The 287,222-nt window shown below is 45.9% G+C and overlaps 2 protein-coding genes and 1 non-coding gene across 8 annotated transcripts; 2 read left to right on the forward strand and 1 right to left on the reverse strand.

Moving 5' to 3' along the window:
• Nucleotides 1-8,384: 8,384 nt before the first annotated feature.
• Nucleotides 8,385-59,853, forward strand: LOC8035747 (molybdenum cofactor biosynthesis protein 1). Of its 3 annotated transcripts, XR_006077941.1 has the most exons (10): nucleotides 8,385-8,732; nucleotides 8,816-8,903; nucleotides 30,100-30,267; nucleotides 31,711-31,803; nucleotides 38,885-39,018; nucleotides 45,942-46,013; nucleotides 49,403-49,555; nucleotides 51,133-51,243; nucleotides 58,444-58,602; nucleotides 59,610-59,698. XR_006077941.1 is itself a non-coding variant. In XM_029987644.3 (9 exons), exons 1-9 carry the CDS (start codon nucleotides 8,586-8,588, stop codon nucleotides 59,784-59,786), a joined length of 1,143 nt encoding a protein of 380 aa, XP_029843504.3. In that variant the 5' UTR covers nucleotides 8,385-8,585; the 3' UTR covers nucleotides 59,787-59,853. The 3 variants fall into 3 exon arrangements, 2 of the variants coding, with proteins under 2 accessions (XP_029843504.3, XP_029843505.3); XM_029987644.3 differs by lacking the exon at nucleotides 58,444-58,602 and having other exon boundaries at nucleotides 59,610-59,853; XM_029987645.4 differs by lacking the exons at nucleotides 8,816-8,903; nucleotides 58,444-58,602 and having other exon boundaries at nucleotides 59,610-59,853.
• A 1,423-nt stretch (nucleotides 59,854-61,276) lies between these two features.
• Nucleotides 61,277-214,254, reverse strand: LOC115326717 (sodium- and chloride-dependent glycine transporter 1). 4 transcript variants are annotated; one of them, XM_029987639.4, is made up of 17 exons: nucleotides 213,653-214,254; nucleotides 148,172-148,193; nucleotides 77,260-77,554; nucleotides 75,511-75,725; nucleotides 74,679-74,810; nucleotides 73,981-74,133; nucleotides 73,565-73,628; nucleotides 73,305-73,443; nucleotides 72,439-72,570; nucleotides 72,149-72,252; nucleotides 71,908-72,026; nucleotides 70,587-70,846; nucleotides 68,713-68,844; nucleotides 68,199-68,301; nucleotides 67,946-68,064; nucleotides 65,626-65,832; nucleotides 61,277-64,413 (listed from the first exon to the last, which is right to left on the reverse strand). In XM_029987639.4, exons 3-17 carry the CDS (start codon nucleotides 77,490-77,492, stop codon nucleotides 64,081-64,083), a joined length of 2,445 nt encoding a protein of 814 aa, XP_029843499.3. In that variant the 5' UTR covers nucleotides 77,493-77,554; nucleotides 148,172-148,193; nucleotides 213,653-214,254; the 3' UTR covers nucleotides 61,277-64,080. The 4 variants fall into 4 exon arrangements, with proteins under 4 accessions (XP_029843499.3, XP_029843502.3, XP_042147646.1 ...); XM_029987642.4 differs by lacking the exon at nucleotides 148,172-148,193 and having other exon boundaries at nucleotides 213,653-213,873; XM_042291712.1 differs by lacking the exons at nucleotides 148,172-148,193; nucleotides 213,653-214,254 and adding an exon at nucleotides 107,297-107,422.
• Trnat-ugu lies at nucleotides 104,541-104,613 on the forward strand. Its single transcript has one exon. It is a non-coding gene; the product is annotated as a tRNA-Thr (tRNA).
• Nucleotides 214,255-287,222: the final 72,968 nt, after the last annotated feature.

Raw genomic sequence — 287,222 nt, forward strand, 5'->3', positions numbered from 1 at the left:
GCAATGTCGTACCACGGAGGAGGGGCGCGCTGCCTGCTGTCCTTGCCTGCAGAGGAGTGGGCGCGCTGCTAATACAAATGTGCTGCGTGTAGGAATGCTTTTGCATTCCTACGTGTAAGCAGTCTTAACAGTACTCCTGTAATTTTCTTCAGAGACATCTAGACAGCAGCAAGAATCGTATGTGGTGCGCAAGTTTGTCTGCTTTTTGTACAGAGGCTGCGATGATGTCAGAACGCCGAGCTCTTATTCACTGACTGAAGAAAAATAGTGGGGACACCTTGAGGGGCATCTAGCGTTGGGGTCCTCTCAAGCAAAGCCACTCGGAGCTTGGCTCATTCTAACCTCCACGCAACTCCTGCGCAAGAAGCCAGACGACTTGCTCTCCGCATTTCATATGTTCCTCGGTCATCACAAGTCTATGTTCCTACGAGCAAACGCAACCAATCCCCAGGAATGTAGCTCCAACCATGGTGTTAGACTCAATAACGGTCAAACCAATGTTTGCCTGTTATTGAGGCGAACATTGTTCAAGTTTCAATAGACCCTTTCCAAAATTTGGTCTGGCCCCTTTCACTATCATCATCATCATCATCATCATTTGAAAAATGGCATATGTGGCATACTAATGGCTGTCTTCTGTTTACTGATGAAGGAACAAGTTGAAGATACTCCGAAGCTGAGGATTTGAGGCCTATACATTCGAGACGTTATCACTTTGCAAAGCAGGAATGGAATGCAAGAGCTGCATAAGCAGTCATTTTTATAACTCTGGCCCAGTCAATCTGTTGAAGGGGTGGTGAACCGAAATTTGGATTTCAGAAAACAATGCAGGAGCTGTAGGCAAGACGCTACAATCCCTACCACACTACTCGTAAGGCAATATCTCGAATGGACGTCCGTATTTCTGGAAAAAGAGGTTGAGATTGAACGAGGCCGACGAGGCACGTGACATCAAGATATCTCATTTCCTCCCCTTTTCGCTTCGCCCCCTCAAGGCGGCGAGGCGGAGAAGACGCGAGGCCGTTCTCTCTCCTTCTCGGAGAAACAAGACGTAAACATATATGTCAAGTGCACCTCCTTTTTTTAGAAATGTGGTCATTTGTTCGAGATATCGCTGTATGAGTGATGTTTTGGTGTTTGTAGCATCCCGTTGCACGCTTTTGCCACAGTGTTTTGTGGAATCCAGGTTCCGGTTCACCATCCCTTTAACAGTACAGAATCGACTTCAAAGCCCCTTGATGTAGGTATATAACTTTAACAAGGCGTCTATCTGGGTTAACGCTTCGTTCCGATTGGTTGCATCTTTGTGGCCATCGACACTGAAAGAGATCATCGAGAAAGAATTGTGCAGTGAATTGCACATTCTCGTTTGCCGTTGACTTGCGAAAGTGATGGTGCCCGATAAAATGCTGCAGGCTACAGGTTCATTGCCGCCATTAGTACGGCAAAAGATAAACTGCCATTCCAGCCACCAGATGGCAGATGGCACTGGATTTTACAGAGCCGTATATTTGGAAAAAGTCTGCTGCGAGCTGCAGCCCTAATTATTTGGTTGCAAAAACCTAATACAAATCCATCTTTGTATGTGCATTGCATTATTTTGATTGTTTACTCTGACTCTTGGCAGATGATTGGTAATTTCATGCAGTGTGTGTACACTGCACGTACAAGTGTTAGCATGAGCACGACATGCAGTTGCTTGTATTTTATTTTGGAAGAATATTGGAGGGCATAAAAATTTACTGTTCAGGTAAGTGCCCCAAACGATTATTGTCCACCACACTAGTTGTTTTAATGACAGCCCTTCGGTCAGCTTTCTACGGCGATGCAGTCAATGTTAAGGGAGAGGGTGCACCAACCGCCGTACACGCGCTTTCCTCCTCTCTTCGGATCGCCACAGAAAAACTGGCAATGGCTTATGTTTGCACAAGTGGTGTCGCACAGTCGAGGCGGATGCAGGTATTTCCAGAGAAGGGGGGATCAGCATATTGGATGTTCGAAACCCCTCCTCCACCGATTTTTCCACGTCCTAAATTTTTACACATAGAATTCAAGGGGAGGGAGGGGCGGCGGAGAAAAGCTCACCGGAGAAAAGCTCACCGGAGAAAATCTCACCGCGAAACCGGCAGATGCGGAGAAAAGCTCACCGATTTCTTTTTTTTTTTTTATCTTGGCGGATTCTGCGTCAAACGTGGCAATTTTACATAATTCGCATTCGCCACTTCATTTAAAAAAAAAAATATATATATATATATATATATCCTCTTTCTCTTAATATTCTTGAAGGTCATTTGGCATATTTACTAATTCCTCAGAAATTAGTAATCACCCACTCTGTATATTAATGAAGCCGCAAAAATGATATCAGAACATCGTTCACCGCGGTAAAAAAGACAACAATTTATTGACAACTGAGGGTGCGCCGTCGGTAGCTCTGTCAAATAAAGAGGTTTGTTCTTTGTGAGCTAATATGAATAGCGGTGTGTGAACCATTTCAGCTCCAAACATTCTGTAGTGCCTAATAGTTAAGTAAGTAGTTGATGCAATCAGTGTCTTCTTTCTGTTAATTTCACTAAGAAAACTTTAGTTGCGAGAACAGCTTCGTCCTGTCGTGTTTGTTGGCTTCACTCCGTCGTCGTCGTTTGAGCGGTTTTCATAATGTATAACGTTTACCAACTCGCCCCATTCGCTACCTTACAGAAGACTTTCTTATATAGGTCAGGAGTAACAACGGTGCCAGTGTGCAGCTCTGAGAGTCATGAGTGGCTCACCTTAGAAGGGTACTATCACACAAAGGCAACCTGCGGAAACACCAGCACGAACGGCTAGAAAACGTGCATGTCCGTGGAAGAAAGAAGCCTTGATATCCTACTGACTGTTTTATCCTGTTTTCAAAGGTTAATACAAGCTTCAAAGAGAATGTCAGGCACCGCGTTGTTGCACATGCACTTTAGGATTTTCGGCGTTTACAGTTTTGATTTTTAGGTTTTAGGGAGACATAAGTTTTCGAACTTTGTCATGTTATTCAAGTTCATAAAATTTTTAGTTAGGCTTTAGTTGCCTAGAGAGTAAGCCACAGAAAACATTCGCCCGCCATTATTAATTTGGGAGCAATAACTTTAACGATAATAAATTGATACATATGTTACGCATGATCCAACAGCTTCCATATAAAAAGAAGAAAAAAAACGGTGAGCTTTTCTCCGCATCCGCCGGTTTTGCGGTGAGCTTTTCTCCGGTGAGCTTATCTCCGGTGAGCTTTTCTCCGGTGAGCTTTTCTCCGGTGAGCTTTTCTCCGGGATTCGCGAGGGAGGGGGGGGGGGGAGCATAGAGGGGGAAGGGAGGAGGAGGACACTTGACCCCCCCCCCCTGAATCTGTATGGTGTACCTACATTTTTGGCATTCTGGCAACAAATTATTGCCAAGCATTCTAATTGTTATTTCTTGTTACTGTTTTGAGTTTCAGGCTTGCTTGATATGATTAAACCTGGCAAGCTGCAGCACTGAGTCAATACTCAACGTTTTGTAGCGTGAGCTACATTGGCCGTGCTCGCATGGCTCGCATAATGAGCCGTGCTCCGTGCTGCGCATGCTCGAGGAGCAGTGACGTAACACGGCGCACAGCTGGCGCGCCGGAGCCGCCGCCGCCGCGCCCGCCGTGTTGGCCCCAGAGCCGGTTGGCCCGCCTCGCCGGTCTGCGCATTCCAGAGGAATGACGTCATAGCCGCGGCAGACGCACTGGCGCCGCCGCGTGCCCAGCTGTGCGCCTCTGTTGCGCAGTAGCCAAGTCTGACGCTGCACCGGAGCCGCTTGATAGCGCCTCTCATTTTGTGCGCATAAGCCAACGTTACTAAGCTAGCCGAGCTAAGCCACCGCAATTTTTTACAGCGAAGCTGTCCATGGCTATGTTCCGCCAGATCGTCTCCGGTGTCAGACCTAGCAAGTTTGCCGGCGCCGCACGCGCACGCACCAAAATAAAGCCAATAAAGCTGATAAAGCGTTGACGAACTCGCAAACAAGATGCGATTTGCTCACGCGCGCGCGCCCTCCCCTCGCACTTTGAAAATGTGCAGTGTGAAGTAGACTTTAACTAGCGCCATCTATAGACCGTTCAATTTGGGTCATAGCAAAAAGAGTAAAAAGATAGAAAAAAAAATGCCCTCTCTTTTTTTACCTGTATGTCGTCTGCTCCGCCGAGTGGGCAGTACCTAGCATCCGGCTGGCGTACAAACCCTGTTTAAAATCGCGTCATTTCGGGAATTTCAAACGCAGATGCGCAGACTTTGATATGCCAGTTATCGTGTATTACTATACTAGATAAAAAGACTAACAGAGTCCAACTGCGCTGTTATCTGCGTGCAAATGAAAAAGAAAAAAAAAAAAGAAAAAAAAAAAAAGGAAAACTGTGTCAGACTGGCCGGTCTCTCCGGCGAAAAGTGAATCCGGTGGCTGTACCTTTTTTACTGTACAAAGTTCGTACTGGTGTAGGCCTTTAGCCACCATGAGTGGATGTCTGAAATAATAAATAAAAACATGCTGTCCTGCCGAAATACACGGAGTCGTTGAGGGTAGTACCGCCGGCTGACTCAACTGCTCTTTAAAGGGGCCCTGCAATCATATTTAAGCGTCGACCTTTTATGCGGTTTCCACGTCTCTTGGGGTTCGGGCAAGCCAGCGGGCACGGAAAGAGTAGCTAAATATCAGTGCACCATATTTTAACCGGACGACACGGAAACCTCCTCCACCGACGAGGGCGACCCGCGGTAGCGAAAGCGCGCAAAATGTGACGTCTTTGGTCCTGGGCTTACTACTGGTCAGAGCCGCTAAAAACTTTTTTGGTCGAAATACAAAATATAAGTGGCGCCAACCGTTTCAATTATTTATAAAAGTAGTTTTTGTTCACTATTATAGATGAAAAAAAGAAAGAAATTCAGTTCATAAAGTACGAAAACAAGAAATGACCCGTCGACATGCCCGCCGCCAAGCGGTGGAAAAGGCGGCGCATACTAGAAAGGAGTAGTGGGATAAGGCGGCGACACAAAAAAATTCCGGATGTACGCGGTGGCGCTGCAGTCGCATGGACAGCAGGATCCGACCGCCTCCGAGCGTTCCGAAGGCCTTCCGCGAGAGGCTTTGTCTTGCGGTTTGGCCGTTTCGCGGTATGGCAGCGCGAAGTGGCTCCCATTCTGAACTGATCTTTACCCCGTGTTTGCTGTCGTTCGTGGCCAGTGAAGTGTCATGCCGAATTAGTGTTTAATCACGCAGAAAATGCAATTAAAGCCGCTTTGGCTGCCCGTTGCATACAGCCTATCCAGAACATGCTTTAGATGCGCCCTCTCGCGCCGTCGACACGGAGTGCGGCGGCCGTGAGCGCTTGATGAGCTCACTATTCCTCCTCTAGTTCACGGCCACTCAAGCCAGGACCTAGGACGTCATGAAGGAGGTTATTTTTTGCTTGTTTTTGTAATTCTAAATTGCCTATAACTTCTAAAATAACCATAGTTTTGTTTAACCCGAGACTGGGGTATTTCGGAAAAGGGACGAGAAAAAAAGAGGCCACAAGGAGGCGACGTCTCAAACACAGCTAAGGATTTTATTCCATCGTATGCACTTTGGTCCATATCACAAGAGCGAATGACATTTTAGCGAACGGCGACATTTGAGCGAATAGTCGTTTTAGCGAATAACGGGGGCGCGCGTTAACCCATCTGTCGCGCTGCGCTTTACGCCGCTTCGCGGCGACAGTCTGCGGCAACTCATTACAAAATATGAACTCACTTGGCCCACCCGAAAACGCCGCTTCGCGGCGTCCGACTATTCGCTAAAGTGTCGTTCGATGAAACGTGGGCGTTCGCTAAAACGTCATTCGATCAAGTGAGTGCCTCCCCTGTTGAAGGGCCAGACAGAGGAGTTTTGCAGTTTTTAGATTTACGTATTCACGTGCAAGAAGGAGTGTGCTGGGAGTACGGAAAAGAATCGGCAAAGCCAGTTTTAAGTAGAAGAAGCTGCCATTCAAAGACTGTGAAGGCTGGGATGGTCAAATCAATAATCGGAAACGCTCTAAAGAAGGGGAGGCACTCACTTAATGACGTTTTAGCGAACGCCCACGTTTCATCGAATGACACTTTAGCGAATAGTCGGACGCCGCGAAGCGGCGTTTTCGGGTGGGCCAAGTGAGTTAATATTTTTGTATTGAGTTGCCGCAGACTGTCGCCGCGAAGCGGCGTAAAGCGCAGCGCGACGGATGGGTTAACGCGCGCCCCCGTTATTCGCTAAAACGACCATTCGCTCAAATGTCGCCGTTCGCTAAAATGTCATTCGCTCTTGTGATATGGACCCCTTCAACAGTAAAGGTAAGTTCCGGTGCTGAGGCTCTCACCAGACTCTCTATTGCTCCCGTATCCTTCCCATGAAAGCTCATGACCACAATGTCATCAACATACCTTCTCACTAAAACTTCACCCGACCCCCAAACTGCCAGCCTTTCCGAGATCGCGTTATCCAAAGAGTTTAAATAAATTTCTGCCAAAATAGGTGCCACCGCAGACCCAATACACACAAGCTTCTTTTGAATCCACATGCGTTCCTTGAACTCCACTACCGTGGCGATCCAGGATCGCTAAAAAACTATCTACCGGAATCCCCGTACCTGATTGAAATTTTACCAAATTACGCTCCAAAGCCTTTCTAACCCTACTCATCAACAGCTGTTTTTCAAGAGAATAGTACAGATCTTTAATGTCCATCGAGATCAACGAGCATTGCCTCCCATGGTGAGCATCTAAAATCTGAACAAAATCGTCCGAGTTTCTTAACGAAAGACTGTTTTCCAATCTAGCGAAGTCTAAACCTTTTTGAAGAAACTTCGAAACCATGCTTTGCCACGTTCCGTTCTCATTAATAACCGTGCGGAACGGCATTTCCGGCTTGTGGTCCTTTAAGAAGAATTTTAAACTTAAAGCGCTTCTCGGCTGATTCAGGACTTTCCTGGCTAAGGTCTCTAAACCCTCGTCTTAGTGTAGCTGAGATGTCCTTCCTTAATTTTCCCAACTTGCCTTGCCATGCCATGAATACCGAGTCCAATGTTTCTGTTGACTTTTTTTTCAAAAACCGCCAATGGAAGGACGGCAAACATACCGCTCTTATCGGTCTGTAACAATTCCAGTGATCTAGATCCTTTCTTACTTCCGTGATAGCCTGAAAATTCCTCCTGTCTTTTTTATACGAATCATCCACAACTCTTTCCATTCTACTGACCGCGTAGTCCACAAAAGCAACCCTTTCGTCTAACCCTACTTTTCTAGCAATTGTCTGGATCGCGGAAAAAACATCTACTCTCGACGGTTTTACATTTACACAAAACTTCGGTCCTCCTCTCAACAATTCCTCCGTCCTCTCTGTAAATGCGACTTTACAAGGATTCACAATACCGCACCTCCGAGCCCCAGCGGATTGGTCACCATTCACAAAACTACAACTATTTCCAAACCCAACATTCGACCTTTTTACAGCGTCCAACACTAATCTTCGTCGCACATACCAGTTTCGTTCAAATTGCTGTCTTCTTTCTGTGTCCCACAGTCGAAACCTCTGGTGGTTCCTGTAACCCTCTCCGAGTAGAATCGTCCAAAGATTTTTCTTTTGTAATGTTTTGGGCCTATGTTTGGCTTAGTGTATTCCGGGTGTTATGTTGTCATTGGTCGACTTGGTTGGTGGTGTGTGGACGTGGTGTGTATAAAAGTGCATACGATGGAATAAAATCCTTAGCTGTGTTTGAGACGTCGCCTCCTTGTGGCCTCTTTTTTTCTCGTCCCTTTTCCGAAATACCCCAGTCTCGGGTTAAACAAAACTATGGTTAACTTCCACCAGCTCGCCTGCACCCTTACAATTTTTTCTCTAAAATAAAGCGAATTTCGCGAAAAGAAAAGTTTCACTAAGTTACTACGTTCAGTGCGCTCAGGTTCGGTGCAAATTAAAAAACAGTAAAACGTCCTTGCAGGGCCCCTTTAAGTAATGGAAAAAAGATATGTCAGTTCATCATTTACTGAAGTAGAACAACAGAGAGCTGTAGGCTGATTTTGGAGTAGCCATAACTATTCTAAGAATGCGAACCATTTCACAACCGCAGCCACGAGGGAGAGTTCGATGTTCTATGGAGAATGGCAACCTCCCGTTTTGTCGTCTGCTAGCGAGGTCAGGCGCGTGCCCTCTCTCTCGTTTTACCCCGCCGAATTTCCCGGATGTATGGAGAGGGCGCTGCTGTCGAACAAAATGGTGCCGCCCAGAGAGCGCTAAATGGCGCTAAATGGAACGGACAACAATCCAACCGCTCTTTTTCGTACAACGATCACCTGACCACAGTGCACCTGACCCATGACCTGAGTCCTGACCACATTGGCCTTGTTTATTCAGTGATATTCACGTGCCCGTGTTGCTGTCGAATGATCTGCTGCGCGGTTTCGATGCTGTCGTCGCTTTCTTGTCGTTCATGGGAGGCCAGCTGCGAACAGGTGAAAGACCGAAAAAGAGGGGAGTTGCACCAGTTGCGCTCAGTACGACGAGTGATCTGACAGTCGTCAGTCGTCATGCTCGGCGTGTGCGCGCGGTCTGCTGGTAGCTTAACCGCAGCAGTGTTCGGCAAGGAGTTTTTACCTCTTTCTTGGCCGCTGGTAAGATGCAGAAATCTGCAATCGGCAGCACCGCAGGAACTCATTCAGCCTGCAAACAGCCATGTGAGTTTGAAGGACTTTTCTTTGGTTTGTTGTGTTCTGAAAGTCTCTCTCTTATCCGACACCTTTCTGTCTCAACATTAAAGGATGAACCTCCGAAAGTCCTTACTGATTCCTTTGGTCGGAAGCATTCCTACCTTCGGATTTCACTTACGGAAAAGTGCAACCTCAGATGTAAGTTTCTCGCAATCTATTTAATATATACTTTTTTTTTTTTTTTTTTTTTTAGAGTAAAGTTATACGCACTCCGGAGTGCACTTCGGACGGAAATGGCTATACGCACTCCTCCGAGAGATCATGCCGCTCGGGCCACGCTTTTCGAACGGCGCGTGAATCACTGGGAAGGTAGGGATACTACAACGAAATTTCGGCGCTTAGTTTTTGGTCTATATGTGTTCAAAAGAGCAGTATCACATGGAACATTCCAATATCTTGTTAAAAAAGTCTCGAAAAGGAATTTTAAAACGAATTAAACAATTAGCAAAGAGCACCTGGTGGATGTCGCTAACGCCTCGTTTGTAATGCTCGTCTAGGAACCTTGACAGCTAGTGACAGAGGTTGTCTCGTCTCCGGCCACCACAAGAGAAGGGGGGGAAGGAGGAACTCCCCTCTTCCCGAGAATCCCTTTTGTGTGTCGCAGAAGTCGCTATTGTACCCCTAGAAGATTATAAAAGATTAACCCGTCACTCAAAATTCGTACAAAAGCAGCCGCTTCGGTGGTTGGAACGACTAGGCCATCCTCCCGACGTCAGCCTCGCTGTAGCTTTGCTCGTCTTGAGACGACCTACGTCACGATTGCGTTGGATGTCACGTGCTCTAAGCTGGGCCTTCTCCGAGCGCTTGCCAGAGTGGGCCGTTTATAACGAAAAATACAGCCACCAGGATCAAAATACAAACGTGCGATTGTCATTTACGAATATTGTGGATCATATTCAACCTATTTTTGAACACGACGGGAATATTTCAAATTTCGTTGAAGTATCCCTTTAAAGGGATACTCCACCGTTTTTTGCATTGTCTCCGATTTGCTTGAAATTTTGCTAAGCTAACCAACAAACATTGCTAAAATAGTATCCCAAATATTAGGTCAAAATATTGTTTTTTCGCGAAGTTATTGAATTTACAGTTTTGGTCTTCACCATGTTTTTCAAACTGAAAGTCTCTACTGGCAACCACGAAAAAGTGACGTCAGTGGAAGCAGGGGTTAACTTTTTGGACTACAGAAGTTCTTAACGGATTTGAAGCAGTTTCTTGGTGTCAAATGAGTGCTTTGGAAGCTCGCTCCCGTATCCGCGCTCCAGCACGGAACAAATGATTGGCATATTCTATTTTTAGACTACTTGCTCGACTGGCAAGCCTGCCTGCCACTGACGTCACGGCACGGAAAAGTGCGCGAATATTTGAATATTGGTTTTTGGACCATTTTCATTTGCCGATTTCACAATACCTATTATGAATTTCGCGATACTAAATAGCATACCGGAAAGGCTAAAGGCCGGGGAGTTAGAAAATATAGTTAGTTGATGTAGCTCAAAAAATCGGTGGACTACCCCTTTAACCCAGCCCCCCGCCTGCGTTCGCGGCGACAGTATCGGCTGCTAATTACAAAACGTAACCAGTACACGCCGCTTCGCGGCGTCCAGCCGGCAATCCAAGCCCCGCTGTCCCCGATCGCACCTCCGGAAAGGAAGTCCCGTACCATTTAGTTCTGCAAAGTTTCTCAACAACATTCTCTATTTTTTTTTTTTTTTTACTGTTCATCGCAAAAAAAAAAAAAACTTGGCAATTTAACAGAATTCGCATTCGTCACTTCAATAAAAATATGTCCTCTTTTTTGTAATATTCTTGAAGTTCATTGGGCATATTTACCAATTCCTCAGAAAGTAGTAATCACCCATTCTATAAATTAATGAAGCCGCAAGCATAAAATCAAAACATCGTACACCGATAAAAAAGGCAACAATTTATTGACAGCTGACAGCGCGCCATCGCTAGCTCTGTCAGATAAAGAGGTTTGTTCTTTGCGAGCTATAATGAATAGCGGTGTGTGAACCGGTTCAGCTCCAAATATTGTGTAGTGCCTAATAGATGAGAAGGTGTTTGTTGATGCAATCAGTGTCGGCTACGCTGTTTTCTTCCTTAATTTCACTAACAAAACTTTAGTTGCGAGAACAGGTTCCCTTGTCGTGTTTGTTTTCTTCACACCGTTGTCGTCGTTTGAGCGGTTTTCATCATGTATAACGTTTACCGATTCGCCCTATTCGCTGCATAACAAAAGACTACTTCTTCTATAGGTTACGAGTAACAACGGTGCTATTGCGCAGCTCCGAAGGTCATGGGTGGCTCACCGTAGAAGGGCACTCAGTATCACACAAAGGGAATGTGTGAAAACACCAGCACGAACGGCTAGAAAGCGTGCATGTCCGTGGAAGAAAGAAGCCTCGATATCCTATTGACTGTTCTATCCTGTTTTCAAAGGAAGCTTCAAAGAGAATTTCAGGCACCGCGTTGTTGCGCATGCACTTTTGAATTTTCGGCAGTTACAGCTTTGATTTCTTTAGGTTTTAGGCAGACATCATTAAATTTTTTAACTTTTTCCTGTTCTTCAAGTTCATAAAGTTTTTAGTTAGGCTTTCGTTGCCTCGAGAGTAAGCCACAGAAAACACTCGCCCGCAATTATTAATTTGGGAGCAATATACCCAATAAGCTTAACAAATATTATAAAAAGGACATTTTCTTTTTTACAAAGCTGACGAATTTTAATGATTATAAATTGGTATATGTTACGCATTATCCAACAGCCTCCATATAAAAAGAAGAAAAAATATTGGTAAGCTTTTCTCCGCATACGCTCGATGGCCGTTGAGCTTTTCTCCGCATCCGCCGGTTTTGTGGTGAGGTTATCTCCGGTGAGCTTTTCTCCGATGAGTTTTTCTCCGGTGAGCTTTTCTCCGGGATTCATCACACTTAGCTACAACAAGCAGTCCGTGGTTTTCCTGTCCTCCCAGCGCCCACATAGAAAGTGCACTCCAAAAAGTTGCGCAGTTTAGAAGGACAAGTTCACTGCACCCTGCATGCGGCATATTTGTAAGCGCACCTGCTATGTCGGCGATGAGAGGACGGAAAAACCAAGGACTGCTTGTTGTAGCTATTCATATTAAAAATTACACCAGCATAAAGGTTCAAAGGAGTGTATTGGCTTTACTTCCATACAGCCGAGAGCCTGAGGCAGCCAAAAGGCAGAAGCCCGTGCATCTAAGTGCTGGCTGACTCCCTAGCTGTATGTTAACAACTAGAGAATACATGTGAATGAAACTTATATGTACAGGTGTATGTTAACAAGTAAACAAGTAGTAAAGTAAAAGTAACAGCGACCTTGACGACGAACAATGGGCCAGTGAGGCCAGCCAGGCTAATATTAAAAGAAAAACGGAAGTTCCAGTTATTATTTATATTGTCTGGGACAGAAAATAAACGTTTGGTGTCACCACCAGCGAGCCGCCACCGATTAGGAGTTTCCATGGCACGCCAACAGCCACGAGTAATTTATTCATTTATTTCAGATTGCTTCAAAATAAATGCAAAGTGCCCCCCCCCCCCCCCCCCCCCCCCAAAAAAAAAAAGAATAATAAAAAATTACAAAGGTTTACACTGGGTTAGTAAGCGCATGGTAATGATGTAAGTTTAGAAAAAGTTATATATGTAAAGACAGGGGGACGGGACAACACATCTTTCATGTGTTGTCCCGTCCCCTGTCTTTACGTATATAACTCTTTCTAAACTTGCATACAAAAGTTTTTTTTTTTTTTTGTTTTTTACTTATGCCCATTCTTACGCCCATTCTACACCCAAAAGTAGTACTAACAGTTCAAACCAGATGCCAAAGTTTCAGCAGTAACCGTTATTTTCTAAAATTTTCAATAGGAAAATGCCGACCGACAGAGCTCTTTCACATAGAGCTCTTTTGGCGGTGTGAGTGAACCACATGGCGCAAACTACAGGGCCGGCGCTTAGCTATCATCATGGTCGTTGGTGATGTCACGGGTAGGACAGATCATGCGGATCTTTTATCACTCGGATCGTCAGCTCGCTTCATGCGCTATTTGGGTAACGCACAGCAAAACCTGTTTCACACATTGTGTTTATGTGGTGAAGTAATATTTGTAGTAGGACATTTTACCAGAGCTTGAAAATGTGGCACGTGTAGTCGTACTAACAAACGCTTTTGGCACTGAGGTGTTAAAGTGCTGGATTGGGGGTGTGCTGTTCTCTACGCCAGTACAAAAAGCTGAATAATGAAAATAGAATATCCAGCGCTTTACCCCACTACAGCGTCTGCCACGGCGAATAGGGTGTATTTTTTATTACGATTCTGACAAAACTCGTCAAATTGAAAATAGGAATGCGAAATTCGACTCGCATGTGTAGTCGAAAGTGATTCTACTTATCCTGTTCGTTCCAATGGGTTCTGGTGCTGGGGCAACTTTCCCAGCAATTTTGATGTTGCTGACAAGTTGTTCCCTAGCTTTCCCTAGATCTACACAAATTGCTTGGATCGCGTCCGGCTCGAAACAGACGAGCAACTGGGAGGCGTTTGAAGCGGCAGCAGCCAATCAGAGATGCAATATTTTCACGTGGCATCCCGTGCCGGTGATGATGACGACTAAGGCCCGCTTCAGACGAAGCAATTTCACCCAGCAACTGGACGTCGCAACACCAGCAACACGGGCCAACCGCGTTCACACGCAGCAACCGAATTGCTATGACTTGCCATCATCATCATTCACTTTGAATTTTCTTGCACTATTTAGACGCACAGCTACGCGCTAAGAACGTTTTTATATTTTTGAATGGCGTCAAAAATACTAACTCAACTTTCTGAGAAGGTTTATTTCCAAAAACGATCAATTTCAAAACAGAACCAAGTCTTTAGCTGTCATCATCACCACCACGGGGGTGTCACGTAAGAATATTGCGTTCCTGATTGGCTGCTGTTGCTTCAAACGGCTCCGAGTTGTTCGAGTTGCTCGTCCGTTTCGAGCCGGACCCGATCTCAGCAATTCGTGTCGATCTAGGGAATGCTAGGGAACTACCCACCAGCAACACCAAAATTGCTGAGAAAGTTGCTCTGTCTGAAGCGGGCCTAAGGCCCGCTTCAGACAGAGCAATTTTGCCCAGCAACTTGACGTCGCAGCACCAGCAACACGGGCCGCCCGCGTTCACACGCAGCAACTGAATTGCTCCGACTTGCCATCATCATCATTAAATTTGATTTTTCTTTCACTATTTAGACGCCCAGCTATGCACTAAAAACGCGTTCTTATATCTTTGAACGGCGTTGAGAATACTAATTCATTTTTCTGAAACTGTTTATTTCTAAAAACGATCCGTTTCAAACCAGAACTAAGTCTTTAGCTATCGTCACCACCACAGGGGTGTCACGTGAAAATATTGTGTCTCTGATTGGCTGCGGCCGCTTCAACCGTCTTCGAATTGCTCGGAGTTGCTCGCTTGTTCGAGCCGGACCCGATCTCAGCAATTCGTGTCGATCTAGGGAATGCTAGGGAACTACCCACCAGCAACACCAAAATTGCTGAGAAGGTTGCTCCGTCTGAAGCGGGCCTAAGGAGTTGGTTCTGGTTTGAAATAGATCGTTTTTGGGAACAACCCGTTTCAGAAAGATGAGTTAGTATTCTCAACGCCATTTAAAGGTATAAAAACACATTTATAGTGCGTAACTGTGTGTCTAAATAGTGCAAAAAGATTAATTATTAATGATGATGGTAAATTGCAGCAATTAGTTGCTTGTGTTGCAGGTGTTGCATCGAGAAATAGAACTGTCTTAAGTGGGTTTTATTAGTTCCAATTTGATTCCTTTTTGAATTTTGTAAACCAGTAAGCAAACATTTTCTCATTATAACTGGCAGGAACAAATGACTCCGGTAGCTGGCTTCCGGGGTCATTTCAACTAAATTCCTGCTTAGTCACCCGGTCAATGCGAAACATGCTAGGTCCCTTTGCGATCGAGGTCTGTTAAATCTAGCAAGTCGGTGACACTTCAGCGTCCCAAAAAATGAGGTGCACACGACTACCGTATGTTGTATGTTGCATTTATGCTCTCTAAACAAGAGGGCATAAATGAGGGCATACGATGCAACAGAGGGCATTTTGTGCCCTCTGTTGCTTCGTATGCCCTCTAAACAAAACAGTAAAGCTGCCTTGTTCGCTTGAGATGGGGTGCTGTAAAGAGGACGTCGAGGCTTTATTATCATGCAGACCAAGGTCCACATATGTGCATTTTACCTCTGACAATATGTGAGCCCAATCTCTGTTTTGCATAGATAACAAATGTTTGCCCTGAAGGGTTAGGCGGCTGTCGTGTATTGGCTTCCAGCAGTAAGGTTGCATGAAATGAGCTGCGTTATGTTTAGGGTTCCGCATTTTTTGTTTTTATTTTCACGAAATTTAGCGTACTTTTTTCGGTGTTTATTTTAAAACTCAATTTTAGTTTTTTTTTTTTTCGGTGTATATTTATTCCCAAAAATGTTTACCTTTTTTTTTTTTGGTGAATATGAAAGAAACACCATCGGGCACTGGATCAGATGATCCTTGTAGCTGTGATATTTGTGATCACTCAAAAGAATAATGACACGTATACATACGTGGTCTTCTCTACAACTTCCCTCAGGACACACCTCGAAATTGTGGAATTTGCGGGCATAGTCTTCAGCGTGTTTCTTTTTCCTTCCCATTCTGACAGCGTGACCGTCTGAGGTGATGACAGTACAGAAACCAGCGGAATGGCGAAAAAACAAAAAGAAATCCATTGTATTTATGTTTTTAACCACAGGGAAGTTTGAGAGAGGCTGTTAAGAAAGGCATTGACGGCTTTCCTCAATGTCCTCTGAAGTGCATGCAGTAAAGAAGCTTATACTAGCCCACATCCAAACTTGTTCTGGGAGGACCGGGAACTTGACACACTAAGCCCGATCACAGAAAGGACACAGTTGTCCGGCGAAGCCAATCCAAGACCTCCATTGTTGCATGTTGAACCTTGGAAGAGGGCAATCACGAAGACGTCACACAATGTCAAACCTTGCAAAGCCCTCTCTCTCTCCCTCCCGACCCACCTCGATGCGGCCCTAAGAAACTAACCTTTTTAGGTTAAAACTGAATTTCACAAAACGGGCTAGACATACTTTTATCGGTTTAAACCGAAAACGCCAAACCTACAAACTGAACAAAGGGTAAGGGCGCAAACGAGCTGGTGGTGGTTAAACATTTCGACAAAAACCCCGAGACTGGGACAAAAAGGGACGGACAAACACAAAGTCTCACTTTGTGTTTGTCCATCCCTTTTTGACCCAGTCTCGGGGTTTTCGTTGAAATGTTTAACTACAAACTGACCTTTTTCGGTTAAAACCGAATTTCCGAAAATGGATTCGGCATACTTTTATCGGTTTTTATCGTTTTAAACCGAAAACTCCGAACCTTAGTTATGTTGCATCAATTTAGCAGCTGCCCTATAGTGCTAAAATATGTTGAGAGATGGCCCTAGCTGGCATGCAGTGGATGACGGCCTGTCCTAGCGGGTGTGTTCGTGATGCAGCGGGATCTGGGAAATTCGTCGAAAGTTGGCATAAGTCAGTTTGCAGAGAGGGGAACTCTTCGAAAGGCAACTTGTCGAATTGGCAGAAAGAAAGTGTTCTAGGTGAAAGTATTCCACTTCTTGTCATTCCTTGCTTTCTATTATTCGCTTTAGGTTTATCTTTTATCTTTGTACGGAATGTTTACCAATATAGAGTAAGGTAAATAAATCTGGCATTGTGATAAACACCTGTTCTAGAGGCAGCTAGACTCAGTCAAATGCTAGCACAATAAGAAAGTGGACAGCCCGTAAGGCATGCTTATGGCAAATTCGGGTGGTTCTTTCTGCGCGCTCTCAAGCGCTCTTTTCAGAGCACGCGTGATCGGGTGGAAAAAGAGTGCGGTGGCCGGATCGGTTGGTTCTTTTCAAGGGCGCTCCTCCCTCTTAGAGCGCTCCCTAGCACCCCGTCCCTAGCCATCAAAGTGCGGAGCGGCGCAGGAGTCACGTGGTACTTGGACGGGGATCACGTGGTTTTGTTGATGATGGCCGGCAGTAGTCTTTGGTGGTGTGCGGGGTCCGGCATGACGGCAATTGCTATCCAGTTCTACAAAGTCAGTGGACAGGACGACATTCGTTTGTGACCGTAACAGGAAAAGTTGACGTGTGAAGTATTCCCAGTGCTTTCACGAGATCGTTCATCTTATGGCGGTGAAACCGCTAAACCTAACCGACAAAGAAACAGCTTGCAGTGCTCGCCACTGTTCTACCGGGTTTTGTGATCGCTTCAAGAAATTTTCAGGTTTGGTAAAAGTGTGTTCAGAGGTTTGTCTTGTAAAATAAAGGGAAAGCCGAATATAATGCACTGGGATTTGTGTCACAGGGCGATATGTGCTATATCCTGCTTGCACAATATTCTACCGTAAGAAAAATGTGGATTATTATCCATTTTATATTTGCCTTTCCTGCCGTATGCATGACCGCTGTCGCAGCGCGTTCACTGTCGAAAACGCAATGAATTGACTACTCTCTCCAAACATTGGCTTTTGTTCCGTCCTGCAAAATTAAATTCGCATACTGCTGTTTTCTTTTTTCTCTATGTTCTGACGCGTAGAACAATGTACGTCACAACCGTTATTTCGTCACGTTGCGAGCGTAAATTTTGCTTCATCGTCCACCGTACGCTGTAAAATCTTTTTTTTATACATTACCAATCTTAAGAAGTTTTACTTTCATGACTTCTGTTTTACTTCTGAGAATGTCAGAGCGCTCTGAACCCAGCAGTTGTGATCGGCTGAAAAGGATCCCGAGTAGCTCTGGTGGCAAGGATGGGGCGCTCCGCTGAATCAGGTTCAGAGGGGAGAGGCGACCACCCGAATTCACCGTTAGAGTGCACAGAACGTGCATTTGTCCCTACTGTCCTCCCAACCCAAGATCATTAGTTATTGGAGTTTTTGTTTCACGTTTTTGTCATCGTTGGGTTTAATATTAAAAATAATAAAAATAGTTTATTTTAGAGACACTTGTGTCTCAGAGGCTGCAGCAAAAGACACAAAATCTTCTGACGTGGCCATCGGCCCCCTTACCGCAGTCAGCATGCAAGTAATACATGTACAGTGCTCAGCAAACTTATCTGGAACACATGCTAAGCCTAATCTTGGCTTGTTCTATTTTATTTTTTTCTACGTGTGCGTGCATAACTAGCGCTAGCCCTAAGCTATTTCTCTTTGTGTCCCACTATGTCCGTAGCATACCTTCAGTTCACATAAATATGCGCAGTTCTCTCATATTTTATCTTTTTTCTGCATTCAATATTCCACAAGTGTTCGGTATAAGTTTGATGACTACTGTACATACGAAACATATGTGAAACATAAAAGCAAAAACATCGGCACTGTGGCAAAAAAACTGGAGGGAAAAGAGCTAAAGTCTGCCATGGTTATTTGTTCTCTACAACAGTTTGTAGGTACAAAATAAAAAACAAACATCAACATTAAGAAGAAAAAGAATGAGCTACCTTAATATTAAGAAATTAGGGCATCAAGAAGCTTCAATATATAAACATAATATTTTAGGCAGAAATAGGATACATTTTTTTTCTGTGTTTTTTTACACGTCACAATTATTTAATATTAGAATATGTTTTATAAAAAAAAATTCACTGCAAGAAAATATGTTCTCACTATTTTCTTAATCATAGAGTGTACTACTTTTATGGACTAGTTCGGTAACGTTGAAGTGTTTATTTAGTAGTTCAGAAATTTTGTAATCGAGCGTTTATGTTCCTTAGATTGTTCTTACTCGTGAACTCTCCTAAACAGTGACGAAAGCTCATATTGTCACTTCGAAGCACAAATCGAGCATGTGCCCATAGTGCTCCCAGTCTGCAGTGTACCCAGAACAAAAAATGTGCAAAATGATGGAGAATTGCTGCCCCATTCACCCGTGTTACAGAATATGAGAATATCTAGAATATTTTTTAGAAATATGTATTTTATTACTACGAATATCGCTGCCCCCTGCAAAATATATTTGTATTTCTAAATATTTTTTCACCTATTTTTATATTTATTTCTAATGCACAAATTGGAATGCCTTTTAAAAAAAAGTATTCCAGTATCATTGTTTTCACTATCTTTGCCATGTATCCTCATATTTGTATTTCCAAATATATTTTTAGGGTATTTCCACCCAACCCTGCAATAGACACATATTAATCGGAGCACGTAAGCAAAAAACATAATAAAAATACACAGCGCAAAAGGACATAAAAAGGGAAGAGATACACCAAATAGAACAGAGCGCTGACTCGCAACTAGATATTTTAATAGAAGAAAAGGAGAAAGAAAAATATTATGGTCTTCATAAATCGCATATGTAACCTGTGTCATTATATGTGGTCGTTATGGCACGCGTTGAGCCTTCATAGTCAGTTTCATGAACTCTAACTCTTTGTTGGACAACGAGACAGATGGTGTGCTGATGCAGCTTGCTCCTCCACTGTGGATGTAAAAAGCTTCCCGCACCTCTCGGGTTGTTTTGTCCCAGTGTTTTCCCGTAACTGTGTTGGCATCAAAAGACGGTTCACATAGACACTCTTTACAGTGAAGTATAAAATTCCCACCCACCGTGGCTCTGAGGGAGTAGTTGTGCTCACGGAGCCTGTCGTTTAGAAAGCGTCCTATCATGTCATATCATGGCACAGGTTACACGTGCGATTTATGGTGACCGTAATATTTTTCTTTTTCCTTTTCTTCTATTAAAATATCTAGTTGCGAGTCAGTGCTCTGTCCTATCTGGTGTGTCTCTTCCCTTTATGTCCTTTTGCACTGTGTATTTTTCATTATGTACAACCAAAACCAACTAGACTAACTTTCTACTTTATTAAAGCAAAAAACTATCTTTGTAATGTTAGTGATGGAAGCAGGAAGGCGATTCTATGATGAATTGATGTTTGAGGTGACATTTCGAAATTGGAAATATCAACCTTACAGCTACGGGAGAAAAGATTTGTAGGATGTGTATGATGGTTGTATAATATGTTTGTGATGAAATGTGGTATTTTATGGTATGTGTTATGAAAAAGACACATGCGCAAGACTTTACAATGGTGATTAGTAATGGCAGCATGATAAAACAGCACACAGAACACGGAGGAAGTGAAAAGGACAGGTAGAACGAAAGAGTACTGCAAGCTGTAGTGAAGTAGTAATTTGAGCTAGTTGGTACTTTAATGTTGAAGTACCAACTAGCTTAAATTACTAATTTACTAGTAATGGCAGACTTTTCATGGTAGAGATGCTGGCAGTCCATTGGCCAAGCTAAATCAGGCTGAACAATTTTGAACGGAATCAGTCGAGCTAGTTACAAGTGACCAGAGTCCAAGGGTGCCAACACGGAAAGTCAAAATTTCCCTAGCAGACACCTGAAATTTTCCTATTTCTGCCGAAATTTTCCTCGCTTGCCCAAATAATTATAATACTAAATATTCATTGTTTTCTGCCTTGCTTTCATTTTTACTATGAGAAATATATTAAATGCAGAGTACAAGCTCATGTGCTTCTTGCACAAGGGTTGAAATGATGTCAGAATGCCGAGCTCTTATTGACTGATTGAAAATATAGTGGGTAGACCTCAAGGCATCTAGCATTGAGGTCTATCAACTTCCTTTTCATCTAAAGCCAATTGGAGCTCGTTGTCATTTTGACGTCACCGCTACCCCTGCGCAAGAAGCAGACGACTTGCTCTAAGCATAGCCTTTGTGCCTCGCATACACTTCGCAATAAATTAGTTTATCGGGCCAAAACCGTGCCAAAGCAAATCTGACGAATGGAAGTGTTACCAGAAGACTCAAACTGACGAATGAAACCCTGTCTTCGCCTTAAATGTTGAACATGTCTTCAGAACATGATGCTGCTTTAATAACTTCATTAGCGCTTTTTTATAATGCTTGGTCCACAAAACAAAAGGTGTAACACAAACGAGAGCTCTCAAACTCGAACGCAGAGAACATGACGGCACTTCACGAAATATTATTAGTCACGGTAAATCTATATCTCCAGACATTGCAGTATTTTGTCTTGTATTCAAACTTTTTTTTTTTTGTTGAGAAGGCACAGCGATGCGCTCAAGATCTTCGACTTGGCTGGTCCTTCCTCCATAGGTTTCAGGGGGCGATGAAAACCAATTTTGCTGAAAAAAGTTGGATGGATTGATGATAATGGCTGTACCCTTAATAATGGGCGGTACCTTGCGCCACCTAGCCTAGTCCCTCAGCGTTACCAGATGGTTGCACCACAAACCACTTACCGATTGGAGGAAGTAAACCAAATGTAGCCAAAGCCGCTGAAATTCGATGTTATCTCAAAAAAAAGTCATAATTGACCTAAAAATTCTATATATATACGGTGCCCAAAATTTCTCTCAAGCTAGCAAGATTTCCCTCATTCCCACATAGACCTGAATATTACCTTAATCTGGAAAATTTTCCTTGAGGTTGGCAGCCCTGCCGGGGTCCCACACGGCACTAGCATATTGATTTTTGGACAGATTAGTGTTTTGTACAAAGTTTGTTACAGTAAAGACAGAGAAAGAAATACATTTATTTTCAAGCATCTTAACATGCAGTCACCTTCTTATTCAACTTGAACTTTACTAGAAATTGACGGTCATTATACTTGTAGACAGAAACCGAAATGAGAGGTTCAATTATTGAGCTAAATATGACAAAAAGATTGAGCATGTGACGTTCTTCTGTAGATTTACATTTGTTATTGTTAAGTTCCATCAGTTGCTGGTCACATTGTGGTATTTGATTAAGGCCATAAGTCGCAGAAGAGCCTTCGATAAGTCAATTATCTTGTTATAGATTTTACAATGTTACAAAACAGGTACAGCTGTCCAGTCCCAAATCGCTTATGTAAATAAAAGTTGTGGACTATGCACCAAACCTTGGGGGACACCGAAGTTGACTGATTAGCAGTAACAAATTATGGATGCTTAGCTCAAGAGGTATGAATTCAATTTAGTATGCAAGGCTCAATGCAGTCTTGAAGCAGGAGTTTATGAGAAACTTTGTCAAAGGCTTTATAGCACAATCTAAGAAAACGCACTAAGCTTCGTAATGATTATCAAGAGGGTGAAGGAGAAACTCATTAAGTCATTTGCTTGCAGAAGTTTAACCAACTTCGAGTAGGTGATCGTGAAAAATATTTGCAAAGAATACTTGGTAATAAAATTGAATGATTGTTAAGTAATGCGCAGTCGATACCAAGCCGCAAAACAGGAGAAAGCAGGTCCAGGAGATATCCGTTGGGGAGGTGTGATGCTTTGCGGGACCAAAGTTGATTATATTTAACTTTTCCCGGCCCCGGAGAGTGCCGGACGGCGCCGGAGAACCGTTCCTCACCCTTTTCGCAAACCTTGAGCAAGGGGGGGAATGGGGTGTGCTAATTGCTTCTCGGGAACCCAACAAAAGCACGAAGGTGCGCTTAACAAGCAGTTGATTTTGTATTCTTCCCCTCGAAGCCGCTCAAACATTCCACAAAGGGTGGGTTTTCTCCTTCTCTCACCTGTGATGTGCATTTTTCCCTTTCCCTCTCAACCTTTCCGTCTCTGGCGTCCCGGCGCGCTGTTCCTCGTCCATACACTCCTGCACATTTCTAGGCTAAAACGGCAAGCGGTAGTTATATAGAAAAAGCATGAATGCCGTTCTTCCGTTCCCTTAGTTCGCCTGTGGTGTACTGGCGTGAACGGCCACGTTTCGCTACTGCCGAGGTTGCGGCCAACGGCTGAGCGCGCGCTTTCGTGAAGTGGCCACGTCGCACTGAGCTCGGCCGTGCAGCCTCTCTGGAGTCTGCCCGGGCGGACTCTGCTGGCTCTGCAGCCAGCCGCTGCAGAGCCAGCCGCTCCATCTTACCAGCAGCCGTGCCGCTGCGCCGTCATGGAGAGGGCTTTTTTGTGGAGTGGCGTTCCTTGGAACCACTCTGCGCGGCAGCCAATAAGAGCCTCGTCCTGTGAAACTGACGCGCAGCCAATGGGAGCTTATCCATCAAATTGCTGCTACTGATGACAGGCTTCACTCCATTGGGACAGGGGAGTTTAGGTGCTGTTTGGCGCGGCTTCAGAAGCTGATAACGCCTGTTTGCTCCATGGGACAGTTAATGCTTTCGCATTAAAAAATGGGTTCTGCCTTCCTTACTCTTGTGGGCCCATTTTGCGGCTTGGTTCGGACCGCCGTTTATTGTTTTTTCACCAGATTTGTGTCAAGAAACCACCTTCCCAACTTTTCAATCCTTTGGTATTATACAATAGTTAATTGATTGCATATACTTTTGTTAGATTATTTATTGAACAGTACATGTTACAATAAAAAGACAACTTGGTGTTAGCTTTATTAACTCTAGCAGGGGGGGATCGGTGGATGAGTGGGCTAGCGCACACCAGCTTGGAGCACGTGGAGCGAAAGCTTGTGCTGCAGGGCAGGGGTGGAGATTGATCCTGGATTCAATCTCCTGGCTAGCGGTCATACTGCACTGGCTAAATTTCTCATCTACGGCTTGGAGACAAGTCGCCCGTGGAAGCAGACTAAGTTCTAGGCTGTATAAACATACACACAACATTAACTCTAACACAAGATGAAAGTTTCATATTATTAATGATAATAGCCACACAACTCCCATAAACTATTCACTGTTCAGAAACAAAAAATCCAAGAACGCTAGAAAGTTCTGGTACTTGGTTGCTTGGTATTCTTTGGGCTCTAAAAGACAGTTATTTTGTTATTTCTAGTTACTGTCGTTGCATGTGCACCAATAAACACAATGTACAATAAATGTGGTCCTCTTGCAACAGGCCGTTGCATATTAAGTTGCTGGATCACAGCTCAGGTGAAAAAGAGAAACAGCTGGCGTCAATGCGTCAACAAACATACGCATAGCAGTTATCTAGAAAGCCGGAGTATGAAACATATATCTCATATCTGAAGGCTGCACAACAAAGGAAACATGATGGAAAGAGAAGCTGTTACAAAAACAATTCTTGTTTACTTAACAGCTGTTTAAGGTCTAAATATCCCAAAATATCTGGTTTTACCTAAAAACAAAGTACCCTATTTATAGTATGCAGTTGATCAGAGTTGGTCTGGAAATGAAGAAACAGGGTCCCAGTCAACAATCTAGTTTGTTTCAGTTGGTGACTGCATGAAAAGACAGGTGTATTTAAAGGAATCTACCGGGATGTGACATTCAATAATTATTTTTTAGTTTTTGTTCGTTTTGAAAGAGTTATTTATTATGTCATATAGTTCTATGATACCATCAATGATTAGGAACCCAGAACCTAATCTGTAGTCTCTCAAGGCGGGTCCGTGAATGACCACATCCACCATTGTCTGAGGCCAGACATGTCTGGAGTGAAGAGCAACTCAGCTCTGGTTCTAGGTGACAATTAAGTCCAAGGATTGCCTTGTGAGTGCAACACTGAAGGTCCACAACGATTGACACTAGGTACAATGACTTGCACCTATCTGCTACAACTGGCTGTGCCAGTGGTGGTTCCAGATGTCACCACGATGCAATCTGGATGAGCTGTACAGATTGCATCCTGCTGTATTGTGTGGGTCCAGAACGCAGATGATTTGTTTGATGCCATTCGGTAGAAAGAGGCAACATGTTTCGTACAGGCTTTTTCGAGGAATGTCAGCCTAATCATTCCTACCAAAACTATGCATTACAAAAAAAAAAAATCTATCGCAAATTGCCCTACAATTGTGTGGCTACTGGAAACGTTCGTCTAGCGCTATAGTCCGTTGCAACTCAAGCATGTAGGGCGAGGGTAAGACGGGTCGGAGAGGAGGAAGCAGATGGAATGCTGGAGAGGACAAGGGAAACCTCCTTCTCTTTTCAGCGTTCCGTCTGCTTGCTCCCCCCAGCCCGTCTTACTCTCGCCCTATCTTCTTGAGTTTCAACGGACTTTGTGGTGCTAAACCACTAGCGCTAAACCATGCATTTAGTGGAGTTAGTGATGAGGAGTTAGCGATGTTAACTTGACTTTTCACACACAACTTTTTCCACCAAATGTAGCGGGTAAATGAAATTTATCTGCAGGTCATCTGACATTGATTTTCCGGCTAAATCTAGCGGGGAAACTGAATTTCCGTACAGGTCATGTGATATCACGTTTTCCGCTAAATTTAAGGGGAAACTGAATTTGTGTATAGGTCACGTGACATGAAGCCATGCGACATCATTTTCCCCGCTAAATTTAGCAGGAAAACTCGCGGTTGAGCTTTTTGAGGCTTCACTTCACCTTAAAACCTAGCCAATGAATGTTTCCCATTAAAACATTGATGTTGCATTGGTCTTTTCCAAAGGGTCTCTTCACAAATATTAAGAACATTCACAATAATTAGGTTATTCATTATTTTTGAATAATTACTTATTAGCTAGTAAATTTAAAGGCAGTTTTTCAGTTCGTCAGAGATAACAAAATAAGCCCACTGTAGATATAAGGCGTGTGCAGCATTTTATGGCGTATCGAAAGAAATATTAAATTTGGATGTGTTTCAGGGTTTCGATTTCCTTTCGGAGCACATCTCTTTGCCAGCGGTCCTGCTCCACGTGGCCAGTGCGTGCAACTAGTGTGCGCCGCTAGGCATGCTTCGCGTGACGGAGGTGAACCCAAGAATCAAAGCTTATTTTTCCAATGTCATTTGAACAGCACAGCTTATCATTTTACTGGTTCGCATCACACTTCCTCTCCAACAAGGGAGGTGAGGCAACAGTCGCTTGCTTTCACCGCGGCAAGCGGGATCGCTGGTGCAGTCATGCGTCCTGGTAGGAAACTGGAACTTCAGTATGCATCCAAATTAAGTGTTTGTTCAGATGCCCTGAAATGATGAAAAGCATGAATTTCGTTCTTCTGTTCTCTTAGTTCACCTGTGGTGTACTGGCGTGAACGGCCACATTTCGCTACTGCCGAGGTTGCGGCCAACGGCTGAGCGCACGCTTTCGTGAAGTGGCCACGTCGCACTGAGCTGGGCCGTGCAATTTCTCCGGAGTCTGCCCGGACGGACTCTGCTGGCTTTGCGGCCAGCCGCTTCCTCTTACTGACAGCCGGGCTGCTGTGCCGCCATGGAGAGGGCTTTTTTGTGGGGTGGCGTTCCTTGAAACTACTCCGCGCGGCAGCCAATAAGAGCCTCGTTCTGTGACACTGACGCGCAGCCAATGGGAGCTTATCCACCAAATTGCTGCTACAGATGACAGGCTTCACTCCATTGGGACAGGGGAGTTTAGGTGCTGTTTGGCGCGGCTTCGGAAGCTGATAACGCCTGTTTGCTCCATGGGACCAGTTAATGCTTTCGCATTAAAAAACGGGTTCTGCCTTCCTCATTCTTGCGGGCCCGTTTTGTGGCTTGGTTCGGACTGCCGTTTATTGTTTTTTCACCAGATTTGTGGCAAGAAACCACCTTCCCAACTTTTCAATCCTTTGGTATTATACAATAGTTAATTGATTGCATATACTTTTGTCAGATTATTTATTGAATAGTACATGTTACAGTAAAAAAGACAACTTGGTGTTAGCTTTATTAACTCTAGCAGGGGAAATCGGTGGCTGAGTGCGCTAGCGCACACCAGCTTGGAGCACGTGGAGCGAAAGCTCGTGCTGCAGGGCAGGGGTGGGGATTGATCCTGGATTCAATCCCCATCCCTGCCCGTTTCGATCTGGATGAGCATTGTACTGGCATGCGGTCGTGTATCACTACTGCGTGGTGTACGTTAGACCTCTGGCTAGTGGTCGTACTGCACTGGCTAAATTTCTCATCTACAGCTTGGAGACAAGTCGCCCGTGGAAGCAGACTAAGTTCTAGGCTGTATAAACATACACACAACACAATTTTTTTTTAACTTTAACACAAGGTGAAAGTTTCATATTATTAATGATAATAGCCACACGGCTCCCATAAACTATTCACTGTTCAGAAGCAAAAAATCCAAGAACGTTAGAAAGTTCTGGTACTTGGTTGCTCGGTATTCTTTGGGCTCTAAAGGACAGTTATTTTGTTATTTATAGTTACTGTCGTTGCATGTGCACCAATAAACAGAGTGTACAAAAAATATGGCCCCCTTGCAACAGATGGTTGCAAATTAAATTGCTGGATCACAGCTCAGGTGAAAAGAGGAAACAGCTGGTGGCAATGCGTCAACAAACATACCCATAGCTATTATCTAGAAAGCTGGAGTATAAAACATATATTTCGTATCTAAAGGCTGCACAACAAATGACACATGACGGAAAGAGCAGCTGTTACAAAAACAATTCTTGTTTACTTAACAGCTGTTTAAGGTCTAAATATCCCAAAATATCTGGTTTTACCTAAAAACAAAGGACCCTATTTATAGTATGCAGTTGATCAGAGTTGGTCTGGAAATGAACAAACAGGGTCTCTGTCAATAATCTAGGTATTTGTTATCATGAGTTGATATATTCACACGATCAGTTTTTCAGAATATTTTCCAAGTCACGAAATTCGCGAAAATGAGCTCCTTGTGAAAATAAGGTCGTTTATAGTATGCAGTTGATTAGAGTTGGTCTAGAAATGAAAAAACAGAATCCCAGTCAACAATCTAGTTTGTTTCAGTTGGTGACTGCATGAAAAGATGTATTTAAAGGAGTGTACCGGGGGGTGGTATTCAATAATAATTTTTTTGTCTTTGTTCTTTTTGCACAATGTCCACGTGGCCAGTGCGTGCAACTAGTCCACATGGCCAGTGCACGTGGCCAGTCCACGTGGCCAGTGCGTGCAACTAGTGTGCACCGCTAGGCATGCTTCATGTGACGGAGGTAAACCCAATAGTCAAAGCTTATTTTTGCAATGTCATTTGAACAGCACAGGTTATCATTTTGCTGGTTTGCATCACACTTCCTCCCCTGCGAGGGAGGTGAAGCAATAGTTGCTTGCTTTGACCACGGCGAGCGGGATCGCTGGTGCGGTCATGCGTCCTGGGGTAGGAAACTGGAACTTCAGTATGCATCCAAATTAAGTGTTTGTTCAGAATGCCCTGAAATGATGTGTGTGCTTTCTATGTTTATTAAGTGGGGGGATTAAGTAGTTTTACATGCTATCCAGAAAGTTTCTATTTGAGGCCATACCTTTCACTTTACTCATTAAAAAGTTAATTGGTCGAAAGTGCTTAACTCTTTCCTGACCACGGGAAAAGTAGCAATTTTGAAAGGATCCGTGCAAATGCTTTTATTTTTCCAATTTAAGTATGAATTGCAATATGCCACATCAAAATGTAGCCAATTGGTTCTTTAACTGGCGTTCATATAATGTGAGGAAAAAATTTTAAAATTTTTATTGTTTGAAAACACAATGTATGCGCAGAAGGCGTATAAATGCCAACACTTCTGCAGCTATTCAAATTAAACGACAAATAAAAGAAAATTCAGATTGTGAATTCTGAAAGTTAGTGTGCTCTAGCTGACGTTGCCTATTTTTGGTTCGTTTGAGGAGTTAGCCTCCGTAACACGTGTGCTTTTCAATCAAGGAATGCTTATATTGGTGGAACACAGATAGTACACCTCACATTCCCAGCAGAATGCTTGTGTTCTACCTTGGTTTTGTCTTAGCCTTGATTGCAGCTCTTTTATATTTAGCATTTTTGTCCGACTTGTTGGGAACATAAAACGTACACGCCGGCTCAGGAGAGCATTGATCAGATCAGATCAGATCTATTTTCCTCAAAGGTGTGGAAATTATTTTAAATTATTGTAATTATAAATTAGAAATTATAGTGATGCTTAACCGACAACCATCTGTTAAGCAGTGCATATAATATCATGTAAAGTGTCCCCAGTGCTGTTGAGGTCTAAAATATATGTCACAATACAGTTGAATTATGTAAATAATGCCCTCTTTGTTACAAAGACTAGTGCACGACGTTAGCTACGTTAGACAAGTGCAAGCACTGTTCCCAAGATTATATTTGGCAGCCCACCAGCTTGGAATAAAGCTCAAACCTACTTTGAAATTGAAGCTACAGTTCTTCGGCTATCCATGGGATTGTGGAAAATAATTTTCTGCACTAAATTTAATTTCTTGGCGGTGCTTGAAAATCATTGATCACCAGTGATCGATGACCTACGGGTGCGGTCAGGAAAGAGTTAATAACCCAATTATACCAAACATCATGAATTCTCCTGAATAGGCCCATTGGCACAGACCAATACGACATCAACTTCTTTTCGTGTCAAGCATACTTTTCATGGCTATGATTTGATTGAAGTGAGGCGCCAAAACAACGAGGACACAAGGAGAGAAGCAAGCATGACGAGGCGCACTTTCAACTGAACTTTATTTTGAAAGTGCGCCTCGTCCTGTCTGCTTCTCTCCTTGTGTCCTCGTTGTTTTGGCGCCTCACTTCAAGCATGTACAACCAACTAGCCCAACTCGCCGTTCTATGATTTGACTTGAATTTCATGAAACACCCTGTGTATGGGAGTCATGCTCTTTGCTGACCGAGAAATAAAAATATTAAGCAAGGTGGAGCGTGCAAAACTGGCTTGTGTGTCTAAGCCTTGCTTTTTGTCGCAACTGAAGGACAAAATTCTTTGGTGCAATTTCAGTCTACCTCTCGCATCGAAAAGCTGCCCTCCTTCACTGGCCCTGATTATTTCTCTGCAGCCCCCATGTTTTGACTTAGGACTGCCAGTATAAAAGAAAAATCTGACAGCTCCCAGTGCAGCAAGCAAATGTGACTTTTCTGTAATATAGTCCAAATTCATTGTGAAAGCTCATAAATATTGCCCCTTTTGGTGCACGAATATGCAAGCTAAGACTACACAGGAAGCCTGTTTTTACCAGTATACAACTGTGAATTCCTCCCGATTGCATTCTAGTTTATTTTGGCAATCGCACCCATTCACATTTTTTTTTTTAGTAGAGACAAGCTCAAAAAGTCATTGTTTCAGTGTGCCTAATTGCAAACGCATGATGGGGAAACAGCAGCTTGTTTATAAAATGTTAGAAAACAATATATTTGCACTACAATATTTACTGTACAATGTATGCTCGATAAAAGGGATGTTTGGTTATTTTTCTGGTCCTGTACAGCCGTGTAACAGTGCTTGGTGAGTAGCTTTATAGTACATTTGGTGTTTTGCTGATCATATTTCAGTTGTTTTTTTAACAGAGAGCACAGTGATCAGATTACTATTAGCCTTGGGCAGTCGTTTGTAAGTGCATGAATTCTAGCACTGCGTCTTATTTTTGGTGACTTATAGGTGTCTACTGCATGCCGGCAGAAGGCGTGCCATTGACGCCAAATGAGAAGCTGCTTTCTTCTGACGAAATTGTCCATTTGGCAACTCTCTTTGCCACCTTTGGTGTGAACAAAGTACGCCTCACCGGAGGAGAGCCGTTGGTCCGGAAAGATACACTGGACATTGTTGGTGAGCCGTAGTTTTGATAATTTTGGCTCCACTACAGGGCCGATTGAAGCTTTTTGTCCCCAAGTTGAAAATGCCTGCTTTACTGGAGTTGGCGACAAATTTTCACAGCAAGAGCACATACGGCCTTGATGTATACGCATAGGGGTCAACACGTGGAAAAGTTTTTATTTTTTATATTAGTGTCACTTCATGTGCGACATCCTGTTTGGGCATCCTGTTTGATGACAGACATCCTTTTTAAATACTAGAGTGTATCAAATAAAATAAAAAAAGACAAGAAAATCCTACATATTGTCTAAAAAAAAGGATAAAAAGAAAAGTGGATTAGGTGCGTCAGCTGCGCTCGTGAAATCATTTTGTGGAAGAAAATGGTGTTGATAAGCTCTATAGGTCGATGCCGATTTTAATTTATTTGCAATTTTTTTATATGTTGCTATCTGGTGATGGCTTTTATTAATGATGGTTAATGTAAATGGACGCTGCTGAAAATTTAAAACTTTTGTTTGAAAATATGACTCTTGATTGTGAGAAGGACTAGGCAGGCTGGGGTATTTTTCCAGCAATCTTTAGAAAAAGCTGATTTTTTTTTTTTCTTTAGAAAAATCTGAGCTTTTTATTACTCTGTGAGAGGCAAAGACACAAGGTGCATGGTGTTGAAGAGGTTTTATTTGTACATGCACCAAGCATTCGTCCAATGCTAAAGTATGAGAAACAAGGTAGATTGTTGGCTGGATGCTGATACGGCTATGGATAAAGCTTACGAATGCTGTTCGGATACACTTACAAAACTGCAGCTGCGGGATGGATGCGGATGGCGACATCACTATAAAGCATATGCGCGGGTCTCTCCAAATGACAATGATGATTCTTCAGTCGTCAACTGATTTATGCTTAAAAAATACTGACCTTATCTGTTACAGCTGTTTTGGATGTTTTTTTTATTTCTCTTCTAAACTCAACTGTAATATGAATTAGCATTTTATTTTTTCATAAATTGGATTATGGTAATGTATTACATACCCGAGCGCATTTTTTTCCAGCTTGTACGGAAAGTTCATTCAGCTGTCGTTAGTGAAACGACGCCAGTATTTCAGTCTAGCACACGACTGCAAGATTTTAGCAAGCCCTCAACATCTATTAGATCACTGCATGAGCAGTGGGTTTTTCCCTCCTCTCAAAAGAAAGCCAGTCATTACGCGGTCATTGAACCTACCCTTGAACAGCACCGCATCCCTCTCCCCAGCTGTTTCTTGATGGTACAATCCTAGGTAACCTTTCTAGCTTGATGGGAGACACAGCCAGTTAGTTAGCTGTTATTAATGCGATGCAAGCAAAAGAAAGGAAACAGATCCTACAATTTGGCTGTGTGAAACAAATACTGTTGACTGCATTACAGGATGTACTTTCACCTTCCTTTTTTTTTTTTTTTTCTTGCTATTTCAGAAAGGCTGTCACAAATTCCACAGCTGGAAACTTTGGGAATGACAACCAACGGGCTCGTTTTGTCCCGGAAACTGGCTGATTTGAAAAAGGCTGGTAAAGTGTGATTTTAAGCTTTTGCTCCTATAATCCCGCCACACAGGCATTTCACATGGAATTTAGGCAAATGCCATTTGGACAAGTGGCTAATCAGATCGCTATCCTTACTCAGCATGTTCCACTCAGCGTACACTCATTCGCCGATTCTTTCACTGCCTTCGGTCTAAATGCAATTTGAGATGGTGGTGTGGCAAGGTTTACACAGCGTAAAAGTACCCATATATGATCAAATAGGAGTATAAAGAACAAGCTAATAAAAACTTGTTGCATGCAAACACTGATTTTTGAAACTGAATTGAATACGAATGTAACAGTGCCATAACCGAATTAACCACAAATATGATTCAAATCATTTTCAAAGTTTTCGATAGGGGTAGACTGTTCATAGAGAAGTGTGCACTGTCCAGGAGAATACTATTCGTCGTTCACACGGTCGTCGTAAGAATGGAAGGCCAGGCGAAAATGACTAGATTTGAACGGCGTGATTATATAAAGACCGAAACTAAAGCAATGTGTAAGTTGGTGCCTTGAGGATGGCGACACGCTCGAGGCACTTGGAGGAACTGGTGTCGGAACAGCCGAAGGACTCGTCACTTTTACTTTGCTCCTCCCGGGCGGCGGTGCCGTAGCAGCTGGTCGCAGATTTATAAGTGGAAATGTCACACGCCTGGATCGCATCTGTGACTGGTGTGTTTACTGCATCCTAAAAAGCGGCCCCTCGATTTCCACCTGACGACGTCGCACAAGTGGCACACTGTCCTGGTAGCATCGCAACAGTGGTGGTGGATCTGGCAGACGCTTGTTCTGCTGCAGATCGCTCTCGAGCTCGACAGTCCACGTAAGCTTCGGCAGCCAGCAGTTGGGACACCATGACGACAGCGACGCTTAAAGGGGAACTCCGACAATTTTTCGATAGCCTTCGATTTGGCTGGACATAGCAGACAGCTTCAATGACCCTTTCTCAACTGATAGCCAAAATATTTTATAAAAATTAATTTTTTCCGTGAGGTTTTTTAATGTTTTTTAGTTACGCCGGCCGTGAAGGTTCCAGGAGGCGATTCTCTACTGGCGACAATGAAGCATCCCTACTTTTCCCTACCCGCACACATCACCGGCGAGAAGGCGGATGAATGATTTGGGCAGCCGCAAAGCGGCTTTCCGGTTTGCCAGTGGTCGAGATTATTTTTTCGCAGCTTCAAGGTTGAAAGTTTCTTCCCAATGGGCAACCTGTGCTCTGCGGTAGGTTGTACAAACAGTGCCGGGAAAAAAAAGCTTATTTTTTTACCCTTGTCTCTGCTGGAGAAAAAAATACGCTCCCTGGCAGCTGTGGAGGCCAGCCGCGCCAAAGTGCTTTTGCTCATGCTGTGTGTCAAAAGTACCAGCGTCGCATGAAACATTCTCACTTATGCTCGGGATACTTTACAGCCGCGTGCTAAGAATTGAGTATCCTTGTGCAGTTGAAACAGCTTCAAGAGTGGAACTCGCAGACTTAAGTCAGCTGTGACCACTACAACGTTCGTCCACTCTCAACACATGCATATGGAACATTATACAAAAGTAAACAACAAAGGAAAAAAAAACATTCTTAGCCAAGCAGTGGCCACACAAAAAATGATCTTAGTTACATATTTATTATAGATAACAGTGCATTTCTAAAAGGATTGGGGTCACTGATGTGGACTATGTGGTCCGGCAGATCATTCCATTCTTTTACGGTGAATGGAAGAAATTGGTTTTTAGAAGCGACGGCTGAGTGCGACGTACAGTAAGAAAGTTAGAATGGCGCTAAGATGAACGATGGGAATCTAACAACAGAGATTGTCTGAGTTGAGGGTAGTAATAAAAAATATTTATTTTAAGAGACAAGTGCATGATTGTTTGAGGTGAGTTTTGAGAGTGGGGAGGCCAAGAGAGGCCTTCATCGCTGACACACTGGCGGTACGATCATAGTTGCTAGGTAAATTTGATGAAGAGACCAGATGGCACCTGCATACTCTATTTTCGTACATACAAAGGTTTCGTAGGCCAGCCGCCGCAGAGCAGGGAAAGCGGAGTGCAGGAAGCATCGGATATTAGTGCAGTTATATTATCAATGTGGTTGATCCAAGACATGTGAGAAGAAAAATGTACACCGCGGTATTTAGGATTGAACATGCTCGATGGTTTGTGTGCCTAGAGGATATTTAAAAAAACAATAAAAAAGTTTACAAAAAGAAACAAAAAAACATCCTTTAGTGGTTTTGTAACATTTGCCTTTGATCACACCGTTTGGTTACACTTTCAAAATCATTCTGAAGTATGAGATGATTTTTAGTGCACTTTATTTGGAAGATCTAGGACACTGCCCTGTGGGACACCTGATAAGACATTGGTGAGGTTAGATTCTAATGTGTTTATGACTGTGCATTGAACTCTTGATGAAAGGAAGCTACAAATCAAGAAAATGTTAATGGATCAATATTTGTTTGAGACAGCTTAGATAGGAGGTGGAGGCGAGGAACACGATTGAACGCTTTAGAAAAATCTAGGAAAATGGCATTTGTTTGGGACTGTGAATCAAGGTTAGTGTGCAGGTTGTGTGGTAATTAAAATAGTTGGGTGTCAAAGGAAAAACCCTTGCGAAAACTATGCTGATTTTGGGAGAAAAAGTTGTTACTGGTTAGGTGATTTGTGATGTTAGAAAAGACGATGTGCTTCAAAAGTTTAAATGCTATGCATGTGAGCGATATTGGACGATAATTACGGGGGTTAGGTCGATCACCGCTTTTATAGACAGGTATGACATGGCCTATCTTCCAGTCTGTTAGAACACAACATTTAGGCAATGGCTGGTTGAAGATTAGCTGAAGAAACTAGCTGGAGATATCCTCAATATCTTTTAGTATTTTTGTGCTAATAGTATCAGGGCCCAGGGCAGAAGATACATTCAGGTTGTCGATGAGTTTGGCAACGTCAGCTGCAGCGACAGTGATTGGTGACTTGCAAGGAAATGGAAGGGGAGGGAAAAAGTAATGTTATGCAATGACTCGGTTGTGAAGACAGGGGAAAAGAAATCATTCATTTTTTGTGGAGCAAGTTCATCTGGTACAGCGGCACCATCATTCCCTAATGACTTTGTGATTTGGGTGCTGGGGTTGGGTGTTATCGTTTTTCAAGACTTAGTGGGGCTAAGACAGAATATTCGGTAAATCCAGGTGAAAGTACTTTTTTTTAAGCTTTATAGTTAATGCAGTATCCTCTTTTAGGTAAGTTAAGTACTTTTCCCACATTGAAAGGGACCCACTAGCCTTCGCTTTTCGATAGAGACATTTCTTTTTGTTATAGAGAACTTTCAGTTGTGTATTATACCACAGTTGACCAGCGTCCCCACGAATATGTAATAGAGAAACATATGAACTGGCGAGGTCAATGAGCTTTTGTTTGAATAATACCTAATTTTCCTCAACAGGCCGTGATGAAAAAAAAAGAGAGAAAGACAACAAAAAAGATAGTAAGCTCCTCATGAATACCGGAAGAAATCTCATGTTAGAGGTATTTTTCGTGGCCAAAACCCATAAACCAGGAGTCCCTTTTCACACCATAGTGTCTGTGCGGGACACATGGTTACATGCAGTATCGGGAAGTTTGCAAAAGCATCTTAATTCCCTACATATTGTTGACCCAATGTGCGTCCCCAACTCTAAGGCAGTTATTGACTTTCTGAAGGTCAGTGACCCAAACAGGTGTAGCGCATTCAGCATTGATGTTCAAGAATTGTATTATTCTAGTATACCCCACAATGACCTCATGGTGAGTGTCAAGGAGTGCATATTGGATGGAACACAACGATGAAAGCAACTTTAAGATGCAGTACAGGATCATAGTAGAAGACTTCCTTGAACTCTTGTTGGTGTATTTGAAATCCACACTCATTGGATGGCAGGACAAGGTGTATGTACAGAGGTCCGAAGTATGTATATGGTCGAGGGTAGCCCTTGTCTTCAGCAACATTTTCCTAAGCTGGATCGACCAAGATCTTGAACCCTGCTTGGAAAAAAAACCACCAGAAAAGTGTTTTGGTATGTGGATGATTATATAATATTAATTGAGAAGGCGAATTTCCAACAAACATCTGACGATGTGCTGAAGGTTTTCATGGAGAAAGGCTCTTTGTTTCACCTATGAGACCCCACAAAGAAACCATATTCAGTTCTTGGATCTACTCATCGACGTGGAAGATGATCACAATTGCTGGGCGTACAATCCCAGAACGGCGAAGGGACTAGTCAACTTTCAATCAGCCCACTCCAAACTCGTCAAACAAGCCATTGCTTTTTCCTGTCTAAGGTCAGCCCTAACTTGCACCTGTATCCACAAATTGAGCCCCAACTTCATGTCCCAGATTCAGAAGGTCAAGGATTCGAGATTTCCTAATTCGGTCACCTCATCAGCTTGCGAAAAATTAGTAAAGCACCTTAAATCAGGTACAGAGGTCAAGTGAGGGGACCTCGATCTGAAAGTGAAAAAGAAAGTTTCAGTCATTCCATATATCCACCACCTTTCCCATGGACTGAAAAAATTCCCCACAAGACTCGACGTGAATGTTTTTTCCGCCCGCAACAAGCTAAGCAGAGCATGCACCGCAGCAAACAAACGTGCGAGCAAAGAAAATCCAACGAGTCACGGTGGGTGCAGGATCAAATACGGAATGAAGTTTGTCCCCTGCATAAGAGGCACAGTTTACAGGATCCAGTTTTCCTGCAGGCACTCGCATGTAGGACAGATGGGATGTTGCCTGAATATACGACTACGAGAACACCATAGTTTTTTGAAAGGAACCGCTTACTCACACCTTGCAATGCATTGCCGGGGTTGCAGATGCCAGCCCCTTTTCTCCAACACGACAGTGATGTTCCGACACAAGGACCTTCTACCCTGGGAAGTGATGGAGACATAGTACATCACACAAAACAAAACCTTGTGCATTAGTCAGCCGACAGTGACTTTGACGAACCGCGAGATCAGCTTTTTTTGGATTTAGGACGTAGCCCGGCTCGTTCTGCGGGGAGTGAAAGAAGAAGTGCTCAAGACCACGAAGGGGCATGTGCCCGTGCGAGCAGCAGCGTCATGTGTATTTTTTTCGTTTCATTAGAATGAGTCACTAGTCAGCGCTTGTCTTGTGTTTTCTAGTCTTTCTGTCCTTTTCTTAGTAGCGCTGTATTTTATTATTATTTTATTTTAGTACAATCTTTATGAACAGCAACCTGCCATCTGGTCTACATAAATGCTGTTCATTCCATTCTATACGAGTACATTTCAATGTTTACGACAATCACAGTCTACACATGTTAGGTCACAGCGCAGCACGTGCATGTTCGTCACTTCGGAAGGCGAGCAAAGGACGCGCCACTCGCACGAACGCTGAAAATGGCACCGACCAGAAGCACTTTTCTAAAATGGTTTATAGATGTTTCGCTAAATTACCCAAGTGCTAATGAGCATATGCATGCTACAAGAGTAGTTAAGCTATGCATGCTGGTGTCTGCAGCAGTAACTTTTGAAAAGAAAATCTAAAACAAATGGCACGTTCCTGCAGGTAAGAGGTGCGTGTGCGGCATCTGTACCCACATTCCGAGCTCTCGCCGCGGTGCACTGGCAATTTTTCAAAAAATGTATTGTGTGGCTCTTTTACCTTTTTTTGCCAGCGTAATTGCTTTCTTCTGATAGAAGGAGAATGGATTTACGCTAGTGATATCACGAAACTAGCAAACCCCTGCTTGATCATAGTGAGTTGCAAAAACGGTTTTCTCGAAATCCCAATTGCTTTTGTTTTTGTTTCCTCATAGTTCAGCATGTAGGCCAAGGCCATTCTTTGTGCAAATGGAGATTATTATCAACTTCAGATAGCACGATTGCCCCTGCTTTTTTGCTGTTAGATGCGAGAAAAGCTTGTGCGAATGTACCCGATTGCTGGACGAGCGCCTTGCTTCCCGCCTGTGACGTAATGTCTGAATGGCGGGGAAAACTGGGGAAGGTCTAGGGAGAATGAAGTTTCGGTTTTAGTAGCAAACAAAATATCACGTTTTTAATTAACTAGAGTGAATCTGGGAGAGCTAGACAGCATTTCAATATCCGGAAGCCGTCTACTTTCAGGAAATGGGCCTTTGGTTAGGTAGCTCAAAAAATCGCGAAATTCCCCTTTAAGTTTACTCATACTTTTTGCTAGGACTTCTAGTGCCAACTACCAAGATCATGGCATCCAACAGCATGACACACTGGCTCCTGTGATGTCGTTTGTTGCCACTTGAGGACCATTTTTGATGTATGGATGGAATGAGACGCTAAACACGCCAGTCGAAGACACGCTCCAGGCACTCTAGTTAGTGTGAAAGTGTGCAGTTAGCTCTTGGTGCAGTCAAACACATATCACACGACAATGTATGAATAGAGACAAAAAGGTGCTGCTGCTGATGATTGTGCCGAGGAGAAGAGTGTAATGACATCCAGGGGCAGGTTTGCAGGTGTCCAGTGGGTGCCTATGAAGGGAAGGTCGCTACACTAAACCATTCAGACTATTTGGAAGTTCTTGAAAAAATATTTGAGACTTTTATAAATTGATATTTGATTTAGGCATCAAATTTAATTAGGGGGATATTTTATAGTCTATTAGAAAATTAAGAGTATGGTATTTGCACACCCCTAATAAAAAACCAAATGTCTAAAAAATTATCATGCCAACTTCATTCTCATCACCCTTTGAATAAAATGTTCTCATATGTGTTGCTTTTTGGGAAGTATTGTAGCTATGCTTTTTGTAGACGCGTTCAGTCAAAAAGCGTGCGCACTTGGCTCAAGCCAGGCGGTACAGTCTTCTTCGTTGGCGGGGGACGCCACTACACTTTTCATAGCGTTAGGATCAGTGTTTACCAGGATAAGTTGAAATGTAAGTGACCATCCCAGTGTAGTGCTGTCATTAGGATGTCTCTCGTAATCTCATAATTTTCTCATTCTGATTGTACAAGCCAGTTTTCGAGCATGTATGTCACTATTTATCGGTTCCCTCCACACAGCTCTGAAACTGATCTATTTTCTCACCCAGGTTTGACGCACCTCAACATTAGCCTCGACACTATGGTACCAGCAAAGTTTGAGTTTCTTGCCAGACGCAAGGGGTGGCAGGTTGTGCGGAAAAGCATTGACCAGGCGCTGGAAATGGGGTTCCAATCGTTAAAGGCAAGTTGCATCCAGACATTTTCTTGTGGAACTTATGCAGCACTGTGAAAAAGCTTGCCTGAGTGTATAGGTTGAGCTAGCGTCTCACTTTTCTGAGCTCTTGTTCAAATAAAATGCTAGATTAATTCCTGCAGCATTGCCAGCACCTTTTGTGGCATTGTGTGTTACCTGGGTGGTGGAGCCTGCACTACGTTATGGATACTGCACTACAGTACGAAAATAAGAGGTCTAGATGGGCATTGTGTTCTAAACAGTTGACCTGTGGCAAAGAAAGTTGCATTTCAACAAATTTATTTATTTTTTTCTTTTTAAATACCCTTAAGAAGCCATTAGGGAGCGGATAAGTTGAAACCCCATTATTTAAGAAAGAACGAAGTGGCGATATTAGATATACCACGTCAGCTAACGTGTTCTTTAAATGTTGATGATCTTCAATGGTTGCTGTTGGTGCAGGAAGACAATTCCACTCTTCAAATGTGTGTGGCAAAAATGACTGAAAGAATGCATTAGTTCTGGGGAATGGAACTCTGACCTTATTAGCATGGTCTTATAGAGATGAAATGTATTGAGGAGGAAAGATATGTTTGTCGCAAAGGTATGGGTGATGATATAGCCTGTGAAAAAGACGAGACAAAACATTTTTGTGGCGAGATGCTATACTTTGTGTCACTATACTCTATTTCACCTTATCACGTACCGCAGGAAAGGCTACAAGTGCGAGCTCCTTGCTCTAGTGCACATCTCGGCGGTACAAGCTCTCGTGCATTGAGGGCGGCTGCCAACACTATGAGCTCGCGCATCTAGCCTTTGCTGCGGTACTACATAACATGAAACGGAGTATAGTTGCGTGCAGTACAGGCGAAGGCAACGCCAGGCAAGGGGACTTAGGGCAAGAACTAGAAAGGCTGGGGAAGAGGAGATAAACCTCCTCTCCTCTCTAACGTTCTTAGTGCTCTCCCTTTCTCCATTAACCTCCTATCCCGTCCCACCTTCCTGGTGCTCGCCCTTTCTCTCTCCGCCTGGCGTTGCCTTCGCTTGCACTGCACATAACTAGTGACACAAAGTATAGAGGTGGTAGGTCAAAACAAAATTTTGTGGTGCTTATGCTGGCAATTATAATTAGAAAGTATAAAACGAACGGAGTTATTTTTAACTGTTTCTAGTGAGTAAATTAAGTTTTCTTGGCCAGGATCCCAAACTACCGTAATGTGGCATATTCAAGTTTAAATGAATTAGTGTTTTATGCAATGTTAGTTTGAGAGAAAAAGATGCGTGTGAAAATTTACGTCACAAATATCCCAACATTCTGTTTGTGTTGTTAATTACATATGCAGTGTGAACATTCCAAGTGAGATTAGCAGAAGTATATAAACCAAGATACTTATAATGAAGTATGGCATCTAAGGGCTGGTTGTTATTATAGTAAGGTGGGAAGTTTTTAGTTATTCTGGAAATATGCAAAAATTTACATTTGTTAATGTGTAGTTCCACACACCAAGTTTTCTACCATACAGAGATAGCGTCAAGGTCAGATCGAAGAGATATGAAGTCATTGTTACAAGTTATTTCCCGAAGATCTACACAGTCTTCAGCAAACATATGAATCTGAGAGGAGACGCAAGAAAGTACGTCGTTAATAAAGGCAAGAAAAAGTCGAGGACCAGGCATTGAACCTTGCGGTACATGAGAGTGAACGCAGCTTAGCTCAGAGCTTAGATTGTTAGCCTAAACGAACTGTCAACTATTAGCCAAAAAAATATTTAGGCATGTTAAAAAGTTTATGATCGAGGTTAAGCTGATGCAGTTTGTGAAGTAATAATTTGTGACATACCTTATCAAGTGCTTTGGAAAATCTAATAAAATGCAATTGGCTCATGAACAGGGGTCGAGAATAATGTTTAGTTTACTAGTGAAGGATACCAATTGTGTTCACTTGAATAGGTTTTCCGAAAGCCATGTTGTGAGAATGTAAAAAACAAATTAGACTCAAGAAAGTTAGCTAAGTTCAAAAGCGAATATGCTGTAAGATTTTACATTGGATGCTGGTGAGAGAAATGGGCTGATAATGAAGTGAGGAATGCTTGTTACCTGATTTGTGAAGTGGAATCACCTTCCCACTCTTCCACTGAGCAAAAACGTTCAGCCTTTCCACTCTCGTGAAGAAGGAGGATTAGATGAGCTGTACTCAATACACTGCCACAACGCGCACGCGCCCGTTTCCCATTTCTTCTTGTCCGACACGCCGCCGATCGTGGATACGTCTCCGACGAACCGTAGTCCCATGAAGCGCACGCGGCGCACGTGACGCCAAGCGGGTAATCCACGAACTCCCTCCGGATCCTTGCCGTCGGGCCTGGGAAGTGTTCAGCCGGCGTGGAGTGCAGTCGTCAATGGGCCTTGCGCTTGCGCTTGGCCTCCGTGGCACGATTGTTGTCCGTGGCGTTGGCCCGCCGGCGCCATTTACATCGCTGGTTCTGTTCTCGGCGGAGGCTTTCCAGGCGAGCGATGTGCTCTTCTTTGGCAAGGGAATCTGAAGTGCTCGACGCAGTGGAAGTCGAGGCGACAGCGTCTTTGCGGCGGCTGCGGCCCCATTCATGCTGCTGCGTACATCGCTGCTTCCCAGTCATCTTTGCCCGAAAGGGCGCACGGCCGACCCATCTTAAGTCCAAACCGAAACTGATAAGAGCGTAGGAAACAGCGTGCAAAACAGACGAGGACGAAGAAATACGCGTGACGAGTGCTGCGCTCGTTACGTGTGCTTCTTCTATGTCGTCGTCTGTTTTTCGCGCTGTTTCCTACGATGAATTCCCACCAACGCGCCCAACTATTTATTCTTCTACGATAGCTGGAAAGGTTGCCGCCATCTATAAGGGACGGTGGCAAGCAGACAGGTTGTGTGCTTGTTGCCGTCGCTTATAGATGGCGGTAGCTGTCCAGGTAGGTTTGTATCGACATACCGGACACAATCCTCTGGAACCTAGCCCTTAACAGCTCCGCTGTAAAAAGAAAACTATTCTGAAGTGTCTACTGGAAAATTTTGTATAGCATGATAGAAGAATAACAACTACCGTAAAAAAATGCAGAGGCGTCCACTTTGTTCAAGCGCCCACTATTAACATTTCCCAAACGTGGGCCCTTGCCCACGTCTAGAGTAAGCCAGGCTTCATTGAAAGTGGAGTGGGCGCCCCCCCCCGCTATTTTACGGCAGTACTTATAAAAGCTTGCAGTTACACAATTAAATTGCAGTCAGGTGCAAAAGATGGTTTAAGTGTTCTAGTCACTTTCCACACCAGTAGGTTCAGTGATTATCAGAAACATTACAAGGTAGCCGGATTGTTGTGGAGGTGGTAACGAAACATTTGTGGTTGCAGAAAAGTTATGTTTAAAAACATTTCTTTTATTCATTGAAAACAGTCTCTTTTGTTCGTGACACCGCAAATATATATTGTGATTTTGCGTTCAATAAACTCAGTTGTAAGTCACACAGGTTAGAGAGAATAGCATTTTCAGCTCTGTCAATGAGGGTTACATTGTCATCGTCTTTAGGGTTTATAACGCCCCAGAATTTTCTCAGATCAGTCACGAGCATAGATGTCAGTGTATTATGAAGAAAGTCGGGTGTAGCTTTTTGTATTGCTGTTACATATTCATTGGAAGCAAGTTTGTAAGCTGTCCAGCGAATTCATTGGAAGTAAGTTTGTAAGCTGTCCAGCGAGCATTGTTAGAAAAATGTTTTGCAGATCTTTACAGGCTTTTCTTTTTATTTGGTAGGCGCTTAATGGGATGGTTATACGGCGGAGCGTTCTGGTTACACATGACTGTGCATGTAGGGATGTATTTGTTAGTGAAACTATTGACATTAGCCATGAACATGTTCCAGTTAGTTTGCACACTGTGGTCATCAAAGTCCTTTAGAAAATCATCAAAGAATCAAGAACGTTTGGTATTAATGGCTCCAAAGCAGGCACATAGCCAGGGAGAGGGGCCCATGGGGCCCGGGCCCCCTTGAAATCTTCCATTTGGGTGGGGCCTCCTCTCCCCCCTCCTCCTCACACAGCATTTTGTCATGGGCGGGCCCCCCCCTGAAACAAAATCCTGGCTACGTGCCTGCTTCGAAGGTTGCATTTTTATAGTTTCGGATAGTTTTGGCTTCTTGGTTTTGAGACGTGACGGGTCAATCTGAAATGACAGTAAAGAATGATAGCTCAAGCCATGCAAATAATTGATCTCAAACACGATATCAGGTCGAGATGTTAGTACAAGGTCAATGGTGATTGCGACACACTGCATTGTTCTTGTGGGTTGTGTGAATGAATAAAAGAGAACACATCTAGAAAAAATCGCTGGCTAGAGTGGAGAAGGGGTGCCGTGACCTTGCAGTCTTGTATTATCAAATTATGTCCCCAAACCAGTTTACTTACGGTGTTTGTGGAGAATAACATAGAGGATGAAAACCGGACGACTTCTTTTTTTTTATTTCAGTTTGTTCAGACAATACATTTTGTCTGCAGTACCAAGGCAAAAGACCAGAAGGTCTGACGAGGCCTCGGTACCGTTACATAAATGAATTATTAAAAAAGACAATGGAACTCGTTGACAGCAGAGCACACTAAAACAAGAAGCGCTCTGAAATAAAATATGATGAATAACAAAATATATGTATCAATGTCATTTATGTAGTACACATTTTTGATACTATAAAACTATACTATAATACCATAAAACAAGGAAGCATATGAAAAAAGCAGAGATAGCAAAGAGGATAAAACCAGATATTTCAGATCAGTTTGTAACAGTTGTGGGCAACAGAGTTTCTTTTACTATGCTTTTGTATAGCGATATATTTGACGTAATAAGTGTATGAAGATAACTGTGTGTATTAAGGAAGTTCGGAATTTTAAATGAGAGTGTTTGCCTGTCCATGAAATGACAAGTATATACTTGTCATTTTGAGTCTTGTAATGGCAATCGGGTCTAATGCATGCAGATGGATAGCTAGGTTGCTGAAGCCTGTGGTCATGGAATATGTAGAGTCCAAGTTTATAAATGTAGAGTTGTTCAAAGCTCAAAATTTTATACTTCTCAAAATGCGGAGTGGTATGTATAAGCAGAATTGTTAGGGTGACCATATTCCTGAAGGTGGAAAACGGGACATTCCAGCCCGGAGGGGGGGGAGGGAGAGGGAGAAAGAGAGGAGGGGAAGGGAAGGGAAGGTAGGGGAGGGAAGGGGGGCATACTGAAGATTGAGATTTGGAGAAAAAATTTAATGCAAGAACTGCTATTTCAAAGCATTAACATACTACATGCGTGCTGTATTCAGTAACTAAACAAAATATTTCTATTCACGAGTCTTGACAAAAAAATGTGTTTGTGGGCATGAATAGTTCTATCAATTTTACTGGGTAAATATTTTAAGTTACCTATGCTGTTGTTTTTTCTTTTGTAAGATATACTTGTAACAAGTTGGCATAGTTTCCGCTTGCTTCAACTCGCTTTGTACCAATTTCGAAATGATGCGCTCCTGCGAAAACGGGACATGATTCCTTATAGGGACAAAAAGACGGGACGGCCGAAACGGACCTCAAAAACGGGACAGTCCCAGCCAAAACGGGACGTCTGGTCACCCTAAGCATTATCCATTAGACGAACAGCTTTTTTTTGTAGTAAATGTAGGTGTGTGATATTTGTCTTCCTGACCCCAGACAAGAAAGCGGTAGTAAACCTTGCTATATATCAGCGCATAATATAGTTGATACTTCAGCCATTCCGGTAAAAGATGCTTTGCAGATGAAAATAATCCTATTGGTTTTGAGATTTCGTTTCATATTTTATTTACATGGTGATTGAGGTGTTTGTTAAACCACACTCCAATAAACTTATGATTATCGACACGCTCAATTAGAGCTCTTTCCAACTGCAGTTCAATATCTGTATTGTGGGTGCGAGTTAGTGAGGAGAAAACTACATATTTTGTCTTTTCTGTAATTAGAGATTAACCGTTTGCCACCAGCCAGGATGAAAGTTTAATTAAATATTTGTTTATTGTGGTCTCTAGTTCGCTAAGATTGGCCCTAGAAAAAAATGCATTTGTATCATCGGCTTACAGTATTAAAGCTTCGGTAAATGGTATATTATGTATGTCATTTATATAGACGAGAAGCAGTAAAGGTCCCTGTATCGAGCCTTGTGGTACGCCATACTTTATTAACCCTAGAGGCGATTTTATGTTATTATAAAGCGTATACTTAATTTTAGTATTTGTTATACAATGCAATCCACTTATAACAATATCACATATAGCAGTGTACCGGTTATAGCGATCAGTTTTTAGAGCTTCTAGACTAGAAATGATCAGTTTCTAGTCCAAATACAACAATAATCGGTTCTACAATTTAAATTTTTGGGCTTTCTCATTATCGTTATTAGTGGCTTGCACTGTATGACTAAATTAAACATGGGAGTGCTCATCACAGTAGACTTAGCACTTAGGAGCCCCACAGTTCCATTTTAGACACTCAGAGATGCATAAAAAGTTATTTAATTAACATGTATTGGTGCTATTGGCAGACTGAGTGTTGTAGGTGACAACACATAGCAGGTTTGAGAACCTTGTAGCTAACTGAGAAGAAAAGTAAATAGTGTTGTGAGAAGACAAGACTGCTGATTTTTTTTGTCAGTGTTTCTTCTCATACCCCTTCATGACTTATTGAAGACCCAACACTGCTACCATATTCTTCAATGATGCTCAGGCCCCCCCAATTGTGCTGATCACAGATTTGAGGCTCTAAAACTGACCAACCTTTAAAAATGAGATATTGATAATGGTTTTAAGATAATTAATGAACAACTGGGTCGGTGTGTACTCTACAGACTGGTTATTTGTCAATATGAATTGATTACAACTTCCTTTTATACTGTTTCAGATCAACTGCGTTGTGATGAAAGGCATCAATGAAGATGAACTGGTGGATTTTGTCCGGCTCACAGAGTCAAACGTTAGTAGTTCCTCAATGGGCATGCTTTTCCTTGCTTTTATACTCTTTATGGTAAGGTTGCTTTTTACAGCGAAGCTGTATATGACTCGCAGGTGGGATTTTTTTGTGTCCCTCGACAGAAAACACGCGCGCGCGCCTTTTCATTGTTTGCGCACGCCTTATCATTTATCATGTGGTTTTGACACTTGTTTCAATAAGAAAACCACAAAACAAGTGGCAAAACCATGTGATAGATTGTAAGGCGTGAAGTGAAGTGGGGAGTGACGTCACTAGCCTTGCTAATAATGCCAAGCACGTAGCGCTCCCCGCTTGTGTTTCTCGGTAAAGATTGGGGTTGCTTAGGCTGCCGCGGCAACGGCAGCGTACAAAGTCTCTCATATGTAAAAAGGTTTTGGTACAGTGCATTCACTTTTCTTTCGTCAATTATTTGGTATAGACCCTTTTGCTGTTTACACACATGAACTACTGCTTGTACCCCAAGCAACTTCCGGTCGCACCGTCTTTGCAAGCCTGTTGAGCTTGTTTATGTCACCAGTGCTAGAAAACATAAATGCTACACAAACAACAAAGTTGGAGATTTAACAAGGGCCTTTGGCTGTACAATATTACGTTTTGGAGGAGGCAAGTTGGTTTACTAGAATACTCTAAACACTTTAATAGGTCTCACTGCCATGTAGTGGGGGTTCAATTAATAAAAATAAAGCAATAATTCACTTCGAGGGAAACAGAGAAATTATGTGAAAAAGAACAAAAAAGATCTAAGTTTGACCGGTGACATGCCCGGTGTAAAATCAGTAGAGAAAGACGATGACACAGGGAGGATAAGCAAACAAAGGATTAAATTTAATAAGGTAAAAAACTTAGCCGTGCATGGCAATAGAGCACTCAATATAAACCACACTCCAGCTAAACGCTGCGGACCCCTGCGAGCCAGAAACTAATACCAAGAAGGCTCAACGCTCATAAAAGAGGACCAGGCCAAAAAAGCAGCGACGAAAACCCGACACTAACCAACAACGAGAACAAACAGAAATTGAACTCAAACGTTACCGCTACACACATGGGATCATCCCTAAAACAGTCGCGACAGAAAGTAGCACTGCTTATAAATCGTCCCAACGCTCAACACTTCGTACTTCAGAGCCAGAGGATGATGTAGACAAAAACCAGGCTTAGCTTTCCGCTAGGTGCTGAGTCCAGAGCAGTCCGCAGCCTGAAATTGTCGGCCGAAGAACAATGTCTCGAAGTCCGGTGGTCCGGTCAGAAGCTCGATGAGGTCGACACCGCGCAACCCACAGCCATGCACGCTCCAGAACAACAAACTCAAACGCTTGCCCGACAGACAGGGTAGAAGCCAAAAATTAAACGTACCAAGACTCACGTGCAGGGAGTAACCGCGTCGAGCAGCAACCCGGCCAGCTTCAGGGTTTGACTACCTCCTTCGTTCCCGAACTCCCTTTTATAACCCCTTCTACCGACCAACCTGCTGACCCCACCTTTCGGGTCAGCCATTTTCCCAGAAAAACAAGCTACCCGGCATCGATCCAAATGGCAAAACCTATTACATTTTTCTGACAACCAACATATGTGCCCATCCATTCCCCCGTACAAGTCCAAAAACATCAATTATCGCCGATACACAGAACACGACAGCCCTGACAGGCGGCAGACTGAGTAAAGTCGTTGCCTCCGAAAAGCATGCTAGCCAGCGTAAACATCTTTGTATCCCAGTGGCACCCTCGAGTGTCAAATCTGCAGCATACGCTAGTCAGCACACGCATCCCTCCATCCGCGAGGTCAAAGCCACGAATTGTGCTTGGGATTAAACATAATTTGCGTTGCCCATCAAAAAAACCAACCCTGCAAACGAGCAAGTTCATTGGGGACCAACAAAGGACATATGACGGACGAACTGAGATTAAAAGCGGCACCACACTCCCCCCTTCCTACCGTACTGACACATATGGCGAATTTGCGTGGTTCTTTCTGCATGCTCTTTCCAGAGCGCGCGAAATTGGGTGGTTGAAAGAGAGTGCTGTGGCCTGATCGGGTGGTTCATTCCGAGGTCGCCTCTCCCTCTCGGAGCGCTCTCTAGCACTCCGTCTGTAGCCGTCGGAGTGCGGAGCAGCGCAGGCGTCACGTGGTACTTGGACGGGGATCACGAGGTTTTGTTGACGATGGTCGGCAGTGGTCTGTGGTGCTGTGCAAGGTCCGGCAAGACGGCGATTGATATCTGGTTCTACAAAGTGCTTGTGCATTCGATGGTGCGAGGATTACAGCGGACGGGACGACATTCGTTTGTGACCGTAACAGGAAAAGTCGACGTGTGAAGTATTTCCAGTGCTTTTACGAGATCATAAATCTTGCGGCGGTGATTCCGCTAAGCCTAACCGACGAAGAAAGAGCTCGGATAGCTCGCCGCTATTTTATCGGGTTTTGTGGTCGCTTCAAGAAATTTTCAGGTTTGGTAAAAGTGCGTTCAAAGGTTTGTGCTGTAAAACAAAGGGAAAACAGAATCTAATGCACAGTCATTTGTGTCACATGGCGATATGTGGTATATCTTGCTTGCACAATATTTAGCCGTTAGAAAAATGCGGTTTATTAACCATTTTATATTTTCCTGCTCTGCCGTATGCATGACCTCTATCGCAGCGCGTTCATTGTCGAAAACGCGATGAGCTGACAACTCTTTCCAAGCATTGGCTTTCATTCTGTTCTGCAAAAATCAATTCGCATAAAGCTGTCTTCTTTTTTTTTACATGCCGATGCGTAAAACAATTTACGTCACAACCGTTATTTCATCATGTTGCGAGCGTAAATTTTTCTCAATCGTCCACAGTACGCTGTAAAATCTTTTTTCTTTTTTTAATGCATTTTTGTAATTAAGAAGTTTTACCTCCATTACTGGTCTAAGAATCTCGGAGCGCTCTGAAGCCAGCAGTTGTGATCGGCTGAAAAGGATCCTAAGTAGCTCTGGCGGCAAGGAGGGGGCGCTCTGCTGGATCGAGGTCAGAGGAGAGAGACGATTACTCGAATTCACCATTAAAGTGCTCCAAAAAGAAAATCATTATAATTAAAAAAAAAATGAAGAGCCTGAATTTGTGACACTCGCACTCCTTCGTTCTTTTGGCGTTCACCTGGAGAATTGATGGTTAAACATTTCATCTACATTTCAAGCAGCGGTGTTAAGGTGGCCTTTGTTCATTCTTTTTATAAACTGAAAGTTCTCTGGCCCGTCAAAGACTGGAGCACCACCTGGTGGCGTTTGCCATAAAAAGGTTCTGTAGTGCAGTGGGCAATCGTTGCAGGTGATACCTCAGCTTGGCTGTCCAACCCCCCTCACAGCTTAAATAGGAGCTTTTTTTTCTCTCTCTCTCTTTTTTTTTTAGGACCTTGAAATTCGATTTATTGAGTACATGCCCTTTGATGGAAACAAGTGGAGTACAAAGAAGCTTGTGAGCTTTGAAGACATGCTTTCGATTATCAAGAAGGAGTTGCCCGATCTAAAGCGGTGCCAGGATGAACCAAACCACACATCAAAGGTAATCGCATGAGAGTTCTTTTTGGGTAAAGGGCTGTTGAAGGAATTCTAGGTCATGGCAAGTATGTACATGCTTTGGTTTCAACTGCCTTGAGCCATGGGGGGATCGGTGGCAGAGTGGGCTAGCGCACACCAGCTCGAAGCACGTGGAGCAAAAGCTGGTGCTGCAAAACCTAGGATCCTGGGCTCAATCCCCACCCCTGCCCGTTTCAATCTGGATGAGCATCGTATCATTGTGCGGTCGTGTGTCACTACACGACCGCACGACGGTTTGATGCACGTTAAAGCAGGGTGTCTAGCAACCAGGAAAACCGGGAATTGTCAGAGAAATTTTAATTACCGGGAAAAATCGGGGAATTGTCAGGGATATTGTAAAAAGGCGAGCCCAGTGAGGGAAAATGAGCAGGAAACGCCATCGAGTGCCGTGAGCAAAGAGTTGAGGACTTGGGGGCAGAAAAATATGCAATAAATTCAGCTTAGAGCGGAGCGCAGGCTCTGCTCACCCAATGTAGAGTGTGCTGCCCGATGCAAAGGGAACAGCCGACAAATCTAGTCTAAATCTTGGATTGGATTGAGGGCACGACACTAGATTAGATCCAGTTAGAGCTACTAGATTAAGTAACAAATGGGAAAGCCGCAAACCCCAATCCAATCCGAGCGTAAGCCTACAGTATCCAAAAGTGTGCATCTGGCGGCCATGCTGCTATTCGGTTATTGATGTATGTGGTTGAGCGTCGTGTTTTCATGGTGTTTCCATAAGTGGCCTCTTCACTGACGATGTTGGCAGCAAGAAAGTGCTCGTTTAATCCGGACTGGACGAACCCGAATATTTCGAAATGTGCAAGTTGGATTAAGGCCATGCAAAATGATCCTCACAGTGCTCAATGCTCAATGCCATGTGTTGTAAAGGTCATATATTTAACTGCCTCTACAGTGGTCGGGGAGTTTTACCTGAAATTGTCAGGGAAAGCCTGGAAAACTCAGGGAATTTGAAAAATAATAATTTGCTAGACACCCTGTAAAGACACCAGGCTAGTGGTTGTACTGCACAGGCTGAATTTCTCATCTACAGCTGGGAGAATCGTCGCCCGTTGAGACAGACCAAGTTCTAGGCTGTATAAATACACAACCCAATTTATTTTGCCTTGAGCCAGAGGCTGGGAGCTGTTCATTTTCCAACGTGAAGATTGTAGGTATCCGCAAGCTCGATCCTATTAATTTAAGTAATGCGGATTCTTGGGCGAGTTGGTACTGAAACTTGGAGAACATAATAGCGCTTCACGACAGGGACGAAGGGTAGGAACGAGACAACACAATGCGTTAACTTCAACTGGTTTAATCATCAGAAAATCAAAGGTATAAATACTCTGCATCATCACGCCATTCAACCAATCCCAAGCCACGCCACTGATCGCAAGAACTGTGTCTCTGACGATTAAACCAGTTGAAGTTAGCGCATTGTGTTGTCTCGTTCCTACCCTTCGTCCCTGTCGTGAAGCGCTATTAATTTAGTTTTTTTCTGTATTTTGGGTGCCCGCTTGTCCTCGTAGCCTTGGAAGCAATGAACGGATCTTGCAGATTTTCAGAGTACCAGGATGGATGGGCCGTGTTGGATTCATCACTTCAATGACCGAGCACTTTTGTGGTACCTGCAACCGCCTTCGGATAACTGCTGATGGCAACCTGAAGGTATGCTTGTGGTGCATGTTTTTTTTCCATAGATCATTTCAATTGTATTCAGCAAAATAATAGGTTTGTCATTCAAACAATTAAAAACCGGAATTATAATGAAAAATGTTGGCTTGTGTTTGAAAAAAAATCGTAGTCCATAGCAGCAGTAGAAAATACTATTTGTGTAACTGTTTTCTTATGAACTTATTTATTTATTTATTTCATACTACTATCAGTCCCCCAGTGATAGGAGTGAGTACAAAAAACAGTAGACAATGTAATACACATGTAGAACACAATGACGAAAAATTAGGGACTACACGACACCTAATACTCGTATCAAAAGTACAAAGTACAGCAAAAATGATAACATGAGGTCTATTAGTTACATGGGAGACACTTTATTAAATCCAAAACAGTTTTGGATTTAACGATGCTTTCAGGAAGTTTATTCCATTCCCTTATCGTCCGAGGGAAATACGAATTCTTGAAACATTCTTTGTTGAATTTGTACTCTTCGATTGTCCTAGTATGCTTATTACGTGTGATTCTAGATAGATGGGGTTTGATGCATCTATGTTTATCAATCTGCAGTGTGCAATCTAAAATCATGAAAAGCATTTTTAAACGCTTATTTTTTCTCCTCCCTTCTAATAAGGAGATACTTGCCTTAGAATAAAGCTCAGTTGGTGAATCCAGTCTTCTGTACTTCGAAAAAATGAAACGCAGTGCCATTTTTTGAACTTTTTCTAATTTCAATGTTAAACCTTTTCTGTGGGGATCCCAAACTTCACTAGCATACTCCAATCTAGGTCTTATTAGCATTTTATATGCTAGCAATTTAGTTTCAGTGGTTGCCAATTTTAATGATCTTCTTAGTGACCAGAGTTTAGCTGTGGCTTTTTTTATTATATTACTAACATGTTTGTTCCAACTTAAATCACTGGTTATAGTGAACTCCTAAATACTTAAATTCATCTACCCTAGACAATGGTTCACTCTTCAAGTAGTAGTTATACACAGAAGGAACTTTCCTATGTGTTATTGACATGCAAACTGTTTTTTCAGTATTTACAGACATTTGCCAGATCTCGCACCATTTACTAATTTTCTGCAAACAGTCGTTTAGTTCAACATGGTCAGAATCATTGTTTATGTATGTATACAATATACAATCATCAGCAAAAAGTCGTGCCTTTACTGTAATATCGCGAAGAACGTCATTGATAAAAACCAAAAATAACAGGGGCCCAAGTACAGAACCCTGGGGGACTCCCGAGTCGACCCCGCGAGGCATAGAAGCGTGACCATCAATGCTCACAAATTGCCTTCTACAAAACAAAAACATTTCTATCCATCGCAGAACTTTCCTGTTTTTTAGTAAATGCCTGAGCTTTAAAAGTAATTTATTATGGTTTACCTTATCGAATGCTTTTTGAAAGTCTAAAAAAATTACATCAATTTGTCCTCTTCTGTCAAGGGTCGAAGAAAAATCGTGAATTAATTCTGTTAATTGAGTTGTAGTAGACAGGCCCTTTTGAAATCCATGCTGCTTTTCATCAAGTACAGAGTAGGTATCTAAAAACATCCTTATATGCTTCGAAACAACATGCTCAAGTATTTTACAACAAGTAGATATTAATGATATGGGTCTATAATTCGTGACCTTACAAGCATTTCCAGTTTTAAGAATAGGTATTATTTTGGCCAGCTTCCAGTCTTTGGGAACATCTGAAAGCGATTTATTAAAAATGATCGTGAGATATTTTGAACACCATACGCTATAACGCCTTAAAAATTGACTATGAATGTCATCCGGTCCGGCGGCTTTCTTTAGCTCAATAAGAAGTAGCTGTGAAAAAATTCCTTCCTCTGAGACCTCCACTTCTTCGATTGGGGGCACATTCTCAAACAAACAAAATGTTGGTAAAATGTTATTATCAGCGGAAAAAACACTGACAAAATATTGGTTAAAGCAATTCGCAATTTCAGTCTTGTCCTCAATCACTTCTTCTTCTACTATCACTTTGGTAATTACTTTTTTACTTGGTTTTAATTATCGCCAAAACTTCTGTGGTGAATATCTCAAAAAGTTTTGCATTTTTACATTAAAGAAAATTGTTTTCGAAGTTTTTATTTTTGCTTTCAGCTCTTTGCTCAGTGACTGTATTTTTTGCCTGCTGGAACCCGTCGCATTTTTTGCGTGCTCTTGCTCTACATCTTGATAATCGTCTTTTGTGGTGGATTATGTTCCTTGTAATCCATGGACTGTTAAGGTTTTTCTTTCTTGTTTCCACTGGGACAAACTTACGAGTGCATTCTAGTATCATTTCCTTAAAATTGAGCCATAGGTCATTCACTTCTATCAATGGGTTGCCAGCTAGGTGCTCGAAGTTATCATAGTTCAGGCTAAGTTGATCAATAACTGACTCGTCATTGGCTTTTTCAAAGTTTTTATACAAAGTAATTTCAATTCTCCTGAGCATAGGTTTTAAGGACAACGTAAAATGTACAGTGCTGTGGTCCGAAACTCCCGGGCTAAGCTTGCAATCATACGCGTGGTTTATAAGGTTCTCATTTATAAATATTAAATCCAAAAGAGCTTCTGATTTCCCTTGTACTCTGGTATGTCCCTTGACAATTTGAGTTAAAATATGTGAGAAAACTATATCTAAAAGTTCCTCAGCACATGATACTTCGTGGTCCCCAGCAGTGTTGCAGAGTTGCCACTCCGGAGTTGGAATGATTCCCGGAATCATTCCGCATTTTCACGACCCCGGAATGGAATGGGAATGGAATGGGAATGGAATTATGTGCCTTTTGCCCGGAATGGAATCGAAATGGAATGGGCACGGTTCTTCTTTTTTTTTTTTTTTAGTGTTTACGGTCAGCTAAACCGAGCCAGTCAGTGAGTCAGTTGCTCAGAAATAAAATGAGCGGGAAACTGCTAGCCTGCGAGGAGCCCTAACAGACTTATACGCCAACAAAATGCAATACAAAAAAACAAGCGTCAAAGCAAAGAGCAAAGGGGGAAAGGGGGGTAACGTGGCGCCTTTCACGGACGTGCAGGCGTCGGGCTTCGATGGCGTTACATGAGAGCGAAACAAGAAACCAAGCACCAAGCAAAAGAAAAGGGAGCGGCGAAGAAAGAAACCGCCATGCACAACTCCTCATTGTACTTCTTGTCATGCTTTTTTTGTTGTTGTTGCGACGGCTTGTAGAATGCACGCGCGCGCACAGACTGAGATCTGGGAGCGGAAGCGACTGATAACTCGCAGAGCTCTGATAACTCATTGACTTGGGCGCCGTCGAAAGATGATCAAGTATTGTTTTCTTATAGTTTGAGGCGCGTTGTTTAGCAGGCAGCTGCTGCCTTCCACGTTCATTCGTGCGCACTCCTTTGAAGTGCGAAATGTGGGTTTGCTTCGGCATTAAAACCAAAGCGAGATTCACTTCCCTCTTCTCCTCTTGCGCTTTGCTCCGAGGCTTGTTTTTTTGTATACAAAAAAACAAGCCTCGGAGCAAAGCGTATTGTATGTCCGCCTATTACTTGGTCTTTGTTCCGATGCTTGTTTTCTGTGTTTTATGTTTTAGTGGGTTGGGGTTACAAGCAAGCTAGCAGATTCCCGCTCATTTCCCTTGACTTTAGTCTCTGCATACTTTGTTTTACCTTGCGATGGACCGCTGCGGACGCTACGAGTCACCCTAGGCAATCCAGTAACATGAGCAGGACTGCAGGGTGACGCAGCACTCAGAAAGCACTGGATTGGTTTCGATGGCTCTCGTGCTGTCTGTTGAGGTCCATCGTAAGGTGAAGTAGACTATCGTCGCCGCTCTTGGTGTGACCGAACTGACTAGACCTGCAGAAAGACCGTCCTGCGCCAGACGAGGTGCGACCGTTGCTGTGAGGGCAACTGAGAAGGAGAGCTGGGTGCTAGCTGCCACTGAGGTTTTGGCTTCCGCGCGTCTCGGCTGTCCGGTCTGCATTCGTGCTCCTTGTCCTGGACACTATTTGAGGCGGTGAGAAGTCAGTTGGACGGTGTTAATGAGGAAACGTGGGGAATGTCAATTCGAACGGTGCGGTATTACCCCGTTAATTGTATCTTGATGTGAAGAGCTTTGTGAACGCTGACTTCCCGACTTGTCGCCACTACGCGAACAACCGACACCGAGGTAGAAGAATGAATCGGTTGGTACCGTCTGCTGCCTGAACCCGCCACTCGATCAGCGCGAAGAGGAACATCACAATTCGGACGAGAAGACAAGATAAATACAGATTGAGTCATGGCATCGTAGAAGACATTTTTCTACATTAGTCGCGAAGAAAATAAACAAACTGCACGCTGAAAGTTGTGCAATGAAACTATACACGGTGCAGTCGGCGTATATCATCGAACTTTATTCGCCGTCTGAAGAGGAAATACGAGAATGAGTATGCGAAGGGTGGAAAAGGGCAGGCGAACCAGCCAAAAATTGAATTGAATATGATAAGAAATATCGAGATTCGTAAAGCAAGCGTGAACTTATGCGTTTTAAAACAGGTCTCGTGACATGGTCTATACGGTCCCTCGTGCTGCGCCGCAGAGGTTGCATTTTGTCAGAGGATGTGTTCTGCCGCTGTGCATGGAGTCGCTTCCAGCAGTGTACTAGCCGTGTTGCTGTATTTGAAGAATACAGTAATATAGCTTATTCCTGCGCCACGCACAAACTGGATATTTTTTATGGTCTTATCAAACAAACACGCTGGCCGCATATGTCTTAAAAGTCAAATGCAAAAAAAGTTAAAAAAAGAAAAGAAAATGAGTGGATTTAGGTTTTGCTATTGCGAGCAGGGATGGGCAAAATACATGCAAATATGTATTGAAATACAAATACAAAATACTTCGTCAAAGATGTATTTAAAAACAAATCTAATTACATTTCCAAAAAAGCATTTAAGTACAAGATGCAAATACAACCAAATGTATTCGGTTTCCTCCAAATACTTTTCCAAATACATTCCTCAAAATTTGCGTCAGCGACTTCAGGGCACCTGCAACGGGTTTCTGGGTATCTTATTTTAATTTTGAATTGCACACTCGGGAGTTAGTGTGTGAGGCTCTAGTAACGTAATAGAAATATAATCACAAAAAAAAAAATGTAATCGGCTTGGACGTAATAGGTGAAAAAAGTACAGAGCCTCAAGAAGCTTTTTTGTCGATTTCATTTTGGTATAAACCAACAAAGAACCAAGACGTGCAGCACTAGCTAGAGAATTTTTTATTGTTGCAACTCGCACCAGTTACGAAAATCTGGACGACCCGCGCATTTAGAATGTTCCAGGCAAAAATATGGATGGAAATCAGGCTGGAAAGCATCACAAGTTGTCACAGGCACTTATTTAGCCAGTCTGCCTGTGAACGTCGATTTCGTCACTATTCTTGCCCTGGACTAGCGCCGTAATCACTAAATCACTAAACGCTTGTGCTTGATTGAGAAACACTGCATTCGGTGCAGGATGATGTTTTCTTCCTGCTCTGGACAGTGACAAGAAATTTGAGGGATGTATTTTCGCCCACAAAATTGTATTTTATTATAATTGTATTTGAAATACTCACGTTTTAGTATTTAAATACACACGTTAAATACATTACCCAATTTGTAATTAAATAAAAATGCAAAATACACAAAGTATTTGAAATACGTATTTCAAATACTTGTATTTGAAATACTGCCCATCCCTGGTTGCGAGCGACGTGGTCGCGAGATTGATGTCTTAAACAAGCATTGACATATCAAGGGGCTTTCTCGATGTTTGCAGTACATTGTAAACAAACACTTTCTGTCACCAGCGGTCAGCTTAGTAAAAATCAGTGCTTTTTTAAAGAATTTACCTTTTTTTTTTTTTTTTTTTTTTTTTGCAATTGTCTCTGCATTTGGTAATGTCAGCTTTATGCTGCTTATGCCGGCAACAAAATGTAGCTGTCAAGTGCCAATTTTTACGTTTAGGAATTAAAGGAATGGAATCGAACGATTTAGCCATTCCAGGAGTGGGAATGGGCTCAGTGTTTCCATTCCTAGGAATTGAATTATCGAAAACTCTAATTCCCCGGAATGGGATTGGAATGGAATGGGGGTGCCCATTCCACAACACTGGTCCCCAGATCCTAACGTTACCCAGTCAATTCCACTGAGATTGAAATCACCCATTAAAACAACCTTCTTGGAACTTACTTTCAGTTTAAAGAGGAACTCACTTAGTTCTTGCAAATATCCACATGGCATTTGCGGGGGTCGATACAGTACTCCCACAATTGACTCACTTTTTTCCATTTTGATGCTACACCATACATTTTCTATGCCTGAAGCTCTTTCGATTTCTGAAGAATTTAAACAAGATTTGACTACTAGAGCAACACCCCTCCTCTACTTTCTCTGTCCTTTCGATAGAGCGCGTAACCGGGAGGTATTATTGTATCATCTGTCACAGACGAGTCTAACCAGGTTTTAGTGATAGCTACTACATCAGGGTCATGCTCTATTAAAATATGTTCTAGCTCGAGGGTTTTATTTACGATACTTCTTGCATTAAGGTTAATAAATAGGACACTTTTTGCCTGTGGGAAATCAGACGCCTGTCAATTATCATGCTCGGGTGAAGGTACTTCTCTGGCTGAGTAAAGTTCAACTCTCTGGTTTGTATCCACTTCCCATGCGTAAGTCACTCTATTAATCATCAATTTATCATACGATAAGTATACCTTCTCTCCCCTCTCCTTCTAACATTTTTCGAAAAGTCTTTTTAGCATTTCTGAGAATATTTTGTCTTTCATTGTAGTTTCCAAAGCGGAAGATTACTGGTCTCAGTTTACCCCTAGCCACCCTTCCGAGACGGTGAATTCTTTCGAGAGATTTAACTTCAACACCCATTTTTGATTTAAAGAAGCCTTCCACCACTTTTTCCACCAAATGTTGCTCTGTTTCTGCGTCAGACTCCTCTACTCCGTAGATTACCAAGTTATTTCTCCTACTTCTATTTTCCAAGTCATTGATCTTTGACTCGAGCTTTACTACGGTCGCTTCTAAGTGCACTAGTTTTCCTTGTGTGTCATTTAGCTCCCTACTGAGATCCTTTATCTTGGAAGTAGACGCTTTAATAGCCTCTAATCGTTTTTCAAAGCTTTTCTGACCCTGTACCAATGTTGATATGTTAGCCGCCATCTCTTTCTGACTTTCCAGTATTTCCCGCATTGTATCTCTATCTGGGCCAGGATTTTCTTCGACATCCCCTCTCATTAAAAGCACGAGTGCTCTCCAGCGACAATCAGCAATGGCAACAAGGAGCAGTTTCACGCGCCTTGGGCAAGGCAACAGCAATAAACAACGGTCATCTGAGCGGTACGAGTAATCGTCAAATTTGCCACACACCTGCGTACAAGGAAGAAACCACTTATGCGACATGTCGGGCTTGCTGTCGCCTTGCCCACTGATCGCTGATTCGTGTAGCTGTGCCTTTATAGCCCCGAACGCCGACGTTGAAGTGCCTCCCAGGATTTTGATTTGCCGATCAAACACGTGACTGTAGTCCTTGTCATTGCGCACTCGGTGACGAGGTGATGCTTTAATCTGGGTGACGAGCACTTTAGTTGCCGTGTAGTCCTGTAGGCTGATGGTCCCCAGTTGGTTGTGTCCGCGCGTGTCCTCCGTTGGCGATGAACTGTGGTGCGACAGCAGTAGCGGCAGCCAAAACTGCGTACAAGGAAAAAACCATTTACGCGACATGTCAGGCTTGCTGTCGCCTTGCCCACTGACTTGTGGCACACTGATGCTTTTCTAGTTTAATGCTTGATATATAAGTAAAAAAAATAGTAGTAATTTGTTGAAAAGGGACCACTTTCTGTCCCTCAAAAGGGTTCATTGTGCCAGGTAATATTTTGGGAGCTTAAAGACTTTCTTTCATTCAGCACATCTAAATATATTGTGGACCTTATTTGCTGATAAATTATAGTTTCTGAAATGTTAACAGTGTAAGGGTCACTAAATTAATTTTATTGGATAATGTCGAGACCGGTTATAACGGTCGGTTATAGCGAAATAACAGTTACAGTGAAGCGATCACGATTTCCCATTCCCTTTTGCACTTCATTAACCGAAGTTGGTTATAACGAAATAGCGGATATAGCGAAGTGATTTTCGATTCTCGTTCACTTCATTATAATTGGTCTCGACAGTACTTTAGTATATTGGATTTGAGAGATGGGCGCTTGCCCGGTCATCAATTTTATGTAAAAATGTACTGTGGACATGTTCTCAGATCTTGCAAATTTGGGAATGGGTGGATGCACATTATTTTACGGTATGTCGTTTATCACTGTGCTGCATTTTTTTGTTTTTTTCTGTTTTAGGTGTGCCTGTTTGGTAATCATGAAGTTTCATTGCGTGATGCTTTGCGAAGCAAGGTCTCATCCGACGAGCTTCTCAGCATTATCGGCAGCGCAGTCATGAGAAAGAAGTTCAAGCATGCCGGCCTTGAAGAGCTGTCGACTCTGAAAAATAGGCCCATGATACTTATCGGTGGTTGATTATTGTGCGGAGTGTTGATTATTGTGCACAATGTTACATTTGCAGATTAAACCTTTTAACTCTGTTTCTAATGAGTGGTATATTTCATGATTTGACCCTGTCCTGAAATAGTGTGTAGCTTGTGCTAACCTCAGCTCCTTTGGTTACTGGTTTATATTTAGGGTTCCGTGTTTTCGGATAAATCCGAAAAACACTCGCCGGTAAAATTTTGGTCAATTCGGATTTATCCGATGAACTTTGAATTTTGATGTGCCAATGCCCCCCCCCAAATAAACTAAATAAAGATATCATTCTACAATTAAGTTTGATCAGCGCACAGGATTGATGGTCCCGGGAAAATGCCACCACAGTTATCTTTCAAATCTCGTATTATTGACAAAAGGAGTCTTACCGCTTATCTCGTCAAGGTTAGGACGACATGTCATTGTACTTTCGGGTCACGACAAAAGCCTCTGGATTGGTTTCCAGTTTGGGCCATACTATTTGTGTTTTAAGAGGAAGGAGAGGTTGTGTTTTTGTAACAGTGAAAGCTATGCCCATAGATATTGCATACAACTGGAAGAGGGGCAGTTGAAACTTCCCTACTACATCCTTGACCACTCCACCTCGCGTGGCCGCAAGGTAGCATAGAATAGGATGGGATGAATACGTGCTTCCCAGCAATCACCTCCAGGAGTTTGTTTTTAAGGTATCGACGTTTATCGAAGCCACAGATGTGTGCAACTTTTGCCGTTGGACAAATTGCGGTCTAAGCTCATTACAACAGACCTGGTTACAACAGACATCTGGATATAGCATACCGATTTGTGAAGTTTGGTTGGTTTTCCTCTACGCACCATTGACTCAACTTCATATCTGCATACAACATACTCCTTTTACAACAGACCGAAATCTTGGTCAAAATTAAGGTCTGTTGTACTCCTTTTACAACAGATCGAAACAACATACTCCTTTTACAACAGATCGAAACCCGGATATTATTTATTTATTTTTCATAAGAAACGCTGCAAAATTAAGCTCCAAATTTCGGAGATTTTGGAGTCAAACCAAAAATCAACTATAAACTCGAAATTTTCGGGAAAAAATAAACTCCAAAAAACAGCCTTTGAATTTGACGAAAAATAAACTCCAAGAACACGGAATCCTGTTTATATTGTACATATGTTTCATCTGCCATTGTGCACCACACTGCATTTATGACTGCTTGATTATACATACATTCAGCACTCTGTCAGATCTGGCATGTTGCATTGTGCATGCGACAGATGAGAGCGAGGTGCTCTCGTGGTTCTTATTTTATTCCCGACTACTGAATATGGCAATTGACAAAATGTTATGGATTAGCCCATTTTATTAGCCATTATAGATTAGCCAGCAAAACAATGGAGCAGCTTCTGCAACAAGCAACTGTGCAGCAGTAGTGCTCCTACGCTACTGTTGTGGATTTGTTTGGGAAACATTAGGGGGTATAGACAGAACACAGAGTTTCCACACAACATAATTGTTTTTTTATTCCTATAACACATATTACATTATCGCAATCATTTAAATTTACAGTGCTTGTACATTGCACATATTTACAGGGTACTTGCAATTGCAACAAGATTGGAGCAGTCAACACAAACTAGTGTTCATTGTTCTAAGGCATTTAGCTGTGGTGAACATTGTGCATCTGTAGCTTTGTGCTTCATATCTGCTGAAATATCGATGAAAATAGATTAGTGTACATGTGTTTGCAATCTAAAATGGTGGTTGCAGACTCAATCAATATGCCTATATTTACAGTGAATGTTTGTGCACATATTTCTGCTGGTCCATGTCATTAGACTTGTGGCACACATGTACATGAGTGAGCCAGTAATTTGGTTTGGAGAGATTGCTAATTCTAAGCCTTGCATCGCATAAAAAAAAGCTCTAATTAAAAAAGTGAGAAAAAAAGAAACTGTTGAAAAATGTTTTTGATTTGTTGATGGATAAAATCTTACTGTATTTCTATACACATTTAGTTAACAAACAAATGACCAAAACAGTATGGATAACCCAAGTCGTCCAGGAAAACACATTGTTTGAGAACGATAGTTAGAATTGTCCATCTAAAATGTATAATGAAAATTTGTTCACGACTTGTCGCAACAAACTATTTGTGCTCTAGGCATGCTTGTTGTATAAACAGCGTGGTCTATCGATGGTCTGTCGCGAACTATGGTACATTCGTGCATATAGTTAAGAAAAAAGTGCATTTATGTATTGAGGTCTCTGTAGAGGTAGATACACGAAGTAAGATGTCTGCATATTTCTTCAAACGGGCTGAGACCGCATAGAATCGGGCACTTTTAGTTGTTGGACGATTATCAGTATTACAGTAGACGAGCATAATTACTCTCAATTTCTGATGAAGAATATTGACATTGTGCTTGTATTAAACAATACTTGCACAGTATCCAGCATTACTTGAGTAAAGCCCTGCATACCAGCGAGTTATCTACAAATTTCTACAATGAAACTGGCTGGTGCGGATTATAAATTACATTTTCGTGAACGAGTTGTAATGCAGGTACAATATCCTGGGCACATGGATCAAATTGAAACTCTTTGGATATTTGAGGCTGCAGTACCTCAAGATAAAACTGTTTGAAGCTGTTATCCTTGCAGGACTCAGCTCAAAAGTCATTATGAAGTGGTTTAATTTTCTTTTCTTGAACAATATGAAATATACTACCTTAGCTCTTGTCAAGTTTATGCTATTTTTTCTTTCTAATGCTTCACCAAATACCGTGGCTATCTGCTGAGAATTTCAGTGCAACGTCAACATCCAAAGCCTAAAGTTTCGAGCTCAGTTTAATTTAGTGAATCCTGCCAACACCTGTGTGCACTGAAAAGTATGGAATGTCTGGTACCTGGAAGAGGTGTGGGGACCGGACATGTGTGCAGTAAGAGAAGCAACGTCAGTTTTGACGGGTCTTTCTAGTCTCTAATTAGTTCAGCTTCAGAACGAGTATTGTGCTTCCTACTTGGTGCAGCCTAAAACTTACAGTGAACCAAAGCATGTGGAGAGGAACACTTCGCTTAGAGGCGGACATCATTTGTTGCACACTTCCGCAAAACAAACATCTATCATTTGCTTATAGATAGAATAACTTATTGGCTTACTTTGCTATTTGTGCTCCGCACACTTCAAGCTGCATATGATCAATGCACATGCATAGGGTTGTGTTTTAGTATTTCGCTACAACGTGCATAAATAAGGCTAACATTGAAACAACATGCACAGATTTCGGACACTGAAGCGTCCTTGGTGTCGTGAACGGTCAACCAAGCATGGCATATTTAAAGAGACGATTTGCAGTTACATCACTTACATTCCTTAATCAATTCTGTTCTGTTTAGTGATCTAGTCAGCCTGCATGAAGATATTCCAACACCAGTACTCGTGACCTTGCATTTAGAATTTCACTTCAATCAAGATCAACTTGTCCCGAACAATAGCACCAGGATTCTCTGTGATTACACAACACCGAAGGCTTGTACTGATAGCTGCCAGTTTTCAAAACGTGAGAGCCCTCGCTTAGGCTGCTTATGGACACTACAGCGCATGTTAGAGTAGCGCAGCTCGCCGCCATTTGGTTCTTTCAGAAAGCAGAAGAGATTCCCCTTATCTATGCTTCTGTCAAGTTCAACGAGCTTGAAATGATGAAATTTACCCGGCAACCAGTCAACCATCCCCGGCATAATAAAGTGAAGGATCTACCTAGCTTGATTTGAACACAGGGAGCCGCACCCAAGATCCTCAAGATGGCAGCTGGCGTCCTGCTGTAGCCCACTACAAAACCGAGGGGTCATCTTCTATAAACTCTCCTGGTCACTCTACAATCGCTTCAATCGGGCCATGCTGACGTGTCCAAACAAGCTACAGGGGGCTCCAAAGAAGCCTACAGATAATTCGCTGTTACAAGAGCGGTGGGTAGGAGCGCTTTGTTTGCGGCACACATTTGGACTGCAGCTTCACACTGCGTGATAGCCGAGTCCCACTAGGGCGACAAACAGAAACAACTGATACCGTGCAGCATACGCGCTCTTTAGCAGGCTCGTGCTTCACGTGCACCCAGTGATTGCGAGCCTGTCAAGGACACCTGCACATGCATGCTGTACGTGTTTGATGTCTGTCGGTTGTTTCTGTTCGCCGCCTTAGTAGGATTCGGGTCATGAGACTGGCGAATGAAGGATGATCGCGACATTTGTTTGAACAGATCGATGTGGATGACTCGGTGCCGTGAGTGACTGCGAATCACAAGACTACGCGTCCGATGAGCTTTCTCGGGGTGGACTGTGCGAGGACAGGTCGATGCGGCAGTCCTGCACAGTCAGGTGGATCTTGTCTGGGCGCGCCTGGTCGCGGCTCGACAGCAGACTGTGCAGGCTGCTGCTCGTGGGCTGGGGCTTGTGCAGCTCTTTCAGGATCATGCGTGCCGTTGCGGTGGAGTACGAAGGCGGCGGTGAGTATTTGGGCGGCACGTCTTCTTCGAATGCAACGTTGGAGACGCCCTGAGTGGCGTCGGGGGCCATGGGTGGCGCGTCTAAGGCTGCGCTCGTCGTCGCCAGGGTCGGACAGCACCAGGACTCAATTCGCTGTGGGGGAGAAAGTGTGGACGGTTGCAAAATTGGCTTGCTATATGGCGAGAAAGTGATTTAAAATGTGTCTTTGGCATATTGGAAGGCAAAGAAAGGCAAACCGATCAAAGGACACTATAGAGAATGTGCAATCACGGGACAGTCAAGCGCGCGCTCTTATTGGTTGAGGTCGGGGGGCAAACAAAAGCATGTGGGCGCACCTGGCAGGTAAACAATTGCATGAGGTGCACAAGGGGCAGACAAACTTGTAGGCCATATACAATTTTCCAGCGCTTATCACCCATGCAAAAAATGCTGATTCACAAATGAATATTGTTTATTATCACCACATGTGATGATAGGACAATCTGTGGTATCGCAAAAATAAAGAAAATCAATGTTGCACGAAAGCTGCTGAATTTTGCATTACTGCAAATTGAGAGTGTAATATTCCATAAAAGTTTGAGTGATCTTCATGCAATACAGCTAGGGCTGCACAGTACCAAAAACATATACGGATATCTGCCAAGTTTCACACACTAAAAATATCTTTTGTGCAACCTCACACAACCGTAGTTTGGTATATATAAAAAAAAAAAAAAATGTGGAGCTTATTCTAGAATTTTCGGAAGTTCCCATTTACCGTAGTTAGCAGTCGAGTTCTTTACCGTAGCGGCAGTCGAGTTCTTTGTGGCATATAAATATTAGCATTTCAGCATATTTATTGCGAAAACCGTCTGGATAGGTTTATTGTAGGCTGAATGTTCTTATTTGAAATTGTCTTCAAACATACATATGTTTTTCGTCTTTGGACATCGCATCGGCTGTTTCTGTTCATACACCGAGCCCCTATTTAAAGAAGCCTTCCTCAGTGCACAAATTACGACCAACCGTGTCGCACGATTTAGCCAAAAGCATCCGAGTCGTAAGCCCTTTGACGGACCGCAGTATGTCGACGTGCCACGAGAAACTCGATTATCCGAGAGCACGCGCTGATTTAGTTATTCCGAGGGCATCCAGTTTAAAATTACATTTCAGTTTGCCATATGTTAAAGAATGTGCATCTATATTTCGATCTGCCCATCAAATTCTCATTTTCAGAATTGCGTTTTATGAGGAATGCAGCGGACGGTGAGGTCCAGTCTCGGCCTTGCGCCCGCGCGCGACAAACTCTCGCGAGATTTTGAGTGTTTGCCGTGGTTGTCGGACAGTCAAGGTGCCGACACCTACCTCGTGCATCTGGACTTGTGTCCTGCTGAAGACGACGATCTTGAGACCCTGTGCGACGGCGATCACGGCCACGGACAGCAGCGGCAGCGTCTGCAGCAGGACGCAGAAGGAGCCCACCCAGGGGGACCAGTAGTGGTAGAAGAGTGACAGGGACTCCGGGGAGAACATGGCCAGGTGTCCAGACCGCATGAACGCGATGGACAGCATCTGGAGAAGGGACAACCTTAGCGTTTAGCTCCACGTGTTAGTTGCAAAATAAGAAAAGCAGGGCAAAACCCCTCCCATAAAGCTCTCTGCTCGAAATGGTTGCTGGTTTTCTCTTCTCCAGCGTTCGCTCTGCTAAAGTGAAAAGAGTAGAAGTTTGTGGTAGGCACTTGTCCTGCTTTCCTATGGTCGCGTACATGAAAGTGCACTTGGTGATTGCCAAGAAGGTTGTGTTGTGTGTATGTTTATACAGTGGAGGTTATTCAGCCCCAAGGGACGTCTGATGTCTCAGCTGTAGATGGGCAATTTAGCCAGTGTGGTACAACCGCTAGCCTGGGGTCTTTAACGCGCACCACGCAGTAGTGATACACGACCGCACGCAGGTACGATGCTCGTCCAGATCGAAACGGGCAGGGGTGGGGATTGAACTCAGGATCCTTGGGTTCTGCAGTGCGAGCTTTCTCTCCACGTGCTCCGAGCTGGTGTGTGCTAGCTCACTCGATCACCCAAGATTTTAATGTGATGACATCCTTTAGCTAGCTACCCCGCTACCCCCCCCGCCCTTATTAAAGTGATATCAAGTGACTTGACGTCACGGGACCTGCAGACAAATTCAGTTTCCATGCTACATTTAGCGGTAAAATTGAGTCACATCACCTATGCACCAATTTAGTTTTCGCGCTAAAGTTAGTTGAAAAATGGACGTCACGTGACCTATGCACCAATTAGTTTCCCCGCTAAATTTGGCGGGAAAATTTATGTCATGTGACCTGACGTCACGGGATCTACAAACAAATTTAGGTTCCCCACTAAATTTAGCAGAAAACCTGACGTCGTGTGACCTAAGTACCAATTCAGTTTCCCCGCTAAATTTGGCGGGAAAACACATTGCAACTTTAAAAAGCCCCGAACAGAAAAAAAAAAATTTTTTTTTCTTAGAACAGTTAGGTTGGGACAGGCGTGTCAAAAAATAATTTTACTCGAAAAAACTTTTTTAGAGAACATACTTATTGAATATTATTCCTTCGTTCTATTCAGACAAGGTGGCAGTTAAATGTCTTATTGTATAGCCCCGTTGAAAAGTTTTTCAGGGGCCGCGGCATACAAAAGGATGATCCGGGAAAACGTAAGAACACATAACGCTCTCGGGGAGGCTTAAGATGAGACGGGAACCAACTCTCACCCACGAATTTTGGACTTCCACAGCTGTCGAGAACTATCATACTTATTCAGTTTTTAAAATAATGGCCCGATCAATCTTAAAGCATCAAAGAACGTCGACCTACAATAGTGAGCTCAGCTAAGTTTCAGAGACCATCGAGCTAGCCTATATGCTCCCCCTTATCGACCGCTACTCCTAGCACGCCGGTGCAAAACAGCGAAGCTCGACGCGTGCACAAGTGCTAAGCGGTGAAGCTTGACACGAGCGCACCAGTGCGCTGTTGTGAAGTTTGACACGAACAGTGCAACGCGAGTACCCCAGCGTTTTGGGCCTTTTGGCAGGTGTTTCACGTGGTAATCATGCGATCTTATCAGGAGTAGAAGGCCCTGGTTCTGTCTAATGCTCTCCAGCCATATTACGAAGACTCTCCCATGCACCTTTTTTGTTTACTCTCGTCATTCGGCCACCTGGCAGGCATATCCGGTATAGGCGACGAAAAAATAATAAAACATTTTATCCTGCATATAGTCGCCCACGGTGCTCGGTGTTTTTGTTGCTTTCACTGTCTCTGATTAGACCAACCACACATCATAGCGTTCGGCTTCGATCGGATTTCGTGGCGTCATTGCCCGGTACTTCAGACGACGCCATTATGAAGAGACAAAGGTGGAACGTGAAAGAAGTGGAGCATGAGGAAGTGAGCAGCGCAGAAACTGGCATCCTTCGCGCCGTCTGCGTCAAATGGCAGCTTTTAGTTCTAACAGCCGGAGAGTGAAGCGCAACGCACAGGGAATTGAAGCAATACCTATGGGTGTTCAACGGGTTCAGCGTTTGTGAGCGTAACAGCCGGGAAAACGCGAAAAACCATGGATGTACCGCCGAGATTCTACTAAATTATTTTCAATCTGTATCAGTAAGAAAGCAGATTCCAGTACCAGAGAAGTTTGAGCTTACCAAGAATGAGATGGGTAGCAAGACGTTCCAGTGGAACGTGAGCATGGGTAGATAAATAGACTTGGACCTCTCCTTTCGTACAATCATTCTGACTAGCTTGTCCGTTCCAAACGGTTTGCCTGAAAACAATAAAAATACGAAGCTTATAAGGGCACAGGTGCAACGAGCGACGATCTCATGTAAAAAGTTTGATCGTATTTAGCAAGCAAAGTTGTTTCTTAGGCTTATGTTTCGAGTTATGACAAAGGCTCACCTTGTATAAATAACACGACTATGAGCATGATGAAGTAAAGAGCAACAATCCACCACAGAGATCCCAGCCACACATCGAGAAACAGCATCAACTGCAGAGTTACCTGTTGGGAAACAAGGAAGATTTTACCTATAGTCTGTGAACACATTCTGATTATTCTCACATTTTTGAAGATTCCGTTGCACTATTCTAGTCAAATATAAAGCCGTAAGGTCAAATCGGCTATGTATACATGCGATATATATTTTTGGGGTATGGGAAATAGCATGCTCAGTATTTTATCATAACGAACTGAAAAGCGTAGCTCCTGCGGTTCAACCACATACTGTAACCTTATTTAAAAAAAAATATATATATTATTAGATATTTTGAGCCTAGTTTTCTCCGTTTAATTCAGAAAATGGTGATCAAGCAGCGGAATGAAGTGAAACCCACGCGGTAGCATGTTTTCAGATCACTATACGTTTTACTGGTTAAATAATGAAACAAACAAAAAATCATGATAGAGACTTACGTCTGTGGCGAAGAATAGCCCCAGAAGAAAGCCTATGGTGCAGGCCACAAAGGTTGTGATAGTTCGCCATCTCGAGAGACACTTTGGCCGAATGGATACGATGGCGTCCACAACGCAGTTCCACAAACAGATCTGTAAAGACAGAAATTCACCGGTAAAAACTTAGCCGCCTCAGTGGCTCCAAGGCAAGGTGAATAGTGTACATATCAGCCGCAGAAAAGGCGCCATGTAACAGATTTGGGACGCTCGTAAAGAGATCGTGCTAAATTATCAAAATCTTCTTTCTTTCTCTGGGCTGGAGCATGCTATAGATTCCCTTTGTAAGGTTGGCACACAAACCGATTCTCTCTCTGTCTCTCTCCCAGAAATAAAACTCAATAAATATCACATCATTTGCACACATTTCATGACGGTATTAAAATGTGTACCACAATCTATTAACGCAAATCCTCAAGCCGCTTAACGCATCCACATAATGTTTTTTTTTTATTATTATTATTGTGGTTGTTCTGCTAGCGAACGAAAGCCCATTTTCTGGCATAGTCGTAAACCTATTGGCACGCATCCATTTGCCCTCGTGAGACACCGTATCATGAGACGCGAGCGTGCCGTGGGACTTGTCAGGAACTCATGCAACCAGCTACTGGTTAAAGGGATTCTGAACCGAAATTTGGAGCTCCCAGAACAAGACTGCAGAGCGATAGGCGGGACGCCGCAAAACCCAAACACATCACTGATTCAGCAGTATCTCTAACGGATGGCTGAATTTTTTGGAAAAGAAGTGCGCGATTGAACACTGCCGATGCACGTCACGATTCTCATTCCCTCTCCTCTTCGCTACGTCCCGTCGAACTGGTGAACCGAAGCGAGGAGGCGAGAAGCGAGGCTGCTTCTCCTCATTCTTAACTGTTCCAGGAAGATTGTGACGTCAAAGTCCTCACTTGATTGCACCTATCTTTTCCGAAAATACGGCCATTCATTTGAGATTGATGTATGAGTGATCTTTTGGAGTTTGTAGCGTCCCGTTCAACGCTCCTGCAGCTTTATTTCGCGAAGTCCTAATTTCGGTTAAGCATCCCTTTAAGACCCAATGCCCCGCCTCGAGCGCAAGCTTTTTTGCCTTCGCCGCAAGCGCAGGTAAAGCCTGGCAGAAGGCAACGAGCGCGTGCTGGTTGCGGAGCTTCTACTGAGTTTTTAAGCAATCACCGACTATTGGCCATTTTCATTACGTTTTGCAAACTTACTTTCTCGGCTTCGTCTTTAGACCGCCAGGCGCTGTGAATATCTGATTCGCTCGAGAAAGCTTGCGAGAGAACCTGTTGCCACAGCTTTCTGCTCTAGCCACTAGGTGCCGTTGGTTTCGCAGAAGTCACAACCACATGGATTGCACTGACCTCATATCTGCGGCCATTGTGAAGCTGCGCGCATACCTACCGGAGCATATATTTCGGCAGCACCGGATGTATTTTTCTCGGCGAGAACAAATCACCACCAGTACTGTACCATGTACAGACAAAATTTACTTTCCTCCCTACTACACCAAACGAGGGCGGTGTCGACACCATTTAGAAGACAAGCATGCCTCAGCCTTTTCCCCGCAAACGTCATCACTCCACTCCGCGTCGCCTGACGTCGCGTCAGCATCGCCGCCAGCGTGTCTCGCAGCGTTTTAGAACGAATGCGACGCTGGCACGCGGCGTTGCCAAGATGGACGTGTCTGCCGCTTTGCGGTGACTCTCGCCGAATTTCAGCGTGTCTGCCACTTCGGGCAGGTCGGGGATCCACTAACGATGACATCATATGCAGGCCTTTGTCCTCTAAGTGGTATGGACTGCGCTCAGGACAACTGGCCCACAAGAGCGGGCGACACTGACCTGCTGCCCGAGGCCGAAGGTGGCCAGCATGACGTAGAAGCAGATGGGCCAGAAAGGTGAGATGCTGCGGCCGCCCTCTGCGGACAGGCCCGCCGGAAACACCTCAGTGGCGAACCTGGCCACCTGGTAGCCGCTGAACAGGCTGTGCTTCCGGGGGCTCTGGAGCAGCACCCCGGTGAGCAGGTTCACCGGGGACGAGAGCGTCATGGGAGGCCAGGACCCGTTGGCCGATTGCAGGAAGCGCACGGTTGCCTCTTCCTCTGCAGGGAGACAGACGTGGCATGTCATTCGAGTGGTTCGGGTCATGGCATCCAGTGATTTATAACCCCCCAACATGCCCCCAGGGTGAGTTTAACACCTGCCCACCCCCGCATTTTCTACAAAAAGTGGACACAGATACAATATCCCACCCCTTCTTTGACGGTCTTCGATAACCCCTTTGGATAGCTTTCGGAACGAGTACTGGACTTTCGTCTACATGCATATCTGCAGGTATGATACATGGGCACAGACTAAAGAAGAAAGGAAACCTACGGAATATTTTAGTCAACCACAATTTTTCTGGAAAGAAGGCCTGGAATTGATCTGCAGTCGCGCGAGGGGTCTACTGCACCACTCGAAGGGAGGGTTCTATTAGCGAATTGTAGTAGACCGTTTTTCTCCTCCGCTACGGTATCTGTGAAGAAAACACCGCAGCTGCGCATGCGTGCCGCCAGCTTTGTCTGCATAGTTCAAGGTCTTGTGGCGGATTACGGAGCGCTATTCAGATGCTTAGCGGGCTGCGAAAACGGTCTACTACAATTCCCCAGTATCTCGGCTTATTTTTACTATTTACGCTGTCAATGAACCGGTAGATAAGGTGCCGTTAATAGGGAGTTTTCGTAGATCGTTTCCACTGCCCCGCAACGCTCTCCGCAACCAGCTATGCCAGCCGGAACTTTACAGTCAAGGCCATCGGCGTGCCGACGCAGTAGCGGCTGCTTCGTTGCGGAGGGCTTAGCGGAGGGGGAAACGCGGTCTACGAAAACTCCCTACCAGGGAGATTTCGTGTACCGTATTGCCCTTTCCGCTATGCTCTCTCCAACTTAAAGTTCGCTACTGCGCAAGCACGCCGCTAACCTCGCCTGCAGAGTCCCGGATCTCTGAGAGGGTTGCGGCATTAGCGTTGCTGGACGGCGAAAGCAATCTACGAAAACTCCCCGGTGTCTCGATTGGCACTCTCTCTTGTGAAACAGTAGTTCAGGCTTTGAGACTGTGGATTACTTTATATTTATCACTACTTTCCATGTGGGGAATTCAAGCCTTGCGGGGGCGCACTTACCGAATGATGAGCTGACTAGAACCATGCCATGTGTGCGCAGCAGATGCGCTATGCTAGCGAACAGGGATGCGACCAGCACAAGCACTGTACAGACGAGCGTTGTCACGCAGATCATGTTTCTGAAAGAGCCAGAAAGGTTTCGTTAGCGCAAAAATCGCCCCCTTTAGGTCTGATTCCCAGCTCAGGAGTCAGCCTACTAGAATTCAAGGACAAGGCGAAAAAGAAGGAAAGACATACTCACCTCGTGACATTTGTTGAAAATTTGTTGTGACTATTGACATGAAAGGCCAGCGCCCCAAATAGTCCCCAAGTTAGGAAAACTTCTCGTGCCGCAACAACCCAGGACTAGATAGGAGAAAAAACAAACAAAAAACAACTTAGTTTCTGATTGAACATCTTAGTTTCAATCTCTCGCTCGCTAGCAAAATTGTAACAATTCAAAAGGGCCGAAAGGGCAACAAAAGAAGCAGGAGCTTTATGATCTTGTGGCTCTTATATCGTGTTTGTCATCGCTGTAGCTAAAATGCTCACATTTGCGTCGGCTAAGACTCCTTTCCAGTCTGCCCTGAAGAGACTGGAGATGCCTCCTCCCCACTGCTCTGTCATTCTGATGGTGATGAACACGAGAAGGCACATCGAAAGCATTCCCAGAACGGAGAGAATCTGTGAAAGCAAGGGTAGACACAGACATAATGAATGACAGAGAAGTAACTCCCAGTCTTGTCTAGGCCATCCATAGTTATCAAAACTAACAATACTACAAAAACCCACAAGCTTTATTTATCTGTTAAATTAAAAAAAAAATATAAGGGCGAAGAATATTATTTATATGCCGCAAGCGTGTGCTTAAAAAATATTTTTTTTTTTTTTTTTTTGATATGAACACATAGAATTGCAGTTTGCAGAAACCGAAAATTACAAGCTACATTTTGGCCAATCATGAAGGACAAGCTGCGGGCACGCGCCTTACATAACGGTGGCAATAACTTCAGGAGATCGGCTTTGTGGCCCAACAAGCCTGCCGAAACGACACCTCCGGCAGCACGACATTGTTGCGGGAGGGGGGTGTTCAAACTCAGGGTCAAATCCAGGGTTTGCACGCAGGAAATGATAAACGAAAATTATGTTCAAGCTTTCCATAGCTTCTCAGTTTCACTCATACAGGGCGGAACACTCGTGGACACTAGAAGCTGGAGCACGTGGTGGACTTCGCCGTTGTTAGCTCAAGTACAGTGTCCCTCTGCTGTAACTGGAAGCGTCTGTAGTGCACTTTTCCATTACACACTCTACCAGTTTAAACAGTTGGTTCCAGCAAGGCAGACAAAACCTCGGCAGGCTTTCATCATTGTTGTTGTTCACGAGAGAGCAGGCTCGAGAAGCCCTAGCAGACGGCTCACCTTGCCAAATGACTTGAGTCCCCGGCTTAGCGCAATGAACACCAGGAGCCAGATAATGCCGAGGTTGAAGGCCAGTTCAAACCTCAGCTCTCCGATGCCACCGGCTGGCGACTGTGGCCGGCGGTCCAAGACCCGCCCGCTGTGGAGTACCAGGCAGACAGACAGGAGGTGAGTTGGTGGAGCGACGCCGTAGGGGGCACGGCCATGAACTTGGAGCCCAGAGACATAATAATATAAAATACGAGCCGGTATATACTTACTGAAAATATGATGCTGTGGTCCAGCCCAAGAATTCTGGCGATGATACATTGTGTTTATAGCAACCTGAAAAATAAATTGTAATAAACGGTTTATTTTAAGAGAATGAAATACTAAAATTTTCTTGTATTTTTTTAAGGTATATGCATTATAACTATTCAACCTCGCCTGCCAAGAAGAAATAAAAAGCATCTGTGCAGGCGTTTGAGTCTCGTATTTTGATGTTGTCAGCTGTGATTTTATAAGGAAATTGAAACCATGAGCCCTCTCTTCATTTCGACTGGGAGCTTTGGCAGGTACTTCTCGCACCTGTGTGCTTGCAAATAAAAATAAAAAAGGAATAACCATGCCTGCCGTATCCCCCTCCCCCTTCTTCCCGCGCCTTTAGAGCTCGGAGGGGACGGGCGAAGCGACTCACCGTTGGACGCGAACCTCGTCTGGCAGACGGACCACCGGTAGGAGTCCCTGGCTTTGATGAAGGAATCTCGGAAGTAAAAGAAGAGCCAGGAAACGGGCACGGCAAAGTACACGCCGCACACGAAGTACACGAGCACCAGGGCGACTCCGACACCTGCGGTGAAGAGGGTGGGAAGCCAAATACGTTATTATACTATTCTTCCTTTCATCGTAAGTTTGGGAGCAGTCGAAGGCTCGAACACACATCAACTTCGACTTCATGCAAAAAGCGCAAGTCATCACACTGCTTGAGGCATGTTTCTTCTTTGTATAACGCTCCTGCCACATTGGTTATACACATAACTGTCTGCGGACATGTTTGAAGCACACATGAAGCAAACATGTTTCCAACATGGGTGAGGCGCGAGTCCGCAGGTAATTCTGTCAATCACGTCTGACACACTGTGTCTTTTTGCTTTATATGATATGTATTAGCAAAGGGTGATCGCGGCTTTAGAATAGCTTGCTATCGGTACCGCTTACGTACGAAAGCTTCTGCAGCGCGGGAGCACGCGCGCGCTTGTACCAAAAATATCAAATATCGCGATACGACATAAGTTTGACTTTGACCTTGACCTTTTTGGACAAGGGTATCTGCGACCATGCCGGCCCCGGGGAAGCGAGGAGCTGAGAATGTCAGCGCTGTTGTTGTTTACTCACCTTTGAAGGCGGGCGATATGTACCACATATCGAGGATCCCAGATCCCAAATATTGGCCCAAGGACATTTGCAGGTACAGGAACGGAACTCCAAACACGGATGATAACACGAAGAACTGAAGGATGAAGCAGGCTGCATGAGCAAAGGGAGAACCAGAGATGTCGTTAGAGCTCCACAGACGTAAACGGGAAGGGGAAAAAAAAACAGAATAATAAAGTCTAAAAAGAAAACCAAAAAACTGAATGAGTAGATGTAAAGCGCGTCTCCGAGAGCAATATTCACCCTCTCGTTAAAAATATCCGAATTTTATATCATATATATATACTGACATAGCCGGGAACAATCAGCTACTACCATCTTCTTTAATCACAATTAATCAGTGCATCGATCAAATCATGCCCACGCTATTGATGCCCTATCAGAGAAGCCACGGTGTTGAAAAAGGTTTACAACTGAAGTCGTTCACCTAGACTGGAAAAAAAGAAGCTATATAAATGTATGTCATGTATAAAAAACAACACGCACGCACACACGCACAAGAAAATTCGGTTGGCCTGTATCCCTTGTTGTGTCAACATAACTTTCGCAAATTAATCAGCCAGAAGCAGATTGGCAGTGTAACCTAACAATAAAATTAAAAAAAAAAAAAAAAAAAAAAAAAACCTGGTGTTGCGTTGCTCGCGGAGCTACTCTTCAGAAATCAATTTTAACCGCTCTAAATGAAAAAAAAAAAAAAAAAGATTTAAACATAATTTCTTGATCTCCGTTTAGACGCGAGATAACTCGTCTAGACGATCGTTCCGGTCGTGTCTCCGAATGCCAAGCAACTTGCCTTTATAAATATAGACCAGGATAGAGAACCTGGTGACGCTGAAGAGCCCGAAGACGCTGAAGAAGGTGGCGAACACGGAGAAAAGGTCGTGGGACCAGAGGCCCCGACTCAGCCTCCGCGCTTCCTCGTTGCTCGCTGCCGTCTCGCCCCTGGGGACCGCAGGGTCGCTCGCAGGCGCCTCGTCGTGCGGCCTGGACGTCGCTTCTTGGCCGCTGCTGCAAGCCGGGCGGACTCCCGTTTAGTTTTTTTATCAGCTGCACAAACTAAACGAATTTTCGGAATACCCAGGCCTTACTCTTATCGGCGTGCTATTCATTTTCTCTAAATTCAAAATAGCTATTGAGAAAACTGCAAATGAAGATTATGCCCCCGAGAAAAGAACATTCAAATCTTCCCGCGCTCTCCAGTGGAGTGACGTCACACGTTGTATGCGGAGCGCAAGTTCGTCTGCTTCTTGCGCATGGGTTACAGTGACGTCAGAACACCAAGCTCTGATTGGCTCCGATTCGAAGAACAGTGGGTAGACCTCAGAGCTAGCTGCCTTGAGGTCTACTCACAAGCAAGAAAAAAAAAAAGAAAAAAAAAAAAAGAGTAGGAGGATTGCAGCACATTCATTGTGCGCGATTTGGTTTAGTTGGTGATAAGAAATGCACCAAGAATATGCATTTTTGGCGCTGCTTGACGGACTCCACGGGATCCGTCGGTTCCGGGTGGACTGAAAGTGAGACCGAGTGTAGTAGGACGTCATTCTTTGAACTCGGAAGTTGCCCGCAAGACACGCTTTCCGTCAAGGAACAAACGACTTGCGCGCGGAGACCCCTCGAACCCGTCAGAGATTGTTTTGCTCCCAAATATAGCCGGTGCACGCTGTCCGGCGTGTTTGTGCGGTCGCATCGTCGGCGCTTGCCGATTGCGAACGCCTCGCGTTTTAGAGGCCGAATTATGGATTCGGGCCGCCATAAAGTACGGGTTTACGGCTCGAGTTGTCAAGCTGAGACCCAGGAAAGACTGGCTCCGATCGGTTGTTGGCTTTTAGCAACCGGTTCCCAAAGTACCCTTGTAACAGAGAACGTTTCAGCGTTGTTGTTTTTTTGTGTGTTTTTTTTTTTTGTTTCCGTACAACTATATATATGTAGTATGATATGAGGTGCACCTTATACGTGTTCCAAGCTGTGCGGACATATTGGCAGCCGTCGTCGTTGTTTATCGCTTGCAGAGCGCTAAATCCTGTGGCGTGAAATAAGCATTTCGCTAATAGCAATCTATCGCATCAATGCGCTTATTCTGAGTTGTTCTCTTGCTCAGAAATGTCAGAGATGCAATAACGAATGCAGTAAAAAAAATTTTAAAAAGCGAGTCCAGGCATCGACGCCGCCGGCTTATTCCCCTCCTCTCCCCCAAAGCAGTCCAACGTTTTCTACTACTAATATTACTACTTCTCGTCAAACTTTTTTTTAACACTTGCACGCGTTTTTTGAACACCTTTTACACTAGTGTTTCGAAAATTAGTGTGCTGGAGGCATCAGGAACAGAAGCCAACGTTTCGCTAAAAGACTCGCGTCTTCAGGGCTGAGCATGAAGCCTCGCGAGACGTCGGCTGCCATTATTGATGGTTCTAGGAGGCTTATTTTCGAATCATTTTCTTCCGTGTTTGTCGTGGACGTTCATTTTAAAAGATGCGTCAGTGTTCACAATCCCACATCAGCTGATCCACAGCATTGAGCCTCATGGTACGGCCACGGGACCCACCTGGCCGAGTCGCTCTGTTCGCTCAAGGTGGTCTCGGTGGCCAGCGAGCCATCGTCGAGCGAAGGCTGTCTTCCAGGAGGCGCGGCCAGGGGTTGGGACACCTGGGTGTCCACCGGCGCCAGCGGGACCCCATCCGAGGACAGCGGCCTGCCCGAGATGTGGAACACCGGCGGCGGTGACGTGGCCCTTGTCCCTGGACCTCCGGACGCCGACGCCTCGCAAGGATTGCCCATCGGTGTGTCACGTGGTCAGGGCACTCCCAGCCGAAGACCTCGGTGCCCGCTCATTTAGTCACCTGCGTGCGCGAGAAAACGGGAAACGGCGTGGCGTAAACAGCGGGAAACAAAGGGCTCGACAAACACGGGCATTACGAGCAACGCTATAATGGGCTCCAGTGTTGCTTTTATATATATATATATTTTTTTTCGTAACGCATGCCAAGGCTGCGCAGGCGGGGCATGGGAGCAAATGTTCCGACTCGCCAAGCGGGGACATGTGTTTACGTGATTGGGACAAACACATTTCGGCATTTGCTTGGTTGGACTGTGGGGTACAAAGCGCCGTAATTGTTCTTGAACTTATTTTAGCGTTGGGAGCACCTGTGTGTGATAGAGCGAGGCACATATGCTTGCATGAAAGCAGGAGTTGTCCCGCTCATGTAGTGTATACAAAAGACACGGCATCTGCTGCAGGCATGATGACAGAACCATCACGCCTCAAGCACCTTCGAAGAACGTTTGTCTCGAACGTCTCTGCAAACGGTTTGGAAGCAGAGAGTATCTCCAGAGTCTGGGATGTGTCACTGAGTAGCTTGATACGAGCACAGTGTACAACGCCGAGTTCATTTTAGGCGGGAAAGTTTTTTCCGGCTTTGTGTTCAAGCATACCTCCCTGGGTACATTTGTCTCGCTTTCTCGCTCTTTCTCTTTTCTTTTTTACCATTTAACCTTTTCTATCTAGTGATGACTTTCCCTTTTGTTTATTTCACGGTGTAGCAAACCAGCAACAGCCGCTGGCTGACCTCATTGTTTACTGTAAACGCCAATATCTCTCTTTCTCGGTACAGCGATTGCACTTCGAAAAAAATAGACGCACAGGAATTTCTTAGAATGTTTTTATTTTAAGAATAAACAAAATCCAGTGAACGCGCATGCGCACCGAGAGACGCAAAGATGCACAAGAATGTTGAGAACAAACACGAAGAAACAGGAAACCGATCCTGAACTACGACAAAGACACATCTTTCGGTTCCGTGTCTATTTTTGGGTTTGGTCTCAAAGCCGCGACGTCAAGTACAGAGTAGGGGGCGTTTTCGGATGAGGCTTATTGTCGTCTTGAGATGTCTTTCGTGCCTACCCATGTACGCCCTTGGGCGAACTCACGAAGGGGAAGAAAAAAAGACATCTTGGTTCGTAAAAACAAAACAAAAACAAATGACTGGTTTGCGACATCTCTACTCCAGATCGTTTTCCAACGTACTCCGTGTCAGTTCTGTTTGCTCAAGCAAGGCGCGCTTTTGTGCAGAAAGCCGACGCAGAATTTTAAGCGGAATCGTGCTCGCATCAGTTCCTCCCTTTTGTGTTCGGCGGCGCCTGTTTGCTTTGACGTTATGTGGAGCAAGGACGAGCGATGTACACGTGGGCGTGTCTGTGTCGCCTTAAAATAACCCGACATACAAAAGAATCGGTTCTGTCGCGCGTATGCATAGTCCTGACCCGGGCAGCGGACGCCTCTGAGTACACATCTCATCAGCGGCGCGATGTATGGCAGCCGCTAGCACTCCCCTTCCCTTACCGCCTGTTCTTGAACGGTTGGCAGCGCAACTAAGGCCCTTCCTCTTTTTTTTTTTTTTGAGCATGCGTTAGTGAAGAAATCGGGATATCGTTTCCAGCTATGTGATCGTTCTAAATCATTTTGAAGCAACTTATAAAACAACCAAAAATCCATTAAAAAAAAGAACTTATAGAGCAGAAGCACACACTTCATTTTCACCCTTATCTCTGCGAATATTATGTGGTAAGATTTACATGTCGGGCCTGTCCAACTAAAATGACGTTGAATATTTTGCCTCCCGACTTCTCCGCAACCTTTTATTAGCATCAGTTGCACGGCGGGTTTGATGATCCCAGACACAGAACGAGTTGTTTGGTTGTGAATAGAAACACCAGGCACATCAATAGGTTGCTGCTTGCTTGATGAAGGACAGTATGAACTGTTTGGGATGGTTGCTTTGCGTATGGAGTCAACATTAAATCAAATATTAGATTCTATCAAAATAATGTTATAATAAATTGATACCAAGCGCCTACATTGATGTTTTATTGAAGTCCTAAAGGTTGTAATAAAACTGCAATTCTTAATTAAGATAAAAACAAAGCTTTTGTCATTCGATTATGAACATAAATGGCATTTTATATGTAGAACTTCATGATAACAGAAGTAGACACGTGAACGATTAATGTGTCTCCTTAAAATCCCGCCGAACTCGTTAAAGTTATTCTAAAATTTCCACCCACTGCACCAGCTAATTTGGTTTTAATTCGCTCTATTCACTGTGCTGTCGCACTGATGGGACCTATATAAAGGTTACGATAAACAAGAGAGTTTGACGTAAGAAACAAACCAAAAGGACAGTCTATATAAATCTCACAATAACTGAGTATCCTTGCTAAATCTCCGCTCAGGTTTAAATCGGGGCGAAAGATAATTGCGGTATGTGTAAGCGAGATTTCGGTGTTCGTCAGGACGCCCAACAAACTACCCTTGTTGGCCTAATTAAAACGTAGCACTTTCCCAACCTTTTGTTGTGTTATTTATATTCACGATTATAGGCGGTTTGTTTGACGAGCCCTAGAACAACGCACGCGTCTACGTAAAGCAAACTACGTAACCACCAAGTGTTCGCGTGAGTTGTCAGGCAATAAACCTCTTTTCGATGCCTCACGCACATTGTCCAAAGGTCTTAGCACATCCACGACCGTGGAACATGCACTGCATATGAGATAATTATGAAACGTAATTCGTAACGATTGTGGGGTTACAGCTTTGAATTGTTCTTGATTTCTCAAGAAAAGCTTCTGGCCCGCTCGCTTTTCAAGGCGACTAACGAACACACGCGTGCTTGATTGTGGAAGTTGCACGCTGCTCAGTCGATTTGTAAACATTTGAATGGTTTATGCACTTGGCCATACATGAGGCAAGGATCTTAAGAGTTGAACGATCAATAAGCAAATACCCTAAACGACAAAGGTAAAAAAAATGTAAATATCCACAGCGACGATTCTGCGTTGAAGCATGTACAACGCTCCGTCATCGTAGTATAATATACAGGAACTCTTAAAAAGCTGCGATTTCTTTCTTAAATACATGTTCTATTCGTGAATTGTAGTGGGATTTTGTAGAAAAATATAGCTATTACATGACTGTAAGCAAATTTTGTGTCAATAGTCAAACCTTTGGGAGAAGAAAACATTGGTTGGGGTGCTTGAGAAAATTAGACTTCAGGGGACATCAATATTATACCAAGCATCGCAACGACTGGTCAGCCCCGATGTATGTCGCCTCGTATCAAAACCATTTTAAATTTTGCGTTTAACTTTTTGTGCGCGACACTTCGTGAGGAAAGTAACCGTTCAACCTTTTAAACAGGCGACCGTGTACTGGATAAGATTTGGGAGTACACCGACACTCAGATAATAATGAAACGTTCATGAGCGCACATGTAGCTCCTCCACGAGTAAATACCAGGGAGCCGCGCCTGGCTCACTTAGGTGACGCATAGCAAACCAGACTCAAATTATATCATGTTTCCGCTAATCCATTTAACTAAGATCTTAGTGACTGCTGGAGTCATGGACTGCTAGCCTCGTTTATGTGCATGCCCGCGGGATGGCGGTTTAAGAGGTATTAAGGAATTTTCGTAGATCGTTTTCACCGTCCCACAACGCCCTGCGCAACCCGCTACAATACATAGAACTCTACAGCCAAGGCCATCGGCGCACATGTGCGGTAGCGGCTTCTTCGTTGCGGTGGACTTAGCGGAGTGGGAAACGCGGTCTACGAAAACTCCCTATTAACTTATACCACGGTGAGTAAGCTTGCGAACTTCGCGAACTTTTGACTATCCTGTGACATTCGCCAGGACGTTGCCCTACAGAAGGATGCAGATACTCACGGAAGCGTCAGTCACGAGGCGGATGCGTATCCAAATGAAAAATGTCCTAGTTTCCAGGTGAGGCTAATTTCAGTCCTAATTTGAGGTTCGGTGCTGGTTCCCAGTCCGCTGTCATACTCGCGACTGCGCCATCGCGACACTCATCTAAGAAGGAACCAGCCGGCGCTGAGGCACGAAAGCATTGCGTCAATAAAAAATGAAATAAAATAAAAAATACTCTCAATAACAATGGTTCCACGTTTTTGCCATATCCCCACACGCCCTTCCAGTGGGAACAATTCGCTATGACGGATGCGAGCGTCAGGCGCTACGTAAGTGAAAACAGATGTCTCCGAAAGCGCGAAAGAAGCGTTCTGGGGCATTGTGGATTCGCGGAATAGAAAACTTTCCGTTACGTAAGGCGACAGCATTCGCTTGAAACGGGTACTTTTCCGCTGTTTGTGCATATCGGAATGCCAGAAACCGCCTGAGCATTGTTTTGCTCGACATTCGACGGCGCACAGGCGTGTAAGGGGGCAAAACACCAGGTTATTCGCCCGCCCGAACGATACTGACCCCCGGGTAAACGTTTCCACACCTCGTCAACTCGGGGAATTAACTATCTGCTTGTAAGGTCGGCACCCTCGTAAACAAGTCGTTGGCGCGAGATGTGCCGCAGGAAAGCGATCTAGCTGGTGCAACATTTCGGTGTTTCTTTTAACACTTCGGCAGAAGTCCTACGTGTACGGTCAACACCGCCTATACTTGTTGCCATATCAAGAAAAAGAAAGAAAAAAGGAAGTTTGGCGCATTATTTACGCGCGACGTGAAGTAGTTCTTACGAGATTTGGTTGCCGAAGGAAGGCACGATGTCTTTTCCGTTTGAAATGTGTGTCTTCAATAATTGACATAAAGCTTATATCTAGGTTGCACCTTCATTCAACGCATGAATGGAGAAATTGGTAACGTTCCGCAAAAAGACGGACTTTTTTTTTTTAGAGCGCAGCTCTTAGGCGTCCGTTTCCAGCTTGAGCGGCGTCGGCGTCAGCGTAACCGCGAGCCCCCCCTCCCCGAGAACCTTGGGAGGACACCCCCCCTCCCCGAGGTCACGTGACCCCCCCCCCCCCCCAGGTCACATGATCGCCCCCCCTCCTCCTCCTCAAGAGCTGCGCTCTAATTCGGCATTACAGAGTTGTAAACGGCTTTCACTTTTTTTATTTGTAAGTATCTTCGCGTGAGCACGAATATAGAATAATCAAAGCCTGTGCACTAGCATTTAGACGTCATCACAGTGAGATCGAGCGAAGACGTGGATTGGACACGAGTGCTCGGTCAGCGTTCGGCCGAACCTCGCGTCCAATCAGCGTGTCGAAGGTCGCTCGCCATCGGACTCGGGTTCAATTGCCGAGTCGGTGCCGTCTGACCGGGATGGTGTTCCGTGGAGAAAGAGTAAAATGTTCACAGGCCTTTGATTATTCTATAAGCGGTGTTGATGAGGCCCCCTGATACGTCCAGCGAGGGTAATAGTATTCTCTTTCTCTTCCAGTTCTCCTTTGCCCTTTTGAAATTCGGACCTTAGAGATCCGACCATATGAAAGTTGTTATGACGCTGACGGTGAATCGGATAGGCCGTGCAGAGAAGTTAGAAACATTTCTCGCCAAACTGAATTACCCTGACGGAGGAACCAACGTGTCAGCTGCTCGGGTTCGATTGCCTCGAGGGATGTGCCTGCGACAGAACAAGACGCTCCTTCTATGGCCGATCATTAGTCTTAAGGTGAAGCCGTTTATACCAGATGGCAGACGGCTTCACTTTTAAAGTGAAGCCGTCTGGCGATTCCTCCAGTTTTGTGGAAAATAAAGATTCGATTTAATTCGACTTGATAACCGCGGCATAATTTGCAATTCAACATGATGAAAAGAGTAATTAACATACTTTACGATCGCGAGAAGGTTCAAGATGCCACGGAGCGTTAAAAAAAAACAAAAAAAAAAAAAAAGAGAAAAAGAGAATTTAGAAGTTAAAAAAAAAGGAAAGGGAAAGCCAAACGAACGGTTTACCTCTCTCCTGTTCGAGCGAATATCAGAAAAAGTGCCATGGGTGCCATTACGGATGTTGCGGTAGAAAACAGCCATGAAGTCCAAGTCGTGAAAGACACTGACGCAGCGTGCTAGCACTTCGAAGCAGTTTTTGAAGCTGCCCGTGTCCCTAGCCTTGCCTGTGTTCGACGTTGTTAGTATGGATGATTGGTCTCCAGAGCTGCTCTGTGAGCACGAAATAATTGACAGATGATCCACAGGGAAGCCACGGACATATAAAAGCACGCGACCACGCTATTTAGTCTGATACTCCGAGTCATAAGACTCGTGTATACGCCTGATTGTTCGAGGTACTATATTCCTTTTTTCGCCTTCATATTTTTATTGTGTCGTCGCGGCGGTGTATGCACTCACTTTCCATTGCTAGGGTAGCGTCTCCACCGGCGATATAATGAACGCAGCTAATTTCGAACGCAAAGCTGCACGAGTAGCTTTGGGAAGGTTCATAAAAGAATATGCGTTGTTAACTACAAAATTCGAAATTCACCCGTTGCCTTGAAATAGGCTTTTGCTGCAGGTGTCTGTCTTCAAAGCGTACGGCTCGCATTTGTATAGCTTCGTCTGCAGGTCTACTATAGTGACTACACAACCGTGTATGCAACTTTTGAAACACTGATACGTGTTGCAGCTTAAACACGGCACGCTTTTTACATGTTTTGTAATAAAATAGAAAGCAGAAATGCTTTGACTACTTAGAACTCAATCGGCAATGCTCGCGATTGCTTTTGCACTGATGTTGCCATACAGAAAAATGATGAGTAGTGCTTCGAGAATATAGTCTTCCAGTCTGCCATTTAAGCCCCTGTAAACGAAAAAAAAAAAGTAACACCATTCACTCTCCCTCTGGCTGCACAACGCCATTTTTGAGCGAGGGGGCCGGCGAGGACGAACATTTCGAACAATGAATCGCGTTACATTTATATGCACTAACGCGCGGCCTTGACGTCACGCTGCTGAGGTGGCGCGCTGCTGTCGGTGCTGCACATGCCCAAACGCTTCACTTTCCGCAGTCCGCTTTCTGCACGCGCGCAGTGGCAGTGCCAACACCTGGAGCGGACGAAACGAGGACTTGTCTATAAACAACGTGTTGGCAGGCTGTAGTATACATGGGCTTAACCTGCCACGAGTCAGAGCGTTACTGAGCCGAGGAAAAAGACGTTCCACATTATCGCTGCCTTCCGGAGATGTTCAATTGTAAGCGTTGCGAGAAAACATATCTTCCTACGAGGGCGACCTTTTTGCGAGGCTTCGCAACGCCAGGAGCCTCGAAGCCTTTCAAGAAGGAATCGTCCGCGCCATTGTTGCGATGCTTCGGTGAAGGGTCTCCACTTGTATTCCACAATCCTTATACGTCAGCTCACGGATGGGGGCAACCCCCATAGTGACCCTGGTAATCGTAAAAAGCATGTGCCTCGCCCGATGAATTGTTCTCACTCGCTGGCGGTGTTTAAATTTTGTTTGATGGGTGAATGGCAGGTCGGTTGTTCTTTTATTTTTTTTTATTATATTTTCGAAGTAGTTGACAACAAACGGCATTGTTTAAGAGAAGCGTTGAACACGGGTGTGATAGGACCAGTGTTGGGGTTCTGTTTAATGATCAGTCGTTTTCTGAACGCACAAATAGGCGCGTAAGACTCTGCCTTAATATGGCTAATGCCACAAACGGTCTTTTAAATCAAGATTAATTACATAGAACATAAACCTATGTGTGATAATGCTTTCGCTTTTGCGAGATATATATTTTTTTATTACCGTTAAGTTGGTTCTTGTGCGTAGCCGCAAACTCCAATACTGTTGATATCCACTAGCTAAAAACTCTTCTTATTAAAAACAGAATGATTACACTAAAACACGCCCAATACCAGTGTGTGTTATAAATGATTAAATGGCTCTCAATTTGAAGCAACGAAAGAACCCCTTTGCTGTCAACGTGAAAAAAAAAAAAAGGGGGGGGGGGGGGGGGGGGCTAGTGGTCCTTTTTTATTTCCCGAACAAAAAATACTAATTCTAATTGTGTTATATGTATGTTTCTACAGGCGGAAGTTACTAGTCAGCCCCAATAGAGGCGTCTGGTGTCTCAGCAGTAGATGAGCAATTTAGCCAGTGCGGTACAACCGCTAGCCTGAAGTCTTTAACGAGCGCCACGCAGTACTGACACACGACCGCATGCCGATAAGATGCTCATCCAGATCCAAACGGACAGGGGTGGGGATCGAACCCATGATCCTAGGGTTCTGCACCGAAAATTGACCAAAACGGAGGAAATATACGAAAATTAAAATGCGAATTGTACGCAGCTACTCATTCGTTAAAAAGTGATTTTTTTTTCTTCTTCAGAGTTACCTCTTTAATGTTGTAATCGTTTGTCAAGATATTAACATATCAAGATACAAGTGTAGTACTTAAATAAATAAATAATAATAAAAAAGATATATATATATATATACTTTTTTTTCTTTTTATGGTGTGATACAATGTGGTATTACCTCGAGGCCTTGGGGTATTTTCTGGGAAGGTCTATCGATTTCTTTCCTGTTGTTTAGTCTAGGAAGCCTCGCGGCCTGCAATTTACCCAAAGCAGCAAACAAGTCGACAAGGAGTGGACAAAAAATAACAAGTCAGCGCGGCTGCCCGAGCGAACTTGTGCACTTCATTTTGTGACGGTCGTCTCATTTGGTCTAATTTGGTTTTACGTGACAAGCTTTTTTTTTTTTTAATGTTCGCAGTTTCTTTTTCCAGTACTTCTTCTGCCTCGTTTGATCGGCTCCCGGAAACGAGAGGACATGTCGATAAAAATCGCCGACCGTTACGACATTTCATCCTTGAACCCGAGCGGAAAAACCGGAGCCGCCCGCGGAGACGGGGGGACGGCGCGTGTTTCACGCGTCTTCGTTCATTCTTTCGAAAGGTGCGCAAATACGTGAGTGATTCGAATCGAGCAGCGCTGAATCAATCGCAGACTTCACGAAGCACAGGAGATCTGCTTCTTGCTATCGCCAAATACGAATCGCGATGGAAGGAGCGTGAACACAATGAGACACGCCCTACGTTTTTTAAACTCTCGGTGCTTATTTGATTCGAAGCAGTATCTCTACACCAGTCACCGACAGTTTAAGAAACGAGGTTCGTTATCGCTCCGCAGCCGATGAGATTGAGACATTAGCCGATAAGGATACCCATGAACGATTCACGCGTAACTGAGAAGCGTACGAGGAGGCCACGCCCCTCTCAGTCACTATTAAAAAAGAGTAAAAAAAATCTTTATCTGAGAAAAGGCACTAAGAACACAAAGCAGCTTGTCGCATATGTGATGCAAAAGAGGATGGGGACGGTGGGAAGAAATCACTTCCACATGTGTTCCTATGACACTACCGGTTATGCATTCGGGTAAACTTCTTCGTTTTTTTTTTGCTTGTTTTGAGCAATACTATGTGAATCGTTTGTTTCTTCGTTGCAATCGTGGGACATGGCCGTCCTTAAACGCGCCTTTTTGGTATAATGCCCCAGCTAGGGAGTGATCTCCCTACAAACTTCCCTGCAAAAAAAAGAAAAAAGCCTCTACACATTTTTGTTTTCCATTTCTTCTACATAAAGAATGCATCGTACGAGATAGTGTCTAGAGACAGTTTTAAGCGTGATCCTTCCTTGCATAGCCTTCCTGTCAGATTGGTCGCGCAAAAACGTCTGCGGACATGTTAAAATCATGCATATGTATGCAGCAAACAGTCTTTGAACATGCATGAAGCATGCGAGCAGCGAACACCGTGTCTTTTGTATCATGTTTGAACAGTCTGACTGCGGCTTATATGTCCACGCGCAAAGCCAGAAAGACACACAAGCCCATACACACGGACTAAAGGCGTAAAGCATCGGCGCACTCTGCGCTTACAAGTCAAGAAGGTAGAAGCTCCTCCCACAAGCGTGATGCGCCCGTTTCAAATCCCTCTGCAGTCGAAAGAAGAGTTCACTGGAAACGCTCCTTGTTCCGCTTTAATGGATAGATATTAGCTACAGAGTGATGCCAACTTGTCTCCGATCACACTTTTTAAGAAAGTGACCTTTGTATTCATCGGAGGGGGAACAACCGAGCCCCTGAAAGCAGCCTTTGTAACCATCGGAGGGGGAACCTAATTCCCGAAGGTCGTATTTGTTTTCATCGGAGGGGGAAAACTCTGAGTTCCTTCTCGTGGCTTCCACAAGGCTAAATCAAAGTCGAAAGACAAAGCAAATATGAACAAGAAGGCAAGACCTTCCTCGCGCGTTGGCCGCGACGTCACGGAAATGATGGGACGCTATTGGATGCGGAGGTGTCTGAGGGATACATGAATCCCTTTGAGGGGCATATGCCGCTACCTTTTTAACCTGTAACTTATCTATAGATGAACCGGCGAACGAGCACGAGCAGAAAAGACGGCGAACGCCATGACGTTGCACTTTTCGGGCACCGCTTGGTCGGCCGCGCCAGTTCGTGCGGTTAGCTGCGCTCGGAGGTAAAACTATCGAGGAAAATAAAAGGGAGGGGCCTCCTCCCCCCTCCCCCTCATACAGCATTTTGTCATAGCCCCCCCCCCCTTCCTCCCCCCTCCCCTCATACAGCATTTTGTCATAGCCCCCCCCCCCCCCCCCCCCTCCTCCCCCCGAATCAAAATCCTGGCTACGTGCCTGTGTTTTCGCACACAGCGGACTGGCTGGGCCACCTCCATGGGTGCTCCGCGGCACAGCTCATTGCACGGGTGGGCGCGTCTAATTGGTTTAACGGCACTCCGTCCGATGGGGGTATTAAAGGCAGGTCGGTACTTCGCGCTATACACTTCCCCGCGGCGACGTTTTCTTTGTTTCCGTATACCGCCAGCAACAACAAGAAGAAGAGACGCGGTGGCAAGTGGTCAAATTAATAGACATCCCCCGCGCCCGCCCCGAAAGTGGTTGATATAAAAATGCCAACCACGCGCACGCATATATGCCCGGCTGGAAGTGCGTACGCGCGCGTGCATATATGTGGGCAGCCCAGCTCGCGTATGCACTCAAATGGGAATTAGGTGCGAGTTATCGATGGCTTTCGCGGTGTGCATGGTGCCGCCGCGGCGCAATTGAATCCAGCGGTCGCGGCGTGGCCTCCTTGCCTAATCGAGTGAGGCGTGGATATACGGTCATAGAGGGACCTTAGTACGATCTCCTTAGCGCAACGCAGATTGCGCGAAATATCTCAAACTCGGCGGTCGTGTTGTGTGTACATGTCCGCGATGATTGTATCCGCATAGTTCGGTTAATGGAAATGTGTGTGACAGGCGCCATCTCGTTTTTGGATCGGTCTCGACGAGGTAGGCTGGCCGGCGTGCGTTAGGGACCCGAGAGTAATGGCAGCGAGCGTGTTTATTGCTTGGGGGAGATATTCGTCCGCTTTGCCTACGGGCGATCGGCGCCGCGGTTGCAGGGGTTAATTGTGTTAGTTCGACCTTGCATGTCGCGTGGCCGGAGTTATTCCGATACGTTTATTCTGAAAATAACAAGATCGCTGACGAGAACGGGAAGCAAATAAATGATTATGATAACGGAATATTCTACGGGATTGCGTGCCAATACTGGAGTGAAGTTGCTTTGAAAGCGTGAAGAATGCTCGTATTGTATACTTTGGGAATGCGATGGTGGCGCGTTTTTCGCGGTTCTTACAAAGCGAGCAAAGATTTAGCAGCGAAATGAAAAAAAGAAGAAAAGAAAAGGCGGATCCTTAGGAGATTGATTTCGAGATAGAGATTTCAAAAGATCATAATTTGTTAATTTTTAATGTCGAGCCACACCCTAAGTAACATGCCCAGATGACACGTATGCAACGGGATGGCTAGGGTACAAAAGAGATAAATTTAATATTAAATTAAGGAGTGGCAGAGATGGAGAGTAGCATTGTCATAATTAAAAGCCTCGAGACAAAGGATACGAAGAGGACATACGCACCACCGTTTCATAACCAGCACAGCGTTTACTTTGTCCCGCGCGAACGCCGAGCAGGATACAGCTCCGAATAAACGACGCCCGGAAATCAATGTTGCCCTCCGGCAAGATCGCAAACGAGTTCAAGACAACGGGAATGAATATTTTATTGCGATATGCATAGCACGTGGGTCACAACTATTAATTAAATTCACTCGCCCGCCTTCGCAAAACTTCAGAATTGATCGAAGGTCAAGCTGATTGGCGCGAGTTAGCTTTCGCGAAAATCAACCGTGATTCTTGTCTTTTTTTTCTACCCTTATTTTGTTACATATACGAATAAAACTGCCTTAATATATCGGCCTGAGGACCGAATTATAAAAATCTCATCAACAACGCAAGAAGGAGCAGGACAGACAGTGATCATACCTGAAATCCGCGTTATAAAAGGCTTATAACGCGGATTTCAGCTTAAACTTATAACGCAGGAATAGTCAACAACTCATCTAAACGCCACTAGATTTTTTTTTTTTTTTTTTTTTTGCTGTGGAAATAATGTTTTTTTGTAGCGCAGAGTGGTTCCGCCTATGACGTTTCACCCAACTGTACCTGTTTGGTTACTTTCACCTCTGTGAGCCTGTGATCCGCGGCGAAGCCCCCTTTACGAACACGGCTGCCTTAGTTCGACGTGAGCGCGTTGGTGAAGTTAAATAAGACACAAAGAGTAAACATAGGGACGGACAGAACAGGTGCTGCTCTGTCCGTCCCAATGTTTATTCTTTCTGTTTTATTTAATGTCAATACAGCTATACCGAGGACATGACAGCCTTGGCAGGAAACAGACGTCAATTGGAGAAGCGGAACTCTGCATCTGAGAGTCTTGTCATTCTTGGCCGAAAGTGGATAGCCTACAATTTACCGCGGATGACGCGTCAACGCGGATGAGAGGCGTTCCCCAAAAGTTACTACTCCCAGAAAACAATTTCGAGCTTGAAGGCCGATTCGTGCGTGCAGCGCAGCGTTAAGTCAACACTTCGAATAGGCTGACAGAGCGCTCGTTTGAACGTAACTTAGAACTGGTGCGGCCCTGCATCCGCACATGTACCGCGAATGTAGCTCAGAACGTCAGCGCTCAATCGGCAGGGTCAGCGCTTTTCCCAGCGCTGAAGAATAGCGCTGAGGTTGCACTGTAAAGTACTATATTTGAACCGGCCTTAAAACCCGCAGAACGTCGCGATTTCTCTCGCACGTTCAAAGTCAAAGCACGAAACAAAAAAAAAAAAAGTTTCGTCTTTGGCAAGTTTATTTCGTAAACAAAAATTGGCGCAATAGTATTTATTAACAACGAAAATCCAGCCCCTTAGACAGGAGAGCGGATTTTGTATAAATGTATTCCGTCACTCGAAAATTCCGCGGCAAGCGTACAAAGTTTCCCCCACACGCGGCTGCAACACAAAAGGCAAAAAAACAAGTCATTTATCTAAAACAGAAAATAATAATGATAACGTTCTTTGGGCCGGGAGGTTACTCCTTCCTCCAGAGTGTCAACTCCAGACAAGCGAGGAAATATAATAAAAAATAGTAAGAAAAAAAAGAAAGAAAGAGGCGGGGACCGTCACACTTAAGCGTCCCTTTGTGTCCACTCACCAGATTGTGCCGGTCTCGAATCGGGACGTCGCAGTGCCCCTTCTTCTGCGTTCCGCCTGGACGCCGCTGAGGCCACGAACGGTATACTCCGGCACGGAACAATGGGGGGGCTAACGGGACGCTAAACAGCGATCGCCGCGCGTCGTCGTCGTCACCGAGGCACGCACCAGCGCCGCGGTCGCTGCACTCTCAATCCAACCGTGAACACGTCTTCGCGTCTCTGTCGGAGAGAGACCTACTGGCCGGCGCGGCCGGACGACGCGAAGTGGCGACCGGCGAGTCGTCGTCGGCGACGTCACCGCGAAACGATTCAAGGCTAGGTGGCGGCTCAGTTGCAGGCCGTGACGTGATGGCGGAAGGGCACGAGCGCAGCCCACTCAAGGTCGCGAAGCGAGGTATCCCGCCCTTCCCCCGCTTCTCCACCAACTGGCCCCAGCTGGTCACCGCTTGGCAGCTGCTTGGGGGATCCTACCTACGTGTGCGGAATCACGCGCCTTCCTAGGACACATGCCTTGGGATGGCGTGGCGAAAGTGGTCGTTTCAGAACGGAGCAGGATGGTCGTGAGACAGATGCGTCTGCCAACCTGGGGCAAATGGCTCCGCCACATCTTGTTGTATTCGAGGTTAGAAAAGATTGGTAGCGACCTTTATTAGGGCTTCAAAGCCCTATGATGCACAGTGAAATGCATTATAGGGGTCTGTCACATGACGTACATTTTCCCGCTAAAATTTAGCGGGGAAACTGAACGGTTGTATATATTACGTGACCTCGATTTCTTCCGCTAAATTTAGCGGGCAAACTGGATTGGTGTCTAGGTCACGAGACGCGAGTTTTACATTCTATATTCTGTGGGTTACCGAACTGGTGTATAGGTCACGTGATGTTAGTTTCCGGCTAAATTTAGCGGGAAAACTACATTGACGTTTTGGCCACAAGAAATGAATTTCTCCGGTTCAATTTAGAAGGGAAACTGAGTTTACGTATAAGGTCACGTGCCGTCAATTTTCCTAAGGTGTATAGGTCACGTGACGTCACGCCACGCGACGCCACCTTTCCGCTAAATTTAGCGTGGAATCTGAATTAGTGTAAAGGTCACGTGACGTCAATTTGTCCGCTAAATTTAGCGGGGAAACTGAATTGGCCCGCGTGTCCCGTGACGCCAGGTCACGTGGCATCGATTTTCCCGCCAAATTTTGCCGAGGAATTGAATTCCTGCATAGGTATCGTGGTATCAATTTCCCCGCTAAATTTAGCGAGAAGCGCACGGACGGACGGACGGACTTTCACTTGGGTATTTTCCTCAGATCAAGTAAATTCAGAAGCATTTGGTTGATGCCACACAGAAAGTATGAAATGGATGTGCCTTCTTCGTTCTTTGGCGGCTAATATTTGTAGCTATCTGCAACCTCCTCTTCTGCACAATCGTCAGGCTTCGTAGACTAGGAGGCCCAGGTTTGAAGTCATTCGTAGTTGCACGGTATTTCGAAATTATACGCGAACTTACGACGAGATCTTTGGCGCCCTCCGTTGGGTAGATGTGCCGAAAGAAGACGGAATCCGAAGGGTATCCATTGCCAATAACAGCAACATCAATTGAACGGAGTAGGTGGGAGCGCGAGTGTGAACTGCGGTAGGTTATTACTGAGTTCATTTGATGACATAAACAAGGACACGTTTTGCCACTCAGAGTTATAGCGTTCGCACTTTGAGTTCGTAAAGATTGCCTGGCGGCGGTGTTGTATGCGTACGTATTTCGGAGCCTCTTGGACGAGTTCCAGATCGTTTCATCGTGTATACTCTGATCGCCAGTGTGAAATTCCCGCAGTAGCCCAGCTGGTTTTGGTCTGCTATGACTGGTCCTGACCTGCTCAGCTAGCAGAGTAATGCCTGGACGTGTGTCTGGGCGGATAAGGTGTTATGCTCGTTACTCAAACCAAACCCCCGCATTCGGTGCACGCGTGCTCTGCCAGGCGAGGACGTAAACCACAGACGGGAATTTCTTTTGAAGGTTGCCGCAGATCAGTATTTTTCGCTCGAGTCCCGTAGGTGGTGTCAGCAGTGGAATGTTACAATTTTCCATAGAATCAATAGTAGTACGCTCCTCGAGATCCCTCCGAGACTTGTGTGCGAGGAAGAGAACTCGACGTTTGATCTCCATATTTCGGTTGCAGACGAGAAAGATTAGGCTTAACAAAGTTCAAACAACTGCAAAAATAAAATAAAATAAAAATTGTGATGACTCGAATCGTGAACTCAGTTTACCGATTTAGATTACAATCCATCAGGCCTGTTGAATAGCGGAGTACGCGTACGCTATGGATATGACGACGTCAAGCACGTGTGCACGGTGGACGCCATTTCTTGACCACGAGACAGAAATTATGGAGGAGGAAGTACAAGCGTGGGCAACCGAGTTATCCGACAAGATATTGCGGAACTTTGACGCGTACGGGATACATTATTCTATAACGTCACGTCACAAAGCACCGAAAAGAGGCTGGCTGACCGACCGACTGACCGAGCGAGGTTTTAATGACGACACGGGGACGTCCTTGCGCAAGTTCGCGGATGAAGCGACCACGTCGGTCGCTTTCTTTGACTAATCGCCACGGCTAAACGAGCAGCCGCATCTTCCGCGCCCTTCGGCGTACCTGGCGTTAACGGCCGCGCGCATCGTGCTATATGATAATTAGCAGGCTGGCCTAATTAGGTCCAAGGTGACGTGAGGGGACGGTGAGACGGGATGAAGACATGTTGCGGGGATGATGACGCATCCGAATCACACCGCCATCTTGATCAGTCAAGGGAAACCGTCCTAGCTCCCACCTCTTTCCACTTTAGCGGAGCGTTCGCTCTGCTAAAGTTAATTATACGACTTATCGCAAAGATAAGCCACCTACATGATGTCCCCCTGGCCGTATAACTCACCTGCACAAACTGCATTAGTGCATTGTTTACGGACTTTTTCTAATAAATCCGTTCGAATTAAAATGGAAATGTTGGCTTACGTAGCTGCGTTGAACGCATTCGTGTGTGTATACCTGACCTTCACACTCTCCCTCTTGCTGCCTCGTTCGCCTCACTACAGTGCTGTCGCTTGAGACGTTATTGTCTTTCTTAGACGTCAGATTGTTCTTGTCACCCAGACGGGCTTTGTGTGGGAAGGTCAGTGATGGCGTATTTGGAGCACTTGAGCGACGCCTGGATGGGAGGAGAGAGCGAGGGGGGTTGCCTGGTAAGGCTCCATAGGCAACCTGCAATGCTATTTGGGTTGGCGCTATCTAGCGGCTGAAGCAAGAAACATTAGGTATTCCTGGGAGTGGCGGCTGCATTGTTCAGACGTGAGCTTTTACTCTTGTGGCGCCGCCTAGCCTAGTGTCTGAAGCAAGAAATACTGGGTAGGCCAGGAAGCATAGATCGCATAACATGCCAGTACGGCGGAAACTCCAAACAGTGTTGTAGGCGTTACGAAAAACATAAGTAACAAAATACGTTACTCGTTGCTTGCAAATAAAAGGAACGCCGTTACTGACCTACGTTACTCCAAAACTAAAAGGAACACGTTACTGTTATTGATAAAAAGTAACGCAGGTTACTTTTGCATTACCTTTTTATTTATGAACTAGAACGTTTGATTCTAGAAGTGTGTATACAAGCACGATATTGTAAGATAGAGGGGGTATTTGCGCAGGGAAAAAAGAGGCACATTTTTTTAAGGTATGTGGAATGAGTGCAAGAATTCACATTACTCGACGCCTAGAAACGCAAAAAGAAATTGGTATGTAATTTGTTTTTGATGTCTTGGGAAGAAGACGTAATATGTAACGTAAATACGTTACCCGCTACTCGATATAAGTAACGTAAGTACGTTATCCGTTACAAGTATTGAAAAAAGTAACGAGTGCGTTATTACGTTACAGTAAAAGTAAGGCGTTACCGATAATGCCGTTACCTGTAACGCTTTACTGCGAGCACTGGCTTTCGGAGGCCTATGGACGTCGGAAAAATGGAAGATTTCGCCACACGCTCTGAAGATTTGGATTGGCAACCTGCGATAAATGCACGATATCTTTACAAATAAAAAAAAAAGTATCCCAAACGTTTAATTGTTAACTTCAAAATGCCATCTTTCTTTTCTTTAATGTACAATGAATAGGTTTTGTCTCACGTGGTTGGCCATTAGGGAGTTTTCGTAGACCGTTTTCCTTCCTCCACTACGCTCTCCGCAATGAAGACGTGCGCGCCGCTGGCCTTGACCACAGAGTTCCGGATTTCGTAGAGGGCAACGTTGGGGAGAGCGTTGCGGGACGGAAGAAACAATCTGCGAAACCTCCCCATTGTCTCGTAAAACACCCGGTGCAAGAAAAATAAAGAAAGAAAATAATCTTTCATATTCGTGTTTCCCCATTAGTAACGCATCGTAAATTGTCGCAAAACACACCGGCTGTTCGCGTCCTCGTTGAGGGCGACCGTCGCCGGAAAGAGGACGCTGGCAGACTAGCCAGGAAGGATGAATGGAAGGACGGGTGAGTTTAAAACGTGCGCTCTGCAGCGTAGGTGGGAAGGAGCGTAACCTTCTCGACGTGGGACAGCCGGGCGCGGAGCGTGACAACGCTTAAAGACGCCCACACCCGGGAGTCTGAGGGGCACGCTCCCCGGACTCTGTACCGGTTGGTGAATATGTTCTCGTCACCCCTGAGGTGACGGTGCGGGAAGCTACGCGCTCGCCGTCCCAATCGATCGGCCTCCCTTCATCACCAGACACAGCTCTTTGCGCGTTCGGGATATGGGTAGGTGGAGAAAAAAAAAAAAAAAAAAAATGTACGACTGGTCGACTGAGGGGTGTAGCCACGCGAGGGAGGCTCAAGGTCAGCGCTCCGACTGGATTACTAATCGCAGCGCACGGTCAGAGAGACCCACGTTCGGGGAAGGGCGCGAAGGATGACGAATCTCTTATTTCTTCCTACCCTCGGTCGCCGAGATTCAAAACATAGTCGCGCTGCGCTAGTGATCTTGCGTAATTACAAGTTCCAAACAGGTGAAGGTGAACGAGGCGGGACAACGCGCGATCTTTTTTAGCTAGCAACGGCACAGTGGTTTGTTGGCGAACGTGTTCTCCGACTTTGGTTCCCTTTGAAACCGATCACATCGTTGTTATTCCTTGTGGGACGTATCGTGAATGCGCCTTTGATTTTCAAACTTCGTACCGACGCGCTCGTACCAAAATGCCGAAATTATTGAACAGGTGTATGATTGTTAAAGGAACCAGAAAGCTACACTTGGTTTCACTTTAGGTCTGAGCGCAGCCAACGTGACGGGCCGAGAGGCCAACGGAGGCACACCTAAAGCGCAACGACATATGCCGTTTGCCATCCCTCTGTGCGTCGTTGTCCGCCGGCTCTTTCGCTAAATTACTCGAGCACCAAGGAGCATGCCGGGAGTGTAGTCACACACGCTGCACGTGCTGGCGTGTGCAGTAGTAACTGTTACATTTGCAGTGTTCGTGCGTATGGCGCTTGACTTGCTCGCTTCCCGAAGCGGTGAACATGCGCGTGCTGGGCTGAGGAGGATCCCACGCATGAGCCAAGAACTCGTAAATATTGGAAAATAACGTGCCGTATAACTTCGGGTTCGTAGTCTGTGTGGGCGTTTGCGCGTCTTCTTGGCTTTGACAGCGCTCGGATTCAACGTCAAAGAGCATCAAGAAACAGACATCGGTGTGCGAGATCGACTCATCCACTTGATTGAGAGAATAATTTGTTGTTGGGGCGCGACCCGGACATAGGGTATAGTGTTGTTCGGATGAACAAGACGTAAATAACTCCTATGAGGTTTCAGACGTTCGTGGGTGATGTCTTGTCCTGTCCGTTTTACATGTAAACTTAACCTCGAGTGTTTTTTTCTTCTCGTCTTTTTATGTTTTATTATGTGGCAAAAATGGGCCGTTTAGAGTTCCGACAAAAGTGTCAGGTTATTTCACGGACTAGTACCTCTTGTCTTTATACACAGAATTTATGCTACGAGCGTGGGAACTTCCGCATGCGGATATATCTTTTGCTAGGGTCACTATGTATACGCTTGAATTATCGGCACTCTATATGCATCGAATATATTTTGGGAGCTGCTAGTTTGGTGCACAAGGCAGAAAGGGTTCAATCGGCGATTGTTACACTTCGACTTCCCGCGCTAGGCGTTAGGCTGGGGTCACACTGCTTATACATCATACAAAAGACAGACTGCATACAAATTCGAATGCGAGTCACCGCGAGATCCGTGCTTCGAATGCCGCATGGGAATGAGTTGAAGGGGAAAACTTGGCACGCGGCATTTGAACCACGGATATTGCGGTAACTCGTGTTTGCAAACTGTCTTTTGTATGGTGTGAGCAGTGTTTCCCCGATTTTAGGAAACTCGGGCGATATTCATTTGCTCTGTCGCGCACTGTATCTACATTCCTAAAGGATCGAAAAGCCTTTCTTTCGATTTCAGACAAAGCTTCGAAGAACCGGTTTTGCTTATAGTGAATTTTGGGGTCGCTTTCGTAGCCTTCTATATAGCCTTTGCAAACAACTATTGTGGACGTACTATAAGGTCTGATTGCAAAGCGTGCATGTATAGGACTTGAGTAGAGCGGACCGCGGTTCTTTAGCTCCTATTTATATATTTTGTCCTCAACAAAGAGGCGGACGAAACCCAGGAGGCACTCTAAGCAGTGGCCGCGCGGTAAACGTACGCCCATGCAAGCAGGAAAATCTAAGAAATCATCATTTAGCTGCATATGCATGCCCGGCTCTTATGGCAATATGATTTGCTGCGTCATATATCACACAGTGTATCTTTACTCTTACGAATGTATACCTTCGATTTCCCTATATATATCGCGAAGAGTTGGTATAGCATATATTGTACGCGCCACTATACCCATTACCGCGTTCTCGCGACAATTTTGCCGGCATCGAAGGATGTTGAATCGGTCACTTACCAACAGCAAGATGGTGTAGACAAAAATAAGATCGAGGCAGAGAGCAATGAAAGCAGGACTTTCCGGGGCACGTTCAATCGTAGCAGCCGATTGCGCACATGATTTGTAGCTATCTCCGTCGTGCGCCCTGCGACCGTGCACACTCGCGACACGCGCACAGTGATCCGTCGCAGACGAAGAAGGCGCCGAAGGCCCGATACTTCGCGCTAACTCAATTTCTTCCCGTGACGCGGAGACCGCCCTTGCGCCCTCCAAGGGCGCCGGGCACGGATCGCTATCTAATTGCCCTCGCTCGCCATCAATAAGCAATATAATTTGGGCGACTGCATCGTGACTCTCAAATCACCGACCTTAGAGTTGTGTCCCCTTGCGGGGTCTCCCGGAGCCCTCTGACGTTGCACCCGACCGGTTTGTTTTGACGGCACGCTGGATAGGAAGAAAAAAACGAGAACAAAAAGAGCGAACTTCTATGTGCTCCGTTCACCCTCATTGGGACAGACCGCGGCGGACGCTGCGAGTCATCGAAGCCAATTAAATGGCGTGTGAGGAGCGTCACGTGGTCTTCGGAAGGGGCGCGGTGACGCGCGGTGTGCTTAATCACGTGACACGTTCACAGCGCTTGAATGGCCGGGATACGCTTCGAGCGACCCGTCATAGATGGAGCGTCATAGATAAGTATACACCAACTCATGTTTATAAACAAACCGGAGCGCCCCTAACGGGCGCCACCGGCGCCGCGCATGGGCGATGGGGGTGTGGGCAAGAGGCTCTCCGTCGCCCATAAACAAACCATTGAAATGCGATGTTATCGGCGTTTGCGTGAGTCCCCCCGCCCTTTTTCGCGTTCGAATTGTTGGTTCTACGTCTTCCTGGCGATGTCTGACTACCTTCAGCAGCGTCAGCGAAATTACCGAGGCTCGTTACACCGCAAAACTCCGCGTCAATAATGTAACATGCGGCGATTCATTCCGCGTGGACGCCGCAGAATGTACGCTAGCCTGATTCGCCTGATGAGATTTCGCTCGCAATTTTCAGTCGCAACGTCGCTCGGGCTGCAAAAGCGTGAACCGTAGCTGAGATGGTCGACGTCAATATTGAAAATCTAAAGCAGAATCAGGCCTAGCAAGTCGGTGATGGTCACTGGAAACAATGATCAACATCTTGTATCTGCTGTTTACATCGAGCCTGCTTACCAACCTTCAAACTTAAGTCTTTTGAGGCGCGCACTTACTTCTTATCGCAAGTACCGGGCCAAAATTTGGTCTACGGGCCGGCGTCGTCTAAGAGAGCAGACGACAAACAGAAACGTTTGAAAGAGCAGACGAAAATTCGAACGATCAGGTGGCCGTTTGAACTTGAAGACGCACTGAACGTAGTCGGCAGGTGGTCCGCACAACTTGACGGTTTTCTGGCGTTCATGTTGGAACAAAACAAATAAATCTGATGACCACAAGTATCATTGAATTCAACCCAAAGTGCTTCCCGCCCAAGCAATCGTTGTCCGACGGCGTCTGCTTTTCCCTTTTCACGGCACATATCCATATTCTCGGACGAACCGAGCACGTGAAAACTGACCTTCAAACCTTTCTCGACACTTTTGGTACGGCCCCAGTCGCGGCGTTTTGACGAGAAGACTAGTTTTTGTCTCGTTCCTTTCAAAACAACGCAGGAATACACGTCTGGCATGGGGACTTCTGCCCACAGCTCCAGACCGGAAGTGCGACCGACGCGCCACCACCGCGCCGTGACGTAACAGAGATGAGTTCGTGTATAGAAAGAAAGAAATGAGTTCCGCGACGGTATACTTAATTAAGTGGAAGCGGTTTTTGGTCGTTTCCGGTTTCCCGATTAGCTATCGCGTGCGGGGATAAGGCAAGAGCGAGCATTGACGGAACAGGAAACGATTCGCGGGGTTGGGCGACGAAACATCAATCTGCAGCCGATGGCCGGCACTGGGATCCGGAAGGATTTGCGTGAGAAATTAGACGCGCGAGTTTGGATCTGCTCCCCTGCGGCTCCGACTCAGTTGTGCGCTTTGCCTTTTGTCTGCGAGGTGGTGGAAGGAGGAGGCCGGTTGCGGTTTTGACGATGCATCGTCGAGCACATTTGGTGTAGTACGACTGTTGCCTCCAAATTTAAAGGGGCGGTGCAATGATTTTAACACTGAACGAATGTGCAGCTTGTATTTTTTATATTGTTTACTTCGGCATAAGTAAGAGGAAAAGTGCCACCATACCCCAAAATACCTCTATTTCGCTGCGTAATCGCAAAATAAAAACCGCTTTTTTTCCCAACCTGCGGCCACATGGTGGCCGCAAATGGAACCTGTGGTCTGACGTCATTCGGAGTGGTTTTTGTAAGTGATAGTGTTAGGCAATTGTAAGCTTGATTTAAGGTTAAGTTTAAAAAAATCTTGTTGTTTAGGCATGCAGAAACGCTTCAAAAGCCTAATATTGCCGCTAAAAGGGTATGAATTATTTGTGGCGCCATCTACCGCAAGTCAACAAAACCTGCCGTCGCCATCATCCGTCGACGCCCGAGGCGCCTACGGCGGCTACACGAGCAACCCGGACGTTTTGTCTTTCCCTCGCTCGACGGAGTGCGTTGGTCGTGGTCCGTAGTATCGTGGTATCGTTATTGTTCCTGGTGTCTCGACCTCGACTGCCCGCCGCACAAGTCCAACTGACTTACTATACGCAAGCATCTTGCTCTCGACGTCGTTCAGGCCGTCCGCCCATGCCGCCATGTTGGTCGGGAATCGGCGGGAGAGCGGCGAGCCTGGCGAGCCGGCGAGCGCTGGGGAAACGGAAGCCAGAAGAACCCAACCGGAAACCAACGCCACTCCGAATGACGTCACAGGCGAAGCTGGTGCCGCTTCAATGTTGAGTTGAGGGGTGCCGGAGATACCAATTTCTTTTATTTTTTTTAATGAAAATTAGGGCAAGTAGGAAAGAATAGTTTTCGGTCCTTCGTTTATATGTGGCCGGGATCGATTCCCGCAATTAATTAGCCAAAGTCCGCAAATTGTTGCACCGCCCCTTTAAGAAATCGCGGATACGTTCAGTTTCAGTGATGACGACACTTGTTCTATTACGAGTTAAAGGCAGGTAGTGTCGATTTCATCGAGGTTAGGCGACTCCACGATCATTACATTATATATAGCCTAGAAATCAAATAGACATAATGCGTGAACTTCATTCCGTATCGGTGTTTCACCCTTTTTGTTTTAAATGTGACTTTACATTTTCAGGATCGGTGTTATTAGGGACAAAGTGAAATGACCAATATGCGCATTAAAAGTCGTTAAATGTATGGTTTGCATATACGAGCGTGTTTTTTTTAATCGCGAGTAGCATCGAGAGATCAAAAGGCTGGAATGTATTGCGCGGCGAGGGTTCGAGATATAGGGGCGAACGCTGGCATTTAGAAGACTGCAATGAGCAGGGGGAGGTACGGGATAGAAGGAATGGCGACACTGAACAGCCTACATCTCGCTTTTCATTGTTTGCTGCTGCCGCTAATTCTCGTTTGCTGTCGCCCAAGAGCCTCCTCACCTCAAAGACTACACCTGGAGACAACTTCGAGGGCAAAGCGGTCGATGGTATACGCACACGAGTCCCGACACACCACGGGTTCTTGCATATTTAGTTTTTGTGTTTCTCTTGTTGTTTCCCTTTTCTTTTGTTGTAAAAGATTTTTTTTTTTTTTTGGGGGGGGGGGGGGGGGGGGGAGCGTTTCTTCACATGGACTGCCAGTTCTCACACACAAGCCCACGTGAGGCGGATTTGAAAAGTTTATAGAGAACGAAAACTGAACTAAACTATTCTCTTCTCTTCCCTTCTTGCGTAGATTTACCACAAAAAGTTGCGTTCCCCTCCCCCTCTCCCAAGTTAGCAAGCAACTGCCTGAAGCGAGAATGCAGAATTTCAGCGTATCAATGCGCCCGCGGCACCTATATTTCTCATGCAGTACATTCATATCGGGATGCGTGTAGCGTTGTGAGACAGGATATTCGCGTACTATATGTCAAAGTACCGAACTGGCAAAGCACCGACTAGTCCAGCCTTCGCTGCGTATTGTGGTCTCTTTCTACAAAAGGAACCAGTTCGTTGTAGTACACCGGCGTGCAGTCTCAGAATCACTACTTGGTGATGCACGTTCAAGACCCCGGGTTAGCCCGCAGGCGCAAGTCACCACATATCGAGACAGGTGTCTCACGGCATACTCATTCTTTTCTTGTCACCTTCGCGTACCTTCGCGTGCCTTCGCGTTCCTTTGCGTCCTTCTCTGAACGAGAACCTAGAATTGCAGATCGTTTCTCCCCCGCCGGTGTACGTTCTCCGCAACAGAGACGCACGGTAAATAGCGGCGTCTTCGTCCTGCAGCCTTGTCGACAAAGTTCCGTATATCGTGGATGGCTGCGCGTTGCGGGACGGAGTAGACCATCTACGAAAACTCCCCACTGACACAGTTTATCGTAGCGTCTCCGGGTGCATCGTCCCGCTTTTCAGCCACTTTCCAAAATCCTGACAGGTCGCGCTAGAAGGACAGCCGAACGTTGGACGACGTGTCCAGGAACGACGAGACACACACACGTCTACGCAGACCTGGCCGCAGGAGGAATGAGTTGGGCTCGCAGCGCTCGCCCGAGGGTCTCTCCGCAGAACAAGGTCGGCCGCGCGAGCCGTCCTTGATCGCCGGCCGCCTCACGCCAACTGGCCTTCGACCTTTACGCGCTCGCCGCGATGGCCCCCCTCAAAGAGAACATTCATGGGACAGCATGCCGTTCCGCCCGCCCGGCCGTCGTGTCCACGGCAGCAGCGACATCGTTTCACCTTACGATGGACCGCAGACGATGCTTCGAGCCTTCGTAGCCAATCCAAAGCCGCATGAAGTTCACGTGATGTTCGGGAGGGGCGAAGCGACCGGCGAGGTGATGACTCACGTGACACGTTCACGCTGCTGGATTGGCTACGCTCGCTAGTAGCATCCGCTGCGCTTCATCGTAAGACAGGGTGCCTTCAGTCGATACATATTTGATCGGGGCGTGTCCCTACAGCTTGACCCATGAGAGAGAAAGAGAGAGAGCATCGCTCCACCGAAATGCGTAGTAGCGAGCCTGCCGCTCGCAGAGATGGACAACATATGGCTTCCAGTTCGATCCGGGATGGACTTTTTTTATACGCCGGTCTAACGTTATCAAATTCCGCCCACCGGCGAGCGCGGGTTCGTCGATTTGGAAAGTGAGCGTCGTACGCGACTCACGAGCGCTTAAAATGTCACCGCGGCCGCCAGAAGCCCTTATTGGAAAGGTCTATGTGCGGGTTCTTGTTAGGTTCAGTCCGCGAGTGTGACGTGGCTTCGTGCACTGCCTTCCAAAGTTCAAATCATCGCTATCTTTTTTTTTTTTTTTTTTTTGCGTGTGGGATGTGGCAGCGTTGATTCGGCCTCGCGGAAGCTGTACTGAATTGAAAAGTTACGAAGTTACAAAGTTGGAGCCGAAAGTTGTTGGAGCTGGTGGAGTACGTGCGCCCATTGGACATCGGCCACAAAAAGCGCGGATTCATCATCGCTAAAGGCCAATCGGGGCGCTTTCTTTGGCGAGTCCGGAACCCCAGGGCACTATCGTAATGCGAGTCGTTTTGTAACTTCTGTGGCAACCAAGTAATATATCTTTTCCTTTTTTTTGCGAAGGATTTAATTTTTATACAAAGTATGAACAAAGACGTGCTTCACTACAAAACGTTTTATACAATAAAAAAAAAGGTTCGTTCCATTAACAACATTACCATGAAATTCGAGAAAGACATATCCTTCAAGTGCTAAGGGCTTAACCGCATTATAGGATTTCTTTGTGTTAGAAAACTATATATCGGACTTCGACTCAAGAGTGCACAACTACCTCCATTCTCAATCGAAGTCGACCTCGCTATGCCGGTCTCCCGTGGTTCAGGCGGTAAAAAAGAAATGCTAAATTAATTGCATCCGAATGTCATTTGTTTCAGGGGTGTCACGCTCTTCAGGGGGATTACAAACCACCATTATTATTATTTTTTTTTTAACCAGTGTGGAGTTGAAAGCAAGGGTTAAAATGATTGATGTCATTAAACGCACGGGAGTCACGCTAGAACGACCTCCATGGTGCGGTGGACATTGAGATCGAAGACAGCCGCTGAGGACGTTTCTACATACATATAAAAGAAAACAGCCTTTTCAAGGTAGGAAAGGTGAATGTGGAGAGGGAAAGAAGTGTGACTCTCCGATTATCAATAAGGACGCATAAACGTTTACTGCGGACACTCACGTTGAACACCATACGTTTAACCCGCTTGGAATATGTTGGCTTTCTGTTTTGCGGGAAGAAAAGAGAAAAACTGCCGTGATAATGCCAGGTGCGAGCATCCGCCCTCTCTTCCGCATGAACATTTGGAGATGTTTGCAAATTCGAGATTACCGTATCTTCCCCAACCGCCGCCATAGCTCAGTGGTTAGAGCACTGGTCTTGTAAACCAGGGGTCGTGAGTTCAATTCTCACTGGCGGCTTAGCAACGCGTAATTTGTTTTTTTTATATATATTTGAATTTATGCTTTTTTTTTTTTTTTTCAAAGAAGCTTTAGGAGCCGACGAACTCAGGGGGTATTCCGATGTGACCTTCGTAAAAAGCATTTGGAGGACTCGAAATCTCGCCAACGCTCTGCATACGTGGTTGTTAGCGTGAGCTGCGGGGTTGATGTAACTATTGTTTGAGAAACGAACAGTGATATTGTTATATTCGGTGAAGGGTTAAGAGTAAGGTGGAAGATCCCCCACTTCGTTCAACTTTAGCAGAGCGAACGACCGAGAGGACGTCGCCTCCTCTCCAGCAGTTGTTCTGCATGGAAAGAGGTGAGAGTAGCTTACGCCTCACGTTCATAAATACAATATTGGTGTAGAGTCTAAATTCAGACGGAAAGGCGACGCATTCGTGATGCAAATTTTCCTTCGATTACTTTCCATGCAGCACTCGATCATGTATGTACCAGTGCAACCGTCTCGCCACGCTTTAATGTGCGTCGATCCAGCTGTTCGTGTACAGGTATACGCTTCACGGATTAATGCGGTGGTCGCAGCGCTCGCGATGAGGCAACGTCCGTCTTGAGTCCCTCGACGGCTGCTGTGACGAGCAGCCACCGTCAGGGCTATTCAGCTGTCAGGCAGGCGTCGACGGGCAGAGAGCCTCGATTTAGGAGAGGGGGACAACTCGAGCCGCAGAGAGCTTGTGTTTGCAATTTAAAGGCGCGCGTCACCCGCTCAGATTGTGCTCATATGAGCATGGGTGAGCTGTCCAGTAGGGAGAAGGGTAGCGGATGGAGAGGCTGACGCTTGCACACGATCGAGGCGTTTCGTTACCTCCTCGCACACCGTATTGCAGACGAGGTCCATAAACCACGTGACTCCGATCCCGCTGTTGGAAACACTCTGAAATCTAGGCACGCCATCGAGGGGGGACGCTCAGCAACAGCCACCTGTCGGGAGGACACGCAGCTCTTTCGTAACAACGAACGAAACTAAGGACTGGCAGCAAAAAATCGCAATGTCATCTAAAAAAAAAAAAAAAAAAAAAAAAAGCCGGGAAGGTTAAGGCACTTGGAAAATCGAGACGTTGAAAACGGTAGCCCAGAATCTCTGCTTGCAAAGTGCTTGCGCCAGCCATTCCATCTGGAACAAATGCGATTTTCCCCTCGTCATCGCGCTCAAATGACTTTTCTTCGTGGCGTGCTCACGTGCGTGTATATGTAAACTTGATATTTTCTGGGTACTTACTGCAGAATGGGCGCTCTTTCGGAACGCCAAGCGGACGAGACTTTCTTTTGTTTTTTTTTGTGAGTGGGAGAAAAAAGGGGTGGGGGTAACGAGTTTAAAAGGTAACTGTTTACAATGGTCGACGACGTGCGTCACTTTAAAACGGGACGAGAAACACCTGATGGGTCGTATACGATTGATGTCAGTGATTAGAATGCCGTGATGACTTTTGAATGGCCTGTTCCTTTTTGTTATTTTTTGCAAGGTGAACGAAGTGGCTAAACAAATAATGTCGAGAAAAGGCGACATGAATGTACTGCATTAGTAAAAAAAATAAAAAAAATAAACTTTTCTGTATTCATTACAACACGGTTACCCACGTGCTAAGAGGAGCGCGATGGAGGTTGGCAAATACAACCGTTTCTTGAATACGTGAGAATTGTTGGTGTAATATGGAAATTTAGTCGCTACAACTCCAGAATCTTCACGTTGTTATCGTGACTTCGAAACGTGGGACAGAAATCACTTATAAAAAAGTTGAGTTATTAGCAATAACAAAAACAAGGACCAATTAAAAAATTTTTTGCTCCTGAAAAAAAAAAAATGAAATTAAAAACGTTTATGTTGGTGACTTTAATCGTTCGTAATTTTATATGTGGACAAGCAGGAGTATAAATAGTTATGAAACATGTTGAAATCGCTTATATATGTGGTCATAACTGTATGAGCATTTCTAGCTCCAACAACATATAACAAAAAAAAAAACAGTCACAATCAGTGATTACTATGAATAAATAATTGCTTAGCCACTCAATTCATCTATCGGTTAATGCTTCATTACAGCTTGAATCACAGTGATCAATAACCCTCGCTCGCTCGATATATTCCCGATAGCGTCAAAGTCCAACGAATCCCAAGCGTTGCAAAACGTGACAGATGTCTAAAACTTAGGCAGGATCCGCAAACCTGGCAAATGCGTATACGCGGTATTGATACGCATATTGTTTGCTTCGGCCTGGCTTGTTTCGCTGCTGAACCGAATGCAGCTGGCAAACCTCGGCAAATGCCACTAAACAGCCACTAAAAGGAAAACAAATTGTATAAACATATATGTTTTTTTTTTTTTAGCAAAACGTGTCGTCCGAGGTTTTTACAAGCTTCTTTTTCGAAGTATTCCTACCAGTTTCGGCGATCTCCGGCGGCGTGTTGTTTATAGACAATTCCTCGTGTACATAAAAGCAGCAGAAACAGAAAAAAAAAAAAAAAAAATGTATCAACCAGACTGGTGTGCGGCGTTTAATTTTCTCGTCGCCGAGAAAGCAACAGCATGCCGGAAAGTTTTCGAATACCGGGCATTCTCTAGCAAAGCGATCCACACGCCACGGGAAAAAACAAGCAGTGCCGTTCTCCAGACGAAAAAGGCTTCTTCAGAAACACACTCACGCCAACGAAGTCCCAGGTCCACCACGCTCGCACTCAAGACAGGTAGGCACGCCCGTCCATGCACGCAGCCAAGAACCGGCTACTCGCCGCGGCACGACGTGACATAATCAAGCGTCCCCCCCACACGACCGCAGCCGGCGATGATTCAAAGCCGGCCAAGCGAGTGCCTGCTGCCAGCAGCGCGCGGCGGCTCGACGTGGCTTCGAAGGATGCAGAGGCGGACAGCCGCCGCCATGGACGGGTCCAGTTCTGGGCGAGCAGGGAGCGACATCTTTTCAACAGCGGCGTCCTTTGTCCTCCAGAACGTTGTCCTTCGGTGGTCCGACCTCGGCACGCACGCTAGATCCCGCTTCGGAACGGAGACCTCTCGTGGGCCTCGCCACCGAGAACAGTCTCCCGACCAGAACGGGGTCTGCCCGTGTTGCGTACCTTTCGTCCAGAGACCTGCCGCGGCTATGGTTCGCTGCACGGACCAAGTGGTCCCCAGCCTCTTGCGGTGGACAACATGGCTGCCCGCACTGTGGTCCTCCCAACGACACCGGCTTTCTTGGAGTGGATAATCGGACCTTTTTTTTTCTTTTACGTTGTTTTTTTTTCCCGTTCGGTTTGTTTTGTCGCTGCGCTGCTTCTTCGACCTGTGGCTGCTGTGGCTACCGAGCGTAACGAAGGTGGTCATGATGTACGCCGATGAATTTGTATTATTAATTTTCTTTGTTTGTTCCATTTGTCGGTTGGAAACAACTCCTTTATGGTAGATAATAAGCGCCAGTAGTGTCGTGTTGCATGGGTTTGTCTCGTGGTCATTGTAGTAGCGTTTTCTCTAGCGGTGAGTTGTGAACTGGGACAAGGGCAAGGGTTATTGTTCGCTGGGAGGAAGCCCGCGCTTGTTTTCTCGTTTGCAACTCTTGGGCTACTTGACTGAAGGAGCACAATCAGCTGCTTTAAAAATTTCGTTTTCTTTGTTGTTTTTTTGTTTTGTTTTTTGGGGGGGGGGGAGGGGGGGGAGGGGAGGGGGGGGGGGCCCTTGCGCTTTTAGCGTGTTTTGTGTTCAATGTCCATGAATTTAGGTGTTAGATGTGGGGCGGATGTTAGATAAAGACGGAGTGATATCGATTGTGCCTTTGGTCGCAACGAATAAAATGTGGTTCAGACAATAAGATAAATTTCCTAAAGATATATATATATATATATATATATATATATATATGTATGTATATATATATATATATGGGTACGAAGGAAGGTGCACAGATGCAGCAATTGACCGATAGGAAAATAAAAAAAGAGTTTATTTGATAATATGAGTAGGAAGAAAGTAAAGCACGAAGTAGATGAACAAGTAAAACACTGAAGGTATTTTTAAAGACATAATATATACACTAAAATTCGAGATAAAAAAAAAGAATTAAACGCATGTAAAGGAATATATAAAATTGTAAAACAAGTTTACACGAAAAAAATTAGTGCAAACAATTAGAGGAAAAATTAAAAAGGGGGTTTAGCGGGCAGGCGTCGACGTTTCGGCAGCGGCACTGTCTTCTTCGGGACTGAGAAGGCAGTGCCACTGCCTTCTCAGTCCCGAAGTGTGGTTTGTGTTTGAACACGCGACTTTATGCTGAGAATGATCATACAACTGTATGACTGAAAAAGGAGCGACTCCTAGAAATGATTTCCAAAGAAAACAAACCACTCCAACTTACACGGTTTTAGTGCCAGGCGTCTTGAGAACTTCACGATACAAAAAGACAATGGAAAGAGGCTTGCCATCCCCGGAATTTAAAAATGTCTGACTACGACACGACGACGGATGAACGGCGAAAGCTATAGAGCCGGACGCGTTCTAAAAGATTAGTGAGTTTTAATATTGCGTATACGAGCGAACGCAAGCACTGTGCGTTAGCTTTGCGTGCTCAACACTGCGCGTGCATGCACGGAGATCAAACTGTGTACTCAACGCGCATGCGCAGCGTGGAGCCCGCAACATTAGCGAAAACGCACAGCGCTTGCCTTTGCACCTATACGCAATACTAAATATCTCTATTACCAAGTATGGTAGCGGCGTACCTAATACCCGTGCCACGAATGCAACTCGAACGCCATTTACAACAAACGACATTTGAACGATCGGCCAATCAGCGCGCGACACTCCGAGCGTGGGGCCAAAGCCGCCTGTATATTGGTGGGGCGTTCTACGCGCGACAGATCGCGAGCCGATTCGTCGATCACACGAATGTCATTCGTTGTAAATGACATTCGAGTTGCCCGTGTGGCACGCGCTGAGCCAAGCATCGGATCCCGAACACTGCGAGCCGTGCTGACATAGTTCACGTGTCCGGCGCAGTGTCGATGCGGTGATTCAACGCCCATCTCTTGACAGCGCTCAGTAGTAGGGCTTGTTACGAGTTCTTTGCATGCCCACAAGTCAGAAAAGCAGTTGACATGGCGGATTGGTATAAGAAAGGAAGGAGTGTGCGGCTGTGGGAAGGAGAGGGTGACATATCGCTTCCGGGTAATGAAATTTTTCATTCAACGTGGAAATCGGCATTCCACGCACCACGATCGAGAGAAGACAGTCACGTTCCAACGTATTCTTTCGGCCATCGTAAAGAAGGTTCGGAGACGTCTTCAGCGTTGCCACAAATTTTCCGAAACATATTTCTTCGAAATGAACAATTGCCTTACGTTACAAATAATTTATTTGACATTTCGCCAGCGTGCTTTCGTGTCGCGCACGTATTAACGTTCCGAGTTTCGTAAAGGATTTCGTCACACGTCGGTCGGCCATCGATTGTTCGTTTTCCTTTCCGCCTCGGAATGCGCAGAAAGGCATTACGTCTTCGCCCCAGCGGCCTTGACACCGGCCGAGTGCATTATGTGGAAGAGCCTCCTCGAGTCAAGTCGGCAGTCACGACGTGCGCGCAACAGGTTTTTGCGCTCAACGCGTCGTCCTGTTACGCCATCAGGGTCACGGGTCCAAGAACGCCTGCTTTGCGGAAAGAAGAGAAAAGACCTTCCCGAACAATCGCGTCGGCGAGCGAGATCCAGCTTCGAGTTAACGCTCGGTCATCAACGCACGGCTGTTCGCTTGCTTTAGGAAGTGTATACAAAGCGGCAGCTTTGTACCACCTCGAGGTCACCGGAAGAGATATTTATTTTATATGTTTAGTGCAGTGTACATCAGGTGTCGAACTGAAGGACACGGAGAAAAGGTTGGCGGCCTCTGACTGAGAATAACTGAGTACGAACGAAAAGTAAACGTCGTACGAAGGTAATGGTAACTATAAATGCGAGCAAGCGCAGCGAAAGCTCCTTCGGTAGTTAATGCTCTGTGACGGAACCCCCAAACCCCGAAAAAGTGTGCGTCTGTCCCTTCGTGCATTTCCGCCTTTAATTTAGCGGGGAAACAGACGTCTTGTGACCATTTTAGTTTCCCCACTAAATTGATCGAAGAAAAATGTACGCAAGTGACCTAAATATCAAATCAGTTTCCTAACTAAATTTAACGGGGAAATTTACGCACAGTGCCTTATACACCAATACCCCCCCCCCCCCCCCCCCCCCCCACGCCCCGCCCTATTTTTAGAGGGGAAATTTATAAAAATATTGGTTGTTTTTCACTCTCCGAAACAAACTGTCTTAAAAAAAAAAAAAAAATCAAAACGATTGCAACGACCAATGTTCGTACGATATAAAGCAAACAAACACGTGAACGTTTCATGCTTTAGTTAACGTTTAGTGCGTTTTATGTTCCCGATCAATACTGCACCCATGCTTTCTAACAATGCATTTTATGCATTATACGGCGAGCAAGTGTTCCAAAACGCGTCGTTGGCGTATCGGAGCGCAAGGAGGGGCATACCAATCAAAGGGAAACATAGATAAAGTGCAGGGTACGTGCAATGACGAGGCAGGCATGCACGCCACGTCATTGGTCGAGTTAGGGGGTAAACAAAAGCACGTGGGCAAATTGGGCGCGTGAACAAACTCACGAGGTTCGCGAGAAGTGGACCTGTAAGACTAAAAATAAAGGTCCATGACATTTCTTTTTTACTTGATGGTGTTATCCAACAACCTCCCGAACTTCAAAAATAATTCTGTTAGTCGCCTATTTCTTCTCATCACCAAATAAAACGAAAAAAAAAAAATGAATAGTCTCTACCTGCCCCTCGAATTTCTGTCCTCATGTCAATAAAGGTTCCGGAATGACTAAGGTAATAATCTAAGCTTCGCGAGAGTTTTTTTTTTTTTTTTTTTTTTTAACCTTTAAGTCAGGTCAGGTTTCGGCAGCTGGCGGAAAACTTCTGCAAGCAGTAAATCGCGGCCGTCGAGGGCACGCACTCTGGAGATCAGGAGGAGTGACACCCCGAGTTGAAAAACAGCGGAAAATTCCCACCCGAGCAATTGAGTCCGCAGCCCAGCTGCTAGCGCTTGCAACAGAATAAGAGACGGATGCTAGTTTCCCCATAACTAACATCGTGTGCACGCGTAAGTGTCGTCATCACATGTAGAGAAGAAAATATGATAGAAAAAAATAAAGCGCGTAAAGACGTTCTGTTTGGATGCTTGCTCTAGGCTTCATTAGTGTTGAAAGATAATGGTCAAAGTTTTTTTTTTTCTTCCTATTTGTATTTTATCATTGTAACTATCACATTAATATATATACAGTATACGGTGAGAAGATTCAACGGGCCGGTTGGACGTGAAACGAAAGTTGAGGAGTTCCAGGAAAGGCCTTTACTGCACCAACGTTTCAAGCGGGGACCGCTTTTCTTCAGGGTGGGATGGTGTGTCAAATGTCCTCTTCTTCTTGTTGACGTTCGTGTGGAAGAGGAAGAGTGACTATGAAGGGTATTAAAAATATTCTGAACGGGAGTAACAAACATATCGTAAATCTTTGACATTAGTAATAATAGACAATATTAATCCAAATCATTAAAACTAAATAAATTAATGTGTAGTATTTGCCAAAGTCTTTGTTACAGATATTAAGCACAATCATCCCCGAGCAACCGGAGCGCACACAAAAGTAGCAATGAGGATGTGTTTGGGATTAACACCGCTTCGAGAGCGGAGATCTAGACAGCGCAAGAGTGCCGTGGCGGTTTTTTATGAAGTATTTATGTCATATTCTAATTATGCTTACGCGCCCACGAATTTTAACGCAGCGGAAGGATTGCCATGGGGCGCGCGCTCACGAGGATGTTCACGAGAGGCGTGGAACGAGCTCACGATGGCAGGCGCCTTTGGCGCAACAATGTGATCGACGCGCTCGGCTAGCACAGTCCGTGCACAACCAATATAATTGTGCGGCCTCTGCCCTACACAGAGCGTGGCAGCCAAGCGAGTACGCCTGGACTTGCATTAATACCACAAGGAACCGAATTGAATTTTTGAATGAGAAAAGCCTCCTTCAACACTCTGTCGTGATCAGAGCTAAATCCAGATTCAAGAAGGATGATACGTATTTTTAAAATGCTATGATTCATGTGTTTTGAGCATGGGTAAGAGGACTTGACATGAGACTTGTGATTATTGAAGCGCAACCGAAATGAAGTACTGGTTTGTCCTATATAATCCATGTTACATAGTTGCGTAAAAGATAAATAACGTTACACGTACCGCAGTTGAGGTATCCAGTGATTTTGAAAGTCAGAGTTCGCGCTAGTGACAAGATTGGTGGTTTCTGCATATTCACAAATCTCACACCTGGGCGTCTGGCAAGGTCTACAACAAGAAACGTCAGAAGTCCTATTTTTTGAGTGCACCAATATGTCCTTAAGGTTTCTACCTCGTCGATATACCACGCGTGGTGATACCGGAAAAAGGGTGCGTAATTTATCGATTTGCTGCAAAATACTGTGATGTTTCCTGAGGATATTGTTTAGATTTGGAAGGCGGGCTGAATATGTAACCACCAGGTCTGCGTGCTGGTTTTGTGAAATTTTGGGTTGGGGTTGATTGATAATTTGCTCTCGGTCGAGAGCACGTGCTCTTTCAATGGCCTTATCGACGACGGCTGGTGGATAATTCTGCTTGGATAGCACGAATTTTGGATTGCTGGCGTCGCGTTCGAATTAATCTAAATTAGAGCATAATCTCCGGAATCTGTGACCTTGAGAAAAGGGAATGAGGCCTTCCCTGGAACTCCTCAACTTTTGTTTTATATATATATATATATATATATATATATATATATATATATATATATATATATATTAAGGTAAGGAGATTAATTGAATTTAGATTAATATGAATATAGTATCGGGTATCCAAAACAAGGATCTTTACAGCTGCATATTTTCTCGTGGTATAGCACATTAAGATCGCCAATATTATTGTTTCTCCTTTTTTTCTAACTCTTCCTTTCTCATTTTTCAACATAAAAAAGACATCACTGACATTATTTATAACCATAATTAATTATGTATAGTCCTTTCACACTGCAGTTATTAACACGCTGCAAGAAAGCTGGACGTTGTCATTCCCTAGAGAAACAAGTTATATGAGTGTGTCCAATAAGCATATTGAAAACCTCACTATAAATTGTATAAGTTATGATATGTTTATTAGGCAAAATCTGGCAATCAAACGAAATAAGTATGGTTCGTTTGATTGCCCGACTTCGACCGAACCTGTTGGTGGATATGCGCCTCGAACTCCGCCTTTCGTGAACATCATCTGCGAGCAAATAGCCATGCAGGCGTTCGGCCAGGTGTGCAAGCACGCTCGGCAACTGTAGTAGCAAGCTGTACAAGCAACCGGCGTTTGCGAAGTACGAGTTGAACGACCTATACATGAAAGTTCAGCTGGCAACCTCAACGATCAATTGTTTACCGCTGTTAGGCTAGGTGGCGCAAGCTGCCGCCCGTTACAAAGGGTATAGCCATTACCATCCATCCATCCATCCAACCGTCACGTTCGATGAACCTGACGATCTCTGCTCTCTCTCTCTTTCTCACACACACATACACGCACACACACACACACACACACACACACACACACACACAAACACACAAACACACACACGCACACACACACACACACACACACACACACGCACACACACGCACGCATACACGCACACACGCACGCACGCACGCACGCACGCACGCACGCACGCACTACTAAACAAACTCAAACGTGCCTGGCAAAAAAAAAAAAAAAAAATTGCGTCGGTGGTTGTTTGTCACTTAGATCCAAGTTTGACATCATTTTTAATCCCCGAGATGTACGAATGTCTTATCAATCAATTGTGAGTAAGCATGTGTCAAGGCTGCAACATATATTTATCATCAAATACGTTATTTGTTCATTTTTAATCGATATGATGATTTCAAATGGAAGCACCTTAAAAACATAAAATTCAAGAAAAAAATATAGAAACAGTATTTATATACAGGAGCTAAATAATAAATACAGAACAGCGAAAAGAGCACGATTCGTGCATTTTCTAGCCACACTCGGGGAGACAACGACCACCGAAACTAAAACCAACGCTGGCTGCGCCGATAACAGAATCGCGAGGTTCTAGCAAAAGCGTGCCGATGTTGCCTCGGGTAATCTCCTACGTTGAAAGGAAAAAAGAAGCTCGAACGATATCGAAGACCACTTCCCTGTCTGTTAGCGTGCACTCGCTCGTCTCGACTTTCAAATTGTCCGTAGTTCATTTTTTCTTTTTATTTGATCGATAAAATACATCGTTTGAAGATAAATATGTTAGGAAAAAAGGTATTCACTCTTAAATCGGAGATTTAATCACTGTTTGGCTGATATATAATACAAATGAACATAATTTTTAGTTGTTTTTTTTTCTTTTGTGCGTCGTTTCTTTTTAATCTTTTATCAAGATTACCGGTGTTTATTTTCTTGATTTAGTTCATAGTCACCTACTACGACAAAGTTGCTGGTTCCAAAATTCGATGCCGATACTCTTAATTAGCTACCGCTGCCACACTGTAGAGAGCGATACGTCTGTAGGGCCCTTAAAATTTTGGAAATTCCGTGAACTGGACAGTTTGAAAGTTTTCGGAGACCTGCGAGAAGCTGTTTTGCAAAGGACAACTTCAGAAATTCCACTAAAACGGCGCATAATGTAGCGGAAGTGAGCATGACTTCCTGGCCTGATCGTCGAAAAAATAACAACATGAGAGCAGAAAAAAAAAAAAAATCCTTTACTGTACTGCTATGAGAGATTTGTCGTAGTTATTCAAACTGGTTTGCGTCGGACACCAAACCATTCCCACTAAGCTCGGGGTCGTAAACGACCATATTCCACTGCATGGATCGTTTTGCCGACGTCGTTTTAAGTGGTCCATTTAATGAAAGCCCGAATAGGTCCACCCGATTTTGTGGACAAGGCCCTGTCAATGTAAATCAATACAGCACACGCCTCTTAATCCTGTACGTGCCCACACATGTTTAAACGGTTCAATGGATACCGAGCGAAACAAACCTTCGACTATACGCGGGGAACCGCCTCTGATACCCCCACATCAGACTCGAAGCAGTCGAATGCGGTGACTTAATCGAGCTGCTCGCGGATTGACCCTCAATTGCAGACCCCCTCATCCGGTTTCTGGCAGACGGAAACTCCGCCAAGGAGCCATTAAAGCCCGCGCACACTGGCGGCAAATGTAGCCAGTCCTTGAAGGAAGCGGCCGGTCTGCAACCCGCGGAGGGACCATACACCACCGTTTCTAATCGCAGCCATTACACGGGGGCACGGCGATTTGCAGCCTGACAGATTGAATTGCTCTTGCGGCACGTCGCTAAGGGTCCAGCTTGTTCCAACGGATTGGGTCCCTGGAGCAGACCGACTTAAAGTGGCTATTTGATACCAGAGTACCGAACTGTGTGTGGAACGTGAACGAGCGTCACTAGTCGGTTGCGTGCCAGCGACAGCTATTCTAATCTACCGTTAGTTTACTTCCTCTTTTGTGTGTGTGTGTGTGTGTGTGTGTGTGTGTGTACGTGTGTGTGTGTGTGTGCGTGTGTGTGTGCGTGTGTGCGTGCGTGTGTGTGTGTGTGCGTGCGTGCGTGCGTGTGCGTGTGCGTGTGCGCGTGTGTGTGTGTGTGTGTGTGTGTGTGTGTGTGTGTGTGTGTGTGTGTGTGTGTGTGTGTGTGTGTGTGTGTGTGTGTGTGTGTGTGAAACGTCACTTACACTACGACGTTCGGGCTACGCGAATGGACATGGACGCCGAACGCTCAACGACCACCGAAGCACTGATTGGCGACGAGTCCCAGATGAACGCTGACGCGGAGCTTTTATCCAACATCTGTACCCGCAGTCGGTTTGTAGTGTAATGGTGTTATACTTCAGTGCAAACACCTTGTTACGCGGTTTGTACAAATAATCGCCAACCACCACGCAGGCGTCATGCTATATCTCATCGGGTAATATACTTCTCGGTGAAAAACTTTTCTGGGCCTCGTCATTTGCTATACCCTGTTCCTGGTATAGCAAACGACGCGGCCCAGAAAAGTTTTTCACCGAGAAGTATAATACCCGATGAGATATAGCATGACGCCTCGCGTGCTGCGACATTACGCCTGGAATAAACGTTTGAGTTAAAGTAGCTCGGACGAAACGTGGAACAGGGGAAGTTGCGAATGCAGTGCAAGCCGGTGATCTCCGGCGCCCGATTGGGCAACGAGTCGAAACACGAGCGTGTCTGGCGAGGGGTCCAAGGCCTCGGCGGGAGGGAGTGCTCGCTGACACAAGGGCTGACCAGGAAACGGGGACTCGCCCGTGAGCGGAGGTCGTCGTGCGACCGGTCGACCGTGACGTACCTGGAACGGCCGCTGCCCACTTGGCCGAGGCTCGTCTCGACCTTCACGGCCGAGCGGGAAGCGCGCCTCGGGCGCTTTCTTGGGGCTGACCCCCGAGCGAGCGTCCTGGGACGAACGGAAGCTTGTCCGCGTCACGGCACACCGACTCGTCGTTGCCTTCTCCCGCGGGCTTGGTTCGTTCCCTCACGCTCGACTAACGAAAGTAGATGGGATTCTGGTTGAGGAACACGGAAGGCTGGCAGACGATGTTTCGCTGCAAACTCAGTCTCAGACGGGTTTGTTCAGTCCCTCAGCCCATAGCATCATATATATGTGTGTGTGTCTGTGTCTTTGTGTGTGTGTGTACTTAGCTCTCGGTCTCAGATGGTTTTGCGCAATCCCTCAACCCATAGACTTCTATGCTCAGTGTCTCAGATAGTTTCGCTCAGTCCATAGCCTCCTATGCTCAGTCTCCGACTCAGATGGTTTCGCCCAGTCCCTCAGTCCGCAACGTCCTATGCTTAATCTCAGATGGTTTTGCTCTGTTTCTGAGTCCGTAACGTCATATGCTCAGTCTCAGATGTTTTAGAACGTAGCTCTTAGGCGCCCGTTTCCGGGTTGAGCGGCGTCGCCGTCGCTGTCGGCGTAACTGCGCGTTGCATTACGGGACGTTTCCCATAATGACGGCACACGTGACGTCTCGTGATACGTCACATGTGACGTGACGCGTGACAAAAAAAAATGATCGGGAAAAGTTTTTCCACTAAATTTAGCGGGGAAATTGACGTCGCGTGACCTTAACGCCAATTCAATTTCGCCGCTAAATTTAGCGGGAAAATTTTCACTTACCTTCCCACTAAATTTAGAGAGAAACTTTTCGCTTAATTTAGCGGGAAATTTAGCGAAAATTTCCCGCTAAATGGGAGAGAAGCAGGAGAGGAGGCGGGGAGGATGCGGAGGGGAGGAGGGGTATACTCTTCCCTCCGTACCCTCCCCTCCTCATCCTGAAGGGCTGCGCTCTAATTGACCTTTTTCGGAGAATTTTGTGCGCATGCCTGAACTTGAGGAGGGAGTAGGAAAGGGAAACGCGCCATCTTTGCGGGCTCTCCTCGTCGCTGCCTGGCTTCGCTCGCATCGCTAGGCGCGTCTGTCCGGCACTGTCGCGATGCCTCACCGCTGCTCGGCTGTTGGATGTACACACAGCAAGAAAAACACGCCGAACGTGAGCTTCTTTAGATTCCCGAAAGCTATCGCGCACCTCAAGAAGAGAGAAAAATGGATTCAAGCGCTGCGACGCCAGAACTCCGACGGGACGCCTTGGCAGCCATCTGCGAACTCGCGTGTTTGCAGCGTCCACTTCATTGGAGGTTAGTTCATTCATATTTGTTTGAACTCAGGATATGCCCGTCATACTCCGTGCAGGCTAGTCATTCATAGCAAGGTTTTTGTTCCTGATTTTTACGACGCAGGGGTATCTTCACGAGACCAGAATCACCCAGACTTCGCTCCCTCCTTGTTTACATAGAAGCCGACACCTGCCTGCGCACCGAGTTTGCTTGCACGGTACAGCAGGGCAGCGAAGAGGCGGGACGCCAAGCCGTTGTCACGGAAAACATATCTTTACACTGTCGCATAGTGTCAAGAGCAGGCCAGATATGTGCTGGCATGTTCCGCTCAACCTGCAAAGTATATATTTACGCTTGAAACTCATTAAAATATGGAATAAAAAAATGTCCTACTACAGAATTTTATATCAACACGTCACCTAGTTCGATAAGTAGATCGATTACATAGCTTGGCCCTTTTTAGTTGCATGCTGAAGTACCACAAAAAAAACGAAAACGACAAATCTTGCTTTTTTTTTTTTTTTTAGATAACTTATCGCGTCACGAATAAAATATGATCAAAGAATTGGCACACACGGATCTTGATACAAATCTGCCGAAAGGATAGCGACTATGGGGCTCACGCCTTACAAATATTGACACATCTTGTAATCCTTAAGACACATTATTACATCGCCACGGGTTTTACCGAAGTAATAAACTCACACCGCAACGCAGTCGCAAGACGCTTGAACGATATCGGCGCTCTTGGAAAGCGATATCAGTTGCCTGTAATGTCCCGGCTTCATAGACTCCTTACAAGGTGAACGGTGTAGTCGGGATCAAAGTTGTTCACCATGACCTTCTTGACGTAGGCTTCTTTGAAGGCCCATCCTTTCCGGAGTTGTCTGCAGTCCTTCGCCAAGTACCGATCGACGTACGCTGTGTTGACGACCGGTACCGATGCAGCATCGGCACTCCATCCGTCTTGAAAAGCGTACAGACGGATAAAGTCCGAAGTGTCGAAGACGGTTGCTTTACTCAATCCTCCGGGATCGTCATCAGCCATTCGTAGAGAACGACAGCCGGAAAACAGCGAGAAAACCTTTCCACACCGAACGCACCAAAACGATCGCGTCTAGGAAGCGAACGGGGTGACGGGAGGACGGACTGAGCCCGCAAAGGTTTTGAATTATCTCCACTAGGGTGCGCCTCGGTCGCTTTGACGAACTCTGAAAAAGGTCAATTCGGCATAGAATTGCAAACGTCTTTCATTTTAGAGCGCAGCTCTTGGGCGCCCGTTCCCGGCTTGAGCGGCGTCGCCGTCGGCGTAACCGCGCGTTGCATTATGGGATGTTTCCCATAATGTCATCGCACGTGACGTCACCTTTGACGTCACGAGGTCAAAATTTTCCCGCTAAATACGGCGGGAAAGTTTTCCTCTAAATTTAGTGGGAAAATTTCTCCGCTAAATTTAGCAGGGGAATTTTCCCGCTAAATTTAGCAGGGGAATTTTCCCGCTAAATTTAGCAGAAAAATGTTCACCCTAAATTAGCGGAATCTTCCCGCCAAATCTAGCGGGAAAATTTTACCCACGTGACATCGCGTCTGACTTCACACGTGACCCTCCCTTCCGTACCATCCTCTCCTCATCCTCAAGAAGTGCGTTCGAATTCGGCGTTACAGATAATTGTAAACGTCTTTCATTTTTTTTTTCTTGCTCAGTCCCTCTTAGTTTAGCGTCTTGTGCTCAGTCTCTCAGACTCATAGTTTTGCTCAGTCCCTTCGTCCATAGGCCTGTTGCTCTCGAGTTATAAGCAGCGCCTCTGGCGGGCAAACTAGAATATTTTTAGGGCGCGTTTCGATTGCACATCATTACTCTCCCTTACGCTGCTCACGGGCGCTATGATAGAAAAGAAAAGAAACAAAACAGCTGAAAAGAACGCGCTCTCGCCATTTCGATAGAACGCTGAGACGCTTGTGTTTGAACGTGGCTCGTGTATTATCGGACGCTGCAGCATCGCCTTTATGGTCGTGTCTTGCAGACGCTCCAGCCAGCATTACATCAGCTCGTCCCAACGAGGGGCTCAGAGCGATAAACTGGTATCCCGTTAACCATGGCAAAAGTGACCCTCACTTGGCTGCCACTATATATGATGTACAATTTCGACCACTATAGACACGTGACCGTACCAAATCCTGAGGCTTTTACGCAAAAATTGAGCCGAGATTTGTATTGCGACTGGTGCAAAACACATGATAAACTATTTTTTCAAGACTGTTAGCCCCAGAGATCAGTGCCGGTCAAAGCCCGAAATACAGCACCGCGGTTGACGGCATCTAGCGGAGGCATTGCTAAGCTGCCCGAGTTTTTGTCGTATGAAAGCACATTTTGAACTTAAAGCAAACGAAGCCTACCTTATCTCGTCGGTACTGTTATTAAAGATAAATAAGCCATTAGTCGTGCGCGGTACTTCCTTAAAAAATCTAGGCGTAAAACTATAAGGTCACGTGTCTAGTGGTAAAAAAGTGCAACATGGCGGCGGCCAATTGGGGGTCACCTTTCAGCTGCCAGTTTATCGCTCTGAGGCCCTCGTTGGCCCGTCTTGAGTAAAGTCTTGAGGACGCACTCGCGCCCCCTGGCCGAGAGAAACAGGTTTATGCGGATATCAAGTCGTCTGCTTCTTGAGCAGGAGTTGTGGTGACGTCAGAACGACGCCGAGCTCTGATTGGCTTTGATCGAAAGGAGAGTGGATAGACCTCAATGCTGTAGGTTCCTTGAGGTCTTCCCACTTAGTTTATCCGTTGGGCCAATAAGTGCTCGGAGTTCTGACATCATTACAGCCCCTGTGTAAGAAGCAGACGAACTTGCGCTCAGCATAGCGTTTTGTATGCCAACGCCACCTAGAATAATCAAAGCCTCCGCATCGCCTCCTCTCTCTTCATGAAACGTCGTCAGAGTCGGATCGCGCTAACTCGGCTGTTGGGCCCGAGTCCGACCTTCGACGCGCTGATTGGACGTGAGCCCCGGCCGAATTCTGACGCAGCCCTCGTGCCCAATCGCAGGCCTCGATCGATCTGACTGTGATGGCGGTGTCCGCCCCAAGGCCAAGTGAATTTTCGCGGCGTGAAGCGTAAATCCCTAGTGTAAAGCATTCGGGTGGGCTGACGCCGCTTGCAAACGGTCGATGATGTGTGAAGGGGGGCACGTTATGATCAAAACCCCGAGACCCGGAAATTTTGTGTCGTCTTGTCCGTTTTTCTTTTTATCCGTGTTTTATTGTTTAGATTATGACGTTTCCTAAACAGTTTGCCTGCATACTTTCATTACGAGGCACGTTACTCAGCCTGAAAACCGTAAACCTAGTCGTTATCAGGAAGCTGCCATCTGCACGGTCGAAAGCAGACAGCATCGTATGTAACCAGTTTTGAGCCGAACTCGGTGCCGACAGCGCTCGTGCCGCGGCACGCGATTTCATAGAAATCGTTTTCCTGCTAAGCGTGCCTTGGCGGTTACAACTTACAACAAAACCAGTTGTAACCGTAGAACACACAGTGCTGATTTAGTACTCTTACGTCGCATGTGAAAACCAGCCGTATAGCGTCCTCGAGCTATAGTATACTGCGCTCGTAAGTATTTTATCGAAATGTTGGCAGCCAACCGCTCAAAGAACTTCATTTTTTTTATGCGTGGTTTGTACTTAGTATAGTGGGAAGTTCAGAATAGGTATGCACGCTCAATTTGAGGCCCAAAATGAGGAAAGAATGCTAAGCACCTTGTTTCCCCCGTACCCACTGAAAATACATCTGTCATTCGTGCCAGTAAAAACTAAAAAAAGTAGCAATATAATTAATCGGCATGACTTAACTTATAAGGGATGCTAACGGTGTACCTTCAAGCTAGCTGTTTAATAAATACAGGGTGTTTTTGTTTTTAAGCTTAACAGGTTTGTTTTAAGAAAGCCGTGAAAGTTACACTTATGCCGGTTGTGGAGGTGAGTTATAAGTCCAGGGGGACATAATATAGGGGGCTAATCGTAACAATCAGCCGACTAATTAAATAAAATTCGTTAATTAACTCTTTAATTAATGAAAATAGACATAAGGTTCAAATTAGAAACTTGCTCAGCGTCATCGAAAACCACTGTATCAGTAATTTTCAGAAAGACTTTGAGCGCGTGAGGAGCGTAGTAGTGCACTAAAGTTACCAATCGTGGAGCAGGTACAAAGCTAGCGATTGCGGTAAGGCGCCCGCGCGATTTTTCCGTCTCTTATCTAGCCCCAGCCTTGTACCTGCTCCACGAGTGGTAACTCGTGGAGCAGGTACAGGATTCTAGTAGATTCCTGTATGTCTGCATCTTTTCCTTCTCTCGGTAGTGATGACACTTTTTTCTTTTCTTTTTTTAAGTTGAACGTGTGACCTGCACTTGAGGCACGGTCGACGAGTTTCGACCTGAGAAGAAAGGCGGAGACCTCGGAAGCGGCTTTAATCCTGGTAATTTTAGGGTGATTCATCGTCGGCTGAACCACTTCCGTACGCCTAAACGAGTTTGAGAAGTATACAGGACATCCCCGAGTGCTCCTTTATCATTTCCCTAAACATTATATCTATACGCGGTTTCCTGGAAGGTGTCTCCAACTGGTGTGTATTGTGGCCTATTCCGCCAGTGCATCGAACGTTCTACCGAAGTGGCAACAAATGACGTCACAAAAGACGGGGTGTTATGCCGTCGGGTGTCACGATCCTGGTGGTAGGTCGTGAAAGGTTCGGAAAAGAAAAAAGCAGGAGCAAACGCGGGTGTCGCTATCGTCACGTCGTCCCGACTCCTGGATGTTCCGGGGAGTGCAAAGCCGGAGAGCGATCTGCAGCAGAACAGGCGTCTGCCAACCGCAAGAATCGCGGTCGCGGTGACAGCGTGACACTTAATTTATTTATTTATTTGTTTATTTACCTTCAAGGTACAAGGTAGTACATTATAGAGGGGAGCGAACAATTAAAAAAAAAGTAATAAGACAGTCACATCAACTAAGGGTGCTGTTAGTAAGAGATTGTTTAAAAAGTGATATATCAGTCATTTATGCGAAAGGTGATTCCGAGTCTTTTGATGTGGGGGGTAGGAATGGGACGCTGAAAGTGTTAGTATTATAGCGTTAATATTATACTCGTATCACGTCATCGGGCGGAAATTGAGGGACCGCTTTTTGGACGCGGTAAAGGCGCGGATCGGAGACACGATCGATCCAGGCACCATAGCCTTACTGAAGATCGATGCTTCCCGCAGAGGTTTTTACGGCGACAGGTCGTTATGGGAGAGGTTTCGTAGCGGATTCCGGAGTCTGTTTCATGTAAGTTGTGACATGACGACGCCGAAAAATCATCCCCAAGATGTAGCGGAGAAATCTCCCGTGGCGTTACGTGAAACTGACGACACCGTGACTTCAGGTAACTTTGTGATGTCACGTGACCCCGTCACACGGCATCACGACGTCAACCGTGAAGTGACGTTCTGTTACGGCACCTCACGCCATGACGTCATGCGACACGATCAGGTCAAGTGACACCGTCATGTCTCATGACGTTATGGCAGTGTTGGCGGTTAGGGCAGCGGTAATGGCGTTACCTGGAACGCGTTACCTTTTCCTGTAACGTGGTAACGTACTCGCTACCTTTTCAAAACAGTAACGGGTAACGTTACTTACTTCGAGCAACGGATAACGGAGTTATGTTACTCGTGACTTAATGCACTTCAATTTTGTGTGTGTGTGTGTTTCCGGGCGCTAAGTCATGTGAATTTTTTAGCTCTTTCGTTTTTCTTTGCCTTTTTTCTTGTGAATATTTAGGTGAAACCGTAAAAAAAAAGATAAGGTAAAATTATGTTCAGTTTCTGCGTAGACATAATTTTTCTCGAGATATGGCGATCATTCATACCTATAACGTAAGAACAGTAACACGTATTAATTGATAATTAAAACAAGTAAACGCAAAAGTAACCTCGGTTACTTTTTATCGGTAACGGTAACGCGTTCCTTTTATTTTGAAGTAACGTAGGTCGGTAACGCGTTCCTTTTCTTTGCAAGCCTCGAGTAACGTATTTCGTTACTTTATCGCGGAAACGCCTACAACACTGCGTTATGGTGAGTGTGCACTGTGCAGTGTGATTCTGTGTAGTCTGTGTGCAGTTAAGTGTCGCCGCAGTTTATTCACAGTAACCGAAATTTTTTTTACCGTTATGTCAGGTCGTTCTTCTCTTTTTTCGTCATGTCACTATACTCTGCCTAGGAATAGATACGGAATGGAGACCCCAAATAGGACACAAGCTCCGCATATTATATAAGGACCCCTCCACCCCCGCGTGTCTGACCGACTATTTTTATTATAAAAGTTGCTTCATCGCACATTGCAGCAGGGTGATATAAATTATATCACCCTGCTGCATTGTGGGATGAAGCAATTCGATGCCCGTGGCGACGCTGTAGCTGCGAAAACACATCGGTTGTGGTGCCTGACGTCGACGCAGCGTGCTGGCTCTCCAGACAAAAACATTTCCCCTTAATAGTTACGAGTACCGATAGCACGCTTCAAGAGACACTCAGTTGGTCGCATGTCCTGTAGCGCGTGACACGCAGGCCAAGCGTGCCCTTGCTGCCGGTATACGAATAGTTCAACGTTATAAACTTCCCATCAACACTGATTCAATGCCCCGAGAAAAAAAAATCATTTTCATTTTGAGTTTTTGTTTTTGCCTTTACTTTTGAAACATTATTTAGCTTATTCGGGGTTCCAGAAACCATGCCCGAATTTCTCGATCAGCCGCGCAATCATTCATTCAACCATGTTTATTTGATGTGACGCAGACAGACTGTTCCAAAACAAATGTGATAATGGGACCGATCTCGTTATATGCGCCGAAAAACAGAGGGAGACAGCCCGTGCCGCCGGCGTGCTTTGGCCGCTTATACCTGCAGCAGGGTGTCACGCGTGCAAAAAGACTACACTTCCCAGAAATGCACGGCGACAACGGCGACGTAACGAAACAGGCTGGTGAGATCGGTTTATGCAATTATACAAAAATGCACGCTCACGAATGAAACCGCAAGGATGGACTCCCTCACCCTTTCGAGCCCCGCCCGAAACAAAACTACACCGATAAAAAAAGAATCATAAGCCGAGAACGCGACCGCCATGGGGATCCGATGCAAATTGTGAGAGGATTCGAATTTCATGTTGGAAATCTACTGACGATATATCGTCCAGGCAACTTCTTGCTCACGAGCAGCACGAACTCATCGACGGCTAAGTAAGCCGGTAATTGGTGGTCGTGCTGACGGCTTTCCAGGCAGGCAGCGCGAGAGCACATAATTCATCCCTGGTTATCGGGCACTCGCGCGCGCGATCCCGTGAAGGCTGCAGTCGACCTCAGTTCGATTGCTGAAAAGCGCGGGCACAGGAGCGCCCCGCTGTGCGCATATCAGAAGGAAGATCTCTCGAGCAGAACAGAAACAAACAACATACTGCTTTCCTTTTTTTGTTCCGGAGTCACGGCTCAGATAAATCAACAAATGAACGTTTTCAAGTAACAAAAATATCACCGGAACTCTGCTTCCTATGCAGAACGACTTCACTGCGTATTATTCGGAAAATGATACGTAGCATCATAATTTGATAAGAAACACCATTCTGTAGTACACGCCACTCGGCTGCCTGTTGTGCTACGGCTTTTTTTGGTCATAATTCCTGTAATAATAATTATCCTTTTTTTTTTCAACTTTATCACGAAGTAATCTCGCCTATATCGTGCACAGTTTTTGATGGCTCCCCGAGGTCAGGAATATTGCTCAAATTGCGGCAAATATCCGCGGTTGTTCTGGTCCTGAAATCAGGAAATGGAGGTGATGTCTTCGAGGGACCATGAAATGAATTTTCGGCTGGAATAAATTGGGATTTTATTAATCGCATAACATTTAGTGCGCCAAAATAAAACTGGTCCACGAGCTTAGAAAGCCTAAAGCCTGCTTTTCGAACATATGAAAATATAGCGAACTATTTCGTACCTCCCTTCTTTCGAAAGTTCTCCGCCTTTTCAGTGTGGTGCATCCGCGGATGGCCAAGCACGTCAGCCGAACCCATCTCACGCATTGGACACGAGAAGTGCGTCACTCGGACGTAGGAGCTCGTCAACGATAAATCCGTCAACGAATATTTGACTTCGGGTTAGTGGCAAAGGAGTGCCCTGACGGCACTTATCATCACTTGAGAACGATAATTTCCACGGTGTGCTTAAAAAGTACGGTGGAAGCTTGGAGTCATCGCTTTGGTGCCAAAGCGCTTCACGACGACGTGATTTCTCATTTCGCTTATGAGTTAAGGAGTAAAGCTAAGGAGGAAGAAGTGGAAAAATCATTTCGTGGTCCCTTTAATTACAAACCAACACGCGGCCCTGACTTCGCGCAGCTGCGGTGGCGCTGTCGATGGCACTGCGCATGCGCACACGCTTCACGCGAATTCGGTTTCTGCGCACGCGTAGTGCCCACCCCTGGTGTGGGCAAACGCGGGCTTGTTCGTAAACAACGTGTCGGTCTATAAACTAACGTATCCCCTCTCCTCGTTTCCCAAACTCTTTGAAATGGACATGCATCAAATTCCTTGTATTTCAAGTTTCAAAAATTTAACTGTTGCTAACCATCAACCTAGAAATCGTGCAAATATTCTAGGTCTTCTGTATCTGGAGCAGTCGGCAACATTAATCAGCTAGACAATTTTCTTCTCTTTTTTTTTCTTCTGTTTTTTGACCCGAGTAAGGCCATCTGCGGACAAAGTGGCCTAGTTTTAAGGGGAGATGCGAATACCGCGTGTAGTCTAAGACATAGAGAGCGTCTAGTTTCTAGCCCGGCACTTGGTAGGGACATTCGCAGCAATATACAAAGAGAACTCGACGAATGACGAGGCTGATAATAATCTTTATACCTAAAAAAAAAAAAAGGTCTGCACTGCGGCACTCTGGACATGGTGAAACGCCATGTTCAGGGCCACAACACAGACTGTCTTCTTTAGGTTTAAAAAAAAAAGTGAAAGCCGTTTACAACTCCCTGTAACGCCGAATTAGAGTGCAGCTCTTGAGGAGGAGGAGGGAAGGGTACTGAGGGTCACGTGACCTCGGGAGGGGGCCACGTGACCAAAATTTTCCCGCTAGATTCAGATTTAGCGGGGATATTTTTCCGCTAGATTTAGCGGGGAAATTTTTCCGCTAGATTTAGCGGGGAAATTTTTCCGCTAGATTTAGCGGGGAAATTTTTCGCTAAATGTAGGGGGAAATTTACCCATGATGCACCGCGCGGTTACGCCGACGGCGACGCCGACGCCCCTCAAGCCGGAAACGGGCGCCTAAGAGCTGCGCTCTAAAACGTATTTCCAGCCTCGTCAATTGCCAAGCTCCCTCCTTCAATGGCAGCGACTGACTCTCCCATCTCTCAAGCAACGTGGGTGTGTGTATGGGCAGGAACGGGAAGGGGTTTGCATCGTGAAGCAACCGACGCCCCCCTAAGCTAGGGAACCTGCTTCGAATCCTGCCCAGTACCATCCACCACCGGACAAGAATCTCTTCGCACACCTGTCGCGATGTTCGCTTCTCTGCGAGGCATCTATGGCAGTCGCCGAGACCCGGAAGTGTCTCCTCCGTCCCTTCGGAAACCAGGCCACGACTTTCCCTTTCTGCCACGCCGCGCGACGCGGTCCGATTCGCTACGTGATGCGCATGCGCCTGACTTGAACCCGAAGATAGGTCTTCCAATTAGATAGCGGCGGGAACGTAACGGGCGCTCGCTGATAGCGGAGCGGTTCGCTAGTGCGCCTGGATTACACAGTGCTTCCAAGCTGCTCGGTCGGGGGTCAAAGTGGTTCACGGACCGCGCTTGCAACACGAGCTACAGGTGGTGACCGTAAGCGTCTATCGTCTGCAACACGTGCACACCTGCGACCAATCGGTGCAGGAGGCGTCCGCCATTAAACTGCAAATGCGCTCAGTGGTTCGAATCGCTGCCTCTCTACAATCTAGGCTCCCTGCGGTTTGCTTGCAACGGCGGTGGCGGCTAAAATAGGCTTGGTGTCCACGGTTCAGGATTTCCCACGAGGCCTGCGTGTGACCCACAAAGTGGAAGATCGATGGACGGCTCGCCTTGCTGGGCTCTCTTGCTTCTCGTGCCGACCGCCGGTCGTGTACAGATCGCCTCCGCGATGAAAGCGCGCGCCGCGAATGAAAAACGACGTTCGTTTCTCCCTTTTGCACCTGCCCCTTTCGCGTAAATTACCCGAGTGGGTTTGGTGGATTCGCGGGTCGCTTGTGTGGTGTGAGCTTGGGCTTGAGTTGTCAATATTTCGTTCTAACCCTTTCTTATTCTTTTTTTTAGGGGGGATTTTAATTAACGTGCATAATTGTAAGGTGGCGATCTTCGTGTGGGTGTCTGTGTTTTTTTCACAAAGTATAGGACCTAGACCAAAAATCATCAAAGACACGAACCTGAGACTATGATTTTTTTTTATTTAGTATACATTATTTACGTTTTCCTTTATCATCGTTCTCAATATCTGTAGGACTACTAAAATCACGTTAGCACTGATTCACACACACACACACACACACACACACACACACACACACACACACACACACACACACACACACACACACACACACACACACACACACACACACACACACACACACACACACACACACACACACACACACACACACACACACACACACACACACACACACACACACACACACACACACACACACACACACACACACACACACACACACACACACACACACACACACACACACACACACACACACACACACACACACACACACACACACACACACACACACACACACACACACACACACACACACACACACACACACACACACACACACACACACACACACACACACACACACACACACACACACACACACACACACACACACACACACACACACACACACACACACACACACACACACACACACACACACACACACACACACACACACACACACACACACACACACACACACACACACACACACACACGCACGCACGCACGCACGCACGCACGCACGCACGCACGCACGCACGCACGCACGCACGCACGCACGCACGCACGCACGCACGCACGCACGCACGCACGCACGCACGCACGCACGCACGCACGCACGCACGCACGCACGCACGCACGCACGCACGCACGCACGCACGCACGCACGCACGCACGCACGCACGCACGCACGCACGCACGCACGCACGCACGCACGCACGCACGCACGCACGCACGCACGCACGCACGCACGCACGCACGCACGCACGCACGCACGCACGCACGCACGCACGCACGCACGCACGCACGCACGCACGCACGCACGCACGCACGCACGCACGCACGCACGCACGCACGCACGCACGCACGCACGCACGCACGCACGCACGCACGCACGCACGCACGCACGCACGCACGCACGCACGCACGCACGCACGCACGCACGCACGCACGCACGCACGCACGCACGCACGCACGCACGCACGCAAAGACAGAACGAATAGAGGCGATAAAATTAACATTACTAAACGCGACAGCTTTTTTTTTTCTATACGAAGAGATTTTGTTTTGTAAGCTTCATTCCGCCGTTTCTATAAGGCAGTATTACGAAGTTATTTTTAAATGTTTCACCGCAGCGTTCACCTGTTGGAAGGTTGCAGAACTTTCAACACTGGAGCATGGGAATCGGCATCCTCCTCAATGTGTAGGCGAACGCGCGACTGCCGAAAACCGGGGAACGTCGGCCTTCCGCGGCTCTGTTGGCTTTTGTCTTCGTGTCAAGCGAAGTTTTCTTTTTTCATACGAAAGCATTAACTGTCACACGGAGCGGGGCCGACGTTGTCTGTAACCGCGAAAAACGGCAGAGAAATTCCCTCCGCACCGTAACCGCGAAAGAACGGCAAAGAAAATCCCCCCGCGGAACGGCTTTTAAAATGACTGCGACGCGTAGCTCCAAGGAGCGCCACCCCACAGTGAAGCCATCTCAGCGCCGGTAAGAGGCAGAGGGTGACGCTCTCGCGCCCCCGAGCCCCGAGGCCCGGAGGGCGGAGGGTGGGGGGGGGGGGGGGGGGGGGGGGGTCAGTATCACGTGTTCCACACTCTGCTTTCAGCCATATCGCGCCCCCACTTTTTTTACTTAAACTTTAAAAAATATGCAAAAAAAGAAAAAAGAAGAGAACATATTGTTTTTTCGTCGGCGGTCATATGTTTTGAAAGCAAACTATACTCGATCGTGCACAATACCCGAAGCTGCCTCTCGGCTTCATGACCACAATGATATCAGAAGCTCAGACGAGATGAATACGATAAGAAACCCCCGCCAGGGAAGACAAGATGCAGAGCGCGCCCCCGCTGAAAACGTCACGTTCTGCGGGCTAAGTCGACCAAGTGCCTGCTCCACAGGGCACGATCCGGCTCTAGCGAATGACAACTTAAGAAACCTCAGGGCGTTTGGCTTATTAAGTTCACGCTTATTTCCTACGCGTGAATCGTTCACGGGTGTCCTCTTATCGACTAATGTCGCAGTCACATTGGCTGGGGAGTGATGAGATGTACATCTTTATGACGAAAGAACGCACTGACAGACCGGCGCCATCTGTTAGGTAGCTCCGAAACGTCTTTAATCTAGGTGACTTGCGAGACCCAATACGATAATAGAGAGTTTTAGTAGATCGTTCCCATGACTCCGATAACGATATCCCGATACTCCGCCACCGCCTCCCTTGCGCATGCATAGTATCGTTATCGGGGCTATCGGAGGTATCGGAACGATCTACTAAAACTCTCTAATGTAAGACTGATGCGTAACACATTAAAAAAATATATATACACTTTTTTTTTCTTAAGCCTTACAAATTTGTTTAACAAAAAAAAAAAAAAAAGCTGTGAAAGTTACACTTATACGGTTTGCGCAGGTGAGTTATACGGCCAGGGGGACATTATGTGGGTGGCTAACCTTTGCGATAAGTCTGCTAATTAATTAAAATTTGTTAATGAACTTTTTATTTAGTGAAAATAGACATATGGTTCCAATTAGAAACTTGCTGAGCGTCATCGAAAACCACTATATCAGTCAATTTTAGAACGACTTGAAGCTCGTGGGAAACTCGGGGGCGCGCCAAAGTTGCCACTTGTGAAGCAGGCGCAAAGCTAGCAGCGGCGCAACGCGAATGATCAGATTATATCATCGCGTTCCGCCACTTCTAGCTTTCCGCCTGCTTCACGAGTGGTAACTTTGGCGTGCCCCCGAGTTTCCCACGAGCTTCAAGTCGTTCTAAAAAGGGTGATAGTTAGGGGGAGAATTTCGGTAGTACGAAGAGTGTGAGCGCAGCTTTCTGTCTACAAAGTGCCCGCTCCGCAGTACACGGTCCACTTAGCCCGCATCCTGTTATCTATTCGCAACGTAGCCGGCAGCTCAGAGACCCCAGTCTACCTGAGTACTACCGAGGAAACGCGGCGCGGGAAGTGGGCTTCGTTGGCTCCACCCTGCACGAGCGAGAGAGGCGACGTGCAGTTTCCCACGAGAAGCGCGCCCGCTTCCCAGGGGACCTCGTTAAACGGGCCGACCTCGGCGAAAAGACTGCGATCTCGGGTGAATTATCGCGGTGCGCCGTCGCTCACGCTCAGCTGCGAAGCAGTCGGGCCCGCACGTGCTCGCAAGTTGTCGCTGCATGGCGCCAAACTTCTTTTGTGCGGCCCTTCCCTCTCTCTCTTTTATGCACTGTGCCTTCGCCTCCGTTTATCGCTAAGCTGACAGTGCCGTGGGAGCTACGTGCTCGCCAGACCAATCAACATGCCTCCTGTTCATCACCTGACCCTGCTCTCCACGCGTGGGTAGAGGGTTTTATTTAGGGATGTCGCGAACGGGTCGAGGTTCGAGTTCTACCAGGTTCGACCTTTTTGAACCTCTCGTGAAAAGCTTGACAAAGGGTCGACTCAGGTTCGACTGCTATGCGCATGCGCGACAGGCTGGCCAGTTGACTTCAAATTGGATGGTGATGCCTAAGGAATGAATTAAGGGCAGCACTGATTGCTTATTTCAGTTAATACAGTACAAAAATTAAGTTATTAACTTATTCAGAGATTAGAATCAGTTTCTTTTCATTGCAACTCTTCATAAAATTAAAATAACCTTTTGCATAAAAAAAAATTGTCCAAACTTAGACATGATTGTATCAAGGTCTGGCCACACTGTCGACAAAGCCGAACCGGCCGAATCTGGTTAAACGGTCGAAGGTTCGTCGAACCAGTCGAACCCCGAAAGTTCGACCTAAAAATCCGGTTCGAATAAAGTTTGCGACATCCCTAGTTTTAGTAGACCGTTCCGATAACTCCGATAATAACGGTATACCGGATAACAGGGAGTTTTTGTAGATGGTTTATGCCGTCCCGCCACGCTCTCCGCAGCCCGCTAAGATACCCATCGGCGCGCAGACGCAGTGGCGGCTTCTTCGTTGCGGAGGACATAGCGGCCCTAGGCTTCTTCGTTGCAGCGGCGGCTTCTTCGTTGCAGTTGGGTTAGCGGAGGGAGAAACGCCGAGTCTACGAAAACTTCTTAACGATACGAAGCATGCGCAAAGGCGTCGGCAGAGTGTCGGGTGTCGTTATCGGAGGTGTCGGAACGATCTACTAAAACTCTCTCTTGGCAAGCAATAGACGTATGAATGGTCCAACGAGCTGATAGCTTCCGCCGCACCGTCAGCCTATGGTGGAACGGAGCAATTTTGTAATCATTTGAGGACAGTTACTAGGAAATAATCACGAGAGTAACCTGATTAATTTTGGAACTACATAAAAATTACTCGTAACCGTTACGATATTTTTTCTCCCCCTCCCCCCTTCCTAATGGCCCCCTTTGTTCGTACAAGTTTTCTACCAAAGAATCCTCAAACAAAATTTCCGAGGATAATAGACCATCATAGACAGTACCAAGATATCTGTGTTCAAACCGGCAAAAAAAGAAAAAAAGAAAAAAGAAAAGAAAGCTGTCGTTTTGAAAATCTGAAGTAAGTCGGAGAGGTAACGGTTACTTTTTCAAGTGACGGCCAATTACTTTTGTTCTCGGGTAATCGAGCAGTCTAATCGAACACCTTTTTAACCGAGAGTAATTGTAATTATAATTAATCACTTTTTTTTTTTTGAGTAAAGTGTGACCGATTCATCCCGAGATGGAAGCTACTTGCTCGTCGGATCAGTCGGTTTATACGCGTCTATACCTTTCACCACGTGATCACGCTGGCTCCTGACCGACGTCCTAAAGCGCGAAACACATGTACGACGAAATTGTCCGATCCGACGTCCGACCGCGCAATACGACGGTCGGAGGCGAGGGTTTTCAACGCTCTCCGATGCTGCGAAAACCCTCGGACGACGGGACGGAACGAGCGAATGTGCGCAACGTCGAAGCGTGGGAGACGCGAGGAGGATCCGGGTCAGGAAGCGGGCAGTCGTATACACGTCGCGCTGGCAGCTGATTTATGCTTTAATGGAGCGCTTTTATGGGTCAATTATTGGCGTGTTCGGATCGCATCGGACACTCTCGGGAGCGCTTTCGTGCGTGTATACTGCCCAGCGGGGAACGCCAGTGATTTATCTCGGGCATTCTCGTCTCAGCGGGCCACGGGATATGGACACCGGAAACAAGTAAGTCATCCCGATCAATAACCTGCGTTCTAAAAAAAAAAGAAAAAAGAAAAGAGTCAAATAAACTTTATTTTAAAACTTGCCAATGTAGTACCGGCAAGCAAAATGGCTCTAAACTTATTAGCGTCAGACATTTTTGTTTCCTTTTGTGTTTACTCTTTTATCTCTCTTTTTTTCTTCTAATTATTTTTACATACTCCACTTCCGCCTCCGCAAGCGCGAAGAAGCCAGCCTGGAAGTCCTTGGTTTTACCCATTCTCTCTATCTTTCTCTGAATTTCTCCCTCTCTCTCATTTTAGTTCCTCGAAGCCGGCAGCGGTTAGCCTCTTTGCAAGCTAACTTGGTTAAAGCTTGATCAACGACTACATGGGGCTCCTCCGCTTGTACTGTGAAGCACTGCAGATAAAGAGATTTTTAGGGGTGCATGTCTCGCCGTAAGCAAACATTTTTTTTTTTTTTTTTTATACCGCTTGTTTATGTGACTCCAGCGAAATCGTTGCCGCTTAGCGGCAACGCTGAGAAGCCCAGGAGAGGAGGTCGTTTCGACCCTGTCGTCTGCTATCGCTGCTTGGTTCTCGTAGGCAGCGTAGAGACAAGCATCGTTTCCAGTAATTATTTTTATGCTTCCGCCGTGTCACTTCTACGCACTGACTAGAAGGTTTTTACCGTCGAAAAATTGCTTTGCCTTCATATGTAACACCGATTCTACGCTGAAGTGCAACAGATTTATGATGGTCCGCGTGCTGAACGATGAAACCGACCTCCTCTAGGTTGCTCAATCCTCTGGGTTGCAGAACCCAGGGGATTGAGTCTAGGATCCCTGGGTTCTGCAACGCGAGCTTTCGCTCCACGTGCTCCGAGATGGTGTGCGCTAGCCCACTCGGCCACCACACTGGCCGTTGATGCGACGTCAGTGTACACTCTGAGAAATGCCTGCGCGTCTACTTACCCACAAAACACTCGAAGAGCCAACCTCTGCGATCTAAGAAATCAGCTCAGCGAACCATGAGGAGGAACATCCGTTTAGACCTAAAAATGAAGTCTGCGCTGTAGCATTACGCAATGCAAAGCGTCATGCTTGCATCGCGTAATGCCACAGCGCAGACTTCATTTTCCAAAAACATCGATTCAGTAGACCCCTTTAAAAGGGGGCGTCGTCTAGCGGCCGCTATTCTCTGAGTTCGTCCTTGTTTGGAGACTTACCCTGAGCATGACGCGAGGGTTGCGTCAACGTTCGGCGAGGACTCACGTCCCATCACACGCTTCCTGCCCGAGAAATGGCGACCCCCAATGTTGCCTGACGGACACTTGAAAAAGGGTCTGTTCCGGAAGGAAACCAGGAAAAAGCCGGGCGATCGTTTGTTCGTCCTAACAGTTCCGCGCTCTGTATTCAGTGCGAGCCCAGCGGCATTCAATCCGGAACACCAGAAGCTTCCTTGTCATACACAAATTTGAGGCCAAAGTTTACGGCGCAAATCGATTGGGCTCTCGCAACGGTGAATGCGCGCTATGGCGCTCCGCGAACTTCCGACTCCAACTTCGTGTTTTTAAGAGTCTAAATGCCCTGATGTGAGAAACCAAAGAAATTAATAAAGAGCGTAGTAGTGTGTCCATGCTGGGGACAGTCGGGCATCAGTTCAAATGACGGATCTCAAAAGGCGATTGTCGAGAGAGTCTTCGCGATATTAGACAGTTCTAGTGGACCGTACGCTAAAGCTTTGCGTGCGCAAATAAATTGCGAGTCGGGAGTGCTCATCCGCACAACGCAATAAAAGGGATAGCGTATTGCGTACGCACGCAACGCTGGGGATCTTGCGTTGCGGGCTAGCGAGCTTTGCGGGAAGCTCTCGAAAGATTTCGGGCCCAGCGAAAATGGCGGTTACCTCGCAGCAAGGGCGACGTGGTGTTCGCGAAGTTCTGTGTTACGTGAAATTGTGTGGCGCTCAGCTCGGCAATTCTTTCCGGGACTTACCGCGGTCGAATAAGATCGCCGTGCAGCTGAAGGAGTGCACAGTGAAAATGTTCACCGCTCGCAATGTGCGTGAACGCTGCGGTCTGCTCAACGGTAAGCTTCTTCGCGCAGCCTCATCGCCGATGGACGAACGAGTTCTAAAAAAATCGCCGAAGCTGTCGCTGTGCACAGGCATCAATAAATAGTGTTTATTTTTCGCGATAGCACTGATAAAAAGTGCCGTTTCCAAGGGACGATTGAAGGAGGCTTCGTGAACGAATTGGGATACGCACTTGTTCTCGTAACCTCCGTATCCCGTAGAAAAGTGCGCATGACCAGGCAGCTGCGGCTTGGTTTAATTTGAAATAAAATGAGTGGAAACGTTTTCATTTTCAGTATTTCTTTCGGGGGGGCATGGTGCGAATCGGAAAGTTAACGCACAACTAAATTCGGCTCGAGCAGGTCGTTTTTGGCGTACGCTATACCATTGCGTATTGCGTACGCCGCAAACAAGGACTCGGCCAACGGCGGCAGTCGCCCAAGGTCGCCCGACCGAATGAGAGAGGCGTGGGCGGCGACGGCACCACGGACAGCAGCCCTTCAAGACACCGCAAATCCAATCTGCGACCGCGACACGGCTTTGGCAGTCCGTCCTGACGTCTGACCGTGACCGCGCCAGGGAACCTCTTCGGAGATTGCCAGCGGCGCTGGGGATTGCGTCGCTGCGTTCTCAGTTCTCCCGTGGAACCAGTTTTTTTTTTAGATCGAGTTATAATACATCGAGCTCTCGTGTAGACGGACGCCTTTTTTAATTTTTTTTTTTTTTTTCTTTTTATTGTAACGGCAGCTATAAGTTTCGAAAATGTATCCATTTCTAGTTTTGTTGTTGTTGGAAGGCGTGTGGGTTCTCGGCACTCGTTGGGAAGGGAGCTTATTTTTTTACCAGTTTGTTTTAGTGTTTTCGTCGGTTCCATGATCACAGGCTTGGAGAACGCTGCAGAGGATGCCACCGCGCTAAGGCACGGCAGGTATACACTCCGTTTCGGTTGAAGTTATAAGAACAGATGGACCCAATGAAGCAGGCTTCAAAAGTGCATCGTGACGGCGCAGATCACCTTTGTGAATTTGCTCTCACCAACGAAATTACACAAGCACCAAGATCCTGTTTTCTTCTTTTTTTGTTCAAGGCATGATTAGTTTGGCAGGTGATAGCGAACGAACAACGATAACTAGCGCCATGACGATCCACTTTTTGACGCCGCTTGATTGGAGTGTCATACTGAGCTCCGGACCGTATAGCAGGACAACGAGATAGACTGTGCGACTCTACGAGAGCAGAGGGCGCACAGTCAGCCGTAAAATAGAAAAAAAAAAAAAAAAAACGGTGACATACGCGAGTATGTCAAACCAAGTAACTTTCGTGTAGGCTGCAGGAGATTGCACTCTGGTCTGAGGACTTGTAAATATTGGAAGGGTGTATACTCCATTCATCCTTAAAGGGAAACTGAAGCGGTTTTGTATTTGAGTAAATACACTTAATTCGCCTTCATTTGGCCTCGAGTATCATCGAGATTATTTTTCAATTTGGTGCATGGAGGCTACAGAAAATCATTTTCAAAGTACCGCTGAAGCCCCTCCCTCCCGGAGCGTTACGCCATAAGAGGAGTTTTCGGAATCTCCGCTCGCGCGCATGTTCAGCGCCTATCAAAGCTATACACGCGCACTCTCGCTACATTCAAAAAAGTAAAACAAAAAAAAAAAAGAAACAACAGACATACGACTGGTGTCAGTGCGGGGGAATACACCCAAGCATCAAGAAGCATGCAGGGAACGTAGTTACACGCGCTGCGCGTGCTGGCGTTGGCAGTAGCATTTTGTCGAAGCAAAAACCTAAACCAAGTGGCAGTTCGCACGTGCGTCCGCCAACGTTTTTTTGTCATGATTTATTTAAAATCCTAAGTACAGGTAAGGCGAGTGAGCGCAGCACGTGTAACTAAGTTCCCTGCATGCTTCTTGATGATTGGGTAATTTAGCAAAAGGTCTATTGCAGGCGCTGCCCACACGAGCGACACGCGCTTGGCGGCCGCATTTTATTGGCGACGTGCGCGATCGAAAGCGTCGCTGTGGTCGACCTTCCACGATTGGCCGAATGCTGACTATGACGTCAGCAAAGGATTTCTCATTGACGGAAATAAGAGGAATGGAAGAACTTCAATTTCGACGGTGTTGTTAGTGTTGCTTTAAGAGCGCAATGATTTCAAGCTTCCACCATGCTTCTTACAAATACCATCGAACTTGTTGTTCACAAGGTAATGACGTCACGAAAGGTAACCACAGGAGGGCGCCACTAAAACATCTCGCCGCTAATAACGTACCAACTGGTCGGAGGTTTTTCGTGCTTTCTCGCGTTTAGTTACATCATCGGGGAAAACGAACGCGATATTCAGAGTTACGAGATAAAAAATACTCTAGTATACACTCCGTGCGACGCGACTGGCGCGCCGCCGCGCGGCCGGTACCGAAGGTAGGCAGTGAGAACCCCAGAGAAAACGAAACCGAAACCACGCCGCGTACGTTGGTACGCATTGAAGTCGAAGCGGTGCGGTTGCGCTGGGTTCACAGCATGAAGTGCTGCCTGTGCTGCGTCATTAAGTGCTTCAATAGTTATGCGTCGTATCTCGTGGAGACAAAGTTTCAGTTTTTCACCTCGCCGATGTTTTGTGGGACAGCGACAACGATGAAGCCGTGCCGTACGACGCGAGAAATTTGGTCTCCCGATCATGGCTGCCACTGTGTCGGCACGGCTGACATATTCTACACTGCCGCTTTGCGCTCTGCGTTTGTTTGCGTATCAGTGACGCCTACATGTGTCAGCGGCGATGGGACGAACTGAAGTGCCATCCCACACTCGCGGGTATGCAGTGCCAATTTCGTTGGAGGAATGCCCTCCAAAGAAGTTTCGTCCCCATCGTACGTGTCGATGATATTTCCGGACAAGTATGGCATGCAATCTGTACTTCATGAAGAAAGATTCTAACGCTAAAAAAAGTGACAAATATAAATCTAAAGAAAACAACAATGAAACTCGGAATCACTGGAGAATCGAAGTTTGAGTATGGAAGTTTATGTGGTGTGCTTTCTTTCTTGATCAGCCTCCTTTTGGATGTGGAAACGCTGACACCCCGAGTTCTGTAGACAACATTTTTTTTCTTCTCGGCTTTAGAGCCACCTATCGCAAAGTGGTTCGAACTGGAAGTACCGCCTACCGGTCCCTTCCTACCTGTAAAGTCTGCACCTCCCACGATGAGTGGTATTACCTGACAGCCTTTGACGGTCAAAGCCAGTTCCCATTTAGTTACGCCGCCCAAACTAAATTTCCACCTGGTTTCGCTATGCCAACTCTTTTTGTTATAACATGTGTTGTGCCAAGTGACGGTCATGTCAAAGTACCTGTGCGCCGAAAATCAGCCCCTCGCACAACAGGTTATTACACAACAGCTGACCGCAAAAGCCCTTGGCGGCCAAACCGTGTGTTGGCCGACAACTTTGCTTTCTCGGCTTTGAAACCACCTTTCGTAAAGTTGTTTCAATTGGAAGTACAGTCCACTAGTTCCTTCCTACCTCTAAAGTCTCCACCTCCCCCGACCAGTGGTATTCTCTTGACAGCCTTTTCATGGTCAAAACCGGTTCCCATTGAGTTACGCCGCCCAAACCAAATTTTCACCTGATTTCCCTATGCCACCTTTTTTTTTTTTGTATAATAAGTGCTGTGTCATGTTACTGTCAAGTCCAAGCACCTGTGTGCCCAAATCTGCACTTTGCACAGCCCGCTATAACACAACATTTTGGGTCCAATATTGGATATCCCGTACAGCTTTATTTCTTTTTTCGTTATAAACATAACTTTCACGCCTGCTGTCCTAAAGAAACTTGGCACTCTTCGTGCACAAACTTAGTGAACATCTCACTCGCCTCCAAATATCATCGTTCCAGCAGTCCTAGGTTTACAGCGACGAGCGAAATAAATTTCGCACTCAGAGCAATTATGGTGGCGGCCGTCTTGTTTTTTGGGAAAATTGCTCCAACTTCTTTTTCGGCCGCGACTAGAGAAATTACCCCTAATAACGACTCAAACTCAATATATAAGAAGTGGAGAACAGCAAAATGCCCTTCTGCCCCAGCACTTATGCAACGTCACCCTCAACTTATGGGCTCAAAAAGCAAAGGTTTCGTACGTGCGCGCTTCCGCCGCCACAGCTTGGCATGCGAAAAGGCGCCGCAGGCTGCTGAACGCGCCTCGCAGTCGAACGCCAGCTCCTCCGCTAGCGGCGCTGCGCGCGTTTTTCAAAGCGCCCCCTATAGTTCCCGCACGGAGTGTATAGAGCAATCTCACCAATCGTTCGGCGCAAGCGTGATGCCGCCATAAATTTAGTTGACAGGAGACAGGCGGCAGTGGCCGAGACGGCTCGTGCTTTCTCGTGCTCTGCATACGCTGAGCTCCAACGAGGTTGTCGCACGTGTAAAATGACTAAAGTTCTCGATGCATTGCGGCAGCGGTGGCGTAACCAAACTGACTGGTGAGATCAGTCTATTGACCTCCAACTGTTTTTTTTTTTTTTTTTTTTTTAGACTGCAGTTAATGTCACAGGCACGAGAACTCGAAGTTGCTGCATCGTAGCGTTCTTCTGCAGTATGAGCACTCGCCCTAGAAATGCACGTCTCAAAGCCCGAAAGTGCGGGCTGGCTCGCGCTTGTAGCTTTGGCTGCATTCTCAGCATAAGGGTGAACCACCGTGGGGGGTGAACAGAGAATAGGGGATATTCACTGATTTATAATCAATTTATAATTTAACCTTTCTATACAAGTCATATAGTCGCACGCTGACATAGAGTTGCGCGAACGCTAGTAAAACGTTCCAACTCTTTCCGACCTTGGCGCGCGCCCTCATGTTCCAGAGGACTCTCACGGACGTCCTTTTCAATAACTATGCTGCGGTGACGCGGAGTGGCACATAGATGTATTTTCGCACTACTTTCAAAGGCGACGAATATATTTCGTACAGTTCTGATTCAATCGCCTAAACATATCACAATCTATTAGGGTCACTACATAAGCGACGCTTTAGAGTACCTCAATAATTTTACTGCTCAAAGTCATTGTTGCCAGTTGTCTTGATGCGTTATCTGAAATCGCATAAAACGATTTTCCGTCCCCTAGGAACGTTATAACAGCCCGCGGCAGTGTAAAACAATATATTGTTAGACCTTTCGAACACGGTGTTTAAAACTCCGGAAGCCGCATTTGAAGATCACAACTACCGCCAATTCTGGTCGCTCTGCAGTAAGCAACAAAATAACGCCCCCCCCCCCCCCCCCCCCCCCCTACTCTTTCACTGAGCAACCTTTTGATCAGGTTTTTGGCAACTCCCAGATTGACAGAAAAGACCACTTCCTTTTCAGTGCACACCGTGTGCGCATGTGCAGTGCCCGGAAGTGCCGACGCTAAATAAAGCGGCTGTCGATACGCGCGAAGCCTAAAATGCCTCGGCCTACATTTGTAAGTGCGGCGGGATTTTCCGGTGAAATGCTTCTCGAAACGACGGGCTCATAAAGGTTTTGTCTTCGATCGACATCGTATACTTGAACCAGAAATGGAACTGTGTTGCCGAGTGAGCAAAATGCTCGGCGATTTGGAGGCGGAAGTCGAGGATAAGTGTAGTAGAGTAGACAGTTGCGGCGAGTTGGTAGTTATTGAGGGGGACACGTAGTTACGTGTCCCTTTCGAGCCCTTGGGCCTGTGGTCCCCCATGCCTGTGTGGCCAACGCTCGAGCGGATTCCGCGTTCTGTACCACTTTCTTCTCCTCTATCACTAATACATGAGTTGTGAGTGTGCGCTTGTCTGTCGCCTACGTGTTCCTCTTCTCTGTCCTTGTCCCTGTGTGCGCAACTGTAACTATGTTCGAGGATAAGTGAGCGACGTACCTGGTGCGTGCGAGTCAAAGACCACCATCACTGCAGTCCGTTTTCTCTTTAGTGTCTCCTGCTCCCAGTTTAATAAATTACTGAATTCTTTATTTTATTGGGTTATGATTCTCACGAACGAATAACCCACGCAAGAAAATATATACTGTTGCCAAGGAAGGGCTCGAACTCGATGATCCAATGCTTGTACCCTGGTGAAAGCAGGAGCGGTTAACGTTCATCGAGACAAATACCATTTTTTTCTTTATAATCTAAATTTGAAAATGTTCCATACAATTTCATTACGTAAATTATCTTTCTGTCCTTTAACACATATTAATCGATATTAAGCGTTGTTCTTGGTAGGAGGGGATCTATTATAGGTGCAAGAAGAACAGCTCTCACGGAAGCAGCGATGCCCGACGCGAGTTATTCCAAGAGCCCCAAATAGCCTACGCCTCAGGGTAACGACATTTCAGCCATATTGGTGCTTAAAATCATTGTTGCCAGCTACCTGACCCTTTATCTGGAATCGTTGGAAACGGGTTTTCGATCTCCAGAAATATTCGAACAGTCCGGGAGAGGGTTCAGAGGGGTGGGAGACGGGTCCAGACTCCAGAGGCCGTTACCCCCTTTCTTGATTTCTGCAAATGTAAAATTTTAGAACGCTACAAAAAAAAAAAAAAAAAAAAAAGGGGGGGGGGGGGTAGGGGATGTTTTCTTCAACATTAATATGCTGACCCCCCCCTCGAAAAACACCTGTATCCGCCGCTAGGTCTAGTATAGTATAGTTATTTTGGTTCAGCAGCGCCGCGGGAAGGCAAGTGGCCCACACCACGAAGGCCTGCGGCACTGCTTTTAATGATGATGTGATGAGATAGTGTACAGATGACAGAGAGAGTCTGACGATGTTTCAATGGACCCTTTGGGCGAGGGTGAGAAGTGATGACGGCTCAGTGTTGTTTAGTGGGCTGCTCATTGAGCCCAATTTCGCCTGAATATGCGAGAAAATATAGGTGAGGCAAAACAAGAATGCGTGACGATTACGCATTTTTCGTAAACACCTTCCAGCGGCGTGGGGAGATCAAAAATGATGTTTTTCCCCATAGCGTAAGTGACGACATTCAAGATGGCTGCGCCCTTGTGGAAGAGATGTATATAACTCAAAAAGTAAAAAAAAAAATTTTTTTTTTGACGTAACGGTTTTTAATCGCGCTCTTATCCCACTAGGCAGGGAGAACCAAAATGGCGGCACCCAGCAAAAAGAAGAAACAAAAGTCGGGGAACGTAGTGCCGGTATTCTAAGCGTTGTACATGTACTGGTATTCTCATAAGCCGTGTGCGTGTTTGCTCACATACGCCAAAACGAAATTTGCTTATAACATTGAACATCACCTTTACAACAAACGACGCACCACGAAAAAAGAAAAAACGAAGAAAAATATTTTTTTTCCAGTGAAAAGAGCAACGACAAACAATACAGGAGCAAACAACTCCCACAACGGCGGCCAACAACTCTCTTGATCAATGAATACGGGCTCGGACATTGGCGGCGCCCGGCATGGGTTGGCGATCCCGATCACGGCACGCTCTTTGTACACGGGTCTTTTTTGTTTTTTTGTTTGCCGCTGTCCGTGGTCATGGAGACCAAACTCACAACAAACCGCGAAGCGTCCGGACTATGCGGTTCCACATCGGGCGTGGGGGGTGCTCTCCGTCCGACAAGGAGCCAAGAGGGCGCGGCGGCCGCGGCTTCGGAGACACGCACGTGCACGGCCGCGGCCGCTGTGACCGTGAAATAAAACAACAGCCGAACGTGGGCGACCGCGGGCCCTTTTCGATGGCGTCGTCCGCTCGCTAATTCGTACTTCGCAAAGTGGTTTCCTTTAATCAAAATCTGACCAAATCAATTTTGTTTTTAAATGCACTGTTCGATATGTATTGGAGAGAAAAAGAAAACCTTCAGGGCCGCGGTTTTACACTCCTGATACATCGCAAAGCACTCCTGATACAAAAAAAGTATAATAAAAGCTGCTAATCTGTTTTTTTTGTTGTTTTTTTTTAGTTAGAACTGCGGCTCAGCCTTTAAGGACCGATGACCAGTTCGCGCTTTCCAATTTTCCTTCGCTTCCTCCTTTCCCCTTTCTTTCCACCGTTCCCTGTTTCCCCTTCCCCCATGGTGAGGAGGATTTTCCGCCTTGCAGAACCTCGAGTCTGGTCGTCGACCTTTGACACGATAAAAAACAAATAAAAGCTTTTGAAAAGTGCAGGCTCTCGTCGAAGTGCATGTCAAATGGTGGAGGTCGAAATTTAAGTTAACTGTTATTTTAATTCCATTATTGGGATCTACAGGAAAAAAAAAAAAGAAGAAAAAGAAGGGCCCGTTTTAACCCATGAAAGTGTCTTGTTTGTTTTTTGTGTCTTTATTAGTTTTATCGCGCCAATCTTGACCAGGGTTCCTAATGTAGTGAATGTTCTTTAGCAACGTGACTAGACGATCATTACCGGGTAATAGTACTGCCCAACTAATTATGTTGTTCGAGAATGTCCGCTAAATTAGGCAAAACCGATGGGTCTAGCTTCAAAGAAGGAGAACACGTCATAAAGTGAAACCGGCCTTCTTCGTGGACTTCCCCTTAATCAGTTTAAGAGAGAAATTAACTACAATTTAACCGAAATTACGGCCTGCTAAATTGCTCACGCCATCCTTATGCGGCTGAATTCTCCTCAACGTATGGTATCTGTAGTTATTTTTGTATTCTTTCGGCGCATTTATGCGGATAGAAGCTTACGCCTTTTCCCGAGTGAAGCGAGATACGATAAAGCGAGGCACAAGACACTCTAACTCAATCTATCCTGACATACCAAAGGCCGCGCTTCGCTCTCTCGTGCACATAATTCCGTGCCCCCTTTGCTCCGCGCAAGATAGCGGCCCCTCCGTAAAGACGGTTTCTACTCCGAGTTAGCCATACAATATTCACTAAGTTGGCCTTCCTGTCCTCCTTTTTCTTTTTTATATTGCATGGAGTATGATCTTGATCAGACTTCAAATGGCTTTTGCGTACGTTGATGGTTTTATTCGAGAAGGGAACATCATTGTAGAAAACCAGACATATCGACATTTTGTTGCTATGCAGGGATCGATTCTATATAGAGAGCCAAGCGAAAGTGATGTAACGGAACGACTGGTCAAACATCATGTGGACAGAACCTTAGAAAAAAAAAGTCATGTGCTGTATTTATCATAGTGAGATATATTATGTTCATTCTGCATACGTAAATTTGTGGACAGAACTTTAGAAAAAAAAAGGCATGTGCTGTATTTATCATAGTGACATATATTATGTTCATTCTGCATACGTAAATTTGGTGATATCTACGTACTTTTAAACAAACAAACATTAACGTACACAAAAACCTGGCGTCTCTGAGTGCCGATTAAAAAAAAAAAAAAGCAATAAGCGGTCCAGCAACTCTTAGAAAGGGTAGAAAGACATTGATAAAAATGGAAACTAGTGAACAATTATAGGAGTCTGTACCGGCTTGCTAGAACAGCGTCTCAGCTGAGATTGGGAGAAAGAAATCACTGCAAAGGCTGGGGCGCGCGAGCGTTTTGAGACGCGGCTGGAGTCGCGCTCAGCTCGTGCACTGGCTTTGGCAGTGCTTTCTTTCTCACTATCTCAGCTGAGACGCAGTTTCTAGCAAGTCGGCTCCGATAAATCGGTGATTTGCTGTAGAATTTATTTGTAATTTATATATGTGACGTATGAAACAAATCATGTTATTTCATATTTCATACAGGCATAATCTTAGAGTTTAACATATAACGTCTAATACGCACGCATATTTCGAGCCATCACTGCATATTCTGTATTATGTTATGTGCAACCTTCGTGGTATGAAACGCATGATCTAGTCGTACACTGCGCGACACTGCTGGCGCTTTTTTTCGCATTTTACATCGGGAGGGCATACTGACAGGCATTAAAATTTACCACTTAGGTATAGCGCCTCCACCGAAAACTTTCAACCACTACAGTAGTGTTTTGATGACAGTTATTTATTGCTGAGATGAAAACAACGAAAACTGGCAATGGATTGTTTTGCGCTAACGATGTCGCGGAGTTTATACATATACAGTGCCGTCAGTGTGCGCCCTTATAGAACGGTCGGGTCGTCAAACAAACCCCAAAAACTCATTGTCACCTAAAAAAAAAATTTTTTTTGCGACGTATTTACGTAGTGATGAAATAAAAATAAATATATATACCTTTTCTTAAATGCACATAACTATTTAAATTCACCAGATGAAGAATACAATCAGAAAAAGCTCCGCAAGGAGCGGAACCGGAAGGAGTACAGTCAAGTAACAATATAATCGTGCAGATTACGATGTTCCCGCTCTCTGTCTCGTGAGCCGTTCTTTGGTGTTTTCATCGACTAATGCTCCAGTCTTATTGACTGAGGAGCGACAAGAAAAGATGATCGAGCCTTTTTCCGCTGCGCGTTTAGTTTAAGTTTTCGCTGACTAGAAAACTGCTCACTTTAGCCTCCTAGATTTTTGGTGTGTGTCGTGCATCAGTGTGATAATAATAATTAATAAAGTTTTTATTTCCCCTTTTTCATTTTACACCAAAAAAAGGTGGAAAGGAGGACGAAAAGCTGTTACTGCAGCTTAACGAGGCCCTAGCTCCCATATACACACTTTGGCGGGAAAGCAGCTTGAAATAAGCACACTAAAACAAAACAAAAACAGAAGCAAACTACTCTCATGAATATATTGTCTACGTAGAATACTACTCAAAAAGACCATTGCCACTTAAAAAAGAAATTTACAACAGATAGGTTACACCCGATTTGTCTTTCTAAGTATACACACATCATTTCCGTCAAGTTCATTGACTAAAGATGGCAACATAGATTTTAATTATGTAAAACCGTAATTAGTGCCGTGTGTTGAAACACTCCACGTCTCGCCATGGCGAGTGACATGCTTGCGATCTGACTATTCTAAGCATGAAAACGCAAAAAAATAATAAAACAGAAAAAAAATATTGTTATGATTTAGGCTAGGTTACGCATCACCAGACACCGAAACTAATACAGCTGTTCAGTAGGAATGACACAATGCTGTAAAAAGAGTGCATTAGAAGGATGCGAAAAAGGACCATTTGCAAAATTCGAAGAACCCTTTTCCGGGTTACTCACACTCTGGTTAGTTTACGTTTTGTTGTTTGGCCCCAAACTAAATTACAATACACATGGCGAATGTAAGCCAACAAAAAATAATATGAAAATAATTGTATACTTGTTAGAAAGACATACCGGTTTCTACTAAGAAGAACAATAGATTTGCTAGCTTTCCTATGTATACGTTCAACGTGCTCATTCAATGGCAGTGAATCGGTAAAAGCGACACCCACCTCTAGTGTTGATGAGCCTAACATTATTTGAAATGAATAAGATATCTGTCTACTTCGAGGTCCAAATAACACAGATTTAGTTGTATCCGCATCTATTTTTAATTGATTTACGTTAGTCCACAAATCAATATTTGCAAGAACTCCTATTACTCTTCCTTCTCTATGATCCACTGAGCGACCTTTAATAAAAAAAAATAGTCGTATCATCAGCATAAGACACGAGGTTTGCCTGCGGTATGCACTTTTAAAAGTAATTTGTTAAGATTATTAACAAGAGTGGCCCGAGCACGCTACCCTGAGGTAGCGTGCTCGCGGGCTTTAATATTTTAAATGGTTGAAATATGGGTATTAATAGTAACGAAGTGGGCGTACGGTGTTACTAAAGTTGCACGAACGTTCGTTTTAGTGCAGTTAAACAGATGTCCCGACTGGGTGTTTATATGTCTAACTGAACATTTTTCGAACACCAGTTTACTCGGTTTCTAAATGTGGTTTTGCTCCAATTTTACGCTGACTTCGTTAAGCAAGGATACTTGGGAACAAAACCCGCGAATAGAAACGTGATAATAAGTTTCTCGTAATTTGAAATTATATAATTAAGCGAATCAATACGTGTTGCCGGTTTCAGTATAACTACGCAAAAAAAAAAAAAAATAGAAAAATTGCCACAAAAAAAAAAAAAAGATTTCCACTTACCACAGGTGCTGGGAGAAACTGCCTGTGACAGAGAGGGAGAGAACAAAAAAGATGTTTTATTCCATTGTTTCAATAGCAATCAGTAGCACGAGTTTAAAGACAAGAATAAATTCCGTAACTGTTCCCACAATGGCTCTATTGTTCGAGAAGAGCGGAATTCTCGCGCGGTATTAACTAGCTTATTCTTTTACCTTATACGCGAGGTGTTATAGAGCCCGTACGGAAACGCTGACTGATCAGTTGAATATCCGTAATATTTTAAATTTCTAGCAGTTATAAGGTTAAACTGCTGCATGAGCAACACACGCTAATGTAGCCACATATGTTCCCGCTGGTCACACGGTGCGAACAAAATATAAACATAAGAAAAATGCTCACATTACTGTCGAAACAAACTATTCGCTATGAAAAAGCTGTAAGAAATTCAGTAAAAAAAGTTCCACTATCGGTTTTATTAGACCCCACACTCCCTCCATTCGCAAAATAAATAGCGCACAATCCTAAAATATGATGTCCGGTACATACGTTTCTGTCAAACGAGGGACAAACGCCTTGACATAACCAATGAAGGAAAGGGACCGAAGATCAGCAGACAAAATTAGCACTGTTAAAGCATCAGCCTAAATGTCGGAAGAATAATTAGCTTTGCAAAAATCCGCACACATTCGTTAGCATTGAAAATATAATTCCCCGAGGGTGTTCATGATTCACATTTTACGGTAAGCTCTCACTTCACAGCTTCACGGCTTTTGCAAACTTGTAATCGTGTTGTGTGTACGCTTATACAGCAGTATGTTAGTCAGACTCACTAGGCGCCTAATGTCTCGGCTGTAGATGAGAAATTTTGTCAGTGCAGTACAACCGCTAACCTGGGGTTTTTAAAGTGCACCACACAGTAGTGATACAGTACCGCACGCCGGTACGATGCTCATCCAGATCGAAACGGGCAGGAGTGGGGTTTGAACCCAGGATCCTAGGTACTGCAGCGCGAGCTTTCGCTCCACGTGCTCCGAGCTGGTGTGCGCTAGCCCACTCGGCCACCGATCCCCCTCACGGATCTTGTCACGACCAATCGCATAAAGCAGGTTCATTATGTAGGATCATCATCATCACCATCATCGTCGTCAGCATCCTCATCATCACCGTCATCACCAATTACTTTTTTATTTTTTTTTTTTGTGCCCGTGAACAACGATCATCTGTAATGTGGCACAGCGTAATGCCGTTCCCGAAATGTCTTGATTGAGTTCTGCGGAGATAGCAAGGTCAAATGGTCAAATGTGTTTGCGTCGTGAGAAATCAAGTTTTATATTTGTTTTAGCGAGAGAAGAAGCAATCGAATTTTAACCAGATTCTTTTCGAATTTGGAGCGCCAAAACTGACAAAAGCATACAAAAAAAGCCTCCTACGCTATTGGTGTACGCATATTCATACCGGCCATATTTCCCCAGCTGTTCAGAGCTCTCGATTCGGTACTCGTGAAACATTTTGCGACTCTTGGTGTGATTATATCAATTCAAGAATTTTCGACAGTGATTCAGTGTTACTTTTGAAGTTACTTTTCGACAGTTTAGTTCTTGTTGCTTCTTTTTTTATTTCTTGTATAAATTTTATTTGCACATGCCCCCTCCTTCCTTGGCAGCCAAAAGGAAGCTGGCAGTGTTGTAAATAATAAATAAATATCAACCATTCACAAGAGCCATTAATAATGCGAAGTGTGGAAGCAGAAAAAAAAAGAAAAAAAAGACAGAACATTTATATTCGCGATAAAAACTTTTTAAAACACTTACAAGCCGATATTTAGTGGTGATATACCTAAAAAACACAATCTGAAAGGAGGTAAAAAAGTATGACGGAAATAATCCCTGGAGAAGGGGAACAAGAGGGACGAAGGACAAACACAAATCTCCAAAACACAGCTAGGTGACTGGTGAGCGACCGAAAAAATCCGCCTGGTCCGGGTATCGAACCCGGGACCTCTCCATTACAAGTGGAGCGCTCTACCCTTTGCATTTAATTGCATTATATTGTAAGAAAGTAGTCATTTATCTGAAGATCTGACCGCAAGCTTTAGCATATTGTTAACATACATTAAAGTAAGCACAGGGCTGTGATACCAGGCAGCTCTAGTAACTGGACGAATATTTACTGCTGCGAGTATTGGATGCTTAAAATGGGGGGTTTCTACTATTTATATGCTTGGAATGTGTCACGCGCAAATGCGTTTTACTCGAGCATGTCGAAAATTACCCGTACGACTCCCAACAAAACAAGTGTCGTTTTGTCACTAAGAGCTTCCTCGTAAATAAAACGGTAAAACTAAAGCGCCATGGCTTCACAATGTTGGGTCACGTATGCACAGATAAAAAAAAAACAAAAAACACTGAGGGCATTGGACACATGGTTCTCGCAGGTGTGCATCATCAGGGCTCGAATGGATTCCGACGAGCCAGACAAAATAACCATCTTCCAGGAATCGCCTTCTCCGCATGCCGGTCATGCGCGCCGAAAAGACCACTATAGACCAGAGAGGAGGACATTCCCTTCATATTTACTACAGTGTTCTAGAGGGGGCTGTAGTGGCAAGAGTGGCGGCCGCTTTGTGAAGATTTTGCGCGTAGACGACACCATGGGGCTGCTGTTCTGTGCCCTAGGAGCGCGCCCCCGTCAGCCCCATCATCAGCGCTGTTCGGCGGTTACTACTGGTTTGACTGGAGCTATTTCGCGGTGCGAAACAACTGCTAATGTAGTTCTGTATACTCTAGGGTGCCTTCATGTGCGCTTTGCTTAGGGTGGTGGCATCTCGCCATTTTGTCCCACACGTTTATTTTTATTTTTTGTTCAGAAGCGCGTGAAAGAGCGTGCCCCAGCACGCGTTCGTGGCGCAGGCTGTGCTATGGCGACATTTTGTTTTCGTCGATTTCTTTGTATTTTCCTTGTGAGCGCGTGCTGTCGGCATCGGGTACTACAAAGGCTGGCATCACCCTAAACAGAAGGACATTAGGGAGTTTTAGAATAGCGCACGCTAAAGCTTTGCGCACGCAAAGAATAGCGTCGTCGCCACCGCGCATGCTCCGAACGCAAACCAGGTTTTGCGCTTTGCGTGCGCAATTTTAGCGTGCGCTATTTCTCGGAAATAGCGTGCGTACGCAAAGAGCCTTTGCGCTTCTCCAAGGAGGATTCATGATGAGAAGTTGGCTAAAGCCAAGACGAGCAGAGTTAAGTAAAAATGGCGGCTTCCAGGATTACGTCGGCGGCTGCTTTGGCGGCGTCGTCAGTACGAGGTCGGCGGCATCCTCGCGACTGCGATTTTCAATACGAGACGAAATTGTACTCGGTTTTGCAACGATCACCGGCAACATGATGCTTGCGACGCGCGAACACTTCTCGGCGAAGGTACGATGTGCGAAGGTCAGTACACGAGACCTCTCTTGTCGAGGCGACGCAAGCGGGCACGACCGGTCAACCACTCGCGTCGCATTCTCGTGTTTAAACAAATATAAAATGGCACTCTGGACCAAACACTTGTTTCCTTCTAAAGTTACAGCATTTCGTGTGTGAAATAAAAATTATGACTGTATCTTGGTGGCGTCGCAAGCGCGAGATGCTTGGGCTTTTGCGTCGCGACGGAGAAACGCTATTCTAAAACTCTCTCGCGTCGCGGGCGCTAATACAAGCGCTAAATTTAGCGCTAGCGTGCGCTAAAATTGCGTACGTTATTCTAAAACTCCCTATTGAGGCACCCTAGTATACTCTGTTTCACCTTATGATGTACCGCATGAAAGGCTACAAGCGCGAGCTCTTTGCTCTGGGGCACATCTCGGCGGCACACGCTCTCGTGAATTAAGAGCAGCTGCCAACGCTATGAGCTCGCGCTTCTAGCCTTCGCTGCGGTACAACATAAGGTGAAACGAAGTATAATAAATTGTATTTCTGCCTTTGGACTAATGCCTCTAGAGTGTGTGCTATCCTCTGCTTGAAATATTCCCGTGTTTTGAGGGAGATTATTTAATTAATATCGACTCCCCCCCCCCCCCCCCCCCCCCTTGTACTGACACATCGTTCAACAACGCTATCACTTGGGCTGCAGGCTTAATAGCTGCGAAAGAAGTTCTACGGTGCTACATTTCGGAGAAGCGTATCGCGTCACCCTCGTCGTCTTCTTCGTTCATCGCATTAATTCTCCTAGGGCACAGAACTCCAGCGCCACTCGGGGTATCTACATCGACCGTCTTCACGCGCTTCATTGTAAGCGGGCGCCGCTCTTGCCACTCTAGGGCTATGTTCCAAATCTTACCCGAGTAACCTGCCTCCTACGTCAGCGGGTAGTACCACGTGACATCGCGAGTAAACGATCCGCGACTCGATTTTGGAACGGCCAGGATAATCACCTGGATACTACGCGGATTGGCTTCGTCTTGGGCGACGGCAAAAAGAAAACACAGCAGCGATGACTAGGGGTGTCGCGAACCGGCCGCGGTTCGAGTTCGACCAGGTTCGACTTTTTCGAACTTTTAGTGGAAAGTTCGACGAATCTTCTATTGAGGTTCGACTCGTGTGCGCATGCGCGACAGGCTGGCCAGTTGGCTTCGGATTGGATGGTAATGGCTAAGAGATGAATTAAGTGCAGCGCTGATCGGCTATTTCAGTCAATACAGTACTAAAATTTAAGTTATTAACTTCTTCAGTGAATAGATTTAGTTTCTTTTAATTGCAGCTGTTCACACAATAAAATAACCTTTTGCATAAAAAAAGAAATTCTCCAAACCTAGACATGCTTGTATCAAGGTCGGGCCACACTGTCCACAAAGTTCGAAGGTTCGTCGAACCGGTTCGACCCAGTCGAACCCCGAAAGTTCGACCAAAAAATCTGGTTCGACAAACGTTCGCGACACCCCTACTTTTGATCATGGAGAAAGCAGCCGAAGAACGGTAATGTTAATGACGATGCGGTGTATTTTGAGGTGGATCCACCAGCTCCTTTTACTCACCTTCGTTTTGAACTGTATATTGAGATCAAAATTACTTACTCCTTACAGCTAGATATAAAAAAATGTGTTTTTATTAATCAGCGCGATCGCTGCAATTCTAGTCACGGTGCCCTAAACGCATATATTCCACGCATTGTAATTTGCACCGATTATGTTTTGCAGGAATATATTCCACACGGTGTAGCGGTACAGCGCGAGGGTGCTTTTTCCAGAATGATATGAAACTCACGTTCGCTTTGACGCGAATGTGATTACAGTGAAATTTTCGAAGCCTTCACTGCTTTACAAACGTTATCCTCTCATTACACGCACTCTGGAGAAAACAAAAATACTACATTATCATATACCGAGTTCAAACATTTTCGGCCTTGGACGTGAGAATACGGCATTCCCCCAACGCCGAGGACGAGAATGCGGAGAAGCTCTTGTTTACGCTCGCACTCAGATAACAACAAGTACACGTTCCCGGGGAAGGTGGACGGTCTGGATGTAATGCAGTCAATTCCTGCGTTGACAGCAGCAAATCGCAATAACCACACATGCTGCACCTAATTCTTTGTCATTTCGAACGTCCGCCACCAAAACCAACGGAGCAAGCGAGCTTTGACGGCTGTCGGCGCGGAAAGCAGACGACGAACAGAACACGTGACATATTTACTCGATTTGATCCGACTTTACCCCCCGATCGAGGAGGGTAGCGTGAGTAATTACTCCGGAGTAAACAACCCGCTTCTGGAACGCGAGTTCTGACGTCATCGAGTAAGCTCGAGTAACTTTTGGAACGCCACGGTACGAAACTTTTACTCCGGAGTCGGATCGAGTAAATTTTGGAACACAGCCTAGAACACTGTAATATTTACTTTGCTCTTTTATTCTTTCTTACGCTTTCTGCGTTCTCTCTCTTTCAAGAAGGCCAAGGAAGCTGCGATCAGCTCTAAGCTGACGGCGCTCGTTGACTAGCCATACGACTATCTTTCGTCACGTGATCACGCTCCCGTCCATATCCACGCGCAGAGAGTGGCGTCTGACGATGAAAAGATGGCGGTTGATTGGCCCGGCGAGCACGTAGCTCCCACATCACTGTCAGCTTACGGCTAAACGGAGGATAAGAAAAAACAGCAGAACTACGTCTGTTTTTTTGTTTTTGTTTTGTTTTCTTCGCACACCTTTCTTTTTCTAAAAAAAGAAAGAGAAAAACGTTAAAGCACGAAATCCAAAGTAAAGGGCTCTGGCAATATCGTGCAGGAGTCAGTCAGTTGGAGATGTTTTTTTGTTTTTTTTATTGTTTTGGAAGGTCATATATTGCTGTTCCGAATGGGTGCTTCGAAGCATGCCGGCTCGATCCTTCCGATACCAGCGTCGTTCTACGAAGGCATACGATCTGCCCAAAATTATCCCATTTCACGTGCCTTTACACGCTCGTGCTCGTGAAAAAAAAAAAAAAAAATAGAAAAAAAGAACGTGGGTTTAGTTATAACAGTTTACCTAAAACTATATACGACGCAAAAAAGAAGAAAGAAAGAAAGAGTACATTTCTCCAACCATTTCTTAACGGTTGCCATCCACTTCATCCCGGAGAACAAAAAAATTCCAATCGCTGAAAACGTTCGCCCCCCCCCCCCCCCCCCTCCCCTCCTGGAGGAAAGGGGGGGGGGGGGGGCGTAAGACGAGGCCACGCTTTTAAAATCGGGAGTCTTTTCCCCAAATCGCATCTGCCCCTGTTGCGTGCGTGACTCCCGGAGCAATCACGCGCTCATGCGGGGAACGCCCGCCGCGGGAGATGTTTGTTTCCATCCGGAACACGAGAGTCCCGGTGGCCACGTGTCCCATTTCGTGGCGGCAGCCTGATTCCATCAAGGGCCGGACCCCGGGGAGTCGATCGTCCGCCCCGCCCGTGACCTCCCCGCTCGGCGACGCGAGCCCCGGTCACGCAAACTCGCCAGGGCCGCGGGCCCGCGGACGTTACTCGCTGGCCAGGGTTCGTTCGTTGCACACGGTGTAAGTGTTCTGACGCCACCGACCAGTGTACGTTCGCAGTACACGACATTCGTATTACGATGAGTGTAAGGGTCATGACGTCACCGACGGTGACCAAGGTATTCGCAGTACACGAGGTGTTCGTGGTACATGACCTTCCTAGGACATGACAAATGTAAGTATCCTGACGTCACTGAGCAGAGTCTGTTCGTAGTGCACGAGGTGTTTGCAGTACATGACATTCGTAAAGGCCGGTTCACACACTTGCGACCTTACGACGAGAGGACACAATGGCGCTATCTATTGGGGAGCAGTGGAAACTTGGCGGTCCGGCATATCTTCTATTTCTCTCGTGCATTATCCTTTCTTTCTTGGCTCGAAAAACTTTTGCCAACGTAATAAACGAGCCTTTCTTATAGGTATTACGCAAATTTGACTTCGGAAATCCCGCAAAACCTTCGCTCTTGTGAAATGCAGTTCCAGGGTCACCGCATAGATGGCGCCAGCGTGCCAGTGTGTTCTCTCGTCATAAGAAACTTTAAGAGGTTTCAACAGGTCTCGTCTCTTTTGGTCTTACTCGGCTGCAAGTGTGTCAACGACGCTTAAAGCGGATGCTCCTCCCACTTCTTTCCACTTTAGCAGAGCAAACGCTGGAGAGGCAGTGACCTCCTTTCCAGTGTTCGCACCGCTAAAGTGGAAAGAGGTGGGAGGAGTTTTCACTTTACTCTTAACTTGGCACCGACTGTAGTAAATGACATCGGTAGTACAAATCTAAGTGTCCGTACGTCACCGGCCAAGGTTCGTTCGGGATGCTCGGCAGTCTTTTGTAGAAAAAGACAATTCATGGCCGAGGAGTTTGAAAAAAAAAAGGAAATTAATGCAGGGCAAAGTTTATTAATGAGTTAGCATTAGTCGAGAGGGAAAAGCTGACGCCGCCCGTCTGCGGACAAGAGAGTGGAAAAAGAAGCGCACCGCGTACAGAGGAGGAGAGAGTAGTGAAGGACAAAGCCGAGAGGGAGACGACGTCACGGGGCGGAAGCCAATGCGCGCGCGGGAAACCGGTGGACAGCGAAAGCAGCGTCAGGCAACGGATGCCGCTGCTATGCGTGCAAGGCAGGCGAACAGGACAGAGGAGAGGAAGCAGCACCTAGCTCGGCTGGCCGAAATGCGGTGCAACACGCGGCAAGCCGACGCGAGTCTGCGTGCGACAGAGGCCGAGGCGAAACAAACTCAACGCTTCGCCGTAAAAAAAAAAAGGCTTTGTATTGGTGGGTTCTTAGGGAATGCGTTAGGCATGACCCTTAGGAAGCGCCACACACGTCCTTCTTTAGAAAACGCTTACACTGCACCCCGTAATGAAGCCAAAAAGAGGCAGCAAAAAATAGAGGAGGCAAAAGAGAAAGGCAAAAACAGAAAAGTGAAGGGGTCAGTGTGTGGCGTTTTCCAAGGGTCATGCTAACGCATTCCCTAAGGATCCACCAATGGATCTTCTTTTATTTTTTGAAGATACGTAAATGTTGTCGACCAATAGGTGACGCGGGCTACCGCCCGATAGAGGTGATTGATCATCAGGGATAGACAAGGAGGGAGTTGACGTTTTTCGATGCGACAGCTCACAGTACGAAACAACTATGTTAATTTATGTTCTCACCAAGATCTGGTGTGGAACAAGCCAGTGTCTTCGGCCAAATTTCGCCAAGGGCAACGCGGAAAACTGCGCGTTTTTAGAGCAAAGCACCGTTTTCTCAGCTATTGTAACGTATCTATGCCGGTCAAGTACTACGGTATAGCAAAATAACCTTCGGTTAAAAGCACCACGCCTGTTACCGAGGAACTTTCGTCCAGAATGTAATTAGAAGAAAGGGAGGATTGTTTTACTTTAAAATGGAACATCGCGTGAGGATATGATAATAATCTCGTCCATAGTTTCACCTTACTATCTAAAATAAGTAATTTTTGTTGGTCTCATAAAACAAAATATCATGTTGGTGACGTGAGGAAACTTCCGCAGAAATGCTCATTTATTCACAAACTTATGTTATTTTATGACTACATAAGCGTAAACAAGTTTTCTTACAACGGGTATTTCACATAGTGCTGTGTTCAAGGCAAGAATGAAAAGAAAACGACAAAAGTGACGACGACAGGATAATCTGACTTTCCTCATTCTTTTTGTTGTTTTCTCTTTATTCTTGTAATATTACCAGAATCCTCTAATTCGTCGAGTCTAGAGTTCGGTGCCTGTCGTTTCAGCGGGACTTTCGATGCCTCTGATCATCAGCTTCGGCTTGTATTTTGCTACTTACAGCAAGAATAATAGTAGGTATAGCTCTAAGATTATTAGATTCACTCGAGATTTTAAGCGACAAGTATAATACGCGTCTTGTAGGGCCTTCAAGCATTTTATGTTTAGAATGAAAATACAATCCGCTTCTTAGTGCTAGCAGTATTTACCCCGGCCAAACTCCCCCGGATTTCGAAACGCAATATCTTCGGGTACATCCGAAGATCCTATACTATCAAATGGCTGTTTCTTGACCCTTGCGGATGAAGCGCATTTAATATCGAAAAAGAAACCAGTTTATTGCGAACTGCTATAACTTCTTATTTTAAAGCAGAAAGATACCCCACTTTCTCAATCTTGAAACAAAAAAACAAAAAAGAAAAATCAGAAAGAGACTTAGTGTATTGACTAAAGTATTTAATAACAAAAAAAAAAAGAAAAAAAGAAAAAAGGCATAGACACGAACTTTGAAATTGAATTTCAAAGAGTGCAAATGTTCACACGCCATCCGAATCACGACCTGGAACCTATCCCGAAGCGGCGAATAACACCGCCGTCGCACTTTTTTCCCTGAACCAAAAACACTGACGTAGAAAAAAAACAATCGCTTTGGGGGCTGGTTTAATATTCATTTTCAGTGATAGTGCGGCGGCAACGAAGTCTTTCCGTCGGAGGAAAAGGAAGTCCTCGATTCGTGTTCGACATTCGATGCAAATATGCTCCCACGCGCGCGCACACCGCCCACCGAAGCCCCTTTCGGAGACCTTCGGACGTGACGTGGGAATGCAACTGGAGGCAAAATCCAAGTTACCAGTTCCTTCGATTCGTGCGCTTTTCCTCTCCACCTCATAACCTATGCTAGGGGTGCCTTCGTACGTTATTTTTACCTAACCTGAGTGCTTACGTGCCTGCGAATTCGCTTATCTATTTTAGCGTACGCGTACAGGAGGAGGTTGCACACTTCGGAGTTCAAGGGCAAATATGAGGCTTGTTTTACACCGAGCCTTCATAGACGTGTGGCAGTAATGGTATTTTCGGGAAGGTGGTTATAACGTATAACCGGTTAACATATTGCGAACATCGTGACTATATTGGAGTTAATTAGAACGGGTGTCCACTGAATCGGGCATGATGTGCGTTGCTGATTTCACGTGGCAGTCGCATAAACGATCATCATAGAGTATATATCTTTGGAAGTCATATTTGCAGGGGACGAGAGACAAGTCTTCAAATGCATGCCAATATTTCTAGGTCGTTTTGAATTTCTCAAATATTTTTTTCTTTACAGTGCTTACGATTTAACGTAATTCTGCGCGCAGAAAAATGTTTAGTCCCAAAGTTCCCGATGAATCTGCAACGGTGAGCGTTTTCAGCTGAAACATAAATGTCGCTAAATCGCCCATTTCTAGGTGATTTAAGGGTAATAAAAACACATTAAAGGGGAGCGTTATCACGACATGTATGCTAATTGAGACTATCATGGGCCGTGTAAAGAGGCGGGGGCAGTGGCGTACCAATTTGTTTTTGAGTGGGGGGGGGGGGGGGGGGGGGGGCAAACCAGAACCCCCCTCCCCCCCATTACCGGGGCGGTGCTCTTGGTATGCCTGTGGCACCGCCGGCTAGTGTTTGCCGTGCCCAGTGGCGGCTTTTTCAGGGGGGCAAAACACATGCCTTGCCCCCCCCCCCCCCCCACACACACACACTCTGAGAACTGGGGGGGGGGGGCAAGCGCCCCCCTTGCCCCCCGGTTGGTACGCCCATGTGCGGGGGCACCCTTCACTCCACAAGGAATGTTATAATCAGGAGCATGAAAAGCAACCGCTATGAAATCTCCAAGGAAATAAAAAGATATATACATAAAATAATACAAATATCCATCTTAGGTTCCACAAAAAATGCACTAGCTTGTAAATCACTGGGGAAGTAGAATCACTCTGAATGATTAGCCTCTTCACGATGAGCGATATTTCTCTCTTGGCATCCGTCCCCTGAAACATGTGTGATCGAAGACAATGAGGAACGCCATACGCCATTGAAGGTGGCCTTCCGAGTCTCCTATATAAAGTCAAGGTATACCCCAGGTGTGCAACATTATTTTGCGATGCAAGGTTTGTATTTGTTTGTTTTATTGTTTTAGGGATACTGCACCTTCGTTATTGAAGGGTACGGCAGCGAAGTAGTAAACTACAAGAGCGACTTTAAGTTGTTAATCGACACAGGTTTTGCGCAACATGAAGAATTAATGCGAAACGAAATGAAACACCTCAATTAATTTGCGCGAAAAAAAAAATCTAATAAAAAAGACAGCCGAAAGCCGAGTTGTTCGTTTTGCACACCCCCTGTCTTGTAAAACTAGAGCGCGACCCAACAAATTAAGACAGAAAAAGAAAGAGAGAAAAGAAACTTTGAGTCAGTAAATTGTACTGTTCGGTTTGCTGAAATCATTAACGTCATCGAAATGCGCCCAGTAATTGATCGCGTGTAATTGGAGAACAAGATCGGATTGGGAGCAGGGTGTGGGAAACATTTTAGCCAACGTTAAAGTGCTCGCATTTTAGCTTCGTAAATTGCCTACAAGTCGTGTACTGTTATGGTGGCCAGGCAATACGCCATATAGTTAGGGCGTACATTTTCCGGTGTTGATTTGTACTGTTTTTTTTTTTGTTTTTTTTGTAAAACATCGGCGGTTTTTTTTTGTGCGTTTATTTTCGTTTGAATATCGGTGTATTTTTATGGACTTCTTCGGATGAACGCTAAAAACGGTGGTTATCGATTTGAAAGTTTCATACAAAACTCTGAATTAATGCCTAACATGGGAGGATTTTGACGAAACAGTCCTAGCTAGTGCAAACATTTCCAGAAATCGATGTTTCCGCTCCAACTGATTTTGTGTCTTTCACGCGAGCAGATATTTATCGGTGTTTTTCGGTATTAACCGACTTTGTATTTCAGACAACGACGGATGTTTATCGGTGTTTCTAGACTGAGAGCGGAAATTCTGGGGTCTGCATTTAGTGTGATTTAAAAAGAGACGCGAAGTTGTTTTACACTAAGGCATGGGAAACGCGTTTCAGGCACACCAGTGCGAAAACGACCCAAGGGTAAATCATATATAAAGTTAATTTTCTTCTCCTTTAGCGCGAGCTCTGCTATACAAAGCAGAAAAGTTTTTTTTCCTCAATTGATGTGAAATGCACCAACAGAGGGATCAGTTGATGATCAATATTATTTTCTTAATTGGTAGTGCGTTAAATATAGTAACACGGGTGAAAACATTTGGGTGGAATTTTCGCGCCGTCGGTACCATATTTAATTTGCTATTCTCGCAGACAAAAATGGGGTAGTTTTGGCATTCGAGATTACTTTATTAAGGTTTCAGCGATTTTGTATCTATTTTTTTTAAAGTTATCGTAGTCATATAATCTCCATAAAGCAACACGTTTCTAGCTGAATTGCAGACAGATCAAACTTGTTCTAAGTTGCTATTTCGTGAGATCCGTAGAAACATAAAATAGTTAGCAAAATCAAACACATATACAAACTACCGCAAGAACCACCATCTGTTGACCTCGAAAAATAATATATGTCGCTTCAAGATAGACTACGTGCAAAATTATTTTTTTCTCCTCATAAATGAAATCCTTGCCGACTTGAGAAACACCGGGAAACGGTGTTTCTCGGTGTTTCTCAAACGCTGAACGTGGTCCCTTACGCAGAAACAACCCATAAAAAGTCGCTAACAGCTTTCGAAACGCTGTGGCACTGAGCGTGGTGAAATTCATGCTCAGTAAATCAAAGTAAAAAAGTATATACGAGTACGCTTACAGCGCCGTTCACACTCTTGCGACTGAGTAAGACCGAGAGAGACCAGACCGGTTTTTAAGCCTTTTGCGACTTCCTAGGACCGGACGCGCTGCAGCGCGGAGCTGGTCCTAACAGATCGCAAGAGGCTTAAAAAACGGTCTGGTCTCTCTCGGTCTTACTCGGTCGCAAGAGTGACAACGGGCCTTAAGACTGCTTACGTGTAGGAAGGCGAAAGCCAGTCAAGGGCGACGTCTAGGACGGCGTCGAGGACGACGACTAGGACGACTTCTAGGATGACCTCTAGGACGACCTTAAAGGCCCGTTCACACCCTTGCGACCGAGTTAGACCGAGAGAGACCAGACCGGTTTTTAAGCCTCTCGCGATCTCTTAGGACCAGCTCCGCTGCATCGCATCCGGTCCTAAGAAGTCGCAAAAGGCTTAAAAACCGGTCTGGTCTCTCTCGGTCGAAGTCGGTCGCAAGAGTGTGAACGGGCCTTAAGGACGACGTCGAGAACGACGTATTTGCGTAAGCGGCCACGTTTGCCTTCCTTGAGACTGTGGACATGTTTTGTACCCAATCTCTAGGCTTTTTTTTTTTTCAGTATGATTTTTATTAGCTTTTCTGCGCGGTAACCCTTATTTCAGTCGTACGCAACGTAGATTATTCTTTTCTTTTTTTTTTTTGTTTTAGACATTATGTTTAGATTCGTCATTCGCCGATATTCCTTCGTAGATTGCAGCGATTGACTCCCAAAGGGCTTAGCGGGAGAGTAGACCGTCCAGTTTTCATAGAGTGTATACACGTATGCAAGTCCGATCTCAGGGCGCCGCCATCTTGCTCAGTGGGGTGCGCTCTTGGGCGCGGCCATAACCCCGATTACAACGCCTTAGCAAGGCTTCGTAATCAGAATATGATGCGTCCAAGCGCACCCCAGCCGAGCAAGATGGCAGCGCCCTGAAGCCGGACTTGCAAGCGCGTACAGAGAGCGATCTATAATAATTCGGTATTTTGCCGGGAACAATTTATGATTCGATTTCTCGAGTTAATATATAATCGGAAAACAGTCGCGCGGCGACTGTGCCCCGAAAGCGTTCTTTCAGGGAGCCGTGGGATTTCCTCGGTAAAAGTCGTGACTTCGCAAAAACGGACCTCTGTCGAACGCGCTGGGCGGCTCCAGCCAGGAAGTTCCGTTCGCAATTTGGTGTAAACTGATTGATTAGGGAGGGCCCCCTTCGAGTTACTCGAGTGGAAAAAAAAAAGTGCGCGCAGCGGACGAATGCGTGTTGCGCGGGGGGCAATCGGAATGTGGCCGTGGCACGAACCGTGATCGCTGTTGCGAGCTCGGGGGCGGGAATGATCGCTAGCCGCCGCCGAGGCGCGAACGGAAACGTGAGCGCTATCGGAGAAGGATATCTCGGGGAGATAAAAATCGGCATTTGCGCGGGAACCCGTCAGAAGGGAATATTTTGCCGGCTCGAGGATACGAACCCACGACGCTAAATCATTTGTACCTTCCACGCACGAAGCCGTTCTTTTCTTTCCGTTGGCTGATTGTACGTGGCGTACAATCAGCCAACGCATGCGGAAAAAATTAATAATACGTTGTTATTTTTTTTTTATAAAAATGAACCGCAAGTTTGATTGGAAGCAATCTGGCGGATGTTGACCGCGGTTAACGATACTCGAGTCGAGAGTGAGGATAATAGGGAACCCAAAACGAACAACAAAAATTAAATCCTCGGAGTGACTCTTTAATATGTTTCGTCATACACTCTAAGAAATGCCTGCGCGTCTACTCACCCGCAATACGCTCAAAGAGCCAATCTCTGCGATCTACGAAATTAGTTCAGCGAATGATAAGGCGGAGCGTCCATTTATATTTTATACCTAAAAATGAAGTCCAGCTGCGCTTTTTGCATTACGCAATGCAAAGCTTCATGCTTGCATTGCGTAAGGCCACAACACAGACTTAATTTTGAAGTCAGAACAGATGTTCCGCCTCATCATTCGCTGAGCTAATTGCGTAGATCACAGAGATTGGCTCTTCGAGCGTTTTGCGGGTAAGTAGACGCGCAGGCATTTCTTAGGATGTAGTTCAGTACTAGTATCTAACGCTCTATTATCACCAAACGCATGAAGAAAAAACAACAACAAAAACATTACGTTCGTTTGCCGAGCAAGGACACGAGCATACAGCCGCGAAGAAACTACCTGAAAGTATACGTTCGAGTTTGCTGTTAAAATATCTATGATCACTAGATTCTTGTGTGATCCACCACAGTTGAGCTGCGTCGAGCCGAGTGCAGCACGCCCTAAAGCCGCGGCCGCACTGCTAATGGTAATCATCAAAATTATAATAATTCTGATAATTCCGAACTGCTAATGCTGTCTACGGCGAATACCGTGTGTTTCGAATGATCTATGAGCATTGTATCCGCAACTACAACTCAATCGCATATTTTGTTTTATGATCGACGTTACCCGTCCCCTCCCTGATCAAGAGACTGTGTTTGGCAGAATCAAGGCCGCCGTTTCTTGGCAGTTTGCCACCATACATGCGAACAACACGTCAAGGCAACCCGTGACCGCGTCAAAATGAATCTGCCAGGTGGAAAACGCCGGGTAAGCGCGTTCGAAATTCAGTGCCGACTTTCGCGACATCAAAACGCATCTCAAGCACGCGCACACCTACACGAAAAACAAAACAAAAAAAAAAAAAAAACACGTAACCATGCAAAGCATTGCGCAAACACAAAATGCGGGATCGACAGGTTCCAGAGGATGAAAAAGAGCGTCGTCCGGATCATGTTCAGGACGTAAACGAGGATCCTCCGAAAGATTCGACGCATGCTTTATGTTTCAGCGTTGGCAACGGGCCGGTATCGCGCTCGAGACCGGCTTTTTCGAAAGCCCCTGACAGATGCGAGAAAAGACCCAGCGTGGCCGCGCTCCCAATCCATCAAGGGGATCGGGGCACCAGGCGCCGGCTAGAGAGATCCGCTCGTAGACGACAGGAGGATCGGCGCGGCACGGCGCGGAGGCCAGAAACTCATTACTTTAAAGGTACCACGGGCTCCCCACAAGGGGGTCAACGAACACGGCTCAATCACGCCAAAGAAGTTCCAATAGGCGCGGGAGGAATAAAGCGAGCCGAGTTTTGATTCATGCTGTTCTTTTTGTTTTGTTTTTAATCTCAAGAGCACATGGTGTTGAACTAACATTCCCCTCTCTGAATGTATCCCGCCCATGTGCTTTGAATATTATTGACCCCAAGAGAGCAGAACGTTGGAAGCTTTCTACTTTCATGGTTCATCATAACGTATAATTCATTCCCAGGAAAACAAAATAACTGGAACGTTTAAATTTTACCACATCACTTGGGGAAAGCCAGTCGCTGCAAACTAGGGACTGACCATATATGTTTCGACGTAAGAAAGGAACTGTCTGCGGCATTAAGCATGGTGCAAGGTCATCATCAACGCGCACACTGATTTTTCTTTTTTCAGGTTGTCCAAGTAACCAATCACGAGGTCAAACGCGTGAACCTAATAAGACAGGCCCTCAGTGACCATGGAAGAGAACCATATATCCCGCGAATATGAAATATCAGCCCGCTGCAGCCCTTTCCGTAAACGTGAATGAAAACACTGTCTACAGACGTGTTCGCAGCATACGTATGTATACGAAGCAAATTCTGTATTAATTATGTCTGGAGCGAAAATCATATGCCTTTTGCACGATGGCTGAACAGTGTGGCTTCGGCTTAAACTGTTCGGAGGGTGTGTACATGGATCCACATATGGTGTGTCCACCTCTGGTCGAAACCATCGCATTCGCTATACACGCTTTACAGATGCGCCAGATCACATCCGCCATTGCTGACCTTCTCTTGTCTTACCGAGATGCCGAGCCACAGAGGCTGGTGTTGACAAGCCTCCACAAGGACCTAGGTTGCAGGGAGAAGGACACAATAGAATCTAAGACGGCAATAACCTGGCCTGTTGTGGTAATGATGAAGTGAACTGAACGGAATAAGAGGACACAAAACATGAAGGTCGGTTATGGCGGCGCATTGCACAACTGCTGCAAAGCGTCTATACTGACTGGAGATGTTAATCGTGCACCACAAAACCCGTGGCTCGTGACGTGCTCGTGAAAGCTCGCCCCGTCGCGTGACACTTCGCAACTTGGCAAAAGAAAGAAGCCCAAAGGAAACCGACGGTAACAATAGCAACCGCGAGTTGCTCTCTCGAAAGTTCGTAGCACTCGCACTTACTGGGGCGCGTCGCCGACGCGAACACAGCTTCAGGTCGGGCAAGAGCACACAAGTGCCAGGAGCAGGGTAGCTAGCGGCCGACGAGGAAGAAGCTTTAGAAGGGGAGGCGGCGAGCCCGAACTATACAGCGGGAAGGGTCTGAATACGTAATCAGCTCTCGCGGCTCCTTCGTCAGAAAGGAACGACGACGTGCCACAAACAGCTGCTAGCCGTCAGCGTCGAGAATAGACCGTGTGCCTGCTTCCCACCTGTGGCACGTTTAAGGCACGGAGACCTGAGCTGCATGGGGCAGCCGTGACTTGGCCGTGCCTGTCGCAAGATATACAATAAGAGACTTAATTTTCGCGAGGACCTACCCTTCGAGAATTTAGCGACCTGAAAAAAAAAAAAAAAAAGAAAAATATTGCGAAACATGAATCTCGCGACTATATTAACTAAAAGTAATGATTCCTTGGAATATGAAGCATATTACGGCAGGTGACAAAATTTTGAGTCCGTGAAATACTCCTGAAATCGGCGAAATATTGAGCTCGCGAAAGCGAAGTGATTTACAGTGCTTTAAGATGTTCACTTGCTTTTACGAGTCTTTTCACGTGATTTTCGGCAAGCACCCCAGAATAATTTAGAAAGCAAGATCTGAGTCTATATCCATCAATAACTAATAACAATGATGTCGTACGTGGTGACCCATTGTGAGTTAAAAAGAAATAATATAAGATTTGCCTTTGAAGTTTCTATTCCAATATGTACACTGGTGCGTTGAAAAGGTGGGGTTTTCTGAACACATTTCGATCAGGTTTTCTTAAAACGATAACAAATCCGTATTCGAGTGGGAACAGAGAACGGAGAGTTGTAATTTAATGTATATTCGGTCTTCATGGTGAATTTCCCATTGCTTAGTCCTAAAGAGCTCTGCTGCCTTGTATTGACCGGGTCGGTTCCGGTGGTGTTCGAACTTTATTGGCTGAATGATATCCTTGTAATGCATCTCGTGACGTCGAATCTTAATTGGAACAGTTCGAAATGAAATTGTGTTAAGTATACAGTTAATTCAATACAATATGTTTGATTGTATTGCACATCAAGTGTTTCATTTTATTGGATCACAAAAATAAACTAAGGAGATCAAAAAAAAAAACTGTACCTTCAACATGAAAAAGCAATTGAATTATATTATCGGGTATAATAGCATGCAGATTGTTTTATATATTTATTAAATAAACATTTCCCTCAAAAGTGTCCATCGTACTGGACGCTTCTCGTCCCTCAGAAAAATGCTGCCAGTTCGTTATTTTTCTTTCTTTCTTTTTTTGTATCAGAAAGGTACTTTACTCTCAACGTTACCGGCCACTAGGTGTTTGTCACAATCCACATAGATAAAGCGCCACCCTTTTATCTTACAGGTCACTACAAAGAAAGCAAAAAAATTTTTTTTTTAGATGCAATGAGCAAATCTTGTTGATAGCATGACCTGATATTCGCTCTTTCATAGTGATAAGAGTACTGCAGCCATACTCCAGGTATGAGTCAGTGAACATATACTGAGTCAATTCTTATATTTTATCGGGGCATAATGTCATGGGTTAGAATCCTGTCGCAGAAAGATCTGCAGGTCAGAGCTTTCTAAAAAAGAATAAGAAAAAGGAACTCTGCCCTTCCGCCAGAATGACTGCAGAATAGATTTTTGTTTTTTTTCTTAAATAAGAAATATGGAAAATTTGATAAATACCCCAGAACCAAATACTATACACCATTCTAATATTTACGAGTCCTCAGCCCAGAGTGCGATCTGCTCAGTCCAGCACGAGCGAGCGAATCACACGCAAAACGCACGAACAATGAAAATGAAGCCGGCCAGGAGCCCCTTTTTTGGAAAAGTTTATGAACGATTCCTATTTGAAAGGTGTGTGTGTGTGTGTGTGTGTGTGTGTGTGTGTGTGTGTGTGTGTGTGTGTGTGTGTGTGTGTGTGTGTGTGTGTGTGTGTGTGTGTGTGTGTGTGTGTGTGTGTGTGTGTGTGTGTGTGTGTGTGTGTGTGTGTGTGTGTGTGTGTGTGTGTGTGTGTGTGTGTGTGTGTGTGTGTGTGTGTGTGTGTGTGTGTGTGTGTGTGTGTGTGTGTGTGTGTTTGTGTGTGTGCGTGTGCGCGCTTGTGCGTGCGTGCGTGCGCTTGTGCGTGCGTGTGTGTGCGAACATAGAAAGGACTGATTTTAATGTTCTTCCCCGCAACTTGAACACTCCCTTCTTCATCCAACCTCGAAAATGTTCTCCGCTTTCGCTTACCTCGTACACTTTGTTTGTCGAAATGTGTCACGCCTTGCGCATAAAAACATTTTCGAGAGCCGACCGTGGGTATAAGGCGTAGGCGACGCCGACCCCTAGACATATTCTCTCGCGAAGCGAGACGTTGGTGTGCCTATTTTAAGCGCGTATACATCTACACAGCGCGGATCGGCTACTTCGAAAACGACAACACCAACCAGAAGATATTTTCTGCTTCAATTTTTTAATTTTTTGTGAGTTTATAAACATCGTATTTCTTCACCTGATGCGGTGCTTCGCGAGAAAGCATATTTCAAGAGATTAGCAGCGTCGATGTCAACAACATTCCACGAGTAAAAACGCAAACAAAACACTGGAAAAACCAGCGATCGCTCGTCGGAACTGACTTGCATAAACGATTCTCACGAAACCGAGGCTGCACACCTTAGCCTAACCACCACGCGATTACAGCGTGAATAGATAGTTGTATAGTAGACCGTTCTGATACCTCCGATAACGATACCCGATACGCTGTCAACGTTTTTGATCACGCATCGTATCGCTATCTGGTGCCGTTATCGGAGTTATAATACCGACCTACAAAAAAAAAAAAAAAAATGCGTCAGAGGCGAAATATACGCGAAGGTAGGCGCCGACAAAATGTTGGACGGGCGGGGAGGTACCCTACCCAAACGACAACAGCGGGAAGCAAGGCCAGGGGGGATGGTGTACGGATGAGCAAAAGCTTACTGGAAAAAGCTAAAATTTCCTATACAAAGTACACAAAACTACTAAAACTAGTGCAGTAAACACCCCCCCAGCCGACTCATCGTGCCCCTGCCCAAAATTAGTAGCAGCCCCCAAGATTGACAATCCAGAATAATCTCTTGTCGAGCCGCAGTCCCACTCTTCCTACATCATACAAAAGACACGGAGTTTCTTAGCAGACATGATGACAATTATCCGCAGATAAGCGTCACGCATGTTCCAAGCATGCTTGCTTCATACGGATGCTTCAAACATGTCTGCCGACAGTTTTTTCTTTTTGTATGAACATCGTGACAGGATCATCGTGTATTTTGTACGATACATTAGCGGTGTGGCCGTGGCTTATAGGCTGAAAGGGGAATATACGTCCTCGCACGCGACGGAGATCGTTCACGTGTTCGCGATAACGCGTTACATTCGTGACAGAAGACGCTCTCGACGGAAGGGCGGGGGAGGGGAAGGGAGATCCCCGGAATCACGTATACCGCAGCCGGTCTCATTTGGAAGCGTAATTAGCGAGAAGCGTACCAAACGCGTTCTTCTTTTTTTGTTTTTCTTTAGCGGTAACTGTTTATCCCTCCGCCACCACCACGCGTATATGTATCCAAAGTGATGCAGGTACTTACACACATAATGAGACAGAAAGAGAGAGAGTGTGTGTTGCTCGCCAAACCACGCGTGTTCGTGGAGTTGCACGAACGATTCGGGTGTGCGATTCCTCGGATCGAGTCGGTGGGGTCCGGCGGCAGCGATACTTCCCGCGGCGTCGCTTCAAGGCCGACGGCGGGCGGCTGCAGCAGGACGACGGCTTGCCGCGATGACGTCATCCGGGCATAGCGCGTCGCACCGTGTTCACCACCGCGGTCCCGTACACGGCTCGCGTCACGGGACGGCGGCAAAAATTGATCCGGATCCCCGAGGTCGAGGTAGCGCGAATCAGGATAGGTACGCGCGACCCACTCGTCCGCTTGGCTCTATTCCCTTTCACCTGGGGATGGACCACGGCGGACGCTACGAGCCATCTCGGCCAATCCGGCGCTCCCAATGTATCACGTGATCAGGCGCTCCGCGCGCCCCTCCCATAGAGTTATTACGCTAGAGGCTCAGCTGGCGCTAGTGTCTACGGGACTTCCGGTTGCAAATTGAAGGAGACAGCATGCAGTCTACATTTCCAGCCTCCCCGTGTATTCCTATGGGAAAACGCGCGTGAATTTTGTCTCTTCGCCGGAAAATAACACGAATAACTTTTGTTATTTCGGTTGTACCGGATAGTATGTACCTTTATTGGTATTGTGAAAGTGTAACTGCTTTAAGGGGTATTCACACGAGGGAGAAATCCCGGGGATTTCTCCCCGGCACGCGCATCCCACGACGAAAACGTCAGGCTTTGCGATGTGCAAAAGCCTCGCGTTTTCATCTCGTGATGCGCGCGTGCCGGGGAGAAATCCCCGGGATTTCTCCCTCGTGTGAATACCCCTATAGTTACAGCATTTTTTTTTTTACCACTGAACGATGTTAAACTTCGTTCTATTTCAGGCTCAAATCTCTGTTGCATGGAAGGTATGTAAAAACGAGCGACGACTCTAAGCAAACCAACGATCGAAAGGAATGTAGAGTGCGTTTCAGGCTCGCCAGCATTTCGGTGGTGCTTATATATCGCTAATATGCCCGTCCTGTCTGTCATTGGATGAAAATGTCTCCGCCATGCATCTTTACGATCGGTTAAAAAAACATTCGAACGCAAAAAATAAAGCACATGAGCTACGAAAGGTGTGTCTTTTTCTTATTTTCTATGTCGGGCAGTTTTTATCGGGTGCCTGCACTTTGGCTTCTCCCTATTTGCAAAGATTTGGAGCGTGCGGGTTATGATTTGAACCCAGAACAAGAATCTTCGCACATATTCCTGACCAGAAAGAATAAAGCAGTACTTATTTATTGCAAATCTGACTATATTACGTGGCTTTCAATTTATTTTGATCGTCTGCATGCACAAGGAGTTACTTATCCCGTGTTACTGCGTAGTTCTTGCCATCTCGCTTGGTTTTCCACATGTCCTTCGTTTGTTTGGCACGTATATCCCCCATGCTGGAAAGCGTCGACGCCGTGTTCGCGCTAACAGTGTCCGACAGTGCACATAAATACACGTACGAAGCTGTTTTAGCACCGTTTTCCGTGCCACGAATTTCAAATGAAAAAGCTGTAACTGACCAATTGTTTCGTCTGCGTGACTGAGAAATGTTCCAATGTGCCTAGTACGTACAAATTATTCGTGATATTTGCTCTTATAATCGAGCGCAGAGAGAAAATGCACTCGCTTTTTGCCCATAGAAATGCATTACCGGAAGTCAATTTCTGACTGCTTGCTGTCTGCTTCAAAATGCAACAGAACACTAGCGCCACCTGAACCTCTAGCGTTTATTGTAACAACTCTATGGCCCCTCCCGAAGGGCACATGACGCTCACGCGGCACTGGATTGGCTCGGATATGGCTTGAAGCGTTCGTTGCGGTCCATCAAAAGGTGAAACGGATCGTCGTCGTTGGATGATGGGCCGCGCGAGACGTCTCCGTGAGGAAAGGGACAAGATGAGCTTCCATCCCTTCTTTTTTTTTTTTTTTTTCTCTTTCCGCTTTTTTTTTTTTGTTTTCTTTCTTTCCTCTACTTTCCACCGTATCACGAAAAGAGGCCAATGTCCGTACATTAGAGGCGAGAGGCAGCATTAAGATAGTAGTATGAAGAAGGTCATCGTGTATTTTCCTTTTCCTACTTCTTTGAGTTTGTCTGAATGTTGGTGCGATAGGAGGAAGCACCCCTCTGGCGCTGTTGCAAACGTAATAATAATAATAAAAAAAGTGATCGTGCTGAGGAGTGATATGTACTTTGTCCTTTGTGTTTCTTATTGGAAAGATGGGGGAGGGGGGCGGGGCACAAGTTTCCGCTAACTCAGAAAGAGGCGGAGGCGAGTCGGCAGAGGAGACAAGAAAAGTTGCGAAGATACCGTATACAACTTTAAATTTACGAGCGCAGCAATGTATACAACGAAACTCGGCGCGATGAATAAGGGAAGAGAATGAAAGTGAAAAGTGGTGGGAGAAAAAGCTTTACGTACAGAAGGACTGAAGTCGAAGTACATGTTTACTCTTCTAGAGCTCTGTCGTCACTTAGAACACGACCACAAGAGGTCTTTGCCCTACAGGGAGCACGATTCATACCCGAAATATCTACCGAGTGAATTATGTCCTTGGTATATCTTAGATATATGATATATATTTGTATGTTAGATAAGCTTTTCTTTTCAAGAGATCTTGATAAAACGATCGAAATTATATATGGCGTGGTCTACCGACGTAGCCACCAGTGGCGTCACTAGGGTCAGCGGCACCCGGGGCAATAACCCGGGTGCCGCTGACCCAAAATACATAACAAAATGTATTTTAAGATAATAATCCTATTTGCGGTGAAGAAGATAAAGTTTAGCTGGATGCCTCTCCTACTAGTATGCATTGTGACCTGAGGAACGTGGCTGCCATGAACGATATATGCTACTTTGCTCAGAAAGTGCGAGGAAAATGTATTTTAAGTACAGTGTACTCTCGTAAAAATGTCTACGTGTCTACTTACCGGCAAAGCACTCGAAGAGCCAATTTCTCTGCGATCTATGGAATCAGCTCAGCGGATGATGAGGTGGAACATCTGTTTAGACTTCAAAATTAAGTCTGCGCTGTGGCATTACTCAAATGCAAGCCTGACGCTTTGCATTGCGCAATACCACAGCACCGACTTCATTTTTAGGTCTAAAAGGCTGTTCCGCCTCGTCATTCGACTGCGCTGATTTTGTGGATCGCAGAGATTGGCTCTCTGAGTGTTTTGCGGGTAAGTAGATGCACAGGCATTTTTTAGAGTGTACCATATGTACTTCTACCATGAGTGACACCTGAGAAAACATCTGCAATCTACAAAAAATATATACAGCCCGTTTTGGTTATCCTTGGCAAAATTCTTGTACGTCGAGTAAGTCATAGGGTCGTCACGTGACATGGTCACGTGACCACTGCCGTCTGAATTTGGCGGGCGATGTCTCGTCCGCTAAATTTGGAGGGCGAGAAATCCTCCGATAAATTTAGCGGATGACATCACTTCAGTGCCGCCTTTTCGTTTCGCTTTTCTTTTTTATGTTCGCCTTTTCTTACATAGCCAGTCCTTAGCTTAACTTGTACCCTGTTCTACATAAAAAAAGGACAATGTTAACACATAGATAACACCGGCGATTTTTACTTTAAAATGGTACTGGAGGGCATCAAAGTTTACCGCTTAGGTATGTGCGCCTAACGAGCACTTTTCGACCTATCTGTAGTTTTGATAACATCCCATTGATCTCGAGAGAAAAAACAAAAAAATCGCAAACGACCACACACAAAGTGTGCTGCAATTGAGAGCGCTAGCTCCTGCATTGTGGAACGGCATGTTGAAAGAGATTTGCCTCCAACCAGTGTGCTGTACAGTGTACAATGTTTGCAATGGATTATTAGCTTTCAGTGGAATTGATATAGGAGACACGTGTGAGATGCGTGATTGGGGGGAATGAATGTGCGAGATGTTGCAAGTGTTGGAGGAGAGAATCCCGCTAAGGCCGATAGTCGCATTACGGCCGAGACTGCATTACGGCCAAGAGTGCATTACGGCCGAGAGGGGCGGGAGGGCCGGGAGTGGCTCTGAGGCCGAGTAGTGTTGGAGAAGGACACAGAGGCGTGCTTTTCTTTTGGCGGTTGCAGTGCTCTTTTAGAAGGGGCGCGCCCGTGACCGCGCCTGCGGTGGGAGAAGCGAAAGCATGTACGTGAGCTGTTCCGTAGAGGCGCGTTGAGTGCACGAAAACGGAACCTGGGGGCGGTAGTGGGGATGCGAGGGAGCTTGTCTGCACAGCGCGACCACACGGGTATTTCGCGACGGCAGGTGCCGGGGCCCCGGGGCCCGGAGGAATCCCGGGAAAGGGGAGGTGGGGGGGGGGGGGGGGGATAAATGAGAGCCTTGCCGTCTGTGAGGAAAGACGGGGAAAGGGAGGGCAGTGCGTCTGCTGTAGAGCGGGGTTTGCTTTCGTACATGAGCATTTTTTTGTTTTTGTTAGGAAGGGGCACTAACAGCTACCGCTGTAAAACCGTTGACCGCTTGTTCGCGCGAACAGAGTCGTGCACTGTACTTTATGCACGTCCCTTCCGCGCAAACTGGGTAACAGGGAAACTTGTTATTAGTTAAGAATTATATATACTACCGCTAAAACCACCGCCACCATCACTCATCACCATCCATGCACTGGGCCAGGCACGTAGCCAGGGGGGGGGGGGGGGGGGGGGCGCATGGGGCCCGGCCCTTCCCCCCCCCCCCCCCCCCAAAATCTTCCATTTTGCTGGGGCCTCCTCTCTCTCCTCCCCCTCATACAGCATTTTGTCATGGGCGCCCCCCTGAAACAAAATCCTGGCTACGTACCTGCACTGGGCTTATGTTACATCAAACGTTACGGGTAAACTGGGGCTCTAAGTTGGACACTAAAAGAGAAAGTCGTCGATTTCGCCGACTTTATCGCCGAGTGTCCAGTTTAGAGCCCCTATAGTCGGAAGTACGCAGATGACAACAAAATACAAGTTGAGCATGTTCTTAACAAACAAACAACACTGTGCATAAAACGCGTACCAATCATGGTTGTTATTTATCCCAGCAGAAGCGTACGTATTCGGGTGCAGAGGCAACTGTGCTGCAAGAACGCTGCTAGCGAATAAAACATTTATGAACGATATAGGAAGATTTCGGCCGAAAGACGCGTTCTTTCGCCACGAAAAACTCGGATCTCTCGAATTATGTAGTTCTCCGTTGAACCTCGTGTGTATTTTGGAAAATGTTAAGAACGATAGTATATCCTTGGCATTGTATACGGTGAAAGTGAGTCCATGTACAAACTGCAGAATCACGACTTATCCCAGAAAGAACCAAAAAACTCGACGCAGCATAAAAAAAAGAAAACACACACAAAAAAAACACCAAGCAGTGATGCTTTTCCACCGTTCCTTCATCGTTAACGTTCCAGGAGTTTCGTGCTATGAAGAAAACAACTTGAAAACAACTTAAGGCATTCCTCCGTGACGCACGGTCCACAAAGTGCCTGCAGATACAATGGAGATATCTTTTTTGCAAAGAAAAAGTCATGCGTCGCTGACGCTATAGACTTCGTTCTATAGTCGTTGAACAAATGCTTTACGGATACAACGCCGCTTGAAAGGGGTAGCAAGGATGTAGTTGTATCGATCACCTGACGCTCACTCACCCCGTTTTTTTTTTTTCTTCTTCTATCTTTGTAACATATTAGTGTAAGCCTAAAATTGTCGTTACGGCGTATTCGGAAATTTCCTAGATGTACCATTCTTCGTGGTTGAACTTGCTAGACTGAAAAACAAGCAAGCAAACAAACAAACGATGGTGCTTGATCTCTATCATAAAGCCGAGGTGTACAAAATGTAACTTTTTAAATGTTTGCTAGGTTTTCATCACGCTTGCAAGCCTGTGTGTCCGTTCGGCGCCGAGCCCTGACTGGAAACCGAAAGAGAATACATGGCTTGCATTGACGTCACTTCATCCGCCATTGCTCCGGACCATGCTCCGGTGCCCATACCTTCTGCTGCCTACATTTGGCACCATCAATTTTTTTTCTGGGCAAGCCTCGCCGAGAACAACAAATTCGATGGTGCCAAATATTTGTTGAATTGTCGTCACTTCCAGTATGAGCGAAAACATTGTTTGGCCGTCGCCACGCCAATAGAATGCATTTAGGAGAAAAGCGTAACCGTCACCCATTCTCGTTTTCTCTCCCCTCTATTTTTTTACTACTAGCAGGTTGAAACGTTTGAATATTTTTTCGTCGCCCATACCGGATACGCCTACTTGGCGGTCGGGGGCGAGAGTAAGCGGAAAAGATCTATACCGTAGTAGGCGGCTGGTACGGCGCCGTATGATGTCACGGGCAAGGCATGTATTGTTCTTCTTTTGTCTCATTTTATTATGCAAGTGCAAGGTTTAGCGGAAAGCCAAAGTTGGCGGAGGTATCGAATTTATCTACAGTCTTTCCGCCAATTCAAGTTTTCCCGGCGCTGAATTTAGGGGCAAAAATACGCGCTATACTTCTGCGTGACACTTCTCTTTTTGGTAAATCGTTGAACGTCCTCGGAAGCGTTGTCGTTGTCCCCTTCATTGTTCTCTCGTTTCTGTTTTTTTTTTTTTTTGTCTCTCTTTGTATGATTGTTTACCAGCTTGCTTGCGCGCAAGCTATTACTTCTGTAGTGCAGTCATTGACAACAACAAAACAAGATAAGTATTTATCGCCAAGCAGAGCTCTAATTACTAACCTTCCCGCGTCTCATCGAGACGCAGAGCCATTGAAAAACAAAAATCGCGAGTCCACACAAAGCCTGCTATGGTAAGAAAATATGTCGTAAAGTAAAAAAAAAAAAAAAAAAAAAAAAAAAGATTATTTTGCAGAAATTGAGGCAGAGGGAGAGACGAGCGCGCGCGGGGGGAGTGAGAACACTGAGCTTTGATTGGAGTAATTAGGGGGTAGACGCGAAGCTAGCTGCCTTTGTCTCTCCTTACTTACTCTTCAAACGCGTTGGAAAGCGTTCGAACGATGAGTGTAAGGGCAAAGACAGCTATATAGCTTCGCATCTACCCCCTAATCACTCCAATCAGAGCACGGCATTCTTATGTTCCTGCGCGCTCTCGTCCCCGGTCCACCAAAAAGTGAAGAGAACGGAACAACCAGAAACGAGAAGCGAAGACCATTTATGGTTACGCCTACGCAGTTCCAAACATCAATTGCTATCGCTTCGTCGCCAATGAGATTGTGGCAAACCGACGGTAAAAACGGCGAAGAACAAATCACCGGAGCGAGAATCGGTATTATAATCAGCTACGCGCCCCGTATCTCTTAAACATGTCAGTGCATGCTATATATATCGAGCAAGACAAAGCACGTTTGTACCTTTGCATTCCTTTCATCCACAATTGAACGCGCACCACACCGTCGCCATTACGAGGTCGGTGCACGCGCTCCTAGATACTGCTGTTATTGTTTACCAAGTAGCGTTAAAAAAAAGTAGAATGATGCTGCTTCTACGCTAAAAATGACTGGCAAACAATATGGCGCACACATACCTAAATGCTTCATTTGGGAACAACAATAGCTTTCACGGTGACCTCAGCGAGCTGTGTACACACACACATACCGCCATGCGTGTAACGCGGAAAACAGCGGAAAGCAAGTTACGTACCAACAGCACCGCCCTTACCGCCTCATTGACTGCACTTCCTGTTGGAGCGACGGTATTCCAGCATGCGTCCCCGTGCTATTGCGAGAGCTAATTAACGTGTAAATAACCGTTAATTAATGAATTCCGCAACCCCCCCCCCCCCCCCCCCCCCCCCTGAATGGACGTGTTTTCTAACTATGCGCTGCGCTTTTTAGGCTTTCGGCGTGATTTACTGTTCGCGGCAAGACAATATTAATTATACGTACATTTTAAGGGAAGGTTGGAGCAGGCAAATCTGGCGTAAACGTATGGACTAACTCAACCCTCTGACGTCATACCACCGAGGTGGCGCTGCTGTCTGCACTGCGCATGGGCAGACGCCTCTCAGTCCGGACAGTGGGTACCACTGATCTCTATGACAATTGCTGGATCGCGTTTGCCCGCTCCGCGAATGCGGTCACTGGCGGCCATCTTTAGGTAGAGTTATATCACCTCTAGCCACTGTAAGCTGCTGCAGCCGCTATCATCCATCCATGGCATATAGCGTTTTGGCAGGTGGGTTGGCAGGCTGCGGTCAAAATAGCGTCGGTGATATTGCGTGCTTGATTAAAATTATTTGACGAAACATGTTTTTGAAACCCGGCGTGAACAGTAGTCCGGTTTTTGAGGACCTGGTAAAAGTTTCACAAAATCGCAGCACCGGGAGAAAAGCAGCACAGCACGTATCGAAAGTCGCATCGAAAGAAGCATCGAAAGCAGACGACGGTACGGAGTCTGCTTTTGATGCGAGCTGCGCTGCTTTCCCCCGGTGCTGCGCTTTCGTAGAACTTTTGCCGGGTCCTCAAAGATGAGGCTACCGTTCACGCCGGGTTTCAAGAATCTGCTTCATCGAACAACTTCAATCAAGCACGAAATGTCACCCACGGTACAGTGTACTAGATCTACGACTATTTTTATGGCAGCCTGCCGCCATTGCGCTGTCCGCCATATTACTATGATGGCTAGAGATGATATAACTCTACCTAAAGATGGCCGCCAGTGACCGCATTCCGGTCCATAGGAGGAGCTGGTCAAACGCGATCCAGCAAATAGACATAGAGATCAGTGGTGGGTACACATCTGACCTCTGCAAACGCCGGCTTGCTCGTAAACAGTGTGTTCGTGTATACTGGTTTCAGTTTGTGTCACCTTTTAGTGGGTTCATTTATTCCTCGGGACTTTGTTAAAAATGAAAACGCGTAACGGCCCTGGTCGTTATATTTTGTTATTGTTCTACCGCAGTAGACCCTTCTTGTTCGTGCTAGATGGGCCAAAACAAGATCTCGTCCAAAATATTTACAAAAACATTCGCTTTTTTTTTTTTTTAAGCAGAGGTTACTTAGGGTAAGGAAACCGTGCACGTTTGTTTAATCTTAAAGTATCTGTTATAGACGTTGCTTCTAACTCAAACCCCTTTTACAAAGAAATTAACGCCCTGTTTTGGTAAACTAGAATGCTCGGTATAACATCGTCAAAAATTGCCCACATTACACTTTTTTTTCTTCTTTTTTATTTTTTAAGAGAAACCATTTGGGGGATTTGATTTGTATTATTCGATCTCCTCTCCCATGCTAACTTTTGAACTTTGTTTTCGTTTTTCCACCACTCCTCACTTTTGACAGGGAATCACATCTGACGCATGAAATAACCAAAACAAACAATGCATCGTACTCAGCCAAGGCTGAATAACTCACAAGCCGCATTCAAACGTTGTCATCTTTGCAAAGCGCACAAACAGCGAGAGCACTCGCACTTTCCCGTAAGCTTTCCTCCGGCCCGGGGCTATATACGTGAGACAAAAGGGGTTACCCGGGACAGCTCAAAGCAGCCGCAAATCAAATGCGCGAGAGACGACAGCAAAACACACGGCTGTCTCTCGACGTGTCTCCCGCCAAACTGACGCGAAGAGGCGCAGGCAGACAAGCGCCGCGGTCGCCTTGCGAAGCGAAGAATGGGCCGAAAACGCGGCTTGCTCCGGGCTATAAATAATCGCGGAGGCTGCAGCGGCGGGGGTCCTCGAGGAGGACCGGTGCGTTTCCGCATCCTCACCAGGGAGAAACCTTCATCTATTCCGGTGGGTTCCTCGCCGGCGCGTCACGCCAATCTCCCCAGCCGGAGCGTCGACGCGGTCGGTCGGCTGTGCACTTACTTCTTCTACTCCCGGCCATTGGCCCCCGAATTCACGCAGGGAGGGGGGTGCTTCTGAAGTTTGAGTCACCCTCGTATTACACCGTGCTCGTGCTCGTTTAAAGCCGACACTGCTCATGCACCAGACCGAGGACACGGCCTTCGCTCCAGGCACAATGAGAGAATTACCTTTCGACACGCTTCGAGCATCCTGGAAGCATGCTTGCTTGAGGTACATGTGTACGCTTTGAAAGGTAGTTTTCGTGTGGTCAGTATCCGCCGTACAAGGAAGATGCATGCCTCAGAGAGTTTCTGCAGACTGTCTTAGTTGTATGATGAAGTTCGCAGGGTGTGTGTGTGTGTGTGTCTGGGGGGGGGGGGGGGGGGGGGCGGCTTACAGCCGCGTTCACGCTGTTTAAAGGGACACCGACAGGGTATTTAGGCTCGCCGAGGTTTTTATTTGAACAAGACATACATAAGAGCCGGTCGAGAAATGACCGGTTTCAGTCGCGCTCAGTCTCTTTTCAGTAGTCACGTCGCGTTCGGACAATGTGTACTAAGTATATTCAAAGTCGTGGGTCGTCTAAGGCACACATTCAAGGTTAAACATTAAAAAAAAAAAAAAAAAAGATCGTGAACACTGTTTTTGTGGCTTCCAATAAGCTGCAAATAGGTTGATCGAGGAAAAAAAAAAGTTGCGCGGATCACAGGAAGTGTATGTTCACGTCATTCTCAGTATGGCGACGTACATACCGCGGGCTGGACGATGCGATTGTGGCGCACAACAAACTAACGTTGTGACGGACGTGGGAACCGTTACTTCGGAACTGTCGTTCGCGGTACCGACCAACCGATCCTTGAGCGGAAGGGATATCAGTGCGAAACGATCGCACGACAGAACGGTGCACGCAACTTCGTCGTCGTCGTCGTATGCTTCACATGCAAGAGAAGCGGAGAAGAAAAAAATATATATATAACGCGTTCGAGTGAAACCACGTGACTTCCGGCCATAAGCTTCCGTGCTCGTGTTTCAATTTCAAGCAGCTTACATTTTTTTATATATATAAAAATATACGTGATTTTGCAGCAAAATATTTATTGGGTTGTCTCCTGACATTGGACGAGCCTAGCTCTTCAACGTGGAGCCGTCCCCAATCCGTTCAAGACGGATTTAGCTCAAAGAAAATATGGTAAAGGTGTAGGCGACACGTCGTCCTGTCTATTTTCTGACTCTTCTACGTTTTGATGTTTCCTCTCTCTACCCCAGTCTCAGGTTAATTCAAGATGGAGTATATAGGTCGTCTGCTTTCCCCGGCTCACACACTCAACCGTGGACAAACCAGGCTCGCTCATGGCTTACTTTGACGCTCTGCCAACAAATGGCAATACACGAATTTTATCATGGATGAAGAAAGAATAAAACAATTAAAACAGGGACAACACAACCACATCTTTCACATGTTTTATTCTTTCTTCATCCATGACCAAAACTAACACGCTCTTCTCCCAAGCATACGAATTTTATATTCTTTTTTTTTCTAATTTTGTTTGTGTTTAGAAACTTGATTTTGACGGCAACAAATTTAATTTTTAAGAAAACAATTAAAAAGTTGAGGGTCAGAAATTTCTCATAACTCAAAACGGGTAAAAAACATAATCATCTGGCAAAAAAGTAAAAAAAAAAATAGGGAAAGGCGGGGGGGCCGGGGGGGGGGGGGGGGGGGGTTAGTGTCCCTTTAATACATTATGCAAAACACTGTCTGGAGACATGTTCGAAGTGTACACATGTGTGAAGAAAACACATTCTTCGAACATGCTCGAGAGGCATGCCTGCAGAGACACTCCGCGTCTTTTGTATGACGTAGGAGCATTCTCACTGCGGCCTATTATTGACGATCGTATGAAGGGACAAGAGTGCGGGTGAACCGATGTTTAGGAAACTTAATTAAGAGTAAGAGTAAAAAAAAAAAGTAAAACTGCACTAAAAAAGCTTTTAGCCTTTCTACTCTGGTGAAGAAGGAAGCCCAGCGGAGCTGTGCAATGGAAAGTAATGGCCGGCCGCAAGTCGGCAAGCCAGAGGGGAGAGGCGGCCCCCATCTATGAGCGACGGCGACAATCAGAGACGTGGCTTGCCGCCGTCGCTCATAGATGGCGGTAGCTGCCCAGAGTTCAGTGTCTTCATTTCTTTGCGGTGGACACGATCCTGGGGAAACTAGCCCTTAACAGTTCCGCAGTGCAAAAGAAGAAAAAAAAAGGGGGGGGGGGGGAGGGCTTGTGGGGTGCACACCACCAAGACTGCCCATCAGGGCGAGCAATACAGAATTCGGAAACCAACACAAGGATTAAACTAAAAACGGGCGATCTGCGCAGGGACGACTGTCATAACGTTTCACTTGCTAGTTCGTTATCTCCGTACGTGCGCATAACATTTATTTTTCGGATCATTATGAGCATCGTCATTCGCTGGGACTTTCATATTATTCGTTGCCGCGACTGACTGTCTGCGCGTTCTGCGGTAAAGTGGACTCGCGGATGTTTCTTATAGAGTGCGTGCGGTCTACACCTTGTCTCCGTCGCGCTACTGAGGTGGCGCTGCTGTCGGGACTGCGCATCCGCCGACGTTTCTTCTCGCCCGGATTTGGTTTCTGCGCACGCGGAATGCCCACATCTTTTTCTTTTTTCGATGGTATGTTTTCTGGAAACGTTAGCCGCGCTCTCTATTTCTCACAAATGTTGCTTCCCGCGGGCATCCAGTCAACTCTACTCGCGCCTCTTACACGTAATTTCTCGATGTGCAACGTGCCGGAAAACACACCGGCAGTTTAATTTCCGGTCTACAGGGAAAAAGTGATACACAGCGATCATTTATCCTGCGTCGCACCACACGTCCGGCACAGTCGGCGATATATATATATATATATATATATATATAAATATATATATATATGGACGAGACATACACAAAGAAATCGAGCCGAAGTCAACACAGACCCCCGCATCAGGACGCAAAACCCCATCATACGGCGCAAAAATAATGGGGCGCGCCTGACGGTTTTTTCTTGACGGCTCCGGAGCTTTCCTTCTGGCTAGAAGACCGTTACAATATTATTAACTTATAAAAAAAAAAAAAAAAAAAAAAAAAAAAAAAGACTCGGGTGACTTGGCGCGGCTGGCTGGCAGCGAGAACTCAGCCAACTTGGTAATAGTACGCGATATGATCGCTCGGGGGCGCGCTCAGAACAGACTACGGGATGTTCGAACCCGCACCGAACGGCGAAAGTAAGATTATGCCGATCTGCCGCGAACGTAGAACTCCGCTCACTCCCGAAGTCGGAGCGTGCGATGGAAGCTGCGCACTGGCCGCACCAATCAGCCGCCTCCTTTTCATCGAGTGTGGCCTCTCTCTCTCTGGGCGATGGTATGGACGGGAGCGGGATCACGTGGCCAAAGAGAGACGTACGACGAGTCCGACGAGCACTTACGTAGCTTCCACCGCTTCTGTCAGCTTCTAGGGCCCGAACGGAGTATAATGCCTGAGCCAAGGCACTTCACGTTGCGGATGCATTGCGAAGGCCGCACGGGAAAGTGGCGACGAGGAAAGCGGGGGAAAAAAGAAAAAGAAGGAAAAAAAAAAAAAACACTGGCGAAGTCGTCGGTCTCATAACAAGCTTAGAATGTAAAATAGGGCTGAGCGCGGCGGCGGCCGTTGTGTAAAGCGGTACCCCCTTTCGTAAGACCGATTGTACGGCGGCGTCGAGCATTTCCTTCACGAAGGTTCTGTAAAGACAGCCTAACGGGAACGTACGCACACACACACACACACAAAAAAAAAAAAAAAGAAAGAAAGAAATTTTAAAAAAAGAGGCAGACGTCCGCACGAGGTGGAGTTTGATGGAAGAGGTAAGCGATTATATTGCTGCGATGATGTAAAACGTGGAAACACCGTTATCATGGTCATTGACAGCTCGCGGGTCGCGGTGGGTCCCAACCACCTTCTAAGAGCCCCGCCGTCAATAGGATTGCGGCATTCGCCGATGCGAATATGGACAACCAATCACGAAGCGAGAAGTATTCATGAACATAATAAGGCCCTCCCCGCGTTCCTCAAGTTGTCGGCGACTCTAGTCGCTCTATGTCGCGACGCAACGTTCTGGTTTCGTTTGATAGAAATCTTGTATAAGATTGAGAGGCAGATTATACACACCAGAGAAAACCGCACTACTTTGCACGTGCACCCGTAGACCGCGCACGATTTTAAAATTAAAGGCGCCTACAGCTTAAAAAAACAAAGGGCGAGGTGAACCGCGAACATTTTATCATCATCTCCACATCGCAACAAGCGCTGATGAGAGCGTCGAAGAGCGAATCATGAAGCAAGCAAGAAGCATGCAAATGGGAGGAATACGCGCCGTTGCTAATTTTTCCCCTTTTTATTTTTCTTTTTAGAGTGTGGACACATCGCATCTATTGAATCTAATCATACAATAAACGTCGTCATTCCCTCACATCTTTATTTTACGTTTTGCGGTAAGGCTTTGTGTTCTGTGGGAAGGTGAGCTCGTGGACATTTTTTTTTGGAACCTAGTGGCCTTGGACATCATGAATAGACCGCATGGTTCAATTATCCACGAGGTATTGCGATTCGCATTGCGATGCATTATATTGCTGGCTATATATCCGGGCAGGAACAATAAGAACGCGAGATAAATATAATAAATTCATGGCAGCGCGATAAAGGAACAGCTGTTGCTGCCGTATATACGCGCGCGCGCCGCGTTTGAGTGCTTCCGTTTCGCAATACTACGCGTGGTCTCGAGTGCCTCGGAGAGTTGGCAAACCAGCCTCTGCCGAGCTATCGCACGAAGCTATATCGATGTCCGCGCTTATCGCAAAAAATGCATCAAGGGCACACTTGTGCCGTCGTCAATGGCTCGGGTGTTTTAAAAAAGGGTGCAGGTGGGCGGGAAATGATGGTCAACTTACAGACGAAATTTTCTACTACGTTCTGTACCGGAATCTATACGATTTTCCACTGGTTATCACAGAGGCGGAAAATGCTGAGTCATTGGGCTGTACACGCATGCGTGGCATTCGATACTTGTGGAAAAAAAAAAAAAAAAACAACCTACTGGGCATGTTTGGAACGCGCTCCAAAGCAGAAAAACACTGCAGCGTCCAGAAGGCGATCGACAGCGTTTGTGCTGGGATTCGTTCGCGTTATAGACTTTATATTGATTGGTTTTAATTAAGTAACATATAAATAAATCACGCGTGTTCCAAACAGTAAAGCACGTGTGACAAAATGTCCCCCGGGCTGCTTCATTGCATCTCTTCAATGCGAGCTCATTTGAATTGTTGTGTGAAATTATCATTACGGCGTCATATTTTGTTTCAGTTTTATTTACGAATTTAGTTGATAGGTTGGGCATATGATAAACCTGTTGAAGACGTAAACATTAATTAACAGATGTGACGGGTGACAAAATCAACTTCGACGCTGGGCAGTCGTTCAATCTAGACCAGATACGATCAATCAATCATTTCAACTCACAGAATCACTGGGCGAGTTTTAAAAGGCGCAGGAATAGATGCAATATATTAGGTTCTCAACTTGATGCACGTGTCTCCTACATTAATTAGTTACCTGTCGTTATGATACATTTATTGATTTCCGAGTTCAGTTTAGAGTTGGGTCGTTTAATTAATTGGGTCTATTAGTCATACGTACTCTTCTACTCGTTAACTATTTCTTATCTGTCACCACCGCCGCGCTTGTTGTCACTTGCTGCAGCCTCAATTTATAGCATAACAATGTCTCTACTGAATTTCCGGTAAACATACCGTGAATTCAATAAATGTCTGGTACTTTAAGTTATACCCCCAAAGAAGCAGGCACCCAGCGTATTAGCGGAACCACCTAAACCGATAGTGGATATCGTGGAGAAGGTATACTTACATATATATGTATCGCCCCGAACCACCTTCACAAGCAGGCACTGCGGCTGTGTTCTTTGGTAAAATTAATATAGAATGGCTTTGTCCTGCCTTGCACGCCTATGAGCACCAGAAGATATGTCCACGGCAAGTTTGTTTCGAGAATGTTTTTCGCCGTCGCTCCTCCAGAAATATTGTAACCTACGTCATCACCTTTTGTTGTTATATTTTAAGCGATTAAAGAAAGAAAGAAAAAACGATCTCGTGCTTGGGGATTAATACAATAGAATATTGTTTCTGTTTTCTTGGTGGGGGACTCGTTGAAGGGGACCGCGGTCATAAAAGAGATACGTAGATGATATTTTGGTGTTTTATATAGACGGATCGTTTCATGTTCCCCCTGTTTGTCGCCATGGCGTGGAGATATCGAGGCAATCGCAAAACGGGAGAAATAGTTATCTAAAAAGCACTCTTTCGGAGTTCTTATATCTGGCTGGGAACAATGTTTACGAGCTACTATATACCTCTCGATAAAGCGATGGGTTCCGGCTTCACGACTTCGGAGAGGCATTCGAGGAGATAAAGAGGCCGCAATAACAAAGGACGCGCTCTGTCGATTCCTTCCGCTAATGGCCGGTGACAACAGAGTAAACTTATCTGTCGCGTGCCTCTCGCCGTCGTTTGTGAAGGCGGACGGACCATTAACGTTCTCGGCGTGTTTTCGTGGCTCCACGGACATCGGCGTTCGGATTCTCTAACCGACGGAAACTTACTTTGGGGGTGTTCGATAGAACCTCGAAATATAGACTGACGCTCCCTCAGATAGCTGAGTAGAGAAGCATCTACGAGCGTGAAAGCGTGACTTTACAAAATGATTTGAACGGAACCACCTGCACCGAGATATTTGCCCTTCTCTCCGTCCCATCGCCCACCCCCGCATATCCCCTTTTCCCTCCCTCCCTTCCTCCCTCCTTCCCCTCCCTTCCCTTCCCTTCCCTCCTTCCCCCCTCCTCCTCCTCCTCCTCCCCCCCCCCCCCCCCCCCTCTTTCCGGGGCAGGGAATGTGCATCGCAAGCACTGCGGAGCACGAGAGGTTACAAGATATTCATCGTGGTTTACCGAAAAAGAGGTTTTTCGATGCGAACTTAAAATGTAGCTTTCCCTTGCTACGCTTATCTGTCTCTCTCTCTCTCTCTCTCTTTTTCGTCCGACGCGCCTCTGTGCGCCTAAAAAAAATGGTGCGCTTATTTTTAAAGTGCAAGAGTCTTTAGGTCCTCTAGTGAAGTGGCAGCAAGTTGTCGAAGTCTGAATGATAACACCAATCGTCGAGGAGTAATGCTTGCCAGACTTCGAAAGAGTTGCAGTATATAATCGGCCGTTGCCCCTTTGCCATCTTCTGCCTACATGCCGATTGCACGAAGCGGGTATTTGTTTTTCGCTTCACAAAAGACCGAGAAAGGGCTTTGAACTGGCGTCGTTGAATTCGTGAGGAATCAAATTCATGAAGCGAAGGAAGCCATTGTCCATTTTCTAGGGCGACCCCCTCCCCCCTTCCTTCCCTTTCCCTTTCCGCTTTCTCAATGCTGCACGATCCAAGCAACGAGAGGCGTACGAAATCTACATTATGCCTACTACTTCCGTCAGTTGAATCACGTTGCGTTTAGAATCTTCACACTGCCTTTAGGAGGAACGACGGGCGGACCGAAGGAAAAGCTCGCGCACACAAACCATTTCCCGTTGGGTCGGACGATAAACACATTTTGTGTTCTGTGTGTACTGCCCTTTAAAGCCTTTCCACGCAGAACGCGACTCATATGGCTTTTATCAGAAACCTTTTCGCGCTCCATAGAAGCACCCCATAGAAAGATCCTATAGACGCTTTCAGCGCGCGCCAAATTGAGCCGCCATAACCGACCTTCTCTGGTCTTACTGAGATGCCGAGCCACTGAAGCGGGCGTTGACGAGTCTCCACAAGGGCCTATGCTGGGAAGAAGGACACAGTAACACTTAAAATTACAATAACCTGTCCTGCTGTGGTAATGATGAAGTGGAACGAACGGAATAAGAGGGAACAAAAACTGAAGGTCAGTTATGGCGGCGCCCATGCACAGCTGCCTGAAAGCGTCTATAATGGCGGAGCTCAAACAACCTTCAACGCTGCTTGAGCTTGCAAAGCGCGCCCGATGGGAAGCTATCGACTTCGGGCTTTGGGCCTGAGAAGGGGAAACGCTCAATGTGGAACTTTTGGGGAAGGTAATCTGCGTTTATGGGGCTCGTGCAATCGTGACACTTACCGCTTTACTTTAATTGACTATAAAAGGAGGACAGAGCGGTGGTACGCGATACTTAGCTACACTTCGTGTCACCCGGAGCGATTGCTGCAAGCGTAAACTTTCTGCTTTCTAATGCGCCTCTTCGGTGAACGAACGGTTCATCACAACACGCATATTAAAAAAACAAAGAAAATCTTGTTTCCAAATATGAGCTTTTGCTTCTCGTCTTCCTTGCGGTCCAAGGTGATTCAAACTGATGCAAACTGGCAACGAGCGGCAGAAACGCGACACGAGCCTTGCCAATGCTTCCAAGGACATCGAGGCGTATAACCGCCAGCGAGAAGCGTTATCCATGTATTTTGGGTGAGCCCCAGTGCAAGGGGCGCGCGTGCACTGCGAAGGCGTACGCACGGACGGGCTACCGTCCAGCCGGTCCGTTTGTGCCCAGCCCCTGCAGCGGTAGGCAAAAAGACGGAGGGCGCCCCAGGCAAGGTCACCCCTGCTTCCTGCGCGTGTTTACGCCGATCCGTGAGGCCAGTCCGACAGTTCGCTGGCTCCAGTCAGGGTCGCTGTCTGACGCCTTCGGATAGCTTCGCCGCGACACGTTCGCGCAGCACGTACTCCATTCACCCCTGTGCTGACAGTGCAGTAGAAGCTACAGGCTCGATGGGCCAGTCTCATAGCTATCTTATGTCACGTGACACGCTCTGTCTTGTTCGTAAGCCCGCGCAGAGAGCGGGGTCAGGTCAGGCGATGTTCAAAAAGGCTGTGCATCGCGCCATTGGTTCAATGTATAATTAAGCCTCGCGATTTCGTAGACCACCTGAACAAGCTTCTTTCTTTCCTGGAGCGTTCTAAGTATAGTGCCGTATACCATAAATAGATTATTTAAATACAATGTATCTTTCCTGGTGTACTTGGCACCCAACCATATTCAAACAGGAGTACAATATACAGCTAGCCTAACAGCGCATTAACAGCGGGGGAGTTAGCCGCCAGGCAAACTTTGCCATTGTCACGAGCGGAAGAGCGAGCAAGGGCCACATTGTTTGGCGGCTTTCATTAGCGCCAATGACTCGCACACAAAGAGGGACTCGGGAAGGCGGTCCGCGAGTACATCCGCCGGAGAGGTCGCACAAGAAGGACGTCGCCTCCTTCTGCAAGCGCCAAGGTGAAAAGCATCGATCGGTTGTCACCTGCCCCGGCGGCTGCAGATCGCACGGAGACAGCCGCTGTGACCCCGTTTTTGCGTGATGCATCGACCCGCCTGCCCTCGAAACAGCTGGAAGTGACGGCGTGTCGTAAGAAACTCCCCCCCCCCCCCCCCCTCCCCCTACCTTCATCCGAGAGTCTGCCCTCCAAGTTTTCTTCAAATTAACGCACCCCTTGAATGATGGCCGCTATACTTCTTCGCTGTCCATTCTTTCTTTTCTTCTTTTTTTGCTGTTTTTCTAGAGGAGTTTCGGTTCACGCAAAGAGGGGCTCGACATGAGTGGAGGGATCGCCGAATCGAGAATGAACCTTTTCCAGTAAGCTTTTGCGCGTGCGTACATCTCCCTTGACCCTTGCTTTCCCGCTGTTGCCATTTTGGGAGGCCGCCTTCCCGCACGATGAACATTGTCAGCACCTATATTTGCGCGTAATTCGACTTCTTTAACTTCTTTACTTTCTTTTTGGCGTCGATACAACGAGACATAAAAAAAGAATGAAGCCCTATGCAACAGCACGATAACAATGCGCTCTGATGGGAAGTGGCATGTTGGGTTTCCCTCCGTATGTAGTTCCCCAATAATCCCACAGGCGGCGCTCGTTACTCGTAAAAGGGCTCAGCCGTATTCATCCATCCATCCATCCATCGCGGCGCTCGTAATCGTAAAACAAAATGGCTAGGTGGTGTAAGCTACCGCCCGATCCAAAGGGCTCAGCCGGATCCATCCATCCATTCATCCATCGCCTTCTACACGCCGCCATTTTTGACTGCCGGGTTGTGGAGCGCGTTCTGAGCATGCGCGTGGCTCTGTCCTCCGCGGAACATCAGATGCGACGCATATTGCACCCACAGCCCGGTGACTCGGCATTTATCGCTCGGATGAAAAGCGCTAAAAAAGGCCTATAGTAGAATGGCGAATTCGCTCAGGATGTAGTGTGTGGTTGCGAGCAAGTATAAGCGTGGCAAAAACAGCTCGAGGCGATACGCTAACTCCGTTATGCATGCTGCGACTGGTGTGCGGATGTGTTACCTCTGGCAAAATCAAATCAAATTAGGCGCGAAAGTTTTAGACAGTGGGAAGCCAGTTTTCCAATAGGCGTGTAGCTCTCAAATTTGGGCAGCGCCTCTGGCGAGCAAATTCGAATATTCTTTGGTCGCGTTAGTTGGTTGTGCCATTACGCTTTTTCACGTTGCTCGTGGACGGTAAGCTGGCAGAATCACACTGGTGGATATAAATCAGCAAGAAAAAAAAAAAAAAAAAGAAGCAGAATCACACTGGTGGATATAAATCAGCAAGAAAAAAAAAAAACTAAAAGAAAAACATTCTTATTGTTCTTATAGGGCACTAAAAGGGAAAGCTACATTATATTTGCTTAGTCTCTTTTTAGATCTTTGGGACGCCTGTGGCTGACCGTGGCTCGTGCATGATCGAACGCTTCAGCGTCACTTTATGCTCAATGCAAGCACTATATATGGTCGCGTCTTACGAACGCGCTTGCACCTCCTTACCCAGGGAAACGGGCCTATGGGATTGGCGACACCAGCCCTCCGCTACGAAGAAACCGCCACTGCGCCTGCGCGCCGATGGCCTTGGCTGTAGAGTTCCGGGTAGCGGAGGGGCTTAGCGGAGCGGGAAACACGGTCTACTAAAACTCGCTATTAGGGGGTTTTCGTAGATCGTTTTCGCCGTCCCGCAAGGCCCTCCGCAACCCGCTACGATAGCGGGAACTCCACAGTGGAGGCCATCGGCGCGCAGGCGCAGTAGCAACTTCTTCGTTGCGGAACGCTTAGCGGAAGGGGCAACGCGGTCTACGAAAACTCACTATTATTAGGGAGTTTTCGTACATCGTTTTCGCCGTCCCGCAACGGCTCTCCGCAACCCGCTACGATACCCGGAACTGTACAGCTAAGGCTATCGGCGCGCAGGCGCAGTAGCGGCTTCTTCGTTGCGGAGGGCATAGCGGAGAGAGAAACGCGGTCTACGAAAACTCCCCATTAATTTCGTCGGCTAGCCCGGCGTCTTTAACGTGCATTACGCAGTGGTGATGCAGCACGATCGTATCACCATCCCGAAGCGAGGCTCGAAACCGGATGACTTCTGGCCTCACTTGTAATGAAGTCACCACGGACCACTTGTACAGGGTGGCTCAAATAGCAGCCAGGCTCTTTAAATAGATCGCAAAAATCGGCTTCTGAACCTATCGCGGTACGATTTTGTGCAGCGTTGCCCACAGGTGGTGTACTTTGTTTTTATCGAAAATTTGCAAAGGGCGATTTTACCTGAGGAAAAAGTAAAAAAAAGAAAGAAAAAGGCTTAACTCCTACGAAAACTCAGCGAAACCACTGGTCTTCAAACAAAAGGGCGCCCTATTGGTTTGAAGACCGGTGGCTTCGCGGAGTTAGGCCTTTTTCTTTTTTTACTCTTTTCTCCGGTAAGTTCGCTCTTTGCAAATTTTATAGAAAAAATGCACCATCTGTGGGCAACGCTGGACAAAATCGTAGCGCGACAGGTTAAGAAGCCGGTTTTTTCGATCGATTTAAAGAGCCTGGCCACAATTCGAGACACCCTGTATATAGCTTCGCCGCTCATAGACTATTCAAGCTATATGCAATACGGTCGATCCTTATTTGCATCCCAATAGGCGAGATTCTCCTGCAATGAATGCAAAAAACAAACGAGAATGATGTTGAATGAACCGAAAGTTACAGGGGGCCGACGTGGCAGTTAATGAACATTAGCTAAGTTTTAAGAGCAACGGTCACCTCGCAGTTTTCGTTGAATAAGAGTCTGCATAATGGAAGTAACTCTTTGTTACGAACGGCTTTCACCAGTTGCCAAAGGTTTTCAGAAGTCTCGACAAAACGCAGTTGTACGCAGAGACAATCGTCACCACCGGAAAAAAAAAAAGAAATGGGGCTGGAGGAACAACGGCGGTGGCTTAACGAGGACGCGTTTTTCTTTCATAAAATGTTTAAAGAAAAAAAAGAAAAAAAGGTCAGCAATGTTTTGTGCCTACCACGGAATTGCTATCTATACATGTGCAGCGGAACGTGTAATTGGACAGCGCGATATTTCTAAACCCATAATTCCCAGAAAAAAAAAAAAAAAAAAAAAAAAAAAAAAAAAAAAAAAAAAAAAAAAAAAAACGCAAAAGTAAAAAAAAAAAAAAAAGCACAATTTGCGAGGGTTGCATTGAAGCGTCGACCGCACGTGTTGTGCGGATGAAACGAAAAATAGGTCACACCTACGCGTATCATCTATCTCTGTGCACGGGGATAAGACTCAGACAGTTATCGTCGGCACCATGCAAAGAATTAGCAGCGCCAAATGCAAAAACGAACTCTACCCCCCCCCCCCCCCCCCCCCCCTACCAATTCCCTAGACCCGTTCACCGTTATGGAATAACGCGGAGTTTACACTAGTCAACTATGCCATATTATACACGACGCGAAATTGAAATGGAGGGAATGGGAAGGGGGCGGAGAGGTGGGGGTGGGGGAGAAACCACATCATCACCTATAAAAATAATCAAGACCCGTGCACTAACAGTTTGTCGTGGTATCCGTGAGATGGAGCGGAGTGACGGGCTGGGCACGAGTGATGTACCAGCGCTTGGGTCACCTCGTGTCCAATGAACACGTCGAAGGGCGCATTCACTGCATGCTCGCACGATGCCAAGTGAAAACGCGTTTATTGGTGCAGCGGGTCAGTGCAGCGGTGTCTCATCTGTCTCTTCATTTTTTTCTTTTTTGGCAACTCTGTCAGTCCGTGCAATCAACGGGGGTCGGCCATCCCCGATATCAGAGAGCAACGTCGCTCATCTCGACGATACAAAACCACTATAGTTAGTCGAGGAGCGAGCACAATAATTGTACCCCTATGCGTTTCGAGCCATCCGAGCTTGCCGGAGGAAAAGGAACCTCCAAGAAAAGATATCGGGCACTAAGTCGCGGGTCCGATGTTCCGTAGCAATTTTGCCCGCCGAGCGCGCCTGCAGCCATTACGGCGTCGGTGTATACGAAAGCCGCCTATCTAAAATCTGTCCGTTCTTCCTCTTCGATTGTCCGTCCCCGCATGCACGCGGTCGCCGACAATGCACGTGGAGCAATGGACGTCCCGCCGACTTTGCGCGTACGCGCTCCTCCCGCAATAAAAAGGAAGATCGTTCCAGCTCTTCCGGTCGATTATGCCGGACGAAATGGGGGCGGGCTGCCCACCCACTAAAAATTTCCCACCGGAACAAACGAGCGAAGAAGCGTATGTGCACCGGCGCAACTGTAGCTTCCGCTTTTCGGCGCTTTATTTCGGACATTATAGAGGAGCCGGGATGATCGATCTTCATCGATAAACCAGGGGTCGGAAGGAGGGCGTCGTGGTAACGGCGCTTTGTTTCCGAACCTTTCGTATTGTCGAAACGTTGGTCGGTGCTGCTGTCAAGCTATTTGGACTGGTACGAAGGCAGGAATACTTAACCGAATAGGCGGTGGGTACGTGGTGTACGGTGACGCGGTGTGGATCGTCGGACAGAGGGCCATCGAGGCGAAGTTTCTCGGAGCATTAAAAAGAGTAGGAATATGCCTTTTGTTCGTTAACCAGTTTAAGAGATTGAGCTCAGTTGATTCTGCTCTATAATGTTCTTCCCAGAGAGAAATTACTCGATACTCTCGGTTTCAAGACACAATCAAAACCTGTTACTCTAAATTTATTTCGTTACTCGCTCCCCTGCCCATTCTTCTCTTCATGGGAGAATAACATTTACGCACGGTCATTGCCCATTTTTATGTTCAATAATTGCTGACAGCAACATCAACAGTATAGGCCATGCCCCGGGGGGGGGGGGGGGGGGGGGGGGGGGGGGGGGGAGGAAGGGTTGCAGCGATATTTAAGGTTACGAGCGGTTGCGACGTCACGGGCGATGTGTTGCCTAGATTTATTTTGTTGACTTAATAGTTTTCATTTCACCAAAAGCTCAACATTCGTACCTAAAAGAAGCTCGTATATGTCCGTTTTTTCCATAAAAATATTTCCCTCGGAAACGTAAGAAGAAAAAATGCCCCCCCCCCCCTTTTTTTCCCCCTTGTTTGACCCGTACTGACCAGAAAGAAACCAACGAGACTGTCTAAAAAATTGGAATGATAGATTGCCGCGCGTCGTGCTCGAAGTAGCCCAGGATATTGGCTATCGGCTGATTAAATACTGAAGCTGAAAAAAGAAATGGGTAAAATAAATCGTTTCCGAGTCACTTTAGCTCGTGTAGCTTTTTTCCTTTTTCATCTTTTTTAAAAGCTTTTTTTAAAACAATCTTATACCTAGTTTTGGGTGGCTGTATACGTGTACAAAATCACCTTTACGTTAACAGCTTAACCGCGACCAGTTTAACCCTTTCAAACACTATGCAAACACAAACGCGTACTTCTAAAGGCCTCGCTTTTTTTTTTTTTTTTTTTTGGAAATATATTGCATGTTGAATCATTTTAACAATTTTATCGGATTTCTAAACTTTGTGCCTGGCAACCAAAGTTCGCGAAAGAAAATTTGAGCCAATTTTTCATTACACAAAAGATTCTGAAGAAATTTTGTTTTCCACGACAAATGGCGAACGGCGTTTGAAAGGGCTAGAGTCGCAGTCACTGCTAACACGTCGTATACTAAAGAAAGTCTGCCAACACTGTCTGAGGCCTTTATTGTATGACGTCACATTGGTCATACAAAAACCGTCGGCAGACGTGTTCGAAGCCTGTGTGAAGCAACGGGCTTCGAGCATGCTGGAGGCGTCTTCGCAGACAATTCGGTCATCATGCCCGCGGAGCACACCGCGTATTTTGTGAGCAGTATGGGCAGTGTGATTGCAGCACTATGTGCCATGCTAGGCTATGACACGTACGTAACGCCGTTTAACTAGTTACTTCTACTCAGTTACTATTTTCGGTAACGAGTAACCTATTTAGTTTTTTTTTATTGGAAAAGGAACGAGTAACGTACGTAGTTACTCTCAAGGCCAAGTAACGAGTAACGGTATTTCGGTACTTTTTGGGTAGTAACGTGTCCAACAAAGTTTAAACAGCCTCGTTTTAAAGGGATACTGAAGCGAAACTTGAAATACACCTATTATGGTCAGAAATAGGTTCAATATGGTCAATGATAATCATAAATCATAATCGCGCGTTTGTATTTTGAACGGATGGCTATATTTTTCACCCTGATGGGCCCGATTGGGCGCGCGCTCAAAAATCGGCCATCGGAGAGCGCGATGCGTCTTGGGATATTGGGCGCATTCGTGACGTCACTTGTGCCGGTCGGGAAAGGCTACGGCGTGAATGTTGTGGTTACGAGCGTTGCCACTTGGTGGCGCGTCGACGATTTACGACTGTGACAACGTGGCCGTTTGAGATGTGCAAGGGCTGCACGCACGCTGCACCACGGGACCACGGCAAGTCGGCAACCACGGCAGCACTCACAAAACCAGCTCTGAGGCCGGATTCTCAAAGCGAATTCACGACGAAAAAAGTGCGTACGACAAATTTGAGAGAAAACCCGTGCTCTCGAAACGAAATTGTCGTAACCTTTGCGCAGGTTATGACAGAATCCTACGACAGCTCCGAAGCTGTCTTACGCACTTTTTACGATCAAATCAACAAGGCCGACAGCGTCGCTCAGTTACTTGGTATCGGCCACTGACGGACATTTATTTTTCTTCGTGCTCTTCTCGCGCGTCCCGACTTCAACCAGCAAGAAAAAGGAAGGAGTACTTAAAACAGACCACGATCAAGAACGCAGGATCCACAAACACACGAGAAGAGCTACAACAGCCACGATTCTGCCGACCGAGCGAGCTCGGCAGAATATAGTAGGCCTAGCAGCAACATCGACTCGGCGCACCGTTGCTCCGGCGGTCCTTGGCCAAGACCGTCTGTCCATGACCGGCTGGCCTGCTGAATGTAATATGCCCACACAACCCTTGTGAACCCTTACCGGATGAGTAGTTTGATCCCCGAACTGAATTTCAGAGGTCAATATTTCCCCCTTGTCATCTCGATCTCCTTGTTTTCCGAGACAGCGGTGACGAACGCTGTCGTCGAAAAGGGACTCTCATTGATTATATCTCCTTGTTTTGTGTGATATAGAGCTCAAATAAACGCCATACGGATTACCTTGGCAACTCGGTATGTACACTCTGTTATTAGTATGCCATTTTTATTCTGACTCGACGCTACGTCAGTGTCGAGCTATAGCAGTTCGTGGGAGCTACGCGATGTCGGTCTAACCTTTCTTTGCCGAGTGTCATGTCAGTATCGAGTTGCAATCGTAAAAGATCGGTCCAGAAGCGCTTACCGAAACGCGGTCTAACAGAGTGAATCCACCACTTCGATCAAACGCGCGTGTCCGCTCCGAGTGTGAACAGGTATTTGGCATTTGCGTGGCTCTTGCTGACACCCTCGTAGTTCAAACATATCCTTTTTAACGTCGGCTTGCAGCTCGCGACTCGCAGCAACTAATAACGGCCGTGCCAGAAGCATGCTCGGGCCGTGTCGTGCAAAGAGCCGCAACGAGAACGAGCTCACTGTGGCCAACTACGCTTTGGCTTTCTCCGCCAAGGCTTTGCGAACGCGTTCAGGCCTAGGCGAATTCTGCCGGCACGCCGTATTGCCGCAGAACGGCGCTGCTATTTTGGCACAAGTGATGTCACGAGAACTTCCCCCCATCCACCAGATGAGAATTTGAAATCGTTTAATTATGTTTAAAATTAGTTCTCCTGTGTTTTACAGCGCAATATTTATATTTCCGAGGTGGTGCCTGTCCCTAGCCCATATTTATGCAACAAGATCGGCGCTAAAATTTCGTTTCACTACCCCTTTAATTCTGAGTATGCGTCTATTGTGACAAAGGCAGATAAATACCCCCCCCCCCCCCCCCCCCCAAAAAAAAAAAAAAAAAATATATATATATATATAGCAATTTTTATTACTGAACAAGTCAGTCAAACTCTACAGCATGGGAATGTCTTTTGCCCAGAGAACACAATTAAGGTCGGTTCACACATGCAGCGAAGCGCTAATGTAGCGCTTCTCACGTGTCGTCCGCTACTTATTGTCTGCCATGAACAACTGTATTGACGGTGTGATACAAAGCTGGTGAACGCTCCCGTCAGCACGCGATTAGCGCGAGGTGTGTAGACAGGCCTTTATGGTTCCTTAATTGAACCTTCTAGAATCGTGTACAGACAGAATGTAAACCTGGACGTTTCCAACGCGGGAAGGCGCATAACCTATTGTAAACTTATGACTTTTAGAAGCTGATAAAACAAAAGAGAGGAGGGAATCCCAGATTCACCAGCTCTTCCCGAAGGACGACACTGCCGTTCCTTCGAGCGCGTCGGTAGAGCGACTCTTCTGCGTAGCCGGAGATGTATTCTCAAGGAAGCGGGGAAGCATAACCGATGAAAACTTCCGAGAGACAGCTTTAAGTGCAAGGACTACTGAAAAAACAACAACAACAATAAACCATGAAACAAAAGCAGATATGTATTTGGTCGTCCAAGTAACGAGAAAGTTAACTTGTTACATTCGAGGTAAAGTAACGAGTTCCTTTTGAGAATTCGTAACGAGTAACTATTTAGTTACGAGTAACAGAACTTAGGTACTTTACTGGGGGGTAACATGTACATGTAGCTGGCTATGACGCACCAGGGCGTATGCATCATCCCTTTGTGCACAAAGCTTATGGTCATCCCTCTCGTCGTGAATTCGTGCGCGCTTCTCGCGCTTTCGTTCTCTCACGCCATTGTGCCGACTCTGGAATGTTTCGAGAGACTCGTAAACTCTCGGAATTTTCGGCGACCGTCTCGTAGCATTACAGCGTTTCAAGTCGGCTGTTTCTCTCTACAGATGTCCAGGTCAAGATATCTCGTACTCCCTCTCTTTTTCTATTTCGTTTCTCTCTCACGCGCGACGTCGCGCTTGCGAAACCAGATCTCGTGGCAAAAGCCGACATTTCCTCGCGGCGCGAAGCGCTCTACGCCGCGGCGTTCTCAGGCGATTTCTATCGATCCCACGGGAACGGGTGGCCGGCGGAGCAAACTCGAGAAAGTTGCCGCGCGCGACTGCCGGCCGAAAAAACGCGAAGAAAAAAAGCGCCACGGAAACCCAGCCCGAACCGGGTTCGTAAACGGGACGCCTTTTTCTGCGAGCGCGCACGCAGCTCCGCTGTCGACAGGCCCGCGGTGCGCGGCACTATGCGCGGCGCTTCGGTTTCGTTCAGAGGAAGAGCTTTACTCGTTTTCACCTCAAAAATCGTAATTATATTTATTAAAAAAAAAACGCGTAGGAATGCGTGTAGGAATGCTAAAGCACTCCTACACGCAGCCAGCGCATTCCTACAAGCCGCGCGCTACGTCTTCTTTTTTCAGACGACACCCCGGCGGTGACGTATCACGCTCCCCGACTGCGAAGGCGCGGCGAATCCCGCCGGCTCCACGGATCCCGTGACGATGCATCTGCGTTGCTGCGCTTTTCTTTGTGTTTTATGTGAGAGGCGCGTTTGCTTTGACCTTGAGCGGCCCCGCCGGCTTCCGTGACGAAGCGTCTGATATGACGCGTCGCAGCCAATGGCAATTTATTCCTTGTTTCGCTGCCCTAGACAACACCGTTTTCGCTCTATGGGAGATTTATTGCTTTCGCATTAAAAAGAAACAAAAATCTGGATCTTCGTGGGGCATTACTAATTTCCTTCTTAATGTAGACAATTAAGATACGTATTGCGCACAGAAGAAGGCGAAGGATAGTGGCGCGTTCCCTCCGCGTGATTGGTTCAGCCGGGATTGGCAAACGCGCAGAAACGGGATGAGCGCCGAGACGATGCACTTTTTGGGCGCTGCTTTATTAATACCATCAAATCGGAACGTTGGCTGCGGCCGAACTTGAAACGAAACGGAGTGTAGGGATGTCGCCGGGGTTCGACCTATGCGAACTTCTACCGCAAAGTTTCGACCAAAGTCCGCCTGAGGTTTAACTTCGCTGCGCGTGTGCACGGTAAAATGTGGGGAAAAAGAAACGAGCTGACTTTACCTGGCGGTAGAAAAGCGTACTACCTGTTCGCATCAATAAGCTAACTCAAACACTGGAAGTACATATAGTTGCTTCTATGTTGCGTAAACATCGCTAGATGTTCCGCCAAAACTCGCCGAAACCTTCAATGCTTATACCCGTTTTCACCTCAAGAACCGTAGTAAAAAAAGTCCGGCTCCTCCCGGAGCATTACTAATTTCCCTCTTTATGCTGAGAATTGAGAGATATGTAGCTGTATTTTAGACTTGATGTCTGTTCTCTTATCAAGACGCACACGTTTCAAACGCCAAAAGCACCGCTCCTGCGTTCGACGACCACGCGCGCAGCTCAGGTTGCGCAAGTCATTTTGCGCAAGTCGACGTCCGCTGCTGCTAGTGCGGCTCCTCCTCCCACGCGTTGGGCGGTGCGTCTCGGCTGGGGTGCTTGAGCCGGAATTGCCCCAGTTCGTCCGGAAATTGACTACCGGAGGAAAGCCTCGCGCGAGGTCACCGTTTCCTCCGAGAGGGCCGTGACCCGTCTCCAGTCTCGAGGACGTGGACAGTCTCTGGGGCACGGCTTCCTCGCATTTCAGATTTGTTTGTTCGTTCGATTATTTCATTTAGTCGTTCGCATGTTTGTCTCTCACTGTGTGTGTGTCTCTCTCTATCTTTATGTGTACGCGTGTGTAAAAGAGAGAGAGAGAGAGAGAGAAAAAAAAAAGGGGGGGGGGGGGGGTCACGAATAACAATCAAGTTCCCTATCTGAAAAAAAAAGAAAGAAAAAGAAAGTAGTCAGAATGGACATTTATTTTTTTATTAATTTTAGCTACAGGTACGGTTTGATCTATATGATTTTGTTGATGAAATGGCCGCATTAGCATCAACGCTTTATGTTTCCACGACACCTTAAACAATATATTTGAGAGACAACCTGGTGTAATCTTGTACATCTCTTTGAGAGGGTTGGAAGTTTCCACCAAGTTACACCATTTGTACACCATAGCTGAGGCCGGCTGGATCCTTTTTACCATGATCCAGCGAGGCCTTCGAAAGGCGCTATGAGAAAGTTGGTGTATACGTACGTAATGCATGTAAGATGAAGCTGCACGCACGACCGACCTAGAAAAGCCCCCAAGTGTGAAAGCCTTTCGCCTTTCAAAATATATCGCTCGAAAATGCCGCAACAATAGGTCGGGAAAAAGTGAATAAACAAACATAAAGGAAGCACGCCCCCTAAGTTGTTGTCGAAACGTTTAATGTGGACGTAACGCTCCAATAACACACTCGTATACCGTGCGCGTTTTTTCTCGCGTCGCTCAAGTACTCGAAGACGCTGAGTCCTTCGACGAAGCTCGAAAATAAGTCGGCTCGTGTCGTGTTTTCCGAGGCGGCCCCTTCACGCCACGCTCGCCGCCGGCCTCCGCGTATACCATTTGCGCGGAGAGCTCTCCGTAATTTTGAACGCGATTATGGGGGAAAAAATTGGAACGCCGCGCGTGTGATGCAACGCGGCGAGTTGCGCGCGCGCCCGGTGGCTCATCTCGTGTCGCGTTCGATCAGCCGGTCGACGCTCGACCCAACACAGTGTTGCGCAGCCGCGCGGATGCAGGTCGGCGAAGTAGATCACACGAACACCCGTGAGTGCAATATGCGCTCGGTATAAGCGCGCGGGCGAGCCGCGTGCAGTTTGACCGGGTGCGTGGACGCGATCGAGGATTGGACTTCCGACAGGGTTATATCATTTTCGCTCGTGCGAACTCGTTCTCTCCCCCGGTATTATCCACCTCCTTTATTTCGTCACGAAGAGCTGACATAAGCGACCGGCCGCGCACGTTTTGGTCGCACTCGCGTTGATGCATCGTCGTTTATTCGCTTCGGCGGGGAAGTATAGGATCGCGAAGTTGTCGCCAGAGAGGGCGCAAGAAGTTCTGGTGCGAGAACATTGTGCGAACGGTGTAGCCGATGACAGGTGAAGATGCGACGATGTCTGACGTAACGCCCCTCTGGTGGCGCTGCCGCCGGCAGCGCGTGCGCAGTAGCTTCGCCTCAGGCGAATCGGATTTCTGCGCACGCGCAATGCCCACACTCGGTGTGGGAAAACCCGGATTTGTTTGTTAGCACCGTGTCGGTGTATATACCGTATAAGGTCTGCACGAGTTGGGGGTTTCGCTCCGAAGCTATTAGCCCCGAGAAGTTCGCGTGGCGCCCCCTTACGGCGAACCGGGGTGACGTCACGGCGAGGAGAGAATTTTTCCCCGACTCGCCCCGCTCGCCCTGTGGAGGCTGTGACGACGCTAGCTGTCGGCGCGCTCGTTTCTATTTAATTTTTTTTCGGCGTGTTTTTCGAATGGAAGTGTAAATTTTTATATATGCCTTTATTGAAGTATGGCCTGTAGCTACAGGCGAAACTTCAACGAACATTTTAAGCATGGCTGACAGGCCAGGCAACGCATGAACCACAGCTGGTATGTGAAAATAAAGGAATATGGCCACAATTGCAGGGGCATCACTACAGATTTACATCTCGCACAATGAACGCTGCTGATGGTCCGAATGAATTGGCAAATTATGTAGACTATTTTTTTTTTGTATCTCTGTCTTTAAACAAGATCGCCGAAGCAGAAAAGCTGCATGCTGTTCGAGCAACGTGCTAAATACAGTCTCGGCCATAGGGAGAGAATCACAAGTAAGACAGCCCAAGTGCAGGGGCAAAGTAAAAAAACAAACAAGGAACATTTATTATATACATTGCTCGCACTTGACCTTTGCTGGATTCGGATAGTATTTCAATGGACTACACGGGTGGTATCTGTGGACTTGTTTATATCAATCCTCAAGTAATATATAACAAACGTAAGTTAAGGTGTCTAGCTCGTTATTAGACCATTAAGCCCTAAAATTGAGATTTTACTTAAATCGAATTGTCCTGAAGCTAAAGTACCAGAAGCTTTTCTCACGCAGACTGTCGCCCTTCACAGGTTCCACATTTTCTGCTACCAGTGCTGCATCTACCACTGGACAGACGTTCGAATGCTTGCTTTTACTCCTGTATTCCTCTGTTGTCAGAGAGTCCAGTTGCAGGGAGTTTGGAGGCTGAGGAAGCTTTTGAGGACCTGCGGCAGTGACTCTTAAATGGAAATGACAATTCAGACTAAACGGTGTATTTTCCGAATACCAAAGGCTGGAATAAAGAATGTCAGGAAAAAGTATAAACATTCCAAATTACGGCACTATTGCTGTGCATATTTTGGGCAGTTTACTACATATCATAGAGGCAACTGGGGGAAATTCGGCCGTTTTTGCTGCTACCATACAAGCTAATTTCCAGTAATAGTGAATCCTCTAAGAAATATGCCTGCATACGCGTATAAACTATATAATTAATTCAGGAAGAAGCTACATTTATGTAAAACAACCCTGTTCCATGAGCACTTCAAAGATCATCAGACGCAGGGCCTTTAAAACATCTGCGAACCAGCGCATGCAGAGTGCCAGCGCAGAGTCGGGGTCGCGAGCTAATTTGCCGACCACCGAAAGGCCCATGATATAAAGGCCGCTTCAGATGCCTTGAAAGCGGGATGTAATATCGTCCTAAATCATGAACTTGCAAGGAACAGAATTCCAGCGTCTGAAACACTTGCGTCACCGCTTCACCGACCCCTCTCAAGATTGCCTTGCGTCGTGTGGACGGACGGGGAGGTTCATCGGCGTAATTGCCTCCGCCGACAGTTTTCGGAATTTGTAACCCAATTTTAAAGGTAAAAGGGACAAGCAGGCTTATAAAATGTACGGAAGCACGTTAATATCGGCCTAGCTCAACGTCTTGTACACCGGGTAAACGAAGTCCGGCTCTTCGAAGAGCTTGCGGCACACAACGCCAAACCAGGGAACCGGTGCTGGGAAGCGACCCGATGCGAGATCGCGGAGCGGGGTACTCGCCCTGACGTCACGGTACACCTCACCCAATCAGGGCGCGGCGACCGCAGCGACGCTTGTGTTCGCTCTCGGGGCTAATAGTAGTACGCTTACCTCGAGATTGTCTCGGTGGATGCCAAAGCTGTGGTCACACTGCTCATAATACATAAAAAAAAAAAAAAAAAATTGCGTTGTGTGGTATGTTTATACAGCCTAGAACTTGGACTGCCTCACAGGGGCGACGAGTCTCCCAACTGTAGATGAGCAATTTAGCCAGTGCAGTACAACCGGTAGCCTGGGGTCTTTAACGTGCACCACGCAGTAGTGATACACGACCGCACGCCGGTACGTCATAATACATCATGCAAAAGACAGTCTGCGAGCTGAGGCCTGCTTTCTGCTTGTAGCACTTTCCTGTAACAACGCTGGTCATTCAAAAAGGGAGTGCAGACACGTTCGAAGGATAACATATGTACGAAGGAAACATGCATTGAGTATGCTTAACGCACGTGCCCTCAGATGATGCTTTCGTCGCGTCTGCAGCGAGCAGTCTGACTGCGCGCCCTAACAAATCGGGGACGTCTACTTTTCCGCAGAACACCCGCTCGCTCAGCGTCCTGGGACAACTGTTACCCCAACAGGGCCAAGGTTGAGCCATTTGAAGCACGCTATATGCAGTCATGTCTTCATTGCATGCGTTCCTAAAAAAAGAATAAAAAAAAAAGTCGTTTAAAGAAATTTGTTTGTAATTGAGGTCAATTAAGTGCAAGAACGGAAATCGCCTATCTTATGATCTTTTCCTCGAATACGTCTCGTCTCTCCCTGACCTCGCTCGTTGTCTCTTGATTTCATAAACAGAGAAACACGAATTATCCAGCGAAAAGATTATGTAAAAATTGTGACCGGGCGATTAGTGACCGGAGCCTACTTTCTTCTAAAAAGGCAGACGAAGAGATATATGCTTGGAGAACATAATAGCGCTTCACGACAGGGACGAAGCGTAGGAACGAGACAACACAATGCGCTAACTTAAACTGGTTTAATCGTCAGAAAATCAAGGGTGTAAATCAGGGGTGGCCAGGCTGACCCGGCCTAAGAGCTGCAAACGAAACCACGAAACTTCTAAGAGCCGCGGGGGGGGGGGGGGGGGGGGGGAGGGGAGGGGGGGGGGGAGGAGAAGGGGGAAGGGGGTGGGTCCCCTTACGAGGGATCTGCGAGCCGCACTTGGACCAGCAAAGAGCCGCATGCAGCTCGCGAGCCGCGGTTTGGCCACCCCTGGTTTAAATACTCTGCATCACCGCGCCATTCAACCAATCCCATGCCACGCCACTGATCGCAAGAACTGTGTCTCTTTGTCGCCCAAATCGATCGACGCCACGCTGACACATCGATCCCCGTAGTTTTTTTATCAGGTCTGCCTCTATAATTTCCCTTACCATCATATCTCTATGTTTCCTAATAACAGTGCACAAATTAAGTTCAGGTTTGCACCCACAGTCATGGCAGTGCATCAACAAATGACCGTCACGCTGTCCGCTCACTTTTTTGGTTGTGTTTTACACAGATATAATACCGCCTTCTAAATGATCGTGGAAGCGCAAAACTTGCACGTGACCAGTGAATGGTATTCCGATTTGTAATCGCCGACCTTAAACAATAGGGTGGAAAGGACAAGTGACCCATCTAACGTAAAAGCCGGGGAAAAAAAAAAGCCGTGTTCGGTGCTGCGTGTCTTATTTTCTTTTCTTAGGGGTGCAAAGAACAGAAAAGAGCAGTAAACCTCTGGATGCGCATTGTGACCAGAACACTTCATTATTGCCTTTTCTGTTTTCTCTTTGAGTTATTTGGACCTTCTTTAGAAATCTGTTGTCCATAACAAGGAAACAAAACTCCATCTCTTTACCCAGTCCGTTATTCAACTGTGCTTTGTTCAGCCGTAAGTTGACAGTGCCGTAAAAGCTACGTGCTCGCTGGACCATCGTTGCGACTATCTTTTGCCAGGTTTCCGCCTATACCCAGGCGCAGAGAGCGGAGTCAGGTGATGAAAAGGCTGCGGCTGATTGGTCCGGCCCTAATCCGGACGGCAGGTGCCTATGCATGCCTTGCATGTGACGTCATATGGCATCGTACCAGCCGCCACTGCTCCGTATATACCATGCTCCCGCGCCCGCACCTTCCGCAGCACACGCTCCGCCAAATTGATTTTGTTCTTGGTAAAGCCTTGCGGAGAAGAACAATTTCGATGGTGCCAAAAGTATGCCGTAGAACGCACGGGCACTGGAACATGGCACGAAGCAATGGCGGCTGACGTGACGTCAATGTTAGCCATGTATAATAACAGAATAGAATTGTGTGGGAACAGATGAGTCCTCTAAAATGTGCCTCCATAAAGCAGAATGTCCATAATAACGCGGAATATCGTGAGAATAGACAACACACTCTTACCTGCGATTATAGAGCCGCCAGCAGAGTTTATTATTTTTTTTTTCCGGTTAAATATACGTCATTTCTTTCAGCATTGCCTTTTGTTTACGGCACGACACACGTTCGCGAGTCACGTAGCAGACCCATTGTTTCTTCGAAGGAACGAGCTTAGCCTACTTAAGAGACAAAAGACGGAGAACAACGGATCCGTTTACTTCTGTTCGTCCGAAGTTGGCTCTCGGCGGACCTATTGACTGTTCCACGTTGATGGCGCGTGACTCGACTGGGTTATTTAAGATAAACCTCGTATCGGAAATAATACCCGCTAGCATGAATCCTAATCTCAGTCGGATGTAAACAGCGAGAAAACGAGGAAAGATTTCCGGAAACTGAAAGACATTCAACGCAACCCAGTTTTTGATGTCTGACTACTCCACCCCAAAGATGAGGTCCCTTGACAACGAGTATAGACCTCTAGACTCGTCAAATACAGAGCCGAAAGTTGGCCGAGCGCGCCGATTGGCGACAAAAGCGCGGCGTCGCCCTCGCGAGACTAAGGTTGACGCGCTCCACGAACTTCGGCACCAACTTAGTGTTTGACGTGTGTAGGCCCCAAGTATTTGTTCGGTCGTTTAATATTCACTATGATTGATTGCAAGTCACACTTTACCGTGTGAAGACGGGGTCAGCAAGTAGACCAAGTATTTGTTTTGTTGTTCCTTCATTGTCTGCCAGACGTGAGTTTCCTCCGTTTTTGGTGTCTGCGCGCAGGCGCAGTAGCGGCTTCTTCGTTTCTTCGTTGCCGAGGGTTCGATGAGCGGAGTAGGGGAACGTGGTCTACGAAAACTCCCTGATGTCTCGGTAAGAATCTTAAGACTGGTTCACACATCTGCGTCGACCGCGTTAAGCCGCGTTGCGTCGTTCAGCACCGCGCGTCCGTATTGGCTCGTAAGTGTCGCCATAGCAACTCGTACGTCGCAAGCCGTTGCAGTTGTACTCGATCAGACTCGGTGCAAGTGTGTGAGTGGCCCTTTACGCTGTACGATGCCGCTTTGCAACGAAGTTAAATCAATGAACGTTGTGTTTACACCGTGAATGGCGTCGCGCTTCAGTATCCATGCAGTTTCAGTGGCAAAAGGGAAGGACACTCTTTGTTCCCGATACTGCGCGACCATTCGATTGCGGTAACGCTGGCCTTCTCAGGCATAATGCGGAGTTGTTCCCAAGCCGGTACTTTTGATATAGTGCATACGTACTGTATGGCACCATGGAAATGTTTTTCTTTTTTTTTTTTATGTCTAAGGCGTATTTACTCGTGTATATGTTCCACGAAAATACAACAGAAGCATAGGCAGTTTCTCCTTAATATATATTTTGTTTTGTTTTATAGTGAATGAAAATACATGTCGGGAACTGAAGAACTTTGAATACTTTCAGTTGCATGTAACAACAGCGGCAACCGTTTATTTTGTTGCCGCTGTCAATCAAGAACTATCACAAATTTGTACTTCTAGGAGCCTTTCAGCCAAATATGCGGGACGTACAGGCTGAGCTTTAACCCGTTTAGAACATCTAGGCTTCAAAGCTAAAACACAATCGAAAATCGAAAAAAGAAAAGAAAACAAAGTTGAGATGTTAAAAAGAAACGGAACATAGATTTGCGTAACTTTTTTTTTTTAATAATCCAGCGTAGATTTTTTTTTTTTTTTTTTATAGTGCAGCATTCGCAAATATTGTTTTAGTCAACCCCCTCCTCCTTGCGATGCACGTGCAGGAAATAACTTTGTTTTTTGAAAATAGCGTAGCACAATTTTCTTTTTTCGTGCTAAGGTTTTCGAGTTTTTTTTTTTTCTTGTTTTTTTGCTTTATTTTTCGCGCGTCTCTTTCAGTCAAAAGTTGCTGTCCGTCTACCTTCCTTTTTGTTCGTTCACAGGTTCTTTCAAATGCTATTAGCGGCGAGGTGTGTCGGTGGCGCACTCCTATGGTTCCCTCTCGCGACGTATTACCTCACGAACAAGTTCGATGGTGTTTGTAATTAGCATGGTGAAAGCTTGAAATCCTTGCGCCCTGAAACCAACGTCGCGAACACCGCCGAAATTGAAGTTCTTCCATTCCTATCATTTTCGTCGAAGAGAAATTCTTTGCTCACGTCATAGTCAGCATTTGGCCAATCGTGGAAGGCCGATCACAGCGACACTTTCGGTCGCGCACGTCGCCAACACGTGAACAGAGCTGCATCAGCGCTTCGCTGCTTGTGAGAACCCGCCTTTACTCCTTCGATAGCTTCGTGCTCCAGCCTTTACTGACGTACTTTGGCAGAATAGCAAATATATGGCAAATATTCTGCTTTTTTTCTTTTTTAACTTTTTATTTTTGTTTGGTGCCTCGATCGCTTTAGTTATACGGTGGTTTGCTTTCTTCTGCGGCTTCACAGCCTCGCAGAAAACACCTCTTGCAGCATATTCAGCTTTCCAGCGCTTGTCACTTGGGCGAAAAACGCCGAGTCATCGTGCCATGAACGCGCGCGCGGGTCGTCTGATATTCTGTATCAGGGAACTATAGTGCGCATGCTCAGAACACATTTCACAGCGCCCAGTAGACAAATGACTTGTCTAGCCAACCAGGCCAGCCAAAGTGGCAAAATTTCGCTCGGGCTTCGGGGATTTTCCGGCAGGGGGCACTGACGGTTTGGGGGGCGCTGCCTCCACAAAGTGGAGACAGCGCACTAGGAAATTAAGAGGAAAGATTTTAGGCTATTAGCCCCGAGAGCGAATACTAGCGTCGCTGCGGTCGCCGCGCCCTGATTGGGTGAGGTGTATCGTGACGTCAGGGGAAGGACTCCGCTCCGCGATCTCGCATCCGGCTCGCTTCCCTGCAGCGATTTTCTGGTTTGGCGGTGTGTGCCGCAAACACTTCGAGGAACGGGACCTCGCATACCCGGTGTACAAAACACTGGGTTAGGACCGATATTTATGGGATTCCGTACATTTTATAAGCCTGCTTGTCACTTTTACCTTTATAGTAGGGTTACCTATCCCAAAAGCTACCGGCGGAGAATATTCCGCCGATGAACCTCCCGCCCGTCCACACGACACAAGGCAATCTTGCGAGGGGTTGGTGAAGCGGCGGCGTACGCGTTTCAGACGCTGGAATTTTGTTCTTTGCATGTTTTTGATTTAGGAGAATAGTACATCCCGCTTTGCACGCATTTAAAATGGCATTTATATCAAGCGCCTTTGGGCAGTCGGCAAATTAGCTCGCGACCCCGACGCTGCGCGTGCCACTCTGCATGCGATGGCTCTGGGTCTGAAGGCCTTTGAAGTGCCCGTGGAACGGGGTTGTTTTACATAAATGTAGCTTCTTCGTGAATTAATTACATAGTTCATACACGTATGCAGGCATGTTTTATTTTCTAGAAGATGTGCAATTACTGGAAATTGCTTTGTATGGTAGCTGGAAAAAGGGTCGAATTGCCCCCGGTTGCCTGTATGCGGTGCATTGAACTGCCCAAAATATTCCCAGCAATAGTACCGTAATTTCGAATGTTTATACTTCTTCCTGACATTCTTTCTTTAGTCTAGCCTTGTGTATTTGGAAAATACACCGTTTAGTTTGAATTGTCATTTCCCATTAAAAAAAACTGCTGCAGGTCCCCAAAAGCTTCCTCAGCCTCCAAACTCCCTACAGCTGGACTTTCTGACAACAGAGAAAAACAGGAGGAACCGCAAGCATTCGAACGGTTGTCTATACCCGTTTTCACCTCAAGAAAAAAGTACGTTTTACGCATTGTTCATACGCTGCGCGAAGTAGTTCTTACGAGATTTGCTTGTCGGAGGAAAAAGCGGTGCTTTTGACGATCGGAACGTGTGCGTCTTGATAAGATAACATATATCTATTCTAAAATTCACCTACATATATCTTAACTATCCACATAAAGTGGTAAATTAGAAATGCTCCGCGAGGAGCCGGACTTGTTTTACTGCGGTTCTTGAGGTGGAAACGGCTATAGTGGTAGATGCTGCATTAGTAGCAGAAAATGTAAAACCTGTGAAGGGTGACAGTTTGAGTGAGAAAAGCTTTTGGTATTTTAGCTTCAGGGCAATTTGATTTAGCTAAAATCTCAATTTTAGAGGCTAAAGGACTCATAAAGGTCTAGTCACGTTCGCTTACGTTTGTCGTACATTACTTGAGTGATGATATAATCAAGTCCACAAATACCATCAGTGGAGTACATTGAAATACTATCCGAATCCAGCAAAGGTCAAATGCGAGCAATGTATAAAAATGAATGTTCCTTCTTTCTTTACTTTGCCCCTGTACTTGGGCTGTCTCACTTGTAATTTTCTTTCCATGGCCCAGAGTATTTAACATGTTGCTCGAGCAACATGCAGCTTTTTTGCTTCGGCGATCTTGTTTAAAAACAGATATAAAAAAATAGTATCCATAACCTGCCAATTTATACAGACCATCAACAGCATTTATTGTGTGAGAGTAGATCTATAGTCATGCTCCTGAAATTGTCGCCATATTTCTTTACTTTCATACACCAGCTGCGATTCATGCATTGCCTGCCCTGTCAATCATGCCTGAAATGTTGGTTGAAGTTTCGCTTGCAGCTACAGGCCATACCTCAATAAAGCCACATATAAAAATTCACACGTCCTCCAAAAAACACGACCGAAAAAATTCAATAGAAACGAGCGCGCCGACAGCTAACGTCGTCGCAGCCTCCACAGGGCGAGCGGGGCGAGACGGGGAAAAATTCTGTACTCGCCGTGACGTCACCCCGGTTTGCCGTAAGGGGGCGCTACGCGAACTTCTCGGGGCTAATAGTGGAGATACGGACGAGCAGGTCTCAGTTAAGAAGAAAGTTAAGGCCACAGAAAAAGATCGGTGGCTAGACGGAATGCAGACAAAGACGGCTCTGGAAAGCTATAGATTAAACAAAACAGTAACAAACCGGCGTCATTGAGTTCTCTCTCCTGCTGTGCGCCGCCATTCGCTTCCTAAAATGTCGCTACTCGTAGGAACTAATTAAAGTTCATAGGTAAGAGCTTCCTACAAGTACTAAGTAGCGACATTCTTTGAAGGGCCGACTTCGGGATGGTGCAGGTTCTAGGAAGCGAATGGCGGCGCACAGCAGAAGACTGAGCTGAATGGCGCCATTTTTTCCAGCGGAATGTGCTTCGTTATTCGAATTGGTTGTCGTTATTTGTAAAGAGTGGTATCCAGGGTCTTTAGTAGGGGGAATCTCTTGTAAAGAAACTTTACTTGTACCGTAGTTTATATACCTCGTGCAGGGGCTCTAATCTGAACACGCGGCGAATGAGATCGGCGAAGAATTCGATCGCTTGTGATTGGACGGCGCCAAGGTCGAGCGGGGCGCCGACCAATCACAGCCACCACCGGATTCCTTGCGACATATTTCGCAGTGTCCAGCCCCAGAATTAAACTCTACATCGTTTCCCCGCGTGCATTGAAGTGGGCGATATCCGCGACGCCAAGTTTATCGAAAGGCTGATTCTTTACGGTGCTCGGTCGTGTACGACCTAGACGAGTAATCCATTTATCCCACCAATCGAAGGGTCGTCATGAGGACTCCACGTGTCGCAACGGATTAGCGTGAAAGCTTTGAATTGAACCTTGACACGTTTCGAAGATGCTGCAGTGCCACAGTGCTGCCAGAAAAGCGAGCGCATCGTTTATCAAACGAGCAAAAAAAGTTTATCGGCGTTGCCCCATTTTTTTTCTCCTTTTTAAAAAAGTTTAAGGCCGTTGAAACGAGTGGGAAGATAAAGCAAGACTGTATGATATTGTTAGTGTTGGCTTGCGAAAAGCCTAAGTTAAAAAGTACGCGGCGCTTTTGCCATCGACCGCTGTCACCAATAACGCTTGAACCGCGGTAGTTTCACTAATACATTTGACAAACGACAATCTGTAGACAGGGTTGATTGTCTTTTGTATGATGTTAGTGTTTTTTTTCAGTATTTTTCGTTACAGTGTTTTTTTTTTGTGTATGCCAGTCCTGTCACATGGGTCGTACAGGAACCGTCTGCAGACGTGTTCGAAAAATACATACGTGTGAAACCAACATGCTTCGAACATTCTTGACGCGTATCCGCAGATTATGCTGTCGGCAGCAACAATATGTTTTTTGTATGATGTACAAGCATAATGAATATACTGCGGCTCTAAAACTCTACCCATGCCAGTTTTTTTTTTTTTTCGTGTTTTTTATTTAATGAAAGAACAAGTTGAACTCCATTACTCTAAAAGGGGTGGACGTTATTCGTAAATTTACTACACTGAAAACACGTCAAACACGGAACCAGGAAACAGGTGATATGACCGCGCGTTCCCGATCGCAGTACTGTATCAGGGTGTTTCAGAGAACGCAGACCAAACCGCTCCTGCGAAAACTACTCATCGCAACGTAAAAAGGCTTGTGGCGTTTTGGTTCTGGGCCATGGTCCCATTTAGGAGAAATATTAAAGTCCGGGAGAATTAAGTTGTTAATTAATTTTGCATAATTAACTTTTTTAATATTGTGTTTAAGGGCATGGTTTAAATTAGAAAATTGCTCAGCATCATCGAAAACCACTAAATTAACAAATTGCAGAACGATAGAAGGCACGCGAAGCATTTCACACTTTTCTGAAAAACCGCACAAAATCGACGGGTTTTTAAGTTTCGGTTTGCTATCGGAGCGGATCTCAGCCCCGGCGGCACCGCGACCCGTGGAGAGATAGTTCGTCAATAACTTCCTTAACCTTCTGCTGTCAGAACATCTATCTATATGGGGTACGCTGTCTGGCTTCCGCGGTGTATAAAAGTGAAGCGTTTTATGGCAGGCGATAAACTTACGCGCTCGGATGTCAGGTGCAGGCAGAAGAGAACACGTGCCTATGCCGTTGACAGAAATAGAAGCGCTCCTATATCGGCTCACCACCCACGTTTTATACATTTACCAGCTCCAAACAGTTTGTTTCATTTCGGCCGGGGATGGAATTTGTAAGCGGCACGAGGCGACGGCGGTCGGTTTTACGCGCTGTGCAGTATTCTGCCAGGTTCGACGCCGTGTGGGTGTTTAATCTGTTTGTAGCCGCCGCGGTGCTTACAACTTCCACGGCGCGGTTTATAACTTGTCCCCGAAGCTGGAAGCGGGGAATTGATATTAATCGTATACCTGCTCGTTTATGTGGCTCGCGAAAAATTCAATAATTTATTGTATGTGACGTTCGGTGCCTAATACATTGTGCGCAATAGAACAGTGTATGTTCCCTTCCGAGTGATGTCTTGAGTTTAAAATACATCAGTTCTCCAGTTTTTTTTTATTGTTTGTCGGGTTTTATTCCTTTATACACGAAACATTTCTTTCAATATATCGAGTATCACACTGGATGTTTTTCTTTATTTTTCCTGGTTGCATGATTTTGATTTGTAGGGGTGGACAGCATTTCAGATTAGGCACGTAGCCAGGGGGGAGGCCCATGGGGCCTGCCCCCCCCCCCCCCCCCCCCCCGAAATTCTTAAATCCTTAACTTTGCTGGGACCTCCTCTCCCCCCCTCCCCCTCATACAGCATTTTGTCATGGACGGGTCCCCCCCCCCCGAAACAAAATCCTGGCTACGTGCCTGTTTCAGATGCAAGTATATTTAAAATACGTAACTCAAATATTTGGAGTATTTTTATTTAATTTGTAGTTAAATCGGGTATTTAAGGCACAATTGTTGTGATCAAATACAATATTGAACACTCGATTCGCGATGTGAGTTATACGTCAAAAGCATGTACCACACCGTTGTTTGAGTGCTCAAACAACGGTGTGGTACGTGCTCTTGACGTATAAGTGAAGATCAAACATAGAAGAAAAACAAAAACAAAAAAAAAAAAAACACTAAATCGATGCTGGGATTACCGACCTTTTCTTTGGTTCCTTACTTCCATTTTTGAGTCCTGAAGAAGTCGCATTGTTGGTTAAAAGGCGCCGTAAGTTTGATTGAATGTTCAAAATTTTCTAGCTCGCCACTGTAATATACTGAAAACGCATTGTTTTTCGTGACGTTGTAGGTGGCTATCTTACGCCAAGCGTATTGTATTTATAAAACTGTCATGAATTTCTTTATAAGAAGTTAATTGTCGTAAACTAAAGACTCTAGTATTCCTTCTTTATTTTTTGTCCTAGGCAGTTTTTTTTTCGGGGTTGTAGATAGGTTCAATTAAAATGCCAAACAATGGAAACCATATGCAATTGGAAAGAGTATTTGCAAATGGTCAAACAGCCCTTGTTGTGTTTGTATTCTGAATTTAAATATTTTTTTTTGTAAAAAAAATTGTAATTGCATTTTTAATGAAAATAATTGTTGTCAATTTATTTTGTATTTATGTTTCGATGCAATTTTCAAAGTATTTTTTTCCCATCCATTAATTCGATCGCTGCTAGATGTCTAGAGCGCCCTGAACTTTACTACTAGTAATACACACGCTCATTTCAACCTTCATTTGATAGTTTTTACACAACATGTCGGCTCTAGCTTCCGTAATCAGTGACGGGAACCGGGACAATTAACATCTTTATTGGTCTAAACCAAAACCTTCCTACAAACCTGAACTCATTTGCAGGAGTTATCCTCACAACCAGTCTCAAAGTACAGAAGCCTATAGTATCCCCCACCCCGAGCCCCTCCCAGAAATATGTAAATTTACAACATCTACAACAAAGTTACAACGACATGAACAATCCCGCATACGACAACGACAGCTTCTAAACATCCATACCCCGTCTCCAAACAACAACTCCGACACAACTAAAAAAGAAAAGAAGAGTACTAAAGTTGTCGCAAAAGAAAACAACCCAATGAGGCTCCTCACCTCGCTTGGGGCATCCCAGCTGGATTCACCTGGAGCGATTCCTCTTCCGCGTGAGGAGTACAGACAAGCGAGCAGAGCAGGGATGAGGAAGAAGAACCCGAGCGCATCCACTGGAGAATCTCTCGAAGCGACACTTCCTCCGACGCGGCGGCGGCACCAGCTCACACAAGACCCGACACCGACAACGTCCACCGGCGAACTGTCTGGGCGCTCCTGCGATCGCTCCCTCGCGCGCTCTCCGCCCGATCGGTCGGTCGCCGCTCCCGGAGAACGCTCTTGATGTCGTCACGTGGGGGCTCGAGACCGTCACGTGGTGCCGTGACGTCACTAAGGACGGGCGCGGACGAGCGCGCGATGGAAGCGGTGGTACGGCCTCGCACACTGTGTGCGCGTTGTCCCCGATCTTTTTTAGTTGGCGTAGCCGCTGGTTCCCTTTCAAGGTTGGGTCATCGGTCACACTTCCTGCTTCGCTTTTTCGGGCTTCGTTGGGAGGCTTCCTTCCTGCTAACCGGGCCAGCTAAGCGCGCTAACTTTACTCCGGGTTAGCCCGCGATCGAGGGGTGCGAGGGGGACTCCCGCCGTTGACCCGCTGGCCTTCCTAGGAGAGCTCTTCGTGTGCCATCAGCCAGTCTTCGAGTGTTGACTGGGCCCTCTGGCGTGTGTGTGTGTGTGTGCGTGTACGGGTATGGGTCTGTCTGTGTGCGTGTATGCTGCGTGTTTGTTTGTGTGCGTGCGTGTGTGTAGCGTCTTTTTTTGTTGAAAGGAGAACGCTCGCTCGGCGGAAGACGGCAAATAGAATAAAACGAGATAAAACACTATTAAATGGGATAGCCCGGACAAGTAAGACCTTGGCCCATTTTGAGCCTTTTTTATGCATTCCTCTCTCACCCAATGCAAACGACACTTTTTTTCTTTATCTTTCCAGCGAGAAGGTGGGGAGTAAGAGATAAAGACGAAAAGAAAAAGAAACTCTGCGGCGAAGTAACTTATCATTCGTTTACGAGCTCAACTGATGCGTGCTGTCCCTTGAGGCAGGGCCTCGCTTCGGGCTGTTTGGGGCGGCGCTCAACTTGTAACAACAATGACTGGTAGCTCCAATCTGCAATCTAGGCTCACCCCTTTCTTAATTGTATGCCTTTAAGTCGTTGATCTTTTTTTTCTTTCAATTTTTCATCTGGGCTTTTTGTTTTATGTTGACAGGGTGCGGATAAGCTGCTTTTTCTTTTTTTCTTTTTAAATTTTCGCTGTCTGTGACGACGACACGCCAGAGACGACAGGCAAAGCGCCCTTGATGAAGGAATTGCTCCCCCGCTGATATTAGCTAGACCAGGGTCGGCGAGTGCGTCAATGGAACGACGGCGTTCCTTCGCGCGGATCCATTGTCGAAACCTCGTTGGGGGCCGCCACCGCCCTATTGGAAAAACCAGCATGAAAATCAAACTGGTCAAGCTGGTAATTAAGGTGGTCAAGCTGGTAATCAAGGTGGTCAAACTGGTCAATGTGGTAATTAAACTGGTTTAGCTGGCAATCAAGCTGGTTTAAGCTGGGCAAGCTGGAATTTAAGCTGGTCAGTCTGGTCTAAGTAAAAACCAGCATGGTCTCACTCGAATCTGGTTTTAGATTCAATCTGGTGTAGCTGGGAGCCAGTCTGGTCTTAACTGGTCAAACTGGTTTTCCATGGAGCCAATGTGGTCAAGCTGGGAGACGAGCTGGTCATGCTGGGAGACAAGCTGGTGAATCTGGTCGAAATAATAATCGTGGTGGTCAAGCTGGTCATGCTGGGAGCGCGCACGCCAAGGTCGGCTAGAGATAGCCGAACTGGCATTGCTGGGAGCGCGCGCGACAAGGTCGGCTGCTGGAACGAGGCCACGTCCTGTTCTTTGTCCTCTCGTTTTTGGTAGACCACCGGGCGCGTCAGGCGCGCTGCAAGCTACCTTTGTGTGCGAGAAAAGAGAGAGAGAGAGAGAGAGTGGTAGAAACGGAGAATCGAAGACGCGTTTGGATAGCTTGGGCAGAGGGCAGATCGAAGGGACGGCTGTGTGCGCGTTGTTTGGAGACTAGTTGAACGACGGTGCAAGCGAAGCGGGTTTTGAGAAGACAGCGAGCGGCAGTCCGTTCAGTGCGGGAAGATGTCAGACGTCCCGACTGCGGCGTCGCTTCGTGTCTTCGAACGTGTGTGTGCCCAAGAATGACGGCGGTGCCGAGGAGTATCGCCAATGCCATCCAAGCCACACGGATTTCCTCGCCTCTGCCGACCACGCAAGTTGCCGCTTCGCCCCCATCGCTGGCGGGACCCAGGTTCGCCTCTCGTCCGTGTAGTATTTTCGTCTGCTATTGCCTGTTTTTGGCCTGTGTCTAGTATTTTTTTCGTGTTGAGAGATAAGCAATCTGGTTTTATTAACATTGTAGACAATTTGCACCGAGAATCTGTGCGTCGGTTAGTACTGTGTCAGCGCCGAGGATGTGTAGCATTTGAGTTCATGTGAGGCTGCCGCAAGTACGAAAATAATAAATTGGATGCCGAGTTGGCTTTTCTGACGAGCTTGGCTTTTTTATTCTGTGTATTAATTTAAACAGGTTAAACTGGTTGGGAAGTTCACCAGCATGACCAGTTTAACAGCATGACCAGCATGCCAAACTGGGCATGCTGGGGCAATAACCCAGCTTGAAGCTGGGACCAGATCAACCATCATGACCAGTATGACCAGATCAACCAGCATGACCAGCATGCCAAGCTGGGCATGCTGGGGCAATAACCCAGCTTGAAGCTGGGACCAGCTTAAGCTGGTTTTTTCAATAGGGCGGGCCCCTTTATTAGTATATATATATATATATATATATATATATATATATATATATATATATATATATATATATATATATATATATATATATATATATATATATATATATCTTTTTGAATTATTTGAGTACATCTACACGACACAATGCTACATGCTCGATCGCCGTTCGTTGTGGGAATGCGATCTCTCGGCTGACTAAACGCCCATTTCGGGTCACTACTCCCATGTTTACAAACAACGAGGTGTCGTACCTGATGGTGGACAGGCACGTAGCAGGGGGGGTCATGGGGCACCCCCCCCCCCCCCCCCCCGAAATCTTCCATTTTGCTGGGACCTCCTCTCCCCCTCCATCTCATACAGCATTTTGTCATCGGCGCTTCCCGGCGATCTGCTAGGAAACAATCTCGTCTGTGACGGCTCGGGGACAAAGTCGGAACATGACTCTGTTCGATCCTCTCGGCGGCACCAACAACCAAGCTGCCAAACTCTGTCGACAGCAAGAACTTCGTCTGGCAACCGGGCACGTCACCTTACCGGTATACGCAGACTTGTGCCCGTCACTTAAAAAAAAAAAAAAAAAAAGTAATTGATTACAATTACAATTACCGATCCTCAAATGTAATTGATTACCGTTATAAATTACTTTTGCTGAAAAGTAACGGATTATATTATTGGTTGCGTCACAAATTACTTTCGCGTTACTTTTCCCGTACACTTCTCAAGAAAAAAAATAGAAACAAGTTTGATGCTTAAGAAAATGTTCTGTGAGACTACTTTTCATTTCTCATACGCCCGTATTATGGTAGCCCCTGTAAAAATAAAATATTGTATTTAAGAGAAAGAGTGTAGATGCAATCATTTCCCCTGTATCCTGACAAGGCACCGAAAGCTGCAACCCCACCCGCCATCCCGCTAGCTTACGGTCTCCGGAAATCATCCCTGGAATTGTGCAGACAAAGCTCTAGCGGTGCGCATAGTAGCAGCGCCTACCTCCGGAGATTCGTAGGTAAGGAACCGATCCACGAGAGCTCCCTTTTGACTCGGGTGTTTCGCCTTTTATTCGCGAGAAAAGATAAACTTAGCTTACAGCCAACGTGTCAAGCAGGTGTCCTAGCCTACCCTGATGTGTTTCCGTAGATTAGGGTTGGTTGTTCTTGCTGATGACAATATGTGTTCTTTTGTCAAACAAAGCGTGCACTGAACTCCACGTTTCCGTTCTCCTTAATGCCCTGAATTGTGGACATCTCATTAAGAGATGGCCATGGAGACGACGGACACTTCATGACCGAAAACTCGACCAGAAAGAAAAAGCGGGGGTTTACGGGTCATCGATCGTCGTGTCACAGTCTTTCATATCAAATTCAAAATTCGTCGATGCCAGGGGAAGGGAGGGCATAGAGAGCGGGAGAAGCGGTGGTCATCGGCCTCACAAAACAACAGAAGATCACACCACTCTTACTCCTATAGCGCTCTCTCTTTCTCTTTATGCCAGGCACTCCCTAGATGACCTTATCCCCGCCCTTTTTTTTGTCTGACAGTCGACTGTGAAATGAGAAGTGGAATCGACCAACATGCCCAGACATGTAAACCAACGTAATTATCGACGAAGCTCTTAGTCTCGCGCCGGGCGCATTGCGGAGAGCAAGTCGTCTGCTTTTTTTTTTGCGCAGGAGTTGCGGTGACGTCAGAGGGACGCCGAGCTCTGATTGGCTTGGATTGAAAGAATGGTGGGTAGACCTCAATGCTAGATGCCTTGAGGCCTACCCACTATTTTTTGCAATCAGCCAATCAGAGCTCGTCGTCGTTCTGACGTCACCGCAACCCCAGGAGCCTGGTGCAAGAGGCAGACGAATTTGCGCTCCGCGTTGCTGGATCGCGGTTCCCCGCTCTGCGAATGCGGCCACCGGACGGCCATGTTGCGACGAAGAAAGTCGTCGTTTTGCGGCACTGCAGAGGCTGCAGTGTGTTCGACGACACGTTTTCTACTCATTCGCCGTTATTCGCCGAATAAGCTTTTTTTAAAACCATGTGCATACGATGATATTTGTCTTTGAGAACACGTTGAAGTGTTTACGAAAGAGCAGCACTGCCGGAAAAAAGGCACAACTCGTCAAACGCAAGTCTCGCCGGTCTCGCGGCGTGATCAAGCTTCCTAGGCACGCCGAAGCGCTTCGTCTCTGTGCCTTCGCACGCCTGGATACCGATCAAGAATAGACGCCGTAGGAATGTTTTGAGGGTGTGTCGCGCGTAGAATGTCTTTGCTGCATATACATATATCGGCCCCGCGGAGCTCTGGACCGTCCAGCTGTACCGGCGAGTTGCTAACATCTTGGTGCTACTCAAAGGTCAGACTGCGCCAACAGGTAAGGCGGTTTACAGAACACAGCGTGGGCCCAAGCATAAGGTCCAGTAACATGCGTAGTATAATTTTTATGGGTCAGTGAAGAGCCTAACTCGGAATAATTTTTGTATTTATTTTCTCTATTTTATAACAAGTGTGAAGTGTTGTGTTTATAAGAATTGCTGAATGTCTCAAATAGCACACATTGTTTTGTTTTTTAAAACAATTGAATACTTACTGCGAATCGCTCCATTGTAGCCTCATGCGATTACACGAGAATTCCACCACCTCGGTCTGTGCTTATTCGCGCCTTTGGCGTGTATACCACAAGAAAGGCCCCCTTCAAGCGCCGACCCCCTTCTTCCGTCGCCACTGCATCAAACTCGTTTCTGGACCGCGAATGCGGCAATTTACAACTACAGTGGTAAGAGTAAAGTAAAAAGGTGCTCCAGAGGCAGATACGATCTCACGCACGATGCACTCGCTAAACACATCCACACGGCGTGGATTTTTGATCGGTATCAAAGCGTGGGAATTGCTAACTTACTTTGGAATGAATATTTCATGCGCCTTAAGAACTATGCCAAGAGTGCCCGGTTGTCAAGACATAAATTATTTACTGTAGACTTACCTAGAATCCTTCAAGAAAAAATGTCAAAGCTTTTCGAAAATATTTTTGTCCAGAGATAGCATTCGTACTATCAAACTGAAGAATGAAAACGGAGCCGCGATTTCTGAGCCAGATTGCGCTATGGTATTAAATTATCATTTATGTACTGTATTCACGAATGAAAGCGGTGACATATTCCTGGCTTTCCCTCACCCGGCTTTGAGTCGACGACTCCCATCAATATTTCTGTTGCTGGTATACTTCGTTTCATTGAATCATTAAACCTAACTTCGTCTTGCGGTCCTGACAACCCAAAAATCATCAGTAACACAAAGGATATCCCCAGTGAAGTGCTCACACTACTTCTTCCCCAGTCTTTACCACAGGGTTGCCTACCCTCGGACTGGAAACTAGGGAAGGCGATTCCAGTCTTTAAAACCGGTGATCGGGCACTGTACCTTCAAATTACCGTCCCATATCATTAACCTGCATTGCATTCAAACTTCTCGAGCACATATTATATTCTCACAATGTCTCGCACTTAGAAGCCACCCATTTTTTCTACAGTCATCAGAACGGATTCCGTAGGGCTACTCATGTGAGACACAACTTTTAGAATTTACTCATTAGGTAGTTACTATCCAACCTTGACTCATAGAACCAAGCGGATAATTTGTTTCTTGATTTTCTTAAAGGGCCCCTGAATAGAACAATAAAAAAAAAAGTTTTGTAGAAAGAGTTTGGTTGGGACAGGCGTGTCTAAAAATTAGTTTTACGCGAAAAAAACAAAACAAATTAGAGCAACTTTGACGACGCGAGACGACGTCAATATTGTCGTCACCTCCTTTCCACTCGTTTTCCCTCTCGGCATTTCGGGCGCGTGGAGGAGAGGTGGATCGGTTTTGCCTTCACGCTGATGTGGAAAGAACGAATGACCATCTCGTTTAGGTCGAAAGAGCGAAGGACCATTCCGTGACGTCGTGTGCTCTGCGCGCAGAATTTAAAATAAATCTCTGGCCGTCAATATTGCTCTGTAAAATTTCTGTCCGCGTAAAATTTATTTCTTGATACGCGTGTTCCAAGAAGACTGCTTAAAAAAAAAAAAAAAACATTTTTTTAGGGGCTTTTGAAGGTATTTGACAAAGTTCCTGATCATCGGCTAAAGTTCCAGACTTGTTTCCATTGGTATTGATTGACCCTTGTATAATCACTTGGATTCGCGATTTCTTTTTCTCTCGCATACAATTCACTGTCGCCAACGGCCACAAATCTAACTGCATGCACGCTACTCACAAGAATTAGTGCTGGGTCCCTTACTATTTTTGATATCTATGAATGATTTACCCACTTCTATTATTTCTAGTATCCGCCTTTTTTTCTGATGATTGTGTTTTATATCGCGAAATCAGCTTATTTAACGACCATCTACATCTCCAAAGTGACCTTGAAAAAATGCATGTCGGGTGGTCTAAATGCCTTATGCCATTAAATATTTCAAAATGTAAACTGTTTCGCTTCACGCGCACAAAATGTAAGATCCATTTTTTTTTTTCATTTCTCTTGAATTTGAAATTATCGAAGCTCTCTCCTCTTATGAATATCTTAGGCTGTAATATATCCTGAAATAGTCACACCTAAACCAATATATCCTGAAATAGTGACACCGAAACCACCACAGCAGAAGCTTCGCGCACTCTCGGATACATAAAAAGGAACATTAAAGCAGCACCTCCCCATCTACCTAAAATGGCCAACGAAACATGTGTTCGACCGAAATTAGAATATAAGGATCAGCAATATGGAAACCCTGGTCAAATTTATCTCATAAACCAGCCCGAGTCAATTCAGAACTGCTCAGCAAGAATTGTCCTCGATGATTATAACCAAACTGCCAGTATCTCCGCCCTTAAACGCCAGTTAAATATTCCGATTTTAATCGCACGTCAAAAGATATCACGTTTAACTCTATTTAATCAAATTCATTATCATTATCTACGCCTCCGTGACTCATTCCTGCTTACTCCTAATGGAGCATTGTTACGAATAACCACTCGTGCCAACTATCTCGAATTTCCGGGAACACAAATTATTTTATCGAATCGTTTTTTTTCCACAGATCGCCATAAACTGGAATGGCCTTCTCTCCGACATAGTAGTAACAGGCGACCCCGATTTGTTTAGAAAGGCTCCGATTTCTCATTTGTGTTCATGGATTATTTAAGTCTTGTGTTCACTTTTTTCTTTTTGCTTCTACTTTCCTGTTTAGCACTGTTAGTTGACAACTACTTTGTTTGTTTTCGTAGTTCATGATCTCTACATCTTTGGAATGCATCCCCTCCCCCTTTTATGTAATGTTCCTGAATAGGGTTTTTAAGTGTGTAATGAATGAATGAATGAATGGATGGATGAATGAATGAATATATTCCGTCATTTTGATCGGTGCAATAGTCATGAAGCAAAGAATATAACTTCCTCAATATTATTCAAGTACCAAGCAGGATGCTGGGAATGTATGTACACGCGCTCAACGTACAGGATCCTTATCTGTATAATATATTCAAAGTAAATAACCTCAAGAAGGCACTGACAAACGCACGTGCAACTTGTGTTACTTTTTTTTTGCTTTAGAAGAGGTTTTGAGACAGGCGCCAACGCGTGCATCGCCTGTAACTATAGGGAGTATTCACTAGACGCCATATTTGTGGGTGCTGTTTAGAGCGCGTGCTGAGAACGAGCTCACATCAATAGGCTGCTAAGACCGGCACTCTCGATGGTGCGGAATGCACGTTGCAAAAGAACTGTGGAAGCTCGACATCAGCACGAGCTCAGCATTCGCGCACACAGCTATGGCCGCCAGTGAATACTCCCTATACAGTTGCAGCTGGCTTTGCTTCATGGTGGTTTGGTAATTAAGCTAAATGTCTCTCGGGACTAGCTCTTCGCGGTCGTTTGAAAAAAACGGAGGTTTCCGCTCTGGTAGCTTTTATTTATTCACGTAAACCTCGGCCGCTTATTTGATTAATGATCGCCTTTATACGACCGGATCTTGCTTAAGGAAAGGGCAGACGATACTTCTCGAAACCTTCGTACTTCTGAACTGTTTTTAAACACCGCTAGTAATCAAATAAAGACACCGACCTTGGGTAAAAAAAAAGAAAAAAAGAAAGGATTAAGTGAAGAATATATATAGTATATATTATCACATCATAAAAGTTCCCCCAGTGCGGTGGGCTTTCAAAAGCACCGGCGGAGAAAGCAAATCAGATACGCCCATACACACGCAAATACACGCGCGCGGAAACAGACCGAATAGGAATCCAACAGAGGGGTTCAACTCGCGTGATATCAGAGCGGGAGGGAAATGGAAACTGCATGCAATGCAAAAAAAACATTGAGAAGGGAGGAATGTCTGGGTGTGTAAACTGTTGCTGCGTCTTGATCTACCTTCTATGCAAAAAAAAAGAAGAGAAGGTTTTTGTGGTGTTTTTTTAGTTTTGTTTTATTGCGGAGATATAGCTTATAAAGGTGAAAGGGAAATATTTGGCGCGTTCATTGCAACACATTTTTTCTTTCCCTGGTATGACCGCGCCCTACAAAACGATTCCACCCACGAGCACGCGGAGACAGCCATCACCTCCGCTTTATTTCGATCTAAGATTACCGCGGGAATCTGCAAGGCAAATAAAATCTGATAAGCGCGTGCCAAAAAATAAAAATACAGTTTATATATATATATATTTCCGCGTGTTTATAAAAAAAGGCAAGTTACGAACACTCGTGCCAGAGATACTAAATCCGAATAACAAGAATAACAAGACAACCCCTTCAAGGGAGTTGCGCAACTGAGCTAATCTAGTAACGTTTGTTTGTGTGTTAACTGATGCCGCAATTTCGTTGAGTGTGGAGCAATGTGGAAAATAAACATTTAAACATTTAAAGCGTGTTTTAATATAATTATTTAAATCGCGATTTAAACCCTTCCTGTACTATCATAATAATATAAATCAAACTTTTTAAAAAAACAAAAACAAAACGATCTCGAAATTTTTTTTTTGTTTATTATTTCGTGTTTTTTATGGACAATTGTTTCGTCTTTAAATCAAAGAATCATCTATCGAGCAAGGAAGTTTTTTATTTGGTATACACGAGCAAAAAAGGCGGTGCCTTTCTTGAGCAAATCGAAACATCGAGCTCCTTTCCTACCTTCCTTTTTTTGTCTGTTAAGCCGCTGCCCATCCGTGGTTCGAATGCCGCAACATCCGTGGTTCGAATGCCGCATGCCCTACTTTTGCCCTTTGAACTCATTGCCCCGCGGCATTCGAAGCACGGATCTCTCGGTGACTCGCATTCGAATCTGTATGCAGACTATCTTTTGTATGATGTATAAGCAGTGTGACCCCCGCTTTGGGTAATGTCCTATCGCAAATATCAAATCGTAACGTTACCAGAAAAAGTAAATAAAGCTTTTTTTTTTTTTTTTCTAGCATGGCGGGGTTTACAAGAATGGAAGTTGTTAATTAAAGTGTGGTTTAAATTTACCGTAATGGGGGGGGGGGGGGGAGGGGGGGGGGGTTTCTTCCAAATTCTTTTTAGTCATCGGAAGAAGTGATCAATAAATCTGTGATGTTTCAGGTACACGTAGAGACAAATAATCATTATGTTCTAGCTACAGTGATTTAAATATAATTAAGCTTATTCTAATCAAATAAACTTAATTTACCTAATTTTTTTGTAAAATACATTTTTTTTTTATTTTGCCGTGGAGCAATAATTAGATGCTCGGGACCTAATTATCTTACCATCTGATTACCTTATCCCGCCCTGCGTTTTTCAAGTTGGCGCAGTGACTAGCTCGCGCGAATGAATGAATCTCTGCGAGGCCCTGCCACGAAAAGACGTATATACTCGACACGAGACGAAAAATGTCAGAGGTATGGCGCCTCCAACCCCTCCTGAGAACCGGACGACCTGAAACCGGTTCGCACAGCGAATGCAACTTTACACGCTGCTCAACCAGACAACTGAAGCGAGCGATGCGATGCGATGCGGCGGACGCAACACGGACGGGGCGGAAACGCAGCCACGTGGGCGGAAGGATGTGGGTCGTTTGAGCTGAAAACTTCAACCAGCTGCCATACTACTACGAACCGCCGAGCCGTGGTGCGCTCTATGCTAGCATACGCCCTCTACAGTGTCGTTGGCCGACCCCGTCTGACCTGCCGATTTCGCTCTTTTTGTACGTTTTTATTTTTTTTTTATTTTGTGCGGTAAACGGGCACGGAGTTACTACGCGGACATCCTTTGTCACCCCACAGCGTAACATTGCTGTTACTGCAGGGTTCTTTTCTGTTTTATATGCTGTCGTAAAGTAGCGCGGCTTGGTGCTTGATTTATTTTGAGCGAGGAACTGTATAGAGGTGATGTTCTGGTGGTTGCTCGCTGGCTTTGCGCGTAAATTGCCGCCATCGTGTTCTCTTTTTTTAACGGGGTCATGACGTTACCTGCCTTATGTTAGCCTAGATGTCGGTCGTCCCATAGGCGGGGGTGGAGAGACAGTAGGGATAGAAATAAAATGGTCAAAAAAACGTGTCGGGTTACGCTGATGTATACACGTTTGCAAGTCCGGCTTCAGGGAGCTGCCATCTTGCCTGTCTGGGGTGCGCTTGGACCAGTCATAATCCGATTACGAAGCCTTGCTAAGGCGTCGTAATCGGATTATGGCCTCTCCCGAGAGCGCACCCCACTGAGGAAGATGGCGGCGCTCTGAGACCGGACTTGCAAACGTGTATAGAACAAAGGCGTTCTCTTTTTTTCCTGTTTTTATCATCTTCTAGTTTTTGTTTAACGAGGATACGCGAGGCAGTGGACATAAAAACCTGTCCTGCAGATTAGAAATATAACAAAACAAAAAAATAAAATATACCTTACTTCTGAATTTTTTTAATTACAGGTCACAAAGACTTAATTGTTGCAAAACTTCTTTTACTTTCATATCTAATAAAATTGTGTCGAAGTTTATATAAAACTGTGGGGAGTCGCCAAATATGATATTGATTATCAACTAGGCAAAACACTGGTCAAGTAAAAACTTCACTGCGGACCCAGTCAAGTTACGAGGAAACTATTTTCTGTAATAGTGAGGTCTTTGACGCCCCAAGCTTGTTCGGTTAGCCAACGCCTCTTTCACTTGTGCATTCATTCAACTCACGATGTTGTTGGTGGTGCATTTCGCGAGGACTTTTCTTCTCTTTTCTTGATTATTATTATGAATTACAGGCGTTCCGTGAGATTTTATTATTGTTATACGATTTCACACCGCATAGTCCCCGTCTCGCCCATTTGAGATGCATTCCTGTGTCTCTCAAGCTTTCAGTTTCTATATCGAAATTTCACAGACGCCACATTTCTTCTTTTACATTGTTATTATTAACTGAGTTTTATTATCTTAATGTAATATTTTATGTTATTGCATAACTATAATTTAATAAAACTATAACCACCGGTTACAGCTTCGTGGATATGACTTCGTGTTTGACTCAAGTGACGCCGTCAGTGACATCTCTCTTCGACGTTGCGACATGAACTGCGGCGTTTTCCGTCAGCTTCCTGCGTTTACTTCGTTCCGGTGCTTAGCGTGTTCTGTTCGCGAGAAAGTTTCGAGGACATCGGAAGGAGGTTTCTCGGTCGATGTCGTAACGGAAACGACGCAGCGCGAGCCTGCCAAAAAAGAAAAAGAAATACGAGCTTGCTGGGAAATAGGCTTTCGGGCGATTTCGCACACGAACGTTCATCCGCGGGTGCATCAGGACACGCGCGACGCATCTGCCGTCGCTCGTCGGTGGAATCTTTGTTCTGTTTTTGTCTACATGTACCGATCTATGCTGTACCACGACTGTTTAGAACCACCATTCACAAGAAGCTACAGTTCGTACTTATGGCCTGACGTGTTTCCGGTGCCTTGCAATTCTTGAAAGTTCTCGTTTGTTCCATCGGTGATTGTCAAGGAAAACACCGATAGCAGAGGCTAGCGCCTCATTGGGTGTTCTGTAGCCAATGAGATGCGCGCGCGCGCACGCACACACACACACGGATACGCACGTGTACACCCACCCACCCACCCACCCACACCCCCCCCCCCTCACACACACACGCACACAGACACACACACACACACAGGCACGTAGCCAGGATTTTGGTTCGGGGGGGGGGGGGGGGGGGGGGGGGAGGCCCGCCCATGGCAAAATGCTGTATGAGGGGGAGGGGGGAGAGGAGGTTCCAGCAAAATGAAAGATTTCGGGGGGGGGGGGGGGGAGGGGCCGGGCCCCATGGGCCTCCCCCCTGGCTACGTGCCGCCTGCACACACACACACGTGGGTATTTCTGAAATACGTTGTGCTATGTTTATGTCGCGAATACGTGCCTACCGGTGGCAACGGCCGTCATTGTTAAACGTGTGAATTCCGCAGCGCGAACTTTAACCCAGCGTGCCGTTTAAAATTGCAGAAAGCTGTGAGCTCGTAAGTGTTCTCTTAAATGTCTTCGAGATAAGTCGTTAAAGACATTTTTTGTTGTCAGCGCTGGTTCGAGTTGCAACGAGCGTTGGTTGTATGGCTATTCCCAGCAGTAATTCTCAGTATCCGAGCGTTTATGCCGTACGCATACCTTTTCATATGCGTACGGTAAGGTTATTTAGTGCACGTGTCGTCCTCTTGTTTTCTTTAGTTCTTCCTTCTACTTACACTTGTCCTTTACGCTTTGTTTTATGTATCATTGCGGTGGTTGTGGTGCTGGTAATACCTAGTGCTGATATTTTGAACGCTGGTTTTTAGTTCGCCGAACCCCTGATGACGTTTATACAAGAGTGAAGAGCACGGTGAAGTTAATTAGTAAATTAAGAGAACTCCATCGCACTATCCTTAGTAGGGGATTAATAGATCGTTTGCAGGCTCTCAGAACTGACATCTTTGGAGGCACGTGGGTGTTTCGAAGAGAGGAAAAATAACGTTAATCGTAATTTATTTGATTGATATATATAGCTTTTTCTCAGTGTTCTACGGAACGGCGTTCCGAGGAACGACGTTCCTGTAACGCTTTCCTTTTAGGAAGAGCAAAGGAACGCCGCCGTTTTTACGTCGGTTGAACTAGAACGGGAACTCGTCACGTTTTCGAAAAAATAGCAGAAAGACGGCGTTTTTTTTTTTTCGTTTTTTTTTTGTCGATAGATCTTCAACTTTATTCGAATTTAGTAGACATTTAGATTTTTTTTTTATTATTGACTATTTCACCCTCCGATTTCAAGGGGTGGGGAAGTGTCGGAGATATAGTCGAAAACAAAGAACTAGAACAAATGTGACCATGGCGACATGACACGTAGTTCGATGTGGATATTTTCGCTAGTTTTCTTTATTTTATCTACGGATTATTTGAGATAATATTTCATTAAAATGCGCAAAGTAACGTTAATTTAACGACACGTTCCGATCTTAGAAATGTAACGGCCGGGAACGCGCGTCCCTTTCGAACCTCTGGAACTTGTGACGGGAACTTTGTTCCAAGATTCAGAAGGAACGAGGAAACGGGCTTCCGTTACTGTTTTGGAGAAATTAAAGTCGCGGGATCCTGTGAAAATGGCGTCAAGGTCCTCATAGTGTCGCCATTTTGGTTCATGAAATGAGCAGTTTCCTTCAGTTTTTCCTTGATCTCTCCATTGTTGGAGAGCCGATTCAAATTTTTTGGCAGGTTGCTTTATAAAGACATATATTCAATTCCGTGATTTTTGCTATTATTGGATAGCGCGACTCGGAGAGGGAACGTAACGATGGCGACAGGTCAAAGCGTTACTAACAATTGATGTTCAATGCTTTAGACAGAGGAAAGACATGGACAGGGAATTTTTTAGAACAGGGGTCTCCCAACGTTCTGGCTAGAAACCGGATTGGGGGCCTGTTATGGTCCCAAGGGCAAGATATTAGATTTATTTTGCTGCTTTAAAGCGTCTAGCTCAATTCTGTTAGATTGTTTGGGGGGGGGGGGGGGGGGGAGGGGAGACGATAGAAACGAGAAAATACTAAATGAATAAGTATAATAAACATTTAAATACATAAATATAAACTAGAGGGAAAATTCAATAAAGAAATGTAAGGTGGACAAGTGTATACACTTCATTTTTAAGTGAAATATTTTACCATGCATGACATTACAAAATACTTGTTACCCCGAAAACTCATCACACATAACTCAAAGCGCATAGAAACTTTGGCATATGCGCACAAGGCAAAATACTAATGAAAATGGTAGATCATATTGGTCACGAATGACGAGTGATGAGGCGACAAAAACTGAAGTAAACTAAACGTTTAATGGGGCGAACTTGTACCCAGAACAAAAAGGAAACAAAAAATAACAGCAGAGCGCGCGTCGCGGGCGTCGAAGTCGGCGTAACAGCAGAGTCGAACCCTGGGGCGAGACTGACTGCAGATCGCCACGCGGAGCCCCTTATGTACGCGCGTTGGCTTCTGAAACAATCGGCCTAGAACTTTCGACGACTAGAACATTCGGGACTCGATCAGACGAGAATGGTCTTGAACTAACGAGAACGCAATGTTGAAAGAATAAATAAAAGAACGTTGCACTGACTGGAATCGAACCTAGCCTTTCCGCGCGAACATGCACGCGGTCGCTCGCCGACGCGCGTGGCAATATTATAACACTAAGCACGAGCAAAGAAATTGTTTCATTGTTACACAAACAGAAAGCAGGGAACTACTATAGTAATTCTTGTGTTGACGTTGTACAATAAGTAATATGCCGAGAGAATTAACCGGCGTTTTGATGCAGTCCTTTAGGCATGTCCGAATAGTGGATCTTCAGTTCGAAGCGAATGCGAAGCGAATAGTGGTTTTTTGCCGAATATTTTCGAATCCAGTACTGAATAGCTTCTCCAAGCTTTTCACTACAACGCCGTGCCTAAACGAAAACCCATCTGAACTCGTAAAGGTTGTTCTCAAGATTTCCACTTGTCCATGTCTAAGCTAAGCTCATTTTAATAAAACTATATTTATGGACTGTGACATCAGAAAGTACAGTGCTAATCACACTTCTCTATAACACGCGAACGTGCGGCTTTTTCCGGGGAGCGCTAGACTGGTGGCATTCGCCGAAACTAAGCTAGTCACGTGGCGCAACATGGAACGGCCCGCCTCGAGGGCGTCCTGTTTTCTCTATCAGCTGGCGGCGAACGCGGAAGGCTGCTTGCACACTTTTTTTACAAACATGATTGCTCGAACAATAAACAAATTAAAGCATGAAGGCGTATCAATGATGTCGTCATAAAAAAAAAAAATATCATAAACACATCACTTGTATCGCTTATCAAGCTGATAGAGTGGGCAGGACACCCCTCGAGCGGGTCGTTCCATGTCGCGCCACGTGACTAGGTTAGTTTCCGCGAATGCCACCAGTCTAGCGCTCTCCGGTGAAAGCTGCACGCTCGCGCGTTATAGACCGACACGCTGTTTACAAACAAGCCCCTATTTGCCCACACCAGGTGTGGGCACTGCGCATGCGCAGAAACTGAATTCGAGTGAACTGAAGCGTCTGCGCATGCGCAGTGCCGTCGACAGCGCCACCGCAGCTGCGTGACGTCAGGGACGCGTGTTGGTCTATAGACAAGTGTGATTAGCACTGTACTTTGCCTGCATAGAATGGCAAGTAAACGATGCACTTGAAATACCATTAAACCTATAGAGATGTCCAGCTATACCTAATCGAGGGCATTTATAAATCTCCTTGCCATAAGCAAACATTCTTTATTAAATGCATGGAATTCGAAAAAATAGAAAAGACGATCATGGTGAACGTAGGCTGTAGGACATCTCTGCCTAACATATGCTCTTGCACAATAGCCGTAGTTTAATGTTGAATATTTTACTGTAATGTATATATCAATCTTCACAAAGTTTCCGTTTATTTCTACACACACCACGCGCGCGTGTATACCATCCCCTTTGAAAGGATTCTTTTCTTTTAAAAACGTGATTGCAATTGTACTTTTCGAAGTGTTGATCGCGACCAGACTTGCATCCTTTACTCCAGAAATGTAAATAATTACAATTACTTGGCCCAAAAAGTAATTGATTATCGTTACAATTACTTACCGTAAAAGTTATAGAGTAATTACTTCGTTACTTTACTCGATTACTTTTGTGATACTTCAAAGAAACACGGAAAGTCATTCGATATTGCGTGTTTGAAGGGCCAGATTTGTGGCCACACCAAAAATATAACGGAAATAAAATACATTCACTACTATCAACCCTTTCTATTAAGTTAATAATTTTCGGAGGACGAGTCTATAAAGTTTTGAATGACTTACACAGGTGTTCAAAATAAGCGAATCCTACGCTGTCCAACCGGACAAAATCAAATCCTATGAACATGCGACGAATGCACACTTGGGCGGTGGAGCCGCCCACGCCATTCAAATAATCCGAGTTTGGCGTCGGTGAACTTCAAAACACGATTCCCCTGAAGATGTAGTTTGCTATGTTTGCTGCATGTTGCCTAAATAGGGGCTGTTTTACCCACTAATACCGTGACTATAGCTGTCAGACCGAGATGGGGTACTTGCGTCGGGGCACACTTCGAAGACTCCTGCTTGATGGAGTTTGTTATCCGATCGGATTACCCACTTGATCTTGATTTTTGATCACCAAACTCTACAGAACCAAAGCTCCACACGAAATAATAAAGCGCAATCCTTCAGCTGAACTAATTCTGCCATTTATATATTATTTAAAGAAAAAATGAGACGTTTACAGTTCTCTGTAATGCCGAATTAGAGCACAGCTGTTGAGGAGGAGGAGGAAAGGGGGAGGAGAGGGTACGGAAGGGAACTTAACCGGCAAATTGTTGGACAATTTCGCGGTAAATTCTGCCCAGTAAATTTAGCGAAAAAACTTCCCGCGAAGTTCGGTGGAAAAATTTCCCCGCTAAGTTTAGCGGGAAAATTTCCCCGCTAAATCTAGTGGAAAAGTTGCCCGCTAAGTATGGCGAAAAAATTTCCCCGGCAAACTTAGCGAAAAAATTTCCCCGCTATATTTAGGAGAAAAAATGCTCACTAAATTCGTCAGAAAATTTTTCCCGCTAAATTTAGCGAAACAAGTTTTCCGCTAAATTTAGCGGGAACACTTTTCCGCCAAATTTAGGTGCCGTGTGACGTCACGAGTGTAACGTCACACGTGACGTGACTGATGACCCTCGTGACGCTACTCATGACCTTCGTGGCGTCACACATGACGTCAGGTGTGACGTCATTATATGAAACGTCCCATAATGCAACGCGCGGTTACGCCGACGGCGACGGCGACGCCGCTCAAGACAAAAACGGGCGCTTAAGAGCTACGCTCTAAAACATCATTGTCAGTGATCAGCAGGCTTCCATGTCTTTCACGAGTTTACGGCGGCCTTGCGCTCAACTCGAGTGTCTAAGTCAGCAACTGTCTATTCTTAGAAAACTAGGGCTGTGCTCACTTTCCCTAAAATTTCAGTCTAAGTCCCTGCAGGCAAAATCCGCTGACGAGGACCTCAGCACTCATTTCCAAGAACATGGGTTCAGCTTTGAAGTCCCGAGCCGTTTTGGCTGTGCTCCCCGTCCAGCTTATTGCCTGCTGTCGAAGGTAATTACTGCATAAACTTACAGCAGGGTTGTTGGTACATATTTTCTGTTCCAATAAACCGCTGCCATCTCATATCTCATGTTTCTGCCTTACGCATCCGCTAACGCGAAGTCACGTGGCAGAAGTTACATAGCTGGTTGGTCCAGCCAGTATTTAGCTTCCACAGCGCTGTTAAGGAGGAGTAGGGGCAAGATCTCATTATATCTTTTTCTGATAGCAGGGTGGGTGCGTGTAGGCAGAAACATCGACAAGCAGTGGACGGTTTCGTGTGTCAGTGACACACAAAAATACGCAGATTGTTTTCTGTGTGGACAAGACGTAGGGTGGGGGGGGGGGGGGGGGCGGGAAGGGGGGGGGGGGGCAACATAAGCACCACAGTCCTAGTCCTCACGACCCCCCCGCGACGATTTTATAGTCCATTAGTTTTCTGCTCTGTTTGTGAACTCGAAGCAGTCCGTTAGTTTTCCAAGAAGTCGAAGCCTGTTGCCTTAATAGAGAGATTCGAATTCTTCCAGCTTGGCTGACAGTACGAACGAGTCGAGAAACGGGCTCTGGCTGGGCTCTCATGCTTTCCGTGAATTCCTTTCCTTTCCCTCGTCAGCACTCTCTACGCTAGCGGACCCCCGCCTTGAGTTACCATGCTAAAAGCACGAAAGCCATTGCATCCCCCTTCTTCCCTTTTCTCTCCCGCTTTGAAGGGATAGAAGAAATTTGACGAGTAATTTTAGTAATTCGTTACTGAAAAAATGGCAGACGTTTACAAATCTTTATAATGCGAATTAGAGCGCAGCTCTTGAGAAGGAGGCGGGGAGTGTACGAAGGGGAGGGTATGCCTGTCCTCCCCCTCCTCTTTGCTCCTCCTCTCTGCTCCTCTCCTTTCCTCGTCCTCCCCTCCTCCTCTCCTCCTGCCGCTGACTTTGCTCATGGGTGACCTGACACGAAGTCGTAACGTCTTTTTCCCCGCTAAATTTAGCGGGGAAACTGAATTGGTTTGAGGCCACCCTTGACGTCAATTTCCCCGCTAAATTTAGCGGTAAAAATTTCCCGCTAAATTTAGCTGAAACATTTTTCCTAAATTGTTTCGCTAAATTTAGAGGGGGAAACGTCCCATAATGCAACGCGCGCGGTTACGTCGACGGCGACGCCGCTCAAGCTGGAAACGGGCGCTTAAAAGTTGAGCTCTAAAAATAATTAAATTACATTACAAATTACGTTTACAAAAAATGTAACGAATTATTTACTATATTAAAGAAAAGTAAAGGATTAAAAGTAATCCCGTTACTTCTAACGGATTACTTTCAAGTTCCAAGTCTCATCGCAACGGCCCTTTAGCCCCGTTGAGTGCGCTTCTTACGGAGCAGCGGTGGACTGCGGAGAAGCAACCCTACCCCCGAAGCTCCCTTCCGCGGGTGTTGCTTCTCCGCAGTGCACCCGTGCTCGGTAAGGACCGCGCTCAACGTTGCTAAAGGGCTGCCCAAACAGGACACTTCGAGAACGCGTGAAGCGACACTTTTCCGTCATATAAAGTGCGGCGATCCGCTTCCGTCCGCTTTGTTTTTTTTTTAGTGCCAAAGTTTTACTTGTTTCATTGAGCGAAAAATCGGAGTAAATGGCCATAAAAATGCTATTGCGCGGCACGCGCCGCTCAATCGTATGCTTAAGGACGACGCTGTTATGGCGTCGTCCTTACGGTAGTCCTAGAAGCCGTCCTATAGCTCTAGAACGACCTCACTTGTCACATGACGTGAAAAACAAGCGGCGGTGTCGGCGTTGTGCCCGAAACATGGCCATAAAAATACGTCATCAAGCGTCATCAGCGTGTACGATGATGCTCCATGGCGGTCTTGGCGCAACTGGTTCCGAATGACCCTTTCGAAGTTCCGAAGGTTCGAATGGACCCAAACGGCGATTGCCATGGCAACAGAGACCATCGCCTTGCGAGGTTTCGGTCGTCTGTCTGTTAGTATCTGTTTGTGTCATGCTAGCAGGTAGGGAAGGCAATGGTGCTACTTTCCAAGGATCAAGCGACTTTAGGAGGAACGTGTAGAACACTACTTTCATCTTTAAAGTGTCTTGTTTGAGTCTTTTTATTTATTTTCTTTTCTCAAGCTCTTCATTTCGCACAATTCCACACAATATGTTTGGGGTTATACTATATTCATTACGGGGTTAGTTCCAAGAGCATTCTTGTACTATTTTATCATGGAAAAGTGGGAAATTATTTGTCTTGTGTAAATATTTCATTTTCGTGCTTATGTAAGCACCACTTTATTCTGACCGGCAATATAAGTGCAATACTGAAATTAAACAGACGAAGCAGAAGAAAATAATAAATGCCGGCGTCCTCGTTTTTTTTTCACGTTTTTGTTTCTAAGTGGAGGGCTCTCAAGATGGATGATCCTTACTTTTATTTTCTTTTTTTACTTGAGGAAAGCTGGTGACACGATATATCAGTGTTCATTGAAACTGCCTACATCTGACGAAGCATTGTCGCGTTCCAACTTGGAAACCGCGTACACACACAACCAAACATCTTGTCGTAAAAGAACTTCTAAGGGTCCTTCGGCTGTCTATATTTTGCACCCTAAAAAGTTATTTCAAGCATTCCCTAAAATGGAAGAAGAAGAAGAGGTTTATATAGAAAGACAGAGAGGTCGCTCCATGCAGTTAGCATTTACCGGTTTCTCTGTGCTGGGGAGGGGAATACGGGATGTCAAAGAAGGGCAAGAAGATGAAATTAATAAAAACACATGAAAATAATGTGGAGCTCCACATCTGCACATCTGCTCTTTGAAGACGACAAATAAGTTGGGTATTACGTAAGAAACATAGTAGGTATTTGGTCGCATCAGTCAGTTTTTCTGGGCTCTCCCATGCTCCTAAGATCTTGGCGAGGGAACGGTCGGAAGTCCAGGTGGAAGAGTTTTTCGATTAGCACCTCTCTTTCCACGTCATAAATTGAGCAATTGCATAACAGTTGGTTTAGTGATTCCACTTCTTCACATAGCAAGCAGTTTGCAGACGGTCTTTTCCCAGTACAGTGGCGATATTTATATGTAAATGCAACGCCCAGCCTGATTCGGTGAAGTACCGATTCAGTCTTTCGTGGAAACTTCTTGGGCGGTCTGAACTTCAGTTCAGGATCTAGATTATAAATTCCCTACAAGGGTTCTTCTTGACAACAACTATAAGGGATGCTTTTAAGCTTCTTTTTTGATGCGAAAGAGTTCTTCATCGCCCAGTTGCCTTTCTAGTGCACCAGGGGCCGATAGTGCTTGAGGCAAACCGTTCTTCACGAACTGAAAGAGTTGGGTCGACGAAGACCTTTTCAAGGTGGGACTTCTTTTAGAGCTTAGGCTTATGTAGTGATTTATATTTGTAAGTATGCGAGACCTGTGACTAAATAAAAAATGAATCGATTACCCGAAAAAAAAATTCAGCAAGTTAATTGAAGGAAATTACTCGGGACCTCTCGCCAACAATTCTATCGGATCCTGGACACTTCTGGCGATCATTTCCTTCCGGTGCGGATGCACTAATTGTGCGTCGTCGTGCCTGGTTTCGTGAATCCCCGCATATGCTTGACATCCGCCTGTCCCGGGAAGTGCTATTAAAAACAGGAATACGAAAAGCACGCTACCTCCCGCGTTTATTTTTGTTTTTGTTTCTGTCCCAGGCGATGCACGCGCCGAGAAGACAGGATGTTTTCGCGAAGCGTTTCAAGGTGAAGGGCCGCGTTATACGTGCACTGCTCCTTTCTTTATTTTTTGTTTTCGTTTTTGTTTCGAGTGTCAGGGTGCCGCCGGCAATTATATTCGACCAGCCGTACGTGACCAACTTTTGCAGCACCCCGTTTGCGAATAGCGCGCCGCTCTAAACGAACGCGACGCTCATTTAAAACGCCGGGAAGCGCGGAGTGCGGACATCCGAAATATGTCGCCAAGCCTGTTCAATTTCTTTTTTTATATTTTATTTTATTGTTTAGCCGCACGCAGAGAGATATGTGCGGGGCGCCTGACCCCGTATCAGTCGTTCTAAGTGCGGGGAGGTAGTAAAATCTGACTACGCCTAGCAGCTTGTTATCTCGATCGAATAATTTTGGTCCGTTTAAAAACAAACTTCGCTCGATGTCGTCGAACGAAGCGAAGCAAGCAGTGAGAAGATTCTGACAAAAAAAAAGGTAACAAGCGACAAGGGAATTTTAGGAATGAGCTGATGTGATTAGGCAGCTTTTAAGTGTGTTCATTATCAGGATGTAGGGTTGGACCTTTTGGACAGGCGGACGTGGGCTTATGCGGTGTGCAAGTCGTCTGCTAGGTAGACCTTAATGCCAAATGCCTTGAGGTCTACCCACTATTTTCTTTTTAAATCAGCCAATAAGAGCTTGGTGTTCTGACATCGTCGCAGCCCCTGTGCAAAAAGCAGACAAACTTTCGCTCCGCATTGTTGGCAGACGAAGTTGGAGCCCTTGTCGAAGTGTCGGCGACCCTTGTCAAGTCCCCTCCCCATTTATTTTGCAGTAGTCTCGTATAGAGCAGACTGTGGCTATAGAGGAGTCTTGGCGCTTAGTTTGTAATGTTCATTTTGCTCTGAGTATACACCAACACGCGGTTATGACGTCACGCCGCGGTGGTGGCGCCGTTGTCGAAGCGGCGCATGCGCCGCGAAAGCTTCACTCCACACGAACTTGGTTTCTCCCAACGTTACTAAAACACTCGGTTGGGAAACTCGCCGTCGAAACTTGGGCCGCTGGCGTCCACCGAGACCGAGCTAAATGCGACAACAGCGCCACTCTTCATCATTTGTCTGTACTGTGGTCACCTTGAGCTTTAAGAAAGCCTGCTTTGCGTAAAAACAAAAGGGAAAGACTCTTTTTGTATAAAGTTTATTGGAGCTTAGTACAAAATGATGGGCGCGTGATGTATTTAAAATCTTTAGTTTGCAAGGTTTTGCGGCACAACTAATATTGTTTTTATGCAACCATGCCTCAGCGGTGCTTTCAGGTAGCGCGTCACGACCTAGGTGCATTTTAACTTCAGTAGTCAGACGCGGCGCATCCGCTGGGGAGACGAGGGTGGCAACCCTGAATACCCCTTCCGCTGTGTCTGTTTCGGCGCCAAAATGGCCGATTAAAGCCAAAATAGAAGTAACGTGCGGTTCCTCGAATGGCCGCTGCGGGAGAAATTGTGGCGTTGTGTTCGTCATTGTAACGGTGGGTGTTTAGCACAAAGAGGAGACAGGCATGATTGCTGACACGTCTCCACGCCCGAGCCCTGGGCCGACGTTCCATTTATTGGCGCGTGCTGCCTGGTGCCTGCGCACCTGCAGACGATGATGTTGCTAGCCGATTGCCGATACATCCCCCTTTCTTTGTCTTGAGAAAAAAGAAACAAACAAAAAAACAAAAAAACAAACAAACAAAGAAAACAAAGCACACACACTACAAAAACAACACACACGCTCAATATATCATAGATTTGCGCAGTCCTTCGTCTGCTGCGAGTCAGTCACACTACTTGCTGAAAGTTCTCGTCATATGTCAAGCGCTGTGGTGGGAAGACTTGTCGGGACGACCGCCTGAGCGAAGGTGACGATGGTGGCGAATTCTGACTGGTGGTGCTACTCGTACTGTTTCCTTGAGCCGCCTGCTCCGCTGGTGTGGATAAACTATCAGTGCCCCTGTGTCCCGGCAGTGAGGGCGTGGAAGGTGCCACACCTTCGTCGGCCGTGTCATACCCATCGGAGTCGAACTCATCGAGAAAGCTTGGCGCCTCTTCTGTCTTCAAAAGGTGTTGGCGGTTCCTGCGCATTTCTCGTCCCTGATCTGTGAGAATTCGATATGACCGCGGGCCTTCGCCTCCCACAACTTGCGCTTTTCTGTCCCAGGCTTTGTCCCCTCTGACTCTAACACTGTCGCCTTCTTTTAACGGGGCAAGTTGATGTCCGCGATTTAGGTTCTGGGTGTGCTTGCGTACGGAGCGTGCTGGGGGAGTCGCAAAGTCTGGTAGAAGAGTGCGGGGCCTGCGGCCCATCAGTAGCTCTGCTGGAGCTGTTTCACACTCGAGCGGCGTCGCACGGTAGTTCAAGAGACCTAGCCAAAAGTCATCGCCGGAGTGCTCGCATTTTTTTAGGAGCCTCTTGACAACCTGAACGCCTTTCTCGGCGAGGCCGTTGGATCTGGGGAAGTATGGACTGGAGGTCACATGAACGAAATCGAATCGTGCAGCGAAATCTGAAAAGTCCCGCGCCGCGAACTGTGGTCCACCATCCGTGCATACTTCAATGGGTATTCCATGTCTAGAGAAAATGCTTTCCATGGTGCTGATGACCGTTCTTGACGTCGTGTCCTGCAGTTCCGCAACTTCCGGAAAATTTGAATAAGAGTCATAGATGACCAGATAGTTTTTTCCCGCAAAATGACAAAGGTCTGCTCCAACTCTTGCCCAGGGCTGCCTGGGCGTCTCTCGGAGCAAGAGCGGTTCATCGGGATGACGATATGTAAAGTGTTTGCAGGTGGAACACTTGCTGATCCACGCAGTTATGTCTGCGGTCATTCCTGGCCAGAACATTAATTGTCTTGCGCGAGATTGACATTTTCCCAGTCCTAGGTGCCCGCAATGCACGCGCTGTAACATCTCTAGTCTTAAGCTTCGTGGTATGACTACTTTGGAGCCCTTGAGTAGTACACCATCAATGAAGGAGAGCTCCGACCGGAACGGCTTAAACTTGCCTTGCAGTGGCGCCTTTCTCATCAGGCCATGGATGACGTCTTGGAGTTCACTGTCTTGTGCTGTTTCTTTGACAAGACGTGCTTTGGTCTTGTCACTCACTAGTGTGGATAGAACACCTGTTGCGTGGACGTCGACATCGTCAGTAGTTGAAGCGCTGCTCCCGGTCCTTATGCGAGACAGTGCATCCGCCAGTATCAGTTGCTTGCCTGGGACGAACTGTAACGTAAATTCGTACCGCATTAGACGCAAAAATAGTCTCTGGAGCCGTGGTGGCATATCACCAATAGCTTTTTGTGCAATAGCTAGTAACGGGCGGTGGTCTGTTTCGATCATGATGGATTGGCCATACACGAAGTCGTGTATGGCCAATCCATACACGACTGCCCTCACTGTCTGTCAGCACCCGTGACGCGTAGCCTACTGGACGCCATTCTTTTCCGTGCTGTTGAAACAGAGCCGCTCCTAGAGCACCTTTTGATGCATCCGTTGACAGTTTAATTGGCTTTGAGGGATCAAAAATGGCTAGAACTGGACCTTCTGTTAACATTTGCTGAAGTGAACACCACTCACGCGTGTGGACATCACTCCATTCGAATAGTGAGTCTTCCTTAATCAAGTCTCTAAGCATGGCTGTCTTTGATGACAAATTAGGAAGGAACTTGCCGAAGTAGTTTACGGCTCCTAACAGGCGTTGAACCTCCTTTTTGGACGTCGGCAGTGGCATCTCGCGAAGACATTGTACTAGCTCGGGGTCCGGCTTGATTCCGCTCCGGCTGATCTTGTCCCCTAAGTACCGTATCTCGTCTACTCCAAACGTGCATTTCTCAGCGTTTAGAGTGATGCCACTTAACTGGGCTGCCCTCAATGCTGCTCTTAGCCGCAAATCATGTTCTTCGCGTGAAGTTCCCCAAACCAGAACGTCGTCAATGTAAACTCTGACGCCTGGGAGATCATCAAATATTTGGCTCATGGTTTTCTGAAAAACTTCAGGCGCAGAAGCGATGCCGAAAGGGAGCCTTAAATAACGATAGCGGCCAAAGGGGGTGGCGAACGTGCATATCTTGGATGTGTAATTGTCAAGCGGGATTTGATGAAACCCGTTGTTGGCATCTAGCTTGCTGAAATATTTTGCGTCAGCTAGCTCTGCTTCAATGTCTTCCCTTCGCGGCAACTGAAAATGTTCCCTTTTCAAGGCGGCATGTACGTGCTTAGGATCCATACAAACACGAATCTTCCCCGTTTTCTTTCTAACCACAACCAAAGGGCTCACCCAATCGGTCGGCTCCTGAACTTTCGCGATGATGCCGCCTGCAACCATCCTGTCAAGCTCTGCTTTCAAGGGGCCCCGGAGAGCATGAGGGACACGTCGGGCCGGTATTACTACCGGTTGTGCATCGTCTTTGAGCACCATCCTGTATTCAGTCTTGGTTTTTCCCAGACCCTTGAACAAACCTGGGAATTCGGATGTCAATTGCTGCACCAGGTCACTCTTGTTTTCTATGGAATCAACTCTGTTGACCAAGCCAAATTTCTCGCAGGCCTCAAGGCCAAGAAGGGCTTGCCTTCCTTTCTTCATAATAAAGAAGTTCAACCGACCCCTTTGTCCGTGTATCTGAACGTCGAGACACACTTTTCCCATGTGTTCAAGCGTCGCTCCGCCGTAGGACCGCAGGGTTGTGGAACTCGGCTCGAGCGGCGTTGACAGACGAAGTCTTTTGTACATAGACAGGGGCAGCAGATTTGCTTGTGCTCCAGTGTCGACTTTCAGACGGGCTTCGTGACTGCCTATCTTCGCGGTGACCATCCAGTCGCGCTTTTCTTTTCCTCTTTCTCCGTTGACTGACAGAATGTCAAAATCATCGGTGTCCGTGCGAGAACCCGTTGTTTGGTTGATCACGTTGTCCACGGACTTTTTTGCGCTATTGCAGACTTTAGCAAAGTGGTTCTTTTTGCCGCATTTCTTGCATGCCTTACCAAATGCTGGGCACAAGCGGGGCTCGTGAACATAGCTGCAATACTTGCATTTCATTCTGCTAGCTACGGGGTCAACGGTTTCTTCCACGTGCTCGAATGTCTTGTTTTGGCGCTCCGAGATTTCTGCGGATTTGCTGAAATCTACAGCCTTACTCAGGGTGAGGTCTTTTTCACGCAGGAGTCTTTCCCGCAGTTTCTTGCTGGCGGTGCCGTAAACGATCTGGTCGCGCAGCATCGATTCCGACAAGTCCCCGAAGTTGCAAGTCCTTGCCTTGAGCTGCAGGTCACGGAAGAAGAGCTCGAAGGCTTCCCCAGGCTCCTGCACTCTGGTCCTGAATACGTATCGCTCGTAGGTCTCGTTGACCCTCGGGAGACAGTAGTCCTCGAACTGCTGCAATAGCACATCGTAGTCTTCTTTTTCGTCGGCTGTCAACTGGAACGTATTGAACACGTCTATCGCTTCCTGCCCGGCTACATGGAGGAAAATCGCAGCCTTCTGCTGCTTCGTTCTCGGTTCCTTAGTCGCTGTGGCTATGAAGTACAGTTCCATTCGTTGCTTGAAGCGTTTCCAGTTCTCGGCCGTGTCTTCCGATAGCCGGAGTCCTCCTGGTGGCTTCAGCTCAGCCATGCCAAATCTCGCGTTTCGCTCACCTCAAAGTGGAAGATTGTCATCCCACTTCTGACACCATGTAACGGTGGGTGATTAGCACAAAGAGGAGACAGGCATGATTGCTGAGACGTCTCGACGCCCGAGCCCTGGGCCGACGTTCCATTTATTGGCGCGTGCTGCCTGGTGCCTGCGCACCTGCAGACGATGATGTTGCTAGCCGATTGCCGATACAGTCATTAGCTCGGTGTTCGAGGACAAATCGGGGCCACTTTTTCAAAGCAGTCTCTATGGCAGTTTTTTCCCAACTGGGGGGACCGGTGGCCGAGTGGGCTGAAGCGCACACCCAGCTCGACGCACGTGAAGCGAAAGCTCGCGCTGCAGAACCCAGGGATCCTGGGCTCGAGCCCCACCCCTGCCCGTTTCGATCTGGAGGAGCATCGTACTGGCGTGCGGTCGTGTATCACTACTGCGTGGTGCACGTTAAAGACCCCAGGCTTGCGGTTGTACTGCACTGGCTAAATTGCTCATCTACAGCCTGTGACTCGTCGCAACTTTAATGGCAGACCAACTGCACGCTGTATAACGATCCCCACAACCCAATTATTTAATTATTTTTCCCAACTGTGTGGTTTAATAGCGTTGGTTTCTGCGGACGTGGACTGCCCTGCGTGTCGGTCTTATATGTGTCTATGGACAGTATTTTTTTTTTTTTTTTTTTGGATCGAATATGCGTTTTGCAATTTTAAGTTCACCACTTCTTGTTTGCGTGTTTTTTTTCACTGTTTCTTAAAATATTAAGTTTTTACTTTCTTCGTCCTTTAGTTGCTGCAGGTGTGGGTGTTTGTTTTTGAGACACTTTGTTCATCTCATTCATTGTTTTCTTAGCCTCCAGCTTATGTGTATCAGAAGCAGAATATTCGCTAACTTTCCCCAATTTTTAAACTGTTTTTTTATATACCCATACGATATGTTTTTCGCGGACCGGATACCCTCGCTCACGCTTGGAACCTGCACGACAAAAAAAAAATAAATAAATAAATAAAAAAAACAAGAAAAACGGAAGTTTGTAGGCGTGTTTTTCGCCTTTAATGCAAAATCTTTTTGCGGTACGTGTCGGCAACCTCGAAACCAGATCTAGCTTCCGGTATATTAAAACGCGTTCGACGCTTTGGGCCTGCCACCGATAAGCGAAAGAAAAAAAAAGTTTAACTCAACAAATCATTTGCTTCGACCTCGTATTCGCGTGCAACCTTCGCGTGGTTTTTTCCATATTTTTCTGCTCATATTATTAATCCCAAAGTATGAAGTCAACTATATTATAAATCGTCCAAGGCAAGGGGGTGGGTTCAATTTATGCGCACACGCACGAACTTAAAAGAATTATGGCCTTTTTGACGCTCTTTTCATCATAAATTCCCTTACGGAGCCCTGTTTTTGTATACGGTTTGCAAAGTGCAGATCTTCTTTCTCGCCGTGCGGCGCAGTTTACAAAAGTGGATATATGCGCTTTAGTCAGCTGGTGCCACGCCGAATAAAAGTCAAGACTCTTCATCAAAATAATTTTGAGCCTGTGCAGACATAGTTTAGTTGGATGATGTAAGGAGTAAGCCTTTAAAACCTGCGACTCTAGAGAGCATGTGCCAGGGGAAACTGTTTTTGTTTTGTTATTTAAGATAACCGAAATAAAATTTTACCATTTATAGTGCTTGACCTCCGTTTTATAATATAAATATGGTGTTAGTTTGGGTATCACTTTTTTTTTTCGCGTTGTAAAAAATGCACACGAAAAAAAAAAAAGAAAAAAAGAAAGACGTTACCGCGGATACGTAGAGAGTGGAGATTCCCCAAAATTTCATAAAGAGAAAAACGCGTGAACTCGAATTTTATTTATTTATACTGTAGCGTGTGGACTACATAAATATTTAATATATACATATATACATCTAAAAAGCGTTAAGCGGCCGAGTGGCTAAGCTGGGACGAACGTCGTTTCCAAAGCTGTCTCGTGCTGCTTGTCCTCTTCCTCTTCTTCTCGCGCCGGCTGATCACTACAATATTTCCCCCCTAGCTTGGAGGCGCAGTGACCAAGTGTTTTCTTTTTAGCGCTAAGAGCAACCGTGTCACGCATAGTTTTTCTGGGGACCCCTGGTCGAGGTCGGATGAGAAGGAGGTGGGAAAGGCGGTGTTGCGGTTGAGTCCAGGTGGGCGGGCTTGACTCGGTCGATAGCTACCACTTGTTCTTTGTTCTTAACAAGGATCGTGAACGTCTTTGTATCTCTGTGTATAACGGGGAACGGACCTTCATACGGAGGTTGGAGTGGTGTTTTGACGCCTTCGTTTCGAACAAAAACGTGTTTACACTTCGCGAGGTCTGTGCTGATAAAGGTGCTCCGTGTGGAAGGAACTCGTGAAGGCACAGGCCGCAAGTCCTGCATCAGGAGCCGCAACCGATGAACATTATCTTCCGCGCTGGCAATTGCGGGATTGCTGGCTTTGTGAAAGAACTCTCCCGGGATGCGAAGGGACGTCCCATACACCAACTCCGCTGCGGTGCAGTTCAGATCGCTCTTGAACGCTGTCCGGATGCCGAGCATAACCAAGGGAAGGGTCTCTGTCCACGAAAGTGTTTTATCTTGGGCTTTGATGGCCGCTCTCAATTGCCGGTGGAAACGTTCGACCATTCCGTTGGACATCGGATGGTAGGCGGTAGTGTGTATGTGGTGTGTGCCCAAGAGCTGAGACAGATTCTGAAAGAGTAGCGATTCGAATTGTCGTCCGCGATCTGTTGTAATGGTCTCGGGTACGCCAAAACGGCTTATCCACATTTCGACGAGCGTGCGGGCGACAGTCTGTGCTGTTATGTCTTTCATGGGGGCCACTTCTGGCCATCGAGTAAACCTGTCAACGCAGGTCAACAGGTAACGGCAGTCGTGCGATGGGGGAAGCGGGCCGGCTGATCACTACAATACCATTACCTACATCGCCCTGTGCGACTTGAGGGCGCGCCTTACAACTCGTGAAGCAAGCGCAAAGCTAACAGTGGTAGAACGCGATGATAATCTAGTCATCCCCGTACCGCAACCGCTAGGCTTGTACCTACTCCACGAGTGGTAACTTTAGTGCACTACTACGCTTCTCACGCGCTCAGTCTTTTATAAGCATTACTGATTTAGTGGTTTTCGATGACGCACAGTAAGTTTCTAATTGGAACCATATGTCTATTTTTATCGACTAAAATGTTAATAAACAAACTTTACTTAATTATCCAACTGATCATTATACGATTAGTCCTCCATTCTATTGACCCTTGGAAGTATAACTCACCTACACAAACCGCATAAGTTTAACTTTCACGGCTTTTTTAAAACAAATCTGTAAAGCTTAAAAAAAACAACAACAACAACAACAAACACCCTGTACATACTATACTTCGTCTCATCCTGTAGGGTGGGCTATACATTCAAAGCCTTGTGGCTCATATATAGTTTTGGACTGTATTCTATATCTCTTGTATGGGCCGAGGAACGCCTTGACCAAGCGCGCATATATTCGTGGGCAAGGCTGTGAAGCTGAGTCTGTCGTAGTTGCTTTGGTCGTAGAATCAGTTACGTCATTGTTGCCACGGCACTTTTCTAAACGTACGCCCAGCTTCCTCATAAAAAAAAAAACAAAGAAAAAAGGAACGTATGTTTAAGTGGGGCCAGACTTGTACACGTTACTGAAAAAAAGTAACTGATTACAATTACAATTACTACAGTCAAAAAAGTAACCGATTACCGTTACTGATTACTGCCTCCCAGAAGTAATTGAACAATTACTGCAAAGTAATTGATTACTTTTCAAGTTACTTTCACGTTACTTCTTATTGCGATGACAGAAATACACAAATACACAGTAAAATATTGCGTACACAATTTTGTTTCGTTATTGTTCCCTTTTTTGTTTTCAGACCCAGACCTTGTCGTGTAGTTGACGCGTCGACCTAAGGAACAAAGCCCACTAAAAAGTCAATAGCGAGTTCCCGCTTCCCGTCGACTTTATCAGCAATCTGCAACGAGATCCGGAACTCCCAAGCCAAGGCTGGTGGCGCGCTTGTAGAAGAGCGTGGCGCAAAAGAAAAAAGGATTTGCCGACTAATCCTAGTTTTATTTTTTTTAGATGTTAAGAAAATGTCAATCACCTTTGCTCCATGGCTGAGTGACTATGTTGATTTTTGTGAGAAAAAAAAATTGTGGAATGAAAAATGTAATTGGTAATTGTGTAATTGATTTTGTAATTGATTACAGAAAAAAAGTAATTGAATTACTCCGAGCGTTACAGCTTGACAAATGTAATTGAAGCGTTACAAAATTACACTTAACTGTAATTGATTACAAGTAATCAATTACTTGTAAGGCGTTACGTACAAGTCTGAGTGGGGCGCATGAGATCTGAGGAGAGAGGGATAAAAGTCTCATTGGACACCGCTCTGTGTTGATTTTTCCTGTGATATCGCGAATCGTTTTTCGTTTGGCAGGCAGGTTGGCAGACGACGTCACTCCCGTTTTGCATTGAACGCGTCTGCACCAAGCGCGTGTGCAAACGATCGCAAAACTTTATTTATTTTAGTACAATATTTTTTTTTACGCTCGCCGTACTTCCGAAACGTAAGGGGCTATACTTTTTCCGTAAAATTATCGCGGACGAAACCTCCTGGAAAGCTTCGAAACGTCGGCCGAGGGTTGGCTAAGAAAGTAGGCACCTCCAGGCTGGCATTAAAACGTTTCCCAGAGAATCAAAGTCAACTTTAAAGGTTTTACGCGCCAAATCAACGAGGGACCAGCACCTCCTAGAATATTCAAGAACCGCGTACATCCTCTTCTTCCTTGTCATCACACTCGGATGGCGCCAACTCAGCGATTGAGCCCGACCCCGATGCCAAGTGTTCTTGGACGCGTTGATTGGTCACGAAGCCCAGCCGAATACTGACGCAGCACTCGTGACCAATCTGTGCCTTCGCTCGAACTCTCTGCGATGACGTGAAAATTCTGGTGCACTGACCTTGACTGTTCCATAGGTGCTGGCCCGACGCGCCCCAGCGGATGACTGAGGATTAATTTTGACCACATTGGGATCTGTTGACGCGCGACCGAAGTATTGGTTACACGGCGCCTTTTCCGCAATAAACGTCCGACATACTGCGCGCATCTCGACCGATATTCAAACCCGCCAGCTGGGGATCCGTATACGCCGGCGCTTTTTCTTGGAGCCATCGAGACGTCTCCCCAGAGAATGACTCACTCACTACCTTCAACCAGCGTTTCCTATTATAACTTCTGCCGTCCCCGTCTTTGTTTTCGCAATTTCCGCGCGTAACGCAACTCGAGTTTTGTTTTGTTCAGGTGTCTTCTCGATCCACGCCCCCCAATGACGTTGCCTTCTCTATTATTCGGGCCCCCTTAAGCCGAACAAGTTTCGGATACCAGTCGGTTTAGTTAAAGAGATCGAAGACCTCGTCTTCGCAATAAGAAGGAGGAGTCGACGGCGATGGGCCGGCGGAGGATTCGGGAATTCCCCGTGGTTGTTGACACGTGCGTGCCCTCCTCTATCCGGCAGCCACGGATGACTTCCGACGGCGTCTCCTTCTCGGCAGAGCTCCGGCCTTCCCCTGCCCAGACTAAACAAGACCGAGCAGATGACCTTCGCCGGCGTATCACGCTCCAGTCTCTTTGTTCTTTGGGTTTCAGCGGGTGACCAGGACTTCATTACCTCCTCTCTGGAATCTTGCCTCGGATAGCGGCAAAACTGGGAATAGGCTGAATGGAGAATAATGTTCTTTCTCCTCCGTGGCGATGTGCTGCAGCGGGTATCCACCGGGCGGTATATTTTGAGGTCGTTGTCCGCAGCGCACAATCAGAAATCGCTTCAATTTATCATTTGCCGAGAACGACGATCCTGATTGGCCGGAATTCACGTCCATGGTTGGCAGAGGATGAATGGGAGCTAGCTATTGCTGTGAGCATGCGCAGCGAAAAGCGCTCTGAAATATATGGCGTCCCAGTGGGTACCCCCCACAAACAGTCCTACGGGGTACACGACGTCAAACGTTATGCTCAGCGTAACGAAAAATACTATGGTTGCTATGAAAGCTCGAAGGCATCGGGTAATTTTCTTGTGATTATTATTACTTAAGGAACTTTATATTCCATTTCGATACATAAATGGAGGAAACAAGAGAAAAAAAGCTTTGAGAACAGCTTGATGGAGCCCCTTGCCCCCTTCTAGTGGCATATACGGAAGTCAAAACGAAGCGACGGCGAAAAATACTGAGAAAACCGACATAGCAAAGTAAAATACACAAATCAAACAGGTGTCACAAATCGATTCATTCGTTTTCGCCCCACATTAGTTCAGTTCGTAATTTCTGAATTGCAATTGAAATAATATCAATGTTATTTTTATTAGGGTGTTTAATATAGTACAGAAGTATGTATTTGAGCGACTGCATTGAATAGTTGTTGTGACACAGTGGCACAGTCCAATATTCCAATATTGGACTTCTGTTTTGCCGTGAGACAAGCTTCTTTCGTATAGAGCGTGAATGGTTCTCCCGGTGCCCTGTGGAAAAGAATGCCGCGAACCATTGGCATTCCAGCTCGTTTTAATGGGACTTTTGTCGGATGTCCTCGCTGTCAACTTTCTCAAGCTTTATTGTCAGAGCGGCTCCCCGCTGCTCCAAGCTGGTGTGTGAAGAGAAGCGTTGCAGTCAACCCGTCCTCGGCTGCCAGCTTTTGCGGAGGTGGGCCGTCGCCCCCGAAGAGGTGATGAGACGGATGTCATTTCGGAACGAGCAATTTGTCTTGCGTTGGGAAAGTGTTGACACCCCAAAGACGGCACAGCTCAACTCGTCAAACGGGGTGTCACTGACACTTCGGAAGGCGGGAAAGGGAAACATGCGAGAGAGAAGGGGAGGGGGGAGAGAGCGAGAATTTGTAAGCGGGAGGCGTTGAGGAAAAGGAAGAGTGCAGAGCTTAGCTTCGGTGTTTCCGTAATAAAGAAGGTGCGACATGCGCAGTGTCGAACCGAAATTTGAATCGGTTCAGTTGGGGTTCGGTTTCATGCGGCTTTCGGTTCAGTTCCGGTTACGGAGAGGAAAAATAACGGTTCAAGCAGGATCAAACCGGTTTGAACCGCTAATTTGATCATACATTTTCCGCGTTGTTTTGGCTATAGGCACCATTCCCGCCGTGAAACAAGTAATTATACTATATATATATATATATATTATCGTTCCTACAATCCACTTTAATTTTCTGGTACAAAAATGTTGAAAATATCTTCATTTAATTTCGACCATACAGTAAAATAAAGTCTACATTAACATACAAAACGCCGTCTTTATACGACTCAACGTCCATTGGTTTATCTCAGTCATATATTTTACCTAAATCGAAAGGTTGTCATGGCCGGAGTATGGTACGTCACCTAAGGTACCCATTATTAGTACAACTTGGCGTCGCACCATTTCAAGTTTAATCGTAGTGGTGCTCTTAAATTAAGGAATTAATTCCAGTGCATAAAAACATGGAATGAACACCTCGTCAACATATATATCGTGAAATATAGTTTACGAAATACGTTTAAGAATATACATTACTGATGGTCCGAACTTCTGCCGGTTTTAAGATTCGGCACCGAATCTTGGGATTCGAAAAAGCCGAAGTTTTGCCGAACTTTTTCTAAATATTCGGTGAAAATTCGGCAAAAATACATTGTTGCCAGACCTAAAGAGTTAATACCTCGAGTTAATGTTAGTTAAAAAGTTAATGTATCGGTTAAAACAAGTTTTATGGTTTTTTTAATGGGTATTGACACGGTTATTACTAAATTATGTGATATTCTAGTAGATAATTCTATCGGTGTCATTTTAGTGTCTTTACTGGCAATTTTACTGTGACGTTTTGCAGAAGTGGTGCGACAACAATGTTGTGTATTAGCGGGGGCAGTTCCGATACGCGAGTTTCGGATTTGAGGCCTCATCAGCGAAAGCCACGCGAGTGGGTACATATAGTTAAAATAAAGGCAGTAGCGCTGTGTTTTTACTTTCTCTGAGAGTCACCGTTTCGTGCGCGAAAATGAATGCAACGGCTGCTGAGCCCTCACCAGAAAAGATAACCATATTATTGTAAACATGCATGTTTTCGATTTTAATCACATGACGTCAACTTTGCATAAAAGTGTGCGTCTCATATTCAGAACGCCTCGTTTTTAACTTTTGAAATGCCGGTTTCCGATGTTAGGACACACGCGGACGTCTACGACGATGGGAGAGTTAGGAATGTCGGATGTGGAACGTCGAGCATGGTAGTTCTGTGTTTAGTTTTACCTGGATAGATAAGCGCAAAATAACGAAAATAAAAAGCAATATTATTTTGTTATGGCACAATCTACTTGTGAGCTGATAGCAGGATTGATATATTGCGAGGAGTGAAAGATCAAACTAAAATCACATTCAGTCGATCTTGCAATTACCTCGTTGCATCATTGGAAAGATCAAACGAAAATCAGGTTATCCAGAATGTACCACATCATTCGCCATTTTCGCGGTGGCCTTCGTCAATTTCTGGGCAATCTTCTGTTCTTGTGGCAGAGAATATTGAAGAGAACCACACTCACAAAGACTGACAAACACACAGATACCCTATCGCCTACTCCGCACCTCGCCGTAACAGCTGGTAGTATACTACACTGTACGATGGTAACCGCACGACCGCACGGCGTCCATTTGCAATCCACGGCCCCGTCGCGTTCTCGCGCGTGCGCAGACGTTCGCCGAATTTTTGCCGAATTTTTGCCGAATTTTTGCCGAATTTTTGCCGAACATTTTTTTCAAAAGTTCGGCATGTGCCGAACTTGGCAGAATTTTAAGTTCGGCAGATCCGGTTCATCACTAATATACATGACGACGGTGGAATTGAGCTAAAAGCAATATTAGTTTCGAGATGTCACGAAAGTTTTAGAACAATCCCTTGCAGTCTACATTTTATAGAAACACTGAGTGGCAATCACAACGATTGTCTTCCTAACCAACATTGTTTACACTCAGCATCGTGATCCGGGCGAAGAGTCATGTAGAAAGAACTGATCAAAATTGTTTGCTCTAATCTATACTCACGTTCGTACTCGGATAGAATCTGCCTAAAATAGCGCGCACCCAAGCGAACATTTTCTTATACGGAATAAATACTTGAGTGTTGAGGTTTGTTAATAATAATACTATTAATACTAATACTACTACTACTAATAATAATATTTCACACATCCGCATTGATGTACAAAAATTTCGCCTCACAAAACCGTGCTTGTGCGTGAGAACAGACAGCCCAATCAGATATGCATATTTTTAAAAGAAATATATTTTGACAAATATGCAAATATGCATACTTGTAAAACAAAATCTTGACAACATGCGGGTCAATTGAATCTGCAAGTGAGCATCACTCTTGCTAATTCAGCTTCAAAATCAGAAATTTGTTTAGGCTCTTTCATATAACTTCTAGACGTGCCTTTCGAGGATGAAAACGCCGGAAAAGATTTTCAGAGCATCTTTAAGATAGTTTGGGGGTGCATATGATGTATATCTTTAAGGTGATCGGCCTTTTATTTATGTCGTCGAATCTTTAGCGAGCAATTAAATATATATTTTTTATTATCATCTATAAATTTGACTGTATGAAGCTCACATAACCGCTTGAGACCGACTAGCTAGTACGATACTCGGAAATAAGCAAGCTGTCTAGCCAATCTATAGAAACGTTTTTTTTTTTTTTTCGCTGTTTGGCAGCGCGAAACACCGGGTCGCGGGATATTTGAAGGCAAATACACGAATTTTGCAGAAGGAGAAAGATAATAAATAAGTGTTCTTCAAAAGAATCCCTTACAGGATGCCTCACTACAAAAAAAGAAATACATAGATATTCCATTCTTTAGGAAGTTTCAACAACTTGTCTTGGACCCTCACCTTAAACTCTGTGCTTGATCAGTCTTGCGCTGTATCATTTTTATTAGACTGTCCTATATCATTGCAAGACTTTACATACATATATAGCACAACTTTTACAATTTGGACATCGCATTTCACCAGAAAGCTTTAACATGATTCGCACGCGAAGTCATCGCAGTCCTTGGTGGTGATCATTGCGATTTGTTCTTACTGTGAAAATCAAATCCGGTGGTGCATGCGAAATGCACGCTGCAGAAGGTTTGCGCTCGGTGCAAGCGACGTATTTGAGAAATACAAATTATTCTTGTTTGGTGCAGCGTCGTGAGGAACGGCGCGAGCGTCTGTTACCACTTAACACGGAAACCCGCTTTCTGACAAGAGTGTTTTTGTAAACAAAGTAGTTTTCGGGGCCGCGCTTTCTGGTGTGTGCCGAAAATGCGAGGCAGATGAACCTTTACAACAAAGTATCTCTGTGTTGTAAAGGTTCCACAAAGAGAACTTACAATTGTACTCGGTGGGAGGGAACATTTCTACGGTGTGTTTTATTATAATTAAAGGGACCATGAAATGACCTTTTTACTTTTTCCAGATAACTTTTACATTAAACCGTCAATGTTCACTGAATGCCGAACAGGCATCCGTTTTCGTCTCGGTTTATTAACTTCTACACAAAAAATTATTGAAATATCGACTTTTTCATTCTCTCCAACTGACCGCAAAAGAAGCCGTGACGTAGGCCGTTTCCAGAACCGGAAGTTCTCTCGTCAGTAGGAGAATGGGAGTGTTAGCGGCAACGAGTTGGGGTGCGCCGGTAGGTTTTACTGCGCTGATGTCACCGACGTATTTCCTGAATCGGCGCCTCTCATCGCCGCATCGCATCTGAGCGAAATTCAATGAGATATGTTGCGCTACAGCGACAGCATGGGACTAGTCCCATACGCCGGTATGCCTGTTGGGAAGTGCAGCGAGTCTTCCGGTGAAGACTCCAGAAGTCAACCACCCCGTCATTGTTGGCAGAAGGGCCTGCCCGTGTCAGTCGTTTGCAAAGCGACGTAGATGGCGTTTTTCGCGGCCTCGGAGATGCAGGAGCGAGCCGACGTTAAAAAAGATACGTTTGAACTACGAGTGTCAGCAAGAGCCACGTAAATACCTGTTTACACTCGGAGCGGACGCGCGCGCTTGATGGAAGTTTTGTATTCGCGCTGTTTGTAAGCGCTTCGGGACCGTTCTTTTACGATTGCAACTCGATACTGACGCGACACTCGGCAAAGAAAGGTTGGACCGGGGTTGTACGTATACCTCCCACGAACTGTTATAGCTCGACAGTGACGTGCAGTCTGTCAGAATAAAAATGGCATACCAATAACAAAGTGTACATACCGTGTTACGAAGGTAATCCATACGGCGTTTATTTCAGCTCTATATCACACAAAACAAGAAGATAGAATCGACGAGAGTCCCTTTTCGACGAGTGTTCGTCAACACTGCCTCGGAAAACAAGGGGAAGAGATTGACCTTACCTCTTAATCTAGAATTGAGGTCAGTGATCAAACTATAATACGGGAAGGGTCCACAAGGGTCGCGCGGGCATATCCATTTAGCACGCCAGCCGATCGTAGGCAGACGGTCTTGCGACGAAGCAACGCAGCGCCGAGTCGGAATGCCTGCTAGGCCTATACGCTTCGTCGGAGTCGGTGGATCCAGCGTTCTTGTTCGTCGTGGTCTGTTTTAAATACTGTTTTCTTGCTGCTTGAAGTCGGCACGCGCGGGAAGAACACGTAGAAAAATAAACGTTCAGTCAGTCAGAGTTTTGAGAGGAAGGAAAACAAAGAAAATAAACGTTCGTCGCTGGCCGCCACCCAAGTAACTGTCGGCCCTGCCCTACTGCGCGCGCGCAGTAGTTGCTTCGTTTACCACACGATAGATGGCGCCTGGCTCTCAGCATTATCAAATTTGGCAATTTTCGCCACACATCTCTAATTATGCTACAAAATGTGGATCTGAATATTATTTAACAAAACTTTTAGGAAACATTCGCCGGCTATTTATTGTTTACGATCGCGGTGCTGGTGAGGTAGGCTCTTACCCAATAGGCGACCTGGATTTGGCTGACGTGCTCCATTTCCGCGGATGCATCGTAGTGAACAGGCGAAGGAAGGCGCAAAAGAGTCCAGTTTTCTTTTAAAAGTTCTATAGCAAATAATTTTTTTTGGCTCCCTATTTTTGTGTTTTTGTGTTTCTTTTCACACCTTTTACGACGTGCGGTGGATGAAACTCGATTTTAAAATCATTTCATGGTCCCTTTAATTTCGTCTGTAACGCGTGTACATTTTTTTTTGTTTTCTTCCACTCGCTTACCACTGATTTCACAATTGCGCACGTTCCCTAGAAATCGTGACATAAGGCTTCGTTGAGACAAAATGACGGGACGGCAGGAAGGAACCTCTAGAATGGGACTGTCCCAGCCAAAGCGGCACGTCTGGTCACCCTATATTTGACCATTTCGCAGGACACGTTCTCTTTCGTCTGCTGCTTGTCATCGCAGCTGAGAAGGCCAGTGCAGCAGGATATGCACATTTCTGTTCCGACTAACGCGCTCGAGACTGCTTTAACCAGTTACGGCTCTTTGGAAAACACAGTATAGGTTCTCGAAATTATTGCAACTGCCGCCACAAACCATATTCCTCCCCCCCTCCCCCCCTCCTTCCCTTTCGGAGTCCCGGAGATGTTTATTGCAATCAACGCGTTGTTGTCATCTGGTCCTTTTTTTCCCTGTCGTTTGTCTTGGTACTAGCTGAAAGTCTTGCAAATCTACGTCCGAATTGGTGGCACCCGGTGTCTTGTACACTCTAAAAAAAAGTCTGCGCGTCTACATTCCCGCATAACACTCGGAAAGCCAATCAGCGCAACTTACGAAGGCAGCTCAGCGAATGACGATGCGGAAACATCTGTTTAGACCAAAAAACGCGGTCTGAGTTGTGACATTAAGCAATGCAAAACGTCACGCTTGCATTGCTTAATGTCACAACTCAGACTGCGTTTTTTGGTCTAAACTTATGCTTCGGCATCGTCATTCGCTGAGCTGCCTCCGTAAGTTGCGGTGGTTGGCTCTCCGACTGTTGTGCGGGAAAGTAGACGCACAGACTTTTTTTAGAGTGTAGTTGTTTCCAAATAAGAAAGAATGTCTTTTTCATGAACACGTGGTATGTTAAATAAAATAAGTGCAATAAATTTAAACTCTAAAAGTATCTCTCTTTTTTTTTTTTGCTTTTTTCTAGAAAAAGTATAATATTGGACAACGATATTTTTCTGAAAATTTGGCATTATCCGGGTGAACTGCGGCAGTATTCGCACACAGAGAAATCCACCTGCCTAAATTCTATTCATAATATATATATATATATAAAAACGAACATATGCAGATGAATGAATCGCACTTAATCCAATAAATCAGAGTTAAAGTTTTCAGGAACCCGCCGAAAGCCAAAATAACGGCGGAGCCAGGATTTGAACTCTGGGCCTCCCAATGTCCAGTCGGGTGTGCTAATGGCGGCAAAGCCATCAGCACACCCGACCGGACATTGGGAGGCCAAGAGTTCAAATCCTGGCTCCGCCGTTATTTTGGCTTTCGGCGGGTTCCTGAAAACTGTAACTCTGATTTATTGGATTAAGTACGGTTCATTCATCTGCATATGTACGTTTATATCCTCTTCGGAGACCACGTACGATAGTGGGAAGTACCCGTGTTGTATATATATATATATATATATATAAAACTGAGAAGAAAAAAACCCTTAGTGAAAAACAGCAACAACGGACGATTTAATCTTCGACGTTTCGGCCGGAGTCCGGCCTTCGTCAGGAAGAACTTTTACAGATGAACGCGGGTGGTATTTTATTGTATAAATACCACCCGCGTTCATCTGTAAAAGTTCTTCCTGACGAAGGCCGGACTCCGGCCGAAACGTCGAAGATTAAATCGTCCGTTGTTGCTGTTTTTCACTAAGGGTTTTTTTCTTCTCAGTTATATACCCACGCCTTCGGCCTCCCGCCACCATGCCCGTTATATATATATATATATATATATATATATATATATATATATATATATATATATATATATAGTGCAAATAGGCGTTTTTGTTGTTATTTTGTTTAGGGTGTGTGCGAATAGTGGTTTGAATTGGATGACTCTGCGTCATTCGATTCGAAACAGTATTCTTATACCCCGAACTCGATCTTATTAATTTTTTCACTAAATTGTGAAGGACATACTGTGATTTATGACTCAATAAAAAAAAAAAAAAAAGGAGGAGAGCTTAGATTTCGTTTGACTTTTGCACAAAAATATAAGAAGTCACAGTTTGAGAAATAATTCTTACCCTAATTGGTGAATGGGAAACGGGCAATGTTGTTGCGCGCCCCAGAACACCTTTCTGCACAGGTGTATTTGCCGGGTTGATCGTACGTGATAGCACCACGCTTACTTTTCCTATTCGTAAAAAGATGCATGGTATGTAATAATGCCACTGGAGTGCAATTGTTGTGATGGAATGGAATGTGATGCTGTCGTCGACATAATCGCTCCATTGTTAGCCGTTATATTTAATTTATCTTTCGAGGCGGGTGTATTTCCGAGAAGAATGCAAGTAGCAAAGGTTTTTGTTTCATTTAAAAAGAGAAGAGGTAGACATAAGTTAGGGAACTATAGTCCTATTTCTATATTGCCCGCCTTTTCTGAAGCTTTGGGGAAACTAATTTATCGCTGTTTAATAAGCTTTTCAAACATATACGATCTTAGTAACTGTTCGCAGCTTGGTTTCAGTAAGAGCTGTTTTAATGAAAGAGATTTGAATTGCCAAAAATAATTTATATTGTAACATTTTGAGAATGAAAAAAAAAAATAGTTCTGTAAGTGTTTTTAGATTTCAAGAAAGCTTTTAACTGCCTTAGTTATAACCTCCAATTAAAAAAAAAAAAACTTGCAATGTATGGCCTGCGGGTACAAGCACCGCTCCTTTTAAAGTTTCTACTTGCAACATCGTCAACGGTACGTGCACGTCAACAGTTTCTCTTCCACAGTAAAACCCATCACCCGGGATGTTCCACAAGGTAGTATTTTGGGACCGCTACTTTTCAACTTGTACGTTGATGACATCGTTAGCGAGAATAGGGAAATAAAATTTTTAATCTACCCGAATGACATGAGCTTAGTTTTTCTTGAGAAACCAGTGGCAAGACTCTGAGCATAAACGGCAGTAAAACGAAGAACATATCTATTCCGTCCTAAAAAAATATGTATTAATATGTAATAAGCGGGAATTATAAATCGTCAACGTTCTGTTTTTTTTTCCAACGAATGTTAAATTGCTAATTTATAACTTTTTATTTTGCTCTAATTTAACGTATTTCAACCTCTTTTAGGGTACATCGACATTCACTAACATTGAACGAACTGTTTTTGATACAAAAGAAAAAGTGAAGAGCCATATGTAACGCGTGTTACGACTTCCACAATGCTGAATTGTTTAGAAAATTCCGGATGATTACTACATACAAATTAGGGGAATACATAGAGACTATTCACTAGTGTGAAGAAAGAAAACAACGAGGGGGTCATGTTTCTTGGAAAATCTTGCGTTTCTGAAAGGAAATTCCGCTGTACCCCACTCACCACTGGGAGATGCGGAGGATGGTCACTATGCGAACAAATTGCGGCTCTCAGATGCTTCAGTCACTTTAGTTAAACAATTTTTTTTATTGATAATCTTGATTTTGACTCTCATACCTGTAAAAATGTGCGCTTTTATTTCAGCACCTGAATGATTGTTTTTATGTTTAGCACAGTGTTCAAGCGTATCTTCTTTTTACATGCTTTCGTGTTTATATAAATTTCCACTGTTAGTACATACCATTCGTGTTTATCATTTTCGTGTTATGTATCGCCACTTCCTGCACGATAGCAGTTAACCATTGTAAGCGCACGAGTCAAGCCGCACACCGCATGTCTTTTCCTCCAACCCCCCCCCCCCCCCTCCCCCCCTTGTCATGTTCGATGGAAATAATACTAATAATAACAGTAATACGTATCATATTATTTAAAGCGAAACTGAAGCGGTTCTGTATTTGAGGAAAAACACTTTAGTCGTGGGTGCTTGGGCTAGTTCGTAATTCATGCTTGGATGAAACAGCGCAGATATACAGTCACACTCACTGGCACACAAGAAGGAAACAAGAAGGAAACAGACTCGCTGCGCTGCGAGTCTGTTTCCTTCTTGTGTGCCAGTGAGTGTGACTGTATATCCGCGCTGTTTCATCCAAACTTAAATCATATTCATTTCGCCTCCAGGATCACGAAGATCGAGATTATTTTTTTCAATTTGGTGCACGAAGGCTCCAGAACATCATTTTCAAAGTACCGCTGAAGCCTTTCCTTCCCCATGGGCGTGACGTAATATCAGGAATTTTCGGAATATCCGCTCTCGCGCATCTTTAGCGCCTGTCAAAGCTGCACGCGCACTTTTGCTTTTTTCAAAAAAAGTTAATAAAGTTCGCGACTAGTTTCAGTGCGGGGGAATCCACCTGGCAAGCTCGCAATTGCACGCGCTGCCCACACGATCGACACGCGCATGGCAGCCCCAAGATCCTAGTATGACGTCGCGACTGGTCGGAGGTTTCCCGTGTTTCGTCACGTTGAGTTACATCTTCGGGGAAAACGAACGTGATATTCAGATTCGAGGGATACGCCAAAATTTACCTCTAACTTGTTTTAGAATGCAGTTCTTAGGCACCCGTTTCTGGGATATACGGCGACGCCGTCGGCGTCGGCGTCGGCGTCGGCGTCGATGTCGACGCCCAACTCGGAAAAGAGCTGCGCTCTAATTCGGCATTACAGAGAATTGTAAACGTCTAATTTTTTAGAGCGCAGCATTAGGCGCCCGTTTCCGGGTGTAGCGGCGTCGGCGTAACCGCGCTAAATTTAGCGGGGAAATTGACGTCACGTGACATCAACCCCACTTGAATTCCCCCCCTAAATTTTGAGGGGAAAATCACGTCACACGACTTCGTGTCACGTGACTCACGTCACGTATGAACAAGTTTAGTTTCTCCGCTAGATTTAACGGGGAACTTTTGAAGGAGGGGAAGGTATGGAAGAGGAGGAGAGAAGGTACGGAGGACAAGGATGGGAGGGTATGCAGGAGGAGGAGGGGAGGGTACGGAGGAGGAGCAGGGGAAGGTTTGGAGGAGGAGGATTCCGAAGGGGAGAGGAGAAGGGTAGGGGAGGGTGAGGAGCATGAAAGGGGGAGGAGGAGGGGAGAGGGAGAGGAGTAGTAGGGGAGGAGGAGGGGAGGAGAGAGGAGTAGAAAAGGAGGAGGAAATAAGGGGAGGACTAGGAGCAGAGGAGGAGAGGAGGGTACGGAGGGGAGGAGGGGCATGTCCTCCCCTCCGTGCCCTCTCCTCCTCCTCCTCAAGAGCTGCGCTCTAATTTCGCATTACAGGGATTTATAAACGTCTAATTTTTTTTTTCAAGAACTGTTTCTGCTTTTTTTTTTTAAAGTCCGATCGCAGCTAGCCGATTCACCGATTCGAGGGAGCCAATCAAGCAGCTGCAAAATTGCGTCGTCACGGGGCTAAGCGTCTTTGTGCGTTCTCTATCGCCGGCTCAACCAATCACGCGCAGAAAAATAAAATGTCGGCAGAGACACTTCAGACTGCTTTTTACGTGTAGGAATGCGAAAGCATTCGTACACGCAGCGCATTCCTACACGCAGCGCGCCACGTCTTCCTTTTTCACACGGCGCCCCGGCGGTGACACCACGCTCCCCCACTGCGCAGTCGCGGCAAACCTTGCAGCTCGATGGCATCCGTGATGATGCATTTGTGTTGCTGTGCTTTTCTTTGTGTTTTATTTCTGAGGCGCGCGCACTTTGACCTTGAGCGCCCCGTCGGCTTCCGTGACGAAGCATCTGCGTTGCTGTGCTTTGGTGCCGTTTCCCTCAGCCAATGGGAATTTAAAGGGGTCATGAAACGCTTTTCCAACTTTTTCCTGTTTAGCTTTCCTCCTCAACTCATAAATCGCGCATTCCACCAAAGAGTTCAAGAAGACGAAAAGAGGGGAGGCCCCTGTAGGTTTAGAAAGAGTTATATAGGTAAAGACAGGGGACGGGACCCCCTTGCTCGGAATCTAGTTTATGTACCCGGACAGAGCCATTGTCCCCCTAGAAGATTAGCCCGTCGCTCAAAACTCAGACAAAAGTTGCTTTCCCCAACCCGTTCACCCGGAGCTGACAGTGCTGTGGAAGCTACGCGCTCGTTGGGCCAGCCACACTTGCCACGTGATCACGCCCCACGCGCAGAGAATGAGGTCAGGTGATAAAGGGAGGCGGCTGACTGGTTCGGCAAGCGCGTAGCTTCCGCCACAATGTCAGCTTAGGGGTGAAGGGACTAAGTGAGGTACGGTTTTGTGTGACGTCAGTTTGGACCCTTTGACGCGCTTTTGGGACCGCGGATGTATCACAATGAAAAGGCAGAGATCTTACGAAGGGGAGGAGGTATGAAATAGTCCGCTGTGTTTTCAAATTTTCGCACTGAAAGTCAGGCTTTTGTCTTTCTACCTTTTTTCTTTTTGCCCACTGAGCGATGTGCTATTAGTAAAATCCCAATCGAAAATGATTTATCCCAACCCAAAATCCGTTTCATGGGCCCTTTAAGTGCCGTTTTTTGCTGCTACAGACAACGCCGGCTTCGCGCTATGGGGGAGTTTTCGCTTTCGCATTATTATCCCAAATTTCCCTCCAATAGGCTCATCTCATCTGCCTGTTTGACTACCGCAATGCATCGAGGGAACTTTAGTCCTTCTGCACGTGCGGCAACTCCGCTGGAGCTCTGGGCGTTTGGAGCACGAGACGGCACAAGGCCTCGGATGTACGGCCATCTGCCCCCTGTGAACTGGTGGCGTCACGCATGCGCCCATCACTTAGTGAGATTGGTCTATTATGTAGCTACTCGAAACGTTGTTGGTTTAGCGCTAGTAGCCTTCAAACACTTCTTCCCGAACTGTGCCTGCAGGTCTCCCAACCTACAGAATTTATCTGTGGGTCACGTGACGTCAATGTTCCCGCCAAATGTAGTGGAGAAACTGAATTTTTGTATAGGCCACGTGACACGAGGCCATCAGACGCTTTCGGGCAAGATTGCATGGGCGCCGCCATCTTGGAACCACGTGGCCCGTCCGTCATTGCCGGCCTCTACTTTTTCGCCGCTGCGTACTCTAGCACTGCGTACTGCGCTTCGTCAGCCACCGCCGAGGTGTTGTGTATACGATGGAATCGGACTGTGAAGGGGCCAACGACACAGATTTATGGCCTAGACTTCAGAGACCATGTAAGTACATTACATTTCTTACGTTTTTGCCATAAATTAAGGTAGCTGAAACCACACATCGACTTCTGCGAATGTCGGGTTGACACAATAGGGCTATCACAGTCATATCCATCGCCGCATGTGCGTACTTTAGTCGTCGCCGTCATGTTTATCGCTGCACTTGGGCACTTTAATCCCGTAGGCGATTTGGCAAGCGAAAAACTTGGCGGTCGGCGACGGGCTGGGCCGTCGCATGGGGCGGATTGCTCGCTGTTGCTCGTCGCACCACTGGGTTCTAGAAGATCGCTAGTCAACTTCTCTCGACGCTTGGGAGTCGCTCCCATGCTGTCTTTGACGCTGCGCCTCGTCGCTCATCAGAAAAATACCGTGTTCGGTGCTGGCTGCATTGGAACGAGTTCGTGGTTACACCAAACAACCTATGGGTTGGCAGGCCTCAATGTCGCCACTGCAGTTTTCGCAACCCACTATACAAAGCACGTTTGCGTGTTGGACGCTGTTTAACGCGTCCCACTGCGGCCGCCCATCGTCACACAAAACACCAGCAAGCGAGGTAGCCGGAGTGCAGTCGCAGGCGAAAATACAGGCCGGCAATGGCGGCCACGGGGGGCGCGCCGTCTGGTGGCGGCTCGGGTAACTGACGCGCTGAAAGCGTGTATATATTTAGCGGGGAAACTGAATTGGTGTCGAGATACGTGACGTCTATTTTCCAGCTAAATCCAGCGGTGAAACCGAATCTGTGTGTCACGTGACATGAAGTCACGTGACGTCATTTTCCCTCCCAAACTTAGGGGGGAAATGGCGGTTACGTTTGTTTTTGAGGCTTCACTCCACCCTGAAACCCAGCTTATAAAGGTTTCACGTTAGAATGCGTTAAAAAGGAAACGCACAAAGACAAGGATCGCCATTACGGTGCACTTTTGGTGCTGTTTGTTTGGCTTGTTGGATCATAGCGTTAGCTGCGGTCGGATTTGGAAAACCGTGGGAGAGGAGGAAATGAGAGGGGACGGCAAAGTACCGAGCTCCGACGGGATAGACGCATAGATGGACAGACGCAAAGCTAGCTGCCTCTGTCTCGACTCACTGTGTGAATGCGAACGCCGAACCCCGGCATTCAAGAAGTGAGCAGAGACACAAAGGCTGGCTTGCTATTGCGTCGCGTCTACACACTAATCGTTCCAATCGGAGTTCGACGCTTTGACGTCCCGTCTAGATCATCAACCTCTTTCCCTCGGTTTCTATTCGTATACCCAAAGTCTCGAACGACGCCGAGTCTGGAATCTGGACGTGCATTGCATCCCGAGGCAGCTCCAAGTTTCCGATCCCGTGTATCCCTAGGGAGCCCCTCGCGGGATACTCTGCCGCGCCAGTGATGCGCGGTGTAAGGAAGCTCATGTCTGCGCGAGCCGGCCGTCTTCCTTATTGCCTTAGGGGCCCTGAATACGCAGTTTGTGCGCGCACGGAAGAGAAGTGGCCGTCAGAGTAATATGTTCGCGCCGAAAGAGAGGAAGTCCGCTGAGCCAGGAGGAGGAGGAGGTGGAAACGCACGTTCTGTCGAGTTAGCAAGAGTTAGTTCCCGGCCTCCGTGTAGGCGGTCTTTCTTTTACCTCATAAGCAGCCCGCCTGTATGTGTGTCTTTGTTGTTTCAATTATTCTTACGCGTTTCTTAATCGAAAATACAGTCAGTATTCAAGCGAGTTGGTGGAAGTTTACCATGATGATTTTAACCCGAGACTGGGGCAGAAGAAGGAAAACATTTTAAGAGTAGGAGAAAAAGAAACCGGGGCAAAGAACCTCTCTAATTCAGCGAAATTATTTTCTACATGGCAGAACAACCTGTTTTTTAACTTAATTAAACTATTGAAAACGTTCCGATCTACGTACTGGTATTAGGGTGTTTTTGTAGATTGTTCCGATACCTCCGATAACAGTACCGGCGTCAGTGGATTATTGGGTATGGTTATCGGAGTCATCATAACGATCTACTAAAACTCCTTATTACTGGGCAGTTGCATTTGAATTCAAGCAGTGTGGTACCCACGTATCTTTATTTAATCTCTCGCGATAGCTCGATATGCAGTAGCTCATATACTATATGTAATGCCATACTTAATATTTTAATGTTGAGGCGCTTTTAAGCTCAACATACGTGCACAACGAAACGTCTCACGGGTGACGGGTCGTACCACGCGTGTGAAGGCTGGCTGAATCCGACCGGGCGCCGACCAATCACGGAGTTGCGTGAATGCGTGCGATGCCGCGATTGGTCGGCTCCTGGTCAGGTTCGGCCTTCTTACCGACCCGTCGTACGAACCGTCAGGCGTTCGTCGTAAAAACCTTGTCCTTCTTCTTTTTTTTTTTCTTTCAGTATTAGCAATTTTAACTAATTTGCTTGCGTTAGTGCTTCCAGATTCCTTCATAGTCATCGGCGTGCCAACTGCTGAGACCAACGAAAGGAAACTTGGCGCATAACGGGACTGAGAAAAAGCTTTGGACTTCAACAATCTGAAATATGGAACTGCGCTTGGTGTGCGGGTGTAAGTTCATTGTATTGGTGACGTGAAACCGGGGGTGGAAAAGAGAAGAAGGGAACATAAAGTGGAAGAGACAGAAGGAAGAAGGAGAGACAAACATGCAGCTATACACCTTTTCCGCCAGGGCGCAGCCATCTTGAATGTCGTCACTTCTGGTATGCGGTAAAACATCGTTTGATCTCTTTACGCCGTAGGGAGGTGTTTACGAGACACGCGTGATTGTCACACATTTTCTTTTGCCTCACCTACATTTTCTCGCATATTCCATGATGAAGTAGTTTATTATCTTTTTTTTTTTTTTTTTCGCATACCAGATACGGAATTTTCGTGACCGAGAACGACAGGAAACGGAAAACGTCTATAGACCGACACGCTGTTTACAAACAAGCCCGCATTTGCCCACACCAGGTGTGGGCACTGCGCAAGCGCAGAAACCAGATTCGCATGAGGTGAAGTTTCTGCGCATGCGCCGTGGCGACAACAGCGCCACCGCCGGAGCGTAACGTCAGAGCCGCGTGTTGGTCTATAGCTCACAGGGGCACACTCTAAAAATTCTCAGCATGTATACTTTCCCGCACAGCACGCTTCGAGTCAATCGCTGTAGTACGTTTTAAGCAACTGCACATCGCTTCACCACGAAGGCTTGTTCAAACACTAGCGATTGCTTACGACCGAGTGTCTCAAAAACCTCCTGGGATCTCTTCGACGAGAGAGCACACTGGCGTCATCCGTCGGGTGAAACACTTGGCATTTTAGTATATTTTCTTATTTTTTTTTTCTCGCATCATTCTTTCTTTGGCTTCTTTTCTTGAAACATTTTTTTTTATGTTGGGAACGACCATTTCTCATAAATAGGACACACATTTTCTCTTGCAAATACTGCAAAACCTTCGCTCCAGTGAAATGCATTTCCAGGGTCAACCCATAGTTGACGCCACTGTGCCAGTGTGCTTAAAGTTCCCAGATAAGAAGTTCCTACAAGTAGCAACATTTTTTGAAGCGCCGACTGCGTTTCCGTGCAGGTTTTAGGGAGCAAATAGCGGCGACGAGCAGAAGACTGAACTGAATGGCGCCATTTTGTTCCCGCGGAATGTGATTTGTCATTTGTATTAGTTGTCGTTACTTGTAAAAAGAAGTATCAAGGGACTGTGTGTTACCGCGTAAGATTATATAGACGCTTTGCACACGCGCCAGATTACAGCCGCCATTACTGACCTTCTCCTCTAATGCTGAGATACCAAGCCACTGAAGCGGATTTTGCCGAGCCTCCGGAAAGGCCAATTCTGGGGATAAGGACACAGTTGGATCTAAGATGACAATAGCCTGTCCTGCTGTGGTAATGATGGAGGGAATTGATCAAAATAAATGGAAACAAAATTGAAGGTCGGTTATGGCGGCGCCCATGCACAGCTGCTGCAAAGCGTCTATAAGTACTCGGTCGTAAGCAAACTGAAGTGTGTAAACCGGCCTTGCGACTGAGCGTAGCCGACGCTACGAGATGGGGTCCAATAAAACATAGCCAACAGCGACACATCACGTTCGTCGCCTTTTGTTAGTCTGTTATTACTAGCTGAACCAATCACGTGCAGTCAATGTGCCGTTCCTTTACGCTTTTAGTTTGTTCTTCTGTGTTTGGACGTCTTGTAGCCTTTGACGGCGCCCGGATGTATACGACGAGCAAGTTTGTCTGCTCCTTGCGGACCTCGTGCGTTTCAACCAGCAACTCAACCAATGGCGGCGCGAGCTTGACTGCTTGGTATCGCGCGTTCGCTACGCGTTCTTTACGTTGGCTGTTGGTTCTGTTCAGATAAGATCATGCACGTGAGTATAGACGTAAGAGGGGGAGGAGGCGAGGAGCACGGGAGGAGTAGATGAGGAGGGAGGGGGAGAGGGTACGGATGAGGGGGAGGGGCATACCGTCCCCTCCGTACCCTCCCCTCCTCGTCCTCAAGAGCTGCGCTCTAATTAGGCATTACAGGGAGGTGTAAACGTCTTTCATTTTTTTGTTAATTTTTATTTATATTTTACTCATCAACATATGTGGGGAAACGTAATCAAAATATATTTTATTAAAAAATACATTTGAAGAGATAACAATTAGCTTTAGTGCGCCGGGACGACATATTTGATTTTTTTTTAAGTTTTTGTTTTGTCATGTTTGATGACACTTTTGAGCAAAATACAAATATTAGAAATATAAAATATTTTGTACTTAGGATAGATCTTGGGAAGTATTCATGTAAATATTTAGAGCTTTGTGAAGGTTATGTTTTTCGCGTCAAAAATGCGCAAACTTGGCTTCTTCGACGTTTTGTCACTATATTTTTTTAGATTATTGTACAAAACGACAGTTATTTATTTTTCACCAGTCTTTAATGTAATTTTGAATAATAACGCTGTCGTGGTTATGGTGGCAACTTACAACGGTAGTGAGTTACAATTGCTCGTCTCAAGCGCGATTCACATGGTGCGATTTCGCTTGCGAATTCGAGGCAGCAAAGTCGGGCACCGCAACTTCCCCCAGGCATTTTTTTTTTTTTGTTCTTGCTGAACGAGGTGCGTTGATTGGGAGATTGCAAGTGAAGTCGCACCTTGTGAATCAGGGTTCAGGCGGAAAGAATGTAGAAACACGTTCATTGTATACAAACAATTTCTCCCTTTTTGAAATGATCTCGCCTTGTATTTTTTTAATCCGTGGTAGTTCGATTATTTTTCCTGGTGTGCATACCTTTGCATATATAGGTTAGTTGCAAACTCCCCTAAGTTTGTATAAGTGCTGCAAGCCTGACACAGGCAAACGGAGACAGAAAAAACAACAAAAAACAACAGAACATTCTGGGCGTTTTGCACAGCTATATTTAACGTTTCACTGAAGTTGTTAGCACACCTGCGTGGGACTCACCCCCACGTGCCGACCCATTTTCCCCGTAAACACGAAACGTTACAGCCGCGATGACGGTGACGATTTTATATTTTGTTCTCCAGTTTCTAACAATGCTGGAAACTCAGGTAGTTAAAATATTTGTCTCTCTTTTCTTTCCTTCTCTATCTAACACTTGTTGTACACGAAAATTTAACGTCTTTTTTTACACAGATTTTTCTTGCGGTTATTGATGCGAATACGCATCGAATACGTCCGTATACATATACTTTTCGGAGCCCAAAGGAAAGGAAAATGTTACTGAAACTCTCAGCAATCATTTGGCGTTTCTTGTAATTTTATTCATTGTATATTTGGAAGCATAACATGTACAGGGTGTCACAATTTACACATTCTTTTTTACCGCAAAAATAAACTAGGCATCGCCGAACGCTCATTCTCCGTCCAAAATTGGCGCTAGGGGTCGCAGCCAGATGCCACAATTTCAGCCCGATCCGATACCTTATTCAAAAGTTATAAGTGATTTTCTGAAAATTTCAAAAATTTCAATGGAAAAATTAAGCCCATTTTCTCCCATTTTCGGTTTCTGGTGCCCATAGAGCCCCATGTATTTAAAAACTCCTTCGGCCGCCATTTTCCCATTGAAATTTTCTGAAAATCACTTATAACTTTTGATCAAGGTATCGAATCGGGCTGAAACTCTGGCATCTGGTTGTGACCTCTAGAGCTACCTTTGGGCGGAGAATGAGCGTTCGGCGATGCCTAGTTTATTTTTGCGGTAAAAAATAATGTGTAAGTGTTTTTTTTTTTTTGTGACACCCTGTATATGTGGCACACATGGTACTGCAGCTCAGCCTCTGTGTAGACTATACCACGCGGTTTACAAACAAGCCCGAGTTTGCCCTCACCAGCAACTTCAGAAAGTTGAGTTAGTCTATGTGCACTTGCGAGTGATAAACATAAACACAACTAAAACAAAACCCCTTATTTTTGTGGTCTACTCCAAGATAATTCTTCAATCGACTCAAGAGGGACCTGGCCGCCAGATATGGAGCGTTTAAATCTATTTCCGAAAATCCTCATAAAAGGTAAGGGCTTTTTTTTCTTCCTAATTTTCGATAACAGTTTTTGTTTTGATTATTTATATCAGGATTGTCTGATACGGTATACAAGGTATACCTGATGTATTGGCAAGTACACCAAGATAAAGAGGAACGGAAAACACGGTTCACTACATAGCGCTATACTTTATATAAAAAAAAAAGCGACTTGATAGGCTAAAGAAAAAGCATGTGCATGTAATGCTGCTGCTGCATTTTCTCTTAATTTTGTGCGCCAAACAGTGCATTTTACGGCATACGTCAAACAAACGGTGATCAATGTTGGGTACGTATTGAAGAAATGAACGCAACTTTATTGTATCAAATTTTATTAAAAATAAGAGCCGAAAACGGGAATGGAGGCCCCGCGGTGAAGTTTGATCGGACAGGTACAGCGCCACCCGGTGCGGAAGTCTCGCATCATTGGTACGTCCGACGGTCGGTCGTATTGATTGCAGCCAATGTCGAGCTTGAACGTCCAAGTGCCGTCGAACCATGACGCAGCTAGCGCTCGCGCCCAATAATTTTTGCCCTAAAAACAACTACCACAACAAACAACCGCCATGCCGCAATGACGGGACAAATCTATAACTGACCCCCACTGCTTGTTTAGAGTTGTACGTTCTAGTTACTTTATTTGATATATATGATGACACACACGAGGAGTTTGTATAGACACCACAGACACCAACCACAGTGTTCGTGCTCCCAACGCATACCTGTTTTTTGTTTTGTTTTTTACTCCTTTTTTAGCTGTTTGGCGTCTTTATAAGACACCTGCAGAACAGGATACGCTATAGAAACCCAACAATATACGAGAGGGCCTTGTGCAACAGCGGCCACTGAAGGAGAAATAGAATTCGAGTGCGGTCCAGGCTGAAATAATATACCGGAAAACGAACGAAAGCGAACGAAAACGAACGAAAACGAACGAAAACGAACGAAAACGAACAAAAACGAACGATTCAAATAACGAGTGGCATATATGCTACTGCTTGATTAAACGAGTATACAAAGAGAACAAACATATTTAAGCAGGGCAGATCAGATCTTTATGTTGCATCGTTTTTCGAGGTTATACATTCTTGTTTCTTTTTTCTTTTTTTCTTCACTGTAATAGCAACTAAGACCGGGGGGATGAACGCCGGTTTCCTCTTCTATATCCGCCATACGAGCTTCTCCGCCGTGAACTAAATTACCACGCATTATGTTTCGCTCGGCGCTCCGTTGCCGGCAAACCTATTTTCGTAATGAACCGGCTCTTACGGTGAGGCGCATCTGAATGAACCAGTTTCGGCGGAGAACGCCCCTTCCTTCCACCCTGCCCCTTTTTGTTGTTTTCGATAACGCGAACAAAAGAAACAGAGATTCAAATTAACGAGAGCGCCGATATACCATGGCTACGAAATAACGAACAACGGGCGAAAAATAGTAGCAGCGGGGAAACCGAAGCGGTAAATTCTTTAGGGGATGTACGGTTATGTAGTGTACACGTAAGACACCGTCCTACTCCAACTTTCAAATAAGGAAAATAAGTTACCTTATCTATGCACAGTGATCTGCTGTTCTGCAAAATCTACGCTGGGATACTTAAAAAGAATTTTAAGCATGCATCTCCGAGTGCTGTGCTCTTGGTATATAAAACTGTCATACGACCGGTACTAGAATATTAAAGTGTAATATGAAACTAACATTAAAGAAAAACAAATTCAGAAGGTAGAAAAGGTACGAAGTCTTGCAGCTCGTTATATACTCAGCAGATATAAGCGAATTGACTCTGTTAGTGCTATGTTGCAACAACTTAATTGGGCTTGCGTTGCTTTCTGATCGGCGTAAGGGTATGTTTGCTAGATTAAAATACATTTTCATCCGGTACCACGTTTTTTTTTTTTTTTTTTTAACATTGATTGTACCCAGTATTTAAAGCCTCGATTAACTCGTTCACTAAGAAATAGTCACGGCAAAATGATATAAACATTTCAAAGCGGAACTAATGTATTTCAATGTTCACTTTTTCTCAAAACGATAGAAGTGGAACCTTCTCCCACAGGACATTGTAAATTCGGCTTCCCTGGAAGAATTCATGAACAGTCTGGAGCACTTAAACAATTTGTTATTTTTGAGACTAGCCTTGAATGACACTTGTTGGAAACTTGTGTGCTGGGATTTTGCACGAGCGCATTTTTTTTTTTTTTTTGTTAACTGCAACAATTGATTTTGTACGCTTTGCGGAGCTTTCTTTTTCAATGAATGTGTAACTGCGCGAGTGATTCGTTTTGTAATTGAAACACTGATGTTTGATTTTTCATGTATTTTTGTATTCTATCTCCTGTAATGGGGGGGATAGAGGGGTTGACAAAATCTTTAAATAAAAAAATAAAAACAAATTATCCGGGCTACAGTCTTATGACTAGACCTGTTTAAACGTTGAACTCTCTACACGGTGGGGACCATCTTACAGGTGCAGACTAGAGCCGGTAAATAAGCTACGCCTCGGAGTAACGACGCTTACCCATCTTGGGGATCTAAAACTTTACCTGAAATCACAAAAACACACACACAAAAAAAAAACACACACAAAAAAACGCTGTTTCGTTTTTTTACGAATGTTTAAAGAGTTTGTGACAGAAGAAAGCAATATTACTTGAGCTTCCTACACCCAAATGCTGAGGAAGTTGCACTTTTAAATCAAAACGATCGTCAATTGCGTCTGTTCTGCACAAGCACCAAAATGGCGGCGCCCACAACAATACCGTGGAACAGAGCGCCGACCCTAAGCGTAGTTCATTTAGTGGCTTTTAAAGAAAAGAAAGACGAAGCAGAAATGAGATGATAAAGGAAGAAGACGATGAAAAGGCGTACAACTGAATCGGCGTTCCTTCATCTTACATTCAACTACACTACATACACTACATATATACAAGGATTTTTTTCCCCGTTTACTATGACGAGTTCTGAGGGATTTTGTGTGAATGACAGATTATGTTGATAGTGTTTCCTGTACACAATACGAACTCATTTGTGCGATAATAAACTATAGGCAATTTTCAAGGTGTGCTGTGTAGGAGAATTTGTTCGTATATATGGAAAAGACGGCATTGTACGAAAATGAAGAAATAATGGGAGAGAAACCCACTCTGAACGGGGCTCCCATTCAGAAAGGTTTTTGTATTACCGGCCAGTGGTACGATGCGTGTAAACAATTAAAATAAAACAGGCTGGAGTGAGCGCTTTCACTAAGTTTTGTGTCTTATGGCTTCGAACGTCCTTATAGGTTATAATGAAGTATTCAAGAATAATAGTAAACAACTATTAGTTCAAGTTCTGAAAGCCTCTCAGTTCTTTTTTTCTTTTTTTTTAATCTACCTATGTGCATCAATGACATTATTAACGTGAATAAGGAGACACTTTCTTGTGTGATCTAGGCGGATTTTACAGGTATAATACCTCCCCTCCCCCAAACCTTACGTTATCTAATGGTTAAGAACTCGGAGGGATAGCACCTAATTAAAAATCAAGAATATTAAAAACAAGAAGTGTTATTTCTTTATGAAAAAAAAAAAAAAGAAAAAGAAGCCCGTGATATTATCTAGTATTCTAAACTTCTAACACTCAAAAAAAAAAAAAAAATAAATAAAAAAAAAAGAAACAACACGGCAGTCCAGTTATGAAGTTTTCGCATGAATATCTGAGAACGTGGCGGCATCTGCCGAGTAGAAACGCAGTGCAGGGTGTCGAGGAAAGCCAGAACGTAATCTTGTTTGCTCCTATCGCCAACAGCTGACGCTACCTGTCTGTTCCTCGGCTTCCTCAGGTCCGTGCTCAGCTCTCATGCATTCCAGAAGATTCTACTTTCCCGCCGTGCACACGGTGGCCCACTTGTCTGCCCTGGACCGCGAGCGCCAAACAAATAAGGTAAAAAAAAAAAAAAAAAAAAAAAAAAAAAAGGGAAGAGGAAAAAGCTTGTTTTGACTCAGAAACACAACTTGCTCGAGAACAATAAGTAAGCTAAACGTCATGCTCATTTACGAGAATACAGCGTGAGTTTTCGAACTATGTTTTGAGACTTTTGGGCCCTGTCATTCTCTGGATGCGCTTTGCAGATCGCGGAAATCTTCCCACGCAGTGTGAAAATACTATGATAGACATGCAAGAAATCCTTTAAAGCCTAGACTGCCAAATAGTAAGAAATTTCAAATTTAGGATTCTTGCGAGGAAAATCTAGCTCCAAGGGACAAGTATATACTTGGTTTTAGCGTATGTATGATATAGAAAATATGTAGAATTTTAGAAATATATTTCTTATTTTACATTCCTTCAAATTTAGTTTCCCTTTTTCCCTTGGAGCTACGTTTATGAAATGTTTCCCACGATTCGGCAACACAGCCTGGTGTGACATTCAGAATTTATATATATATTCCACCTGGACATGCACTGACTCTCCCTACGCTTCTAAGAAAGCTCCAACCGACATCCCGCGGTTTTTGAAACTTTGACTCGACCGTAGCATTGTATAAATACCACCCGCGTTCATCTGTAAAATTTCTTCCTGACGAAGGCCGGACTTCGGCCGAAACGCCGAAGAATAAACCGCTCGTTGTTGCTGTTTTCTCCGAGGGGTTTGTTTCTCCACCCGTCTTGTTTTAGTTTTATGTGAAACCGCAGGGATTAATTTCTCGAAGAAAAACTAAAACGGCTCTGTATTCGAAAACAAACAAAAACAGCAACACTTAAGTTCTCTTCATTAAGCGTCCAGGATCAAGAATATCAAACTTATATTTCAGATTGATGCGCCAAGTTGCGCCACCAGCGCATCCGGAATAGCGCTGAAGCCCCTCGTTCAAGGCGCGTTCGAATTGGATGGAGAGACTCGTGACGTATTATAGAGATCTCAACATTTCCGCGCCTTCCGTAAGCCTTACCCGAGCAGTCCAATACACTGCACGCGTGCCCTCAGAAGCGGCAAGCGCGAAGCAGTCGGAACCTCTGGGTATGACATCTCACCCAGTGGCTGGCTTTCCGGTTTTTCTTGCGTCTATTCATACGTTCGGGTCAAATGTTCGTGATATTGAAATTCACTGGACAAAAATACGCTAAAATTCACCTTTAGCTCGTTTTTATTTTATATATATATATATATATATATATATATATATATATATATATATATATATATATATATATATACCTTTTTTGGCTCAGAAAAAAAAAAACACTAACGTGAAGATTGGCTTAAACTATCCCCGGCTTTTTTTGTGTGAGTGTATAGGTGCCGTACTAAATCAACCGATTGTTTCTTTTTCTTTTTATATGAATATACCCTACTGAAAAATCTTATATTTGTAAGAAATTTTATTTGGTTCAATGTACGAATATGATGAAATAAGATCATATAAGAGGATACAAGAACCTTTTAAGAACATATAAGAACAATATAAGATTATATAAGGAGTTATAAAAAACTGATAAAAAGTCGTAACTTTTTATATAACCTTATATTGTTCCTATAAGGTTCTTGTATGTTCTTATACGATCTTATTTGATCACATGCGTTTATTAGACCAAGAAATTTCTTGTACATATAGGATTTTTCCACTAGGGTACTATGGATGTCAACATTTCTCTTCTAGCTCATGTACCGGAATGCCGGCATAGACTCAGAACGAATCATCGGGAGGCTTAGGATGATACGCGATGTCTTCATTTCACGTGGAGTCTAAATGCATTGTCATGAAATCTTGCCTGCTGGCTTTATTTAGTTCTGCGGAAGTATCAGCCATCCCCACTAAAAGCTTAATTAAGCAATGCGGGTGTCACGCTTCTTAGTTCGCTATTGGTTCTGCGGCGTTTCTTAAGCTAGCTGTCAATCACTATCGCTTTTATGACAAAAAATAACTAATGTTTTTTTTTTTTTTCACAACCCGGCTGTGAGGGTCTGCAAGGCACTTACACTCTGTATAAGGGCCTTGCATCTTTCCCGCTTTTAGAGGTGACAAAGGATAAACCGATACTATTTGTTTTTTTCTGCGCCTGAGAGTGCTTTTAACACGGTAGCGTTGAGAAGATCGTATTGCAGAAACGCCGAGGCTGGTGGCGGGCGTGACGGAAAAATCCTGATTGGTCGATAGGGTCATGACGTCGCAGCCATATGAACTCGCGCGGGGATTTCAAACAACCCCCAACGCTCACATGAAACGTGACGTTACGCGTGGAATGAAAGTGATTAAATCATGACTTGCAATGCGAATTAAAGGTTGCCCCATGTCTCAAATGATTTCACATTATAAACTAATTCATTGGCCTTAAAAAAAAAAAAAAAAAAACAAAAGCGAAGATTTTTAGGGGAGATACGAACCCACGACCCTTCGGTCGCGAGACAGACACGATCTGACCTTCCCGCTTTTAGAGATGATATAGGATAAAAAAAATGCTTTTTGTATATTTCTGCGTCTGCAATCTAAAAAAAAAAAAGCTCGTGCGTCTGCTTTCCCGCACAACACTCGGAGAGCCAATCACCGCAACTTACGGAGGCACATCAGCGAATGACGATGCCCAAACATATGTTTAGACGAAAAAACGCAGTCTGAGCTGTGACATTAAGCAATGCTGGCGTGACGTTTTCCAATGCTTAATGTCACAACTCAGACTGCGTTTTTTGGTCTAAACATATGTTTCGGCAACGTCATTCGCCGAGCTGCCTCCGTAAGTTGCGTTGATTGGCTCTCCGCGTGTTTTGAGGGAAGCAGACGCACCGGCATTTTTTTAGAGTGTGGACGTGCTTTTATATATGTTATATCATGTAGGGTGTGTATTTTCCGGTTTTAACCGAAAAACACCGATAAACATCCGTCGGTGACGAAAATACAAAATCGGTTAAAACCGAAAAACACCGGTGGTTGGATATTTTCGCCCCGGTTAAAACCGAAAAACACCGGTCGTTGCACGTTTCCGACCTAGCGAAACCTTTTCCCCGTAGAGGAGTCTGCCCTCCTTTCTGGGGGTCAAAAGCGTCTAGTTAACGCAGTGAAAGCTAAGCTCTCACACGCCTTTCCCCCATTGTGTCGCCCATGGCCCCCTTTTGTGGAAAAATTAACGCAGCGGAGGGTACACTCTCACGTGCCCTTTCCCCATTGTGTCTGGCCAAGTAATGTCGGTGCAAGCCATGTATTCAGAGGTTGCTGTGGTTCCTGGAAGACACTGCCAACATCCGTGTTGTACAGGGCTACTGCCCTTTCAGAAGTGAGATGCGTTCCTTGTTATCTGTTTAGTTTCCATGGGCTTTTGGGGAAACGGAAAAAGGGTTTTGTTGGCGGGGGAGTTTTTTGCTGTATATAAAAGAACCGTTCTGTAAAAAAAAATTGTAGACGTGTTTGAGAAGGCGCGTCCGTCCCGCGTCTGCGGGTTTCCTCAACGTGAGACTTGCTTCCCTTCGTCGTCACGCGGAGTAGAAGGCCACCATGGATGGGAAGTAAGCGGAAAGCTAAAGATGACTACGCTGCAGACTTCATGGGTGAATCGTCGTTCTGGTTCCGCGTGCCAATTGTTAATCCGTGCATAAACGTGGAGCTGCCAGAAAGATTTGTGCCTTATGAAAGTATCTATCGGCTGGTCCTCCGAGACGGAGAGCTAGCTTAGTGACCTAGAATCAGAGTTTTTTTGTTACCGCCAGAATACTGTGGCTAGAAACCGTTGATCCAGTGTTATTTTGGAAACTTCATTTACCTGACTGGCCACTCCTGTCCCAAGCCTCGCTGGACATTTTGGGATTTCCTGTGTCCAGCTCAAATGTGGAGCGTGTGTTTTCAAAATTGCGGGTTGTGAACCGCAAGGAACGTGCTGCCATGACGGATGCAAGCCTCTCGAAGTATGCTTGCATCCACTATAAAGTCTATAATAACCGAGTGTGAGAAATATATGCTTACTCGAGAAGTGTATGAAATATGTGAATAAAATTAGAACTCTCTGTCTGTGATCAATCGCATTTTTTCCACCGATAATCGCCGATTTTAGCCTCGTCGTGAGACGTTCCACCGAAATACACCGGTGTTTCGAAAATAAATAAACACCGAAAAACATCCGCCGATTTTTCTCACAAATAAACACCGGAAAGTACACACCCTATAGTTATGTGCCTTAAATTGTTCTCGGTTTACTACACTTTGTTTCAGCTTAGGTTGAGACGCAGCCGACGGTATACGAGCTAATGGGACCGACCAAGCAGCGTCAGAACCACAAGTAAGTGGGCCTTTTCTGTTTTTGATTGGTTCGGCAAAGATAGAACAGCCGCAGAAACATGACCAACACCATGATGGTGTGCTTTTGACGATGTGTGATGGGTTCCACCGTGTCGTGGTGTCGGCCACGTATGTAATTAATGTGAAACGAGGTGCAGTTGCTTTCTTGCACGAACATCGAGTTTCGACCATGAACCTTGCCTTTTCAACTTGTGAACGGTCAAGTTGTTAAAGTGTATTCTTCAGATCGCAGGTTACCCGAGAATCATTCTAAAGCTTGATATAGTAAATGGCTGCATTCTGTTGCAGCAAGGTGTTTATCGACTTCTAAATAATGTCTAGATCGCAGGCTTGGCATTGATTGTAAGGAAAAGAATGTTATATCTTGAATGCTTGAGAGCGGTACTGCTGCGTTTGACCACCCGTTAGAAGATACAGTTATCAATCGTGCGGTGAGTCCATAATGTTGGAGGTAAGCTAGAAGTCAAACTGAATTTCAACTAGAATACGTCGCATGTTACCAGCTGATGTTTTATAATCCTTCGCTTAATTTTCTGATTAAGCTTATTTTAGACCGCAGCTCTTAGGCGCCCGTTTCCGGCATGAGCGGCGTCGGCGTCGCCGTCGGCGTAACCAAGGTCACCCCAAGGTCACCTCAAGGTCACCTGACCCCCAAGGTGACCCCACGTGACCTCCCAAGGTCACGTGACCCCCCTCCCCTCGAAGTCACGTGACACCCCCCGAGGTCACGTGACCCCCTCACCCCGAGGTCAGGTGACCCCCGGAGCATATTAAAGAATGAGGGGAGGAGGAGGAGAAGGAGGAGGAGGAGGAGGGGTCTACCCTCCCCTCAGTACCCTTCCCTCCTCCTCCTCAAGAGCTGCGCTCCAATTCGGCATTACAGGGAGTTGTAAACGGCTTTCACTTTTTTTCTCTCTCTCTTTATGCAGTATTGGTGTCTACGGGTCTTTTAAAACATAGTTTTTCTTCATTTATGTGACACAACATCACTTCTTATAACGTGGAGCGAGCATAACAACGCCTTTCTCGATATAGTTCTTTAAAGATCTGAGACGTACTTCACAGGATCCACATCACTGCTGCTTATTGATTATATCGTTAGACATCACGGCAATTTGGCAAGGTGGGCTAGTGGATTGAGTAGAAAAGTTTCAAGTACAATCTCTCTTAATTTCTTTCTAGTTGTGACTGCGTTTGTTAGTGTTTAACTCGGGTACACTACGGGTCTTCCAGGAAGACGTAGTGCGCGTGACCCTCGTTTTTTTTAGTTCAAGTTCAATCAAAACAATGTCGCCAGTGTATAATCAGGCTAATACAGTTAAAAAAAAAGCGTTTTACTAAACACAGTTTGGCACTGCAACATGATCACCTTGAATTCATTCCCCGTGAAGGAAACAGAATCTTGGACATGTTTTTTGAACTCCTGGGAGCCTGTCATGAGGGTCATCTGTAAACTGCTTCAATTCGTCAGTTACAACACTCTTGTATGCGCTCAGTCGTTTCAAATGGTAGCCTTGGTTGTCCTTAATTACAGCGACAAAAAAAGTAACATGGGCTTAAACGTGGTGACTAGAGGCTGCATAACCATTACAATGTTTTTGATACAAAAAAAAAAAAAAAAAAAAAAAACTCGCGCACACGCAATGCAGAATGATGTGTAACAAGGCGCATTGCCTTGATGTAACAGCATAATGTTAGCTTCCTGTCAGAAGTAGAAAACTTCCCTTCGCCAACGGTCAATGCATGGCGTCGCTGTAAAATGCCCAATGAACAAACTGTCCACAGTGTTAAACTCCTCACGCAGACTTTCGAAATTAAAAAAGAAAAAAAAAAGAGCAGTTACGTTGTTTTTTTTTAATTTGCTTTTTCATGGCCTTCTTGAATTTGACCGTTTGTTTTGAACGCCGTTTCCGCAAACCCGCTTCGCACAGTCCAAAACTTTTATTAACTTTCATGAGCGGTTTCATCACTCATTTTCTAACAGTCGCTGTCAGTCGTTGATCGAACTCGATTAGAGTTTTGGCCGTTGCTTTTCTTACCATGACCGCCCTTGCAGTATGTTTGTCTCTACCAAATCTAACGCGTTCGAACGCGTTCGACGAGCGCAGTGAAGACAAAGGCAGGTAGCTTTATAGTCTACCCCACCAATCGCTCCAACCAGTGCTCAGAATTTCGACGTCTTCGCGCGCTCTCATCTCCTCCTCTTCCCCCGTTTTTCGGCGCATAGCCCCGAACCAGGACTGCACCCACGTAGAGGGAGCTGCGACAAGAGGCTCCAAAAAACGCAGACTCGTCGGATTGGTTCGGTGGTGTGACCGCCGAAGCGTGCGCTCCTATTTCGGCATGAGGATGAGACAGCACTGCAAGCACTTAAAGGAGCTGTGCAACGATATTCATTTGGAATGTTTTTCACAATACGCGAGCTTACTGGCACTAGTGGGACTCAAGGATACTCACACGCAACGCCACTGGCCAAGAAACTCCTTTGTTGCGGTGTAATTTCAAGGACAAGAGCGATCATTTTCATTCAATCTCTCCTTTGCAAAATTTCATGACGTAACGTGGGGATCGCAGAACACCCAAGTGACGATATTTGAATGCGGTTCATAGATTGGACCCTAGCATTGCGTGGGCACTCGACTTGGGCTCGTGACAATTGCTAGTTCGAGAAGCATTCGGGTAGTAGCCCGTGTCCAATCGCTGCAACGACGACAACAGCCGAGCCATAACAATGTCTGGAACTCAGCGCGTGTCTTGCGCTTTGCCAACCCCAGCGCGTGGCTATGATCAACACTGGCGGCATATAATCGGCTCCAGGGGGGATCGGTGGCCGAGTGGTCTAGCGCACACCAGCTCGGAGCACGTGGAGCGAAAGCTCGCGCTGCAGAACCCAGGGATCCTGGGTTCGAGCCCCACCCCTGCCCGTTTCGATCTGGATGAGCATCGTACCGGCGTGCGGTCGTGTATCACTACTGCGTGATGCACGTTAAAGACCCCAGGCTAGCGGCTGTACCGCACTGGCTAAATTTCTCATCTACAGCTGGGAGACTCGTCACCCCTGTGAGGCAGACCAAGTTCTAGGCTGTATAAACACACACAAAAACCCAATTTTTAATCGGCTCCAGATCATGTGGCCGCTTGTTCTGGCTGCGAGTTGAGGGGGTGAACGCTGCTCGTTTTTCTTTAATTTTTTTCTGGGACTTCTAATGCGTGGGGTGAAAAACGAACGTGTGTTTCATAGGTCATTAACGTTAAGGATCCGTTTTAAGCGGTATTTGCGCAAAGTACAAAAATTGTTGCATCGCTCCTTTAATCATAACTATACAACAAAAAACGGCAAAAAAAAAAATCTTGCCAAAGCTGTACATTTGTCATTGATTTAAGATCGGTCGAAAAATATTGTCTCATCTACAATCGGCAAGTGCGGCAAGGGCACAACTGCGACATCGGTCCAAGCGGTCCCGCGTTCGGCGCGCCTGGCACTTCTCTTGCACGCGGATAGATGGCGCTATAACTAAGTGGTCCCGTTTTCGCTGAAAATGATCTCGACGCTCCGTCGAATGGAGTGTCATCACCCAAATTCGTTGCTTATACCGTACTATAGTTAGTGACAGCTAAACGCAGGATGTGGAGAGTTCAGGGCACCTTATTATCCCACTGCACCCAATGAGATAAATGTATTACCCGTGTTACGTCTGCGACGGATCCCTCTCGCGCTGAGAAGCGTTCTTCCTCAAGAGGAGCACGTGCCTCTGGTTCAGCCGACCAGAGCGCGGTCTCGCACCGACCGGCGTCTCGTGCAGGGAACTTTGGAGAGCTGAGCTCACGAGACAACCTTCGTGAAAGCTGTGTGTGTGTGTGCTTGTGGAGTGGAACTCCCTGTGACCATGCTGTGACTCAGCAGCAACACGAGCCACCACATCGTGAGGCCCGCCACGAAGTTCAGCGGCATTGGCTGGCGGCTGGTGCACGGACCTGTTCACGATTTGCTGCACAAGATTACGTTGGCCCTTGGGATTGGACGAACCCAAGTTCGGAGAAATTGAGAGTCGGTATGAGGAGAGACGCTCGCAGATCGAAGTAGTGGATGATCGAGGACTCGAATGCTGAAACGCTGATGTAAATATGTAAATATAAAGCTTTTTTTTTTTGTTTTTGTTTCGTGCCCTTCGTCTCTGACTCGTCTGTCCTACACCCTGCCCGGCATTTGGTAGCGGGGCCGAGCGGGGTACCTTAGGAGGACCACCAGCGGTGAGATCGGATCGCATACCTCGGGCATCGGAGGTGGAATGAACCGGAGCGGCTTCAGCGGTGGAGAGTTGGTGAGTGCCTGATTTGAGATCATGAGGAACACCAGAACCCTAGGTCGTTAGATGCGGGTACTGGCAGTGGGGGCTACTCTTAAGCAGAATTTGTTTTGGGTACTTGAGGTAGTCGTAAGGGAGCTCAGATTGCATTCTTCGTGAATTTCGAAGGGTTGCTGAAGCCAGATTTGCTTTTGATGTGCGGAGAATTGGGGATTGACACGCGTAAGATTCAACGGAAACCCTTGCTCGGGAAGGCCATTCAGGATATCAGCGCGGAGGACGCTGAGTTAGAAGAATGCTGGGAACTGATCAAAGCAAGAAAGCGCGAGGCGGAAGAGCAGGAACAAAGGGTCAGACGCGAGGCGGAAGAGCCGGAACAAAGAGTCAGACTCGAGGCGGAAGAGCAGGAACAAAGAGCAAGAGAGGGGCGTGAGGGGCGCGAACGCCACGAGCTAGAGATGAAGCGCCTTGACCTAGTCTCTTGGCCGAACTCTAACGCGGTCAAGGCATTGAAAATAAAGGAGCTCTTGCAGCATTTCAAAACCCGGGAAGATATAGGATTATTCCTAGTAAACTTCGAGCGGACTTGCGACAAGATGGGGTTCTCGCGCGACACGTGGCCCCAGCACTTGCTCACCTTGCTACCCTGCGAGGCGGCTGGCGTAGTGGCTAGGCGAAACACCGAGGATGCCTCGGACTGTGAGAAGGTCAAGCTGAGTCTTCTAAAATATATAGGCTGTCTACTGAGGCATTCCGGCAGCGTTTTCGAGGAGACACCAAAAAGATCGAGCAGTCCTTCACGGAGTTTGCGCATAATCTGAGGTCAAACTTAGTGGAGTGGCTCAAAAGTGCGAAGTTTTACGGTGACCACGATCGTGTGGTAGAGTGTATAGGACTGGAGAAGCTCTACAAGTGTATGACAGAGAGAGTCCGATGCTGGGTTCAGGATAAAGAGCCGGAAACAACCCAGAAGGCAGCTGAGTTGACCGAGGAGTAGATGTCGTGTCGAGGCAGCCAAAAAGGGGACGCACCGGAGCGTGTAGGTTTCGAGGGACGCGGAGACTATCGCGGACGGTTTTCAAAAACGCGCAGCGATGTAGCGAAGCAGGGCGTAAAAGGTCCCGCAAGGACTCGCCGCGGGAGGCAGACTCCACGAGGAGTGAGAGGGTTAAAGAAGTAAACGGAACCCCAACAGAGGGCAAAGCGAGCGTCTTGAACAAAAAGCGCTTCGAGTCGAGGCAGCCGATACGCTATTTTAGGTGTGACGAGACGGGCCATATTGCGGCCGGTTGTCGAAAACCTCGCATGGTGTTCTCATACGTCAGCAATGACGATGAGAACGACAAATGTTTTGCGCCATGCACGCAAAACTGTAAAGTTCTAAGAGACAGCGCCGCCATGCTAGATGTTGCGCATATTTCTCTTGTCCGCTCCGAGAATTACACAGGTGACTGCTTGGATACTGCAGGTGGTGGAGCAAGAGAGCGTCTGTTTACCAGTGGACAAAGTGGTGGTCGAGGATTCCTTTAGTGCACTGGAGACAAAGGCTGCGGTTTCGGATAACCTACCATGCACTGCAGTAACGGGGATGCTGGTGGTTCCCGAGAATCCATTCAGATGGAAAGTGACTCCCGCGTGGAAGACGAGTTTCAGGAAATAGGTGGGCGCGTGGTTCCACCGGTCACCGAAAAGTTCCGAAAGTTACTGAGAGTGGACGCGGTCGTCCTACAGGCCGAACAGAAAACCGATCCCAGCCTTAAGAGGCCATCAGAGTTGTCGTTACTTGAAGAAGTATCAAGGGACTTCAGTTCAGCCGACCAGAGCGCGGTCTCGCACCGACCGGCATCTCGTACAGGGAACTTTGGAGAGCTGAGCTCACGAGACAACCTTCGTGAAAGCTGTGTGTGTGTGTGTGTGTGTGTGTGTGTGTGTGTGTGTGTGTGTGTGTGTGTGTGTGTGTGCGTGTGCGCGTGCGTGCGTGTGTGTGTGCGTGCGTGTGTGCGTGCGTGCGTGCGTGCGTGCGTGCGTGCGTGCGTGCGTGCGCTGAGACCCGCCACGAGGATCAGCGGCGTTGGCTGGCGGCTTGCCAGCCAACGCCGCTGACGCAACACCCGATAAGAACGCCGATGAATGAATTATGGTGTAAAAAGCATGAACATACATTCTTACGCTGTCAGTGACTCTAGCCATATATGTTTCGTAGCGGGACACAAGAGAGCTAGTGCCTGAGTGCACACTATACAAACATGATTTCGCCTGCAAAACATTGTGAATAAGAGCATGCCCTTTCGCTTTCTTCCTCTCCCGGTATCGAACGATGCCTGACTAGGGTGCCTCAATGTCCTTCCGTTTAGGGTGATGCCACCCTTTGTATAGTACCCGATGCCGACAGCGCGCGCTCACGGGTAAAATACAAAGAAATCGACGAAAACAAAATGTCGCCATAGCACAGTCAGCGCCACGAGCGCGGGGAAGACGACGACGTTTTCAGGCAATCAACACCATTCTTCTTGCTCTTTTGGAAAAATAGGATTTTTCAAAGATTCGTGATATTATCCAGTCAGATTTTCTTATTGACGTCAAGCGGTGAGGTCCCGGAAGCGGCGCATGGTCGCCCTTTCCCTGTAAACACCGGACCGACGACCTGGGCAATGGACCAACCGCCACCAGCTGAAACACCCGAAAGAGGGGATCCTGGACCATCACATGGCAAGTCACCACCTCAATGTACCGCCCCACCACCGCCGACCCTTATCCCCGGTGACCTCAAGAAAGCTCCCATTAAAAGACGATGTACAGACTCAGACTCATATCACGACTATGATGATGACAAGACCTCTACTTATTCCGTTCAAGATGCTATTTTACATTCCAATGAAGACGAGTCTCCAGAAGATCCCATGCAAGTTCTGGAAGCCGATGAAGATAATCGGCCCTTTATCCCAGTCCACTACAAGAAAAACCGCCCTGCGGGCATTCCAGTGGTTTTCAAACCCAAAAGTTCCAATGCATCCTTGTGGAGGGTAAATCCTAACGAAGTGGCCAAAGAGATCATTGATGTTGCACAGGAGAAGCTACTCTCACATAGGATGAACAAAGACGGGAGCCTTTTCGTGAGTGTTGCATCTCTGCAAGCAGCCAACAGATTACTAGCCATGTCGACCCTTTGCTCTATTGAAGTGGCGACAAGTGTACCACACTCCTACTCACGGAATCTGGGAAAAATCAAAGGAGTACCGATCGAGTATACCGACGAAGAACTACTCGACTATTTTAAAAATCTTGGAGTTATTTCTGTTCAACGGCAAATTTCGTATAGAAGACAAGAGGACGGCAACGTGGAACACCGCAAGACTGAAAGCGTGCTCCTCCACTTCCGCCCAGACCAACCAATGCCTACACGCGTTCTCTTAGGCTTCACAAGTCACACTGTTGACGAGTATTTTGGTCCTCCAGTGCAGTGCTATCATTGCCAAAGGTACGGACACATTGCGCAATACTGCCGTGGACCACGGCGCTGCAAAGTGTGCGCAGGTCCGCACCACCACAAGACTTGCACCAATCGGCAAGAACCCAAGTGCGCAAACTGCGGTAACCAGCATGCCGCTACCTTCTCTGGGTGTCAACGCAGAAAGGCTGCCTCGGTTATCCGAAGACAGGACGTCTTAAATGGCAAGGAAAATCGTGGGTTCGCGGCCACCTTAAACCCTGAAGTTGTGCGCGTCCCCTTGCCTGTCCCGGTTCCAACGGATAAGCGAGCCCAAAAGCCAACTTACAGTGACGCATTGAAGAAGACGACGAATGGAGTGAAAGAAAAACACAGAGAACGTCGGCCACATGAAGACGCACCTGAGACAGCCAGAGGAATTCCATCAACTATGCAATTACTGAAATCAGCCCCTACCACTCAGACGACCATCCGACAACCTATGTCGGTATCATCAGCTCCAAGGCGCAAACGACAAGAGCAGGCTGGTGACCTTGGTAGCGTCCTTATTCCTATGCTTTTTGCTGCGTTAAGGGCCATCATAAAAGCGATCCCTGATTCAGGCAACCTACCAGAAGTGCAAGCCCTGCTTGCAATGGAATCCTTTTTGAAAGTAGGACCCTTCCACCGCTAGGAGCGGATGGCCTCGGCTCAAAGTCACAACTTCAAGAAACGTACAAACGATAAACCCGAAATTCCAAGAATACTACAGTGGAACGCTTGCAGCCTAAATCCCCGCCTTCCAGATCTTCAGAGGTATCTACTCTCCACTAGGATTGATATACTGGCGATTCAGGAACCTAACAACGATCCATCCAACTGCCGCCTGTCGCCCTACGTAGCCTATTACAGTTCTACAAAAAGGAAGGACTGCAAGCCACGATCTGTAGTCTTTGTTCGCGCCGGCCTTCCTCAATCGCCAGTAGACCTATCTTCAGTTTCGAAGAGTAGTGCTGAATATGCTGCTGTATCGGTTAGATACAAAAACGTGGACTTCACAGTCGTTTCAGTGTATGTCCCTCCAAATTGCAAATGGGATGTCGGAGAGCTTTCCGATGTAAAGCAGAGAAGCAGAGGCCATCTTATACTCTGTGGAGATTTCAACGCCCACAACAAGATATGGGGTGACCGCAAAAATACAAGAAGAGGATTTGATCTTGATAGTATGACATCTTCACTTCATTTAGAGGCCCTTAATGACGGTGCGGAAACGTTCATCAGACCTGGAGTTGGCCGCAGTGTATTAGACCTGACGTTCCTGTCCCCGGATATATTGGCAGATTGGAATGCGCTAGCCGATTCCTGGGGCAGTGATCATATACCGATCATGATTACCAGCAAGTTTGCCAAAAAGACAAACAAAACTTACAGAGAGGTTCGAGTTACCAACTGGGATGTATTCCGATCTCACATGGACTTTGCTCTAGCTGGCAGCACGACAGAAGACACAACAGCCATGATTGCACGAGCCATTCAGCTGTCAACAAAGACCATTAGAGAACCATACACCCGGCCTGTTCCCGACCTCATGTACCTAAACCTAAGGGCTGCTCGACGCCGCGCACAGCGACGAGCCCGAAAAACAGATGATCTGGATGATTGGAATGAACATTGCAAGATCGATGCTAAATTTCGCCGATATACTAAGCGCCTCCAACGCCTACAGTGGAACCAACTATGTGAGTCGTTTGGTTCCCCATCGGGTATTTCGAGAGCATGGAGGATCGTCAGAGTCTTGAAGGATAAAAAGCAACCCGAGCATCCCGTTGCAGGATTAGCGCTAGCCCTAGGCCGTACTACTCAAGAAACCGCGGAGCTTCTTGTTGATGCGTTCGCTGCCCCAATTCCGCCACCACAGGGATACAGGGACAAGCCTCCAGTTCCATTGAAAACAAATCCTTGCTCAGAAATGGACGCTGACTTCACCATCACTGAACTTGATGTTGCCCTCCGAGGCTCGCGCCGTCGAACCGCTCCGGGACCGGACGGCGTAACGTTTCAAGCACTGAAAAATCTTTCTTTCCCGCATAGAGAGGCCTTACTGGAGTCTATCAACAACATATGGAGAACGGCAAAAATCCCTGCAGCATGGCTCACCTCTGTAGTGGTTCCTATCAGAAAGCAAGGAAAACCCGGTGATCGGATTGAATCCTACCGGCCAATTTCTCTCACCAGTTGTGTCGGGAAATTAATGGAAAGACTAGTACTTTCAAGACTTACGTGGCTGTTTGAATCCAAAGGAGCACTGCCAGATCAACTCTGCGGATTCCGACGAAGGAGGTGCACCTTTGACGCCATTGCTGATCTCGTTTCGAGCCTTGAAAATGCACGTTCAACTCACCAAACAGTCTACTGCATATTTTTGGACATATGCAAAGCTTTCGATGCCTTGCCACACCATACTATTCTGCGTCAACTTACACGGTACGGAATTGGTGGAAGAACATATGACTATATCGCCGCGTTCCTCACTGGCCGCAGCCTAACAGTAAGAGCTGCCGAATGTCTAAGCACTCGTCGGTCGGTGACCCAAGGCGTTCCCCAAGGAAGTGTACTGAGCCCGTTTCTGTTTAACCTTACCATGGCAGAACTTCCGCTATGCATAAACTCCGCAGAAACGTCCAGTACAACAGTTCACATGACGATATACGCCGATGATGTGGCAATTTGGTGTGTCGGTCCATCCAGACTGTCAAGGACCATCGGCAAAAGGCTTCAGAAAGTTCTTGACAGCACGACTTCTACTCTAGAAGAACTAGGACTTACTTTATCTACAAGCAAAACAGCCTTCCTTTGTTACCGCCCTGGTCGACATCCAAACCGCAAAGTTGCAAATACGCCAACCATCAAAGGAATACCGATCCAAAGAGTCTCAACGTACCGATACTTGGGGATGGAAATAGATGACCACGTTACATGGAGACCCGAGATAAAACGACTTGTAACGCAGTGCACTAAATTATTAACTGTGCTCCGTCACTTCCATCGCCAGAAGTCTGGACTGCCTCCTCAGGGACTTCTGATTCTCTATCGTGGCCTTATCCTCTCAAGAATTTTATACAGCCTACCTCTCATCACAATCAGGGCTCATCAAATGACCACACTTGAACGTTTTCACCGTATTGCCCTCCGTCAGTGCCTTGGACTGCCACGCTTCGCGGGCAATACGGCGACACTCGTAGAGGCCAAGGATCAAACAGTAGCTATGCACATAAGAATAAGTGCAATGAATCATATCACTCGTATGTATGGAGTACGATCTGCGACATCACTGCTGTCCAACATTGAAGAGCGTTTTGATTCGCAGATAGGTCGATGTGTACAAGAATTTAACTTACAAATTGGACCTCCTAATTGCCATCACTTTCCTCCGGCACCTTTCATAACCCAACCGCCGTACATTGTAGAAGAAACGCTTCCTTATTTCCCGAAGAAGAATTCTATCTCGGCCACTGTCGGAAGGTCGCTTGCAGCTGACCAACTGACAAGCACGTACAATGGTTGGCTCCAAGTTTTTACTGACGGGTCAACGAATCCCTCAACTGCAACATCTACAGCGGCATTCGTCATTCCCGATGCCGGAATCGAAGCATCACACCGCCTCAACTTCGCAACCACGTCAACGACAGCGGAGCTGGCTGCACTAGCAGCGGCATTAGATGCGCTTCACAACCTCAATCCTTGCAAGACTGTTGTTCTCTCCGACTCTCGAAGTGCGTTATCCAATTTGGAAGCTTCAGACCAAGCTCCGTTTCTGGCCCAATGTGTGGCCGACAAGGCCCGAAAACTTTGCATGCGAGGGTGGCAGTTGGCTTTTCAATGGATTCCGTCACATATGGGTATCCCCGGCAACGAACGCGCCGATGCCCTTGCTTCAAAGGCACACAAGGAAGAAGA

The sequence above is a fragment of the Ixodes scapularis genome, unplaced genomic scaffold (genome assembly GCF_016920785.2).
Source record: "Ixodes scapularis isolate PalLabHiFi unplaced genomic scaffold, ASM1692078v2 PGA_scaffold2__306_contigs__length_199485367, whole genome shotgun sequence".
NCBI lineage: Eukaryota > Metazoa > Arthropoda > Arachnida > Ixodida > Ixodidae > Ixodes > Ixodes scapularis.

Excerpts from the sequence above, each read along its gene's own strand:
- LOC8035747 (XM_029987644.3), top strand. The coding sequence starts at position 8,586 with ATGCTCGGCGTGTGCGCGCGGTCTGCTGGTAGCTTAACCGCAGCAGTG. Across the intron at positions 31,804-38,884 it reads GGCTGATTTGAAAAAGGCTG|GTTTGACGCACCTCAACATT; the intron begins GTAAAGTGTGAT and ends TTTCTCACCCAG. Across the intron at positions 39,019-45,941 it reads TGGGGTTCCAATCGTTAAAG|ATCAACTGCGTTGTGATGAA; the intron begins GCAAGTTGCATC and ends ATACTGTTTCAG.
- LOC115326717 (XM_029987639.4), bottom strand. The coding sequence starts at position 77,492 with ATGGGCAATCCTTGCGAGGCGTCGGCGTCCGGAGGTCCAGGGACAAGG. Across the intron at positions 73,629-73,980 it reads GACGAGGTTCGCGTCCAACG|GTTGCTATAAACACAATGTA; the intron begins GTGAGTCGCTTC and ends TTTATTTTTCAG. Across the intron at positions 72,571-73,304 it reads GACTCAAGTCATTTGGCAAG|ATTCTCTCCGTTCTGGGAAT; the intron begins GTGAGCCGTCTG and ends TTGCTTTCACAG.